The following is a 288358-nucleotide window of genomic DNA, read 5'->3' as shown; positions in this document are numbered from 1 at the left end:
CTTAGTTGGTTGAGGCGTCCTGCTGTAGGCCTACCCATTTTTTGCCACCTTAGCGTTTTCTGAAGGTTGTGGGAGGTTCCTATGAAATTAATAGAAATAATTTCTGTGATATTTGATGTTATGTGAATATAAACTCTCTCCCAGGAGCGAGTTTGTTCGATTTTGTGAACTTTTATAAGCTTATGTCGTTCCTGAGTGGACATGTATCTTCTTTATTTTTGTGTTATTACATGTTTATAGATACTGAAGTTTTTATTCGTGTATACCACAGACAGAACCACATGATTAGCATGTGTTCAAGAAAGGAAATATTCATTTTAATAGAGCTCACGTAGGAATTCCATGGGTGTTCATTTTCATGAACCAACTGTATAGTTTGCGAGCCAAATAAAGCCGCAACAGCCGCTGGAGAGCGCTGAGAGCGCAAAATCACATTTGTTCATTGATGATACTAGTCTTCCAAATCTTCAGTACACTGAAGCAGCCCCCTACCATCAATAATACTGACAAAAACTATCAGTTGACAATACAAGGTTAAGATGTCCAACACCCAAAACAAAGCGTATGCTGTAATTATATTAGCTGTAGTTTGCAGACAACAGAACACAATGAAAAAGAAGGAATGGTCTTCAGAGTACTTAAAAAAAAGAGAGAAAGAAAAAGAGCGACTGGTCAGCCGTTAATTTGTTGACCGAGATCAGAAGTATGGACCTGAAAGTTTTCATAAATTGTTTTCTGATGGTCCCTGCAGCATATGGCAAGTTATTAATGTCAATATGAAATAAAATAAAGAAATAAAATACATTAATCAGAGAGGCATTCTACGAGAGTAAGATTAGGGTAACTTTGCGATTTCTGGCGACAGGCAGGCCATTCGAATGCTCGAAGTTTAGTTCTGTAATATTAGCAAACACAGTTAGTAAAACTCAATGGAAACTTGTGAAGCAATTATAACTGCCTGGCAAGGATAGGTTTACGCAATTACAATGTAAAACATCCTTTACGACTTGTGATAGTTTGGTGAAAATGACATGCATTTCGCAGACCTCTTTCTAGTCATTGCAGAGATATGACGTATTTGTTCGAAGTGGAAGGGTTTCTTCAACCTGCTGTGTAATTCACGAACCTATGCTATTTTTTCAAATTAATAAAGTAAGAAGTGTCATAGAGAATCCTCCATAGACCATGCTGAAAGGGTTTATCCTTGCACAGACCTATTATAAATGTTTTATGTTAAAAAATTACTTTTAAAAACTGAGTATGATGTATGATACACACGAAGGCGACTAGACTATGTACTTTGCAAAAGCGAATTGGAACTATAACAGTGCACACTAATGGCATGTGGGTGGTTCATGTAGCTCTGTCAACATATGAATAGGGAATATTGTCAAACCGTCTTTTCCTCATATGTTCGGTATGTGGCAATATTGAGAATTTTTTAGACCCATCAACACTGCTCGTCAGTACTTCTAGTATTGACAATCGTGAATAGTAACACTCAGACGCTCAACATATTGGCGGTCTGACAATATTATTGACGTGTGAGGTCCCCTTTAACCAGACGTTGCGTTTCGTGACTTTGGATTTCCCATCTGCGTGCAAGTCAACGTTAGCTGCCTCTTCCCGTGTGCCGGCGGCATTAGTGTTTGTTGGTTTTATGTAAAACAACATCGCGTTTTGGAATCTAATAACGCAGAGTCCTATGTATCTGGGATATCGAGATTATATTTATTCTTTCACTATCAACTACTATTGATACTACCAAGAAGGGAGAAATTCCCAATTCTTGTAACTACTCTGACTCAGCGTACAATATACAACAGTTTATGTATCAGAGATATAACAACATTCAAACCAACGTTTATGACTGAAGTTTTGACACTCGTGAAAAAGCAAGTGCAAAGTCGTTTGTGAGATTATGTGTGACAGGTGATTATTTCAATGGTGTTGAAGTGTGGATGGATGTTGAAGTTGACGTTTAACGATCCAGGGAACAGTGAACAAATGGTGTTAAGTGTAGGCCGATCCTTCCATATATAGCATCGTGAGATAGATAACACAGGCTTCATTTTAAGAGCCTTATACAAACGGTCACAATGACTGTTATGGAATTTTTTGGATGTGCCTTCCTGGCCTTTGGTCCACCGCTTGCAATGTTTACCTTTACAATAGCCAAGGATCCTATTAGAATTATAATTTTAATTGCCAGGTACGTTCCCCATGTTTTTAATTGCAGCCCCCGAAATATTCTTTCTTGATTTGACAGTTGTAACCCTGAATATTTACCATTTTTGAATTTGAAGCATTTAACACTGCAGATCATTAATTTACTACTTGTGGCTATGACGCATTATATTTGTAATCATATATTCTTTTTAATGTGTTCCTTATCATTTTACAGCGCATTTTTTTGGCTCCTGTCATTACTGATTTCGTCGTTATGGTGGTTTATAGTAGTTCCACTTAAAAGCAAGTTGGCGTTTGGGCTGGTTTTCTCAGTGTTTTTTCAAGAAATCTTTAGGTTTCTTATTTATAAATTGCTCCAGAAAGCTGAAGTGGGTTTGAAGAAAGTAACCGATGCAGACACGCAGATCACAAACAGCAAGCATGTTTTGGCCTATGGTAAGAAGTTTTTAAATGAAGATACAGGTATACTGAAACCGAAAAATGTTCAATTTGACCAATTGTGTAGATTGAGTCCAAATAAAAATAATTGTAAAACTGCCTACAATCTGGGGCTCTTGCTTTTTACAGCAATCTGCTATACCATATTAGATAAATATTTGTGTGAAAAGTGTTAATTTGTTGTGATAAGAATGCATTGACCCTTTGTGGTACCAACAAGGTGTAGAATTTTTAAATCACTTTATGGACTCCTACATAAGTGGTTTATCAAATGGTGGTATATAGTTATCTATTAGCTTATTTTTTGTCCCATAATTGCGTATGTGCATGAAAAGCGAAATTGGATGTTGACTCAACATATTTCCTTTACTCATAGAACACAAATAGGGTTTACTTTTGAAAATATGAATAGTATAGGCCTAATTATGTATTTTAAATGACTTCAGTAAAGCCACCAGAGTAGGTAATATGTGAATAAAATTAAATTTTCCATAACTAAATACATGTAAAGGACCCATATATGTAAACTGGTGGGAAAAAACCTCTCTGAAGGAAGATTGATCTGGAAAGAATAAAAATAGTTTTTGGTCCCTTACAACTGGAAAGGAAAAAAAATAACCCCTTCAGAAAATAGCTGTGGCACTGTTGTCATGAAACAACTAGTAATAGGACTTTATGTATCTCAGAGATCAAAAGATTTGAAAAAAAAACTAACTTATGGGAGATTTGTGAAAAAAAATTGTCTTCACCTGTTCAATTCTCTGGAACTTAAAACATTTGAGTAGGCCTATTCTGTTTCGCAGGGGTGATGAATAAATGTAGACTGATAGAATGATAAATTTTAAATTGGACTACAGAGGTGTTTATATTTTTGATTTGTAATAGATAGGGAAATGGCCAAATTGCCTGTAATTTTATGTAATATTCATGGAGTGAATAAATTTTTCCTCCTCATGTCCCAGGAATTCTGCGTGTTACATAGATCTGTAATGCAAAATGAAGTGAATGACCATTTGTTCACTCAAATAGAAGAAGATGAACATGAGTTGCATATGTTACTGTTGACCTGGCAAATAAATTTCTGTTGTCCAGTGTGGGCTACATATTTCTTTTGCACAATTATATCAAAATACATGTAGGTATTCTTTTTAACAACCTGGGATATTAACTGTTGCTCGTCTTGCCCATAATACTTTTATCCTTTGATGATAAAATTTGTCGACAAAGCAGTTGTTTGAGGGAAGAGAGATTCACAATTACAATAAAGGGATCTGCAGTGCCTTCCAATGACTTGGTGACTTTCACTGGAAGGCGTGAAATATGTAGCTATCAAATTATATATCAATCTGCACACAAACTACCTGCAAAGTGATCCAACTGCAGACTGGATTTTTCTCCTTAATGCCTTTCATTCAGTAAAAATGTGCTTACGGTGTACTGCTGCTTTTCCATTGTGTGCTGCAGTTAGTCACTTTTGGGGCAACTAGTGCTGGGAAGTGGTTACGATGAATCATGAGTTGGTTGTTGGAAGCCAATCAGAATGCTTGTTCATAATTTCCTGTGGGTTAATTAACTGGCAATTTTTACTATTAGGTTAGAATTTAACCAAATTGTCACAATTTTTAACAAAATTGCAAATTAGGCATGCTAGTATGTTGTTGCAATTATGAGCATATATTGTGGACTACACTGCACATCAGTGTATGATAGCAGTCATATTTTTGTGTTCAGATTCTTTGGTTTTTGCGACTCACAATCAATTTTAAACTCCAGCTGAACCTAGGGTTCGTGCTACTAGTCAGTAGCTGTATCATATTGAAAACCCAATTTGCGTAATTCTCCAAAAGAAATCATTAGCTTGAATGATTCTTGTTGGCTACCATATACTATCAGCTGATTTTCTCTGACTGAGAGAAACAACTAGCATACAGGAGCATGCAGTGGAAGAGCCTAGTACACTGTAAGCGCACTTTGTCCACTGTTTTGTACACGTCTGTTGCTCTGTGTTCCTTTCCAAAGTATGAACAGTTTTGTAATTCTCTGTTAGTAATTTTGATCATTAGAGAAGCAGCACTAATCTTTGCAACAAAAAAGTGATATCCAGGGATATTATCTAAAATTAATTCTAACTTAGAGATATGTGGAACAATGTACTAGCAATAACCAATTAAGATTGCAGAAAGACATGCACAAAGAGAAAACAGTGCTCTGCCTTGTTTGACCATGTTGTGTCATTGATGGTATTTGGATGAGAATGGACTCTGCAGAAAGATTGGTTGTTGAGAAATAAGTTTGTAATGCTTCATATTGTATGGGAGCACACTGTTAAAAATGCTGTGTGTAAAACTGGCTCACAGAATTGAGTTGTATGCAGTCATTAACTGGTACTGGGACACACAATTTGACCTCTCTGTGGGATATCCTCCAGCTTCTCTTTCTGGTTGTAGGAAACTTGCAGCTTCATCCACAGTGTTGACATTATACTAGAGCACTGTGTTGATGGTGCGATGCAGTGTGCCTTAGGCATGCCAAGGTGGTGTGCATTCCATTGCTCACAATCCAAGAAAGCTTCAGTGGAGACAGATTTGTAACAATTGTTGCCGTGTGTTTTAAGTGGCAGAATGTAACCGTTTTTGGATGAATACTGTTTCACACTCCTCTGTAGTAATGGATACCTAAATGTAAGATGCTGCAGCATTGATATGTTTGATTGTTTGCATTGTTGAGTATCATAACTGACAAGTGCTAAGTGTGATTATTTGTCAGATACAAAATGTGAACTCGACAGGATGAACAGTAATTGCTACATCAGGAAGGACTCAGAGCCTTAGGTACTGCCCCTCTACCATTCCTCAAAAGGCCTGATTTCACAACATCCAGCCATACATGCTGAGCAATTGATGCTACCACTTCCCTCTCATGCACATTTGTCTATTGAACATACCTGGAGTGGCATGGTCAGAAACTTCGTCACTGTCCTGCAGACACCACAATTGGTGATTAATGGCCTCAGACAGCATCTACCAAAGGATGTGGAGATGGCCTATGAATACCTGCCACAATTTTTAGAGACTGTAACTGGAGTATGTGGGTGTCTTCACACCACATGAAATTTTGTCACAGACTATATGGTGCAGTTTGTAACATTATCTCTTTGTGCTTTGTCAATACTTGCCGTGCTGTCTGGTTAATTTCAGTCACATGCACTGATGAGCCGAAACATATGACCACTGCATCCAGCTAGATTGAGTGCTACCTGGTGATGTCGTGGACATGTTGCATTGTAAGCAATGTGTGTAAGTGGAACAGACACAAATGTGATACAACTTGTAAATGGGGAAATCCACTGCCATAAGAGACTTCTCGGTATATTTTTATGGCACAGCACAAGGGAACAATCATCTCAGTACTGGCGAAGCTGCTCGGCTTTTTGCATGCTACAGTTGTGAGCATCCAAATACATCTACATAGATGTGATTACTCTGCTATTCTCGATAAAGTGCCTGGCAGAGAGTTCAGTGAAGCACCTTCAAGCTGTCTCTACTGTTCCACTATTGATTGGCATGTGGGAAAAATGAGCACTTAAATTTTTCTGTGTGAGCCCCGATTTCTCTTATTTTATTGTGATGATCATTTCTCCCTATACAGGTGGGTGCCAACAGAATGTTTACACAGTCGGTGGAGAAAACTGCTGATGAAATTGCATGAGAAGATCCCATCTCATCGAAAAACGCCTTTGTTTTAATGATTGCCACTCCAATTTGCACATCATTTCAGTAGCACTATCTCCCCTATTTTGCAATAATGCAAAATGAGCTGCCTTTCTTCGAACTTTTTCAATGTTATCCGTCAGTCCCACCTGATGTGGACCCCACACTGTACAGCAGTACTCCTGAATACGGTGGATAAGCGTGTTGTAAGCAGCCTCTTTAGTAGACCTGTTGCACCTTATAAGTGTTCTGCCATGAATCACAATCTTTGGTTTGCTCTACCCACAACATTATCTAACTGATCATTCCAATTTAGGTTATTTGTAATTGTAATCCCCAAGTATTTAGTTGAATTTTACAACCTTCAGGTTTGTGTGACTTATTGCGTAATAGAAATTTAGCGGATTTCTTTCAGTACTCATGTGAATAACTTCACACTTTTCTTTATTCAGGGTCAATTGCCACTTTTGGCATCATACAGATATCGTATCTAAATCATTTTGCAATTCTCTCTTTTTTTTTTTCCAGCTGTTGACTTTACAAGATGGTAAATGACAGCATCATCTGCAATCAGTCTAAGAGGACTACTCAGATTGTCTCCTGTGTCGTTAACATGGATCAGGAACAATAGAGGGCCTATAACTATTACTCGGGAATGCCAAATATTACTTGTTTGGCTTGATGACTTACCGTCTATTACTACAAACTGTGACCTTTCTGACAGGAAATCACAAAACCAGTCACACAACTGAGGCAATATTCCATAGGCATGCAGTTTGGTTGGAAGATGCTTGTGACGAACGGTGTCGAAAGCCTTCTGGAAAGAACAATGTTTTTTGAATTCGTGCTGACTGTGTAAATAAATAATTTTCTTCAACGTACTTCATAATGTTCGAATACAGTATATGTTCCAAAACCCTACTGCAAATAGACATTAGTGATATGGCCCTGTAATTCAGTGGATTACTCCTACTTTCCTTTATTGGTATTGGTGTGACTTGAGCAATTTTCCAGTCTTTAGGTGCAGATCTTTCTGTGAGCGAGCAGTTGTATGTAATTGCAGAATATGGAGCTATTGTATCAGCATACTCTGAAAGGAACCTGAATGGTGTACAATCTGGCCTTGTCTTTATTATATGATTTAAGCTGCTTTGCTACACCAAGGATATCGACTTCTATGTTTCTCATCTTGGCCGTTGATCTTGATTGGAATTCAGAAATATTTACTACTTCTTCTTTGGCGAAGGAGTATCAGAAAACTGTGTTTAATAACACTGCTTTTGTGGCACTGTCATCAGTGACTTCACCATTGTTATCGCGCAGTAAAGGTATTGATTGGCTGAAGGACGGTGACACGATGGTTGCCTGAGAAGGTGTTGGACATCCACACCTTACCACAGAACATGGAGGTCAAAGGTGGTCTATGGCAGATCTGACAAGAGAGTGTAATGCTAGTCCAGTCCATAAGTGTTTTGGGGATCACCGCTCACTATACATATTTGAACATGGGGCTCCACAACAGAAGACTCCTATTTATTGCTCATGATGATGTTGTGATATTGTCAGTTAAGATTGCATCAAGATTGGTCCATGGATCAATGAAAGCTTGTTGTCTGGTTGTATGAATCACTTTTCTTGTTACACCATGTTGATCACAGTACCTGTATACATAGATATCCAGGCAAACAGCTTCATGGAAAATGCACCACAGTGCAGGTGCAGGCCACTAGGGTGTGTTTTGCTTTTGACTGTTCACCTCAACTTCCGTGGGACCTTTGATGACCAAAGCACTGCGATAGCTGTGGAGCGCATTAACATCATTGCAGACCGCTTTCATCCCTCATGCTTGATGTCTTCCCTGATGGCAAAGACTTCTTCCAATAGGATAACATTCAATCTCGTGAGGTCAGAATTCTGTGGCAATGCTGTGAGGAGCATGGTAGTGATACCACATTGCCGTTTTGATCACCAAATTCACCTCATCCGAGACTGATGGAACACATTTATGATGCTATTGGGTGCTAGCTCTGCACCTACAAATAACCAGCCTGTAATATGCAGTAGTTGCATATCAGATGCATAAGATCTGTTGCTACATGTGTCTGGAAACTTACAAAGGACTTACTGAGCCCATGCCATGTAGAATCATTGCTGTATTGTGTTCCAAAGATGGACCTACACAATTTTAGGCAGGTGATCATAATGCATTTGTTAAACAGTGTACATCGTTCCACTATTTTGCTTGTGATGGGGTCAAGAGCTACCAGAAGTTCAAATGGCACTCATTGCTTGGCCCTTGTTTTTTGCATGTTGTGCTGCTCAGTGAAAGGCACAACTCTTTATCCATTTTCACAACTGCAATTCTGCCCATACCTCTATCATGCTCGTCAAATTTCACAGCTCTGTTTACTTCCTTCGGTTTGTTATCAAGTGGGGTGGCACTGTGGTAGGACACTGGACTCAAATTTTGGAGGAAATTCTGTCCGCTCATCTGAAGCCAGATTTTCTGTGGTTTTCTTGAATCACTTAAAAGGCAAATTCAACAATGATCCCCTTCAAAAGAGTGTGTCCGGTTTCCTTCTCCCGTGCTTCCCCAGTGTGAGCCTGTGCTCAGACTCTAATTACCTCATCATCAATAGGGTATTAAACTTTTCCCCTATTCTGGAAGAAAGTCGGATGCTATTAAGGTAATCTGTGCAATATTTTTTCTCTCAGGCATGCCAATACAGCAAGGTATGTGGGAGACTTCCTGTAGAGTGTGAGAGGTAAGAGCGTGCTAGCAGAACTGAAGCTGTGAAGACGTTTAAAGTCTTGCCTGGATTTGCAATCAGAGTATTGCCCATAAGAAACGAGGTCCACAAAAATAGATGTACAACACTTTCTAGAATTAAGCAGTTGGCAAATACCTAGTAAGATAGTTTGAGATTTAACTGTATACAAATAGTAGTCTTGACTTTCACATATAGAGGGCCTTATGAACAATAATTGGTACTTCAGGCAGGTGGTGTACATCTTGTGAGATTTAATTTCCTCCTCCATATCAGAAGTAAATTTGAAATTAGAGGGTGGTAGTAACCTCTTAAAGCAATTTGTATGTTTCTCAAGATGGGAGACATGTCTTCACAAGTTCCAGTGGGAGCCAGTCTACACTCTCCGTAAGTCGCTACATTCTAGCATTCTTTTAGGGAGTTCGTCATATATCGTTTGAAAGAAGTAATAATAACAGAACTAAAGAGGAACTCTTGTACTCAAATTAACCTTTCACTGATTCAACTCACTCTGGAAAATATTGAAGTATGCCATCATAAAGTTGTTAATTTCCATGGTGAATGAAATGCCCCAGGAGATCAAAAGAAGAGTAAATTTTGTAATTTAGAATGTCATCATAAAACTGAAATATTCCTGTGTTCAATGATACATTCTTCCTTATCTATGTCTTTGACTTAATGTAACCTAAGTTTATTGCATTTATTTGAAGATAGTGTCTTCTGAAATGAATATAGAGTCAGATTTTAATGTTGTGTGTGCTTACATCATCCCCTCAAACTCATAAAATATTTAAGTTGTTACTCCATTGATAAATATATGAATTTAATTCTTACAATTTTTGTTCTAGTGTCTGGCATGGGCTTTGGTGTAATGAGTGGTGCATTTTCATTGGTAAATGTACTGGCAGATGCTGTTGGCCCAGCGACAATGGGTCTCAAGGGTGGTTCTGACTTGTTCTTCATAACATCAGCAGCATTCACACTTTGCATGATTCTCCTTCACACGTTTTGGGGAGTAATATTCTTCTCTGCTGCTGACAACAGGAATTACCTGCAAATCGTGTGGGTTGTTGGCAGTCATTTGACAGTTTCTTGCCTTGTAAGTATGAAGTAATGTGATGTTTTAATTTATAGCATCAAAAAAGTGTAAAGCAATTTCCAGAGATCCAGACATTGCCTCTGTATTATAACATTCTTTATACAAATATAGGAAGGAAGGTTCTGCTTGAATGTACAGGGTGACAATTATTGAACTATATGAAGAAAAAACTTAAATTAGTTACGAACTATAGTGTGCACACACTTTATTCAACATGTAAACATTACTACAGATATTTGTATGTAGATTGACATGTTTGATATGTCTGCCATCCTTGGCGACGATGGGGTGCAGACGAATAGTGAAGTTCTGCATAACCTTCTGAAGTGTCAGAACATAGTTGCTGTCAATGACCTTGAATGGCTGTTTTCAGTTCAGCAGTAGTTTCGGGATTATTGCTGTACCCTTGTCTTTAATATAGCAGCACAAAAGGGAGTTGCATGCATTTGTTCAAATCCAGAGAACATGGCTGCCAATCAAGGCCCATGCCAGTGGCCTCTGGGTACACCAGAGACAGAATGCAATCCCCAAAGTGCTCCTCCATAACATCAAGCACTCTCCTGCCTCAATGGGGTCAAGCTACATCTTGTATGTCCCACACCTTGTCAAAATCAGGATCGGTTCGGATAATGGGGATGAAATAATCTTCCAAAACCTTCACGTACTGTTTAGTAGTCACCGTGACATCAAAGAAACATCACACCGATTATTCTGTAACTGGATATTGCACACCACACAGTCACCCGTTGAGGGTGAAGACTTCTGGATTGCGAAATGCTGACTCTCAGTCCACCAAATGAGCCAATTTTGCTTATTGATGAACCCATCCAAATGACCATGGACTTCATTGCTAAACCAAACAATGCATGTGCAAATTAATTCTCATTGAGCCCTGCGGGACCAGGGGTTAGAATAGGCCCAAGGTATTCCTGCCTGTTGTAAGAGGCAACTAAAAGGAGTCTCTCATCTTTTCGGCTTTATGTGATGGTCCCCTGTAGAGTTTGACCTCAATTTTTCAAAATTTTCCTGAAGAGCGAGCAAACTGCGGAAGGGCGCCTTACATGGTGCATCGTGTCCATCACACACAAAGATCTTTAGCTCACTTTCTCGTCGTGGCATTGTAGTCTCGCTCTTGAGAGAGGACACCTTCCTGGGTGCGTTTTCCTCCACCCACTATGCAGTGTTGTTTTCTGCGCCAATGATGACCATGGAATTCTTTGTACCTCATATCCAGCACGGTAGCCAGCCTGTTGTGGTGGGGCCGCCGTGTATCCTGTTGGTTGTAGCTCTCTGACGACATAGGGATCGCTGTGCTGATGCCTGTGCCGTTAATTCCCCATGTATGCCAAGGAGTAGATGCCTGTCACCCTGAGGCATAGGGACTCCCGGCAATGGCCGTCCTGCCAGGTGGCCTTTATTGCGGCTGGATGGCGCCCGTGGGGAGGCCCCCTGGTTGGAGTGGGTGGTATCAGGGTGGATGACGCGCAATGAAATGTACCACGTCATCATTTGCTGGTGATTAAATGCCAGCAAGAATTCCAGTCAAGGGCATTATTCAGTTGTGACAAGCTGCGGATGTTTCCGTTACCATCAAACCTCATAAGAGCTTAAATATGGCCCAGGGTATTATATTCCACAGGGACCTTCTTTTGCAGTCTGACGACGAGCTGCTCGCCAACTTAGGGCGATGAGTTCATTTCGTCCGGTGCTTCCATTGGGGTCTGACGGATAATCAGGTTGCCACCGGTGCCTCCATCTTGGCCTTCGAGGGTAACCACATTACCCAAGAAAGTCAAGATCATGGTCTACCGCTGTGACGTCAAGCCATATATCCCTCCCCCAATGCGGTTCTTTAAGTGCTGGAAGTTCGGGCATGTGTGTTCCCGCTGTACTTCAAGCATCAATGTCAAAATAGTGGACATCCATCCCATCCCAGTACTCCTTGTGTCCCGCCTCCCATTTGTGTCAACTGTGGAGAGCATCATTACCCTTGCTCACCAGACTGCAGGATTTTACAGCAAGAATGGAAAATCCTGGAATACAACACCCTGGACTGACTGACCTACACTGAGGCCAAGAGGAAATTTGAGTGCCTAAATCCTGTGGCCATGACCTCCTCTTATGCCATAGCTACAAGAACAGTTGTAGTCCCATCAGTTCCGCGAGTTCCAGTCGGCTCTCAGAACCTGAAGACGCACCTGCCCCCTTGGTGGTGGGGGCATTTCCCTCCCTGTTGCTCCTGCACCACCTACCTTGGGAGCACTGTCCCCCCAACCAACGCGGACACCAGTCCCCACTTCTCAGCCGGCGAAGTGTAAGTCTTCTTCGGCTCCTCTCTCTGGGAAGGTGTCCCTTGGGTCACTCCCTTCCCAGGTTTCTGCTAGTGGGAAAGATGACACCTGCCAGTGGCTGAAATGCTCGAAAGCAGCTGATCCTAGGGCTTCATGATCATCATCAGTCCTGGAGACTGAATCATTGAAGCCCTCCCAGCCAGAGAAACCCCAAGGATCAGCAAGAGAAATCCAGAAAGAAGACCCCCCCCCCCCCCCCCCCCCAAGACCAAGGGAATTGCAGTGGCACCCACACCACCAATGCTTGCAAGCTCTGCATCTGAGGATGAGGTGAAGATTCTGGCATCCACGGAGGACCTAGATCTCACCAGACCCTCAGACACGATGGATATAGCCTGTTCAGGAAATAAGTCAATGGCAGCAGGTGACCCTGAGGTATAAATTGCCTCATTAAGTGTTTCATGCCTTCAAAGTCTCACGATCATGTCATCCTCCAGTGGAATTGCGGCGGTTGTATCCACCACCTGGCTGAGCTATGGCAACGGTTAAGCTCTACACATGCTTTCTGCAGTGCCCTCCAGGAAACCTGGTTCCCGGCAATGTGGACCCCTGCCCTTTGTCGCAACAGGGGCTATTACATGAACCGTAATGAATATAATTGAGTTTCAGGTGGAGTTTGCATTTATGTCGTGAACTCAGTCGGTAGTGAACCTGTGGTCCTTCAAACTCCTCTTGAAGCTGTAGCTGTCAGGACACGGATGATGCAGGAAATAACTGTCTGCAACGTATATCTCCCTCCAAATGGCGTGGTACCCTTGAACATATTGCCTGCACTGATTGATCAACTTCCTAAACCTTTCCTACTTCTGGGAGATTTTAACGCCCATAACCCCTTGTGGGGTAGCACCATGCTTACTGGCTGTGGCAGAGATGTCGAAAATTTACTGTCACAACTCGACCTCGACCTCTGCCTCTTAAATACTGGGACCGCCGCACATTTCAGTGTGGCACATGGCAGGTTTTTGGACATTGATCTCTCGGTTTGCAGTCCTGGCCCTCCCCCATCTATCCACTGGAAAGCACATGACAACCTATGTGGTAGTGACCATTTCCCCATCTTCCTGTCATTCCCCCGGCATCATGCCCACGGAAGCCTACCCAGATGGGCTTTAGACACGGCAGACTGGGTAGCCTTCATCTCACTACAGCCACTACACCTCACTACATGTCACTACAAAGATAATTTCTGCGGTGGAAAACATGATCCCTCCTTCTATAGGGTGCTGCTGGCGAAAGACAGTCCCTTGGTGGTCGCCAGAAGTTGCTAAGGCAATGAAAGAGCGTCAGCAAGCACTACAGAAACATAAGCAGCACCCTTCCCTAGAGCACCTAATAGCCTTTAAGCGGCTCCGTGCCCACTTTTGCCTGCATATAAAATGGCGGAAACGGGTGTTGGGAGAGGTACGTGTCGACCACATCACCTTCCCAAGTCTGGACGAAGATCAGACGTCTTTTTGGGTACCAGACCACAACAGGTGTCCCTGGTTTTAACATCAATGGCGTGCTCTCTACCGACGCTGTGATTACTGAGCACTATGCTCGAGCATCTGCATCGTAGAACTATACCCCAGCCGTTCACACCCTCAAACAGTGGATGAAAAGGAAAGTCCTCTCGTTCTCTACGCATCACAATGAACCCTATAGCGCCCCATTTACAGAGTGGGAGCTCCACAGCACCCTTGCACATTGCCCCGACACAGCTCCTGGGCCAGATTGGATCCACAGTCAGATGATTAAACATCTCACGTCTGACGTCATCTTCACCCGAATCTGGTGAGTGGTGGGAGAGCACCAGCGCTCCTGGTGCCCCCAGCTGGGAGCCTCAGAAAGGCCATCTGCACATGTGCTATGGGCGGTGACTGTGCTGCTGGACGCTCCTGTGGTTAAAAGCTGAACCAAATCTCAGCAGCAAGTTGTCATGCGATGAATTGTAAGTTCTTGTTTTTCCCTGTTTTGATTTAATGACAGCGGTGCTGGATTCCGGGCAGTTCTTGTTGAAAACCTGCATTCCTGTTAAGATTTTCCGCCGTACAGATATAAATGGCCACCTTAACAACACAGTCCCAAAAAGATGATGCTGGGGATAAGACTCTCATCTGACTGCAAAGCAAATGATGTCCCATGTCCAGGCAATGCTCCACTACTGCTGATTTTTCCGGTTGCCCCAGGCTGTATGATAATGGTGTTAGTCACAACATTCTTGCACAGTTTGGCATGTCTGTCCAGTACAAGATTTTCCATATTGGCATGGGATTTTATACTCGCCACATTTCCTAAGGCCAAGGTTGTCTTTGACTGAGCACTATAAATTCCTCAGGTTTGCTGGTGGCCGAAAAACACACTTAATGTTGTGCTTTTTGAGGATTCTTTTTTATTCTCGAAGACATGCCGCCAAAATAAGGAAAGAACACTGTTGCAGTGGGTGCGTTTGCATCTTGATTTACATCCCTGCTTTGAGTTTGCTTAGAATGGAACGGATGGCATATCTGCCTATTGGAATAGCCATTCTGTTGGACTACCATTCTCAGGTGTTGCAGCTGACCAGGTACACTGTTGGCACCTGAGATGACATGTACTCTCTGCACCAAAGAGCGAGTTGTTTTGCGATAGATGCTGTGTCCCAGTGCACCATCAGCTTTTCTTCTGTCTATGATGTCCAGGAATGGTAAGGTGTCATCCTTTTCCACTTCCATTGTGAACTGTATATTGGGATGGAGCGAGTTCAGATGCCGGAAAAACAGGTAATGTTTCTGTTCCATGAGGCCACCCCGCAAAAGTAATAGTCTATGTACTGCTGGAAGCAGGAAGGTTTGAGACTTGCCGACTGCAGTACTTTTTCCTCATAGTCATCCATAAAATAGTTGGCCACCGTGGGAGACAGAGGACTTCCCATGGCAACACTGTTTACCTGTTCAAAATACTGGTCATTCAGTAAGAAGTAAGTTGAGGTAAGCACATGTTTAAATAATGCCATAATGCCTTTCTCAAACTGGCTGCTGATAAACTCTAATGATTTCTGCAGAGGTACCTTTGTCAACAAAGATATAATGTCAAAACTAAACAAAATATCAGACGCTTCTAGCTGAAGTGTCTTCAGGCATCCTATGAAGTCCTCTGAATTCCGGATGTGGTGATTACACTTGCCTATGAGATGTCCCAACTGTGTAGTAAGATGTTTGGCCAGAAAGTAAGTTGGGGGTTGGCTTGATTTGGGGGAGGAGACCAAACTGCAAGGTCATTGGACTCGGAATAGGGAAGGATGGGGAAGGAAGTCAGCCGTGCCCTTTCAAAGGTACCAACCCGGAATTAGCCTGAAGTGATTTAGTAGAAAGTAAGTAGTAGCTCCAATGTTGCTTACTATTGGGCGGAATGAAGTCCCATCCTTATGCCTCTTAGGTAGGCCATACAGTCTTGGGGAACTGCAGCCTGTTGGCACAGGCTTTTGGTCGCTTTAGAAGGGATAGAACTCTGTTTGAGAAGATCTAATGGTTTTTCTCTGGATTTTGCCACTCAGCTCCTCTCTTAGCTTGCTTTAGGCAGGATCATCGAGCAGTGCCTCCTTATTGCTGTTACATTCAACTCGTGAGAGGAGGACGGTGGCGTTCCCCTTGTCGGCAGGTAAAATGAGTTCTTTGCCCACTCTCAAGTCTCTCAGAGCCTTCCTTTCTGCTGAGCTGATGTTGAACTTGCTTGGTGGGGCTCTAGGTGGCATGTATTTGAAAATAGAAGGAACTTTCAAAAAACACGACATCAAGTGTTTTACGGCCACCAGTGAATTTGAGGAATTTATTGTGCTCGGTCCCTGTTGCCTTAGGAAATGTGGCATGTATAAAATCCCATGCCAATGTGGAAAATCTTATACTGGACAGACATACTGAAGCGTGCTATAATGTTGCGCCGAACACAGTCATACACGCCTGGAGAAACTTGATAAATCAGTGGTAGTAGAGCATTGCCTGGACATGGGATATCGTATGCTTTACAAACAGATGGAAATTTTATCCTCAGCATCATATTTCTGGCACTGTGTTGTTAAGGAGGCCATACATATCTGTACAGTGTAGTCTTATCAACAGGGACGCAGGTTTTCAACTAAGCACCGGCTGCCATTAAATCAAAACAGGGAAAACAAGAACTTCAGATTCATCACATGACACAACTTGCTACTGAGATTTAGTTCAGCTTTTAATCGTAGGAGGGTCTGGCAGCACACTCATTGCCCATTGCCCATGGATGGCCTTTCCACAGCTCCCAGCAGGGGGCACCAGTAGTGCCACTTTCCTCCAACTATGAGCATCTTCCCACGCACACGTATTGCCTGCTACCAGCATGATAAATTTTGACGATGATGCATGATTATCATCAGTTGCGCCTTGCAGCAGTGACAGCACCAGCTGCCACCACCTGATGATGTTGAGCAGTTGCATCAATGAAATATTGTGCGAGTTACACAATACGATCTGGTGGCAAATCCAAGAAGCGTATTTGCAACAGATTTGTCGGGAAAACATGAAAAGTCACAAATTGCCTTTTGTTTGGTTGCAAAGACAGAGTACACCTTCATGAACTATCCCTTTAATGTGAGTATTCGAAAGAAAAAGGAACTGATTAGAGGTGCAGGATGGGAGGAGGGTGGCAGGTGAATGTTCTAGGTATGTGGTGCAAGTTGTGTCAATTTTTAGAGATATTTGTTTTATTTATTTATTTCTGTGTTTTTGTCCTTTTTATTAAGATGTTATGAAATGAAAAATTATAAGTAATGTTTGTAGGGGATGAAAATAGGTTTTGCTTAATCAGAAAGTAATACTTTGTTCTGTTTCTGGCAGACGCTGATGAACAGCCAAATGTGGTACGCAGCTACACTTATACCATCATATATTATTTTGTTGATCAATGGAAGCATTGCATTCAGTGTGGTCGGAGGAAGTTTAAGAAGTTTGGGAGCCAGCATGTACTTAAAAGAACGAAGACATATTTCAGAAAATGGACAATCATTAACAGTGGACTAATACAGTTTTGCACGATTAGGAGTAAAACCTGAATTGAAGGAACTTGTTTAAACTTTTTTAATTTAAGACTCTGCTGCCGATTTATTAAAATTTGTGTACATTTTATAAATATTTAGTACATCAATTTTATATTGAATGCTAGTGTTCTCTCCTTTAACTTATCTTCAGAACCTCAAAATCAAACTACCATGTGGATGTCATGTCATTTCATGATGTGAGAAAGAAATCTGACTGCATAAATGTCGTGCACAGCTTATATTAGTGCCATGAGATTTTTAAAATTTGTTCTGCAGGAACAAAGACACACAACCATTCCAAAAAGCACATGAAACAAAATACCACTCAATAATTTTTACACTGTTTTAAATTTGTGACTGATAGACTTTAAAAAAATCTGGAGACTGATATAGACCTGTATCAGGTACAGCAGCTACAATTTCATTCAAATTCTTGTGAATCAGCTGTATCTGCATACTACTGTAAGTCTGTCAGAGGATACGGCATGTTGACAATAAACAATCCTTTTTTATTTCAAATTTCTTATGTGGAGTGGTTCATAATTTGATGAATTATTCAGTAGTAATCTCAAAACTAATGTGGTTTTCGTGCCCATCTTTTAAATCCCATTCATGCTGCACAGTTAATTTCAACGTAATTAATTGATAGCTGATCTTGTTTCATATCTTGTATTTTTATTAAGGGAAGCGGTGCAGTACTATCACAGTTCAGATATTTCAAGACAAATGCAGGTTTATTCCCGATATAACCATTCTAACTTCTGGAAATTCTGTAAGCAGTTACGTAATCCTTGAACAAAAGTGAATTTCTTTTTATTTTTATTTATTTTTAAAGGTGTAAAAGTGTATTTTCGAAAGTGATTTCTCAGTTACTCTAGTACTTGATATGAAGGAATATAGATAGATTGCTACCTACTGTAAAGATGGCACATTAAGTTGCAGACACTAGACACACATTCTTTTGACCAAGACACTTGCACATAGGCTTTTGCCCACAGCCTTCGTCAGGAGGAGGAACACACACACACACACACACACACACACAAAAGCTCAGATCAAAGCTGCTGGACGTGGTAGTCAAGTGTGTGTGTGTGTGTGTGTGTGTGTGTGTGTGTGTGTGTTTCTCTGATAAGGCTGAGGTCAGAAGCCTAATGTGTAAGTGTCTGTTAATTGTGCCTGTCTGCAACTTAAAGTAGCAATCTATCTTTTCCTTGTATTGTTGACATTCCTACTGCAACTTTCCATTGTTGTGTATATCGAGAATTTAATTTTGCGGCAGTTTCATTCCGATGGTTTGTGCCCATGGTCATTAATGTGGGATTAAAATGCAATACCAAATAAGTGTAACAATTACTCATGGTGACAGGTGAATCATTTTTGTGTGCTGGGATTGTAATTGTGCGTGAGCCTATGTGTACTGCACCACAGGAGTAGAAACATCTAAATGTCCGGTAAACAGTCTCTGTAGTTTCCTTACTGCCATTTGGCTCTTTGTTTTAAAGGTATTTGTTTTAAAGGTGAGTGACTATCTGCTCTCATTATCAGTGTTTTATAATTCGTAAAATATATTCTCTTATTTTATTTATTTCTATTTTAGATAAAGATTAATTATTTTATTATTATTATTATTATTATTATTTAATCTTGTCATGCTGCTTTCAATAATTTTTGTAGTTTTGAATGAAAAATATTAAATAACAATATATTCTTTCACTGCTGTAGACATATTAAGTTTGGTGTTGCTCTATGATGTAGATGCAGTGTACAGGTTTAAGTACACACCGTTGCTATTCAAATCACTTTTGAGTGTGTGTGTGTGTGTGTGTGTGTGTGTGTGTGTGTGTGTGTGTGTGTGTGTGTGTGTGGTGGCGGGGAAGTAAGAGTATATGTACACTCTGGAATATGTCGTGCACACACAACTGTCTTGGCAATAAAGGTGGATGGTGTGAAGATAAATTAGCAAGAACATCAATACATTTCAGACTATACAGCAACAATGTAAGGAACATGTGTAAAACTAAAAATTCAACATGTCAATTCTATTTCTTGCTAGAAAAAAGTGGTTGAATCATATTCAGAAGCTACTAAACAGGCTGATATGTGCCATAGTTGCACAGTCGATATAGTGTACATACTGCAGTTTGGTAATTTGCCCCCCTGTAATGGAGTGCTTGCTTTGCTGTACTATCTGGGTCAAACTATGTTTCACAATGAAAGAAAATATGTTAGAATGGTACAGTAGAAACTCGCTAATCTGATCAACCTCATATGATCTGACTCCCCACTTAATCCAGATCCCATTTCAGTAGTTTGTTTGCATTTGTCAATGACTCGTCATCTGTGAATGGAACAGTAGGCAGTTGACCGTTTATAGGTGCCGCAGTTTCGTAAGTTTCAGTATGAAATAAATTGTTTCTAAATTGATTGATAAGTGGTATTGTGCAAGTATTTGAATGATAAATTAGCGATACTGTTCTTCTTACATATTAAATTGTACAAAACTAAATTATAGCGTCAACTACACATAAACATAAGACACTGTCTTTAGGAGAGAATCTGAAAATGTGTGAAAGGTTAGACAAAGGCGAGTCTCTTCAAAACATTGCAAGTGAGGTACGGTTTGGTGCAACAACTGTTAAAGGCTGGAGGAAAAAATAGGAAAACTCATGAAAGTCATACAATAAAGATTGATTATGTGAAAGGACTGAAAATGCCCAAGTCTTTGAAGAACCCTAAAAGTGAAATTCTAGATAATACTTTGTCAGTGTGTGATCAGCAGAGAAGAAAAGGAACTCCATTGTTTGGACCAATCATAAAAGAAAAGGCATTGTTTTTCTATGAAAATATAGATGGACATAATGAAAATGAAAACTTTACAGTGAGAGAAAGTGGCTACATCGCTGGAAAAAATGATGCAGGATTTGAAATGTAATTATTTCCAGTGAGAAGCTGTGTGGCGACTAAGCAGCTGCCAATGAATTTTTTCCAAAATCTGACAACTTAGCTGAAGAGCTTAAGCTAATCCCTTGTCAAGTGGATAAGTCATGAGTCTGGTTAAACTAAAAGAACTCTTGCCACACAAAGAGAGTTGTGTGTCACTGCAGCAGTGTTATGATATGTACAGTTGTTAAACATTCACTCACAGTGACAGTATCTTATCGTATAATACAAAAGTATTTTACAGTACAGTACAGGCACTTACTGCATATTACAGTTGTTTGTAAGATTTTTTAGTGTGTTGGTGTTTTCTTTTGTTATGGTTTTCCAACATGTGGCCATATTTCAGACAATTTTTCCAGGTGAATATTAAAGTTGTAAGATATTGTATTGTGATGTTAAAGGTTAATACGGATAATAAGTGTTCCTCTGAACATCGGAATTTTTTTGCATTCTGACCATGATCCTGGTCAGTAGTTAGGGTATGGATTAGCAAAGTTTCTTTTGCAGGGACACACACACACACACACACACACACACACACACACACACACAAAGGAAAACTGGTGCGTGCATGCACGCACAAAGCGAGATGCAGGAGTGTTTGCTTGCTGCATCAGTCCAGCATGGCTTAATTAGCCTCAGCTTGGCTTGTCTGAGGAAGCCGCTTTTGTGTGCTACCAAATGCATCGATAAATGGCTTATTCAGCACTGAAATAGATAAGCGTAGGACAGTTACTTGAATAATGGAACAACCTGCTCTGAAAAAATAGCAAAGATTTCCAAAAAGTCCATTTAAACCAGAGTGGAAAGTTCCTTATTTTTTGTTGGCGGTGACGTAAAGCCAAATATCTAATCTCCCTTATGGTAATTAGGTGTGTAAGAAAATTGTCTATGGAAAGACACTACAGCAAATTGCATTCAAGAGGATGCCAGGGAGGAAGAATCAAGGAAGAAGTTTAACACACAAAGGGTTCTGCAGACATCGGCTGTGCGTATGTCTCAAGTGACAAAGGCTAGTGGATCAGGAATGGTGTCCGTTCTTTCTAACATGTCCGAAAAGGAACAGACGTGAAAATATATAAAAGAATATTTTGTTGGACGTAGTAGACACAATGAATCCCACATTAGCTCCCACATACAGCAAAATACCGCTTTCCAATATTATGACATATCTTGGCAAATCAATGAAATTACTTGGAATTTGCACGAACAGTTGGCAGCCGAAATAAAAAACCGCCTAGTGTAATCCATTGTACGTGATGCGCCCTTAAATATTAGGGACACCGCTCAGTTAGCCATTTTCTTGCGTGGTGTGGATGATGACCTACATCTAATGGAAGAGCTTCTGGATGTGATTTTGAAGGAGGTCACTGCTACAGGTTGTTGTTTTATAGAAGTGGTTGAAATGGCAGCTAAAGAAATAGGGCTCACTTGACCAAAGCAGTTTTCTGTAACAGCAGACGGGGTGCTAGCAATGCGCAGTGATGTAAAAGGGTTTATTGGCATAATGTGGAAAAAGTTAGACGGAATTTATATTCCGTTCATTGTTTTATGTGCCAAGAGGCTCTTTTGTGCAAAAAATGTCGCTATTAAAGATGTGATGAATGTAGTGGTGCATATTATGAATTATTAGTTCTCATGGGCTCATTCATCATTAGTTCAAAGAATTTTTTATTTCATTGAGTAATAGTATCCAGATAACCCCTACTGTCCTGAGGTGCGTTGGTTGAGCAAAGGGAAAGTGATTTCTCAAGTTTTTAATTTACACCATGCCATGGTTTAGTTGTTATAGAACAAAGGACATCCAGAGACACTTTAGCCCAACCCTGGATGGTTAGCAGATATAGAATTTCTAGCGGACATTATATCTCTCTTGAATGATTTAAGTCTTAAATTTCGAAAAGAAAATAATCGGCAATATGACTGACAACATAAACTTTAGTTCCCCAAAAACCACCTTCCAGAGAACTTTCATGAGCTAGGTAAGTGATACATAAAATTTATCTTTAATATGACATCTGGGTTTTTGAAAGTGCTTTATTCAAAATGGTAACATGGTTTTGTTTGACAGCATCTATGTGGGAAGGAATGTACTTTGAAAAATATGTTGAGGTCCAATAATCCCTTGAACATGATTCCAGGTAATGTAGCGGTACATTACTAACAGCAAGTCGATTTTATTAAATATAGAAGTGCCACATTACATTAAAAACAATAGTCCACACTACCTGTTTATTAAAACGTATTGATTTTTAGTCCTTCAAAGTGACTTTGTTTCTTTCATTTATTATTATTTGGTTTTGTTTTTGTCACAGGAGATTACTAATCGCAGCCAATATTTGGTGTGTATATAAAGCCTGTTTTGACAGCAATGGGAAGTGCATATTCCAATTTACAGTTCTAGTCTATTTGCAAACCATCACTGAAAGGACTTACAATACCAAAGGTTTGCTTGAAATGTACCAGAATTTGTTGAAGAAAGAATTTCCTAACCTATGTAGTGAAACAGCAAAGATTATTTCTATGTTTGGTTCCTCATGTGTATGTGACAGCCTTTTCTGGTTTACTTGTATGAAACCTAGATTATGTGCAGATATTTCTGATTTAAATTTAAAAAGCGCTCCAAGAATTGCTCATAGCTGATCCCCTGTTCTAGATCTTAATAGCATAATTGCAAATAAAAAGGAGAACAGAGAATAATTATTTTCTGTAGGAACCAAATTTTAGTACGCATATCAAAAAAAGTTTTGCACCACCCCGATTCCCAGAACTCCTGAAGACAGACATTGACTGTGGATATTGCATCACACACACAATCCCTTTGACTGTTCAGAGGTGTTACTAAACCCGTCCAAAGATGTAAATAACCGTACAAGCGCACTGTCTATTAGACGTATGGAGTCTGACAGCTTATATAAGTTCCAGTCATTTCACCAGGGAGAAGGTACACAGCTCGTGTTGTCTGTAGTTCAACCATGCCTAGACAGTCAATACCGCAGTTCGATCACATCCCCATTGTTGCTTTGTGCCAGGAAGGGCTCTCAACAAGGGAAGTGTCCAGGCATCTCGGAGTGAACCAAAGCAATGATGTTTGGACATGGAGATACTCGGCCCATGGGCTACTACTGCAGTGGATGACTGCTACCTACTGATTATGGCTTGGAGAAACCCTGACAGCAATGCCACTATGTTGAGTAATGCTTTTCGTGCAGCCACAGGACGCCTTGTTAAGACTCAAACTGTGCGCAATAGGCTGAATGATGCACAACTTCACTCCTGACGTCCATGGTGAGGTCCATGCAGTGTGGTACAGGTGGACCCAACAACATGCTGAATGGACTGCCATCCTCAGACCGATAATGCAACCATATTGGCAGCATATTGGTGAAGCATTCATCTTCACAGATGACAGTTCGCACCCCCATCGAGCACATCTTGTGAGTGACTTCCTTCAGGATAATGACATCGCTAGAGTTGAGTGGCCAGCGTGTTCTCCAGACATGAATCCTATTGAACTTGCCTGGGATAGATTGAAAAGGGCTGTTTATGGACGACGTGACCCACCAACCACTCTGAGGGATCTATGCTGAATCACTGTTGCAGAGTGGGACAATCTGGGCCAACAGTGCCTTGATGAATTTGTGGATAGTATTCCTTCACGAATACAGGCATACATCAGTGCAAGAGGACATGCTACTGGGTATTAGCGGCACTGGTGTGTACAGCAGTCTGGAACACCATCTCTGAAGGTCTCACTGTATGGTGGTACAACATGCAATGTGTGGATTTCATGAGCAATAAAAAATACGGAAATGATGTTCATGTTGATCTCTATTCCAATTTTCTGTACAGGTTCTGGAACTCTCATAACCGAGGTGATGTGTGTATTATTATTATTATTATTATTATTATTATTATTATTATTTAGTCTTCTGCTCTGGTAATCTTCCCCCACTAAACTAAGCTCTCCACCTGCTGCACATAAACATTTGGCAATGACAAAAAGAAAGTAGAGGTGAAGTTTTGGAAAAAGTCAAGACAGGCACAGCAAGTGAGACAAGCGTAATGGAAGAGAGAGACAGAACTATTGCAAAAGGTTGAGGAGTGGTGGTTTGCACCATCCTCAACATAGTCAAGCTGTCTTGTGCAGTCTGCACTGCATGATGCACTGGTGCGAACACCCAGAGAGGACATGTTCTACTGTATCACAGATGGTCAGCATGTCTCATTCATCTGCCTTGTGGCGATACTGGGACCAAACCCTATTGGGAGTGGCTAATTAGGAAAAACAATACACATACAACCAAGGTTCTAATAGTTTACTTATTTATTTTGAAACCATTAAAATTTCTGCTTGTTCCCTGGAATACACCACCACTTGGAGAGAAATAACTATTTTTCATATACAATAAATATTATCAATACATTTTACTATCAAAGGAAAATTCAGTACAGAATAATGACAGTGTTATGAAAAGGATAGATTGCCACTCACCATATAGCGGAGATGTTGAGTCGTGATCCAGTTCCCCAATGTGGCAAGCAGCAATCTATCTTTTTCATATTGTCACCTTTTACTATCATCTGTTCACTAAAATAAATATTTAAAAGAATGAGAAACTCAGCTAAACTCTAATCAATTAACCGAGGATATTATAAAGAGCAGCCACAGTTTACTTTTTAATAAACAAGCTCAATCAGTCATATAGAGTTTACAATAAAAAAATGCTGACAAATGATCTTTAAATAAGACCTCTTAATTAAAAGCAACCCTCCACAGGAGATAAAAAAAAATCAATATGTGTGAAGCACAGTATATAAAGGATTAAACTCCATCACTATCCACTCTGTTGTAGCTGCCTCTTAATGAAAATTACTTCGAACTTTGTGTTGGGAGCTGAACTGGCTGTTTGTGTTACTCTTGGTGAGCCATGAACAAGAAGAAAAGTCCATCGACGTACACCTTGTACACACCAACACGATTATTTACATACTTAAGTGTAGAGTTTCCTTGAAATGCAAATACTTTAGGAACAGCTCAAAAGGATTTGTTTCTGCACAGCCACTAGACAGCTTCACAGTAAATGTGTTCAGAAAATATCATAACCCACTAACTGCTGTCCGATGTGAGAACAACCAGAAAAGCCATGAGAAAAATTATTAAAAGATCATAATTCCAGACTAACAGGGCAGTGTCTATGTGGGGGGAAAAATCCACACTCAGTTGTCTTACTTTTGCATGTTAAATGCCATCAATAGTTAAGATACAGAATACACCATGGAAATACAGAGCCATGTTGAGTCCAATTATAACTTGCATCTGTTTGGAGCAAGCCGCCCATCACTTGATGCTGAACACATCCTTTATGTTCAACGGAGGCTCCCAAGGTTCCACTAAATGGCAAATATACGTAGCACTCCTGCTCTTACTTAGGGCTGCAATACCAGTTCCATCTGGCAAACTTCCACTCCGTATGACAGGTTCCTATAAAGAACTGCCTGCGGCCACAGTCTAGTATGCCTTCTGTGCTGTCCAACTGCCCATTTGTGACTCATTTCTGGTATGAAGACTGACTGTTCTCTCTCAAACATTTCTTAACGTAGGCAACTTGTACCCCGTTACAGCCAGCCAGCCACAAGACTGACCAGTCTGTGACTACAAGCCCCTTACCACAGAGATGCCTGCTCCCATCTCAAGACCGTACAACCTCTATGCTTCAGCAATGCTATGACACAGTGGTGCCAATCCTTGACGCAGCCTGCAACGTAATATGACACATTGGCCTGCCAAACCAGTAAGTGATGAAACAAGGACTGAATCGCTCACTGGCAGTGAATACAATCTGCTTCTCATAAAATAGTGACCTATGGTAAGTGGTATTTGAATACTTGAGTAAGTTCGATGTAGCATACATACAGATTGCAAGTATTATGGACAGACACCTGAGAAGGAGCACAAAGCTCTAAAACAATTAAAAACTATTGGTGAGGTGTAATTATTAATCATAAAAATAATTGTAACTGCATTACGTGTTTGTTAAATCAGTAATTAATCTGCAGAGAAGCTTCAAAGTTGCAAACATATCTGAATGATTTTGACACCTGATTTATTTGATTAATTGATAACAGAAATCACTGGAAGTCATCACTGTCTGTGCTCTTGTACATTTCCAGTGTGGGGTGAAGTGAGCTGCGTAAAAACCTCTGCTCCGAACTCTCGACACGGGTAGTTGTATTAGAAAGCAATGTCAATAGTATGTAACAATCATAACTAAAGCAGTCCAAGGGGGATCGTAGTGGTAAAAATTTACATCTTGTGGTATCTTTACAAAAGCTTAAGCTTGTTTGAACTGAAACAGATGTCCCCGATCTCTTATTCCTAAACAAACCCCTCTAAGGTTGTAAAATCCCGTTGTGACTTTTAGCCATGGAGTTCGTCAGAGATGCACAGACTGTATGTTGGTAATGAGCATATTTCCATTGTTTGTCTGAAATCTTAAATGGAAGTCCTTTTTGATGTGGAATTTTCTGTCACATTTGACAGGTATTATTGTGACCACTGGTTCTCGTGTTGAGTATTTAAAACTAGCTACATAGTTCACTATAGAACACTGCTGTTCAAATTGCTAAGTAAATTTTAGTTCCATCAAGAAGTACTACTGAAGCACTTTTAAAATGATTTTTGTTTCTTTGGTCTGTTACATGAGGATTATCTAATATATTTCTCATTGTTGAAGTGTAAAATGCAATGACCTTAGGTTTCAGAACTATTGGTGGGCTGGTATTATCAGTGTTGATCTGTGTCTCAGTCCCCGCCCTTGCAGGTGTTTAGCAGAGCATATAAATAACACAGTTGCACCAGCCAAAATTATATATGTGTAGTTGACAGGCAAGGGTGGGTGAGAGTCTTCATATTGGCCAATCAAAAATCACTAAATAAAAGCCAAATTGCAAAGAAAATCAAATTTTCATATTTTGGCAAACAGTAAATTAGTGTTTAACTCAGACTTGTTACCTATATACTTCATCGGAAATCATTGCCAGAAACTTACATCACTCGGCAACTTTTTGTGTCAGTTGAAATTTCTGTCTTAACTTGTACATGATGAAGACTAGCAGCATATTTATAGTGATTGTCAGTGAATTCACAGTAACACACCTCTTGTGAAAGAATGTTGTCTCTTCAGTGACCAAATGTTATTTCCAATTTGTCATTCACACAACTGGTTTCACAGTGTGCATGTGCCCGTACTGGTGTGTTTTACCATGCATTTGATTTAGGAGAATAAAAAATTAACTGTATATATTCATTTAAACATCTTTCTTTACTTTGTAATTCACTTTTTAATTGAATTTAAGTCTGCAATATGATCCAAATTCAAGTATGTCAACAATAATTGCTTTGTCATGAATGCTGTGAAAGAATTGCATTTGCAGAGCCCTTACCTTATATATCCATGTCACAAATGCTGAAACATATAGTTAAATTGTCTTCATTTGATTTTCATGGATTTAATTACACAGGAAACTTTTGCATAAGCAATATCCTGTTGCACCGTTTTGAATTGTAGGGAGCAAAAGTCTGTGTGAATTTAGTGTTCATAATGTCCCTAGTGTGAATAAAATCCTACTCAACACATGTTTAATGTTGCATGTTGCTCTGCCTTTGATTTTATGCACTTTACCAGTCATGATGCTGGTGTAAATTGTAGGTGCATAGGGCAGGATTTACTGTGGGCGCAGTATTGTGGAGGTATGAATAATGGTTTGGCAAAGACATTATGAAGGTTAGTTGTTGGACTTCCATCCTCTGAAGTTATGTGCTGGATGTTTTAGAGTTATTCTGTCTCCTTGTACTTTAATAGTTTTCTTAACTGAACTTTTATTTTGATAAAATAATCTCATATCATGCACTTCTTCAGTGTCTCCACCTGTGGCTTGCTGTTTTAGAACATACTTCACATGTGGCATAATAGTGTGCCATGTTGAGCTTACCTTTAACAGCAGTGCATTTTGTATGCATTTGTAAATTTCCGTTGTTTTCCAGTTTGTTATATGAGTTTGTTCATGAACATAACCTATACTAAACAAAAGTTCGAGATTCAAAACTCCAAGTAACGCCAGGGACGAGAAAATTTTATCTTGTGGTTTTTTCTTGGTATAGGAGTAAATCACCTTCTTGGGTGTTGATCATTTCAGTTCTTAAACAGAACTCCTAATACTCGTAGCATAAAATATCCTGAATTTAGGAGAGAATCAGCAAACTTAGCTTAAAGTTGTTTGTTTACTGCTCACTAAAACATTGCTCCATTCATAATACAGCCCTACTGTAACTCATGTTCTCGGCCACAAGGTAAGTTGCTGTTCGTAACTGGCTGTAAATCAACCTGACTGTTGTCAGGTGAACGGAAGCTGCTGCAAATGGTTGCATTGAATGGAGACATACTTACCAGAGAAGCCAAAGATACTTAAAGTATGATCCTCTTCTATAGGTACAATCTCTCTCCAGGAAGTACAGGACCAGTCACTGCACATTGACTTAACTGAGTGGTATGTCAGTGCTAGATCTGAGAGCTCTCTACAGAGGAGGCAGGGACCAGAGAAAACTCAGGGTATTGTAAGGTTATTTATCACCACAGCTAGGTACCATTGGTCTAAATGAATTCAAAAACAGCAGTGAACCCAACAAAACACATGTTGCCCAGCAATGCGCTGACTAAAAAAAATCATTCTTTCATTCAGAAAAAGCACCTACTAAATAATAAGATACACATGTATCTTGGTTCCTGTTGCTGTGAAATGTCAAAGTGCTATGCTAACATACTGGGAATAAGTTATTTGTAAACTGTGAATATAGTGAGTGCAGGATACCACTTGAATGTGAGAAACAGAAACACTTTGAGAAGTGCTCTGACTAGCACTGGAATAAAATTTGAGGCTGTTTTGTACATTGGATAAATTATCAGTCACAGTAAATTTTTACTGTGTGTCACCTGCTAAAATTCTCAGAGCATCTTGTGCAGAGAAGAATAGGCCAGAATTAAAAGTCACAACTTACCTCTGTTTTTATCAGATCTACAGCATATTTTTGCAGATGATGTAGTTTGTGAAAATAAAAATGTATCTCTACGAAAGAAGATTGTAGAATAGGCTCAAATGTCCTGTGCAACAATCACAATAACTTATTTATTTGCCTTAGTCAGTTTCTGAATAAACCGTCAAAATAGTTTTACATCTTTCTGTGTGTCGTTACAAAAAATTGTAGTTTTTGCAGACTATTGTAGCTGATTGGAAATATTTTATTACTAGCAAAAAATATCATCCTGAATCGCAAGCATTTCACACCAATGAATATTTTATTGTTTGTGTTTGGAGTGAATTTAGCCATAATGTTAAACTTTCAGTTACTGTATCATTTTTTAATGAACAAATCACAGTTGAGGAGTGTTTCTTCAAAATGTGGTAAATGCAACAGACAGTTTTTCATAAAATGAGCTTTCCTATTTGTCACCTAGATGGATATATTTGAGAATTTAAATTTTTGCATGACTATTAGATACCACTGGCAATAATAAAGTGTTATAATAAAATGTGTTAAAATTTAATATTTATAACGTGATTTTTTTCCAGCATTTCAAAAGTCGATAAATGCTTATAATTATTGCTGGTATCAGTTATGTTGCTGTCTCAAGCTGGGCTAGCACTTGAATGGGTGACCATTCGGTCTGCCAAGTGCAGAGGAACTGCTTGATTGAGAAGTAGCTGTTCTGGTCTCGTAAATTGACATACGGCCAGGAGAGCGGTGTGCTGGCCACATTCCCCTCCATATCCACATCTAGTGATGCCTGTGGGCTGCGGATAACATGGCAGCCGGTCTATACCATTGGGCCTTCATGGCCTGTTTAGGCAAAATTTAGTCTAGTGTAAAAGTTATGTTGCGTTCCGTATGCCTGTATTTTTTTCCACAGCTAATTTTTTGTGTGTGCCTCCGTTGTTTTGAAATACATGTTTTTGTATATATATCTAAAAACAAAGATGATGTGACTTACCAAACGAAAGTGCTGGCAGGTTGATAGACACACAAACATACACACAAAATTCTAGCTTTCGCAACCAATGGTTGCTTCATCAGGAAAGAGGGAAGGAGAGGGAAAGACGAAAGGATGTGGGTTTTAAGGGAGAGGGTAAGGAGTCATTCCAATCCCGGGAGCCGAAAGACTTACCTTAGGGGGGAAAAAAGGACAGGTATACACTCGCATACACACACACATCCATCCGCACATACACAGACACAAGCAGACATTTGTAAAGGCAAAGAGTTTGGGCAGAGATGTCAGTCGAGGCGGAAGTACATAGGCAAAGATGTTGTTGAATGACAGGTGAGGTATGAGCGGCGGCAACTTGAAATTAGCGGAGGTTGAGGCCTGGCGGGTAACGAGAAGAGAGGATATACTGAAGGGCAAGTTCCCATCTCCGGAGTTCTGACAGGTTGGTGTTAGTGGGAAGTATCCAGATAACCCGGACGGTGTAACACTGTGCCAAGATGTGCTGGCTGTGCACCAAGGACGATCAAAGGCAGAGCCACGTGTGAAAGCACCCACGTGATTTACCAACTGACCTGCCTACACTGTGAAGCTTTCTATGTGGGAATGACCAGCAACAAACTGTCCATGCGCATGAATGGACACAGGCAGACAGTGTTTGTTGGTAATGAGGATCACCCTGTGGCTAAACATGCCTTGGTGCACGGCCAGCGCATCTTGGCACAGTGTTACACCGTCCGGGTTATCTGGATACTTCCCACTAACACCAACCTGTTAGAACTCCGGAGATGGGAACTTGCCCTTCAATATATCCTCTATTCTTGTTACCCACCAGGCCTCAACCTCCGTTAATTTCAAGTTGCCGCCGCTCATACCTCACCTGTCATTCAACAACATCTTTCCTATGTACTTCCGCCTTGACTGACATCTCTGCCCAAACTCTTTGCCTTTACAAATGTCTGCTTGTGTCTGTGTATGTGCGGATGGATATGTGTGTGTATGCGAGTGTATACCTGTCCTTTTTTCCTCCTAAGGTAAGTCTTTCTGCTCCCGGGATTGGAATGACTCCTTACCCTCTTCCTTAAAACCCACATCCTTTCGCCTTTCCCTCTCCTTCCCTCTTTCCTGATGAAGCAACCATTGGTTGCGAAAGCTAGAATTTTGTGTGTGTGTTTGTTTGTGTGTCTATCAACCTGCCAGCGCTTTCATTTGGTAAGTCACATCCTCTTTGTTTTTAGATATATTTTTCCCACGTGGAATGTTTCCCTCTATTATATTCATGTTTTTGTATGTATATTGTTATGTATACCATTTTAAATATTTCGTTTTAAGTTTATTGAGAATACAAATAATAATAATAATAATAATAATAATAATAATAATAATAATAATAATAATAATAAATACTGGAACAGAACCATTATAACTGATAAAACGACACCACATAAGAAACCTGACACACTCACCAATAAAAAGAAGAAATTAACACAACTAATCGAAATATCCATACCCAATACAACAAATATACAGAAGAAAACAGGAGAAAAAATTGAAAAATACATCCAACTGGCTGAGGAAGTCAAGGACATGTGGCATCAGGATAAAGTTGACATTATACTGATTATACTGTCAACTACAGGAGTGATACCACACAATATCCACCAGTACATCAAAGCAATACAGCTACATCCAAACTTATATATACAACTACAGAAATCTGTAATTATTGATACTTGTTCAATTACCCGAAAGTTCCTAAATGCAATGTAACATATACCGTACAGTTAAAAGGAAGTCACGCTTGATCAAGGTCCGCGTCACTTTCCATTTTTAGCCAGACATAACTTCTGAGAAAGGAAAGAAATAATAATAATAATGTCTGAGAAAGGATAGAAATAATAATAATAATAATAGAAGTACAGTGGCATAATACAAAATAACAGTGATAACTGTTTTAACGTGTTGTTTAGCTTATATCATTATTATCAATACTACATGAAGTATGAAATGAATAACGCGTTACAATCACACTGCTGTTGTCCAGTTTTCCCTCTTACATCTATACATCATTAGTGCAAGACATCTTTGTAAACCTTGTTTGTATCATCTGGAGTTTCAAAATATTTTAGCAAGGCACACACATCTTTCTTCTTTTCTGTGCTTACCATATTTTGTTTTGGTAAAAGGGTGGATGTTAGCACTGTTGGATGGCATGGTTTCTTTGTCTCAGATTGTCCAATTGTACTGGATCTCCAGCGAATGTATCACTTAACTGACACAGTGCCAATTTATTTGCTTTCTTGTATGAGATGATGCGCTTGGCTGTTCATTTGGATGAGAACTTCCAACTTAGTACCTTCCGTACAGTATCTTTTAGATTTTTAACAGTCGGGTCTGTATTTAGATCTTTGAGAGTACCATGCCCTTCTAAAATGTAATATTCTTCAGGAGACAAGGTGCTTTTCTTTTTCTGTAAGATTTCTCAATTCTACCAAACACTTGGTCTGGAGGCATGTAGCTATGACCACAAACAGGGAAGAAGAGACAAATATTATTGAATTTGCTGCTCTTTTCCAAAACACTGTAAGCCTTGCCATATTTTGGCTGCTGGAAGAATCCGAGAGTAGGTGTGTAGTATTGGTGCCATCATTTGGCTGTTTTTTTATGTAAATCAGAAAGAAAGTCAAGCAAAGCCAAAGCAACTTGATTACATCCTCTTGAAGAGTCTGTCTTCAACCAGTTGTAGAACATGTTTTCCGTTTCCTACTCATTAGTATGGCACATGATGTGCAGGTTGTAGAACAATACTTGTGTAGCATAGAAAACCTCACTGGAATGGGCTGGTTTTGCAGCTTGTCAAAGCAAATCTTAATGGCATTTATATTATCGTCCTTCACTATATCAAGAAACTGCTCTGCACGAATTTTAGTTTGTAGGTAATTTTTCTTCTGCAAACATGTTTCTGCTTGTATGTCCATTAAACCAATCTTACAAGTGAACAGCTATCAGTGTGAGATGTCCTGAAAGATAGATGGAAAGGTTTGTAAAATATATGCTTGTATTTTGATAAGGAGTATTGTTTCACTCCTGATTTTTTTTCTTTTTTCACAGATTTTCCTGAATACTTTGTTGGCTGTGACATGTGAAGGCAAATAACTCTCATATGCTTCTTCCTTCCATGGTGGCCCTCTCTGTACTTACATTTTTTCGTATCATTCTTGATGGCAATAGTTACTTCCTAATGATCTTTCCCTGTTCTGTTGTCTCCTCTCCTTTTCTTTGGCAATCTTCCTCCTTTATGGAACCTGCTTGCTAGGTAGGATAACATATCCTTTGACATGCCAGATATACTACTTGGAAAACGGCATCATAAACAGGCATTACTTCACCATTCCTTTTTCTTATAGTATACATCACTGTCACTGTTTTCTTCCTTTTTGCAATCTGGGTGTCCACTACTCTGTGCTGAGGGTAAGAAATATTAAGAAGTATTAACAGAAATTTATCTTGATACATTTTATTTACTTATGTCACTCAATGATGAAAGTGGGAAATACCACCATAGCAGAATTCAGCAGCTTTGCATTCTTTCATTCCTTTTGCTTTTGAAGATGAAACTTCAGGTCCATGATAGCATTTAATTATAGGTTTCTTTTTACACTTTTTGCTTTACATTTCAGATTGATGTGAGCTCTTCATTAATCGGGATTTTCTTCCATCCGAACATTTTTGACTTTTATGCTGTTTCCAGAATCACAAGAATTGTCATACATTCTGCTGCAGCTTGCAATACTTCTTTGTAGACGTACGAGTGAGTGTCAGATGAAAACTTGTCTAAAAGTAGTATGGTTACAGCACTATTCCCACATGTAACAACGGTTAGAACAATGAGTACCATCGCTTAAAGCAGCCAGTATACTCCATTATTGTTAACTGCTTGCTGCAGAAAGAGAGTTGAGACATTAGAAAGTAATTATGTTGAATTTCTCGACATTTGAGGTAACTGTAAGGCTGGCATGTATCATGTTTTGCAAAAACCTTGTGATTTGGAGTGTTCATACAGACAGTAGTAGTTGACTTTCACTAAAACTTGGTTGAGAAATTGTTGTAAAAGGTCAACGCAATTTAGTAATTTTTTGCATGTGTCGAGTTTTGTAAAAATGCTTCTCAATTTTGTTTGGTTAGTGTAAAACTGAAAATATGGTTATTGATTTAAAAATTAAATTTGAGCAAATTGTTTATTAATTGCTTATGACAATTAAGAAGTAATAAAAAACACATGTTGTTTTTAAAAAAGAAATATCTCCTCAAAATAAACTTAACTCTGAATCGAGATTCAGAAATGTGAACTCGAAGATTGCTCAAAAAATTTGCTTAATACTCAGTTATCTATTTCTGCTTAATATATCAGTATAGCGGAGATACTGAGTCACAAATAGGCACAACAAAAAGACACTCACAATTAAAGCTTTCGGCCATGGGGCTTCGTCAACACTAGACACACATACACGCACATGCAAATGCAACTCACACACGACCAGTCTCAGGCAACTGAAATAACACTGCGAGCAGCAGCACAAGTGCGTGATGGGAGTGGCAATGGGTGGGGGTAAGGAGGAAGCTGGGGCAAGAAGGGTGAGGGATAGTATGGTGGGGGTGGCGGACAAGGAAATGGTGCAGGTTAGATAGAGGGTAGTGGGGGGGGGGGGGGGGAAGTAGAAGAAAAGGAGAGAAATGCTAGGTGTTGTGGTGGAATGACAGCTGTATAGTACTGGAATGGGAACAGGGAAGGGGCTGGATGGGTGAGGACAGTGACTAATGAAGGTTGAGGCCAGGAGGGTTATGGGGACATAGGATGCACTGCAGGGAGAGTTCTCACCTGTGCAATTCAGAAAAGCTGGTGTTGGTGGGAAGCATCCATATGGCACAGGCTGTGAAGCAGTCATTGAAATGAAGGACATCATGTTTGGCAACGTGTTCAACAACAAGGTCATCTACTTTTTCTTGGCCGCAGTTTGTCAGTTGCCATTCATGCAGACAGACAGCTTGTTAGTTGTCATGCCTATGTAGAATGCAGCACAGTGGTTGCAGCCTAGCTTGTAGACCACATGACAGGTTTCACAGGTAGTCCTGTCTTTGATGGGATAGGTGATGTTAGTGACTGGACTGGAGTAGGTGGTGGTGGGAAGATGTATGCGACAAGTCTTGCATCGGGTCTATTTACAGGGGTATGAGCCTTGAGGTAGGGGATTGGGAGCAGGGGTCAGCTAAGGATGGACGAGTATGTTATGTAGGTTCGATGGATGGCGGAATACCACTGTGGGAGGGGTGGGAAGGATAATGGGCAGGACATTTCTCATTTCAGGGCACAGCAACAGGTAACTGAAACACTGGCGTAGAATGTAATTCAGTTGCTCCAGTCCTGTGTGGTACTGAATTAAGAGGGGAATGCTCCTCTGTGGCTGGACGGTGGGACTTTGGGAGGTGGTGGGACACTGGAAAGATAAGCACAGGAGATATGTTTTTTATACAAGGTTGGGAGGATATCCATCATTTTGATTTTCGGCTCCTTGTATTAGCTGTGTTTGCAGTTAAAATTGTTTGATGTGAGGTCCGCCAGTTATGCAAAACACCGTTTTTCTCAGTACCCAAATATGTTTCAGCACCACTGTGCCATCATCAGTGGGTTTTTGTCTTTATTTATTCTGCAATGTGAACATTTTTGTTAAATGATTATAAAATTGTGTGCATTTTTAGTTCCAACAACAGATAGTTTCTTTTTGTAAATACCTTTACATTTGGTGTGCATTAATTTCCTGGACCACTTGTGTGTTAATTGCTACAGGTAGCTTGTCATCTGCAACGATGTTGGTGAGAATTATATATACTTCCCCCCCCTCTGGGAGTTAACCTGTCTTCTAGAATGTAATTCAGTTTTTCGCGCCTATATTCATTTTTACTTATGTTTTTGTGTGGCAAGTACTTCCATTCTCCACATAATGCTGAGGTGTTGGAGGCACACATAACTATAACAAGTATTTTTCACAAATAACATAGTAAAACACTTTTCACTTCTCCAGAACACAGTGCGATTGTGGTTTGTTGTGTCAGCGTTCATTTGTTCTCCAGAGAGTTCGGCGTCAAATTGAAATTTTGTTTGCATTTTATCTGTATAATTACAGTCAGTGAAGGCCTCAGTGAGAGCCTCGGCATATTTTGAGAGGGACTGCTCGTCACTGCAGATGCAACAACCACATATGGCTATACTGTACAGAAGAGACTTCGTGGTATGAAATGGGTGGCAGCTGTTGAAGTGAAGTGGAGGTATTACTGGTGGTTAGTAGGTTTGATGTGGACGGAGGTACTGATACAGCCATCTTTGAGGTGGAGGTCAACATCTCGGAAGGTAGCTTGTTGGATTGAGTAGGACCAGGTGAAACAAATGCGGGAGAAGTTGTTGAGGTTCTGGAGGAAAGTGGATATGGTGTCCTCACCTTCAGTCGAGGTAGCAAAGATGTCATCAATGAATCCAAACCAGGTGAGAGGTTTAGGATACTGAGTGTATAGGAATAATTCCTCTAGGTGGCCCATGAATTAGGTTGGCATAGGATGGTGCCTTGCGGGTGCCCATAGCCATACCCCATATTTGTTTGTAGGTAATGCCTCCAAAGGAGAAGTAATTGTGGGAGAGAATATAGTTGGTCGTGGTGTCTAGGAAAGAGGTTGTTGGTTTGGAATCCGTCAGGCATTGAGAAAGGTAGTGTTCAATAGCAGTAAGGCCATGGGCATTAGGAATGTTAGTAGGTTTGTAGGTGGAAGTGTGTGACAGCTGGCGGAGTCCTTCTGCCAGGTAATCCTTGTGGTTCGAAACAACAGTGGTGGAGTCATCGTCTGCAGGTAGGATTATAAGGTCAGGATCAGTTTTTAGATGGTGAACTGTGGTTCTTTCTGTGGATGTAAGATTAGTCTGCATGTTGAGGGATTTGGGGAATGATGGTGAGGCAAGGCTTGAGGTTAAGAAATTCTGGAAAGTTAAATGGAGGTGGTTTGGTGGCAGTGAGGGTTTATCACAGTTGGATAGAGGAGTGAACTGTGTTAGGCAAGGTTCAATATTGGTCTTTAGTTAAGTCTGATTGATAGGGTTGGTGGCAAAAAAGTGTTTCCACTGTAGGGACTGGGAGAAGGAGAGGTCTTTAACAAGTCCTGCATGACTGAATTTGGGAGTGGGGCAAAAGGTAAGGCCTTTGGAAAAGACTGATATTTCTATGGGGCTAAGGCTTCTGGAGGAAAGGTTCATGACTGTGTTGCAGGTCTGTTTAGTTTCTGGATTCTGAGTTACATTTTATCCTGGATTTTCCATTGTTTGATTTCTGCTTAATATATTTTACATGTACCTATTTTTCTTACCAAGAGCAACAGGTTTATTAACCAAGCTTATGGCAAACAAGAGAAATGAAAGTATGAATTTGTGCCCTAGCCTGGCACCAACTTGCTCTAGTGTGGATCCGGAAAGAATATGAAGAGCAGCCTACAAAATGTCATCTTTGTATTTATTTATTTATTTACACTTTCTTTGCATGCATCCATCACAATGATGGTTTTTGTAAATGTCAGATATAATAGTATGACAATAATTATACTTACAAAATATGTTATATAATGTGGCAACTGTTGCATTTTGTATCTATTTTATACATTTATTAATAATACCATGAAAAGCAAAGTTGCTACTCACCATATAATGGAGATGCTGAGTCGCAGATAGGCACAACAAAAAGACTGTCTCAAATGAATAAAGCTTCTGGCCATTAAGGCCTTCGTCAAATCATTTCCCTTTTATGTTCTTAGAGAACTTGGTAGTTTGTTAATGGAAATCAAACCATTCATGTGTGAGCTTCTATCCATCATGTTTAATGTCTTCTTTTATGGAAATAGTTAAAATTTTTCCTGGTGTGCTGATCATGTTGTGGTGTCACAAGGCTTAGGCCTGTCCCACCCCTCATTAAATCGACCAAGACTTATATGAATAATTGTAAGAACAGTTATTATTATTATGTTCTTTAAGTTTGTTTTTGGGTTTTCAGAAATACTGTGGGAAGAAAGTTTATTTATGTTGCAGCTAACGTGGAAGACGTTGCCCAATGATCACCACAAAAGTTCGACGTAGCGGCAAGTGGGCAAGGAATAAAATGAATGCTGCAAACTACCGCGAACCATGGAAGAGTCTGGGTCGCGAGGGCGTCGAGCTTCCTAGGTCGTTGTTGGACAACGTCACAGGAAGAGATATTCTGCTTTCTCTTTGTAAACAGATCGATCGAGTCTTGAAAGGTTCATGTAAAATGTATAAGCAGGTGACACATTAGTTGGGACCCGATGCCTGTAATACTTCCACAGTTATTAAAAAGTTGTTAAACGGCAAACCAATAGTTCATCATTTATATAGATAAAAGGTAGTAAAGATATAGGAAAGGAAGAGTTGCGGCATCTGTCTGTAAGTCTGTAATTAAGCATAAAGCCACGTGACACTGCAATGTACATCACTCTACTGGATAACTTTCATTGATTGACTCATAAAAATGTAACTAATTTGAATATGCAAAAAAATATATTTTTCGGTAATTGTGCTGCACAAACACTTCACTAGAAGAATCTGTATGGCCCGTCTCATGTTCTTCCCGTAACACCAATATTCTTAAGTGTATGGCAGCTGTGCAGCCCAATAGCTCTATCCCATAATTGAGAAAGGGATACAGTTTTCCATAATATACTATTTTCAGTATTTGGTTAGGAACTATGTATATGAGCTGAGGAGATATGAGGCACTACTGACTTTTCTGCATACAACTTTAATGTGATTTGTCCACTGCAAATTTTCATCAACATACACACCCAAGAATTTATAGCTTCCAGTTTCTGTTGCTGAGATGTTACATAAATTCTTTACTTTGTTTTGGTGCAAAGCGGCCATTTTAAATGCCAGTAATTGAGATTTCGTGACATTCACCGTGTAACCCTGATCATACAAGTATTTAGTTACTTCTGTTACCCCACTAGTAGCAAAAGATTGAATTCCTTATATTTTCTAACATAGGGTAATACCAATGTCATCTGCATAGCTTATTACATGGGAGTCAATGGGTTATGGAATATCATAGCGGAGATGCTGAGTCACTACTTGTGACAGTCTTTTTGTTGTGCAGCATCTCCGATATACAGGATGTCTCACCTAACTCTGCCACCTCAAATATCTCTGGAACAACGACAGATATTCAAAAACGGTTTTCACAATCATGAACAAATGGCAGGGGCTTAGGAAACTGAATACGATGCAAAACTTTAAAATGTAAACAAATACTATTTTTAACACAAACATCTGTATTTTTAAATGGACACCCACAATTAATTCGTTTGCAATCAATAGCATGAAAAATCACAAAAATAATGGCATTGGTTGCATCACAATATGTCAATTACATCCTGAGAAATTGCGAAGCGAAGTTGACGCTTGAAATAAATGAAGCGCACAGCTAGCGCATGTCCTGAGACTTAAGTGTGCACCTCACACTGCCGGTAATCGTGATGTGATTGATGTACTACGCCAGTGGAGTGTTAATGTATGGTGTGATATTGCATGACAACACATCATTGGCCCATATTTATTAATGGCACTCCTAAAGGGGGATAGTTTAACCCCTTCTTGAGCTGTACCTTACTTGAACCAGTCCACCTCTTATAATGTGTCAAATAATGTGGTATCAGATTGATGGGTTCCTGTACATAATTTTTATTGTTGCGAAATGACAACTAGAGGTACAGTTAGTGGTTTCATGTTTCTAAACCTCATATGTTCTGAAATATGTGCTCTGTAAAGGATAGCAACGGTGTCACATTTTCTGACGTAATGCATCACATGTAGTACTGTGCTCAGAGCAAGGGTTGCCTGCACTGGCACCTGTTTTCTGCTGTAAACATATCAATATCACCATCATCCTCTCTACCTCCAGTGTACAAGTGTCTCCTAATCTGGTCTGCTGAACTGCTCTCACACCGTAACGTAATTCACATACATTGCCACATTAAAACCTGTTTTCTTGTGGCTTGTTACATTTGCCATCATCTAGTCGGTATGCCAGCCTTCCGTAATGTAGAAAAACTAGATATTATTTTAATTTATGGGGAATGTCACATAAATGCAACTGCAGCTGTGACATTATATGCTGAATGCTACCCAGATCGGCGGTGTCCGTCACGCAAACCATTGGCAACATCTGCAAGACACTAATGGAAACAGGAAGCTGGGCTCCCACAAACACTGACGTACAATGCGTGACTTGCAATGAAAATGAAATTGCTGTTCTGGTTGCTGTAGCACACAATCCTCAGGTGTGTGTTGGATAAATTGCACGAGGTCTAGGAATAAGCCACAGCAGTCGGTGCAGAATCTTGCATCGGCATTGGTTCTTTGAATCCTGCATTGCAGTCTGTTGCTTTGCGCTTCAGCAGTTGCAAGGTAATCCAGTATTCCAAAGCAATACGTTGTTTACAGACGACGCTTCATTTACAAATCATGGTAATGTGAATCCGCAGAACATGCACTACTGTTCCCTGCAAAATTCCCACTGGATTCGCCAAGTTGCTCATCAACGACAGTGGAGTGTCAGTATTTGGTGCGATATCATTGCTAACTGAATTATAGGCCCCTATTTTTACCGTGGAACATTGAATGGACAGTGATATGCATCATTTCTTCAACACACGTTACCACTCCTCATGGAAGGTCTAGGATTGGGAACTCGTCTGTCAATGTGGTTCCAACATGATGAATGTCCCACACACAATGCAAAAGTTGCCAGAGACGTTCTAGGTGCGATATTTCAAAATAGATGGATGGGGTGGGGAGGTACTGTGTGATGGCCAGCACAGTCCCCTGACTTGACGCCATTAGACTTCTTTCTCTAGGGCACAGTGAGACACAGTGTATCAAGAACCCCAGCGACAGTAGAGGATACACAACATCATATTACTGCGACGTATGCAGCAATATCTGTAGAAACTCTACAATATGTGCAACACTCTCTCGTTACCCGTCTGCAAACGTGTATTAATGCAGACGGAGGGCACTTTGAACATATGTTGACGTGACACAGTTTCATTGGTCAAGATGTGGGTTTATTTTCTATCCTGAATGTAATGCACAACAATACAGTTTCTGTGCATGACAGGGCACTAGTAAATGTGAATTCAAGTGTGTTATCTCTAATTGTAGCTCTAGTTGTCATTTCGCTAGAATAAACATACATTTACAATTTGAAAAATGTAACTTTGTGTTGGACATGTTACTTGTTTATTTTTGTGGATTGTGCATACCTTCCCATTGTGTGAGCCCTGACACAGGCAGCATGAGGTGCACGCTTGAGTCTCAGGACATGCGCTTCATTTATTTCAAGCGTCAACTTAGTTTCGCAGTTTCTTGTTGAACAGTTGGATACAGATTTTCTCTAATGCTGCAATGAATCAAGTAGTAAGAGGCTTGAAGTTTCCTTTTAGGCATACATTAGTAATAGCACTGGACATGCCATCCCATCCAGATAAAAGTTTTTTTCTTCAATATACAAACTGCCTAGCATATTTCCTGCTGGTTCATTTCCACATATTGAAAACCAGTACACTGAGTGAGACGGCATGGGGTGTCTCTACCTCTGTATCTATAATATGGGTCTGTTGGTCGACAGAAAAAAATTTACATACAGTATTTGGATTATTTACAGTGTTACTGTCATGTCTCATGCTGAATGGTTCCGTGTTCATGTCGTTAGTACCTTAGAGTACTTGTCAGATAGCGCCCAAATACTTCACTTATATTTTCAGTGTGTTCTATTGTTTTGCTGTTAATCTGCTTCCTTAGGTTAGCAGTTTCAGTTTTAAAAGTTTTCATTGCCCGATTGTATTTTTCCTTAAAAACCTAATCAGATTTTGTGGGATTTTTACTCTAGGATTACTTCCATTTTGGCAATGTTTAACTACCTTTCTGATTTCTCTGACTGGACAACAATATTCATAATGACTCAACAGGACTGAGTAGAAGACATTCCATTTGTCTTCGGACCCTTTCTCCTGGTACACAGAATTCCATTTCCCATTTTTCTGGTTTGTATTTAAGAGTGTTAATGTTTGTGTCATTCAGATTTCATTCCTACAAAACAATTTTTGTTATTTTTGCTGCAACTTTATGTACCCTTATTACCTGACAAAAGTGACCAAACTAATGGAAATCTAGGCTACTGTAATTTACCTTATCTGTAGCAGCTTTGTTGATTATAGCATAACTTATTCTAGTGGAGCATGTGTCCAACACTGTAGTGTTAGAGCTTACTGTATTTAAAATATTGTACGAATGTAATACATCACTGAATTTAAAGTTTGCTATACTGTTTGAATCTGTATATATATTAATGACCTCCACAAACATACACACAAAATTCTAGCTTTCACAACCAACGGTTGCCTCGTCAGGAAAGAGGGAAGGAGAGGGAAAGACGAAAGGATTTGGGTTTTAAGGGAGAGGGTAAGGAGTCATTCCAATCCTGGGAGTGGAAAGACTTACCTTAGGGGGAAAAAAGGACGGGTATACACTCGCGCGCACACACACACACACACACACACACACACACACACACACACACACACGTTCGTCCTTTTTTCCCCCTAAGGTAAGTCTTTCCGCTCCCGGGATTGGAATGACTCCTTACCCTCTCCCTTAAAACCCAAATCCTTTCGTCTTTCCCTCTCCTTCCCTCTTTCCTGACGAGGCAACCGTTGGTTGCGAAAGCTAGAATTTTGTGTGTATATTTGTGTTTGTTTGTGTGTCTATCGACGTGCCAGCGCTTTCGTTTGGTAAGTCACATCATCTTTGTTTTTAGATATATTTTTTCTCACGTGGAATGTTTCCTTCTATTATATTAATGATCTCCAATATAGTAAGGTCATAAGGACCAGTATGACCAACCAACACTACTAAGTCCATTGATAAACAACATTAAATCACTATTTGGTGGCTGATATATACCAGTCACTTTATGCTTTGCTAGCTTAAGATCATTACTGTGGAGCACAACACATGTCATTTTGCTTAACTCTCCTTTGGTGTGGTGTACAAGAAAGACAATTTCTTTTAACTGCTATGTCCTTTATAACAAAAATTGCCACACCACACCTTTATGGTTTCACTTACAATAACTGTGTGCTAGTTAGTTAATAATCCATAATACACACTGAAGCTGGTATAGGCATGCATATTCAAATACAGAGATACATAAACCTGAAGAATACGGCACTGCGGTTGGCAACACCTATATAAGACTACAAGTGTCTGACGCAGTTGTTAGATCAGTTATTGCTGCTACAATGGCATGTTACCAAGGTTTAAGTGAATTTGAATGTCGTGTTATAGTCGGCTCATGAGCAATGGGACACAGCATCCCTGAGGTAGCAATGAACTGGGGATTTTCCCGTACGACCATTTCATGAGTGTACTGTGAGTATCATGAATCTGGTGAATGCCAAATCTCAGACATCACTGTGGCTGGAGAAAGATCCTGCAAGAACGGGACCAACGATCACTGAAGAGAATCATTCAATATGCAATTTTTCTGCGTATTACTGTAGATTTCAATGCTGGACCATCAACAAGTGTCAGCGTGCGAACCATTCAATGAAACATCATCAATGTGCGCTTCGGAGCCAAAGGCCCACGCATTTACCCTTGATGACCACACAACGCGAAGCTTTACATCTCGCCTGCGCCCGTCAACGCTGACATTGGACTGCTGATGACTGGAAACATGTTGCCTGGTCGGACAAGTCTCATTTTGAATTGTATTGAGCGGATGGATGTGTATGGGTATGGAGAAAACCTCACGAATCTGTGGACTCTGCATGTCAGAAGGGGCTGCACGTGCTGGTGGAGGCTCTGTAATGGTGTGGGGTATATACAGTTGGAGTGATAGGGGACACCTGATATGTCAAGATACCATTCTGACAGGTGACACATATGTAAGCATCCTGTCCATTCACCTCCCAACAGACTTGAGCAATTCCAGTAGGACAATGTGACACCCCATGTGCTGAGAATTCTTACAGAGTGGCTCCAGGAACACTCTTCTGAGCTTACTTCCACTGGCCACCAAACTCCCCAGACATGAACATTATTGAGCTTATGTAGGATGCCTTGCAACATGCTGTTCAGAATAGATCTTCATTCCCCTCATACTATTATGGATTTATGGACAATCCTATACGGTTCATGGTGTCAGTTCCCTCCAACACTACTTCAGACATTAGTCAAATCAATGCCACATTGTGTTGCAGCACTTCTGCATGCTCGCGGGGGCCCTACATGATATTAAGCATGTGTATCAGTTTCTTTGGCTCTTCAGTGTATTATTTCATTGGATTTTAGTCCATGTTCAGTTATTAATAATTTATTTATTCATCCCTCTCTAAGCATTTGCGTACAATTGATGTCATCATGCAGAATATACAAGAGGTTTCATAAAAGTGTGATTGACATGTTAAGAAACATACTTAAAAACACTGTGGTATTACACATAATAAAAGAACATAAATGATAAAACAACATGAGTGATACATAAAGATTTTTTCACATGGTTGATAGTTAAACATGGAGCTAAACATTTCTAAGCTGCTAATTTTCACATAATAAAAGAACCAGAGTGTGTACACAAAAATTTCCCGATGTGGTTAATAGTAGACTATGAGCTGAACAATATTTAGTTAATTGCACCTTCATTATATACATATGACAAGATGCCAGAAGGCACAAAAAAGCATAGAAATATGGTAAAAACAAAAAGTATTAAGAGTTATTTAGTAAATCAGGTCTACATTTGAAGAGTTTTCAAATTCTTTAAGAGCGTAAAAGCCTTACTCTTCCAGCTAATTTTGGGTCTTATTTTCCAAAATACTAAGAAAAGCATATGTTTCCACCGGTAATACACTCCTGGAAATTGAAATAAGAACACCGTGAATTCATTGTCCCAGGAAGGGGAAACTTTATTGACACATTCCTGGGGTCAGATACATCACATGATCACACTGACAGAACCACAGGCACATAGACACAGGCAACAGAGCATGCACAATGTCGGCACTAGTACAGTGTATATCCACCTTTCGCAGCAATGCAGGCTGCTATTCTCCCATGGAGACGATCGTAGAGATGCTGGATGTAGTCCTGTGGAACGGCTTGCCATGCCATTTCCACCTGGCGCCTCAGTTGGACCAGCGTTCGTGCTGGACGTGCAGACCGCGTGAGACGACGCTTCGTCCAGTCCCAAACATGCTCAATGGGGGACAGATCCAGAGATCTTGCTGGCCAGGGTAGTTGACTTACACCTTCTAGAGCACGTTGGGTGGCACGGGATACATGCGGACGTGCATTGTCCTGTTGGAACAGCAAGTTCCCTTGCCGGTCTAGGAATGGTAGAACGATGGGTTCGATGACGGTTTGGATGTACGGTGCACTATTCAGTGTCCCCTCGACGATCACCAGTGGTGTACGGCCAGTATAGGAGATCGCTCCCCACACCATGATGCCGGGTGTTGGCCCTGTGTGCCTCGGTCGTATGCAGTCCTGATTTGGCGCTCACCTGCACGGCGCCAAACACGCATACGACCATCATTGGCACCAAGGCAGAAGCGACTCTCATCGCTGAAGACAACACGTCTCCATTCGTCCCTCCATTCACGCCTGTCGCGACACCACTGGAGGCGGGCTGCACGATGTTGGGGCGTGAGCGAAAGATGGCCTAACGGTGTGCGGGACCGTAGCCCAGCTTCATGGAGACGGTTGCGAATGGTCCTCGCCGATACCCCAGGAGCAACAGTGTCCCTAATTTGCTGGGAAGTGGCGGTGCGGTCCCCTATGGCACTGCGTAGGATCCTACGGTCTTGGCGTGCATCCGTGCGTCGCTGCGGTCCGGTCCCAGGTCGACGGGCACGTGCACCTTCCGCCGACCACTGGCGACAACATCGATGTACTGTGGAGACCTCACGCCCCACGTGTTGAGCAATTCGGCGGTACGTCCACCCGGCCTCCCGCATGCCCACTATACGCCCTCGCTCAAAGTCCGTCAACTGCACATACGGTTCACGTCCACGCTGTCGCGGCATGCTACCAGTGTTAAAGACTGCGAGGGAGCTCCGTATGCCACGGCAAACTGGCTGACACTGACGGCGGTGGTGCACAAATGCTGCGCAGCTAGCGCCATTCGACGGCCAACACCGCGGTTCCTGGTGTGTCCGCTGTGCCGTGCGTGTGATCATTGCTTGTACAGCCCTCTCGCAGTGTCCGGAGCAAGTATGGTGGGTCTGACACACCGGTGTCAATGTGTTCTTTTTTCCATTTCCAGGAGTGTATGTTGAAAAGCTTTATTCTTGTTTTTTTTTTCTCTTTTTTTTATGTCTATCTTTGACAGTCGTACGGGGTCCTGGGTTTGATTCCCGGTGGGGTCAGGGATTTTCACCTGCTCCAAGATGACGGTGTTGTTGTGTCATCATCATCATCATCATCCACACTAGGTTGGAGAAAGGCAACGGCAAACCACCTCCATAAGGACCTTGCCTAGTACGGCGGTGCGGTTTTCCCGCATCTTTCCCCTACTCTCTGTCAAGAAGCATGGGACTGCATTTCCCATTCCATCTATCTTTAATGCTTGATGAGTGTTATGATCATGAACAGAATGCCTAAGGTTTTAACTATTAAGGTTTTCTTTTATGTGCAAAAATTAGCTGTATATAAAGATGGGACTGTTGTTATCTGTAATTCTTTGAAATAAGGCCTGCATGATGTGTTATTTTTGGCAATCCCTGAAATGCTCCTGACGGCTTTCTTCTGCCAAAGAAAAATTTTCCTGATACCTGAGACCAGGAGTTAATCAGCAGTTTTTCAGAAACAGATGTGTGTAATTTTTTTTTTTTTTTTTTTTTTTTTTCAATAGATTCATGAAAGGTTTCAAGATATGTCCCTCAAATTTTGTGATTAAAGAAAATAATGGTCTTATTCACTCCCTCTCTGCACACTTATAAACTGGATAACTCCCAATTTTGTACCTGGGAATATGCCAAGGAGTTTGGCAGAAGTGGACTAAACATCAATAGTGGATAAGCTGAAAGAAAAAACAGCCTTTTCGTTGTTAATAGCCAACTTGTTGGCTTCAGATTATATATTGAAATATCTTCGATCTGTCATGAATGCGAGACAGCGGCTGGTCAGATATATAGCTATGAAAAATCCCCAAACAGCCACATATTTTCAGAAGTTATTTTATTTTTAACCACTTTCTTGGACTTGTAATTTTTCCTCCTATCTACGTAATTCTGTAGCTCTCAATTCGTTCGAGCAATCAATCATTCATGATAGGAAACACAGTCATAGCTCAGTCACTAAAAATGATTCAGAAATTTTACTTGTTAGAATGAAATCAGGCGATGATTCTTCTTCTCTACTGGCTCATGCTTTGCGGCAGTCTGCTAATCTGTACAAATAAAATGCCTCGTAATTTTGGGAGCGTTGTATAATCAGTCGGGAAACCTCATATCAAGCAGATATTTGGCTTTGATGAAGTTTAACCTTCCGAAGAAGTAATGGAGCTCTTGGATTATTAAATGCAGGTTCGTATCCAGTCTTTCGGAAGTTCCCTTCTGATTAACAACTACGCAATATATCGATAAATATCATTAATTCTCAAATTTCAAATACACACCTTTTATTTGAAGGAGCAATCTATATATATTTCCTTTTAATCATACAATTCGTATCAGTTATCTTCTGTGATAAATCTCAATAATCAGATTACAGTTCTTCCAAACCAAGCTCAGGCTAATCGGCACTAAGACAATCTCGGGAGCTTTTTTTCTTCTTTTTTCTAACAACCACCAAAGAGAGTACTACAAAGAATACTTATGCGCTCATGGCATAGCTATTGTATGAACTACTTTTCGCATGGATTCTGCGAGTATGAAGATAGAAAATTAGTAAACGTCATTCAAGGGAAGAATTGTATCAGAATAATTCATCGAATATAAAGAGATATTACAGACTGCAGGTGGGATCAGTTGTCGAGTTCCACAAAAAATGCATTGTCAACATATCTGATTCTGTATATTTGGAGTGCATAGTGGTCTGAAGATGACATTAATGAGATGCCAAAACTGACTGTCTAAATAAAATATGAGGTTGAGTCAAATGAAAACCTCAAATACTTTTTTAAATATTATTTATTGTGCAGAAGTGGTACAAAGCTGTGTCACTTTTCAACATAATCTCCCCCACGCTCAATGCAAGTCCTCCAGCACTTACAAAATGCATAAATTCCTTTAGAAAAAAATTCTTTTGGTAGTCCGCGCAACCACTCGTGCACTCCGTGGCGTACCTCTTCATCAGAACGGAACTTCTTTCCTCCCATTGTGTCTTTGAGTGGCCCAAACATATGGAAATCACTTGGGGCAAGGTCCGGTGAGTATGGTGGATGAGGAAGACACTCAAAATGCAGGTCTGTGATTGTTGCAACTGTTGTACGGGCAGTGTGCGGCCTTGCATTGTCATGTTGCTAAAGGACACCTGCTGACAGCAATCCATGTTGCTTTGATTTGATTGCAGGCCACAGATTAGTTTTTAGGAGATCTGTGTATGATGCACTGGCGACAGTGGTCCCTCTAGGCATGTAATGCTCCAAAATGACGCCTTTTTTGTCCCAAAAGAGTGTCAGCAGAACCTTCTCTGCTGATGGTTCTGTTTGAAACTTCTTTGGTTTTGTTGATGAGAAATGGTGCCATTCCTTGCTCGCTCACTTCGTTTCCGGTCGGTGGAAGTAAACCCAGGTTTCTTGCAAGGAAGCCATCACTTTCTCGTTCAAAGCACCGAAGAAGTTCTTCACAAGCATCAACACATTGTTCTCTCATTTCAGGAGTCAGCTGCTGTGGCACCCATCTTGCAGACACTTTGTGAAACTGGAGCACATCATGCACAATGTGGTGTGCTGATCCATAACTAATCTGTAAACATGCTGCAATGTCATTCAGTGTCACTCGGTGGTTTTCCTTCACTATGGATTCAACTGCTGCAATGTTCTGTGGAGTCACAACTCGTTGTGCCTGACCTGAACGAGGAGCATCTTCCACTGAAGTCACACCATTTGCAACTTCCTACTCCATTCGTAGACTTGCTGCTGTGACAAACATACATCACCGTACTGAACCTTCATTCGTCGATGAATTTCAATAGGTTTCACACGTTCACTACACAAGAACCAAATAACAGAACGCTGTTCTTCCCCGGTGCAAGTCGCAAGTGGGGCAGCCTTCTTTATACTGATACTGTGGCAGTATGTGTGCATCTGCACAATGCTGCCACCTACAGGCCATTCTGCATGCTGTTTTTAGCACACTTACCAACTTACACGATAACGGCGAAAATTTTGATTTGTTATTACAAATTTAAGGTTTTCATTTGACTCACCCTCGTAACTTCTGAAAATACACTCTTGTTTGGTGATTTTTCTTTGGTAAACATGTTGGATGATCCAAGGAAATATTTACTTTGTTCCTTCAGTTTATATGTGTCCTTCCCAGAATTGATAATATTAGTATCATCTGCATAAAGCAGAGATTTGCATGGCATATTGCTGGGCAGGTCATTTATAAATATTATAAGAAGTGGTGATCCTTGGAAACACCTCCAATAATGTTCAGAAACTGTGGCTTTTGATTGTTGTAGCTTACAATTTGCTTCCTGTTACTGAGATGATTAGATTAGATTAGATTAGATTAGATTAGTTTTTCATTCCATAGATCCATGCTGAGGAGATACTCGTGGATGTGGAACATTTCAATATTTTTTAATTTTTTTTTTTTAAGCTGAAATAACAATACTAGTGGTATGAATATATACAATACATCATTTGTTTCTATTAAAAAATTCGGCAATGGAGTAGAAGGAGTTGGCCACTAGTAAGTCTTTCAGGCTCCTTTTAAACTGACATTTATTTATAACTAAATTTTTTATGTCTGTTGGCAAATTATTGAAGATGAGTGTTCCTGAGTAGTGGACCCCTTTTTGAACTAAAGTAAGTGCTTTTAAGTCCTTGTGCAGATCAATTTTGTTCCTGGTATTGTATGTATGAACTGAGTTGTTTGTAGGAAAAAGAGATATATTATTTAGGACAAATTTCACTAAGGGGTAAATATACTGAGAGGCAGTAGTTAGTATACCCAGTTCTTTGACGAGGTTTCTAAAGGATGTCCGTGAATTTACTCCACAAATAATATGTATTACACGCTTTTGGACTCTTGAAAACTTTTGCTTGAGTTGAAGAGTTACCCCAAAATATTATACCATATGACATTATGGAATAAAAATAGGCAAAGTATGCAAGCTTTTTCATTTTTATGTCGCCTAGGTCTGCTAACACTCAAATTGCAAATACAGATTTGTTAAGGTGTTTCTGCAGTTCTGTGGTGTGCTCCTCCCAACTGAATTTATTACCAAGTTGTAATCCCAGGAATTTAAGACTGTCAACCCCTTCTATCTGCTTTTCTTCATACTTTATGCATATGCTGGGTGGAAACCTCTTACAGGTTCTGAATTGCATATAGTGAGTCTTTTCGAAGTTTAATGTCAGTGAGTTGGCTTTAAACCATTTATTAATATCCATGAAAATATCATTAACAGATCTTTCTAGAACTACACTCGACATACTATTTATTGCAATACTTGTGTCATCTGCAAACAAAATTAACTCTGCTTCTGGCAGTGTAACTGATGAGAGATCATTAATATACACAAGAAAAAGCAATGGCCCTAAGATGGATCCTTGTGGCACACCACATGCAATTTCTTCCCATTCTGATGATAACTGATGACTTAATTCACTAATCCCTTGCACTGACACCCTTTGTTTCCTGTTAGCGAGGTATGACTTGAACCATTTTGCAGCACTGCCCGTGACACCATAGAATTCTAATTTATTTAAAAGGATGTTGTGGTTCACACAATCAGATGCCTTTGACAAATCACAGAAAATACCTGCTGCTTGTAATTTGTTATTTAATGAATTAAGTACATTTTCATTGTAGGGGTAAATAGCCTTCTCGATATCAGAACCCTTCAGAAACCCAAACTGTGTTCTTGATAATATGTTATTTGTGGTCAGATGGTTGAGAAGCTGCCTGAACATTACTTTTCCTAAAATTTTTGAGAATGGTGGCAAAAGTGAAATTGGTCTGTAGTTTGATGGTATCTCTTTATCCCCTTTCTTGAATAGAGGCTTAACATCTGCATATTTTAGCCAGTCAGGAAATGTCCCAGTTGTAATTGACTGGTTACACAAGTAACTTAGAATTGTACTAAACTTACAAGAACATGCCTTAATCAACTTTGTTGATATTTCATCGTAACCACTAGAATGCTTTGTTTTTAAAGATTTTATTATGGAAGTTATTTCTTTTGGTGAGGTGAGTGACATATTCATGTACCTGAAGCTATTTGTGAAGGTTAGTTTCAGATATTCAAGGGCATTATTTACTGATCCTGAGAATCCCATTCTATCAGTAACAGATATAAAATACTTGTTACATAGATTTGCCACACTATGCCCATTAGTTGCTAATGTGTCATCTACCCTTAATGCTATTTGCTCCTGTTCCTTTCTGGTTCTACCAGTCTCCTCTTTCCCTATATCCCATATTGTTTTTATTTTGTTCGCTGACATTGCTATCTTCTCGTAGTGCATTTGTTTAGATGTCTGAATTACTTTTTTTTAATATTTTACAGTGTTCCTTGTATTTAGCTAAATCATCAGCATTGGAGTTATTCTTGGTCGACAGATACGTTTTCCTTTTTGTCTTGCAGAAAATCTTTATTCCATGTATAATCCAAGATTTTATTACAGACTTCTGTTTAATTTGAGTAACTTTTAGAGGAAAACAGTTTTCAAACATGGTACTGACATTGTTCATGAATGTGTTATATTTTTCATTCATGTCATGAACACTATAATCATCTTTCCAGTTCATATCTTTGAACAGTTTTCTAAAACACTCAATTTTTGGTTGATTGAATACTCTCCTGTACTCAGATTTAGCAGTCTTGATAATCTGCTTAGAATTTACAGCTAAAACAAGGAGCTGCCTGTCTGACCGGCGAATTATTCCCGACTGTAACATTTCCTTGAATATCGCCTTTATTTCTGTCAATCTCACTGGTGCAATTCTATGCGCTCATCGTGAAACTGGTTGTCCTGGCATGGTGCGAATATAGTGAACCATACTATGTTTAACTTCTTTTGTCTGTCTGTCAAAACATCTCCGATTCTTCTCTTCGTCATGTAGCTCTTCGGCTACAGAGCTGCCAATCGCCTGTAGCTTCTCACAAGTTGTATGCCCTTTAGTGATTGATATTGCACTGTTGTCTGTCAGATTTTACAAACGTTTTCCTTGTAAGTCGACCGCCAACTCGAAATGTGCCAGAAAATCAGTGCCCAAAATAGGTTCTGATATACCAGCTATCACAAATGACCAGGTAAACTGTTTGGAAAAACCCACATCAATCTTGCACACTTTACATCTGTACGTGTTAATCACTGAGTTATTCACTGCCTTCAAATGTGGCTGTATGTCTTTTTCGTTGTGTGGCTCATGGCTGACAGGAAGTGAACTAATGCCTGACCCAGTATCCACCAAAAACCTTGTACCCATGAGTACGTCTGATACATACGATCTTTTCGAAGCAGGAGGCATATGTATTGACGATTGCTGTCACTGACATGAAAACACTGCACTGTTTCTGTACGTACCTTGGTTGTCTGAATAGGGGCATGGTGATGTAAATCTTGTAGCATATCTCCCAAAATGTTTATGGTACCAACACACCTTACGCTTGTCCTCTTGTTGACTTCATGTTTCACGCTCATCCCGGTCTCTCTTGTGCTTAAAGATAACTTGTGGTCGCTGTAGCATGCGTAGCTGCATTCGCAAACCCTCTATTGCAGTTTTTAAATCTCTAATTTCGTTTGAACTTTTTGTTGTTTGTCACGTTGCGACCGCGGCACAGTTTACTGTTATATCGTCAGTTTGGTTTAGCTGGTAATGGTAGTTGTCGTATGTGGCATCTGTCGATGTCATTTGGACTGTTGTAGTAGGCTCGTACGTCTCGTAGATTCTGTCTGCAGCGAGCAGCAGTTTGTCAACTGGTCTTTTGTCATATATAGCTAGCATAGTTCTTACTTGCGTTGGTAGCTGTTGTTGCCATACGTGGAGTAACAGTCTATCAGAGACTGTCGATCTATCTACCAGGCTGCGTAAATGACGCCAGTATTCTGACGGGGTCCTATCTCCCCATTTCTCTTGGTACAGTACTTGTTTGACTCTGATGTCGACTGACTTCACACACCAAGAAATTAATTCTTCTTTCAGTCTACAGTATTCTCCTTCTGTAGGCAGGTTCACTATAATGTCAGATATCAAAGCCGAGGTCTGATGGTCCAAATTGCTTATCACCAAGGTGAACTTCTCGTGATCACTGACTATTCTTTGTTGTAGAAGTATATTTTCCTTGCGTGTGGCTGAGAAGGCATGAATGGGGATGCTCGTAATTGCAACTGTTGAGTTGGTGAAGCGTTGAAACCAGCGGGTAGTTCCATTGCTGTTACTTGCTGTGGTTGTGCTGCAGTACTCCCAGTTTCCGATGATGTTGCCTTGCTGATGAGTGCCATGGTTGTTGAACCAACGTCATTCCTTTGGTCCGGTATATGCTTGAAGTTCATATCTTTCGACATATGCAACTGTAAAGTTTCTAACTCATTCTGAAGCCTATGAATTTCTTCCGTTATTGAACTGTATTGTTTGCCATCACCGTTCATTGCTTTTGCAGTTAATGTTCGACGTAGCTAACGAAAGGTTTAAAGTTCCTTAATCGGAGGTCACCAATTATGTAGGCGACTTGCCTACAACAAATAATTGCATATCCGTCCGGTACAATGTATTAACGAAAAAATATTTATTCGCAAGAACTCATTATGAGAAGAAACTAAAAAAACGACAGAGAAGCAACAAAAACTAGGAGACTCTATAGTCTTACGGCAAAGATAAAAAAACAACACATGACCAGAAAAAAACTCTTGCGCCCTTTTGATATCACTTTGCACCAGACATTAAAAATATCACTGCCACAGCCTCTTTTTTTAAAAATGTTGCAAATCCTAGTTCCTCATCTCCTCATAAGAACAGCTTGAATTTTTGGAAATTTGTGGTAAGTTCCTATGGGACCAAACTGCTGAGGTCATCGGTCCATAGGCTTACACACTACTTAATCTAACTTAAACTAACTTTACCGGACCAATCGGAAATTGGAAAAAAAGTGGAAGTATGCGATGTAATTAAATCAGTTGCAAAATGAAGTGGCTTTGATCAGAAGATATTTATGCCTCTAATTTTGTTATTAAAGAAAATAATGGACTTACTCACTCCCTCTCCACAGACTTATAAACTGGATGTTTGTTAGTGGTATTTTCCAGAATGTCTAAAAAAAGACAGCAGTAATTCCATTACATAAAAGGGGTGACAAATCTTGCACTAATAATTATCATCCAATTTCTCTGTCACCCATTTTCTCAAAAGTAGCTGAATATTGTACACAGAAGTAAATTTGCATTTGAATTTGTAAACCACAGAATATTATTGGAGAAAGTATGGTGTTGTGGCATTAAGGACCTGGAACTCTCCTCCATTACATCCTTTGTCATAAATCTTGAAAATGGATTTGACCTGTTGCCTCAGTGAGAATCAGATGAGCCTCATGTAGCTGAAGCTGTAGAAAGGGCACAACAAGTTTTCAAGGACTTGAAAAGGTAGGGAAATTTGTAAAGAGAAAGAAAGTTCTGTTGTTAGGTGGTTCCCATGGTAGAAGTGTTGGCCAACTACTGCAGGAAACTCTAGGTCCAGAGTACCAGGTCACAAACTTTTTCAAGCCTAGTGCAGATCTGGGTCAGGTAACAGAGGATGTAGGTTCTTTATGCAAGGATTTCACAAAGGAGGATGCCATGGTTATAGTGGATGGTCCGGGAAATAGCACTGACAGAGACTCTGAATATTGCAAAGAGAGTGACCTGGTGAAGATAGCGTCAACAACGAAGCATACAAGTGTGGGATTTGTGTCTGTGTTGAGACGCCATGACCAGCCTCATTTGAACTCTTCCGTCGGGGATGGTGAACTTGGAGTTGGAGTGACTGCTTAGGATGGATATAGGGTCCCATATTGGTTTGATTCCTGTGGATGCTATCGACAGGTGGGACTACACTAGGCATGGCCTTCGCCTCAGTAGGAAAGGGTTGATTGCAGAAAACTTAAGGGGGGACCTGTCACAAGTGGTAAAATACCAGTGGTCACAGGTGTCAGAGGGATGCCTTTTTTAGGATAGGGAAGGGGGAAAGAAAACGAGTTTTAAGAGAGATTGGCAGACACACTCAGTTTGAGGAAACAGATGAACAGGAGTCAGATTTTAGCATACAGCCTCCATTTAAACAATGTTTAGCAGAAAGTAATCAGAAACTGCCAGTTCATCTTCGCCAAAGCAGTTATAATCCCATTAGTATGCAGTATCAGTTATCTTTATTACGCCAGAACATTCTGGGACTCAGAAATAAAGTTGATGAACTACTCATTTGTATTGATGAAATGAATTCATCTAACCAAATAGACATATCTGCCTCTCTGAACATCAAGTGACCACTGGTATAGATATGTTAGACATTTCAGGATTTAAGCTAGCTTCCTACTTCTGCAGAATAGATATGGATGGAGGAGGAGTTGCCACATTTATTAAAAACTGCCATAAATTCAAGAACATTGACATTAATAAATTCTGTTTAGAGCAGCATCTAGAAGCATGTGCAACAGAAGTAGAGTACCATAATAGATCCTATATAATAGTAACTATTTACTGAGCACCTGCAGGAAATTATAATCTATTCATAAATCATCTAGAAGCTCTTTTGGGTTATTTAACAGGAAGAAACAAAGAAATTTTGATGGCTGGTGACTTTAATACAGATTTTCTACTACAATCTTCCAGTAAACATTTACGGCAGTTAGTAATGTTGTCTTTCAATATAACTCACACTGTAAACTTTCCAACTAGGATCACTAAATCCTCACTTAGTACATAAGAAAGATGGATCATGGAGACCGTGTGGGGATTACCGAGCATTAAACTCAAGAACCATTCCAGATAGATACCCAGTACCTAATATACAGGACTTCACATGTGCTTTGGCCAGCGCGAAAATTTTTAGCGTCCTCGATTGCAAGAAAGCATACAACCAGATACTGGTGGCTCCAAGAGATGTTCAGAAGACAGCAGTGATTACACCATTTGGATTATTCGAGTTTTTATTTAAGCCTTTTGGTCTTAAGAACGCAGCACAGACTTGGCAGTGTTTTATCGACGAAGTGATAAAGGCATTAACGTTTTGCTTTGCTTATCTTGCTGACATCTTGATGACATCTTGGTTTTCTCTCTGGATAGTCAAACACATGAACAGCATCTGTGTCAACTTCGCAAACGTCTATCTGACTACGGAGTCGTTTTAAATGAAAATAAATGTGTCATGTACAAGAACCAAGTCACTTTCCTCGGCCATACTGTGTCATCAGATGGTATATTGCCTCTGCCAGAAAAGATTGTTGTGACACAGGCCTTTTTGAAACCGACAAACTACCAATAGCTACGACGATACATGGGAGTAATAAATTTTTATAGACGTCATCTGCCACCAATGGCTACAGTGCAAGCATCACTCACTGATGCACTCAAGGGACCCGACGCCAAAGGTCAACGAATAATTAAGTGGACACAAGAAATGGACAAAGCATTTAATGATCTTCAAGCAAGCCTCAGCAAAGCAGTGTTGCTCGCTCACCCAGTTCACTACTCACAGCTAGCTATTGTTGTAGATGCGAGCCAGTCAGCAGTAGGGGCGGCACTGCACCAGTGTGTAGAAGAGCAATGGCAACCACTCCGGTTTTCTCTAAAAAGTTACAGACTGCACAACAGAAGTGGAGCGTATGTGACAGAGAATTGTTTGCCATTTACAAAGCAATTTGATACTTCCGCCCACAAATAGAGGCTAGACCAGTGACCATGTTTACAGACCACAAACCGATAACATCAGCTTTTAAAAACACCAGTGATAAGTGCTCACTAAGATAGTTCCATTATATTGGGTTCATAAGTCAGTTAACAACAGATATACGTGATTTAAGAGGCGCAGAAAAGTTAGTGGCTGACTATTTTTCACGTATGTGGGGTTTCAGAAATTCTAGACTATGATAAACTTGCAGTGGAACAGACCAAGGATGCAGAGCTATGACAGCTGTTAAACGACCTGTCTACAGGTCTGAAGTTCGAGCAAATTCTGGTGCCTAACTCCAAGCTGAAGCTGTGGTGCGACTTTTCTCAAGGCAGACCAAGACCATTCATTTCAGAAATATTGTACAAGATGGCATTTGACAGTGTCCACACACTATCGCACCCAGAAGCCAACACTACAATCAAGCTGCTGACAGACCGCTACGTGTGGCCTTCTATGAAAAGAGACGCGCGCCTTTGGGTACGTTCCTGCATTCCTTGTCAACAAAGTAAAGTAGGACGACATGTGCATGCTGATATTGGAGATTTTCAAGGTACTTCTGCTAGATTCGCACATGTTCACGTGGACCTGGTTGGACTTCTCCCACAGTCAGAGGGTTACAGATATTTGTTTACGGCCATAGATAGGTGCACAAGATGGGCAGAAGCAACTCCAATAGTCGATATTTCAGCTGAAACTACTGCGAAGACGTTTCTGTGTACGTGGGTTGCTCGTTTTGGATGCCCCCTTCATGTCACAACTGACCAAGGATGTCAGTTCGAATCTACGTTGTTCCTCGAGCTATCCAAAATGTGCGGTTTCCAACGCCACCACACGACTACCTGTCACCCTGCCAGTAATGGTATGGTCGAACGATGACACAGAACACTCAAAGCAGCATTGATGTGTCATCAAGAGAGATGGACGGAAGCATTACCATTACTGTTGTTAGGCCCGCGGACAGCTCACAAACCCGATATTGGTGCATCAGTTGCCGAGATGGTTTACGGGGAGCCGCTATGGATTCCTGCAGATTATTTAGTACCAACATCACCACTTTGATCAGAGGGCCTCACACACTGGGTGCAGCAGCTAAAACGTCACTGCACAAATATACGTTGCCCACCACCTTCTCGCCATGGCAACCGTAAGGTGTTTGTACACAAAGACTTATACGATTGCTCTCACGTAATGTTGTGAACAGACTCAGTCAAATCGCCTTTACAACCACCATATACAGGCCCATTACAGGTGCTGAGTAGAAATAAGCATACCGTGGAAATAATGTACAATGGTGTTCCAACAAAGGTATCGATTGAACGTGTCAAGCCAGCATGGGTTTTACCCTCTCCGACCTCTGACACCACGCCTGTGCATCAACACATGATGGACGCAGAGCATACTGAAACACCACTCAGTACATCGTTTGAAACAGGTGAATCACCACCACAAACAACGACGTCACTGCCCCTGAGACACCCGACGCACACCAGAGCTGGACGTCGAATAAAATTCAAGTATCAAGATATCCCTGGGGCTCCGCACTTTAAGGGGGGGGCTGTGTGGCAGTGATAGTTTTCATGTCTCATGCAAAGTGATATCAAAAGTGCGTGAGAGTTTTTTTCTGGTCATGTGTTGTTATTTTATCTTTGCCGTAAGACTACAGTGTCTCCTAGTTTTTGTTACTTCTCTTTTGTTTTTTTAGTTTCTTCTCATAGTTATTTTTTGTGAATAAATATTTTTTCGTTAACACATTATACCGGATGGCTATGCAATTATTTGTTGTAGGCAAGTCACCTACAAGGCTAAATTCATCTGGAGTGTCATTATCATCATTTGTAACTTTTGCACAATTTCTACCTGTACCTAATTCTTTAATCACCCTCCATGCAGCCTTACATTTATTATTGGAGTTTTCAATGATTTTATCATTTGCTCTACATTCTGCTGGTCTTATTTGTTATCTGTAGTCTCTGTCAAGGCTCATGTGATGCTTAATCAGTGCTACCACTTTTTGCCTTATCAAGGCAGATTGAGACCATCATCTTAGCTTCTTTAAATGTAGTGTGAACCATTTACGTAGAGTTCTTTGATCATGCTTGTTTGCTTTAGTTTTGTTTCATTTTGGTAACACATTGGGTGGGAGGTATCGAAAATTTCAGATATAGTTCTAATAAACCTGATAAAACCCACCTCAACATTGCTGGAAGCATATAATATATTCTTCCAATTTCGTGCTCTCACATTCTCCCTGCAGCTATTTCCACTTTTATCACTTAATAACCTGACACAGTGAGTTGGTTCATGGTCCCTCTTTGGTTCATTAATTGCTAGTTTATTCTTCTCAACAAACTGGAATGATATGGCATCAGAGGCACCCCACTAAACTGGTTCAGCTCATACCTGACAAATAGGAAACAAAAAGTGTCAATAAAACATAACAACCAAGGACATATCGAAACATACTACTCGTGACTATTGCAATATTACACAAGGTGTGCCCCAAGGCTCAATACTTGTACCAGTGCTCTTCCTTGTGTACATAAATGACCTACTGTCAAACATCAATGCCAGCACCAGTACACTCTTTGCAGATATACCAGTCTCCTCATAACAAGCAAAAATGAACATGAACTCCAAGAGGCCATAAATTGAAATACAGATGATTTTGGTGGTTGGCTTGAGAAAAACAACCTCATAGTTAACACAAAGAAAACCACTTACCTAAACTTCCACATAAGATCAAATAAAATTATGCCTGCTATGAAATTACATGGTTCCCAAATATCTCCAAATACAGAAAAAAGATTTCTAGGCCTATGGATTCAGGATAATGTAAAATGGCAAACACACATTAATAAAACTAATAGTAAGCTAAACCAAGTGTGCTATGCCCTACGAATCCTTGCATACTGCACAAGCCCAGAAACTGTTCACACAGCCTACTATGCACAATTCCACAGTGTAAAGCAGTATGGCGTTATATTCTGGGGAGACTCCACACATAGCCCAAACATTCTCCTCACCCAAAGGAGAGCTATAAGAATAATGAACAAGGCAAAGCCGACTGATAGCTGCAGACCTCTCTTCCAAAAGTTGCTCATCCTACCCCTAGGCAGCCTGTATATACTAGAACGATGCAAATTTGTAAAAAGTAATATTAAAAAATTTAATAAAAATGTAAATGTCCATGACTATGGTACTAGACAGAAAATGAAACTCCATGTTAAAGAAATGTGCACCTCTGCCTTTAAAAACTCTCCCTTAAACAAAGGTATTAAAATGTACAATAGCCTGCCATCAGAAATAAAAAAAACAGTAAGTCCCTGACTGTATTTAATAAAAAATTAAAATCATTCCTAAGTGATCATTGCTTCTACAGTGCAAGCAAATTTCTGCTCCATATGGGTGGAAAGAAACATGAAACAAATTGCAGCAAAGAATTTTGTAAAGAGTAAAACATTAATGCAAGTATGTGCAAAAATCTTGCATCTACCGGGTGATCAAAATGTCAGTATAAATTTGGAAACTTAATAAACCATGGAATAATGTAGATAGAAAGGAAAAAAATCAACACACATGCTTGGAATGACATGGGGTTTTATTTGAACAAAAAAAAGAAGAAGAAGAAGAAGAAGAAGAAGAAGAAGAAGAAGAAGAAAAGTCCGACAGATGGCGCTGGACAGCAAAATGTCAGTGACTGTGCATGACAATCGTGTATAAAAGGAGCTGTAATGAGAGAGAGAATCAGATGCGCCAGGAGTCGCAGCATGCTGACATTACCTGAAAAGGCGCTTTTAGTGAAGCTGTATTATCAGAATGGGGAATGTGCTAGATCAGCACCATAGGAAGGGGATTCGAACGGGTAAAGGTCTGTTGACAAATGCAGCTGTGGTGAGAATGATTTCGAAGTTCGAAGCCACGTGTTGTTTAGATGATAGACCCCGTAGTGGCTGACCGAGCACAAGGCGTAATGCTGCTGAGACAGTTCAGGACGAAATGGAGACTAGCAAGTTCGTCTATGCATGGGGAAGTCAGCGCTTGCGCAGTCGCACGTTGCACCGGCATTCCATACACTACTGTTTGGTTGGCACTTATGCGTACTCTCCGACGCTATCCATACAAAATCCATCGGCATCATGAACTGTTACCTGGCAATTTAGTGAAGCAGAGGGCATCTGCGGTGTGGGCATTTCAAAAGATGGTGGAAGATGACGATTGGTTGAGTAATGTGTTGTGGACTGAAGAAGCTCATTTGATGTTCCGAGAGTCTGTCAACGCCCACAACTGCAGAATTTAGGCTGCCGAAAATCCTAGAACTGTCGTGGAAACTGCATTGCATGACAAGAAAGTCACGGTATGGGTTGTATTTACAACATCTACTGTTGTCGGTCCTTTTTTCTTCGAGGAAATGCATGATTCTGGTTTTGTAAATGCTACCGTGATGGGTGAGAGGTGCGCTGATATGTTACAGAATTGCATCATCCCCGGCCTGGCTGATAAATACCTGCTGGAACGTATGATGTTTATGCAGGATGGCGCTCCACCCCATATTGCTAGACGCATGAAAGATATCTCGCGCGCGTCGTTTGGTGTTGATTGTGTGCTCAGCTGCCACTTTCATCATGCTCGGCCTCCCAGGTTCCCAGACCTCAGTCCGTGCGATTATTGGCTTTGGGGTTACCTGAAGTCGCAAGTATATCGTGATCGACCGACACCTCTAGGGATGCTGAAAGACAACATCCGACGCCAATGCCTCACCATAACTCCGGACATGCTTTACAGAGCTGTTCACAACATTCCTTGACTACAGTTTTTGTTGAGGAATGATGGTGGACATATTGAGAATTTCCTGTAAAGAACATCATCTCTGCTTTGTCTTACTTTGTTATGCTAGTTATTGCTATTCTGATCAGATGAAGTGCTATCTGTCGAACATTTTTTGAACTTTTGTATTTTTTTGGTTCTAATAAAACCCCATGTCATTCCAAGCATGTGTGTCAATTTGTACCTCTCTATCTACATTATTCCGTGGTTTATTCAGTTTTCAAATTTATACTGACTTTTTGATCACCTGGTATATCATCTGCTACTAAGCAAATTAAGTGCAGAAAGAATATCCAACCAGGTACTGTTGTGTATATGTGTTAGAGGAATACAGCACTAAAATACATGTGTGTAACTGAGTATGTAATTTGTGTGTTCAAAACTCCTCAGAAAATATGTATGTAAGCTCATGTTCCTGTAAACTTATGGCATATTACTTCATGCCAGCAAATTATCGTAATGTCCAACATCAAATGTATGTTTGTGCATCACCATGTGCATGTCATGTGCAGTATTGATTCAGAGGACAATAAATAAATGAATGAATAAATAAATAAATAAATAAATAAATAAATAAATTTACCTGTGCACATTTGTGATCTGTCAGTCAACATTGCGCGCGCACACACCACACACACACACACACACACATGAACAAAACTCGGATTCACATGACTGCAGTCTCAGGCAACTGAAGCCACACTGTGAATGGCAACCAGAGCATGACTGGAGTGGCGACTGGGTGGGGATAAGGAGGAGGCTGGGGCAGGGAGGGCTAAGGATATTGGGGTAGGGGTGGTGGATAGTGAAGTGCTGTTGGGGAGTAGTGAGTAGAGATGAAGTGGAGAGAGGGTGGGGCAGCTATGTTGTCAGGAGGTTAGATGGTGGGCAGGGGAGAAGTGGGGAAGGGGATGGGGTAATGGAAAAGGAGATAAGTAAAAAGACAAGGTGTGATGGTGGAATGAGGGCTGTGTAGAGCTGGAATGGGAACAGGGTGGATGGGTGAGGACAATGACTAACGAAGGCTGAGGCCAGGAGGGTCATGGGAATGTAGGATATATACTTTCCCACAATATATCCTTTATTAGTCATTGTCCTCACTCAACCAGCTCCTTCCCTGTTCCCATTCCAGCACTACACAGCCCTCATTCCACCATCACTCCTTGTCTTTTTACTTCTCTCCCTTTCCAGTACCTCCCCCCTCGTCAATTGCATTTGTGTGTGTGTGTGTGTGTGTGTGTGTGTGTGTGTGTGTGTGTGTGTGTGTCATCTGGACTTGAAAGCTTTATTTGCTACAGTCTTTCTGTTGTGCCTATCTGCAACTCAGCATCTCTGCTATATGGTGAGTAGCAACTTTCCTTTTCATAATATTGTTTCATTTCATCCTGGATTTTCTGTTGTTTCATCTGTATGTACATTTATAATAAAATTGTTAAGACAAGAGAACTGTCTTGATGGACTGTAATACATGTTGTGAGTATTCCCTTATGAATATTTGCAACACATCTAGTTTGTTTCTGAGATACTCCTTACTGAAGTGCATCAACTTTAAGAGTGTTATCCTTTTTTATTGATTTATCGTCTTGCACAAATCACATTTGTTTAAGTTACAGTTTTTATAATAGCCTATCGCAAAAACTGTTTTTAGGGCTGTCCTGCAATGAATGATGACTTATTTCACAGAATGCCTTTCCTTAAGTGAATGAAACGCAGGCATATCCAAACTGCATCCCTGATCACTAGTTTTATGGTCCTTTATCCTAAAAAAATCTTGTGGTTGCAGTCCAGAGCAATTGGTTTGTTCTCGTTACTATCTTTTTTGAATAATTCACTTATGTGGGAAGTTAGCTTGGCTTTCCTCTTTCTGTTTATGTGGAATCCATGCATTGGGCATTCATAATGTATTTAAATATTTGTTTATATTGTTATCATCATTTTTGTTGTTATCTTCAGTCCAAAGAATGGAATAATGCAGCTCTCCCCAATACTCTATCCTGTGAGAGTCTCTTCATCTTTTTATAACTACTGCAACTTACATCCATTTGAACCTCCTTAATATATTTGGTCTCCCTCTACAAATTTTACCCCCATGTCCCTACACACACACACACACACACACACACACACACACACACACACACACACACAAAAACCTTTAATTACAAAATAGATGATTTCTGTTGGCAAATACCTTCAGGAAATAATTCCTAAGATTTGAATTAGTATTTGATGTTAACAAACTTCTCTTTTTGAGAAATGTGTTACTTACTATTGCCAGTCTGCATTTTATACACTCTGTATTCCATGCATCATCACCTATTTTGCTGCCCACATAGCAAAACAGATATGCTACTTTGAAGTGTCTCATTTTCCTTCAGCGTCATCTGATTGCAGACTTCAATTCATTACCCTTTATTTACTTTTGTTGATATTCATCTCATAAACTCTTTTCAATTTACTTTACTTGTCCCTGAACTTAGATTCCCTTTACAAACTTCTTGGTTACCTTCACAGCTTGCTCATTTGAATAACATAGGGACTAGATTACAACCCTCTTTCAGTTACTTCTCAGGATAGCAGCCTTTCATGTGCTTAGATTCTTGTAATTGCAGTTTTGCTTTCTGTAAAACTCTTGAATAACCTTTTTACCTCTGCTGTCTTCAGAATTTCAAAGACTTTGTTCTTATCAACAGTGTTAAAAGATTTCTCTAAATTTATAAATGCTGTAAATGTATCTTTAACTTATGTTCTAAGCTTAGTCTTAGAGCCACTATATCCACATATGTTCCTACTTTTTTCTAGGACCCAAAATGAACTTCTCAAGTTTGGTCTCTACCAGTTTTACCATTTTTCAGTCAGCATCTCTACCAAAATTATGTACCATCATCTTGCAATGAGTCGATGATTAGAACTTTTACCTCAAGGTCAATGAATTATCATATTAACAATCTTTGCCTTTCATTTTGTACATCATTTTTAAATTGTGTGGGACACAGCCCCTATACTGATCACTGAAACTTTAATAACTCCCCCTATTCAGAAGCTTACTGTGTCCTGTGTCTTGGGAAAGCAAAAACAGAAGTGTGGACAGGGGTCTGTTAACCATTGGAATTTCAAATGTCTGGCCACCAATGGTACTCTTTAGGGAAAATGGAACAAGGTGTAAGATGAATCATCTTGTAAAGAGACTGTTCCAGTAGACATCTAGAAAACAGGAAGCAAGCTGCTGTGAAGAACATTTATAATAGATTGATGAAACAGTGTTAATGAAAAATTTAATTCTTTAATTAGTTAAATCCATTTGAATGAATGAGATGCTCTGTGGCACATTTGAGTCCAGTTTTCTACAGAAACAAAACTGAACAAAAGGAGGAACAAGGAATGAATGACAAGAGGGATTATAGAATCTTTTGGCAAAAAGAGATTTCTGCAGATTGAGAGGACAGGATATAAGCAATAGTTTCAACTGTGTTACTGACGACATTGTAAAATCCTTCTGTTCCATACTAAGACAATGGGATTTATACAGCCCTGCTGTGCATAAAAAAATAAACTACTTTAAAAATAAAGTGAAAATACTCCAGAGTATCACTAAAAAAAAAAAGAGAGCAATAAATAACAGCAAAGTGAATGAAATTGCATTTCCAGCCACAGTGATACTATATACTTCCAAATAGACAGAATCATTGCAGTAGCAGCAAACATTGCTCCAGCTAATGATCAACCAGTTATAGATGGATTAGAATAACTCTTGACAGATACTCTACAATCACTGATAGACGTCAGTTTTAAAAATACAGCCCCTAAGATGATAAAAAGTCATAATTTTCTTGGTCTGTAGGCCTGAAAATTTCTGTTTCTTTTGGAATCTATAGAAACAGTGAATAAATTTAAACAGATTTTACTGGGTGTACAGCTTGTGGCTTTGAAGTTTGTGATTGTTGATGGAAGTGTTGGTGTAAACAAATGCTTTACTACTAGTTCTTTCCTGCCCCTTAGTCATTTGCTCAGTAAATCAGCCTCCTCCTTAACTTTTGTTTGCTGATTGCTGTCTCTTAACTTAGTAAATTTCTTTAGTCCATCATTTGAGGGCCCATTAATTCAGTCACAGTTTCTGGACTACACTATTTAAAAATGGTCTTTGTTTCAGTACTAATTCAGTTCAGTTACAAGGATTAAGTTTCCAATCACCAGAGCACATGCCAGCTCCTTTCAGTATCTCAGGGAGCCATAATATTGGGACTAAAGCTTAGCAGTTCCATTTACATGTTGCAATTAGACACCTGACACCATCTACATGTCAACAAAAAAAAAAAAAAAAAAAAACCAGCCATCTTTATTTTGGTGTCACACAGGAAGAAAACCACAGATTTTCCTACTTAGTCACTATCATCAGTAATGTGCACATAGATTAGGCCAGCTGGACATTATTTCTCACACAAGTAATCTGTGACTCATACAGAACAGGAGAGGAAATAGTGGTCTACACTTCAACATCCTTACAGATTAAACTGTATATTATGGTGTTTGCAAGAGTAGGAGAGAGGTTCTGATAGTTAGATGCTTCTAGATGTACATGGGTGGCTCAGTTTGTACAATGTTGCTTAAAACAGAGGCAAAAATTCAAGTTCTTGGGGCCATACAAATACAAGTGTTTCTTGTTTTATTTTTTGTAAGTGGATTGATAAAGTGTACTCACCAAGCGGAGGTAGGAGAACACACATGCACTCAAAAGGTATTAAAGTTTGAAGCTTTCTGAGCCAGTGGCTCCTCCTCCTGGCAGAAGGGTTGAAGTGGAGGGAAGAGGCGTGAAGGAAAAGGACTGGAGATGTTTAGGAAAACGGGTAGAGTTCAGAAAAGTCACCCTGTACTCCAGGTCAGAGATGAGAAGTTGCCAACAATCAGTCATTCCTCCTCATGCTGTGTGGTAAGTCTCCCCTGACCTGCGGTTCTGGGCAGCTTTTCTGAACTCTATCCCTTTTCCTACACCTCACCAGTCCTTTTCCTTCGCCCCTCTTCCTTCCCCTTTAATTCTTCTCCCAGGAGGAGGAGCCACTGGGTCCAAAAGCTTGTAAACTTTAATACCTTCTATATGTTCACAAACCTACTATGCTGTCATAGTAGGAGGCAAGGTGATACTCCTACGTGGTGTGTCCCAGGTGGTGGATAGGGAAGTCCTCACCGGTTTACTGGCGGACTTGAGTGAAATAAAATAGCTCTCATGGACCAAACACACCCTCTGTGGTTAACAACCATAGTTGTAAATCAGAGCTTGCTCCAACTAAGGTTGACAACCTTCGACAGTCAAAAATGGAAAGGTCTTTTAGGAAAAAAATTCCACCGTCCTGCTCAAAAAGGCAGGGAAAGGCTACATCAGATTCGGTGGGTAGTCAACTAGAAGACAGCAACGAATTGAACCATTTGCAACCATCCAAATGCACACTAAAACACAAAAAGAAGATTAAACATGAGCAAATAAATTATATAGCAACACACAACATAAACTCACTACTTCAGACCGGACAACTCAAGGAGCTCACAGATGAACTAAATAAACAAAAGATTTTAATAACAGGGATCCAAGAAATGAGAAACACCACAGAGGACCCATTCGAATCACAAGGATACAGAATTTATAATGGGAAACCAGGACCGAGGGCAATGAAACAATGCCCCCAGTTTGGAACAGGGTTTTTAGTAAACATAAAAATAATAGATTCAGTAATGGATTTCCAAGCAGTATCACCAAGAATTGCGAATCTAAGCTTTAAAACAATGAATAAAACCTATACAATAATAAATGCTCATGCCCCAACAAATGAAAAAAATTGTCTAACAAAAACAAAGGAAGATGTAGATAAATTTTGGGACCTTCTAGAACAAACTGTGAACAGAGTAAATAAAAAGAATGTAAAAATCTTATTGGGAGATTTCAATGCTCAGTTGGGAAAAGAAAGGAAATATAAAGATATAATTGGAAAATGGAGTCCACATAAATTTACAAACAAAAACGGTCGAAGACTTGTAGAACTCTGCAGAGAACACAAACTTCTATCTAAATGAACATACTTTAAGAGGAAGCCAAGTAAACTTAAAACATGGAAACATCCAGATTGGTGGAAGGGCGAGTGGCAGTTAGACCATGTCTGTATGGACAAAAATTTTCATAAGGAGATCCACAATGTTAAAGTACTGAGAGAAGTAGACACAGGCTCAGACCATTATATGGTTAAAATTAAAATCAAATTCACTCCGTTAAAGAAGAGGACCAGAAAAACTAATAAAATAAAAAGGAGGTTTGACCCACATCAGCTAATTAAAAATAATAAGTACCAACAAATAACACAAACCATCAAATTAACAGATGATCTAGAACAACTAGTGCCTAATCTTAAAAAAGAAGCAGAGAATCTAGCCCCCTTGAACCCACAAAGGAAACATGCGTGGTGGACATCAGAATGTGACAAATTCCATGAAGATAGACACCAAGCATGGTTAAAGTTTCAAACACATAAAACTGAAGAAAATGCCATCAACCTAAAAAATGAAAGAAAAAAATTCACTCAAAATATTAGAAGAATCAAGAGAGGATTTCATAAAGATATTATAAAGTCTATAGAAGGTAATTGCCATAAAACCAACTCCAGGAACTACTACAAAATCTTTGGGAAACAACTACAACAATATGAGGGCCCCTACACTAATACTGAAAGATGAAGATGGAAGAATGACACACAGTAACAAGGAAAATGCAGAAATCATGGCAAAAGCATTTAACAAACTTCTGAATTGTGAGGAACCCAAAGAACCCTTACAAATCAGCATAAATACCCCAATAAAAACCAAACCTAACGAACTAGACCCTCTAACTTTCCAAGAAGTAGAAGAAATTCTTAAAGAACAATAAAATTATAAGACATGTGGAGAAGATCAGGTTTTTGTTGAAATGTGGAAATATGCAAGTGATACAGTCAAGACCTCCTTACACATGGCTCTAACAAAAATTTGGGTAACAGAGCAATTTCCCGAACATTGGACCACAGCTATCATCCACCCACTACACAAAAAGGGAGATTAAGAGCAACCCAGACAACTACAGAGGAATCTCTCTCCTAGATTGCACATATAAGATTCTATCCAAGATCCTATATGAAAGAATCAGGGAGCAATTAGAACAGGAGTTAGGGGAATATCAGGGAGGTTTCAGACCATGGAGAAGCTGTGCAGAGCAGATAATTAGTTTAAAATTGATTATGGCATACTACAAGAAACGGAACAAACCTCTGGCAATAACATTTGTAGATTTTAAGAAGGCATATGACTGTCTCCACAGACCTTCAGTATTAAAAATTTTAAGAAATCTAGGACTCCATCCAAAACTAATTAAAATAATACAACTCACTCTAACCAACTCTAAGTGAAGTTTAGAGGAGAAATTTCGGAACCATTCCTCATAAAAACAGGCTTAAGACAAGGTGACTGCCTATCACCATTACTTTTCAACTGTGCACTGGAATACATAATGAGAGAATGGTACAAGGACAATCCAAAGAGGATAAGAATTGGAAGTGCAAAAGATGATATTAGCTTAAACTGCTTGGGATTCGCTGATGATCTTGCTCTCCTAGCCAACACCATTCAAGAAGCCAGGCAACAAGTGAAATCACTACAAGAAATAGCAGAGAAAGTAGGCCTTAGAATATCATTTGAAAAAATGGAGTTTATGCTAACTGATCCACCACTTGCAAACAAAATTACAGTAGGAGAACAGGAAATTTAAATATTTAGGCAAAATAATAACATACAATCTAAATGAGAAGCCATCATGGCAAAATAGAATAAAAAAACTGAACTATGCAAATTACATTACCAAAACTACATACAACAAAAAGGCCTATCTATAGATGCAAAATTAAAACACTATAAAACAGTTACACAGCCAGAAATAATGTATGCAGCTGAAACTATCTTCAAAACAACTAATACAGCAGAAATTGACAGAATACTAATAATAGAAAGAAGAATAATTAGGACATGTATAAATAAACAGTATAAAATAAATGGACATTGGAGAATAGCATCAAATGAAACAGTATATAAGAAAATAGAACCAGTCATGAGCACAATCAGGAAGAAACGCATCTCATTCTTTGGACATCTGATGAGAACTCCAGAAAACAGAATTAGTAAAAAAATAATACAAAAGTTGTGGAATAGCAAGAGCGACATTAAATGGATCACAGAAATTAAGGAAGATATAAAAGAACTTCAAATTACAGTAGATGACCTAAAAAACAAGACAGAGAAAACCAGAATACTGCAAGACCCACAAACCAGACTACAAATGAAAATCAATAAAAGGAGTACAGGAAGAGTTGTCTCAGATGAAGAAAGAAAGAAAATACCTGAAAGAATGAAGAAATGTTGGGCAGACAGAAGAGCAAAACACCTTTCATATAAGAATAGCCTCTAATAATTATATTACCTAAATATCATATTAAGTTATTGTCGAACCAAATTGTATCCCTGTGTAACAACTTGTTTAGAACTTTGTATTTTTGACTACAGTGGTCCAATGAAGGCCATAAAACAAATAAATAAAATAACCTTCTATATGTGTATTTCGCTGCCACTACTTGATGAGTATACTTTTTATCTATATATTTACATTAATTTGCATAAATTGATTATTCTTGTCAATTTATTTTATTTTATTTTATTTATTTATTTTTTTTTGGGGGGGGGGGGAGGGGGGGGGGGGGTGAAAGGTGTACAATGTACAGTCAGCAGCAGAATGAAAGTTTCAGTCTGAATACACTCTCCAGCCTCCACTGTATTCTTTCTTCCTGGAGCGATAGCCCTACATGGTATAATATATCTCTGGTTTGAGTGTAGCCTACTGTATCCATCCAGCATATGCTATATTAGTGGCTTTGCACTGTCAGTGGTCCTGTGGTGGCAATGCTCAGTTTTCCAGAGGAAAATTAAATGTTAGCAGTTCTGAAGTGAAAATAATAATAACGTTTAGGTTTATGTGCTAATAATTGTGCATTATTTTTAAACAATGGAAAGAATAGGTGGTTGATGCGAGTAGATAGTGCTCCAAAATATTTATTTCAACTTTGTGCTGGAGAGTATATTTCCCTCTTAACTCTAATGTATTAACACAATTTTAATAATTTCAAATTAATTTGAGATTTTTACTCACATGCTTTGTTCTAGTTTGCTTCAGATTATTCACTAAAGTGAGTATAAAAACTGTTTGTTGATAGATGCTTGCACTCAAGGTATGCAGAGTCCTCGATCCATATGATGTAGTTCACTAAGCGGAATATTCAGGTGGCCAGACTACTCCAAAGTCTGACAGCTACTAATGTGAATTAAGTTTAATGATAATGTAGCTCATTTAGTGCTGTGTTTGTGATCCTGATTTTGGTCTGTTTTACCAATTTTAAGTTCAAGTGCACACCCACAATGTATCTTGGCAGTATTTTGTGTGTGTATGTGTGTGTGTGTGTGTGTGTGTGTGTGTGTGTGTGTTTTATATATTTATATATTTATACATTCAACTTTCCCTGCATTTAAGATTTGACTCATTACCATATGCCTTAATGTTTGTACTCTCCTGTTGAATGTCACAATGTTAGGTTACCATCATCCAGTGCTAAGCACAATGTAGATCAGGCTTACCCAACCATTGTGCCATGATGTTTTACAGTTTGGCATAGTCATGTGGAAAGTGTCAAAAATTTCGTTCTTTCCTGAGGGCTGAACTTAGAAGTTTGTGATATGACACATTTCACTTTTTAATGTGAACTGTAATAATTTATAATTAATTGTTAGTGCAGGATAGTGTGTTCAACAGTCAGTTCTGCTTGCATGTAATTTTAGTGACCCATCAAACATTGGTTACCTTACTCTTCCCACCCTGTCAAAAAGTACCATGGTCACTTGGTCAGTTTCAATATGTTGGCTACATGTCCTAAGTAGATAGTCGTCCAAAATATTTATTTCAACTTTGTGTTGGAGACACTTATTAGTAGAAGATAGGCTGAATAAGTTTCTTTGACTTATGAGTTTGCTAATCTAGTTAATAATATGAGCAAAAATTGAGACAGAATAAATACACATGCTGAATGGAAATCCTTGTAATGAGGAACAGAAGTTGTAAAGAACACACATACTTGGTGCAGTTTAGAAACTATTGTTTTCTCCTTATTCAGGTACTTACCTAGACCATTTGGTCAACATCCATAAAATATCAGTATACAAGTTGCCATCCAGCTCCCTTATGTGCCATCCTGTTCACTCTTTGTTAAGGTAATGCTGGTTTTTCACTTTAAAAAATGACACTATAGGAATGAAATAAATTTTGCAAGGCACTACTTCATTGCAATACTTTTGTGCAAACTTTATTTTACATCAATGTATCTGAACAGGAGAATGAAATGTATGTCTTTAGATGTTACTTAACTTTGTTGAATATTTAGTCAACTCTTTGAATTCTTTCACTTGATATTTCTGTCATGTGGTGGACACATGTGCATAAAATTTCATCATATAAATATATTACAATGCTCAATGTTATTGTGTGACTTGACTGTAATGCTGAAAATGGAGAAAAGAAACAAATAATTGACAAAAATATTGTGTAAACTGTTAGTCTGCTGTATGTCACAGCTCCAGATTTGACATTTTTTGGAACACCTTCACTGGGCTTCGTAATTTTGCAGTGCCACTGCAGTATAACTTATTATAATAGAGTGTGTGTAATATAGTTCTGTAAAACAGATCTTCACTGTCATTTAGTGAATTAAGTAGGAGCTTACTGAGTATTGTACCAGATTTGTGACAGGATGCAGGACTTCTTTCCAGGCAGAACTCAGCATGTTGCTGTTAATGGAATGAAACTGATGGATGTAAACATAATTTCAGGAGAACCCCAAAGAAGTGTTAGAGAGCTGTTACTGTTTGCAGTATAATGGTGTAGTGGATAATGTCAGAAGCTCCACAAGGCTGTTCACAAATGGTGCGGTTGTTGACAAGAAGATAGCAACACCAGAAGACTGCAGCAAACTGCAGAAAGACCTTCTGAGTATTGATGACTGCTGCAGGGACTGACAGTTGACTCTGAATCTATGTAATGTACAGTGTGCAGAAAGGTGAAGAAATCCTCTACTGTTGGATTACACTACTGCTGACAAATCACTGCATACAATAACTGCTGTAAAATATCAAGGATTAACCAGCCAGAGTGACCTAAAGTGGAATGACCACATGGACCAAATTGTAAGAAAATTAAATGCCAGGTGGAGATTAGCTAGAAGAATCTTAAGGAAATGTAATTCAAGCACAGAAGAACTGATTCTTAAGTACTGGTCATCAGTCTGGAACTCTTACCACGTTGGATAATACAGGAGATGGAGAAGACCCAACAAAGAGCTGCACATTTCACTACGGCATCACTTAGTCAGTGTAGGAGTGTTATAGAGGTGCTCAACAAGCTCCAGTGACTATTGCTACAACGGGAGTGTTGTGCATCATGGAAAGGTTTATGTTGAAATTCTGAGAGACTGCATTCTGGTAAGAGTTGGGGAAACATGTTACTTCTTCCCACATATCTTGTGAAAACACCTCAATGAGAAATCAAAGAAATTAGAGCTTATACATAGGTTAATCAACAATCATCTTTCCCACATGGGATTCATGAGTGGAAGAGGGAATGCCAGAACAGATAGTGGTACCAGAAGTACCATCTGCCACCCACCATAAGGGGGCCTGCAAAGTATGTGTAGGGGTACAATCGAGTGCAATATGGAATGTAGAAAAATGAGTTATGACTATTCCCTCTTTTCCTGTAACACAAAAATAGTGACTTCACTTGTCACAAAGAATTAAAACACCTGTAAAGGATGAGCCAGACAATAGGAGATTTTACTTTATTATATGAGCCTCCAACTAGTAACTTCATTACTCCATTACGGCCAAGCCACGGCCGGCAGTGTTAGCTGCCTGTAAATTCTTTCGTCCCACGGTCTAGTAACAGGAAGTCAGCACCGAGAAAGGGCACCTTGTTCACGCGCCTCTCTCGTGTGCTGACGAGGTAACGCCGTCCCAGGCGTCGCTTAGCAGGCAACGCTCTGGAAAGTTCCATGCCGCCCGCACGGTTTGCTCGGTCCTGACCAATCAGGGTGGAGGAAGCCGCGTGGTGCGTCGAAGATACCCGGCCGCTCGTCGCCGGGCCCGCTCTCTTGTATTCTTGCTCACCCGCGAGTCGGATGCGCGCCCTGTAGCATTGAACATCTCCCACTTCTCCCGGTGCTGCGGCACTGTGGACTTAGTTTTGGCAGACCACAACTTTCGGTAGCTTCGCGAACAATGTTCGCCAAATTGTAAGCTCTGGCTCACCCTCACCTCCCTAGGCCTATGTAGCCCCTTTTCATCATGCTTTAGCCAATAAATGGCCTTTCTCTAAAAATTACTCTATTATTCCATAACGCCCACCGCCTGCCCATACCCGCCATCCTGTACACACCCACACATTTTTCTGTACAAAGCCTTAAGCCAAGTCCAGTCTAGATACCAGATAAAATTACTGAGATGTCTTTGAAGTACATACACAAAATCGATGATATGTCTCAACTAGATCTGTATGCACTAGTGATCAAATGTCATTCAAAATTGACAGAATGCTTAACAGGCAGTTGCTGTCACACATTTGCTTGTTCACATCAGAGATATTTCTACTCCATCAGGTATTGGGAGAACTTCTGTAAAACTTCAAAACCTAGTGAAGAGCTGCTTGCTGAGTTTAGGTGGTCCATGAAGTATACTCACGAGGCTCATTTCATAGAATATTGATCATGAATGCAAAAGTCTCAATTTCAGTTCCAATGCAATATCTGTTATTAGTCTGTCATGAAGTTTAATTGCAGTGTATACACTGTTTGTGAGTGAAGTTTGATTCTGAAATGAAGTAGACTTCTTGTATCTTTTGTGCTAACAATGATCCACATTAGTGTTGTCATTCGTATGCATGTATGTTGAATTAGTTGTTGCTGAAGTGCATATTATTTCTTTTTTGTCTGCATCTGTTTCCCTTGCTGTGGACTTCAACAAAGGACGTACTACCAGAAATAGATACAGGATTGGGTTCTGAGGAAGTGTGGGAGTCGCAGTTTCTTAATTTTCTCCTCCCTTACCACTCCTCCAAATATAATTTGCTTTCACTCCCACATCTGCTGTACCACAGTTGCCTAGGATCTAACAATAACAATAAAATCATAAAATATTTTAATATAATAACAACAATGTAGGAAAAGATAGGTTGTTGCTTACCGTAAAGATAATGTGCTAAATTGCAGACAGGCACAATTAAAAGACTGTTACACATTGATTTTCACCACAAGCTTTGCCAGAAAAAGAGAAACACACACAAACACCTCATTCACACAAGCAAGCAAGCAGGCACTCCTCACACACTCATGACTCCAACTCTGGCAGCTTGAGCCAGAACACGATTATCTTGTGGGTTGGAAACAGCAATCTGGAGGAAGTGGGCAAGGGGAAGGGGAAGGGGAACAGATAGCAGCATACGGGTGGGGGAAGAGAGGAACGCTCTCTGGCAGAGTTTGCGGGGCATACAATGCCAACAGGTGCAGCATCAGGAAGTTGTTGGACAAAATGGAATGGAAAAGCAGAGGAGCCAGGAAAGATGGGCAGGTGGTGTTAGCAGATGGTGGCAAACAGAGGATGGGAGACGAGAATAGGGAGGAAGTGATAAGACAGTGGGGGTGGAAACTGTTCAGTGGAGGGTGTCGTGACAGTATGTTATTGTAGGTTGAGGTTGGGATAATTACGGGAGCAGAGAAAATGTTGTAAGGGTAAGTCCCATCTGCGCAATTAAGAAAAGCTGGTGGTGGAGAGGAGGATCCAGATCATTCAGGTAGTGAAGCAGCCATTGTTATCGAGCATGTTACGTTCAGCTGCATGTTGTGTCACAGGGTGGTCTACTTTGCTCTTTTGCAGTGGTCGCTCATCCTGGTGGAAACATGGTTGGTAGTCACACCAATATGAAAAGCTGTACAACGATTGTAGCAGAGTTGGTAAATGACATGGCTGCTTTCACAGGTGACCCAGTCCCTGATGGGTTAGGAGAAAATTGTGACGGACTGAAATAGGAAGTGTTGGGTAGGTGGATTGGGCAGGTCTTGCACATGGGTCTTCCACAGGGCTATGGTCCTTTTGCCATGGGCTTGGAATTGGAAGTGGCATGGGGATGGATTAGGATGTTGTGGAGTTTGGTTGGGCAATGGAAGACCACTGTAGGAGGGGTGGGAAGGATCTTGGGTTGGGTGTCCCTCATTTCATGGCATGATGACAGATAACAAAGCATTGGCGAAGATTGTAGTTTGGTTATCCCAGTCCAGCATGAGTCTGAGTGACACAGGGGGAAACTCCTTTATGGCTGGTTCTTGATGATGGTGAAAGGATTGGGGGTGTGACGGAATTTGGCACAGGAGATCTGTTAGCGGACTGGGTCTGGATGGTAGTGCCCCTCTGTGAAGGTCTTGGTGGGACCCTCAGACACTGGGCAATGGAGTTTCTGTCACTACAGATACGCCATCCCTGGGTGGCCAGGCTGTATGGGAGGCATTTTTTGATGTGAAAGAGATAACAGCTGTTGAAATGCAGTTAATGTTCATGGTTGGTGGGGTAGAAGTGCACATGGATCCATCAGAGAGGAGGAGTTCAATGTGTAGGAAGGTGGTATGTTGATTTGAGGAGGACTAAATGAAGCAGACAGGAGTGGTGTTGAGGTTTGAAGGAATGCCCGCATGGCACCTTCTTCATAATCTGGACTCAGGGCCAAGACCCCCAATCTTCATTCCTTCGCAACCTCAATATCTTCTTTCCCATCTGCTACACCTGGCCCTTCTCAACCCTTCATGGTAGGTTCCTAGACGCTGGATTCCTCTCCTCTGATTGCTTCATCCACACCTTTGTCCACTTTAAATCCACCAGCCACTAACAGTACATGCATTCAACAGCTGACGTCCCTTTCACCTTAAGAAATGCCTTCCATGCATCCTGGCCACCAAGGGACAGTGTATCTGCAGTGACAAGAACTCCCTTGCCCAGTAAGTTGAGGGCCTCACCAAGGACTTTATAGACAGGCACTATCCCCCAGACCTAGTCCACAAACCGAGCGAGGTGGCGCAGTGGTTAGACACTGGACTCGCATTCGGGAGGACGACGGTTCAATCCTGCGTCCGGCCATCCTGATTTAGCTTTTTCCGTGATTTCCCTAAATCATTCCAGGCAAATGCCAGGATGGTTCCTCTGAAAGGCCACGGCCAACTTCCTTCCCTAATCCGATGAGACCGATGACCACGCTGTCTGGTCTCCTTCACCAACCAACCAACCAACCAACCTACCCCACAAACAGATCTCCTGTGCCATTTCCCCTCACAACCCCAATTTTCACATCACCCCCAAGAACCAGCCAAAAAAGCAGTGTCCCCTTTGTCACCCCATACCGTCTTGAACTAGAACAACTGAACCACATCCTTCACCAGGGCTTTGATTACCTATGATCATGTCCTGAAATCCTACCTAAGAGCCTTTCCACGCCTCCTATAGTGGCATTCTGTTGTCCGCCCCATCTCCACAATGTCCGAGTCAAGCCCTATACCACCCTCAATCCCAACCTCTTTCCACATGGATCATATCCCTGTGGAAGACCCAGATCCACCCACCAGCACTTCCTATTCCAATCCTGTCACAAGTTGATCCCATCCCATCAGGGCTGGGCTGCCTGTGAAAGCAGCCATGTCATTTACCAGCACTGCTAAAATCATTGCACAGCTTTTTATATTGGTATGACTACCAACCAGCTGTTCACCAGGATGTACGGCCACTGTCAAACTGTGGCCAAGCGCAACATGCAGCTGAACATAATATGCTTTATCTCATACGCTGCTTCACTATCTGAGCCATCTGGATCCTCCCCTCCACCACTAGCTTTTCTGAATTGCTCAGATGGGAGTTATCCTTACAACATTTTCTCTGCTTCCATAATTATCTCAGCCTCAACCTATAGTAACATACTATTGTCACGCCCTCCACTGAACAATTTCCCCCCTGTCTGTCCTGCCACCTCCTCCCCATTCTTGTCTCACATTTGCTTTGTTTGCCACCATCTACCAACACACCTGCCCACGTTTCCCCACTCTTCTCCTTTTTCACTGTGTTTTCCTCACCTCCCTCCCCCACAACTTCCTGATGCTGTGCCTGTTGGCATGCTAGTCCTTGCACTTTCCACTGGACCCGGCTCCTTCTTCCCCCACCCATACACTGCTATCCCTTCCCCATTCCCCTTTTCTTTCCCCACCCCCTCCAGATTGCTGTTTCCATCCACTGAGATAGTTGCAGTCTTACCCGAGCTGCCAGAGTTGGCGGTTATGTGTGTGTGAGGTGTGCTCAGTTGCTTGTATGAATGAAGTGTGTGTCTCTCTTTTTCTGATGAAAGCTGTGGCTGGAAGCAGTGTGTAAGTGTCTTTTAATTGTGCCTGTCTGCAATTTAGCATGTTATCTTTGCAGTAAGTAGCAATCAGTCATTTTCCTGAATTGTTAATATCCCTGCCTGGTGTTTCCATTGTGTAATATAGTAATAGTAATAATAAAAATAATAATAATAATAATTTGTGTAGAGCGATACTTAGTATATCACTTTAACATATCTTACAACAGGTCTGGAGACTATGACAATGCTAGCATGTAAATAAGAGCATTCGATCAATGGTGTTTATTTCATTTGTTTCCACCTATGCACAGGAAAATCAATGGTTCTGTAATTTTCTCATTGCTGGACCTTTTACTTTATGTCTTGCCTTACTCAACTTCCTGTGGTTCACCCAATGTACCAGAGGACCCAAGAAATATTTATGATTTGTTGATAGCAGCTATCACAGATTCCTTGTCATTTTGAGACTGTTTTCATGCTGCTTTGTTTTTCAAAAATTATCTCAGAAACATGGATATTGATATATGTAGAAATATAAATGCTTTTAGTTAAATGTTCTTGGAGAGGAGGGGGGCGGGAGGGGGGAGGGAGAGGACCACACCTGGGTACTACCCACATAATAACTCATGGTCTATCTTTTGTGATTTTCTTTACCTCTGCATACAAATCCAAAAACTGCGTATACAAATGCAGCTCTTCAAACCAGAAATCAACCTCTTTCTGCTGAACTAGGTTTATTATTAATATTTCACCTATTTGAATTAACAGAATATACTTTCTCTACAATAGGACAATAAATATTAATATATTTATAAAATTAAGGTTTTGTTATTGGCCTGCATACCTGTCATTAAAATAATGGGTACTTGAGTATTTGTTTGATGAAACTACCTATTGTTTGGTGCATTGCATGGGTCGTACATACATCATGTTTCATGTCATCAGATGTAATACAAAGGCATATAACTAATATTCTGCTTTTAATGTATTATACATTAATTACAGTAGAGTGTACAGTGCAAGAGTCAGAGGCCCACTGGAATCATCAGGATCCACTCCTGATACTGAAAGAGTAATTTTTAATAAAGATCATTCATACTGTTATAATATTTTGATTGGGACTTGGAAACTTCTGATTAGAACATCAACAATATAAGGAAAATGATAGATTGCTACTCACTGTAAAGATGAGACACTGAGTTGCAGACAGCCACAACAGTCTTTTTGTTGTGCCGGTCTGTAGCTGAACAGGTCATCCTCATGGTGAGTAGCAATCTATCCTTTTTCTTATATTATTGATTGTAATTTGGTAATTTAATAATGTGAAACAAATTTTTCCTGTTTTTACAATTAAGATGAAAAATCCTCAATAAAATCAGCAGTGCTTGCTGTGCATATGATCATTTCTGTTCTGCCAGTGGAAATCTATTGAAAATCAATGATTTCGTCTTCATTACACTTTATAATTTTTTACTATGAAACATAGTAGAGTTTCGTTTGGAGAGCTTTCATTTTCAGTGCTGTAACTTATGCAGATGTCAGGTTTTCACATATTATTATTCTTGTGAGATAGTTATACATTCCTTCTAAAGCTGCTGTATTCATTAGCAAAATTATATTCTTATGAATGGCGCAGCCACATACGAAGAGTGTACCATTAGCATCTGCTAAAACTCAACATTTGGAACGAAGTAGAATCATCATAGAATAACCTACTTTAGTTTCTGAATATCCACTGTTAAATTTTGAATAAATTTTATATAAATTACATAAAATCAACTGTTTTGTTCCGTATCGATTTATCCTTTTGCTTCCAATATATTTTATAGCTGGTAAAACTCTAGACTGTTCATCACTTTGATAAAAAAATTATTTCTAAATCAATTACTTCAGGTTTCAGTGTCTTCCTTCTTTTTGGTTTAGTTCTGCTAAGAAACTCATTTCTTTCTTGCTGTGCTGAGTATTCAGGAACTTCAAGCGTATTTCATATTTACGCTGAGACCAGTTCAGTGAGATGGGGATAGGCAGCAAATGAGTTTGTTTCTTCTTAGTGCCTTGGAGTAAATTGTTTCTTGTATCAATCAGTAATTCTATATCCCATCAACATATGTAGCTTGTAAATATTCCAGTCTGTGGTATTTTGAGATAATCATTGAACTAGATACAAATCCACCCTTCATGACCTCTGGCATAATTGAATTGGCCCAAATACTAAGATAGTTGCCCAGTTCTCATTCTGTAAGTGCTTGCTGTTGTTGAACAGCCCAAAACATCAACGGGAAGAACTTAACAATTTTTCAGATGACTGTATGTACTATAATGAGAAAAAAGTCACTTATCAGTTATATCTAATGTATTTAGTGTTGTTTGGAAAAATTGTATTAACTTGGGTGTTGTTCTAAAATGGTGTCTGTTAAGCCTGTTTCTTTTATGAGTTTAATCACTTAATACTTCTGTTAGGTCAAAAGAATGTTATTCAGAACTTTTAAAATTTCAGTGGTTTATTTTATATCCGAAGAAAAAATTAGAAACTGTTATTTGTTACAAAGCAAAAAAACATTAATTTTATTATCTAAACTGATAGCCCAAGCTTTGATAATTATTTTTAGGAATTATCTCTTTTCCTTTATGTGACATTCAAAGTAATAGTGAACTATGTTTTTTTTTTACAAAATAAAATACAAAAATTTAGGTATAGCTCCAAATTTTGAAATTCCATAAAATCAAACCTGAGAGAGCTAAAATGCTGAAGTTTGGTATGGTTACTTATCTCCATATGGAGAACAAATAACACAAGCTCATCCAGATCTGTGAGATGGTGGGCGAGATGACTTGGATGACTTAACATGAATGACACTAGCGCACTGTGTGAGTTTGTTATGGTTTCCATGTCTTATGAATTGTGGTTTATTTGTCTCCTAACATACATTACCTAAATCATTTGATTCAGGTACAGGAGACATGTCAAATTGTGGTAAAATTTTACCATAAATAAAGAACAGCTGATATTAACAAACAGCATAATAATAATAACACAATTTTATTATATATACATACAATAAAATATAACACTTAATGACCCTTGCTCAAATTACCATTTCATCCTCTATGAATTCTTCTATTGAATAATAGGATTTCTCCCATTTTTAAAATTTCTGGCTTCATATTAAACTTGTTTTTGCTCATTAACTTGTTATGTATTGTCATCCCCATATACTGTGGAGTCCATGCATATAATTTCAACTGGTGTATGGGTAGCATAAAATTATTTTTATTTCCTGTGTTACATGTGTGATTAAAATGATTCTCCTGAAGTTGTTTGCTGTGTAGGAAGATTACAATTTCATAAATGTATACGGAGGGAACAGTCAGGATTTGTTGTTTCTGAAATAATGGGCAACAAGACTCTGTTTGCTATGCAGTACACATGTATTGGACAATTTTCTTTTGCAGTTTCAGTATTCAACATATACTACTTGAACTTCCTCAGAATATTATCCCAAATCAATCAATCAATCTCTTTATTCATCTGTTAAAGATATACATTGTATGGATGTAGTCAATTAAAATACAATTTCTTATATTTAATTTCTTTCAAAAGCTTGGATAATAAATACAAATATTTTATATCAGTATATATAAATAATATTACTTGTCCATATCCAGATATTCTTCAGTGTTATAAAAACTAAGTGTTAGTAAAAATTGTTTAAGATCTATGTTGAATTTATGAAATTGTTTAATTTTCTTTATTGTAGCAGGCAATGCACTAAAAAGTATTTTGTGCTGGTAGTTTACAATTCTTTTGGTAGAGTGTTCCTTTGCGGGAGTTTCTGTGAAAATCATCTCTGTTCCTAGTTTCATGGTCATGGACCTGATTATTTAATGTTGAAAATTCCTGATGAGTTTTCAGAAAGCAGACACATTCATAGATGTATAAGCTAGGAAGAGTCATTATTTTAAATTCTTTAAATATTTCTCTGCATGACACTCTACAGGGAACACCTTTCATTATTCTTTAGCCACGTACTCCTTATTACAATCTTCAGAAAGACTCACGAAGTAGTTGGGCTATAATATTTATTTTTTTATTGCAACGAAAAGCTCATATTAACATTGAATCAATAACCTCAGAACTCTTATATATAATCAAAGAATAAACAATCTGTCCCTTGTGCGTGCCGCCACAGAATAATGCTATCCTTCACTGTGGTCTACGGATGTTCTGCTGGCGACTCCCAAACAGCCTTCCTCCGATAGAGCGGAGCTCCGGGAATGTAGGGGTATTTATATTTCACCCGACGCCCAGCTCTTGTGTGTACTGAAGGTATTGGTTGAACTTCTTCAGCTTCTGTTGCTGGTAGTGACAGTACTGCTTCCTGTTGTGGTGGTGAGGTGGTGTCATCCTGGTCCAGTGGTGTGGAAGGTGGCGCTTGGTGCTTGACCTCTGTGTCCTCTTCAGTCGGTAACTAATGTGCAGGTTTGAGCCGTTCCAATGATACCACTTGACTCTTTCCATTTAGATCTATCTGCATGGTACGTTCATCCTGTGTAAGGTCCAGAATATGGAGGCTGCATTGGTGACTTGACAGCGTCCGTCCGTAGCATCACATGTGTACATGAGCGTAGATCTTTGTGCACGAATGTATTTACCACTCCATGTCTCGAGACAGGAGATGGGCAAAGTCTGGCCATATGCTCACGTACCATTTGCAATGGAAATGGCAATTTGGTCTGTCGCGCCCCTTCTTTATCGGTGAAGAATTCTGCAGGCAGTCGTAAGGGTTCACCATAAACCACTTCTGCAGTGGATGCCCCTAAATCCGTTTTCAATGCTGTGCGTAGGCCCAACAAAACTAGTGGTAACGTTGATGACCAAGATTGTGCACGACACATTAATGCAGCTTTTAATGTTCTATGCCAGCGTTCCACTATCCCATTGCTTGCTGGGTGATACGCTGTGGTGCGACGATGTTGGAACCTGCAGAGGTTGGTCAATTCTGAGAACAATGTCGATTCAAACTGACGCTCCTGGTCTGTGGTGACATGTAAAGGGCAGCTGAAATGTGCGATCCAAGATGAAAGAAATACGCGTGCCACCATTTCTGCTGAACTACCTGATAATGGAATCGCCTCTGCCCATCTGGTGAAGTGGTCCACTGCAGTGAGGAGATAACGGTATCATTCCGACGGCAAAAGCGGTCCCAAAATGTCCAGGTGCTCATGTGCGAAACGATGTATGGTAAGTGGGAAGTTTCCTACTGCTTTGTGCATGTCTTGTCCCACCTTGGCCCTCTGACAGTCCAGGCAAGTTTTTGCCCAATTACGGCAGTCTCTATTTATACCGGGCCACACGAATCTGTCTGTCATTAGTTTCATGCTGGCATTATTCCCGGATGAGCCATTCCATGGATGCTATGAAATAATTGGCATCACAATCTCTCAGGTACGAACGGTCTCGGTTTTCCTTGCGATACGTCACACCAAACTCGGAAGTGTTCACCTCTTGGCTGTATTTGTTGCAAGTGTAACCCGGACGTACTATCACGAGAGAATTTAGCAAGTTGCTGGTCTGTTTCCTGTGCTGCAGCTATTTCCTTGTAGTTAATAGTCTGAGAGAGTGTTTTCAACCTAGACAGGATATCTGCCATGACATTCTCAGCTCCTTTTATGTGCTGCAGGTCTGTCGTAAACTGGGCGATAAACTCGAGTTGTCTAAATTGTCGTGGTGAGCAACCATCCTTGTTCTTACTGAAGGCAAAGGTAATTGGCTTGTGGTCTGTGAAAACAGTGAATGGTTTGCCTTCTACTTGCGGTTGGAAATGTCTGATGGCTTCATAAATTGCCAGTAGCTCCGTATCATAGGCATTCCATTTTACTTGTGATGATGTAAACTTGCGGGAGAAGAAACCTAGGGGCTGCCAATTGCTTCCCACCTTCTGGTGTAGAGCTGCACCTATTGCCTGCTGGCTCACATTCACAACAATTGCCAGTCGAGCTTGAGGAACCGGATGTGCCAACATTATTGCCTGACGTATACAGGTTTTGATCTTGTCGAATGCCATCTGCATCTCTGATGTCCACTGTAAAGGTCGTTTGCCTACTGCATCCTTGCCGACTAGTGCTGACATCAAAGGTGCTTGAATGGCCACCGTATTGGGGCAAATGTTGTCTGTAGAAGTTAACTGCTCCAAGAAATCGGCGTAGTTGGCGATAGTCGACGGGGCGAGTCATCTCTTCGATAAGGTCGAGTTTGTCTTGCAGTGGGCTGATACTGGCTACTGTCACTGAGTAGCCCAAGAATGGCACCTGACGTCGTCAAAGTAAACACTTTGATTCATTGACCGAAATGCCATATGCTTCAATACGTTGGTAAACAGTCCTTAGATGTAGTTCGTGTAATTCCTCAGACAACGAAAAAACCAAGATGTCGTCGAGGTACATGAAGCAATATGGTAAACCTTTGAGGACTTCGTCAATGAAACTCTGCCAAGTTTGTGCTGCATTTTTTAACCCAAATGGCATATGAAGGTATTCGAATTAACCTAATGGTGTCGTGACAGCCATCTTCGGTATACCAGCTGGTATCTCGTGATATGCTTTTTTGCAATCGATGATACTAAAAATGGTTGTGCCTGCAAGTGTGTGGGTAAATTCTCTGATGATTGGTATCGGATAACGATCGGGGATGGTACGAGTATTTAGTGCCCTGTAATCTCCGATGGTCTCCAGGTCCCATCTTCCTTCATTACGAGGTGAAGTGGTGATGACCACGGACTGTCAGATCTACGGACGATTCCCGAGTGTAATAATTCTTCAGACTCTGCCTTTGCTGCAGCAAAATGATCCGGAGCTAATCGGCATGGGCATTGAGACACTGGTTGGCTGGGTGTAGTCCTGATGTGATGTACCGTATTGTGCTTTATTGTCTGCCCACCAGTCATGGATTCACAGTTTGCTACTTGTCTGCAATCAGATGTGGACATAGGGCTTCATCCTAGGGTGCCTCTAATGCACTGTGTCCCCCGTCAAATGCTCACTGAGCTAATAGATACCTCAAGTGCATAATGAAACAAGAAATCTGCACCCATTATTGCATCTGACACATTGGCAATTACGAAAGTCCATGGTAAACTTTCATGGAACCCGAGGTCTACCTCTATCTGACATTTTCCAAAAGGCGCTATCGATGTCTGGTTTGCTGCTGTGAGTTTCGACTGAGATGGAGGGAGCTTCACATCACAGTTTCAAACAGGCAATGCACTAATGTCCGAACCTGAATTGACTAGATATGCACGGCCGGACTTAACGTCTGTAACAAACAGCTGATGGGACGGTGAAGATAAGGAAGAAAGATTACTCACCCGTAGCTGCCCCTCGTCAATCTCACCTCGTAACAGTAGGCGCTGGTACTCGAACTCGTGACTGGTGGTGCCTAACGCTGGCCACTGTCGCCATTTGGGTGATTGCAGGGTGATGTGCAGCGCGTCGCCTCGCTTCCGAATCGTCGATGGTACCAGCAGATACACTCCTTAGACACAATGTCATCTTCCTTGCTCTTCTCGTTTGTGCCTGTCTTGCCTCCGAGCAATGTCGATATATGCTGCTTCAAGCCATCAACTTGTTTTCGTAGTTCATCCAGTTGTTGATAAACGTCCGGCTGTTGGCGTTGTTGTATCGCTGTCATTTCCTGTGAGTCTGTACTGTTGTGTCCGAACATAACCATCGACATATGCACTGCGTCTAATGAGGTGTAGACCTTGTCAGCTAATGAGATCAATGACGAGATATCTAGTGTGTCTGAGAGTGCCACAGCCATTCTAACTGCCTCTGGCAACTGCACACGCCATACATGTTGCAGTGTCGTATCTGGCAACTCGGTGTCATTGACTAAACTTCGCAGGTGCCGCAAAATTCCGAAGGTGACTTATCTTCTCTCTTTTCACCATGCAATACTTGCTGGATACATTGTTCCACCGGCCGACGTAGTCGCTCAGTGAGTAACTGCTTAAAACGCATATACTTTTGCGTGGCGGGCGGCTGAAGTATTATATCTGCGCTGATCGTTGCTGTTTTGTTGTCAAGTGCACTAACGGCGATCATAAATTTTGCCTCTTTGTTTACAATGCCATGATGCTGGAAAGTCAGATCAAGCATTGCAAGCCACAGTTCAGGTTTATCAGGTATGAACTGCGGTGGGCGTAATTTCATCTTGCTACTGTCGAAAGGCCGTTACTTGATGGTGCAGAAAAAATCAACACAGCGTTTTCTTGTTCTTCAATGTCACTGCATAATTCCTCAATGTCCTGTAGCAAAACGTCTCGCTGATCTGTAACACTCTGTGTGCCACGCGGACTCGCCAATCTCCTGGTAGATGAAATTGAACTGGGCTGCATGTGTTCATCTACAATGAAATTCTTTACGCGGGGTCACCACTTTAGCCATGTACTACTTATTACAATCTTCAGAAAGACTCACGAAGTAGTTAGGCTATAATATTTATTTTTTTATTGCAATGAAAAGCTCATATTAACATTGAATCAATAACCACAGAACTCTTATATATAATCAAAGAATAAACAATCTGTCCATTGTGCGCGCTGCCACATAATAATGCTATCCTTCACTGTGCGTCTATGGATGTTCTGCTGGCGACTCCCACAATTCTAATAGCCCTTTTTTGAAGTTTGAAAGCTTGTTTTGCCATATGTATATTTCCCTAGAAGATCACACCATATCTAAGCAAACAGTTCATATAAGCATAATAGGCACACAGCAATGATACAGTGTTGCAATATTCCTGAAGCATTCTTAGCACGTAGCAACATTTACTTAGTTTTTTACTCAAAACTTCTAGATGCTTTTCCCATCTCAAGTGCTCATCCACCCATACACCTAAGAATTTTGTCTATGGAGCTTGTGCAATAACATAATTCCCTAACTCAGCATTTAGTCTTCTTCTACCTTTACTTTGCTTATTACTGAAATTCATCAATACCATTTTATCCTTGTTTATGATCAAAGCATTATCAATCGCTAAACCATTTCCCTGTCTCATTTATTGTCCTAGAGACACTCTGCTGTAGATTATCCTCGGTGTATCCTTTTAGAAAAATGCTAGTGTCGTCAGCGAACATCACCATTTCTGCAACTGTCAGATGGTTTGGCAAATCATTTATATACACCAAGAACAACAGAGGGCCTAACATGGAACCCTGGGACACTCCATAGCTAGTTTTTTTTTTAATCTGGAAGATACTCTGCCTTCATAACATATTTGTACTTTCTGTTGTCTATCAGAGAGATAACTCTTGAACAATTTGAAGGCAAGTCCCCGGAACCCATAAAATTCTAGTTTCATAAGCAATAAGTCATGGCTGATTAGATCAAATGCTTTAGATAAATCTAAGAATATCCTGCAGCTTAATTCATTCTTGTCCAAGGCATTTAGGACCATTTTCATGAATGGAAGACTGCCTTTTCTGTGGATCTATTCTTTCTAAACCCATTTTGAGCATTAGTCAGTATTTTATTTTGATTCAGGAAGTCAGCTAGCATACATTACTCTTTCCATTACTTTAGAGAAACCTGACAATAATGACTTTGGCCTGTAATTATTTATGTCAGCTGTACTATCCTTTTTGTGAAGTGGCTTTATTATGGAGAGTTTTAGTTTTGGTGGGAACACCCCTGTCCTCAAAGAAGTATTAACAATGTCAGTTAGGTGGGTGTCTATACTGGTAGGACTATGTTTGATTACCTTGTCTCAAATTCTGTCAATACCACAAGGTATTTTATTTATTAGTTTATTAATAGCATTTCTAGCTTCACATTCTGTTACTGGGTACAGAAACATTGTCGTTTCACAAGTTGGTAATCTTATGTTTTTGTTGTTTGAATTGCACAGACTTTTAATTAGGTTTGGTGCTATGTTCACGTAATGTTCATTGAATATATTGGCTATCTGTTGAGCATCTTCTATCACTTTACTCTCACTTTCAATTTTGAAATTATGGGTCTTGGTTTTAATTTCCCTGTGTTATTGTTTATAACCTTCCAAATCAATTTTGATTTATTGCTTCCCTTGTTAATGTGTGAATCATTGCTTAGCCTTTTTTGCTGCCTGTAAAACTTTCCTATAGACCCTTCTATATTTCCTATAGTATGGTTTTATTGTTGTATTTATTTTAGCATATTTGCTCAGGTTTCTAAAGGTGACTGCTGATTTTTTAATCCCTTGTGTTACCCATATGTTTGTCTTCTCATTGACTTTAATGCTTTTTAATGGGAACACCACATCATAGTAATATTTATAATCAGTGAGAAAACTGTCATACTTTTTGTCTACGTCATCAGTTTGTTCTATGTCCCACCACACTCTTTTTAGCTTACTATTAAAAAACCTTATGTTGTTTGCATTAATAAGTCTTCTTTGTACATATTTTTCAGTGATTGTGTGTTTCTTATTGTTCTCATTCCTTATCATCATTTTTAAAGCCATATGGTCAGAAAAGCCTCTATCTGTTACTTCAGTGTTGTACTCACAGCTTAGTTTGTTGCTAAATATCTGATCAAGTATTGTTTCAGACCCACCCCCCATATCTGGTAATTTCCTGCACAGTAGGTTGCCTGTTGTATGAATTAAAGAGATTTAATAATTGTACCGTGTTCTTATTACTTTTGTTAAAATTAATGTTAAGTCACCAAGAACTATTGTGCAATTTGACCTGCCTCTCAGTTCATTTAAAAGATCATCTATATAATGTAAGAATTGGGTAAAGTCACTTGATGGGTACCTATAAATGCAAACAATGATAGTTTGACAGTCTGTGAGTTCACAAATACAACATTCAAAATCTTTTTCTGCACACTTCACCTTACTAAGTTTTACCTCTATAGATTTAACATTACTTCTAACATAGATGCATACACCTCCACATTTATAAGTTACACTACAAAAGCTACTTATTAAGTCAAAGTCTGGTATATTTGCTGCACAAATCTGAGTGTCCCAAAGCCAGCACTCATTGATACACAGCACAGAAACCTCCTTAAGATTACAGTTTAAAATTACTTCCAGCTCTCACATTTTGTTGCCTAATTCTTGTACATTCTGATATAGCAAAGTCAAGCCACCTTGATTTGGTGCACAGCTCGCCTTAGTATCCCCTTCAGGTTTTGAACAAGTCTGATACATTTCAGGCTTGGTCAGCCTTATATGTTTCCCTGATCCGGTTATGAGTTTTCAGACATATGTTCCAAATTACTGATACAAAATAATTTGTTATTCACCATACTAAGTATTTTTTGGGCCATCAATGTCTTTCCTAATCCACTTAGGCCTTGAACATGTCTTGTATGACAAGTTCTCAAGCAGTTACAATTGTCAGAGGGTTCATGCTTACGACTGATACATTCCCTAATATCTAGAAGCATTACATTTTTAAACTGTTTGCAAATTGTTTCAAAATACTTGTTAACTATAGTTATTTCTCTGTTTACACATGATGATTCAATTAAATCCTGACGATGAGGTATTTTAAATAATATAACATTTGTGTTTGTTAACTTGCCCAGTGTTGACTTCAGAGCTGTTGTTGCTGCAGCTATTTCATTATGGTATTCATCATTAGAACCACCTATAAGAATTGCAAAGTCACTCCTTGACAAATTACTGCAATCTTCAATGTTGGTGAGGATCTGGTTGAATCTTGCTCTAAGTTTCACTATGCCTTCAATTTTAATTTATTTATTTTTTTTTTTTTTTTGAGTTATCAGGTTCTTTGTTTTTATTGCCATCCCTCTTCCAAAACCATCAGAGTAGATTCTGATGTGTGTTGTTTTTTCTCTTCGTATTTCTTGACTCTGTGTTCCATATTGTTCTTTATCTGTTGCATTTGATACATTTTTTGTTTTATTCAATTTCAAAACAGGCACCATCAAATCTGGGTTGCTCCAAGATTTTTTGAGATCTAATGACAGATTCAGAGTAACTATGAAGAGCAGTTTTTTGTGTGCTCAAGTCAGCAGAATTTGCTGATATTTGCATTGCAAATGCAAAACTGCTTAATTCATTTGGTAGGAAGTCAATATGTGTATTCCAGCTTAAGTTGTTCCCCATATTTAGTCCCAGGAATTTGACCATGTCAACTTCTTTCGTAGGTTGATTGTTATGTTGTATTTTAAGTTCCACACATTTTGAATGTTTGGTATTGAAATATGCCATATGGGTTTTTACAATGTTAAGTTTCAACCCACTTAACTGGAACCAGTTTTCTACTGTATCCAGTGTCCTTATGATGGAGCTTGGAATTTTTTCTGCATTGTCGTCTTCAATTAGAATAGAAGTATGGTCTGCAAACAGAACTGATGGGGAGTTTATATTTATGGGTAAGTCACTTACATAGAATAGAAACAGGATTGACCCCAAAATGGAGCCTTGAGGCACATCTTGTGATACTGTACTCCATTTAGAATAATAATTCATTGCATCTGTGGTGATAGTTACCCTTTGTTTTCTGTTTTGTAAGTATGATGTTAGCCAATTTAGAGCAGTGTCCTTAATCCCGTATCTGTCTAATTTGTAGATAAGCAAGTAATGGTTTCCAGAGTCAAATACTTTCATGAGATCACAAAGATAAGTGCAGCTTTACTCCTTTGATCCAATGATTTGCATATGTTTTCAATAAAGTTATTCACTGCATCCAGAGTGTTTTTTCTGGTTGAAATCCAAATTGGTTACCTATAATAATATCATTTTTTTACAATAAAGTTTTTGATCTGGTTTGCAGCTACTTTCTGTAACACTTTTAACAGGACAGGAAGACTAGAAACAGGTTGATAGTTTCTCATGTTTTCCCTCAACTCTTTCTTGAACAGAGGTCTAACTTCAGCATACTTCAAAACATCGGGAAAGAATCCCTGTCCAAAAGACTAGTTGAATATTTTAGTTAGGGGAGGTGCTATTATGCCGCACACTGTTTTGACCCCTTTAGTGGGTATTCTGGTACCGAGCTCGGTGGGTTTTGAATCTGCACCAGACAGCATGGACATTGATTACCACTAGAGATCTCTACAGCCATCGCGCCGTAAGCCATGGCTGCAAGCGTTCCTGGTCCGCCTATAACGTGAGGATGCCACTGTGGAGCACGTGATCCCAGCAGTCAATAGCGACATACTGTATCCTGTATATAAGCGCCTGCCTCTCGCTCAGCTAAGCAGTCTGATATTTGTGTGAGTTTGTCGACATCTGGGCTACAGACAGCTTGTTTACCATACTTTGTTTTCGTTTACGAGTTGACATTGTGGATTCGTTTGGTTGTCACTTGTGACCCCGTTGCTTCTTGCGTATTCTCGCCATAAGGCCTTGCTCAGTCATCCGTCGTTGTTCGTGTCTGTCCGTTCCCATTTGTTTGTTTGTTCGCAGGCTGCTCCCGTTTGATCCCGCCACGCTTCATTGTCGGCAACCCTGCGACCGGAACGGTCGCGGTTACAACAGGTATCCGATCCCACCCAGCAAAGCTTTTATTTTTTAATGTTAGTATATCTTTCCCACATCCATTATTGTGACGTTGTTTTTTAAATCCATAAGATACTCAGCTTCTTGACAGATTCCAAAGTGATTTACTTTACTCTGATATTTGACCTGGCTTTACAATAAAGCTTGGCTGATTACCACATGTCACACTTTCCTCTCTCTCATTTTCTGTTTTTGTACAGAACTAGAATAAAGCTGGTCCTACTGGAATTTAATGAGAGACCATTCACCTTGAACAATTTAACCACATCTGAGAGTATGTGATTAATGGATTCCTCTAGACTGCTATCTGTTCTGCTGCTCATAAAAATCGTGGTATCATCAGCAAATAATGTAAATTTACATGGCAGGCTTGTACATGATAGTAGATCATTTATAAAAATCAGGAATAACAGTGGCCCAAGAATTGAGCCCTGAGGCTCTCCACATGTAATGGAACTCCATTCAGAATGTGAGGAAACATCACATACTCCGCCTGAGCTATTCAAGTCAACTTTTTGTTTTCTGTTTTGGAGATACAACTATAGCCATTTGCCTGCAACACCACTTATTCCTACTAAGTTTGCTTTTTGCAAGAGAATCTGGTGATCAACCCAGTCAAAAGCTTTAGAGAAATCACAGAAGACACCAAGTGCTAACATTTTTTCATGAAGAGTTTTCAGGACTTCATTTGCAAGTGCCTAGATTGCGTCTTCTGTTGAATGGTCCTTTTGAAAGCCAAATTGGCTCTTGCTGAGGACTCCATTCTTCATGAGATTATCAGTAATTCTTACATGTATTAGCTTTTCTAGAATTTTAGCGAAAGCTGTCAGCAAAGAGATTGGTCAATAGTTAGTTAGTTAGTTCAGTTTTATCACCCTATTTATACAGGGGCTTCACAATGGCATACTTAAGTCTACTGGGAACAACACCCTTCTGAAGGGAAGCATTGAAAATGCGACAGAGAATGTCCCTTATCCACACACAAGAATATTTCAATAAATTGTTATAACTTCAAGTTTAACACATATATTTCAGAAAGACACAACACATATAAGTCACAGAGTAAGTTGACAAGCAAGTCATGTGTACACATTAGCATTCGAATGAGCGCTGAGTCCCAGTCTAGCGGCCGCTGCTCAGCTGGCCGCTTAGGTGGCGCAGCTGCTGCATGGCTGGCAGACAGCGCCGCATGTAGAGGACACGCGTAATTGCACGGCAGTGCTTTGAATGATCGGCGAGTCACAACATAAATCACTGGAAATATTATCAGCCCCTGCAGAGTTCTTACTTTTTATAGACATGATGATTTTTTGAATTTCATCTACAGTGTCAGGTTTAAGGTGCATTTCTGAAATTGTGTTTGAATATACAGCTTGACAAAGAGTTACAGCTTCATCAACACTGGGCTTGCAACCAATCTGTTGAGTTACTAATAGGAAGTGTTTATTAAAAATGTCAGCCACACTTTTGGGGTTATCAGCTAGGGTACCTTCATATCTGATTTTATTTACATCTTCTTTGCTTGTTGTATCTCTTCCTGTTCCTTTTTTTACAGTGCTCTAAATGGATCATGTGTGTAAGGGTTGTAGCTGGACAGCATTATTGGGAGAATTTTAGGAAAGGAGACGATAAATAGAACACTAGTGCGATCAATTCTCGAGTACTGGTTAAGTGTTTGGGGCAAGTCAGATTAAAGTAAGACATAAAAGCAATTCAGAGGTGGGCTGCTAGATGTGTTACTGATAGTGTCAATCAACAAACAAGTATTACAGAGATGCTTCAGAAACTCATGTGGGAATACCTGGAAGGCAGGCGACTTTCTCTTTGAGGAACACTATTGAGAACATTAGAGAAACAGCATTTTAAGCTGACTGCAGAATCATTCTACTGCTGCCAACATATATTTCGCATAAGGACTTTGAAGACAAGGTAAGATAAATCAGGGCTCATAGTGAGGCATATAGACAATCATTTCTCCCTCACTTTATTTACAAATGAAACAGTAAAGAAAATTGGTAGTGGTGCAAGGTACCCTCTACCATTTACCATATAGTGGCGTGCAGAGTATGTATGTAGCTGTAGAAGCAGACAAAGAGCTTGCTGAAACCAGATGTTAATAAAATCTAAATTCTGGAATGCATATTGCAAGGATAGGATGAATGCCTGTGATGGAAGGGTGTGTACAATTGTAAATAAGATCTGTTTTTGAGGTTAGAACAGATTCTGAATGTGAAATGATTTGGATGAAGAAGAGTGGTAAAGGGGGATCAAACATTGTAGCAAATTCTTTCATAGACCCCTTGCCTCAGATACAACAGAAGTAGAATAATTAAGGAACAAAATGGGAGAAATTTGCTTATAAATTTCCTGCTCATATTGTTGTATTTGGGGGAAATTGCAACTTCTGAGCTGTACACCAAGAGACTCAAGTGTTCAGGGCAGGTAGTAGGGACAGGAAATTGTGTGACATAGTTATAAAGGCTTAATCTGAAAATTTCCTTGAGCAATTAATCCCAGTTTTCAAGAAGGAACGTCGAACAGATGTGCAGAACTATAGACCTATATCTCCAACGTCGATCAGTTGCAGAATTTTGGAACACGTATTATGTTCGAGTATAATGACTTTTCTGTAGACTAGAAATCTACTCTGTAGGAATCAGCATGGGTTTCGAAAAAGACGGTCGTGTGAAACCCAGCTCACGCTATTTGTCCACGAGACTCAGAGGGCCATAGACACGGGTTCACAGGCAGTTGCCATGTTTCTTGACTTTCGCAAGGGGTTCGATACAGTTCCCCACAGTCATTTAATGAACAAAGTAAGAGCATATGGACTATCAGACCAATTGTGTGATTGGATTGAAGAGTTCCTAGATAACAGAACGCAGCATGTCATTCTCAATGGAGAGAAGTCTTCCGAAGTTAAGAGTGATTTCAGGTGTGCCGCAGGGGAGTGTCATAGGACCGTTGCTATTCACAATATACATAAATGACCTTGTGGACGACATCGGAAGTTCACTGAGGCTTTTTGCAGATGATGCTGTGGTGTATCGAGAGGTTGTAACAATGGAAAATTGTACTGAAATGCAGGAGGATCTGCAGCGAATTGACGCATGGTGCAGGGAATGGCAATTGAATCTCAATGTAGACAAGTGTAATGTGCTGTGAATACATAGAAAGATAGTTCCCTTATCATTTAGCTACAAAATAGCAGGTCAGCAACTGGAAGCAGTTAATTCCATAAATTATCTGGGAGTACGCATTGAGAGTGATTTAAAATGGAATGATCATATAAAGTTGATCGTCGGTAAAGCAGATGCCAGACTGAGATTCATTGGAAGAATCCTAAGGAAATGCAATCCAAAAACAATGGATGTAGGTTACAGTACGCTTGTTCGCCCACTGCTTGAATACTGCTCAGCAGTGTGGGATCCGTACCAGATAGGGTTGATAGAAGAGATAGAGAAGATCCAATGGAGAGCAGCACGCTTTGTTACAGGATCATTTAGTAATCGCGAAAGCGTTACGGAGATGATAGATAACCTCCAGTGGAAGACTCTGCAGGAGAGATGCTCAGTAGCTCGGCATGGGCTTTTGTTAAAGTTTCGAGAACATACCTTCACCGAAGAGTCAAGCAGTATATTGCTCCCTCCTACATATATCTCACGAAGAGACATGAGGATAAAATCAGAGAGATTAGAACCCACACAGAAGCATACTGACAATCCTTCTTTCACCGAACAATACAAGACTGGAATAGAGGGGAGAACCGATAGAGGTACTCAGGGTACCCTCCGCTTCACACTGTCAGGTGGCTTGTGGAGTATGGATGTAGATGTAGATGTAGATGTAGATGTAGAGCCAACTCATGAAGTTAACATCTTAGATCTCCCGGTTACAAATAGGCAATAGCTGATACAGAACAGAAAATCAGTGATTATAAGGCTGTTACAACTGCACTAAATATAGGTGTAAATAGGAATGTAAAGAAAGGGAAGCAGATATTCCTGTTTAGCAAGTGAGACAAGAAATAGATTTCAGATTATCTGAGTTATCAACATGAAATGTTCTTCCCTTGAGACTGAAGGGTTGGGTATCAATGAATGAAGTTAAAGAGGACTGTACAGTACACTTTAGACAGGTATGGGCAAAGCAAAGTTGTGAGGGATAGGAAAGAATTGCTGTGGACTGGGCACCATGATGGAAAGCTGCCCAATAAGCAAAGAAGACTTAACCACAGACTTAAATGTGGCTAAAACCTCATACACAGACAAATACAGAGAAGCCAAAATTAGAGTAATGTGAGCCAGTTCATGAAGTGTTCAACAAATTTGAAAGTAAAATTCTATGTACTGATCTGACAGAAAATCCTAAAAAGTTTTGGTCTTAAGTTAAATCAGAAAACATATCAAAGCTATCTGTCTAGATACTTCGCAACCATAATGGCATCGAGGTGGATCAAAACAAAGAGAAAATTTCTTTTTCCAAAATTGTTCCACTGAAGAATATCATATTGCAGTTCCCTCTTTAGAAGTTTCACTACTGCTGAAATGACATATATCAGAATAAATTACCATGGGATAGCTGAAATCTATCAAGAAAGGAGGGCAACTGGACCTGGTGGGATACCTACACAATTCTTCATAAGGCATGTGGAGCAACTTACTCCTCTTCTAGTAGCTGTGTATCGTAGGTCCCTGGAGTAGCAAAGTGTTCCTAGTGACTGAAAAAATAGATCATTATTGTTTTCAAGAAAGATTGTCAAAAAGATGAACCCAATTGTAATCACTGTCATAATTGTGTTTTATAATTGTGGAACACATTTTATACTTGTGTATTCTTATGTTTCTTAAGACCAAACATCTGTGCAGGAATCAGTGTGGATTATGCAAACAACAACTGTGTGAAATTCAGCTCACTTTGTGTGTCCACAATACCCAGAAACCCAAGTTGATGTGTTCCTTGAATTCCAGAAGGCATCTATACGATTCTTCACTGTTGCATTATGAACAAACTATGAGTGTACAGAATATCAGATCAACTTTGTGGTTGGATTGTAGATTTCTTTGAAAACATAACATAGTAATCATTCTTAATGGAGATAAATTTTCAGACATGAAACTAACTTTGGGTGTACCCCAAGGGAGAGTTATAGGATGATTACTTTTCACTTATGTATAAATGATTTGTTGAGTAATGTCAGAAGTTCCATGAGGCAGTTTGCATATGATGCTGTGAAATACAGAGAAGCCCCAACTCTAGAAAATTGTAGTGACATGCAGGAAGACATGCAGAGGATCAAAGTTTGGTCCAGTGATTGACAGTTGATCCTCAATATAAACAAATGTAATTTATTCCCCACAAATAGATGAGAAGACACATTATTGTATGATGAACCAATTGCAAAATAATCAACAGCAGCAGTCACATCCATTAAATATCTGGAAATATGCATACAAATCAGTTCAGACTGGAATGACCCCATGAAACAAATCACAGGTAGTACAGATGCTAGGCTGAGGCTACAAGCAGATAAGATCGGTAGAGGAAATGGAGAAGCTCCAAAGGGGTTATAACAGGTCACCCTCCTCTAACATTACCTTTTCTTTTTCTTTTTTTTTTCTAATAGAAATAACCGATACCACATATACTATCAATTCTTTTATAGGTAAACATTATATCAGCTGTCTAACTGAATGAACTTCATATAATTTTGTATACGATGTGTTATGTTTCAGGCTAAAATATGTAAAAATAAATCAATTTGGTAGTACTCTGTACAAGCAGTTGAAATTACTCTTCTTTTAAAAATATTTAACATTACGAAATTTCTGTATGATTAAAATTCATATTATTAATTGCACAATCTAATGCAAATTATTAAATTTATTTCTGGATCAGTTTATAAAATAATGTTATATATCATTTTCATTGATTATTTACTGCCAATATTTTCTGGATTTGTTGGTACTTCCATGTATCATTTTTTGTGTAGTATTCCCCAATGAAAAAATCAAGGGAAGTCAAGTGGGGTGAACATGCAGGCCAATTCTGAGGACCTCTTCATCTGATCCATCAACCAGGTTGGTTTTGATTCAAAACTTCTTGAGATACTTGTCAATAATGCGCTGGTCATCCATTGTGTTGAAACCACATATTCATTCTTGCTCAATTTCAAATGTCTCCCAGTAGATTTTGCAAAATGTTATCTAAAAGGTTGCCATACATTTGCCCATTTACATTGCTGTCTATGAAGCATGGGTCAGTTGGCCAAGTGCCTACAATAATCTCACCAAACACTGACACTCCACGAGTGTTACACTTGACTTATCTTAACTAATGGGTAGTGTCCACTGACCAATAATGCATATTGTTGTTGTTGTTGTGGTCTTCAGTCCAGAGACTGGTTTGATGCAGCTCTCCATGCTACTCTATCCTGTGCAAGCTCCTTCATCTCCCAGTTTACTGCAACCTACATCCTTCTGAATCTGCTTAGTGTATTCATCTCTTGGTCTCCCTCTACGATTTTTACCCTCCATGCTGCCCTCCAATACTAAATTTGTGATCCCTTGATGCCTCAGAACGTGTCCTACCAACCGACCCCTTCTTCTGGTCAAGTTGAGCCACAAACTTCTCTTCTCCCCAATCCTATTCAATACTTCTTCATTAGTTATGTGATCTACCCATCTAATCTTCAGCATTCTTTTGTAGCACCACATTTCGAAAGCTTCTATTCTCTTCTTGTCCAAACTATTTATCATCCATGTTTCACTTCCATACATGGCTACACTCCATACAAATACTTTCAGAAATGACTTCCTGACACTTAAATCTATACTCGATGTTAACAAATTTCTCTTCTTCAGAAACACTTTCCTTGCCATTGCCAGTCTACATTTTATATCCTCTCTACTTCGACCATCATCAGTTATTTTGCTCCTCAAATAGCAAAACTCCTTTACTACTTTAAGTGTTTCATTTCCTAACCTAATACCATCAGCATCACTTGACTTAATTCGACTACATTCCATTATCCTCGTTTTGCTTTTGTTGATGTTCATCTTATATCCTCCTTTCAAGCCACTATCCATTCCATTCAACTGCTTTTCCAAGTCCTTTGTTGTCTCTGACAGAATTACAATGTCATCGGCGAACCTCAAAGTTCTTATTTCTTCTCCATGGATTTTAATACCTACTCCGAATTTTTCCCTTGTTTCCTTCACTGCTTGCTCAATATACAGATTGAATAACATTGGGGAGAGACTACAACCCTGTCTCACTCCCTTCCCAACCACTGCTTCCCTTTCATGTCCCTCGACTCTTATAACGGCCATTTGGTTTCTGTACAAATTGTAAATAGGCTTCCTCTCCCTGCATTTTACCCCTGCCACCTTCAGAATTTGAAAGAGAGTATTCCAGTCAACATTGTCAAAAGCTTTCTCTAAGTCTACAAATGCTAGAAACGTAGGTTTGCCCTTCCTTAATCTAGCTTCTAAGATAAGTCGTAGGGTCAGTATTGCCTCACGTGTTCCAACATCTCTACAGAATCCAAACTCATCTTCCCCAAGGTCGGCTTCTACTAGTTTTTCCATTTGTCTGTAAAGAATTCGTTAGTATTTTACAGCTGTGACTTATTAAACTGATAATCCGGTAATTTTCACATCTGTCAACACCTGCTTTCTTTGGGATTGGTTTATTATATTCTTCTTGAAGTCTGAGGGTATTTCGCCTGTTTCATACATCTTGCTCACCAGATGGTAGAGTTTTGTCAGGACTGGCTCTCCCAAGGCTGTCAGTAGTTCCAATGGAATGTTGTCTACTCCCGGGGCCTTGTTTCAACTCAGGTCTTTCAGTGCTCTGTCAAACTCTTCACGCAGTATCGTATCTCCCATTTCATCTTCATCTACATCCTCTTCCATTTCCATAATATTGTCCTCAAGTACATCGCCCTTGTATAGACCCTCTGTATACTCCTTCCACCTTTCTGCTTTCCCTTCTTTGCTTAGAACTGGGTTTCCATCTGAGCTCTTGATGTTCATACAAGTGTTTCTATTATCTCCAAAGGTCTCTTTAATTTTCCTGTAGGCAATATCTATCTTACCCCTAGTGAGATAAGCCTCTACATCCTTACATTTGTCCTCTAGCCATCCCTGCTTAGCCATTTTGCACTTCCTGTCGATCTCATTTTTGAGACGTTGTATTCCTTTTTGCCTGCTTCATTTACTGCATTTTTATATTTTCTCCTTTTATCCATTAAATTCAATATTTCTTCTGTTACCCAAGGATTTCTACTAGCCCTTGTCTTTTTACCTACTTGATCCTCTGCTGCCTTCACTACTTCATCCCTCAGAGCTACCCATTATTCTACTGTATTTCTTTCCCCCATTCCTGTCAATTGTTCCCTTATGCTCTCCCTGAAACTCTGTACAACCTTCTTTCATTACGGTATATTAATAATTTTTACTTATGGACCGTCTGACAGCAACTGAATAAAACACAATTTTAGTACCAGATGGTCCATAAGTAAAAATCATTAATATACCGTAATATTACACGCAACTGAGGAAGACAGGACTATAAAAGTTGAAAACCTTCTTTCAGTTTATCCAGGTCCCATCTCCTTAAATTCCCACCTTTTTGCAGTTTCTTCAGTTTTAATCTACAGGTCATAACCAATAGATTGTGGTCAGAGTCCGCATCTGCCCCTGGAAATGTCTTACAATTTAAAACCTCATTCCTAAATCTCTGTCTTACCCTTATATAATCTATCTGAAACCTTATATAATCTATCTGAAACCTGTCAGTATCTCCAGGCTTCTTCCATGTATACAGCCTTCTTTTATGATTCTTGAACCAAGTGTTAGCTATGATTAAGCTGTGCTCTGTGCAAAATTCTATCAGGCGGCTTCCTCTTTCATTTCTTACCCCCAATCCATATTCACCTACTATGTTTCCTTCTGTCCCTTTTCGTACTACCGAATTCCAGTCACCCATGGCTATTTTATTTCATCATACATTTCTTCAATTTCTTCGTCATCTGCAGAGCTAGTTGGCATATAAACTTGTACTACTGTAGTAGATGTGGGCTTCGTATCTATCTTGGCCACAATAATGCGTTCACTATGCTGTTTGTAGTAGCTTACCCGCATTCCTCTTTTCCTATTCATTATTAAACCTACTCCTGCATCACCCCTATTTGATTTTGTATTTTTAACCCTGTAGTCACCTGACCAGAAGTCGTTTTCCTCCTGCCACCGAGCTTCACTAATTCCCACTATATCTAACTTTAACCTATCCATTTCCCTTTTTAAATTTCTAACCTACCTGCCCGATTAAGGGATCTGACATTCCACGCTCCGATCCATAGAACGCAAGTTTTCTTTCTCCTGATAATGACATCTTCTTGAGTAGTCCCTACCCGGAGATCCGAATGGGGGACTATTTTACCTCCGGAATATTTTACCAAAGAGGACGTCATCATCATTTAATCATACAGTAAAGCTGCATGCCTTTGGGAAAAAGTACGGCCGTAGTTTCCCCTTGCTTTCAGCCATTCGCAGTACCAGCACAGCAAGGCCGTTTTGGTTATTGTTACAAGGCCAGATTAGTCAATCATCCAGACTGTTGCCCTTGCAACTACTGAAAAGGCTGCTGCCCCTCTTCAGGAACCACATGTTTGTCTGGCCTCTCAACAGATACCCCTCTGTTGTGGTTGCACCTACGGTACGGCTATCTGTATCGCTGAGGCACGCAAGCCTCCCCACCAATGACAAGGTCCATGGTTCATGGGGGGATTATGCTGATTGAATTGGCTATGATTTGTAAAAATTGATTCATCAGAGAAAATTATCTGTGAAATAAAATCATCATAGGCTGCTAGTTGTTGTTGTATCCAATTGCAGAAGTTCAAGTAGTTTTAAAAGTTGTCTCCATGTAATTATTGATGATGCAACAGTAAGTGATGAAAATGGAATTTGTGTTTATACAGTATGTGCAGAACCCTCCCCTGCAAAATTTATGAAGCTCATGCAATTTGCAAAGAACTAATGTAAGGATTTACAGAAACTTATGCTAAAACATTCATTTCAGTATTTTTGTTCATCATAGGCTGTGGTTGGTCTCTTTGTTGGGTTGAACACTTCCAGTTTCAGTAATCAATTGGATAATACTGCAAAAAGTTGTTGCAGAAAGAACTTTCATATTAGAGACTGGGTTAGTATACTTTAGATGAGCTTCTACTGCGTGTCTATCTGATGCAAAGTACGAAGAAATGATATTTACTCTAGAGATGTATGCAGTTCAAATACTTGAAGTAAAGTGAAAAGTAACTGCATCATCCTGACACTTCCTTGTCTGTAGTTCACAGTATGGCCACAGTCACACTCCAAATAATGGAAATATTTTCTTCAAACTGGAAGCGTTAAACCTACAATGAGAATCTGATCACAGTTGTGATGCATGATCACCGTCTGTACTTCATAGATTGTAATTTGAATGGCAAAAAATGTATCACAGAAGATGTCATCATTTTGAACAGTTGCTCATCATTTTTCCATGGTTCTGAACACATTTTGATTTTTGGCTAATACGGCACAATCTATCACTGAGTCAAATCAATGTTAAATACAATATTTGTTACCAGAGAATCTGACTCTGCAATAAGTAATGGAGGTTCCTATTTAAGATATCAAGGTTGACTCCCTCTGGGGCTGGGGTGGTGGGTTGAGTTTGGTGTCATTGGATGTCCCTCTTCAAGAAAAACGCCTTATATTACTACCTTTTTTTAATCAAATTTATAGTTTTCCAGATATTTCAAAAAACAATTTTAAATGCCTCTCCCTGTACACTTATACTACTGCAGTGGGTCATGGTTTTGTGTCTGTCTTGGCAGCAATGGTCTCTTTGCTACACTGTTCATAGTAGCTTACCCACATTTTTGTGTTCCTTTTCTTTATTAGATCTGCCCCTGCACCGCTCCTATTTGATTTTTTGGTGATAATCCTATGCTCATCTGACCATAAATCCTGTTTGTGCTGCATTTTATTGTTGGTCCATCAATATTGCGACCCATAGTAAGCTCATGGACAAAGACACCATCTTTATTTTGGACTATAGTAAGGGTTGTAGATGTTGTATTGGCCTTTCTATTCCCTGCACATGCAATTAATGACATTCATTTTTTTATAATAGTTACTGGAGTTTAAACATGATTTTAACCTTGCCTTGCTGTAGTTTGCTCATGTTATGCATGCCTCTTTCTCTGCAAAACAGAAACCTATCTTGCCTTGAAAGATGATCTTTCAGCAATTATCTATCAAATTTCATATACTCAAACTTTTTGTGATGATTGAATATTGTGTCAAAAACAACATAATCAGTGACAGAACAACTTTAGAATGGGATGTAACAGGGGGTCACTCGGTGCAATATCTACCTTCTGAAATATTGTTAGTCAGGTACTTGAAAATCCTCAGTGGAATCCAGGTGATGAAATGAGCACTCATCATATAATGGAGATAATGTACAGTAGGTAGCACATAAAGAGTGGGCACGTGGTAACCCAGATTCCAAACTTACATGCTTTTTTAGACAACACATTTCACACTCAGTTACCGAAGCGTGACGCTGTTGCCTACTGGGCTACCATTTTGTAGTTCTTAACTATGTGACCATCCACTGCCCGGTACCTTCATGGGGATTACTCAAACCATCTCTTGTAAGTAGTGGCATGCACTACTTAAAGGCAGTTGACCAGTTTCACACATTCAAAAAAGAAAGCATGTTGTTAAGAAATAGAGGGGGACCACCACAGGATGAACTGTGAAGATGTGTTATGTTGGATCATCGAAATTAAGTTGTTTGGTTACACGTTGAACTGTTAACATATGCTTCACAAAATGGTCACTCTTAAGCTATGAGATACAAATAAATTGCATTATAGGGTGTTTTATTCTATCTTCATGTATTGTATGAATGCAGCCTCATGGGAAGTATGTTCAAGACAAGTGAAGTTCTTTAAATGACTAAAAGGCATTATTAGCAAGAATGAACTTTACTATTTAGCCTGGTGGAACTCTTATAACTAATAGATGATGGAATAACATCATTATCTACAGTGTTACTGAACACCAAGAATTGATGCATTACAGCAGGTATAGGCTATCTTGACATATGTCGTCAGTGATTTAGTGAAATCATAGGAATTAGTGACAATTGTAGTGAAGATAGCTATATTCACTGGCCCACTGTGTTTTTTGCTATGAACAACCAAAGTCTGTGACAACTATGCAATGTAATTTTCATACTGACCATGGTAAAGATTATCCTAGCAGGCTTACTATGTTTGATTGGCTGAAGAATTTTGTTGAAACTGGGTGCTTGGTAAGTCATAGAAATCCTCAGGTCAGCTGTAGTGTGTGATGATGTTGTACAAAGCTTTACAAACAGTGTTACAAAGGTCACCCAGCCTGCTTCTCACAAGCTTTGTGACCCATGTGTAACTGTTTCGCATGTATTAAGAAGACATTTAAATCTCAGACTGTAAAAATTAGAGATGGTGCAAGCAAGGCACGTCTGAGAACATTTTTGTCTCCCTTATCACACATACATTAGTGGCCATGCCTTGGTTTCTCAGTAAGGCCTTAAAAAAAAACATAATGGAGTGTGGAAATGGGTTGTTTTTGCTACTAATTATGACGTGAATTTTTCACTGGGGTCACTTCTGGTACCCCTCTCATCTAGGGCCCCAAATGGTCACCTGTGTTGCTTGGGCATGAAATTGGTCCTGGGTGCAAGAAATAAACAACTGTTGTGACTCGCCGATTATTCAAAGTGCCGCCGCGAAATTACGCACGTCCTCTACGTGCGACGCTGTCTGCCAGCCATGCAGCAGCTGCGCCACCTAAGCGGCCAGCCGAGCAGCGGCCGCTAGACTGAGACTCAGTGTTTAATCGAATGCCGACTTGTTCACAGGTCCACTTACTCAGTGACTTATATGTGTTGTTGTGTTGTCCGAAATATATGTGTTAAATTTGAAGATTTAACAATTGGCGACGAGGATGGGATTTTTCCTTTTCACTGTTGACTCACAGGGTTCCATGGCTACTGTCGAGCAGCTCTCCTTGAACAGCAAACGCTTCTAACAGCGGCGATTCGCGATTTTGTCGCGGCGTCAAATGCGGGGCGTTTCTCGTCGTTGGCTGTACCTCCTTTTCCACCCTACGATGAGACAGCGGAAGACTGGTCTGATTATGAAAAACGTCTTCGACAGCACTTCTTGGCATTTCATGTCACAGACGAACAACCATGTAAGTCTCTGTTCCTTTCCTGGATTTCACCTCAAATGTATCGGTTGTTGTCGCAATTGGCTCCTTTGAAGATTCCTGCGTCTTTGTCCTTTGCTGAAATGTGCTCCCTTCTGTCTGTCTATTTTCAAAAGCAAACGCATGTGGTAGCCTCTCATGTTGCCTTTTATCGTTGTCAAAAACAACCAAATCAGCCCTATCGCGCTTGGGCTGCTAAACTTCACGGCCTCAGTCGAAAGTGTCAATTTGTTACTGACGTTCACAAAGAATCCTATGCCGATTCCATGGTACGGGATGCTATTATCCGGTCGGCGCCCGACAAAGAAGTTCGGCAACATGCCCTTCAGTTGGCGAATCCGACTCTAGATGAAGTTCTCTCCATTGTGCAGTCTTTTGAAATTTCTCGCGCCGCTGGGACGCAAATAGAAGCGTGGGGTGACGTCGGGGAAATACAACCTCTGTGTGCTGTTGACGATGTGTGCGGCGCGTCCCCGCCGGCCGACATGGCCGCAGTATGCTCCCACGCGCAGCCTCGGCCTAGCTGTAAACAACCCACTAAGAAACTGCAGCAAAATCCCCGGCAACTTCCTTCATGTCCGCGGTGTTTTACAAAACATTCACGCGAGGATTGTCCCCAACGTTGGGCTGTGTGTCACAATTGCAAAAAGAAAGGTCATGTGTCTTCCGTTTGTAAATCCGACCACATACAAGATGTTCATGAACATGACGCTGATTCTGATTCTGTGTTGTCTGTCAATTGCACTTCTTCCCTTTCAGGGAAGTTATTCCTCACTGTCCAAATCCTTGGTCGAGATGTTCGCATGCAAGTGGATACCAGTTCTGCTGCCACTATAATTAATTCTCAGACGTATCTTCAGCTGGGTTCTCCACTCCTGTCCCCTGTCACTCGGCAATTACGGACGTACAATAAACAGAAGATTTCTCTCTTGGGACAGTTTAATGCTGAGGTATCTTACAAATCCATCGTTCGCACTGTTCCCATATTTGTGGTCGTCCAGAGCAACGCAGAAAATCTTTTTGGTTTCGATGCCTTTCGCGTTTTTGACTCTGTCAGTATTGTCTCTGACGCTATTCCTTATGCTCAACTGGATTCCTTCTTGATGACATTTTTGTCCCTTTTTTCTCCTGGGTTAGGCTGTGCAAACGACTTTGAAGCTCATATCATGCTCAAACCTACTGCTCGGCCTAAGTTTTTTCGGGCTCGGCCCATTCCTGTGGCCCTTCGTGATCGGGTAAAATGGGAGTTGGATCATCTCACTGCTTCAGGGGTCTTGCTTCCTGTCACTTCCAGTGAGTGGTCCTCTCCTGTTGTTGTAGTTGCTAAGCCCAATGGTGATATTCATCTCTGTGGCGATTTCAAAGCCACTGTAAATGCTCAATGCCTCATCGACACTTACCCTATGCCCCGTCCTGAAGAACTGTTCACTAAACACGCTGGAGGACAGTATTTTTCTAAAATTGACCTGTCGGAAGCTTATCATCAACTTCCTCTCGACACTGCTTCCCGGCAGTTTCTGGTCCTTAACACGCCTTTCGGCCTCTATCAATACCAACGCTTGCCATTCGGGGTTGCTAGCGCCCCTGCTCTTTTTCATCGATTCTTGGAACAATTATTGCTCCCTGTCCCGGGGTGTATCAATTTCATGGACGACATAGTTGTCACTGGCTCCACCACTGAAGAACATCTTCAAAATCTCCGCACACTTTTTAATGTCTTACAGACTGCCGGTCTTAAGTGTAATCTTCAGAAATCACAATTTTTTCAGGCATCTATCACGTACTTGGGGTTTCAACTCTCTCGGGATGGTATTTGTCCACTTCAACACACTGTTGCTGCGATCGATGCCCTTCCTCGCCCTACATCTGTTAAGGAACTGCAGGCCTTCTTGGGGAAAATAGCATACTATCACAAGTTTTTACCATTTGCGGCATCGGTGGCTCAGCCGTTGCATCGCCTGTTGCATAAAACCGTGCCTTTTCACTGGTCAGCGTTATGTGACGCGGCTTACCGGAAATTAAAGACTATGCTGAAACAGGCCCCGTGCCTGGCTGCTTATCGACCTGGCCAACATCTTGTTCTTGCCACAGACGCCTCTCAATACGGGGTCGGTGCAGTCGTTGCGCACCGTTTTTCTGACGATTCGGAACAACCCATCGCTTATGCCTCCAAAACGCTCACGGATGCCAAACAAAAGTATTCTCAAATTGAGAAAGAAGCTTTGGCCGTCATTTATGCTCTTCATAAGTTTGGTGTTTTTCTCTATGGCTCAAAATTTCATCTTGTTACGGATCACAAACCACTTGTTTCCTTGTTTCATCCATCAACGTCACTTCCCGACAAGGCTGCCCACCGCCTCCAGCGTTGGGCTCTTTACTTGTCCCGTTTCAATTATGAGATTCATTTCTGGCCAACGGCTCAACATGCGAATGCTGATGCTTTGTCTCGCCTTCCCATGGGTCCTGATCAGGCATTCGATTGGGACGAACTTTTGTGTTTCCACCTGGATGTTGCCAAGCAGCGGGTTGTGGACGGGTTCCCCATCACTGGGGACAGGCTGTCAGCTGCTACGGGTTCTGGCCCTACCCTCTCCCGGGTTTTATGCTGTATTCAGAAGGGTTGGCCAGATCGCCCGTCTGCTAAGACTTCTGATCCGTTGCGGAACTACTACACTTTGCGCTACCGCCTCACGGCTAGGGATGGTGTTATCCTCCTCTCCACTGACAATGCTTTGCCGCGTGTTGTGGTACCTGCGTCTTTGCGTGCTTCGGTCTTGCGCCTCCTTCACCAGGGGCACTGGGGTGTGTCTCGCACAAAATCTCTGGCGCGCCGTCATGTGTACTGGCCTGGCATCGAGTCTGAAATCGCACACATGGTCGCTGCCTGCGGCCCTTGTGCGTCACAGGCCGCTGCCCCGAAGTCATCTTTGTCACCGTGGCCTTCGCCTGAGAAGCCCTGGGAGCGCATTCATGCTGACTTTGCGGGACCCTTTTTAGGTACTTATTGGCTCCTCATAATTGACGCCTACTCTAACTTTCCTTTCATTGTCCGTTGCACGTCACCTACCACCACGGCAACCACCAGTGCTCTCGCCCGCATTTTTTCTTTGGAAGGCCTCCCCTCTACTCTTGTTACTGATAATGGTCCGCAATTTGCCTCTTCCGACTTTGCGGATTTTTGTGCTCGTCACGGCGTTACACATGTCACGGCCCCGCCGTTCCATCCACAATCCAACGGTGAGGCTGAACGACTGGTCCGCACATTTAAGGCTCAGATGCGGAAACTTCTGACTTCTTCTGCTGCTGATGATGCGCTTCTCCAGTTCCTGGTGTCTTACCGTTTCACCCCCATGGGCGATCACAGCCTGGCTGAGCTCTTACATGGCCGACAGCCCCGCACACTACTTCATCTTCTGCAGCCTCCCACCTCACGGCCGCGGGTGCCTTCACTTGGCCGGTTCACTGCCGATGACCTCGTCTGGGTACGGGGATATGGCAGGCGGCCAAAATGGAGCCCGGGTCGCATCTTACGACACCGTGGCAGACGCCTGTATGAAATCCAGACGGACACGGGTGTTGCAGTGTGTCATTCGGACCAGCTTCGGCCTCGGGTGCCAGCAACGCCTGTTCCGAATGCCGCCACACCACCTGATGCTCGGGATCTTGGCATCTCTCAAGACTCACAACGCAGCCCTCTCACCGTCATCGCAATGCCAGCACCATAATGGACGCCACCAGGAGACGTGCCCATGCAGGAACCGGAGGACCATCCTCTGTCAGAGTACATCTACTCGCCTCCTCCTCCAACGCACGCCGACACATCGCCCATGTCTCCTGTCATATCAACTGGACTTGCCGCAATGGGCAAATTGGTGCATGGGGCCCCAGCAGATTCGACCCCTACGTCTCCTGTCATCTCGACCCATTATCATCGGGGTACAGATCTGTTCAGTGCATGGCCAACTATTCTTTTAAACTTGGGCTCTTGCCCCTCTACATGCTCCTGCCCTGTGCTTCAAAAGTTTCAAGTTCCTCATTGAGGCCTGACGCTACTTATTTTTTATCTAGTTTACTGAACACATATACCTTTTTGCTTGTTTTGGTTGTTCTTTGTACTTTGGTAATCATTGTTGCCACAACCGTGCCATGCACACTGATACCAATTTTGATGTGGACATCCTCAAGAGGTCAGGTCTATTTGTAGCCATTATATTTGATATATTTTCATCATGAGTGGGATTCCCGACTATTTGTTCCAGGTAGTTTTCAGAGAAGGCATTCATAATGTTTCACAGGATGTCTTATAACAGCCACCACTAATAAAACTGTAATTTCGCCAGTTAATTGTTGGATGATTTAAGTCTCTACTGATGATTACAGTATGAGTGAGGAACTTAAGAACAAGTGAACAGAGGTTTTCTCTGAAGTTTCTGGTTACATCAGCAGATGAGTCTGGCGGACGATAGAAGGATCCAGTTATCATTTTATACCCATTCCTTATACTGAGTCTTGCCGTAACAGTCTCACATACAGCTTCAATTTCTATCTCAGTGGATTTGAGTTTCTTGCCTAATGTGACAATTGTACCCCCTCAATTTCCTATTTGCCTAACCTTTCAGTATACACTTAAATTTTCCCCAATGCTGTTAATTTCAGATTTCAACCTGCTGGCAAACTTTTTAATCATGCTGACTGACAAGGCTGAAAAGTAAGTCCGGCCGGAGTGGCTGTGCGGTTCTGGGCGCTACAGTCTGGAGCCGAGCGACCGCTACGGTCGCAGGTTCGAATCCTGCCTCGGTCATGGATGTGTGTGATGTCCTTAGGTTAGTTAGGTTTAATTAGTTCTAAGTTCTAGGTGACTGATGACCTCAGAAGTTAAGTCACATAGTGCTCAGAGCCATTTGAACCATTTGAAAAGGAAGGCAGTGTACACTTCATGCAAGATGGTGTACCAATGCATTACCTCACTGATGTCCAGGATTTCCTTGACAGCCGGTTTCCTGGTACATGGTTTGGTTGAGATGTACTGACTGCTGGCCCCACATTCATTGGACCTGTCACTTCTTTTATGGATTCATCAAGGATGCTGTACTTGTACCATATCCTAATCACTGCTTCTATGGCAGAGCTCTGAGCAAGAATGTACACCACAATGGAACAAGTTACTCCTGACATGCTGCAGGGTGTTTGACAAAAAATTAACTTCGGGTGGGATGTGTGCCACATAACCAATGGAATTCAAATTCAGCCTGTTTAATGTAAAGATTAGAAAATTAATGTACATAACACTAAAACAAGGCCTGTTAATTGTGTCAATAAATCTGTTGTAATTTCCAAAGTTATTAAGCAGTTTGAAACACCTTGTATTATCTAAAATTCATACCAATGTGATTTGGCATATGCATAGGAGATCCCTGTCACCCTTGGCTATGGTTGCATGGTTAACATTACAAAATTTATTTCTATATGCACATTCAGTGTACTGTTATGGTGATGCATTACTATCTTGATGCTGAATGAAGTGACTTGCATGGCCCCACAAAAAAGTCCTCTTCATATCCTAATTGCTGTAACATGAACCACTGGTTTGAACTCAATGCTGTTACATTTACTTCACAGTACTACATTGCTTTCTTCTAGAAATCATCAGAGTTTTACCAAATGAGCAGAATGTCTCTGAATTTGATTGAGACAATAATTGCAGTCCATCCTTCTTCAATGACATTTATTTACTATGACTGTCTAGAAGTTAGTAACACTGAATGAAAAATTTGGTATTTCTTAAGGAACAATGGTAATAGATCTGTGTGCTGTATGAATCAAACACACTGTAAATATTGTCTAAAGTAAATTTATTTTAATATTTACATCAAATGGGTAGCTTAATCCAGTGAAATAAGATAGAAGTTATTGTGTACGTACAAGGTACAATTTTAATTTGTAATTTTCTTGTTACACTAGTACACACACACACATCCATAATTTTTAGTTGCTCAGCACTAAAATATTGTATCAGTTTGTAAACAGAAATGTGTTTAGCATTCTGTGACAAGTACTGCAGGTAGCTACTGAATGCCACTGTTGTCACTTCTGATATGATTTAAAAAATTATGAAAATGCTAATTACCTTCCAGTTGAATTTGTATATTTCACATTAAATATTGTCACACAGTGAGTCACATTTTCATGTGGGAATCAATAATTTTACAAATTTACATTATTTGTGCATTTTTGTCCCTTCATGCTAATAATGAGAATAATGGAACACATCTGCTGCAAATGAAAATTACTGAACAAAACAACATGTTGTTCAACAGTTTCACTTCAATCCTAGTTAGTAGTATTTCAGTGGATAGCAAGAAAACCCATCTTTTATTTATATGACAGCGCTATATATTTACAAAAAATACTGAACATTCTGTGCACTGCACAAAAGTAATAAAAGAACATAAACATATATATATTCATTATCAATAAGAGGTTTGTGGTGATCACTTCATCTCCAAAGCTTGTAACCAGAAGTCATTCATTTGTTTCAGAAGCTGTTAAAGAAATGTACTCATTTGAAAAACATATGTTATATTACATTACTACTCTCTGGAATGAAGTGCATTATATGTATGGGCATTTTGTTACAGTACATTATAATTCTTGGATGTAGATACATGGGAATATTTCACTGTGTCAAGTAATGACACATGTTCTAGACTTGACTGTTTTCAGGGAAAACATTGCAGATAATCATATATCATTATATAATGAAGATCTTAGTAATGCTTAAGAGCATTAAACAGTTGACATCAATATTACTGAATTAAAAGTGTTTTGTACACAATATCTCAGTGTCACACATTAAGGTAACGCACAATATTTGGAAATAAAATAGCCAGTTATCTACTGGGCAGATAAATTTGGATCACAGTTAACCACTCAGTGCCTAATGACTTTATGTGTCACCAGAAACAGAAACTTCTCAACAGGAGCTTTGAGTGAAGTAAAAGATTATGTTAGAGAAGCAATGGTACATGAAAACTTAAGGTGGATCATTATGCTGAGAACAAAAATTTAAAAAAAATAGGGTTCCAGCAGAAAGTGTGTGTGTGTTTATTTTTCAGCACAAGCAGCTTATCATTTGATGCCCTCACTTCCCTCATACACATTCTCTATAGGCACTGTATAGTAACGTTTCAGTTGGGTGATGCCTCTGGTGCCTGTCTCAGTTTGGTGCCTCAAGCAGCAGCTTGTGTTGCTCGGGCTTTAAACTGGCCCTGATTATAGGCATCTCTCTCAAAGGCTAACAAATGGAGAAAGGCTGTTGCCAGAAGGAATGTGAACTGGAAATGTTAGTCCAGATAGTGTCGTAAATACGTGAAAGGCAATGGACAGATTTCAGTCAATTACTGTAGTTAATTGTGGATTTTAACAGTAATAAAGATGTTAGCAAGGAAAATATTGGAGAAAAATTAGTTTCTTTGTCAGAGAGTAAATTGTGAAATTTATATATTACATCAATTGTGTGGTACATTTACAACTTATTTTTTATTGCAAGTTTTGCAGATATTATGATGATGATTAGCATTCATGGTGAGTTGATAAACACTGTGGATATTGTTAATATGACACCCTTACTGCTGTTGAGTATACTGTTAGTATCAAGTTAGGAATTGTTTTATTCTTTTTAATGCTTGTTGCGTCTTTATTGCCATTTTTCTCTGATGGTACTTGACGAGTTTTATTATTGTTTCAGTTCCACATGTTAGCCACTTGATCATCATTTGTATTCCAGTCATTCTAACCTAAGGCCTGAAGGATCTATTTTTTCCAATTTTTTAAATCTTTTATTCTCTTTGGTTGTTCCTTAGTGACTTGGAAATACCATTTGCTTTCCCCTCTTACCTACTTTCTCTCATTGGTATCAGGATATAAATTTGTTTACTGTGGCATTTTTCATTAATTTTTTTTTTATCTTTATTCTGTTAGGAAGATCTGAGAAATAAATGCAGTTCTGTCCATTTGAAATGGAAATATGAGATTCAAATATTTCTATTAGGAAACTAAATTATGATGTTCCCGAAATCTTTTGGGCTTGATAGGACCACGAATGTCATTTAACGACATGTTACTGATTTGGGCCCATTTCTATACCAATGAAGTCATTCTGTCATTGATTTGTGATCCATAACTAGAATGTTTTGTTAAATATAGCCCAATTTTTTTTCTCTCTCTCTCTGTAAGACAGTCAAAAGCTAATAACGTATGATATTGTCAGCTAGAACACCCTGAGAGAATGGGTTTGCCACCTAAGTGGAAAGTTTTATTTCTTTACACAGAATGACATATTTTCTTCATGAAGTGTGGATGTTGAGTCTTATATGCTTTTTCAGTGCTGAATTTAGTGTCATGATTATGTTCTTAGTGGTGGTGATGGTGCTGTTGTTGTTGTTGTTGTTGATGATGATGATGATGAAACAGAGGAGAGTATACAGTACTAGAAAGTAGCCTAATTCAGTTGAATAATACCAAGAGGGCCTCCAGGTTTTAATGCCTCTATGCCACAGATGGATTACCACCAACTCTGTTACATGCCTTCACCCCATGAGACACATTATCTGCTTGTCAGCTAAATATTGGCTGTGAAAAATTTCATGCTATCAGATTTGAAGCAACTGTGTCTTGGTTGGGCACTAGTGCACAAGCATGCATAATTGATCTCACATGTGAAAGTGAGAAGGAAAAACATTAAGATGTAATGCCTATGAAATCTATCACATAGCTTCAACCTCTGGATGTCTACTTCAAGTTTATTTCACATGGACAGATCAATGATAGTCTAGATGTACAGCAAAACTCCATCATTTAATATAAATGGTATACTTACTGGAGTTTGCTGGACTCTGGCATATAGACAACATATAAACAGCTAGGGATCTAGAGTGATTTAACAATATTGTGATGTATTGGTTTTCCAGAAAGTCATGTTTGAACTTAGTTTCAAGTGATTGTTATATCCACTGATTCCTTTGGCTGTGGAATTGGAGACAGTTGTTTTATGAAAGAATCAATGGCAATAGTGAATGCCTGCACATTATTCTCTCACAACAAAACATATGTTGTAGAATGAAGAAAAGTGAAAATTACTGTATTATTCTGCTCTTTTGTAACTGTTTGCAACTTGTATGGTGGTAAGTAATATTAAAATATAGCTCTCCTCCAAGAGGTAGCTAAATTCAGTTGGAATCATTCTACACACCAAATCTGAATATTCCAGTGACATAAAAAGAAGGAATCAGCTGTTACTAGTGTTAGAAAAGAAAGATAGTAGGTAATAATGCATATGAGTTATACAGTCATTAAACAGGTGTTTACTGTGGTAGCTGTGGATAATCTTAACAATGCTCAAGTTATAGAAGAAGAATTAGTTCCAACAAAAGAGAGTGGCTCTTTCATCAGAGACAGTTGGTTCATAAAATTTGGGGAACTTAGCAGAACTAGATTTTCCCTTTCAAAAATGAGATGCTGTAACATATTGCCTGTGGACTTCTGTCTTGAGATCTTTGACTGATGTCTGTTTATTTAGTGATTTTCTGGAGATTTCATCATAGGAGTGACTGTTGGTGTTTAAGGTTCACACTCCACTGCTGGTGGTGGACTGGAGTTGAGTCTGCAGTTGTGGATTATATGTACCTGTCACACTAACATATGAGGGCTTTTTCCTGGTCATTACCACTGTGTTTCTCCCCTTACTACATGCAGTGATCAATCACTGGAATCTGGGATCTTTTATATTGAAGCTTGCTTTTATTTTTCACTGAAAAAGGAAGAAAGATTCAAAGTAAACAGTTCATGTATTCCCATGCTGCAGTAGACAGCTGTAGCAGGTGGTAAAGGGAGAACCCCAGTGGTAGCAATCAGGGAAATTCCCTCAGATGTTGGTACAAAGGTACATATAATCTCGGGGTGCTGTCTCGAGTACATATAATCTCGGGGTGCTGTCTCGACTCCAGTCCTTTACTATTAGTGGAGAGTGAACCTTTGGCAACACCAGCAACTCCTTCTGCCAAAACTTCAGGAAAATCATGAAACAAATGTTACCCAAAAATCCTGAAATAAAAGCCAATAGGCTATTGTGTCAACAAATGACCACAAAAACCTCAACAATGATACTCTGTGTAGATTTTGCCTGCATAGAAGCATGTACAATAGAGAGTCATTGTGTCTTTTTAATTTGGCTGTCAGGATGTTTTATCCAAGATTATCATCCCTGCCTTTTTATAAGTGTTGCTTGCACAGGTATACATTCTGGTATATCTTGTCTTGCACATATAGCTGCTACAGTTGTTATTTGATGACATATTATTATACTTTTGTTGTTTGTCTGTGACTGCACAGCCTCTTTTAACATCTTCGCACATAAAACTTGTAAGTTGGAAATATTGTTTTCTGTTTATTGTGTCAAAAAAATTTCATACGGCATAGTATACAAACAACAAAATTCCTTACATTAATTAAACATGATCTCGAATGTCTCTTAAAACACATTATATAGAAATATTTCAGCATTGATTGCATATTCATACTTACGTAAGTGACTGGACTGGATGTAAATGGACTAATCCGCAAAACATGAGCAATTGTTCAGTTCATTTGTTTGAAGTAGCCAGACAAATGATCACATTTAAGTAAAATGGACAGAATAGGTTCCACTTTTCTCTCTCTCAGTATCTACAGTTTGATCTCTTACAGTTTGTGGGGTATTGTTGTAAGTAGGGCACATAGAAACACTAGCTTCAAGTGCTACAATGACGCTATCATTTTCAGATAACTATACTTTTTTCAACTGATGAGCAAACTTTTTACAAATTTTGATCAAAATACAATAAATGTTTTGAAAATAGCAACACATAAATGCTTTAAGGTGATTGATATGTGAAAATATATTCACTTGAACAGAAATCTACAGGTAATTAGCAGTCAGAAATCTCTTCCTGCCCTAATATTCTAAAAGAAAGAACACAAATTTCAGATGCAATATCTGGACTGTCCCATAATCAGAAAGTCAACGTAGGTCATCTGTGTCTCCTTCACCCTCTGATTCAGTGAGTGGTTGCCCAGCTGATGATGCTGGTGGCAGAACGGTGAGCCTTGTACTGTCAGAACGTAAAGTGCCACAACTGGTGTCACCAAGGACACGGCGCTGTAAGGCCTGAACATAACTCTGCAACAATAAATAACACCAAGCACAATCAACATACTTTATAAAAATGGTGTATACATCACTATCAAACTGGCTAAATAATCACTTGTATGTATGAGGAAAGTACTTTTTCACTGAACTTACTTCACCCTATAGCAGTGGTGCCCAACGTTTTAGATTACCTGGGCCACTCTGGAAGAAGACGAGTATTTTTGGGTCACAAAGGGGAAAAAAAGAAAAAAAAGTGTAATGGGAGTCAAACTGAAAGTCTTTTTACCAATTGTGTGATGGATGTTCACTTCTTGGGCTGCATTAATGCTTGCTTTTGGCCACACTGATATTTGCTTTGAGCCGCATGCTGTACATGGGCCACAGGTTGGACACCCCTGCTCTATAGCTTATTTATAATGAAAGCAAACATAAAAATGAAACCAAATTCAATGTAGGTAGAATCAGTTTTTGCTAACTAAGTGGCGGGAGAGAGAAAAAAAGAAGAGACAGATAGAGAGCAAGAGACAGATAGTTACAAAAAAACAGTGATTTCTCATTCCAGAAGTTTCTTCTTCTGGTAGGAAAATAATTGTGAAAAACAACACTAATCAGGGATTAATTTAAAAAGTAACCTGTAGCATCAGGTCAAGGGAACACAAGAAGGTAGGACAATAGGGAAACTGATGATAAGATATTAGCATCTTAAAAGTCTGGGAAGTGAGAACTGGCAGAGTTTGTAGTTGTCTATACTGAGAGGAGATGATGACAGAGTGGAAATAAAACTACAGAGAGAAAGATGGCTCATAGCAGAGAAAAATGGAGGAAGCAGAGTATGCTCTAGGGCAGGGGTGTCCAACCTATGGGACATACGCAGCTCAAAGCAAATATCAATGTGGCCCAAGAGGTAAGTGAGCACCCATAATGTGTGTGTGCCATCACTAAAATGATCAGTGAAAGCTTACTGTAAATTGAAAAGAACATGTCCACTAGTGCAGGTGTACCATCACTGGCCCTAGTTAGTGGATGTGTACAGTAGCAGAAAAATACAAGTCACTTATCAGAAAGGTTAAACCACTAAAACATGGACGAAAGAGGGACGGCAATGACTACAACTTTTTAAAGAGATAGGAAGTGTTCAAGATGAACAGAATGACAAAGTTAATACAACCTGTTACTGAAGAATTCAAGGTTAAGTACTACGTTTATGATGAAGAAATGCATGATATTCTCCTTGATGCTCATGTAACGACTGTCATAGTGGACGCGACCAATGATAAAATGCTTAAAGTCAAAATACCACAATACAACATAAGAGATGATCAGATTTATCTTAGCTTATGTGAACCCTGTTTACAAAAACAAAAAGGTCAGAAGAAAGGAACAGTAGTGAAGTCCATGCTGTTCAAAGAATTAAGTTCCAGATGTCAAGTTGATCTAATAGATTTACAATAATAACCAGATGTAGACTATAAATTTGTAATAGTTCACCAGGACCATCTCACTAAATTTGTTGTTGTTTTCAGGCCGCTGAAGCCCAAAACAGCTGAGGTAGTATGCAATAACAATACTGACAGTTTTATGTTGTCAGGTGCTTCCTCAGTGTTGTAGTCAGACTATTTTTAAGATTATGCACTGTAAACCAAGACACAACCAGAGACAAGATAGCACAGAGCTAGCAAATCAAGACATGGAAAATATGCTAGCTATATGGATGCAGTGGTACAGCACTGTGGAGGGGAGCCATGTGATAAGGTTTGTGCAGTTATTGAAGAACAACACTGTACATTTTTTAATTAAAAAACTCCATATGCCCTCCAAAACATGGTTTGCTTCCATCAGGTTTACCTCCTGAAGTATTTGCGAACATTCACTCTGAGGACAAACTTGAAAATATAATCAATCAAATGAGTGTTAGTAGTGAGAAATGGACTGAAACATTGCAGGATAATGATCACAGAAAATCTCCAGTGCAAGATGATAATATACCAACAGGAAAAGAGGTTGAGAACAGGAAGAAAGAATGTGTTCCAGACAATAATGAACACTGCCCGACTGATTTAAAAGAGTCAACATGTGCTATTAAAAAACACAGAGCAGAGGTGTACAAGCACAAAGAATGCTGAAGTGCCCGTACCATTGTTTGCCACCAGTGGAAAAGGGATTTACGGTGAGAGTCCCAATTCCCAATTTCAGTTGAGGAAGAGGAGATGCAAAGCCAATCTTGGGTGTCATCCTCAACACAAGAGCTGATGGCTTCTACTGAATTGGGACAACAGGTGTTGTAATGAATCATATTTACTTAGGGTAATAAACTGATTGTTTCTAAATATTTTTGGAAGGGACGACTGTGACAACATTTTGTTTCAGGTCCCATTTCATTGCCTGCTCTCTTAGAATAATCCCTGATGAGGAAGTTCCAGCAGAGAAAACTGTCACCCTAACAACAACTGCATCACTTCGGTCAATGGGAAGAAGCCATGGATTCTTCAAATGCAGCTGCCAGCACAAAAATCAGACTCTGAGATGCTTTTGCAAAAAGAAAAATGTTGTGCAATTCTAAGTGCCATGGTGCACATCCTTGCTGCAATAAATGAATTTTATATAATATGACTACATTTTCAAATTGCATCTCATAAAATGCAACTTTTGAATATGACTGTGTTTTGTTTCTGCAGCACCATGAATTTTATATGACTATATTTCTCAATTGCAGTTCATAAAACACAACTTTCAAAATATGACTGTTTTGTTACTGCAATCATGGTTCACTTTCCTTCCTCTTGGCAGTGGAGGTATACCTTCACTAGTGATGGTGCGTTATCCCTAGTGAATGTGTATTTCTTGGCAAAATTGGTATCAATAATCCACTTTCACTAAGGGGACAGTGAAGGTGCACCATCACCAGTGATATTGTATCTTCCTTGAAACTTCCACTTCCATTATAACAAAGATATTTTGCCAGAAGATTTTCAGATGTAATGCATAGAATTGCAGTCTGATCTCCAACTAAAAGAAAAATCTGATCATGTATCACTGTTGGACTTGCACAAATTATTCCTTCCAGAGACAAAAATCCCTTGTTGCAAAGTTGTGTGTTATGTCATCTTTGTTTGGAAGCATGTAAATTTGTGAACAGTTATTTTCAAGAGTAAAGCACACAAAGAATAAAAGCAGAACCAAAATCTCAGATAAACATCTTGAGACTACAACCACTTCGCTCAAATCTAAGATTGATACATTAGTTCCCCAGATTTGTAATTACTTATGTATATAAAATTATTAATGAAATTTCATATATAAAATGAATAAAGAATCATAAATTAATAAGTTATAAATTACGTTAATGTGTTAACTATATACCTTCGACTGACATTTTTTTTTCTGCTCTCAGGGGTCACTGTTAGTGTTAAGTATATTTTGTGAGTCCCTAAAATACTCGTCTTCTTCCAGTGTGGCTCACATTAGCTTAATTGTTGGGCAACCCTGCTCTAGGTAATGGTCAACAAGTGTACCTAAATGAACACATTATTTAATGATTTGAAAAGTGATACATACAGACATTTCAAACTGGTTTGTTTACATTCAGTAAAGACAGATTACAGCATTTATGTACAGATGTTGTGAAATAGTGACTAGCTATTTTGCTGGCAGCCATTACCTACAAACCTATGTACATTTCTTGCACCATAGTATGATACAATAAAAGAGAATATTTTGCTGTGGATAACACAATGTTTCATGACTGTTATTTTATAATCACCATTGTGGCACCACCCAGATGGCACTTTTCCTCTCCGACAAGACCACGCCTACCAGAATCCAGTATTTAAGTGAGCACAGGGCTGGTGTGAGTCAGTTGTAATTCTGTCATAGTATTGATGTAGTGGAAGTGTATGCCAGTCAGTCTAGTGCTTGGTTCTTGCTTCGACTCGGTTTATGGTTGTTTACTCTTTGGTCTGTGTTAGTAGCTGACTGGGCTCTAACATTGCTAAAAGTGGACTTTGGTTGAATTTTGTACTTAAAGATAGCTTGTGCTGTTTGAGAATGTTCTGTAACATATCTCAGTTTGTTGAAAAAACTGAGGTGACTCTCCATTAGTTTTGAGTGTAGATCACCTTTACAAAAATGAGTCAATGGGGAGGCTGAAGAGTTAGAATATTAATTAACCCACAGGGTCTGCCAAACTCACAATCTTATGGAAATCAACCATAAGACATTTTTGTCAATTACTGTAGAGGATTTCTGTTCCAGCGCAAGTGTGTAGTGACAGAATTTTGTTCAAGAAGGGATAGAACTCTGATCCCATGACTGTACTGTTGTGTGGAAATAACAGATCACAAAAAGAAATATGTGACATTGCCTAGGGTGGAACACATAATGAACTTGTTGATCTGTAGAGCAGTGGAAGAAGGTTTTACAGAATGGTGTGTCACAGTAGGAGATGTGGCACACAAATGGGCATGTGTGAATGGTGAAATAGTGTGGAGGTGATGTTACGAAGTTTCATTGGTTTGGGCTTAAATCATTAGTTTTGTACAATAATAAAATGAACACAAATAATCATGAAAACAAGTATTGGAAACAAATCACTCTTTCAGCATATCAGGGTGTTTTTGGAGTAGAAGGCTTTCTCTGAAGATTAAATGTTGTAACAGTAGCAAATTACAAAGTTGGAATCTTTGGAATGAAAAGGAATGGATGTGTAAATTATTTTTGCCAGTTAGTTAACAAGAAGCTCTGCATCACTTGAACTCCTAATATGTTTCGATGGAATAGAGAGAACTGAGAACATACAGGATGTCCCTGGTTTCAAAATTAAATATCTCGAAAACTGAGATTGATAGACAAGGGCAACAAATGGATGTATTGCGAAAGGTGTAAGAATTTTATATAGAAGTTTCAAAATAGTTGAAAAAGCTGCTAACATATGGCTCTGTAATCACCATATGTATTGCCTATAAATAATATGCTATAGCTCGGAGTGATCACTTCCACAGCTGAAACATGAAAGGAGGGCAGCATACTGAAGGAAGAGGTTGAAATCATGTATTCCATCGAACAACATGTTTTTCTGGTACTGGAACACCACAGGTTAGTACACAGCCCTACAGTAACTAGATGCTGTTTTCAGTCGTGATTTAATGTTCCAAAAGGATCTGAACTGAAACCATTCACCAGATCTTCATCAGATTCCATTGGACAGGCAGCATGGCTGATGATTTAATGGGGAATGTTGGCTGCAGGTAAACTTTTGTTGCTCTTGAAAATGTCGCTATGGTTTCTGGAATTATTCAGCAAACTTCAAGGAAATCCATTCAAAGAATTGCAGCAGAGAGGTGTTTAAAGTGTTCCACCACACAAAAAATGCTGAGACAGTCTGCACATGTTCCTATTCAAAATCAAAAGCCACCAGGCCATACCAATGTGGTCTGTGCAACAGAGAGCTGACTTTGTGAACCAGATTCTCACAATGAGTGATAATGAAGGATATGATGATGTCTGCATCTGATTCACAGATTAAACACACTTACACCTGAATGGAGTTATGAATAAACAGAACTGGTGATTTTGGGGTTTTGAAAATCCCCATCTGTGTGAAGGGAAACCACTGTATTCTCCTAAAGTTACTGTTCAGGCTGCAGTACACAGCAAAGGCATTACTGGCCCTTTTTCATGTGAGAAATGATCACTAGTGAACACTATGTTGCAATGTTGGAATAATCTGTCACCACACAGCTAGCATTGGAGGATCAATCAGGCACAAAGTGGTTCATGCGAGATGGGGCCAGACCTGATCATCCCAAACAGATGTTTCACTTTCTTGAGGATAAGTTTAATTATATACTTTCACTGTATGAGCTGCAAAGTATCAGCACCATCTGTTAGCAGCTTTTTGAATTACTTCAAAACTTCTGTATAACTACTGTACAAAATTCTTACCACCTTTACAGTAAACATATCTTTTGTTGCAATTGTTTATTGCTCTTAGTTTTTGAGATACTTAATTTTGAAATCTGGGACTCCTTTACTGGACACTATGTATAACTAATCACATGAACTGAACACTTTATATTTGGATCTGGTGGTCTGATTTGCATGAGAGAACATGGATATTATTCATGGTGCTGTATATGGTTTAAGTGTTTCCTCAAAGAATGATTTTGGCGACAGCCTCTCATCAGCATTTTGACAGATTTGATGCAGCCTACCATGAATTCCATTTCTGTGCCAGCCACCCTCTTCGTCTTGGAATAGCACTTGTATCCTGCATCCTTATTTATTTGGTGGATGTATTCCAATATTTGTCTTCCTCTACAGTTTTTACCATCCACAGCTCCCTCTAGTACCATTTAAGTTATTCCTTGATACTTAACAGATGTCCTATCATCCTGTCCCTTCGTCTTATTACTGTTGTCCTTATGTTCCTTTCCTCACCGATTCTGTAGAGAACCTCTTACTCCTTACCTTATCAGTCCACCTGATTTTCAACATTCTTCTGTGGCAACACATCTCAAATGCTTTGATTCTCTTCTGTTCTTGTTTTCCCACCATCCATGTCTCACTACTATACAATGCTGTGCTCTAAATGTACATCCTCCATGTTTTGCCAGTGCTAATCTGCTTTTGATGACCTCCTTGCTTCATCCGTCATGGGTTATTTTGCTCCCCAGGTAGGAGAATTTCTTAACTCATCTACTTGGTGATCACCAACTTTGAAGTTAAGTCTCTTGCTGTTCTTATTTTTGCTACTTCTACTTTGCTGGCAGTAAACCACAATAATGGTTGAAGTATGTATAAATTGTTGACATACCTAAAAAGTGATGTATTTCAGCATAACAGTACAAGCAATCCTCATGTTTTGCCAGTGCTGGTGATAGGTAATTTCCTTTCAAGAATGCTGCCAGGATGTCACATCCTCTTGACACAACATTTTTACTTTGTAGTTCATTGTCATCAGGTGCTCACTGGTAAACTGAGACATGCATCAGGGAGTGCTGGATGATGATATTGAGTTATGCTGTTAAAATATTGTGTCAAAAAGACACAGAATTACTGCAGCATATCCAATAAGACGACATTATATAACATATTAGAAGATTACCCATAAGTATCTCTGGAGTTTAAAATATGAGTGAACAACTGCAAAAGAAATGCATGCCCCCCCCCCCTCTCACAAACACACACATGCACAAATGCAACTCACACACTCACTACTGTCGCTGGCTGGTCAGGCCAGAACCTCAGCAGCCAGAGACTGTGGTCATGTGTGCGTGAGTTGCATTTCTGTGTGTGTGTGTGTGTGTGTGTGTGTGTGTGTGTGTGTGTGTGTTGTCTCAATGAAGACCTTGTAGGCCAAAAGCTCACTTTCTGACAGTCTTTTTGTTGTACCTATCTGTGACTCAGCATCTCTGCTACATGATGAGTAGCAACTATCCTTTTCATAATATTGCTACTTTTCATAATATTGTTACATTCAATCCTGGGTTTCCCACTTTTTTAATACAGAATCTCTACAACTTTTTATCTGTGATTTCCACCATGACGTGAAAGCAGAGTACACCTCTAGAAGGCAAGAAGATGGTATACACGGGAGATACACATGCATGTTGTCTTCTAAAATTCATTAAATATAAGCCAGTTGTGAACAGTCTAGCTGATATCTACATTGATACTCCGCAAGCCACCCAACGGTGTGTGGCGGAGGGCACTTTACGTGCCACTGGTTTCATATCTCATCAGGAGTTCCAAAGGCAAGAGTGGTGGTAAAACAAACTAACTAACATTGGCTGCTACTTTCAACATTCATTGTGCTTAAAGGTGAACATTAACTTAGCTGAGAAGCATGAGGTGAAGAAACTGGCTGTTGCATTACTGAACCAACCATTCTGGCATTCAGCTGGAATAATTGACTGCGACAACAGAAACTTACGTTAATTTCGTTGGATATGGGTTTTTAATCCACTCATTCAAAATACAGGTCCATTGCATAAGCCAATGCACACCTCAGTCATTTTCAAGGTTTACAGTTAATTGTTTTATCGGAAGAGTTAGAGAGCTTTGTACAAAATGAAATTTCTCACCTGGCAAATGACATCGCCATGTGCTGTCCGTACCTGATAGAGGTACCGATACTTGTTTTGCCTCATTTCTGCCCTTTGCTCACGTGTACGAGGCACTTGCCCTGCTGGACCGCCACTGCGCATTCCTGGCCCTCCGGCATGGTGATGCTGTTTCAGATATGCTGCTACAAATAAATATGATACTGATCATTATGAGAATAAGGTTTATGGTTAAGTACATATTTTGGAAGTAAATTAATGCATACAAAAAGTTAGTAGTAACTTTTCTTTATTTAAGGATCCTGGAATGATAAACAGAAAGAGTAATATTTGTAAAATTACATCAAGTGTCACACATCATATTCCAAACAATCCAGCACGATGCACACCCTTAAGGCTCATGTGACAATTCAAGTTACATACTAATCAACTGGAGTAGCCATTGCAAGCTAATTATCTTAAGCATACTAACAACTGATTATATAAGGCATTAGTCTAGTCACACTGATTATTTTGTATACTAAGAGGTATTACTCCAAAAGAAGCCATTGCTCTTCTTGTTACTCTGCTCATTTGCTGTTCTTAAGTGCTGGAAAAGATATTAACAACATCTGAAAACTAATCTAAGCTCAGCTTTAAACATCCCATGATAGTATATCAATTGCGTCACAAGTACAAGTTTATGGTAAAGCCATGATCATACGTTTATTTACCAGGTGTACCGGTATGAAATGAGCGTTTTTTTGTGAAAATAAAACACTAATTTTGAATTGAAAAGTAAAAACATTTTATTCAAAGTACTGACCATTGCTTTCTATACATTTTGACCACCTTTCTGGCAATTTGTGGGCACCAAGCCATTAGAAATGTTCGTCTTTTGAAGCAAACCAATCAGACACCCAATTTTCGAAGTGTTCCTCAGCCAATGCATGTCCCATTGATGAAAACAAATGGTAGTTGGAAGGGGCCAAGTCTGGTGAATAGGGTGGGTGGGGTAGCAGGTCCCAGCCATGTGTTTTGATTGTATTCTGAACCAGTTTTGCTTTGTGTGCAGGTGCACTGTCGTGTAAAAAACTTACTTTGCCGTGTCTTCTGGCCGATTCTGGTCATTTTTCAATGCATAGTTCAAAATGATCATTCGTTGTCTGTAGTGATTAGTATTCACAGTTTCACCAGGTTTTAGAAGCACATGATACACCACACCTTTCTGATCCCACCAAACACAGAGCATTGTCTTCTTGCTGAATCGATCTGGTTTTGCATTCGATGTTGATGGTTGTCCCGGATTAACCCATGATTTTTCCTGTTTAGGATTCTTAAAATAAATCCATTTTTCATCGCCAGTAACAGTTTGATGCAAAATTGATTTTGTTTCATGTCTTTGAAGCAAAATTTGACAAATGGTTTTTTGGTTTTCCATCTGCCTTTCATTCAATTCATGTGGCACCCATTTTCCACACTTTTGGATCTTTCCCATAGCTTTCAAACGGTCAGAAATTGTTTGTTGTGCAACTTTTAGTATTGCTGCCATTTTCTTCTGACTCAAAGTATCATCTTCATCCAGTATTGCTTGCAATTCGGCATCTTCGAACTTTTTTGGGGGTCTTCCACGTTCTTCATTTCTTACATCAAAATTATTATTTCTGAACCATTGAAACCATCTTTTGCATGTTGTTTCTGATAGAGCATGATCACCATATGCCTAAACAAGTATTTGATGCGACTCTGCAGCACCTTTTTTCAAATGGAAACAAAAAATTAATGCTTTCCGCAAATCATCACTTTCTGGTACAAAATTCGACATTGTTAACATGATGAAAACATATGATGTTGTTTGTTCCATGACTTGATGTATACTAAATAACTTTGACAGATGTCATAACAACCAAACAAAAAAAAATTAAGGCTCATTCACAACAAATGTTCCCTATCGACACATTTGTATCTTAACACTCATTTCATACCGGTACTCCTGGTATTATTAGGAGCAAGTGTGCAAAATGTTTACAAAAGCAAAAGCTGGTACTGTTTGCAGAAATTGCAACACTGTCAAGGAGTCACCAGAAAGTAATGAAATTTGTAGTGTGTTGTTTAGTGGCTGCATTGTGAAGTGTTAAAAAAATCCAAATTTTTAGTGTTTCACTCCAGTTGAACCAAGTATTTTTTACTTCACTTAAAATGCCTCCAGTCAGATTAGTTTCATAAAGCAGTGCGGTGCTGAAACCAACCTTTGGGTTGATCACTTACAGTCATACAAAGTAGTAATTAAATGTAATGAGTAATAAAACAGTGTTACATGCTCAAACCAATATTTGATGTAGCTGCCCTGTGGCACAATAGGAGTTTTCATGAGGGCACAGTAAAAATTCTCAGGAATGAAAACAATGTCTTGTTTTCATAAAGAGTTCACACAGATGTACAACAAGGTAATAGCTGATCCTCTGTTACTTTTAACTATGTTCTATAGGGCTGGGAAAAGGTAACAAAAACATTGGAATAAATTGTGTAGCATTATTAGATGACTTTGCTAGATTAATCTTTTAGAAGAAATAGCCAATAGGAAAAGCTTAAGAATTCCTGCTAAAAAAAATTACAAACATTAAAAATGAAACAAAATTCCTGCAAACATATATTAGCAAAATAAAAAGATTAAAAAAAATTAAATATCTTGGGGAGATAATCAAAGGGAATGGTTTGGAAAAAGCTCCATTAGAGGAAAGGATTCATAAAATGGGAAGTACTTATGGTATAACTAAAAACTTATATAACAGACATTGCCTGTCTAAAAATGCAAATTAAGGCATTGACATACTAAAGAGAAACCATAATGTATGCAAGGAAATGTGTAACATTAAACTATAATATAGATTAATTGTAATTACTAGAAAGGTAAATCATTACAAAAATATTAGGCCCACGAAAAACTATGGACTGTTGTAAATTACATAGCAATGACAAAATTTACTGAAACATAGGAAACATATCACAAGGGCTGAGAAAAAGAAGACTGGTATTTTTTGGACTTTGTATGAAATGCAACTGCATGAAATGTAATACAGTAGGTTAATCAGAAACATCTTAAAATATTTGTGAGATAAGAAGTCAAGAACGAGTTGGATCCATAAAGTTAAAAAGGATTTAGAAAAAAAGCAATATAAATGCTGAAGAAACAGCTGACTGAGAAATGTTTAGTAGCAAAATATTGAACATGGAAGGATTCTAGGGTAGAAGAGGCAAAAAAACTGCTCTGAAATGGTCAGATTACAGGAAGAAAAAACACAGTAAACAGGTGAAAGAGTACAGGAAGGAAAGAAGACAACAATGAATCAGGAATTAGCATCTGAGAGAGAGAAAAAAATTCACTTGCTTTTTTGTTGTAGTCCCCTTTTAGGTCAGTGCACTTTACCCAATATTTTTCCATATAGCATTTTTCATGTCTGAAGTGTGATTGTCAAATGTTTGCAGAATACCTGTCTTATGGCCCATATAATCTCATCACTGTTTGAATATTTTATGGCAAAATGAATTACTTTGGATATGGTAGTACATGGAAGTCATGGCAAATATGGTCAATGGGATGGATATATGAACAAATCATGCAATTTGTCACAGAATGGAGGCCGATATTTGCATTATTGGTGATTTTTGTTTTATGGGCATTATTCTAATATTAGGCAAAAAATTATGCCTTGGACCATACCCTAATGCCCATAAAGCAGAAACCATCAACAGTGCATACAGTTTGTATTATAAAACTTGCATTAGATATTGAAGCCGTAAGTTTAGTTTGTTAGCAGCAATATATAAATAAATACTTCACACTACTCAGTTTTTTCTATTGCTAAATCTCATTTTTATAGGCAGCTGCATTGCCCTGATGAGTAAAACTTTTTTCCTTTTTTCATGCACTTTATTCATTTAATTGCTCCAGAAGACTTGTACAGTACTCAACAATTTTTTTTTTGCTGACATCTAACATTATCTGTTAGAAGAAACTTCCTGCATACCAAAAAACAGATGGCCACGACCATTCTGGGATGTGAAATGCTCTACATTTTCTCTAATAAAGAGTTAACAGATTCCACCTAGTGTGTTGCTTATACACCACCTGACAAAAAAAGTGAAGCACCCAGAATGGGAAGAGAAAACAAAAATGCAGGGTTTCAGAGGATATCTGATGTTATTTCAGTGCTTATAACAAAATCAAGTAAAAAGAGAGAGAGAGAGAGAGAGAGAGAGAGAGAGAGAGATAGAGAGAGAGAGAGAGAGAACTGTCAATATTAGTCCACCTATCAGTATTATGTTGCACCCCCTCAGTCCTGCAGAGCCAGTTTGAAAAACTTTCTTACACAAATGATGTATCATTGGACCTCCCCGCCCCTCACCCACTCCCTCCACCCCACTGCCTCACCTTTTCCTTCTTATACTTGCCCCCTTGTCTGTTTTTGCTGATAACTGTGATACACACTGTATACAAATGTTTCACATCAATACCCCAGGTACCCCTTGAAGCTCATAGCTTGGTGTTCCAAGCAGCCACTGCCAAATGTGACATGTACTTTTTGCAGTAGCACCTCTTGCGCTCTCTCAGGTTTACATCCCACGTGGCAGCTTGTGTCACTTTGGCCTTAACTCAGACTTGTTGGCCTGGATGAATGCACAGACTTGGTTGGGAAAGGTGTCATATCGTATCCTCTTCTGTGGCAAGCTGGCCAACAATTGTTGCAACTGGTCCTTGGTACCCTGGATGATGGCACTGGCACAGAGCTGACATCCAAGGTGGTATCACATGTTCCATCAGGGAAAGATATCCTGCTGCCCTCAGGAGCATGTCAGCAATATGCTGACAGTTCATAGAGACCTGTGTCTTGTGTGGTCGAGCATTGTCTTGTTGAAAAATAGCACCACAATACTGTCGCATGAGAGGTAACACATGAGGACACAGGATGTCCATGGTGAACTACTGCATCATCAGAGTTCCCTCTATCACAACTGCTTATGACCTGAAGTCATTCCCAGTGGCTCCCCACACCATGCCACCACAAGCAACACAGCTGTGCCTTTCCAGAGCATCAGAAGAATGGGACCTTTCCCCAGGTGACTGGGATGAGACAGTAATTCCTTAGTTCATCTGCTGCTAGTCTCTGACCAATGGTGCAGGATAATGGTATGTTGCAGAGTGTCCATTACTCATTCTCACATGGCAGGTGCAAATGTGATGGGCTTATGATGTGCTCGGTGCAGAGTATAGTTATTCTCTCTTTGGTTGTTAGAAACAGGTGACTGTAACCATGATAACAGGTATGCCTACCTTCACATTCCCACGCAGTTCATCGCCACACCACTGCCACATCTGAATGCTCCACAAATCTGGATATTAGATGATTCAACCAACTAGTCAATTGAGGCCCATTACATGGCCCTTTCACACTCTGTCAGGGGCTGATAATACTGTCTCACACTAGTACATGACATCTTCAGTTGTAACCCCTCTCATATATAAAAAGGATTACTGGTAGATTGCTGGCTACCCCTTCTGACAACGATGACAGTACATCTGTTTATGTGACAGTGCTTGTAGTTATATGACAAGAGGAATACATTCTGTTTAAGAATCTGAATTCTAGTACGTATCTGGTTGGTGTGCTGATCTGCTTCTGATTTCTCCAGCAGTTTTCAATAGTTGGGCTGTGGTTTATTTATTTATTGAACTGGACACAAGATGTTTTCCATTTATTTATTTCAAAAACCCATGTCATCTCTTCATTACTACTGTATATCAATCACAGTATATAAAAACACACAGTTTGCTGTGTAACATTGCCAAATGTCAAAGCATAACAAGCTTCTAGCTTCCACCACTGACATCTCTCTCTGACTGACTGACAAAGTACTTTCCCTCTGTACGTACACAAAAACAGACACTTTCTGATATGCGGGTAATGCCACATCTACTAGTCAATTCAACATTTTGTTTTAATAACTTTGATTTCAGAATTATATGGTTGTTTGCTTAGTTGTGTTTAGTTTTTATAATGAAGTGATCAACTGAAAACATAAGAGAAATTGGCATTTTTATGTATTTAATTAATCATGTCAAATTTTGTCATTAATTGCTCTTGGAATTGATGTGTAATAGATTTAGAAATATAAATGCAGTTCTACAAAAATGACTGTATTTTGTTAGCACTAATAAACATTTAAAAAAAAGTTATAACCCATTCTACTTTTCCTCTGAACGTAAATACGAAAACTGCAGAGAAATTATTTTACAGAGATATGACATTTTTCTATTATGTGATGAAATCAGTTTAATTATGTTGTGGGTTATATCTCCTTGCACTGACAAATTCATTAGTGTTTTTTTGTATACCTGATATGGTGTAAATTTGGAAATGTAGTCATAATGTGAAGTTAATGGTGTGGTATTGATCTCTTTGTTAATAGTAAAAGAAGGTGTTCAAAGGGCTTGTTTCATTATAATGTCCTTCACATTGATCACTTAACATCTGACACTTTTCATGCCCTTTTTATAACCTACCAAGCCTGGTAACAAAACTGTACATCAACGACACAAATGCACTCTGGTGCCCACTCTATCTGTCATACGCTACGGACACAGGTTCGAATCCTGCCTCGGGCATGGGTGTGTGTGATGTCCTTAGGTTAGTTAAGTTTAAGTAGTTCTAAGTTCTATGGGACTGATGACCTCAGATGTTTAGTCCCATAGTCCTCAGAGCAGTTTGAACCATATCTGCCATAGATAACTGCAACTCGTATAATTTATATGCCCACCTACGGTGCATACGTATACAAAGTTATATTGATGTCCAAACACGTCTTCCAGGTGCTTCACTTTTTTTCTGAGCAGTGCAGTTTTGTTTCTGGTATGAAATAATGGGCTGTCATCACAGTATAGTAACAAATCACACTCCAAAAGAAGTTGAGGTCTTTTTAAAGTGACCTGAACATTCAAAAGGCACTTAATTTCACATTAGCTTTCCATCAGCATTCAACGAAAGAGCACTAATCTTGTACAAAACTTTCTCATACTTGTTTCTTCAAATACAATGTACCATACTCCTACTTTTGATCTGCTGGTAGTTCATACACCTTCAATATTTTTATCCATATTGTTTCATGCACTTTCTTGATGTTTTTATCTATGGCTCCAGTTCTAGTACATCAATAGAAGAATGGGTATGTCTCAATACCACTGCCCATTCCATAGTGTTGAAAAAAAACTGGGCAACGCACTTTAATCACCTCAAAAACAGAAACAGACTCTTTATAAATCTTCACTAACTTCTGATGAATGTTATTTGGAAATTACTTCATCAATAATAAAGGATTTTATGACAGATCAGTATTTCAGTAATAGTGTGTGCATTATTACAATACATAATTACAATAAAAGGCCAAGTAAGCCAAATTGTTTCACAAATCTAGTTGATTCTGGACTTGTGTTATTGTGCAGCACTTATCACCCAGGCTGAGAATTTTTCACATTGTCCTCATACAGAATACTGCATCAAGGCATGTATGTTCTGAATATGCACCCAATACATGACATACCAGCTAACCTCTATCTTTCACTATTTTGAGTATTGTATGCTTGCCTCTCAGTAGAATTGTGGACAAAATTAATGGCCGCTTCCTTATTTTATCCATCTAACCATTGTATCCCACAGATTCTGTCATGACAGAAAACCTCCAGTGACATGTAACAAGTCAAGTTGTAAGCATAGCCTAGTACACACATTGTCAGAGCACTAATAGTGATAGAACAATGGTTATCCAAATTTGTAACATGAGACACTTCCTACAGTGGACATCACATACTGCAGTTAAAACAAATCTTCTGTTATCATATTTAGATTATCAGATAATTTGTAGAGGCAATGGATAATTAAGCATGCATTTGATTATCTTTGGGATTTATAAGGATTTCCAATTTCTTACTTTCTTTCCTATGGAAGCTTGTTGAAGATGGACATACTAGAATAATGAACCCCATTCTGAATACCAGACAGGAAGGCAAAGTCAACATGAAAATTATTTTTGCTCTCAGTAGTATGGTTGTGCCAGTTGCATTATAAATAACACTGATTTTTATTAATAATTACAAATATTGTTCTGGAGAAAATGCACTGGGAATTGGTGTATGAATTCTGAAATCTATGAAGAACCTTCTGGAAGACATATTACATTACACAATATTGCTGCTGCTTGCTTTTGCTGGATAGCTACTGAATCAAAATAATGGGAGACATATCGTGGCATAAAATGTGCAAAATGAGCTTCTTGATTACTTATCTGGGTATTGGCTCCATCTCAGCTTGTTATCCAGCTAGATATCACGGAATGTTGCACATATGATAGTTAGACAAAAATATGAAAACACCAAAAACACAATATACTGCTATGCCTAATACAGTGTAGAAAACCCATTGGCATTCAGACCAACTTCTAGCCATCTCGGAATGGATAAATGCAGGTACTGTATGGTTCCCAAGGGAATCTTATACCATTCTACCTGCAAAATAGCAGCAAGTTCAGGTAATGATAATGAAGTTGGATAGTAATTATGCACCCTTCTCTCCAAAACTAGACAAAGTAGACTGAATAATAACAATATTATGAAAATGATAGATTACTACTCACCATAAATATGACACATTGGGTTGCAGACATGCACAACAAAAAGACTATTGCAAATTGAGCTTTTGGTCAAAGCCTTATTCAGAAAGGAAAACATAAACATGCACACATTCACACAGCAAGCACATTCCACACACATGACCACTATCTCTGGCTGCTCTGGCCAGAATGCAACTGTGTCATGTTGAATGGAAGCAGAAATCCACGAACCATCAACAGTACCTGCATTTTGACAGCTGCCATCCCTTCCACACAAAAAAATCCCTCACATATAGCCTGTCCTCCCAGGGACAGCATATCTTCAGTGACAAGATCTCCCTTGTACAGTATGCTGAACGTGTCACAAAGAGCTTCACAGACAGGCACTATCCACCAGACCCATTCTACAAACAGATCTCCTGTGCGATATCCCCACACACCCCCAGTCTTCCCACCACCTACAAGAACCAGCTATAAAGGACTGCCGTATTTGCCACCCAGTACCACCCTGGAATGGAACAACTGAATGACATCTTTCTTCAGGCCTTTGATTATCTATCATCATGCCCTGAAATGAGGCTCTCCTGCCCAATATCCTTCCCACACCTCCTAATGTGGTATTCCACCACCCATCCAAGCTTCACAACATCTTAGTCCATCCCCATGCCACTCCCAAACCGAACCCCTAGCCACAGGGACCATATCCCTGTAGAAAACCCACGTGCAAGTCCTGCCCAATTGACCCACTGAGCACATCCTACTGCAGACATGTCACAGATTTATCTTATCCCATCAGAGGCTGGGCTATCTGTGAAAGCAGCCACATCACATACCAGCTATCCTGCAATCATTTCACAGCTTTTTATATTGGTAGCAACCAGCTGTCTGCCAGGATGAATGGCCACAGCTGAACTGTGGCCAAGAGCAAAATGGACCACCCTGTTACACAACATGCAGCTGAACACTTCATGAAAAGGATGGATTGCTATGCTTGATTTCAATGTCTGCTTCACAACCCAGGCCATCTGGATCCTCCCTTCCATCATCAGCTTTTCTGAACTGTGTAGATGGGAGCTATACTTGCAGCTCATTCTCTGTTCCCAAAATCATCCTGCCTCAGTCTGTGGTAATGTGCTATCCCCACACCTCAACCCAACAGTCTCGGCCCCTCTGTCCTCTTACCTTCTCCCAGTTCATATCCCCATCACCCTCAATGTGTGCTGTCCTCTGCCAGTGCATCCACTGGTCTTTTCCCCTTCTCTGCTGTTCTCCTTTTCACCCCCCCCCCCCCCCCCCCCTTGCATGCTCTGCCAGGCAGTGCTGATTTCTCTCCCCATACCAATACCTTGTTGTTCCTCCCTCTTCCTCTCCCCACTGTGAATTACTGCTTTCATTTGATGTGACAAATTTGCATTCTGACTGGAATGGTCAGAGATAGTGATAATGTGTACACGAGGTGTTTTGGTTGTGTGAATGTGTGTTTGTTTTCCTTTCTAAAGAAGGCTCTGACCAGAAGCTCAGTGTGTAGCAGTCTTTCCATTGTGCCTGTCTGCAACTCAATGTATCCTTTATGGAGAGTAGCAACCTATCCTTTCCATAAAACTGTTGATATTCTAATCTGGATTTTGCATTGTTTGAATACTTAATAATATTGAGATGTGGTGACAGTGGTGGCCAGTGGAGATGGAACAATTGATCCTTATGCACACAAAGCCAGTCATCAATAATGTGAGCTGTGTGAACAGGTGCCCTGCTCTCTTTGAATACAGCATCACTACTGTGGAACAAACATTCTACCGTGGAATGGGCCTGATCAGCCAAAATGGTCACATAATTAATCTTCAGCAGTAATGTGACCTTTCAGAGTGACCATGGGGCCCATGGAATACTTCAGTATTGCTGCCCAAATCCTCAACAAGCCCCCACCATGTTTCACTCTTGGGAAATAAACTTGGGCAGAAGTGGGAAATAGTGTGAAACAAGACTCATCAAATGAAGTGACTTTCTTCCATTGCTCCACAGTCTAGGTTTTATGGGTTCTGCACCACATTTTCCTGTTACAGACATTTGCATCACTGATGAGTGGGCCTGGAATGCCAGCTCATCCTGCAATCCCCTGCTCATTTAGCTCCTTTGTGTTGTTTACATGCTGTCATGGTTCACAAGTGTGACATTCAGTTGTGCAGAGCCTTTTGCAGCTGTTGTTCTCTAATGTATTGTCACAGTCCTTTTCAATGACCATCTGTCACAAACACTTAACACACACTTTCATCCAAGTTGTGAGTCAGCGGACAATGTTTTTCTGTTTTCCCTGTATGTAGTATAAATCTTCACTACAGTCCCTCTTGAAACAATAAACACTTTGATTCCCTTGGTTACAGGAGCACTGACAATGCAAGCACCAACAATTTGCCCACATTCAAATTCCCTTAGTTCTGATATAATACATAGAAGGCCATGACTGACACCTGCAATGCATTGAGGACATTGTACAGGTGCTGTTCATTCAAGTACAACACCAACACTTTCAGGCTTGGCGAGAATCTGTATTTACATCCAAGCACGCATTTATCACAATGTTTCCATATTTCTGGTGCAGTTTGCCTATTCAAAATTGTATTATATGACTCTTTGTATGATTAAAGTTTGAACTGTTTGCTGTGAACCAGTTCTAGATGGCTTCACTTATCGTATGGAACATGAATGGTATGGCTGAATTTTGGCACTAAACAAACATGTTTGTATGAACAGCAAACATAATAGTTTTTGAACAGTCCTTCAGAATCATTATAAGATCATTATTAATCTTAATAACCAGAAAAGATCCAGTACCAAATTATATGGGGCTCCATAATTTATGTTTCCTGATTCAGAGTTCTGTTTTATTTACATGGTGCAGATTGCCACTGTAACACACAACTTTCTAGTAGAATGCAAAACTTCATCTATATAAGAGTGGAGGCATTAATTACATGGCATGTTTAATTTCCAAGTATGGTTCACACTGTAAAATGTATTGTCAAGGTCACAGAATATACCAACAAGACAGTTTTTCTTGATGAGCTCTCCCTGCAGTTCATTTGTGAGATTGTATATGGCTTTAGAATCTCTTAAAAGAGCCAAACGTTAACTAGTTCTGTTTAGGCAATGAAACAATATGAGGTGCGATTGGAAAGTTTTAAGATGGGCTTGTAATTGTACAATGGTGGTATTACATGCTACTGTGATGCATCTCCTTCAAAATAGTCCCCTTCTGACTGAACACACTGACTCCAATGGTGTTTCCACTTTTGGATACATTCCTGAAGTGTATTAAGGACACTCTCCATATTTGTCTGGATGTCTTCAATCGAGTCAAACTGCTTCCCTTTCAGCAAAAATTTCAGTTTAGAAAATAGGTAGAAGTCCACAGGGGCCCAATCAGGGGAATATCATGGTTGTGGAAGCACAGAAACTTTGAATTTGGTCAAAAACTCAATGATGAAGAAGGCATGATGAGCCGGAGCATTGTCATGATGTAGCACCCAACTCCTGTCTTTCCACAATGCAGGACTTTTCTTCCTCACCTATTCACGCAAACACTCAAGGAGACATCTGTAATATTCTGTAATATTCCTGTCCTCCAGGGGTAAATTCATGATGCACAATATCGGTAGAATCGAAAAAAGTCACCAACATTGTCTTCACCTTCGACCAACATTGCCGTGCTTTTTTCGGTCGTGGTGAACCTGGAGACTTCCACTGCCGAGAATGCACTTTGGTTTCAGAATCATATCCATATACCCACAATTCGTCACCTGTAATTACCCTATTTAATAAATCTGGGTCATTTTAGTCCAATTAAGCAGTTCTTGGCACACTTCAAGTTGGTATTGTCTTTGGTCACTTGACAACGCTTTTGGAATGAATTTTGCGGACACTCAACGCATGTTCAGATCTTCAGTTAAAGTTGACTGTATTGCATAGAAAATTAAATTAAGTTTATCAGCCATCTCCCTAATTGTAATTCTACAATAAGAGTGCACTAAGTCGTGAACTTTCACAACGTTTTCATTCGTTTTTGAGGTGGAAGGACGGCTGGAGCATGGTTCACATTCAAATGATTCGCGGCCATTTTTAAATCTGTTGAACCAGACAAAAACATTTGACTGGCTCACACAATTATCTCCAAAAGTTGTTTTTATTAGTTCATAAGTCACACATCTGCTGTCTCGGATAACTGAAACCACACTGTGAGCAGCAGCACCAGTGCATGATGGGAGTGGTAACAGGGTGGGGAGAAGGAGGAGGCTGGGGTAGGGAGGGGGAGAGATAGTATGGTGGGGGTGGCAGATAATAAAGTGCTGCAGTTTAGACGGAGGGCAGGAGAAAAGGTGAGAGGTGGGGGAGGGGTGGGGGAGGAAGTAGCGAAAATTAGAGAAATAAACAGAAAGACTGGGTGGGGTGGTGAAATGACGGCTGTGTAGTACTGGAATGGGAACAGGGAGGGGGGCTGGATGGGTGAGGACAGTGACTAACGAAGGTTGAGACCAGGAGGGTTATGGGAATGTAGGATGTAGTGCAGGGAAAATTCCCACGTGCGCAATTCAGAAAAGCTGGTGCTGGTAGGAAGGATCCATATTGCACAGGCTCTGAATCAGTCATTGAGATGAGGGATATCATGTTTGGCAGCATGATCAGCAACAGGGTGGTCCACTTGTTTTTTGGCCACAGTTTGTTGGTGGCCATTCTTGCGGACAGACAACTTGTTGGTTGTCATGCCCACATAGAATGCAGCACAGTGGTTGCAGCTTAGCTTGCAAATCACATGACTGGTTTCACAGGTAGCCATGCTTTTGATGGGATAGGTGATGTTAGTGACCAGACTGGAGTAGGTGGTTGTAGGAGGATGTATGAGACAGGTCTTCTATCTAGGTCTATTACAGGGGTATCAGTCATGAGGTAAGGGATTGGGAGCACGGGTTGTGTAAGGATGGATGAGTATATTGTGAAGGTTCAGTGGACGGCAGAATATCACTGTAGGAGGGATGGGAAGGATAGTGGGCAGGACATTTCTGATTTCAATGCACAATGAGAGGTAATCGAAACCCTGGCAGAGAATGTAATTCAGTTTCTCCAGTCCCAGATGTTACAGAGTTACGAGGGGAATGCTCCTCTGTGGCTGGACTGTGGGACTTTGGGAGGTGGAGGGAGGCTGGAAAAATAAGGCATGGAAGATTTGTTTTTGTACAAGGTTGGGAGGATAATCATGGTCAGTAAAGGCTTCAATGTGACCCTTGGTATATTTAGAGAGGGACTGCTCGTCACTGCAGATGTAATGGCCATGGGTGGCTAGGCTGTACGGAAGGGACTTCTTGGTATGGAATGGGTGGCAGCTGTCGAAGTGGAGGTATTGCTGGTGGTTAGTAGGTTTGATATGGACGGAGGTACTGTTGCATCCATCTCTGAGGTGGAGGCCAACATCTAGGAAGGTGGCTTGTTGGGTTGAGTAGGACCAGGTGAAGCAAATGGGGGAGAAGTTGTTGAGATTCTGCAGGAATGTGGATAGGGTGTCCTAACCTTCAATCCAGATAGCAAAGATGTCATCAATGAATCTGAACCAGGTGAGGAGTTTAGGATTCTGGGTTTTTAGGAAGGATTCCTCTAGATGGCCCATGAATAGGTTGGCATTGGATGGTGCCCATAACCTACCCCGGACTTATTTGTAGGTAATGCCTTCAAAGGGGAAGTAATTGTGGGTGAGGATATAGTTGGTCATTGCTTCTAGGAAGGAAGTTGTTGGTTTGGAATCCATAGGGCATCTGGAAAGGTAGTATTCAATAGCAGTAAGGCCATGGGAATTAGGAATGTTAGTGTACAGGGAGGTGGCATCAACAGTGATGAGCAGTGCACCATGAGGTAAAGGGACAGGAACTGTGGAGAGTCGGTGGAGGAAATGGTTGATATCTTTTATGTAGGAGGATAGGTTCCGGGTAATAGGTTGAAGGTGTTGGTCTACGAGAGCAGAGATTCTCTCAGTTGGGGCACAGTAACCAGCCACAATGGGTTGTCCTGGGTGCTTGGGTTTAATGACTTTAGGAAGCTTGTGGATTGATTTGACAGTGTCTAGCAAGAAAATTAGGATTATGTCAGCATATTCGCATTGTGAAGGGACAGATCAAGATAAGATGGATAGTTTTTATGAGGCACTCAGTGATGTAGTTGTTAGAGTAAAGGACAAGGACAGTGTTCTGCTCATGGGTGATTTTAATGCCAGGATTGGAAATCGAACAGAAGGGTATGAAAAGGTTATGGGTAAATTTGGAGAGGATATGGAGGCCAACAGGAACGGGAAACAACTCTTGGATTTCTGTGCCAGTATGGGCTTAGTAATCACAAACTCCTTTTTTAAACATAAGAACATTCACCGGTATACTTGGGAAGGCAGGGGAACCAGATCTGTCATTGACTATATAATAACAGATCAGGAATTCAGGAAGGCTGTGAGGGACACACGTGTATTCAGGGGATTCTTTGATGACACTGATCATTATTTAATCTGCAGTGAAATTGGGATTGTGAGGCCGAACGTGCAGGAGGTCAGGTCCATATGTAGGAGGATAAGAGTGGAGAAACTTCAGGATAAGGAATTCAGGCACAAGTACATAACAGCGATCTCAGAAAGGTACCAGTTAGTTGAATGTAGTCAATTACAGTCATTGGAAAAGGAATGGACAAGGTACAGGGACACAGTACTAGAAGTGGCTAAAGAATTTCTTGGAACAGTAGTGTGTAAAAGTAGGATGAAGCAAACAGCTTGGTGGAATGACACAGTCAAGGCAGCCTGTAAAAGGAAAAAGAAGGTGTATCAAAAATGGCTACATACTAGAACTCAGGTAGACAGAGAAAGTTATGTTGAAAAAAGAAACAAAGCCAAACAGATAATTGCAGCATCCAAGAAGAAATCTTGGGAAGAGTTTGGAAACGGGTTGGAGACTATGGGTCAAGCTGCTGGAAAACCATTCTGGAGTGTAATTAGCAGTCTTTGAAAGGGAGGTAAGAAGGAAATGACAAGTATTTTGGACAGGTCAGGAAAACTGCTGGTGAACCCTGTGGAGACCTTGGGCAGATGGAGGGAATATTTTGAAGAGTTGCTCAATGTAGGTGAAAATATGATCAGTAATGTTTCAGGTTTTGAGGTAGAATGGGATAGGAATGATGATGGAAGTAGGATCACATTTGAGGAAGTGGAGAAAATGGTCAATAGATTGCAGTGCAATAAAGCAGCTGGGGTGGGTGAAATTAAGTCGAAACTCATCAAATACAGTGGAATGTCAGGTCTTCAATGGCTACACAGGATAATTGAAATGGCCTGGGAGTCGGGACAGGTTCCATCAGACTGGATAAAAGCAGTAATCACACTAATCTTTAAACATGGAAACAGAATAGATTGTAACAACTACAGAGGTATCTCTCTAATCAGCGTTGTGGGTAAAATCTTCTCAGGTATTGTCGAAAGGAAAGTGCGAGTATTAGTTGAGGACCAATTGGATGAAAATCAGTGTGGGTTTAGGCCTCTTAGAGGTTGTCAGGACCAGATCTATAGCTTACGGCAAATAATGGAGAAGTGTTATGAGTGGAACAGGGAATTGTATCTATGCTTTATAGATCTAGAAAAGGCATATGACCGGGTTCCTAGGAGGAAGTTATTGTCTGTTCTACGAGATTATGGAATAGGAGGCAAACTTTTGCAAGCAATTAAAGGTCTTTACATGGATAGTCAGGCAGCAGTTACAGTTGACGGTAAATTGAGTTCATGGTTCAGAGTAGTTTCAGGGGTAAGACAAGGCTGCAACCTGTCTCCACTGTTGTTCATATTATATATGGATCATATGTTGAAAACAATAGACTGGCTGGGTGAGATTAAGATGTGTGAACACAAAATAAGCAGTCTTGCATATGCAGATGACTTAGTTGTGATGGCAGATTCGATTGAAAGTTTGCAAAGTAATATTTCAGAGCTAGATCAGAAATGTAAGGACTATGGTATGAAGATTAGCATCTCCAAAACGAAAGTAATGTCAGTGGGAAAGAGATATAAACGGATTGAATGCCAAATAGGAGGAACAAAGTTAGAACAGGTAGACAGTTTCAAGTACTTAGGATGCATATTCTCACAGGATGGCAACATAGTGAAAGAACTGGAAGTTCAAGTGGCAGACTCAGCAAGAGAGGCGCTCTGCATCGCGGTGTAGCTTGCTCGCCAGGTTTCGAGAGGGTGCGTTTCTGGATGAGGTATCGAATATATTGCTTCCCCCTACTTATACTTCCCGAGGAGATCACAAATGTAATGTATTGCGAATACATAGAAAGAAGGATCCTTTATTGTATGATTATATGATAGCGGAACAAACACTGGTAGCAGTTACTTCTGTAAAATATCTGGGAGTATGTGTACGGAACGATTTGAAGTGGAATGATCATATAAAACTAATTGTTGGTAAGGCGGGTACCAGGTTGAGATTCATTGGGAGAGTGCTTAGAAAATGTAGTCCATCAACAAAGGAGGTGGCTTACAAAACACTCGTTCGACCTATACTTGAGTATTGCTCATCAGTGTGGGATCCGTACCAGGTCGGGTTGACGGAGGAGATAGAGAAGATCCAAAGAAGAGCGGCGCGTTTCGTCACTGGGTTATTTGGTAACCGTGATAGCGTTACGGAGATGTTTAATAAACTCAAGTGGCAGACTCAGCAAGAGAGGCGCTCTGCATCGCGGTGTAGCTTGCTCGCCAGGTTTTGAGAGGGTGCGTTTCTGGATGAGGTATCAAATATATTGCTTCCCCCTACTTATACTTCCCGAGGAGATCACGAATGTAAAATTAGAGAGATTAGAGCACGCACGGAGGCTTTCAGACAGTCGTTCTTCCCGCGAACCATACGCGACTGGAACAGGAAAGGGAGGTAATGACAGTGGCACGTAAACTGCCCTCCGCCACACACCGTTGGGTGGCTTGTGGAGTATCAATGTAGATGTAGATGTAGATGTAGATGTAGCAAAGCTAATGCAGTGAGTGCTCAGCTACGATCTACTCTCTTCTGCAAGAAGGAAGTCAGTAGCAAGACTAAGTTATCTGTGCACTGTTCAATCTTTCGACCAACTTTGTTGTATGGGAGCGAAAGCTGGGTGGATTCAGGGTACCTTATCGATAAGGTTGAGGTAACGGATATGAAAGTAGCTAGGATGATTGCAGGTACTAGTAGATGGGAACAATGGCAGGAGGGTGTCCACAATGAGGAAATCAAAGAAAAACTGGGAGTGAACTCTATAGATGTAGCAGTCAGGGCGAACAGGCTTAGATGGTGGGGTCATGTTACACGCATGGGAGAAGCAAGGTTACCCAAGAGACTCATGGGTTCAGCAGTAGAGGGCAGGAGGAGTTGGGGTAGACCAGGGAGAAGGTGCCTGGATTCGGTTAAGAATGATTTTGAAGTAATAGGTTTAACATCAGAAGAGGCACCAATGTTAGCACTGAATAGGGGATCATGTAGGAATTTTATAAGGGGGCTATGCTCCAGACTGAACGCTGAAAGGCATAATCAGTCTTAAATGATGATGATGATGATGAGGAAGCATGTAGAAGGTGGGGGTGTGGGGAGTCAGAGGGGTAAGTAGAGAGATGGACTCTGGGGAGAGGTTCTGGGATGGGTCTAAGGATTTTAGCAGTGACTGGAGATTCTGCTGGGTTACTGGAATGGCGTCACTGTAGCAAGGTTTGTAGGTAGGTGGAAGCATCTGACAGCTGATGGAGTTCTTCCGCCAGGTAATCCTTGCAGTGGACCCTTTGTCTGCAGGTAGGTTTATCAGGTCGGGATCAGTTTTTAGATGGTGGACTGTAGTTCTTTCTGCAGATGTAAGATTAGTTTTCATGTTGAGGGATTTGGGGAATGATGGTGAGGCAAGGTTCGAGGTTAAGAAACTCTGGAAAGATAGCAGAGGGTAGTTTGGAGGCAGTGGGGGTGGATCAAGCTGATTTCTCAGTTTTAATACAAAATTTCACACAAACTCGTTCCTCCATTTTTACGTACATTTTAACGCAGACAGAATCCAGCAACAAGCCCTAAGAGACCTGCACTCAACCAGCTGCCACAACAAACTGAATAAAGGAAACACAGTTTCCTGTCAGAGGGCGTTCAAGGACAAGGCAATTACTCACTCCCCATCCTCAGTGTACCTGCCCAACAAACCAGTAAGCAGTAGTGGATCAATTCTTAAAACTTTCCAATCACACCTTATATGATACTGTAGACAAATTGTTCTGACTAGACCAGAAGAAATGAAATGGATTATTAGAGGTGATTTTCCTGTCTCAGTCTATGTACTTGGGTGTCCCTTCTGCTTACTAAAGAAGTCTTAGATCTTGAGTAATTGATTAATTTCAAGAATATGTCAAGGTTGGTTCAATCAAATCAACACAATATTTTAGCATTTCACTAGGAAACATCCTCTTAGCCAGACGAATTACCTCATTCTAGAGTTGATTATTTTTGTAATCTCATTGGATGTTCCAGATCTGTATTGGGTCAATTTGTTTGTTTCCTACCATTGTGTGGAAGCAGTCATTCAAGACAGTAGACAATTACTTCAATATGACATCATTTCTGAACAGATCTTGTAACAAATTAGCCTGTCTATCATTCCTGGTTGTTTTATTACTGTTGTATTACTGTTATATGACTTAACTGACTCTTCAGATTGCGTGAGTCATGCTTCGGTAGCTCAGATGGTAGAGCACTTGCCCGCGAAAGGCAAAGGTCCCGAGTTCGAGTCTTGGTCGGGCACACAGTTATAATGTGCCAGGAAGTTTCATATCAGTGCACACTCTGCTGCAGGGTGAAAATCTCATTCTGGAAACATCCCCCAGGCTGTGGCTAAGCCATGTCTCCGCAATATCCTTTCTTTCAGGAGTGCTAGTTCTGCAAGGTTCGCAGGTGAGCTTCTGTAAAGTTTGGAAGGTAGGAGACGAGATACTGGCAGAAGTAAAGCTTTGAGTACCGGGCATAAGTCGTGCTTCGGTAGCTCAGATGGTAGAGCACTTGCCCGCAAAAGGCAAAGATCCCGAGTTCGAGTCTCAGTTGGGCACACCGTTTTAATCTGCCAGGAAGTTTCATATCAGTGCACACTCCGCTGCAGAGTGAAAATCTCATTCTGGAAACATCCCCCAGGCTGTGGCTAAGCCATGTCTCCGCAATATCCTTTCTTTCAGGAGTGCTAGTTCTGCAATGTTCGCAGGAGAGCTGTAAAGTTTGGAAGGTAGGAGACGAGATACTGGCAGAAGTAAAGCTGTGAGTACCGGGCGTGAGTCGTGCTTCGGTAGCTCAGATGGTAAAGCGCTTGCCCGCGAAAGGCAACGGTCCCGAGTTCGAATCTCGGTTGGGCACACAGTTTTAATCTGCCAGGAAGTTTTGTAAGTGACTTCATCTCTGCAGAACTATTGCAACCTACATCCTTTGAACCTGATTACTGTATTCAAGCTTATAGGCTTCCTCCACAAATGTTATCCCCATATATGGTTAATTAACAATGTGATACTGTTCTGATAGACTGAAATGACTAGCAGTTGACATCACTGATGACACAACTACATTAGCTAAATAAAATCCAGATGAATGTGTCTGGCACTATATTTCATCAATTTAACTCACTGAAATCATCATGTCATTTGCTGTACTGAGCTCATGCTCTTATCATCATCATCATTATTATTATTTTAATCTTTTGACTACATTCCCGGAAGACAAATGATTGAGCTATTTGAGAGCACTTTCTTGCTCTGTACACCCATAAGCTCTTACACACGTTTATTTTATTACAATTTTGTTTGACAGTACAACTATATACAAATATATTTTTAAGAAAATAAAATTTAATATTAATTCTTCTTATTTTTTTATTGAAGTAGATACTATGTTTACTTGTTTACAAATTCAACTGTTATGTGTAGCAGCTGGTTCCTACATGTTTCTTACACTTGTAATTTTTGGTTGTGACATATTCCTGTGCTATGTGCAGTGGATGGTTATTACAATGCTTCTTATATTTATGGCCTAGAGTATTTCTGACACATTCTACTGCTCTGTGCAGTGGCTGGTTACAACTATGTTTATTGTATTCTATTTATTGTCTTTCATCTAGATGTTGGTGGGATCTCTTTGTTTTTGATCAGGGACAGAATGGTCAGTGCCAGGTCTGGGACTATTTTTATTATGTTTTGGATTGTTGTTTAATGTGGGTATAAGTATCTTGGTTTAGGTTTTCTTGGCATTGTTGGTTTTTTAATCATTGTGATGATTTTGGAGTATGCTCTTACCATATCTCCTGTAGCAGTGCATACTCCCTCACTGTGTATTCTAACATTCATATTTATTTAGCTGCAATCACCTCTTTGTTGAGTGTATTTTCTTTGCTGCTGTTGCAATCATTCCTCCTAGTTCAGGGTCACTATGTTCTGGCAAATCTTTTATGTGTGAATTTCTGTTTGGTTGGTGCACCTGTCAAAGGTCTCCATATTTGTATTACAAGCCCTTGGCTTTTTCTTATTCTATTAAGTATTTGTTTCTGATCTATGTGCTGGTTTAAGTACTTGTAGTAGAATAATCATGAATATCTGGCTATTGTCTCTGAGCTCAAATGCTGTACCTCATAAAGGGAGCTGTGTGTCTCTCTCAACTTGATTTTTCTTCTTTGTTAGGCATTAACGGTGAAAGAGTACCATCTGTGTTTTCTTGGGATTGTGCTTGATGCAATTTGCTGTCATCCATGTTTATAATTAGGTTAGGTACATGTTAGTTTTCCTTTGGATCACTTGTGTTTGGCTGTCTGTAACCCAGCACGCAGTATTTTCAACCAATAAGGCTATAGTCTGGCTGTTGTTGTTTGTGGTTGTACATCTCTGATATATAGGCTGTATATCAGTGAAGATAGAATGCCTCACTGCCTAAGGGGAAAAGTAGTCTGATGATCCATTTCCTGCATGGACCCTGCATTGTCTCCCACTAATTTGTACTTAAGCTTTATTATTTTTAAGGATAGATCCACATTTACGAGTTTCATCAGCAGACAAATGTGCCATATCTTATCAAACCCCTGTTTAATATCCAAGAATATGGTGAGCATACACTGGCTGTGGTTAAAGACATTCATGGTGTAACTGGTAAGTTTCAGGAATGGATCACTGGTACAGTGATTCTTCTTGAATCCGTTTTGTATGCTAGGTATGGGTGATCCGCTACAGAAATATGTGGCTTAGGAGAAGCTGTTCAACCATTGTTCCCCATTAAGTGATCTGTTACTATTGTTTTGTATGTCTTCCTGAAGATGTTTAACAGTGTTAGTGGCCAGTATGAGTTATGAGTTGAGATTTGCTTTCAGTTTGTCTGTTCCAACCCCCCCCCCCCCCCCCCCCCCCCTGCTATATATCATTTGTGGTAATGGTATCATTGTTTCTTGTTTGGATTTCCTTAGGTACATTCTTCTAAGCTCATTTTCTCCTGGAGCAGAGCTTCTTTAACTCATTATGCTGTCTGTTAGTTCATCTTCTGTTATTTATGATGTGAGCTCCTCCTCCGCCTCAGTGTCTACTCCTTGTGTGTTAATTTACTCTTGTATGCTTTGCTCTGCCTCTACCAAAAAGACTTCATCAAATCCTAAGGGTATGAGTGGGTGATTTAAAGATTATTAAAAATTATTGTGCTATATTTTTCATACGTCAGTCACTGTTAGTCATTGGTTTGCTGTCAATTGTCAGGTATGGTTCTGCAATTTTTTTCCACATTGTGTCATAAATTAGTGCTAGAATTTCCCTTCCATACCTGTAATCTAGTTATTTGCATGTTCCTGTTTAGTTGGTTCATCTACATTCTGATTTTTTCCCCTTGTGGAGGAGATGAAAAGACTGTTACACATTAAGCTTTCGGCCAAAGTCTTCATGAGAAAAGAAAAACACACACACAATCACACAAGCAAGCACACCTTGTGCACACAGGACCGCTATCTCTGGCTGTTCCAGCCAGAATGCAAATGTGTTGCATTGAATGCAATCTGGAGTGAGGTGGGAAATGGGGAAGGGTAGCAGGGCACAGGTGGGGAGAGTGTGCAGAGATTAGATGGTGGAAGAACAAGGCTGCCAGGTGCAGTGTGGGGAGGAGTGGAGGGGAGGGGGGGGGGGGGGCATTGGCATTCTGCTGCAGTGGCCAGAGATAACAGTCACGTGTGTGTGTGTGTGTGTGTGTGTGTGTGTGTGTGTGTGTGTGTGTGTGTGTGTGTTTTCCATTTCTGATCAAGGCTTTGACCAAAAACTTGATATGTAGCAGTTGTTTTGTTGTGCCTGTCTGCAACTCAACATGTCATTTTTACAGTGAGCAGCAATCTGTCTGGGGGACATAGCTCTGTAGACTAGCCTGGGACAATATTGCTGGACTGAGGTAGCTCAACTAACCTCTCTGGACCTGCAGTTAGTTCACTCTGGTCTATGTTTCTGACATCATGCTTTGTATATTGTAGGACAATAAAATACACTGAAGCACCAAGGAAACTGGTATACACATGCATATTCAAATACAGGAATATGTAAACAGCAAGAATACGGCTCTGTGGTCAGCAATGCCTAATAAGACAACAAGTGCCTGGCAAAGTTGTGGCCGGCCGGGGTGGCCGAGCGGTTCTAGGTGCTGCAGTCTGGAACCGCGCGACCGCTACGGTCGCAGGTTTGAATCCTGCCTCGGGCATGGATGTGTGTGATGTTCTTAGGTTAGTTAGGTTTAAGTAGTTCTAAGTTATAGGGGACTGATGACCTCAGAAGTTAAGTCCCGTAGTGCTCAGAGCCATTTGAACCATTTTTTGGCAAAGTTGTTAGATCAGTTACTGCTGCTACAATGGCAGGTTATCGAGATTTAAGTGAGTCTGAATGTGCTGCTATAGTTGGCACTTGAGCGATGGGACACAGCATCTCCGAGGTACTGATGAAATGGGGATTTTCTCGTTTGAGCATTTCACGAGTGTGCCATGAATATAAGAAATTCGGTAAAACATCAATTCTCCGACACCGCTGCAGCCGGGAAAAGACACTACAAGATCAGGACCAATGACGATTGAAGAGAATCATTCAACATGATAGAAGTGCATCCCTTCAGCAAGTTTCTGCAGATTTCAATGCTGGGTCATCAACAAGTGTCAGTGTGCAAAACATTCAATGAAACATCATCGATGTGGGCTTTCGGAGGCAAAGGCTCACTCTTGTACTCCATTGCACAAAGCTTTACGCCTCACCTGGGCCTGTCAGCACCGACATTGGACTGTTGATGACTGGAAACATGTTGCCTGGTCGGACGAGTCTCATTTCAAATTGTATTGAGTGGATGGACGTGTATGGGTGTGGAGACAACCTAATGAATCCATGGGCCATGCATGTCAGCAGGGGACTGTTCAACCTGGTGGAGGCTCTGTAATGGTGTGAGGCATGTGCAGTTGGAGTGATATGTGTAGATATGACTCTGACAGGTGACATGTGCATAAGCATCCTGTCTGATCACCTGCATCCATCATTCCAACGGAGTTGGGCAATACCAGCAGGACAATGCAACACCCCATATGTCCAGAATTGCTGCAGAGTGGCTCCAGGAACACTCTTCTGAGTATAAACCCTTTGACTGGCCACCAAAATCCCCAGACATGAACATTATTTAGCATAACTGGGATGCCTTGCAACGTGGTATTCAGAAGAACTCTCCACCCGCGCGTATGCTTATGGATTTATGGAGAGCTCTGCAGGATTCAGGGTGTCTGTTCCCTCCAGCACTACTGCAGACATTACTCAAGTCCACGCCACTTCGTGTTGCGGCACTTCTGCGTGCTCGCAGGCGCCTTACACAATATTAGGCAGGTGTACCAGTTTCTTTGGCTCTTCAGTGTATATTTGTATGGAATCATATGACCTGGTAGTTGTTATTATATGTAATTACTATCCAGAGTACCATTCATCCTAGATATCCTTTCCATAACCGTCGATACTCCAACCAGGACTTTCCATTGTTTAAACTTTAATTAGGGAAGTTGTCGTCATGTTTGTTCTCTTCTCCACTTTCCTCTCTCTTTCCATCATTCACCTTCTATAACAGTTTTGTTCCAGTCCAGATTCTCTTTTGTTAAACTTGTCTTTATTGAGTCAATCCAGATTCCTGGTCTTTATGGAGTCAGTCAGTCTTGCTCTAAGTCTCCCTCCGTCCCCAACTTGACGTCACCCACAGGGTACGCACTGATTTTCCCTGAGGGTGGTTTTGAGGTTTTGGAAATAATGCCAGTCAACTTTAAAATAATGGAAGGCTTGAACATATTGCAGTAGATCCAATAACATAATTAGACAATGAGACGTGACGTTTTGTAGGCGAACAGTGTCATAGGTAGCACGACTTGAATGAACTGTTTTAAAGTTTGAAACTAACTAGCAGACTAAAACTGTGTGTGAGACCGTGACTCAAACTCGCGACCTTTACCTTTTCTGGGCAGGTGCTCTGCCAATTGAGCTACCCAAACACGACGCATGACACCCCTCCCCCCCCTCCCCCCACATACACACAGCTTCAATTCAACCAGTACCTAGTCTCCTCATTCTGGTTTTAAAGTTTATTTCTACATCTACATCCATACTCTGCAAGCCACCTGATGGTGTGTGGTGAAGCGTACTTTGAGAACCTCTATCGGTTCTCCCTTCTATTCCAGTCTCATATTGTTCGTGGAAAGAAAGATTGTTGGTATGCCTCTGTGTGGGCTCTAATTTCTCAGCTTTTATCCTCATGGTCTCTTTGCGAGATATACGTAGGAGGGAGCAATATACTGCTTGACTTCTCGGTGAAGGTATGTTCTCGAAACTTCAACAAAAGCCCGTACCGAGCTACTGAGCGTCTCTCTTGCAGAGTCATCCACTGGAGTTTATCTATCATATTCATAATGCTTTTGTGATTACTAAATGATCCTGTAACGAAGCGTGCTGCTCTCTGTTGGATCTTCTCTATCTCTTCTATCAACCCTATCTGGTACGGATCCCACACCGGTGAGCAGTATTCAAGCAGTGGGTGAACAAGTGTACTGTAACCTACTTCCTTTGTTTTCGGATTGCATTTCCTTAGGATTCTTCCAATGAATCTCAGTCTGGCATCTGCTTTACCGATGATAAACTTTATATGGTCCTTCCATTTTAAATCACTCCTAATGCCTACTCCCAGATAATTTATGGAATTAATTGCTTCCAGTTGCTGACCTGCTGTATTGTAGCTAAATGATAAAGGATCTTTCTTTCTATGTATTCGCAGCACATCACACTTGTCTACACTGAGATTCAATTGCCATTCCCTGCATCATACATCAATTCGCTTCAGATTCTCTTGCATTTCAGTACAACTTTCCACTGTTACAACAAGTGTACTGTAGTCTACTTCCTTTGTTCTCAGATTGCATTTCCTTAGGATTCTTCCAATGATTCTCAGTCTGGCATCTGCATTACCGATGATCAACTTTATATGGTCATTCCATTTTAAATCACTCTTAATGCCTACTTCCAGATACTTTATGGAATTAACTGCTTCCAGTTGCTGACCTGCTGTATTAGAGCTAAATGATAAAGGATCTTTCTTTCTATGTATTCGCAGCACATTACACTTGTCTAGATTGAGATTCAAAAGCCATTCCCTGCACCATGTGTCAATTCGTTGCAGATCCTCCTGCATTTCAGTATAGTTTTCCATTGTTACAACCTCTTGATATACTACAGCATCATCCGCAAAAAGCCTCAGTGAACTTCCGATGTTATCCACAAGGTCACTTATGTATATTGCGAATAGCAACAGTCCTAAGACACTCCCCTGCGGCACACCTGAAATCACTCTTACTTCAGAAGACTTCTCTCTATTGAGAATGACATGCTGCGTTCTGTTATCCAGGAACTCCACAATCCAATCACACAATGGGTCTGAAAGTCCATATGCTCTTACTTTGTTCATTAAATGACTGTGGGGAACTGTATCAAACACTGTTGCGAAAGTCAAGAAACACGGCATCTACCTGGAACCTGTGTCTATGGCCCTCTGAGTATCGTGGACGAATAGCGCGAGCTGGGTTTCACATGGTCGTCTTTTTCGGAACCCATGCTGATTCCTACAGTGTAGATTTCTAGTCTCCCGAAAAGTCATAATTTTGTTGTTGTTGTGGTATTCAGTCTTGAGACTGGTTTCATGCAGCTCTCCATGATACTCTATCCTGTGCAAGCTTCTTCATCTCCCAGTACTTACTGCAACCTACATCCTTCTGAATCTGCTTAGTGTATTCATCTCTTGGTCTCCCTCTACGATTTTTACCCTCCACACTGCCCTCCAATACTAAATTGGTGATCCCTTGATGCCTTAGAACATGTCCTACCAACCGACCCCTTCTTCTACTTAAGTTGTGCCACAAACTTCTCTTCTCCTCAATCCTATTCAGTACCTCCTCATTACTTATGTGATCTACCCATCTAATCTTCAGCATTCTTCTGTAGCACCACATTTCGAAAGCTTCTATTCTTTTCTTGTCCAAACTATTTATCATCCATGTTTCACTTCCATACAAATACTTTCAGAAATGACTTCCTAACACTTAAATCTATACTCGATGTTAACAAATTTCTTCAGAAACGCTTTCCTTGCCATTGCCAGTCTTCATTTTATATCCTCTCTACTTCAACCATCATCAGTTGTTTTGTTCCCGAAATAGCAGAACTCCTTTACTAATTTAAGTGTCTCATTTCCTAACCTAATTCCTTCAGCATCGCCCGACTTAATTCGACTATATTCCATTATCCTCGTTTTGCTTTTGTTGATGTTCATCTTATATCCTCCTTTCAAGACACTGTCCATTCTGTTCAACTGCTCTTCCAAGTCCTTTGCCGTCTTTGACAGTATTACAATGTCATCGGGGAACCTCAAAGTTTTTATTTCTTCTCCATGGATTTAAATTCCTACTCCAAATTTTTCTTTTGTTTCCTTTGCTCTATATACAGATTGAATAACGTCAGGGAGAGGCTACAACCATGTCTCACTCCCTTCCCAAGCACTGCTTCCCTTTCATGCCCCTCTACTCTTGTAACTGCCATCTGGTTTCTGTACAAATTGTAAATAGCCTTTCGCTCCCTGTATTTTACCCCAACCACCTTTAGAATTTGAAAGAGAGTATTCCAGTCAACATTGTGAAAAGCTTTCTCCAAATCTATCTACAAATGCTAGAAACTTAGGTTTGCCTTTCCTTAATCTTTCTTCCAAGATAAGTCATAAGGTCAGTATTACTTCACGTGTTCGAACATTTCTACGGAATCCAAACTGATCTTCCCTGAGGTCAGCTTCTACCAATGTTTCCATTCATCTGTAAAGAATTTGTGTTAGTATTTTGCAGCTGTGACTTATTAAACTGATAGTTCGGTAATTTGCGCATCTGTCAACACCTGCTTTCTTTGGAATTGGAATTATTATATTCTTCTTGAAGTCTGAGGGTATTTCGCCTGTCTCATACATCTTGCTCACCAGGTGGTAGAGTTTTGTCAGGACTGGCTCTCCCAAGGCTGTCAGTAGTTCTAATGGAATGTTGACTACTCCCAGGGCCTTGTTTCGGCTTAGGTCTTCCAGTGCTCTGTCAAACTCTTCACCCAGTATCGTATCTTCCATTTCATCTTCATCTACATCCTCTTCCATTTCCATAATATTGTCCTCAAGTACATCGCCCTTGTATAGACCCTCCATATAGTAGTTCCACCTTTCTGCTTTCCCTTCTTTGCTTAGAACTGGATTTCCATCTGAGCTCTTGACATTCATACAAGTGGCTCTTGTTTCTCCAAAGGTCTCTTTAATTTTCCTGCAGGCAGTATCCATCCTACCCATAGTGATATATGCATCTACATCGTTACATTTGTCCTCTAGCCATCCCTGCTTAGCCATTTTGCACTTTCTGTCGATCTCATTTTTGAGACGTTGTATTCCTTTCTGCCTGCTTCATTTATAGCATTTTTGTATTTTCTCCTCTCATCAATTAAATACAATATCTCTTCTGTTACCCAAGGATTTCTACTAGCCCTCGTCTTTTTACCTACTTGATCCCCCTATATTCTAACATAATACATATTCCAACGTATTTCCTGTTTCTAGACTCTGAAGAGTATTAATCAGTGGCACTTTTTCTGGTTATTTTTGTTCATAATGAACAGGAATTCAGAATTTTTTTTTTTTATAAAAATGCATGTTTAGAATCTTTTTAGAGATTAGATTAGATTAGATCAGTACTTGTTCCATAGATCATGAATACGACACTTCGTAATGATGTGGAATGTGTCGGGTTAATAAAAGGTGTCTATACAAGATATTACATTAGACAAAATATTACATGACACTCAATAATTTTTTTGTGGAGGTTGGGAAATTACCCACTTACTATATCCAAGAATTCGTCTAATGAGTATAAGGAGTTGCTATTAAGAAATTCTTTTAATTTTTTTTTTTTAATGCGATATGGGTATCTGTCAGACTTTTGATGCTATTAGGTAAATGACCAAAAACTTTTGTGGCAGCATAATTTACCCCCTTCTGAGCCAAAGTTAGATTTAACCTTGAGTAGTGAAGATCATCCTTTCTCCTAGTGTTGTAGCCAAGTACACTGCTATTACTTTTGAATTCGTTCGGATTGTTAATAACAAATTTCATAAGTGAATATATGTATTGTGAGGTTACAGCGAAGATTTGTAGCTCTTTAGATAAGTGTCTGCAGGATGACCTTGGATGAGCTCCAGCAATTATTCTGATTACTCGCTTTTGTGCAATGAACACTCTTTTACTGAATGATGAGTTACCCCAGAATATGATGCCATACGAAAGCAGAGAATGAAAATAGGCGTGGTAAGCTAATTACCTCAGATGTATATTGCCAAAATTTGCAATAACCCTAATAGCATAAGTAGCTGAACTCAAATGCTTCAGTAGATCCTGTTGCCCCCTCTTGCCTAAATTTCTGCTGACGCCCATGCTTCCGACGTCACAATTCGCGAATGGAACAGAGAGACATTATTGACAATTTCATCAGTTAATTCTTGTTTGTCGGGTGTGATTACTATACTTGTATCATCAGCTAAGAGAACTAGCATAGCATAGTAATCACACCTGACAAACAAGAATTAACTGATGAAATTGTCGATAATGTCTTTCAGAAAATTACTAAGTGGTTCCTTGTAAATGGACTCTCACTGAATTTTGATAAGACACAGTACATACAGTTCCGTACAGTAAATGGTATGATGCCATTAATACATATAGACCTTAATCAGAAGCATATAGCTAGGGTAGAATATTCAAAATTTTTAGGTGTGTCCATTCATGAGAGATTAAATTGGAAGAAACACATTGATGATCTGCTGAAACGTTTGAGTTCAGCTACTCATGCAATAAGGGTCATTGCAAGTTTTGATGATAAATATCTTAGTAAATTAGCTTACTACGCCTATTTTCACTCATTGCTTGCATATGACATCATATTTTGGGGTAATTCATCACTGAGGAATAAAGTATTTGTTGCACAAAAGCGTGTAATCAGAATAATAGCTGGAGTCCACCCAAGATCATCCTGCAGACATTTATTTAAGGATCTAGGGATATTCACAGTAGCTTCTCAGTATACAGGGTGTTACAAAAAGGTACAGCCAAACTTTCAGGAAACATTCCTCAAACACAAATAAGGAAAAGATGTTATGTGGACATGCGTCCGGAAACGCTTAATTTCCATGTTAGAGCTCATTTTAGTTTCGTCAGTATGTACTGTACTTCCTCGATTCACCGCCAGTTGGCCCAATTGAAGGAAGGTAATGTTGACTTTGGTGCTTGTGTTGACATGCGACTCATTGCTCTACAGTACTAGCATCAGCACATCAGTAGGTAGCATCAACAGGTTAGTGTTCATCACGAACGTGGTTTTGCAGTCAGTGCAATGTTTACAAATGCAGAGTTGGCAGATGCCCATTTGATGTATGGATTGGTTCAAATGGTTCAAATGGCTCTGAGCACTATGGGACTTAACATCTATGGTCATCAGTCCCCTAGAACTTAGAACTACTGAAACCTAACTAACCTAAGGACATCACACAACACCCAGTCATCATGAGCCAGAGAAAATCCCTTCGAAGCAATTGATCGGCGTCTTAGGGAGCACGGAACATTCCAGCCTATGACTCGCGACTGGGGAACACCTAGAATGACGAGGACACCTGCAATGGACGAGGCAATTCTTCATGCAGTTGACGATAACCCTAATGTCAGCGTCAGAGAAGTTGCTGCTGTACAAGGTAACGTTGACCATGTCACTGTATGGAGAGTGCTACGAGAGAACCAGTTGTTTCCATACCATGTACAGCGTGTGCAGGCACTATCAGCAGCCGATTGGCCTCCACGGGTACACTTCTGCGAATGGTTCATCCAATAATGTGTCAATCCTCATTTCAGTGCAAATGTTCTCTTTACGGATGAGGCTTCATTCCAACGCGATCAAATTGTAAATTTTCATAATCAACATGTGTGGGCTGATGAGAATCCGCACGCAATTGTGCAATCACATCATCAACACAGATTTTCTGTGAACGTTTGGGCAGACATTGTTGGTGATATCTTGATTGGGCCCCATGTTTTTCCACCTAACTCAATGGAGCACGTTATCATGATTTCATACGGGATACTCTACCTGTGCCACTAGAACATGTGCTTTTACAAGTACGACACAACATGTGGTTCATGCACGATGGTGCTCCGCACATTTCAGTCGAGGTGTCCGTACGCTTCTGAACAACAGATTCGGTGACCGATGGATTGGTAGAGGCGGACCAATTCCATGGCTTCCACGCTCTCCTGACCTCAACCCTCATGACTTTCATTTATGGGGGCATTTGAAAGCTCTTGTCTACGCAACCCCGGTACCAAATATAGAGACTCTTCGTGCTCATATTGTGGACGACTGTGATACAGTATGCCACTCTCCAGGGCTGCATCAGCGCATTCCATGCGACGGAGGGTGGATGCATGTATCCTCGATAATGGAGGACATTTTGAACATTTCCTGTAACAAAGTGTTTGAAATCACGCTGGTACATTCTGTTGCTGTGTGTTTCCATTCCATGATTAATGTGATTTGAAGAGAAGTAATAAAATGAGCTCTAACATGGAAAGTAAGCATTTCCAGTCACATGTCCACATAACATATTTTCTTTCTTTGTGTGTGAGGAATATTTCCTGAAAGTTTGGCCGTACCTTTTTGTAACACCCTGTATATACTCTCTTATGAAATTTGTTATTAACAACCAAACCCAATTCAAAAGTAGTAGCAGTGTGCATAACTACAATACTAGGAGAAAGGATGATCTTCATTATTCAAGATTAAATCTAACTTTGGCACAGAAAGGGGTTAATTATACTGCCACTAAAGTCTTTGGTCACTTACTAAATAGTATCAAAAGTCTGACAGATAACCAACAAGTATTTAAGAAGAAATTAAAAGAATTTCTGAATCACAACTCCTTCTACTCCATAGAGGAATTTTTATATATAAATTAAGAAAAAACAACAAACAAAAAAAAACAAAAAAATAATTTAAAAAAATTAAAAAAACAAAAAAATAAAAAGTTGTTAAATTAACTTAATTATGTTGTTAAATTAACTTAATTATGTCATGCATTGGAAAATTTGACTCGTTCCACATCATTACGAAATATCGTATTCATGATCCATGGAACTAGTATTAATCCAAACTAATCTAACAAGGGATCCTCCCCATCGCACCCCCCTCAGATTTAGTTATAAGTTGGCACAGTGGATAGGCCTTGAAAAACTGAACACAGATCAATCGAGAAAACAGGAAGAAGTTGTGTGGAACTATGAAGAAATAAGCAAAATATACAAACTGAGGAGTCCATGGGCAAGATGGGCAATATCAAGGATAATGTAAGCTCAGGAGCGCCGTGGTCCCGTGGTTAGTGTGAGCAGCTGCGGACCGAGAGGTCCTTGGTTCAAATCTTCCTTCAAGTGATAATTTTAATTTTTTATTTTCAGACAATTATTATCTGTCCGTCCGACCGTCCGATGGGAGGTAACTGTGCCGTAGTATGGGGACGCTACACCTAAACGGAAAAATTTGAAAACGTTAAAAAAATATGTTTTGACAGAGCACAGGGAAAACCGAGCGACTGTGAAACTGTTGCATTCATTTGTTGCAATTTATGTGACAAACTCTTATGTTTTCATCACTTTTTTGGGAGTGATTATCACATCCACAAGAAAACTTAAATCGGGCAAGGTAGAAGAATCTTTTTACCCATTCGCCAAGTGTAAAAGTTAGGTGGGTCGACAACGTATTCCTGTCATGTGAGGCACATGCCGTCACCAGTGTCGTATAGAATATATCAGACGTGTTTTCCTGTGGAGGAATCGGTTGACCTATGGCCTTGCGATCAAGTGTTTTCAGTTCCCATTGGAGAGGCACGTCCGAAAGGACTACTACTAATCGCACGGTTTTGCGGTGCGGTCGCAAAACACACACTAAACTTATTACAGTGAACAGAGACGTCAATGAACGAACGGACAGATCATAATTTTGCGAAAATAAAGAAAGTTAACTTTTCACTCGAGGGAAGACTGGAACTAACGACCTCTCGTTCCGCAGCTGCCCACGCTAACCACGGGACCACGGCGCTCCTGAGCTCAGACCCTCCTTGATGTTGCTTATCTTGCGCATGGACTACTCAGTTTGTATATTTTGCTTATTTTTTTCATAGTTCCACACAAGTTCTTCCTGTTTTCTCGATTGATCTGTGTTCAGTTTTTCAAGGCCTATCCACTGTGCCAACTTATAACTAAATCTGAGGGGGGTGCGATGGGGAGGTACCCTTGTAAGGTAGCGGTGCCAGAAGAGGACGCGCAGAGAGGCGGCGGGGCGGCTACTCACGGTGCGTGCGGTGGTGCAGGCCGCGGCCGGTGACGGCGCACTGCGTCGCGACGCCGACGAGCGCGACGGCGGGCCAGAGCGCCAGCACGAGCCAGCCCAGCCAGCATGGCGGCGGCACGGGCGGCGCGGCGCCGGCCACGCGCGCCCACAGCCAGCGCGCGGTCGCCAGCCGCTGCAGCCAGTAGTCCAGCGAGCCCGCCAGGATCGCGCCGCCGTACACGCTCGTGCCCAGCACCGTCAGACCTGCCGGCGTTCGCGCGTCGCTCACTAGCCGCATCGCGCTACAGCGCGGGGGGACACACCACTAACATTACCTCTGCAACTCGCCGACGTACGGAACTCATTCGAAGAAAGGTAATAAAATTTCGGGCATGCTTCCACATAAATTCACTTCTTCTTCTAATACACTACTGGCCATTAAAACTGCTACACCACGAAGATGACGTGCTCCAGAAGCGAAATTTAACCGGCAGGAAGAAGATGCTGTGATATCGAAATAATTAGCTTTTCAGAGCATTCACACAAGGTTGGCGCCGGTGGCGACACCTACAACGTGCTCACATGAGGAAAGTTTCCAACCGATTTTTCATACACAAACAGCAGTTGACCGGCGTTACCTGGCGAAACGTTGTTGTGATGCGTCGTGTAAGGAGGAGAAATGCGTACCATCACGTTTCCGACTTTGATAAAGGTCGGATTGTAGCCTATCGCGATTGCGGTTTATCGTATCGCGACATTGCTGCTCATTGTAGACCATACTGCGTTAATTCACGTGGCAGATGAATTTCAAATCAAAATCGGCGATGAAATGCGCCTATTCTGTGAAGACAGAGGCGCCAGCGGCGATACACTCAGCGACGAAAAGGGCTTCGAGGTCGAAAATAAGGGCTTATCAGATCAAAGTAGCAGAAAGCGGTCATCCAATAGACGGAGCGACAGTTACCATGGACCAGGCATCGGTGATGTCCGTAAGTTTCGAGCTTTGTCCCTTTTTTTTCTTACATGATAAATACTTGTCAAACTTAAAACGAGTTTTTATCAAAACCATGGTTGTCGTCGCCCACGTACAGTTTTAATGATATTTCCTCTCCCTTGAAGCAAACTGAATTCCCTTCGCTTCATCTTAGCCGATTTATTTTATGTTGATTTCTAGTATTTTTTCGGCCAAAAAAGAGGGGTCCAAATATGGTCATATACAGGGTGGTCCATTGATCGTGACCGGGCCAAGTATCTCACGAAATAAGCGTCAAACGAAAAACCTACAAAGAACGAAACTTGTCTAGCTTGAAGGGGCAAACCAGATGGCGCTATGGTTGGCCCGCTAGATGGCGCTGCCATACGTCAAACGGATATCAACTGCGTTTTTTTTAAAAATAGAAACCCCCATTTTTTATTACATATTCGTGTAGTACGTAGAGAAACATGAATGTTTTAGTTGGACCACTTTTTTCGCTTTGTGATAGATCGCGCTGTAATAGTCACAAACATACGGCTCACAATTTTAGACCAACAGTTGGTAACATATAGGTTTTTAAATTAAAATACAGAACGTAGGTACGTTTAAACAAATTATTTCGGTTGTTCCAATGTGACACATGTACCTTTGTGTCTTATCGTTTCTGAGAACGCATGCTGTTACAGCGTGATTACCTGTAAATGCCACATCAATGCATTTGGCATTACGTGTAACGACATTCCTCTCAAGAGCGAGTAGTTCGCCTTCCGTAATGTTCGCACATGCATTGACAATGCGCTGACGCATGTTGTCAGGCGTTGTCGGTGGATCACGATAGCAAATATCCTTCAACTTTCTGCACAGAAAGAAATCCGGGGACGTCAGATCCGGTGAACGTGCGGGCTATGGTATGGTGCTTCGACGACCAATCCACCTGTCATGAAATGTGCTATTCAATACCGCTTCAACCGCACGCGAGCTATGTGCCGGACATCCATCATGTTGGAAGTACATCGCCATTCCGTCATGTAGTGAAACATCTTGTAGTAACATTGGTAGAACATTATGTAGGAAATCAGCATACATTGCACCATTTAGATTGCCATCGATAAAATGGGGGCCAATTATCCTTCCTCCCATAATGCCGCACCATACATTAACCCGCCAAGGTCGCTGATGTTCCAGTTGTCGCAGCCATCGTCGATTTTCCTTTGCCCAATAGTGCATATTATGCCAGTTTACGTTACTGCTGTTGGTGAATGACGCTTCGTCGCCGAATAGAACGCGTGCAAAAAAATCTGTCAGCGTCCCGTAATTTATCTTGTGCGCAGTGGCAGAACTGTACAAGACGTTCAAAGTCGTCGCCATGCATTTCCTGGCGCATAGAAATATGGTACGGGTGCAATCGATGTTGATGTAGCATTCTCAACACCGACGTTTTTGAGATTCCCGATTCTCGCGCAATTTGTCTGCTACTGATGTGCGGATTAGCCGCGACAGCAGCTAAAACACCTACTTGGGCATCATCATTTGTTGTAGGTCGTGGTTGACGTTTCACATGTGAATGAACACTTCCTGTTTCCTTAAATAACGTAACTATCCGGCGAACGGTCCGGACACTTGGATAATGTCGTCCAGGATACCGAGCAGCATACATATCACACGCCCGTTGGGCATTTAGATCACAATAGCCATACATCAACTCGATATCGACCTTTCCAGCAAATGGTAAATGGTTCGCTTTAACACGGGTAATGTATCACGAAGCAAATACCGTCTGCACTGGCGGAATGTTACGTGATACCGCGTGCTTATACGTTTGTGACTATTACAGCGCCATCTATCACAAAGCGAAAAAAGTGGTCCAACTAAAACATTCATATTTCTTTACGTACTACAGGAATATGTGATAAAAATGGGGATTCCTATTTTAAAAAACGCAGTTGATATCCGTTTGACCTATGGCAGCGCAATCTATCGGGCCAACCATAGCACCATCTGGTTTCCCCCTTCAAGCTAGATGAGTTTCGTTCTTTGTAGTTTTTTCGTTTGATGCTTGTTTCGTGAGATATTTGGCCCGGTCACTATCAATGGACCATCCTGTATATATCACAATGGTAAACTGGCGATATTCTACGCCCCATTCCATTGATCTTCATGGCAAGCCAACCTGGGCTCTCATTTCAGCAAGATAACGCCCGGCCATACACGGCTAGAGTTTCTACTGCTTGTCTTCTTGCATCCCAACCCTACTTTGGCCAGCAAGGTCGCCTGATCTCTCTCAAACTGAGAACGTTTGGAGCATTATGGACAGGGCCCTCCAAACAGCGCGGGATTTTGACGATCTGGCGCGCCAGTTGGATAGGATTTGACACGATATCCCTCAGCAGAACACCCAACAGCTCTGTCAATCAATGCCAAGGCAAATGACTGCTTGCGTAAGTGCCAGAGGTGGAACAAAGCATTACAGACTTGCTCTATTTGTGAAGCTTTTTGACTCGAATAATTCATCCAGTTTTTCTGAAACTGTAATAATTTGTTCGTCTGTACATGTACGTCACATACAGGGTGTAAACGGTATAAGGCGCCAAAATTATACAGATGGCACATCTCGCAATGCTTGACAAAAAAGTCTAGTAACATGTTTGCGTATTTTCTACCGTTGTCCCAGAAAAAAACAGTTCGTCTCAGGATAATGGCTTTGGAGAAGTAGATACTTGGCCGTGCACGTACGTAAGTAATCGGTTCCTGTTATTGCCCGCTGCGCGTACTCACATCGCGAGCTTAAGTCGTAAACACATAGGCAACTGCGGCCTGAGTGACTGCGTCATTGTAATACACCGAGCGACGACAGTAGGCGAGTAACTGTGCAGATGTTATTGCAACTCTGTTGACTGTTAGGATGGAAAGGAGATTTACTATAGCTGAACTATGCGATATGCATGTAATTTATGGCGAGGCAAAAGGTGTTGCCAGGGCAGCTGTACGAATTTATCGAGAACGCTTCCCACAACGACGACTTCCTGCACGAAAGACATTTGCTGCTGTGCACCAGAGGTTTGTGTCATTGTAATTCTCTACGTGTATGCGATTATTATGGATTTACTTCTTAATGAAGTACAGTAGTTATCTGCACCTTTGTAAATTTTCGTCTGTATGCGAAACGTATCTTCTGTTCTGATATGCTTTCCGTTTTTGTTACACCATGACAGAATACAACTGATGAGTACGTATTTAATTTCCTTACATTGAGAGATACTGGCTCTTTACTGCCCCGCGCAGAAGGCAGAGGCCCACAACGCGCCCATCGTACATTGGAAGCTGAGGAAAGAATTCTGGACCGCATCCAGGAGGATCCTTCTCAGAGTACTAGAAGCATCGCCCGCCACATGGGTATATCGCACACTGTCGTTCATCGCACTTTGCAAGAGTAGCGTCTGCGGCCTTACCACATTCAACGCGTACAAGCATTGGAAGAACAAGATTTCCCTCCACGACGTGAATTCTCAGAGTGGTTTTTGTTACACAGTGCGCAGCATGATTTTGTCAACAAAATACTGGTCACAGATGAAGCGTGTTTCACTCGCGACGGAATAACTAATTTCCATAACATGCACACGTGGAGTGTTCACAATCCTCGCCACGTAGTGGCAACACATTTTCAGCGACGATTTTCCGTAAATGTGTGGGCGGGCATGCTCAACAATTACATTATTGGGCCCTATGTTTTACCTGCACGTTTGATGGTAACTATTACCGAACGTTCTAGAGGAAACATTGTTACCAACGTCGTTAGAGGACATTACGTTAGGCATACGTCATAACATGTGGTTCTTCCACGATGGTGCTCCACCCCACATTGGTCACAGAGTACGCAGATTTTTGGATAGTCGATTTCCAGGACGATAGATCGGGCATTCGGGTCCACGTCGATGACCAGCACGCAGCCCTGATTTAAATCCACTGGATTTTTACTTTTGGGGACATATGAAGGAACTTGTTTATGCCGAGCCAGTAAATAATGTGGACGAATTGACGCAGAAGATTTTAAAATGGTTCAAATGGCTCTGAGCACTATGGGACTTAACATCTACGATCATCAGTCCCCTAGAACTTAGAACTACTTAAACCTAACTAACCTAAGGACATCACACAACACCCAGCCAGCAGAAGATTTTAGATGCTGCCAATACCATAAAGGCCAATGTGCATGTGTGTGAACGAGTGCGACGAAACTGGGTTCGCCGTAATGAAGCATGTGTAGAAGCGAATGGTGGTCATTTCGAACATTTATTGTAGTATTGGTGTAAGAGGAAACGAAGTAATGGGTTTTCTTTTCGTTACGATGTTGTTGTACAGAAGGAAAATAATGTGAATTTAGTATTCGTTATGGCATTGCCGTAAAAAGGTGAAACAGTTGATTGTAATTAATGCACAACTATGTACTTGGTGATCGATTGAATTTGTACTAATGGAAATACATTGTGTTTGATATTAGCTTGTCATTACTACTACGACCTTCATTATCGACTTGTTGAGAAACAGAATGGTTGTATTCAATTCACGTAAAGCGAATTACACATTCTTGACAACCCAGAAACCGTTTACATTCCTTTTTTCGGTACCACCTGATTATCACACCACGTCGTTGTACACGTCTAATGATTTCAATCCTCTGGTCGGCTCGTTGCCTTTCTCTGGCCACCTCGTCATTGTAGGCAATAAGCTCGGTACGCCGTGTACTGTCGGTTGACTTGTAACGCCGGAAATGCATATCCTCCTATTTCCATCTATTGTACTATAAATTTTTTTCCTTATTTTGTTACCTGAAGATATGACATTTCTGTGTCTTTATATATTCTAATTGGTTTACTATTTGTATATATATATATATATATATATATATATATATATATATATATATATATATATATATATATATATGCATTTATGTCGATGTATAATTGGTTTGTTTTGTAAATATTATTTGTATTTTTACGCTGGGTTTGGCCTAGGGAAAACTATGCTATCGAACGAATACATCGATAAGTCGTGTGGAGAACCAAAGTGTTTACGATCTTTGGTGGTGTTAACTCTGCCGCATCGAGCGTGGGCAGAGAGGGAGTCTGGCTGGAGTAGGGCGGTGGAGCAGGTGTGTTGTGTGTCGCTCCCGCGAGTTGCCGCGCTTTCGGGGTTTGGCAGCATGCAATTGCTATGATAGTTTCTGACATGGTGTCGCGGACGGGAAGCATTAGCTGGCGCACATCAAGAGCCTGTTTCGCCTGCTGACCGTGTCGAGAAGAAGGCGCGCCAACATCCAGCTTCTGCAACAGCGACGGCCGACAATGAGTGACTGTCGCCACCTCCTCGATCGACGACTTCAAACTTTCATTGAACCAGCAAGGAAGACTGGAAGCACGTAAAGTTTTAGAACTGTATGGCAGACCTCAGCTTTTAAAATTGTTCCATTTGCCTCTTTAAATTACAGCAACTTAGCATGAACCTTTGTTGCTCATTGTCCCAATTGTATTACCAAGCAGGGTCCCTTCCTTTTCCGGAATGAACCCGGGTGTCGTTGAAATTCAAATGCCAGCATTAAAGTAATATCATTCGATTTCACTGCTTTAATTTCAAAGTTCAGTTAAGGTATTCATAGCTGGCTACAATATTTAGATTACACAAGCACAAATTAAGAGTGCGAGTTTTGTTACCATATTTTTGCTTGCCTGTGACTGCAGCTCAGCTTGGTATGTACTAAATTTTACTATTGTTAATTGTTCAGAATCATTTAATTCAAGTTCACAGTTAAATCTCTTATTTCTAAATTGCGTAGATTCAAGTAGCTTTTGAAATGATTGTTGAGGTAGCCCAAGACTAACCTTATTTTATTGAATTTCGTAGTGCTTCAGAAACAAAGTTCACTATTAATTTCAGTCACTAAATTAACTTTCAATTTTCCGGTTTTATTAATTCTTTTGCTAAATTAAGTCAGAGTGTAGCGAAATGTATTAATTCTGACAAACATTCAGGTTTCACACAACATGTGTCAACCTTCAGTTGCCACGCTTTTAGTGCTAATTATATGTGCAATAACCTTTCTTTTTCAGTTATTATAGTAGTTGTCCATAGGACTGGCGACCGTAATTTTCCCCAAATCTCAAATATCTAATTAACGCCAGTTAACTGTTAACGTAACGACCGCACATTTACTTTCTTTATTAGCTGTACCCCTTTTCAAAATTAATTTCTACCAGTTTCATTTGCATTTTTCCTTTCATTTAGGTGTAACCCTTTCCTCCCTCTTTACCGACAGATTGACTTCGGTGACGATTGCTTTTCCCAAATTTCCATTCGGTACACGCGGTTTAATTTTTCACTGTCATTAAGGTCGATAAGTGAGGGGGAGGTTACTGACTACGTCATCAGAAATGCGTATACTATCTATCCTACGAACATTAGGTTTTAATAATACAAAAATAAAGTACATGATACAAGAAAATGTCCTTAGACTTTTTTGTCAAGTACACCGAGATGTACCATCTGTATAATTTTGGCGCCTTATACCGTTTACACCCTGTGTATGTACATCATGTCTACCATTTCGCAAAACATTTGACCTCTTTTTGAGGGTTATGTATAGGAGCCAGTGGGCGGTGAGGCGAGGCGTGGACGCACCTTTCTGGCAGTAGAGGTTGAGCACGGCGAAGACGAGCCCGGCGATGAGGAGCGAGGCGGCGGCGGCCCAGGCGGAGGGCGGCGCCCAGCCCAGCAGCTGGTCGGCGACGGCGAGCCCCGCCACGGCGCAGAAGAGGCCTGTGTGCAGGCCCGTCATGAACAGGCCCACGTACTGCACCAGCATCGTCACCAGCCCGAACAGCAGGCCCGCCGCCAGCGCCACGCCTGCCGGCCAAACACCGACCGCCTCACACTCTCTCCTCGTAACAACGCAGAACGACAGACACCAGTCACCCCCCCAAGAGACATTGTACCAGTAGAGTCCACGCAGGATACGGTGGCCGATGCGCAGAGAGGCCGACAGCTGTTTTCCACCTTTCGGCCGCTCAGCGTGGCGCACACCCTGCAATCCTTCTCAAACGATCTTACAGAAACTATTCTGTAAAACAAAAAGAGTACATTTTTGCTTTACTTATAGCTTTATATGTCAGGTTCATGATGATGTGGCCATCATTTCGTTAATGATCACAGTTGTTGTGATATTTACCTGGAAGTAAGACACTGCGCGAAATTCGGAAATGTTTGCAATTAAAAATAGAGGTCGCTATGATTTTGCATTTGGTGCATATTACATAATACTTTGTAGCATATGAAATGTAGCTTACATATCGAATTTTTCTTTAGACTTGGGTAGAGCTAAATTTATCTGTCACCAATCTTGAGAAAATTGATCTGACATAGAACGCCGCGCGGGATTAGCCGAGCGGTCTTAGGCGCTACAGTCATGGACTGTGCGGCTGGTCACGGCTGAGGTTCGAGTCCTCCCTCGGGCATGGGTGTGTGTGTTTGTCCTTAGGATAATTTAGGTTAAGTAGTGTGTAAGCTTAAGGACTGATCACCTTAGCAGTTAAGTGCTATAAGATTTCACACACATTTGAACATTTTTTTGACATAGAACACTCATTTGAGATCGCGCCGCGCCAGTGATGAAGCCAGAGTGTAATATCCACAACATTCCTCATATTTCATAAGCGGTATCAGATATCGAATTGAGATTTTGCAAATGATGACAACAAGCAAGGAGCAGAGTATTTTTCCACGTCATTACTATCTACTGTGTTACTCCACTAATTACAGATTTTTTCGATAAAAGAATGTACATTACTGGCCATTAAAATTGCTGCTCCAGGAAGATGACCTGCTACAGACGCGAAATTTAAGCGACAGGAAGAAGATTCTGTGATAGGCAAATGATCAGCTATTCAGTGCATTCACACAAGGTTGGCGCCGGTGGCGACACCTACAACGTGCTGACATGAGGAAAGTTTCCAACCCATTTCTCATACACAAACAGCAGTTGACCGACGTTGCCTGGTGAAACGTTATTGTGCTGCCTCGCGTAAGGAGGAGAAATGCGTACCATCACGTTTCCGACTTTGATAAAGGTCAGATTGTAGCTTATCGCGATTGCGGTATATCGTATCGCGACATTGCTGCTCGCGTTGGTCGAGATCCAAAGACTGTTAGCAGAATATGGAATCGGTGGGTTCAGGAGGGTAATACGGAACGCCGTGCTGGATCCCAATGGCCTCGTATCACTAGCAGTCGAGATGTCAGGCATCTTATCCGCATGGCTGTACGGATCGTGCAGCCACGTCTCCATCCCTGAGTCAACAGATGGGGACGTTTGCAAGACAACAACCATCTGCACCAACAGTTCGACGACGTTTGCATCAACGTGGACTATTATCTCGGAGATCATGGCTGCATCACAGACAGGAGCGCCTGCGATGGTGTACTCAACGACGAACCTGGGTGCACGAATGGCAAAGTGTCATTTTTTCGGATGAATCCAGGTTCTGTTTACAGCATCATGGTGGTCGCATCCGTGTTTGGAGACATCCCGGTGAACGCACATTGGAAGCGTGTATTCGTCATCGCCATACTGGCGTATCACCCGGCGTGATGGTATGGGGTGCCACTGGTTACACGTCTCGGTCACCTCTTGTTCGTATTGACGGCACTTTGAACAGTGGACGTTACATTTAAGATGTGTTACGACCCGTGGCTCTACCCTTCATTGGGTCCCTGTGAAACCCTACATTTCAGCAGGATAATGCACGACCGCATGTTGCAGGTCCTGTGCAGGCCTTTCTGGATACAGAAAATGTTCGACTGCTGCCCTGGCCAGCACATTCTCCAGATCTCTCGCCAATTGAAAACGTCTGGTCAATGGTGGCAGAGCAACTGGCTCGTCACAATACGCCAGTCACTACTCTTGATGAACTGTGGTATCGTGTTGAAGCTGCATGAGCAGCTGTACCTGTACACGCCATCCAAGCTCTGTTTGACTCAATGCCCAGGCATACGTATCAAGGCCGTTATTACGGCCAGAGGTGGTTTTTCTGGGTACTGATTTCTCAGGATCTATGCACCCAAATTGCGTGAAAATGTAATCACATGTCAGTTCTAGTATATTATATTTGTCCAATGAATACCCGTGAAGACACTACACGTTTTTTTGTACTGAAGATCTGCTATTTTCATAAGCTACTGACATTTTCCTGAGTTCCTGACTTAATAAACCACTTTTTCAGAATTCTCTCACAATTGTTTCTGCACAGCATGTTAGTGAGGCGAGACTGCGTACTGTGTTTTGGCAAAAGAAGCAGATTTTAAAATGCCACCCAAAGAAATGTAACGCTTCTCTGAAAGTTATAACTGGTTAAGGAGCCAGGTGAAAATAAATCGCTGCATTTTCCGAGGAATTCTTGCTAGATATTAACGAAAGCAGACGTGACAGTTTATCTTTTTAAATGGTCACTGTTCAAGTGTGGACATGGAGGGGCCCATTAGTACAAATAATGTGAGGGTAGTCTTCAGTTTACAACGGCACTTCTCCTCCAGCGCTCGGCATTTCCCTTACAACGCCTGCCTGTAGCCCCCACTACTACCGCTCCCCCCACACGTGCCCTGCCGCCGGCCCATCTATCAGCCATGGATTCTGTACCGACTATACTGTGAAACACCATCATAACGTCCTCATTTCAGCGAGGATGAGGGCCCATGAGATATGCTATATTCAATGAGGTCTTCCATATTCAGCTGAAGCCACTCATTAATGATCAGACCCCATGAAACTATCAGTTTCTGGTGATGCTGATTGCTGCTTGTCGTCCGCCCCCGGTAGCTGAGTGGTCAGGGCGACAGAATGTCAATCCTAAGGGTCTGGGTTCGATTCTCGGCGGGGTCGGAGATTTTCTCCGCACAGGGACTGGGTGTTGTCCTATCATCATCATTTCATCCCCATCGACGCGCAAGTCGCCGAAGTGGCGTCAAATCGAAAGACTTACACTCGGCGAACGGTATACCCGACGGGAGGCCCTAGTCGCACGACCCACTGTTCAGCATAGCCCCAGACATTTCCTGCAGAATTAAGATCACGTGATTTAATCGGCCAGCAGAGGTGTGATAGGATCCCCGAGTGTTCGACAAACCACGGTTGTATACTATCTGATCAAAAGTATCCAGACGCCTATTACTGGCCACTAATATGCGATGTGTCCACGCTTCGCCTTTATGATGGCTTCAATTCTGCTGGGGACACTTCCAATGAGGTGTCTGAATGTCTGTGGAGGAATGGCAGACTATTCTTTCTCATGAGCCGAAACTAGAGAAGGTAATGATGTTGGACACTGGGATCAGCAGCAAAGTCGACGACCTAAATCATCCCAAATGTTTTCCATCGGTTTCAGGTCAGATTACTGGAAAAGCCAGTCCATTTTTATTGTCCACAAGCCGTTACCTTACAGATGCCGCTTCATGGCAGGGTCCACTGCCAGGCTGAGTAGATTAGATTAGATTAGATGTACTTTTCGTTCCAATAGATCCACAGAGAGGACTTCCTCCAAATGTACATGTCAGGAAAACAAGAATACACAATAAATATTTACAAAGAAAAACAAATATGATATACCTCACACAGACCGGCCAGAGTGGCCGTGCGGTTCTAGGCGCTACAGTCTGGAACCGAGCGCCCGCACGGTCGCAGGTTCGAATCCTGCCTCGGGCATGGATGTGTATGATGTCCTTAGGTTAGTTAGGTTTAATTAGTTCTAAGCTCTAGGCGACTGATGACCTCAGAAGTTAGTTCGCATAGTGCTCAGAGCCATTTGAACCATTTTGAACCTCACACAGATCGGAAGTGAAATGGTCGGCATGGATGTAAAAAGAAGCCATAAACATATTTTCATTTAAAACGTAATAAATAATTTGTCACAAAACATGTAACTGTTCAACAAATTCAGTAGCATCTGTTAATTCTTAGGCTATTGTAGCCTGCATCATCAAAAAGAAAACTCATTTTGAAACATCTGATACAAACAATAGTAGTCCTCGAATTGCTCTTCAACTGAACGCAGCACACAGTGCTGTAAATTGTGTTCATACCCTTTCGCGTTTACTGTTTTCTTAAGTGTGATAACGGAACCGCACCTTAATCACGAAAAACACCTCCATACTATAATATCATCTCCTCCGTACTTCAGTGCTGGCTCTAAACATGATGGCGCATAACGCTCTCCAGGCATTCGTCAATTCCCATACAGGACAGCGCGATCCATCAATCTAGACACACGTTTCCAGTCATCTGGTGTCCAGTGGCATCGCTGTTTACATCATCTCTAGTGTCGCTTAGCATCGTCTACAGAAATGTGTGGCTTACGAGGATTTGATCGACTATTGTACACCATTCTTTATAACTCACTAGCGCAGTCATTGTGCTATCTCGACTGCTGGTAGCACTATGGAACTCACGAGTGATTCTTCCTGCTGATTTCATGCGATGTTTTATAACCACCATCCACAATCGCGGACCGTCCCTGTCCGTCTGGACGGTCTTGGTTTATATGTGATTGTTCCTTTACGTTTCCGCTTCGCAATCACATCATCAACAATCGACTAGCACTGCTGTACAACGGCTGAAATGTCCCTGATGGATGTATTACTCAGGTGACATCCAATGACTAGTCCACATTCTAGGTCATGGAGCTATCCTGACAGATATGTGTTATTACATCTTTACTGGTGAAACAATACTCCCCGTCTCCTTTTATACAGGTACGTCTGCCTGAAGTGTCATCTAACAGTCAATTCTGCATTGCATAAGGCTGTTGGTTTCACTTTCTTTATCTTGGAAGATTGGAGTGTCCGCAACATACTTTTCACGAAGAAGCAGAAGAAAGGACAACTCTCGTTCACGGAGACTGTTGAAATAAACACCTGGATTCACGTTCACTGTGACATACAGGGTGTTTCACTGAATGTGTTTGCCTCTGTAAGTTACGAAGTAATAGGCGACGGAAATATTTATTGCGGTAGGCCACCATAAGAAACGTTGCACTGTCTGCGGAGCAGTGATCTCTATACTACCTGGATGTTGAACTTCAGCTGTCTGATAGTGCCAGCCATAGATGCTCATATCTCGTTTCTTGCCAAACTACAACATGGCTGCTTAGATGTGTCACTAGAACACGAAAAGAAAATACTTTTCGATTCCGCCCCACATGAGCCTATTACATCACACGTTGACGTAAAGTTCAAGACAAGAGATAAGTCTCCAATTCTTCGTCACGTACAGCCCGATGCAAATTTGTTTGCCAAACTACAACATGGTGGGCGATGCAGAGCACACGAATCTGCAGACACGCTGCAGTTCTATACTCAAGAGACCAGACTTCTACATCCAGGTTGTATAGAGATCATTGCTGCGGAGTTATGAACATAGTTTATTGTGTTATTATCCAGAAAGTTACGGCAAAAATATACAATTTTTTAAATGGAACAATAGTTGTTTCTATCATTCACTGGAATCAGTAACACCAGCTGTGTATACCTCAATTTAAATTACATTCCTATCACTTTTAGTTTGGGAGCTACAACCCTTCAAAGTTTCAGGGGCAGATACCACACACGCTGCGCATAACGCAATGCGCCTTCTAAATATGGTGCGGCCGAGTTGTAACGTCGCCGGTGTCACGGGGCGAGAAGCTTCCTCGATGCGCTGTTAGACTGCCGACTGTCGCCGCACACGGCCGTATACCCGACAGTTCGAGCCACACAAACAAACGGGGCCCAATATACCACAGTATGAAGATGGCATACACGAACAACGAGTACGTTGACATGTTGCCGATGTTCGGCGAGTGCCGACACGATGCCATTGAAGCAGCCATGGCGTACGCCGTGAGATATCCTAGGCGTAGAGCTCCGGCAGCCATTACCTTCTTACGTGCCGAAAAACGACTTCGGGAAACAGGCAGTTTGGTAATGCGCTACAGTAACAGACGAAGAACTGCAAAAAGTGAGGAAACGGAGGTGCTTGTTTTAGCTGCAGTACACCACAATCCTCATGTCAGCTTACGAGCCGTTGCTGCAGTCGCTGTTGTGAGTCTCACATCTGTGTGGCATATAGTACACGGCCACAGGTTTCACCCGTACCGCCTGTCACTGACCCAGGAGCTGCATGTGAACGACTTCCGTGCGAGACTTACATTCTGTGAATGGGTCATGCGTAATTTCTCGGATGAGTCCACGTTCACAATTTCGGTCCCGCAAGGTCGCCCGATTTAACAACATTAGACTTCTTTTCGTAGGGATATCTAAAGGATCGTGTTTATGTCACGGAGCCCACGTCCCCAGATGATCTAAAACGGCGCATCGAGGACGCATGTTGCTCCGTGACACCGACAATGCTACACCTCGTCCGCAGATCCTTTAGAAGGCGCATTGCATTGTGCATTCAGGAACATGGACACACATTTTAACATCTCATTTAAATCAACTTCCCACCGCCAGAACATCCATCACACACCACACAGCCATGTATTATGTACAGTGTGTGGTATCTGTCCCTGAAACTTTGAAGGGTTGTAGCTCCCAAGCTAAAAGTGATAGGAATGTAATTTAAATTGATGTACACACAGATGGTGTTACTGATTCCAGTGCATGATAGAAACAACTATTGTTCCATTTAAAAAATTGTATCTTTTTGCTGTAACTCTTTGGATAATAACACAATAAACTACGTTCATAGCTCCGCAGACAGTGTAACGTTTCTTATGGTGACCTACTGCAATAAATATTTCCGTCTCCTATTACATCGTAACTTACAGAGGCAAACACATTTAGTGAAACACCCTGTATATGAGTTACCCCAAGGTATGGTACAACGCCAAAATATCACAGAAAGATTTGCAGAATATATTCAACCACCACACACTGCAAATGGTTCCAACGGCTCTAAGCATTATGGGACCTAACATCTGAGGTCATCAGTTTCCTAGACTTAGAACTACTTGAACCTAACTAACCTAAGGACATCACACACATCCATGCCCGAAGCAGGATTCGAACCTGCGGCCGTAGCAGCAGCGCGGTTCCGGACTGAACCGTTCGGTCACAGCGGCCGATCCACACACTGCAGCTTAAATGCCTGTGCCTTACATCATATGAAAAGAGGCAAAATCGTGACATTCTGGATTACTCTGCACGACTCCAGTCAGGTATTGTCCACTGTCTTGAGCATTGAATATGTCTAGTCGATGTGCCGCTGTGAGCAATGGATTTTTGCGAGACCTCGACCAAAGCACGCATTTCATTTCATGCAGTTCCGTTTGCAATGTTAGCTTGGAAACTGGCTGAGATGGACTTGCAGTCAATGACAGCAGCAAGTCTTGAAGGGTTCGAAACCGTTTATCATTGACAAGGCGTGAAATTCGTCTCAGGTCCCTGTAAGTTATGATCTTTCTACGGCCAGTGTTCATATAGGCCATGTACATCGTACGAGGGCAGTTCAATAAGTAATGCAACACATTTTTTTTCTGAAACAGGGGTTGTTTTATTCAGCATTGAAATACACCAGGTTATTCCCCAATCTTTTAGCTACACAACACTATTTTTCAACGTAATCTCCATTCAACGCTACGGCCTTACGCCACCTTGAAATGAGGGCCTGTATGCCTGCACGGTACCATTCCACTGGTCGATGTCGGAGCCAACGTCGTACTGCATCAATAACTTCTTCATCATCCGCGTAGTGCCTCCCACGGATTGCGTCCTTCATTGGGCCAAACATATGGAAATCCGACGGTGCGAGATCGGGGCTGTAGGGTGCATGAGGAAGAACAGTCCACTGAAGTTTTGTGAGCTCCTCTCGGGTGCGAAGACTTGTGTGAGGTCTTGCGTTGTCATGAAGAAGGAGAAGTTCGTTCGGATTTTTGTGCCTACGAACACGCTGAAGTCATTTTTTCAATTTCTGAAGAGTAGCACAATACACTTCAGAGTTGATCGTTTGACCATGGGGAAGGACATCGAACAGAATAACCCCTTCAGCGTCCCAGAAGACTGTAACCATGACTTTACCGGCTGAGGGTATGGCTTTAAACTTTTTCTTGGTAGGGGAGTGGGTGTGGCGCCACTCCATTGATTGCCGTTTTGTTTCAGGTTCGAAGTGATGAACCCATGTTTCATCGCCTGTAACAATCTTTGACAAGAAATTGTCACCCTCAGCCACATGACGAGCAAGCAATTCCGCACAGATGGTTCTCCTTTGCTCTTTATGGTGTTCGGTTAGACAACGAGGGACCCAGCGGGAACAAACCTTTGAATAGCCCAACTGGTGAACAATTGTGACAGCACTACCAACAGAGATGTCAAGTTGAGCACTGAGTTGTTTGATGGTGATCCGTCGATCATCTCGAACGAGCGTGTTCGCACGCTCCGCCATTGCAGGAGTCACAGCTGTGCACGGCCGGCCCGCACGCGGGAGATCAGACAGTCTTGCTTGACCTTGCGGCGATGATGACACACGCTTTGCCCAACGACTCACCGTGCTTTTGTCCACTGCCAGATCACCGTAGACATTCTGCAAGCGCCTATGAATATCTGAGATGCCCTGGTTTTCCGCCAAAAGAAACTCGATCACTGCCCGTTGTTTGCAACGCACATCCGTTACAGACGCCATTTTAACAGCTCCGTACAGCGCTGCCACCTGTCGGAAGACAATGAAACTATACGAGACGAAGCGGGAATGTTTGAAAATATTCCACAAGAAATTTCCGGTTTTTTCAACCAAAATTGGCCGAGAAAAAAAATGTGTTGCATTACTTATTGAACTGCCCTCGTAGTGAGTAGTACACCATTCCGAGTACGCACATATTTTGCAAATGGGCACGGTCATTACATAATGTTGGGGTACATGTTTCAGGAAACTGAGTTTTCTGAACAGCAATACATACTGCTGGATATAGTGACAGATGGCGCCTGAGAACTGTTAGGTGGTGAAAGCAACCATTAAAGTTCCCACTGTATGATGGCTGTCACTGTACTCAGAGGCGATGGGGAGAAAGCAGGAAGATGGGTCACATTTCAGTCTCAGCTTGTACTACCTGTGGAATAGGAACGACGTCAACACACCTAACTTCAATGCCATGTTGCGGCAAAGGGTCTCCTAGCCCGGCAGCAGCAGACATCAATTGTCCGACCCAGAAATATCATCACATAGAGCTGGCCGCTATTCACAGAGACGAAGGCCGCCGAAGAACCTACATTTAATTGTTAAAAGCAAATGAATTGTGAAGTGATTGTCTAAATTTGTTCCCCTATGGTTTTTGGGATTTTGAAGTTCAGTTCTGATTTGAGTCTTGCTAGGGAAGCGTACGCTAGAGCTGGTAGGTGCAAGCTCTAATCAATTATCGTGTCTGACAGTCACCAGGAAAAACAATAGATCGCGGATATAGATGGGACTGCGACTAACAAATTTCGTGAGAATATCGCCAAGAAGTTTTATTGAATTCGATTGGTATTGTAGATCAGAACTTAGTGTGACTTGTTAGACGTGTCTAGCAGTACCTCAGCTTCAATCTGTATTGATCCGCGAGAGAAAGTAGTAATTGATTAGAGTTTATTTTGGTTCGTAGCGCTGGAGAGAGTTTTGCTACGATCGCATATGTGGAGGAATTGGTTAAGTGATGCTGCAATAGCGTGGATCGAGTTTATTAGTGATCATGTTGTGTAGGAAGTAACGGGCTAGCGTGCTGTTGTAAAGTTACGCTCTAATTTCGGTGAAGCTGTGTTCCATATTTGGAGAAGTTGATGTTGGAATGTGTTAGTCGGTCACTGGACTGAACTTTGAGTGCGATTCGTGGTATTCCTGGTGCGCACAAGACCCTAGAAGTCGTTGTGGTTTAAGTTGGTGGATGTCGTATTCACGGACGCTCTAAGGTAATTGAGCGGTTGTGTTATTTGTGTGATTTTGGACGCCCACCCCCCCAGGTAGTAGGAGCGGTTTATGTTGGTGTATATTTTTGAGTATACGCTACAGGGTTAGCAGCGTAATAATTGTGATTCTGTGTACCATTGAGTTTAAGTCTCAGTTGGCGTTTTATAAAGCCAGGAACCAGGATCTGCACGACTTGCGTAAAAGAGGACACAGTTATTGTCACCCATAAAGTTTGCGACCCTAATCTTTGAAGATAGACTTCGTACCCTAGCGGAACCAATTAATGTTATCGACGATATTCAGTTCCATTGTTTGGTAAGGTGGCGAGTGGCAAATTTAATTTAGGGACTGTTAGAGGGGACGCGATTGCCAATACCTGATGTGGATGAGCCTTGATTGCTGAATTAAAGTTAGTACAAAAGTGATGGTGGCACGGAGGATTTTTGATTTTTGTCTGTGTTTTTGTTTTCCCTGTCCTATACCGATTTGCGTGGGGCTTAGAGTTTTCGAATGTCACTCGTTCGCATCAAAGTTGTATGTGAGATACTGAATGGAGACTAATAAAGAAAAATCAAACTTAATTCTGAGTTCGGAGTCTAATTTTACAGTGGAAAGGATTGAATCCCCACTGAACGATACGCATGTCGCGTAAATAATAGAGAGCTACATTGATGAAAAGTAGTTACAAGTCAGTTTTGCAAAGATAAGTCAGTTATTCCAGGTTTCAGAGAGCTAGACTCAAAGAATCAATGTCTTATTCAGATTTTATTAAGGTCTAAAATCAGTAATTAGAGAAAAAGGATTTAATTAGACTTCATTTAAGAAAAGACAAAGTTTTTAACTTCTTTACTCACTTAAAGATTATTTCAAGGATTTAAAGACAAAGAAATAAGGAAAGGGGACGATAAGAAATAACGCTTACAGAACTTAAATAGTGTCACAGAGACAGCTATCGTTATATCGCTGGTTTACAGTGAAATTATAACTTTGGTTGCTATGTTACTATTGTAATAAGAAACGGTTTATTAAATTTAACTGAAAACTTGTGCACGAAATTGAGATTTACCGTAAGTAAGTGAAACGTTGGTCACGGGAAATATTTATTACACGTTTTAGGTGATTCTGTTTTTTGGTAGTGAGTGAAATATTTTCGCGTAGTAAACTACAACGATCGTTGGCGTGAATAACGTAAATAACCAGAGATAGCTATAGTTATTTCGGGTTATAAAGTTGTTTTCTGTCGTTAAGAGGTTTTAATCATTTAAATTATGAATAATAATGCCTTAGTTGCCACAAATTACGGGTTATAACGTACGTTATTTCACTGAGAGTTGTTGATCTGTTGTTGTCAGTAACCCACTTGAGCGAGCGTGTTTATGATTCAGATAGCGTGCAATGTACCTATGATAATCAAATCCTAATTACTATAACGAGAAGTACCGATACTAAAGTGTGTAGCCCATTCACCACATCAACGCATTGCAACACTATTGACGAGAGCAGTTTGACAGAGTGTGTATGACGTAATAGGGGCATGTAACCTGTGTATATCTGTTTTAGTCGGATGCGTAGATTGTGCACCGTTCCTATTACATTCACACAATTAAACATCTGGGACTAAAATTTGACGATTGTCAGTACACAGATTAGAGTCACGTCTTGCCACGCCGCTCTACACAGATCAAAGCGGCATAACACAGTACAACATGGCCATAATCGTCCTTTAACTGCCGCTTTCTTAGAAGTTAATTTGTCCAAGTCTTTTTTAATCTTATAAGATCCTTTGTGAAACTTTAAAGGGTCTTATCACTTTCATGTAACCCCTCCTACACGACAATACTTTGTCCATTGCACTTTCCAGGCTCTCTCGGCTCCATGATAGTCTATTTGGGTTCATCTGGTAAGTTCTTAGCATATTTGACACTGCAAAATGAAATTTGTAGTGCTATTTTGTATGGTGGGGCAATGTAGTTGGTCTTACCCCGAGTGCAGATATAGAAACGAAACAAGAGCACGCTACTGTTGAACCAAATCACTATTGTTTGCTAGTGTATAATTACTTACTAATCATCTGATATTCCTGATTATTGAGATTTTATGAAAAAATCGCAGTTCAAAAACAATAGAACATTAGTTGAGATCGTAAAGTAAACTTGTCTAAACAGACCTGTGAGCTGAGCAGCAACATGCCAATATGGTCGCTCTTTCTTCTTGATTATAGTTGGAGTCACGAAAGATGGTGATCGAGTTTAGGCTTGTTCTGCACCCCTACGTCACGTACGCTCCCACAGCCAATGAGCGTTCAGTATGTTCTGAGCACTGTTCTGTAAATGCTGTAGCTAGTGCAACGGGCAGGTTCGAATCCTGCCTCGGGCATGGATGTATGTGATATCCTTGGCTTGGTTAGGTTTCAGTAGCTCTAAGTCTAGGGGACTGATGACCTCAGATGTTAAGTCCCATAGTGCTTAGAGCCACTTGGACCATTTTGAGCTAATGCGAACATTAAGCGTGATCGTAGCGAGTTGTTCAGTGAATTTCGATTCAATTTGTTGCGAGTTGTCATCGCTGATAGTGGTGTTAAGCGACAAATTCTGCGTAAGCAAGCTAGAGACAATTTCCGTTTTATTCAACCGGAAAGCATATGCATGCGCGTACTGCAGATGTCCCTTGGTATCGTCAACAATGCAAGCCCCGTCGGTGCCTTGACATGTGCGAACCGCCATCGTCCGTGGACTGGATAGTAGACTGTAATTCTGTATCTGTCCACCAGAGGGCATAAACAGTGACGTCCGAACGAAGTACCCAATTTCACCCCAATAACAAGTCTTACCGTACTTTCCCCTACATTGCTTTAGTATAACCTTTCAAGAAATTGCCATTCGGAGAAATACAGCTCTTGGAAAGCTTCCGTCCGAAAATTTTAGAAGTAAATGTGTCACGCAGTTGTTGTGAGAACTATAATGATAACAAACTCTCATAATTTTGACAACACCAAAGTTTGGACGAAAGAAAATAGAAACGTGCATTCGGCATTGTCAGTTTTCTATTTAGTACTCTAATTGTAAACACAAGCCAGCAGGTTATGGTTATGTGAGCATATAAATGGTGTTTCGTACAATAATTTTTGCCTGCTTTAAAAAAAGTTGGTCTTTTTTTCCTAGTATGTATATGTGTGTTTGTGTGTGGGTGGGTGGGTGGGGGGGGGGGAGGATGTTTTATCTTTTCTGTGTTTGCTTACTCAACTTCCTTTGGTTAGCCGTCCTGCTTGTGGACGCTCGAATCATCTCAGATGAGTTTTAGGCAGCAGGCAACGTCGGCCAGTAAATGGGCTCCTTTACTGCGATGGAATTTTATTCTCAGACGATCAGAATACAAGCCTATCCACATAGGCAAGAAACAGAAAAGTAACATGTGATTTCTCAGGAACCCATTGCCATTCCAGCTCATAGTTTTTATGCTCCTTTATTTGCTGAAAGTCATCCGAGAAATTTGTTCAAAATGGTTCAAATGGCTCTGAGCACTATGGGACTTAACATCTGTGGTCATCAGTCCCCTAGAACTTAGAACTACTTAAACCTAACTAACCCAAGGACATCACACACATCCACGCCCGAGGCAGGATTCCAACCTGCGACCGTAGCAGTCGCGCGGTTCCGGACTGAGCGCCTTAACCGCGAGACCACCGCGGCCGGCGAGAAATTTGTAAATTTATACGAGAGTAAGATAATAAGTATGTGCAATCAATTTTTATAATTTACGAGGGCTATTCGGAAAGTAAGATCCGATTGGTCGCGAAATGGAAACGGCAGTGCCGGCCCATGTGGCCACGCGGTTAAAGGCGCTTCAGTCTGGAACCGCGCGACCGCTACGGTCGCAGGTTCGAATCCTGCCTCGGGCATGGATGTGTGTGATGTCCTTAGGTTAGTTAGGTTTAAGTAGTTCTAAGTTCTAGGGGACTCATGACCTCCGATGTTAAGTCCCATAGTGCTCAGAGCCATTTGAAACGGCAGTGAAAATCCGATGGAGCTTTGCACAGATATGTTGGGCAGTGTCTCTAGTGTACCTGTCGATGGCGTCACGTCGCTTTTGTAAGTTCCGAGCACACAGTGAGCACATAAAGATGCCTAGAACAATAGTGTCTCCCGCCAAGTAAGGGTACCCGCTGAGAGGTTTCTCCTGATTTCTGTGCAACGTCACGTAACGTATCTGTCGTGCATTTCCTCCTTCAGGACAATAAATTCTCCGCCGCTCACTGCAAGGGCAATGAGGAAGCCCCTGCAGCGTTTTCGATGGGAAGTGTTTGATCACCCACCATACAGCCAGACTGACTCCCTCTGATGTTCACCTCTGCTCACATGAACCGCTGGCTATGAACACAATATTTTGGCACCTATAAAGAGCAGTAGACCAGCGCAGAGAATTGGCGGAAAGCACGCCACGACAGATGTCTTAAGCTGGATGCGACTGTATAGAGAAGTAGCGGAAGGTACAGCAAACTGCAATAAAACATTTTTGATTTTCACTGCCGTTCCCATTTCGCGTCCGATCGAACCTTACTTTCTTAATAGCTCTCTTATTATAACGAGAGTACACAATTTTTGTTAATACCCTCTTTCAGCATAGTCACTCTGCTTTTAAAATGCACTTGGTCCACTTGGACAAGCTTTCAGATACCCAGCGCAAAAATGGTTTTTGGTTGCACAGCAAGCCACGTACGCACCATTTCCTTCACTTTTTGATCGGAGCTGAATCGACGGGATTTTAAAACATCTTTAAGTGGACCAAACAGATGGTAATGTAACGGGGCGAAATCGGGACTAACACTCAAGCACCTCGAAACGCACCGTCTGAAAAGTATGAGCGGTTGTGGGCGGCGGTATGTAAACACACATTGTCATGCAACTAAAGAACATCTTCCGATAATCGACCTCTGCGTGTATTACGAATTACGGGTGCCAACTTGTTTAACAGCATATCTGTGTAACGTCCACTGTTTACTGTCGACCCCTTTTCCAGGTGATGTCCCAGGATTGGCCCTTGTGAGTCCCAAAAAACTGTGAGCATCACTTTTCCTGCAGAAAGTTGACTCTTGAATTTCTTTTTGACTGGAGATTTGGGGTGCTTCCATTCTATGCTCTGGCACTTGCTCTCTGATCCGAAGTGATGACTCCATGTTTCATCTCCAGTAAAGATACGTTTCACAAATGTTTCGCCTTCGCTAGCATAAGAGTCTAGTAGGTGATGACAGTTTTTCCCACAGTTCCGCTTGTACTCTTCATCGAGTTGTTATCCTGTTATGCATGATTTCATATGCAGAACCATACTAATCTGCATACGGTTTGTCACAGCATCTGCAGTCGCCCATCTGTTATTCAGAATGAAGACACGTACTTGTTCAATATTGTCAATAAAATTCTTCTAGGCTGTTGATCGCATTGTCAATATATAAAATTGTCCGAGGTTTCGGCCACTATTGCAAATGGCCTTCCTCCGGGCTATGTATTGACCAGAGTCAGCTCAAAACAAAGCCCCGAGGATGGCCATTTGCAATAGTGGCCGAAACGTCGAAAAATTTTATACATTGACATAACGGTCAACAGCCCAGAAGAATTTCATTGACGGTGACAACTATCGCGGAAGCCTACGTTTACATTGTTCAATATTGGCGGCAGTTGTGACTGTAGCTGAAAGTCCTGTTCTTCCCTCATTCTTCACCCTTGTTCGAACACTTTTGAACTGTTCAGTCCACTGATAAACACATTGTCACCTTATTGTACTGAAACTCTTCTATGTATTCCCACTCCAGGTAAACCTTAAGACCACAGAAAAACGACAAGGTAACGCTCTTTCTCTTTGGTGCTAACAGAGATTGGCGTGGCCATCTTTATTTCGCAACATCGCAAAGCGGACTGATGTCTATGCAACCTGCCACAGGCCAAGATAACGGTGCCACTGAGCGGCCGGTGAGCAAACAAGCCGTAGTGCGAAGCTATAGAGCAAAATTTCAGATACTTATTGAGTTATCCTCGTATATGTAAAAATAGGAGGGGGCTTCAAAAAATAAGTTAAACGTGTCGTCCCACGCTAAGATCATTGCACAGCAAGAGTGGCGCATTGCCAGAAGAGAGTACGTGTTCTGTATTTCCTGCACACACAGCTCTGCTAGTCAAGTGTTTTTCTTTCAAGAAAATTGTTTAAAAGTCGGTGTTATGCAGGTTTTTAACAGGATCCTATAATGTCTCCAAATATTGACATTAAGGACTGCGAGATTTCTGTAACTTATTACTAAGATATCTGAAGTGTACAGTAATTATTTTTCATCAGAGACACGTTCTGAACAACATAGCTGCCATCCCTGACAAGTGCAATTACAGATAATAATATCTTTTCTTGTTCTATAAAACAAGCGGTCGCAATAGCCGCTACGTCTTCAGTCTGTCTAACTTTTGTTGTCGGTGTTCTTGGTGAAAGAGTCATTTACGTTGAGGAGGTGTGTGTGTTGTAATTTTTAATATATGTATGAAATGTTAACCCTGTTATTACTGAAAGTAACCTTCCGGTCCCTCAAGTCAATGTTTTGAACATTTAAACAATCTCTAGCAATTTATAGCTGCCGCGCCGCCAGGAAACAGAACATCGCTGGTGTGCAACAATCAGCCACCATTACGCGGCAGTTCAAATATTACAAAATATTTCACGTCTTTTTCTATAGCAGCAATCAAAAGCAATTTAAAGCATTTCATTTAATAATATATTGCATAGCAAAGAGTTTATTTTATTACAATGTCAGTATTTACAATATTTTAGATCCAAGTTAGATACGGCAACTTTGGCTTTGATTACGAACGAAAGAATCTTAAAACATATAAATAGTTTAGGCACCTTGTATAATAAAAGTGAACCCACGGACAAAAGTAAATGCAAAGCCAGTATTTTATCCTCTCTAGATAATCGTATTTCATTGGCTTGCCTACGGAAGTCTGACTCCAATTATATCTAAGTTTACGTAATTTATAGGCAGGTTTGGTGTCGAAATATCAATTAACGGACCCAAGCAAGAATAAAATGAAATAGTCGCAACTCTAACTTTTTTATTGCTACTTACAAGTCGCCATACGTCTTCCAAATTATTAAAAATGCTCAATACCCACAGGTGTGCCCCCTCCTCCTACAACTTATTGTATGGGCGCTCTTTTGCGGGACAGTACGGATATTCTGGACAAAACGTGTAAATTACACACACATTCACTATGAAACTCTCGCGGTATGTAAACCAAATGGAATGTCGCGCTCAGGAGTAGTGAAATGGTGCCAATAACTTCACCAAGGCTGCGCACGCGTGGGCGACTGGGCGATGGTGATCAACAACGGCAGCCATGGACATCGACCACAGGCGACACCGTCCAGGCGATCGAAGAACTGATTCGCAGCTGTCACAGATTTTCCAACGATGAGGACGTTCACACATTGGTTCTCGAGTGGCTGAGACTGTGTGCCTGTGTTGAAAAACAGTATCACGTATCTGCGTCACTTTGAAGTGAGTGTAGTTATTCAATAAAAGTTACTATACCCGCCATAATAATGTGTAACTTACTTTTTTAATAGACTTAACAATTACTGAAATGTATTCGGGGGAAGGTGGTCAAGACCCCCATGAACCCCATCTACCCCCTCCCCCCCTCCCCATTCCCCATCTTCCCTACGTTCCGCGCCCGCGAAATGGGCGAGAAAAAGAAAGTCTGTAGAAAGGAAAGGAACTACAATCATTGTCTTACAGGAGGCTTAGGTTGTCAGAGAGGAAGCTCTCCGACCGACTAAATCTGGGAAAAGGTGTGTGAAGTGTCCTCATGTGGACAGGGAAAACAGTGAACAGGTTTCAACAAGTTTATTGGCAACGAATAGGCATCTGCTGTGACGGTAAGAGCAAAAGGCTCGAAATACAGCGTCTTAGTAGGTACTGGCCCAGAGGCTTGACAGAGCTGCTATATTAAGTCTCCCGACAGTTTTTTGTATGTAGTAACACTACTAGAAGCTTCGTAGGAAAATACACTTACAGGGAAATAATCCAAGTTCCGAGAATGTCGGTCTGATTAAGTCCAGCACAGTCATTGCGTAGTCTATCCTTAATGCAGTGTAAGTCCATGGAGGAAACAACAATGAAAGCTGAGAACAGCGGCGTTTGTCCCTACGATGGGCTTCGAGAGCGAGCTAGTACAATGAGGTGAGCAGAACCACTCTGGAGGTCAGGAGAGGCTTTTGGAGTCGGAAGAACTGGCTCGTGTAGTCTTTTTTTTCTCCATATTGTTATTTCATCCCCCCTTGTCCCATACGGGAGGGCGGTGGGCTGTGAGGGGTACAATTCTCGGTTCTTTACCCAAACGGATTAAAAAAGGTTACAATGAGAAAAAGAAACAAAATTTGAGGCTGTTTCCTATTTTAAATTAAGAAACAAAGACGGACAGTTAGAAATCGGAAATACATACATTATACGCTACTGGCCATTAAAATTGTTACACCAAGAAGAAATGCAGATGATAAACGGGTATTCATTGGACAAATATGTTATACTAGAACTGACAAGTGAAAATGTAATCACATGTCACGTGTACGAAGTTGACTGGCATCTGACAATGTCTTCTGGATACTTCACCTTTTTTGTCAGGCAGTGTACTATGCTACATTTACTATTTGACGAAAACAATCAGGTAAAACAGGACCTATAATTAAAGAAAACTACATTCCGAATACTGTATCAGCATTGTTGCTATTTACATAATGGTTCAAATGGTTCAAATGGCTCTGAGCACTATGGGACTTAGCTTCCGAGGTCATCAGTCCCCTAGATTGGTTCAAATGGCTCTGAGCACTATGGGACTTAACAGCTATGGTCATCAGTCCCCTAGAACTTTGAACTACTTAAACCTAACTAACCAAAGGACATCACACACATCCATGCTCGAGGCAGGATTCGAACCTGCGACCGTAGCGGTCGCGCGGTTCCAAACTGGAGCGGCTAGAACCGCTCGGCCACTCCGGCCGGCTTTACATAATGCAAATAAGAAATTATACATAAACTTCGGTTATTTTCTTTAGTTAATGACCTGTGTTTAGTGGTCACGTACAGATACGTCAGGGGCGAATTCGCGGTAGTAACGAGACGTCTCTGAGCTGTTGTGAGGATAACGATAACGAAAACTCTAGCCGAGTCCCCACAACCTCTCCCCACCCGACCCCGTCCCCACTGGGGCTCACAACCCTTATGTGAGCACGTGCGTGGCGACCATGGCGCCCCAGAGCCGCTGCAGCACCCCTTTCTTCCCTGTGTTGCAATCCTACTCTCTGACTGCCCTCTTATATCAGAGATCTACGAAAAAGAGAGCGGCAACCTCTCAGGCACATGGGACACGCGTGCAGTCTACAAGACCCCTACACGCCTCAGGATCGCGGGCTGTCCATGTCGCACTCAAGACTAGACACCAGGCGGCAGTACCAAATGCTGGCAGCGGCCGCCATTTCCGAAGGACCTGTTTGTGTCCGCACAACACGTGACAAGGAAATCGCATCACGAGTATTCCGCCTCCGGCAGCTATAAAGGACGGCGCATGGCGTACACGAATCGGCCCGATATTTATCTCTCCTCTTCCCCACCTATCCCACTCCACATCAGGGCTTCTCTCTCCTTTCCCTCTCCATCCATCCCCATCCTCTTTCCTTTTGCAACCACTGTCCTACCTACACGACACCCGACTCCTCACCCTCTGTCTTTCCCAACGACTGTATTTCCCACTATCCACCTCAAGTCCTACCTCTCATCTTCATAGTTTTCCTATCAGACCCCTATATCTCTACCCATACCACTCAACCCTATGAAACACACTCTCTCGTCCAGCAATACTTCTCACCCTAGTGTAGATCCTTCAGATTTTAAGTGCTTGCCTCGGTGTTTTCATCAGATGAATTTCACCTTCCTGCTGTGTTTTTACACTATTGGAGATCAAAATTGCTACACCACGAAAATGACGTGCTACAGACGCGAAATTTAACCGACCATGCGTACCATCACGTTTCCGACTTTGATAAAGGTCGGATTGTAACCTATCGCGATTGCGGTTTATCGTATCGCAACATTGCTGCTCGCGTTGGTCGAGATCCAATGACTGTTAGCAGAATTTGGAATCGGTGGGTTCAGGAGGGTAATACGGAACGCCGTGCTGGATCCCAACGGCGTCGTATCACTAGCAGTCGAGATGACAGGCATCTTATCCGCATGGTTGTAACCGATCGTGCAGCCACGCCTCGATCCCTGAGTCAACAGATGGGGACATTTGCAAGACAACAACCATCTGCACCAACAGTTCGACGACGTTAGGAGCAGCATGGACTATCAGTTTGGAGACCATGGCTGCGGTTACCCTTGACGCTGTATCACAGACAGGAGCGCCTGCGATGGTGTACTCAACGACGAACCTGGGTGCACGAATGGCAAAACGTCATTTTTTCGGATGAATCCAGGTTCTGTTTACAGCATCATGATGGTCGCATCCGTGTTTGGCGACATCGTGGTGAACGCACATTGGAAGCGTGTATTCGTAACATACCTCAGTGGACTGCTGAAAGACCGTTGCCTTTTACAATGTATATAAAAGACCTAGTGGGTAACGTCGGAAGCTCCGTAAGGTTACTCGTAGATGATGCTGCTGTATTCAGACAAGTCGCAGCACTAGAAACTTGTAGCGAAATGTCGGAATACCTGAATAGGATCGATGTTTAGTGCAAGGATTGTAATTTGGCCCTGATCATAAAGTAATGTACTGCATACAAATAGGAAGAATAACCCGTCGTTGTATGATTACACCACTGCTGAACAAGCACTGGATGCAATCACATTCATTAAATGTCTAAGATTACGCATCAATAAAGATTTCGTGCGAAACGACCACATAAACTAATCGCAGGGAAGACGGATGCCAGAGTGCAAGAATCCTCAGCCAGTGTAGTCCTCCCACGAAACCTGTAGCTCACAAATCTCTGAGTCGACCAGTACTTGAATATTGCTCCATAATATGGGAGCCCTGACAGATAGGACTGGAGGATTAAATAGAGATGGTCCACAGAAGAGCAGCGCATTTTGTCACACGTTCGATTAGTAAGATTGGCGATCTTTTACAGAAGCTCGAAATTTAGCGCGGACTTCAATGCGAGATGCCTATAACAGTTTCCACAACGAAACTTTGTCTCGAAACCTGGCAGAAAATCCAAAGAGATTCTGGTCGTATGTGAAGTACGTTAGCGGCAAGAAACAATCAATGTCTTCTCTGCGCGATAGCAATGGAGATACTTTCGAAGACAGTGCAGCCAAAGCAGAGTTACTAAACACAGTCTTCCGAAATGCCTTCACGAAAGAAGACGAAGCAAATATTCCAGAATTCGGATCGAGAACAGCTGCCAACATTAGTAACGTAGAAGTAAATATCCTCGGAGTAGTGAAGCAACTTAAATCACTTAATAAAAGCAAGTCTTCTGGTCCAGACTGTATACCAATTAGGTTCCTTTCGGAGTATGCTCATGCATTAGCTCCATACTTAACAATCATATACAACCGTTCGCTCGACGGAAGATCCGTACCCAAAGACTGGAAAGTTGCACAGGTCACACCAATATTCAAGAAAGGTAGTTGGAGTAATCCACTAAATTACAGGCCCATATCGTTAACGTCGATATGCAGCAGGATTTTAGAACATATATTGTGTTCGAACATTATGAATTACCTCGAAGAAAACGATCTATTGACACACAATCAACATGGGTTTAGAAAACATCGTTAATGTGAAACACAACTAGCTCTTTATTCACATGAAGTGTTGAGAGGTATTGACAAAGGATTTCAGATCGATTCCGTATTTCTGGATTTCCGGGAGGCTTTTGACACTGTACTACATAAGCGGCTCGTGATGAAATTGCGTGCTTGTGGAATATCGTCTCAGTTATTTTGTGATTTCCTGTCAGAGAGGTCACAGTTCGCAGTAACTGACGGAAAGTCATCGAGTAAAACAGAAGTGATTTCTGGTGTTCCCCAAGCTAGTGTTATAGGCCCTTTGCTGTTCCTTATCTATATAAACGATTTTGGAGACAATCTGAGCAGCCGTCTTCGGTTGTTTGCAGATGCCGCTGTCGTTTATCGACTAATGAAATCATCAGAAGATCAAAACAAACTGCAAAACGATTTAGAAAAGATATCTGAATGGTGCGAAAAGTGGCAGTTGACCCTAAATAACGAAATGTGTGAGGTCATTCACATGAGTGCTAAAAGGAACTCGTTAACGTTCGGTTACACGATAAATCAGTCTAATCTAAAAGCCGTAAATTCAACTAAATACCTAGATATTACAATTACGAACAACTTAAATTTGAAGGAACACACAGAAAATGTTGTGGGGAAGGCTAACCAAAGACTGCGTTTTATTGGCAGGACACTTAGAAAATGTAACAGACCTACTAAGGAGACTGCCTACACTACGCTTGTCCGTCCTCTTTTAGAATACTGCTGCGCGGTGTGGGATCCTTACCAGATAGGACTGACGGAGTACATCGAAAAAGTTCAAAGAAAGGCAGCACGTTTTGTATTATCGCGAAATATGGGAGAGAGTGTCACAGAAATGATACAGGATTTGGGATGGACATCATTAAAAGAAAGGCGTTTTTCGTTGCGACGAAATCTTCTCACGAAATTCCAACCACCAACTTTCTCCTCCGAATGGGAAAATCTTTTGTTGACACCGACCTAAATAGGGAGGAACGATCACCACGATAAAATAAGGGAAATCAGAGCTCGTACGGAAAGATATAGGTGTTCATTCTTTCCGCGCGCTATACGAGATTGGAATAATAGAGAATTGTGAAGGAGGTTCGATGAACCCTCTTCCAGGCACTTGAATGTGATTTGCAGAGTATCCATGTAGATGTAGATGTAGAAGTAGGAGACGCTCGTGCAGCTTCAGTGACAGAGAGGCGATGTGCATCACGTTGTATTTTACAGCTAAAATTCCCTGCGCGTACTTTTAAGGAAGAGTCTAGCTACGGACTGATTCGTCCTACACGAATATCGCAAAAGGACAATGGAGGTAAAATCAGAGAGCTTCGAGCTCTCTCACGGAGTCTTACCAATAATCGTTCTTCCGGCGTGCAATTCGTGAATGCAACGGGGAAGAGGGGAAATGACATTGGTAGATAAAGTACCCTCCGCCACGCTCCATTACATGGTTTGTGGAGTATAGATGTAAATGCAGATATAACGCAGTCACTCTTCTCACACTCAGTCTCGAATGGAGCGAGTACGCAATGTACATTGATCGTAGTTGGCAGATGACAAGTGTAAGAACACTATCAAGCACTTCTTGCAATTGGAAGGCGTAGGGAGTTTGAGCGTGGTGAGCAGTGGCCAACGGGAGAACTCTGGCGCGCTCTGAGGTCCAGCCGCTAACGCGCTTACTCACCAGCGTTCCCGTAGGCCGGCAGCAACTTCTCCTGCAGGCAGATGAGGTACACGATCACCGAACCGAAGATGAAGCCCGTCAGGAACATGACGGCCTTGAAGCAGCGGTAACCTGAAACAGCAACCAGTACCCGTGTCAGCGGGCGCATGGGACAGCTCACACGCCGTCTCCAGCGTACGTGGTCAAGCACCCTAGCACAGCAAGGAGGGCTTTCCCTCTTCAGTCGCAGTGTCAGGGGCTAGGCTAGGAGAAACTTTAACGACGAGAAATATGTATGAAAACATGCGAGACAATGCTAAAAGCGACTCGAAAAATAAAATCTGTAGGGCTACAACAGATTGGTCGCATCTCGATATATCCGTACATTCTTGGTCGCCAACGCACGTTAGTGCTGAAGCGCTCAACACAGAGTTGGCCGCTTCGAATCCTAGTGACAGTAAAAATTTCTGTTGCTGTTTGACTGTCATGTGGAGGAGAGGTGTATTGCGAAGTTCCTTATCAAGGAAGTATTGGCCATTGTCCTGGATTAAATCCCCAGTCACTGTGCAGAGTCTGGTGCAGTGAGTGCATTTGATGCTACGGAAGGTGATTCGTTTCTTAATGACACATTGAACTCGATGCTGTTCCAGACGGGTATGTTTTGTTCACTTTTCGCTTTGCGTTGCTCATCAACAATTTAAACACCAATGAACCCTTACGTATTCGTCACAGACATCCACATGAACACAACATTTCGCAACGGAAAGATGCTCATTGGTTGTGTACAATGAAAATCGGTATGATTTACGCAGCTGAACGCTAGGATGTACCCCAAAGTAGAATTAGACAAGACATTTATATATTTGGGTCTGTGTTTTATCTAGTATTGGTGTTTATATAATCATTGTCAGACATTTATATATTTTGGTCTGATGTTTATCTGGTATTTGTAAGAAATTCAATATTATATAATAATTATTAGAAATCGAGTTCAGATGTCACATTATTTCGAATAGTGAAATACGAAATTTATGAATTTGTTATTACTAGCACACACTGTTTGTTTGTGTGTGTGTGTGTGTGTGTGTGTGTGTGTGTGTGTGTGTGTGCGGGGTATTCCTGTTTCACGACGTCTGCTAAAAAAGTTCTGGAACATCGTAATTTTGTGTGAATTGTGTGTCGGAGCAAAATACGGTTGGCATCCCTGCACACGCCTGTGTTAAATGTTTAATTGACGGAAGTTTCATTGTTGTATCTCTGTTTGTTATTGTTCAGTGCTGCATTGAGTTGGTAACTACCGCACAAGTGACGAAATCACTGTGCCACCTAATCCTCAGTATTCTCTAGACTTGGCCCCTGCGGACCTTTTTTTTTATTTCCAAACCTGAAAACCCCGTTGAAAGGACGAATATTTGCAACGGTAGATGAGATAAAAGAAAATTCAGAGACGGCGCTTCGCGCCATCCAGCAAGAGACGTACCCAGACTGCTTCTCGTAGTGGAAACGGCGTTGGGAGCAGCGTATCACTTGTGGAGGAGAGTTTTTCGAAGGACACCATGCACAATAAGTAAGAAGTAAGCGTAGAAAAATTTTGTAGACAAAGTTCCGGTATTTTTTGAACAGACGTCGTACGTATTCAATGAATACCAAAGAATTGTTTACCAAAATCAAGACTGGAGGAGTAAGCCACAAAAAAGTACTATATAATGATGTTTCACAGCCACCGAAAGAAGTTCTGACTCATAAACGGCATAAAAGAAGAGATTTTTACAGTTATAGCTGCGGCCAAAACGAAGTATAGAAATGTTAAAGCGGATGACAGTAAATATGGTGTTTTCCACATCACTGCCTTCAAACAGCGAAAACAATTCTTTGACGCGTAACGCGAAGCTGGCGCTCCGAAAACATTCCACAGACACTCCGGTTAAGATTGGAATCGGGAGCAGACCAGTCCATAAACAGAATGAGTTTCTCCTGCGGAATTAATCGCCCGCTAACCATGCAATAAGGCCAGTTTTCTAAGGCTCGATCCCCAGAGTATACCTGTAACCACATGTCACCGAGCGAGGTGGCGCAGTTGTTAGCATTGGATTCGCATTCGGGAGGACGACGGTTCAATCCCGCGTCCGGACATCCTGATTTAGGTTTTCCGTGATTTCCCTAAATCGCTTCAAGCAAATGCCGGGATGGTAAGTCACGGCCGTTTTCCTTCCCCATCCGATGACCTCGATGATTGGTCTCTTCCACCAAATCAACCCAACCAAATCCAACCAACTGTCGGCATTTGCCAGATACGGAGCAAGCAAGAATCACAAGTCCTGGGCTCTGTCTGAAAAGCACCATCAAATGGGAACACCCCTTCCCCCACTCAAAAAACTCCCCTCAAAGCACTGCAAAGTCGGCTTATATCAGAAAAGGCAAGTGCAATGCAGCAGGCATTCTCTGACCTCACACGTTTGCATTTTTACTTACTTTTTTGACACTGTATTTGACGATTGAATGTTCGATATTAGGTCTGGTTTAGGTGTTTGACGATTGCATTTTCATTATTAGTTCTCGTTTAGGCTTATAACATAGTCATTTTACATAGTGCACCATTCTACATTTTCAGTTGGTGTGTTTGCCGTCTGCAAAAGGGTGATGTCAGGGACAGAGTCCCGGTCCAGCATCCATTTGGTACCTACAATCCACCGATGTAGTGATCGCTTGATATGCTCTGAAGGGGTTAAAGAGGGGTTAAAGCTGTGGAGATTATTCGCAGAATACAGCTGTAGTGTGATGACAGCTGTCTTATATATACAAGTGGGTAACTCACTTCAATTGGAGATGGATCTGTCTGCACCAAAGAGCGCTGGACAGGGTACCCTCTTTGAAAACTGACAGGAACATAGAGATAGCTGAGCGAATGATTCGTGGTGGTCCTTGTGCCACCATTAATGATAGTGCGCGTGAAATGAGTGTTAGCCAAGGTTCAGCATTCCAATCGTCCCTGCTAGGGTACCACGTCAACAGGTAAGCATGAATAGAAAAGCTTTGAGATGTCGAAATGACACATAAGACGTTTCGAAGCGGAAGCACATTATTATGTAATCCATGAAAATTTGAGAAAAACAACGATGTAGATACCTATAACACTAGAAGGAAAAATGACCTTTACTACCCATTGTTAAACCTATCAGTGGCTCAGAACAGCGTTCAATATGCAGCAACAAAAGTTTTTTGACCATTTGCCCATTAACATAAAATGACTGACAGATAGCGGAGTAAGTTTTAAATCTAATTTAATATCATTTCTCCTGGACAACTTCTTCTGTCTCATTGATGAATTTCTACTTAAAACCTGGTAACCAGCAAAAAAAGTGTAACTGCATTAGTACGACTAAAAATAAAAATGCGTTCATTGTTGATATCATTAATCATGTTTACACATCATGTAAACTGACTCGTTCCATATCACTTCAATAAAAGAGCCGTTCAAATGATCTGTGGAACATGTAACTAACTAATCGACTTTCTCAATCGCATGGGAAGCGTTCATGAGACGTGTGATGATCACTGTGAACCACAGAGTAAGCTGCAAAGCCTGGTATGGAAACATCCATCATCGCCGTCAGCAAAGCAATTCAGAAGCCAAGCTTCTGTAGGAAAGTTCAAGACTGCAATGATTTTATAAATGAAAGCTCCGCTGCTGATTCATTGCACTCTTTAAGGTCAAAGAATGAACAGTGACAGCTACTGCGAGATCTGAAAACCAAAACAAAAGCGAGCAGGAGAGGGAAGCTTTCGAAAATGGCTCTGAGCACTATGGGACTTAACATCTATGGTCATCAGTCCCCTAGAACTTAGAACTACTTAAACCTAACTAACCTATGGACATCACACACATCCATGCCCGAGGCAGGATTCGAACCTGCGACCGTAGCAGTCGCGCGGTTCCGGACTGAGCGCCTAGAACCGCTAGACCACCGCGGCCGGCTGGGAAGCTTTCAAAAGGTATGGTTTTGCTCCAGGATAATTCATACAGCTGGGCGTTGAAAATATCGGTTTTCAGCTGCTGAAGGATCCACGACAGAGTCCTGACCTTGTTCCAAGTGATTACCACCTTTTTGGTTCGAAGAAGGGGCACATGCGCGTATCCAGGAGTTTGTCAGATGACGAGGTTGAGTAGGCGGTGCAAGAGTGGAAGTGTAGGTTACCATAAAAACCTCTTCCACGAAGGAATTAGGAAGCTTGACAAGACACGGACGAAGCGCATAGAGATTGAGAGAGATAGATTATGTAGAAAAATGAACTTAATTGCAACGCTATTTTTCCAATAAAAAAGTTCCTTTTTTTTAAAAAAAAAAATGGCTTCACTTTTCGATTTGCTCTCGTAGATGCGAGTACTGCACCAGTAGGGTCTGCCATTCCCAGCCGGTGTGAATGTAAACCGAGCCGCCCGGTGACGTCACGGTGAGGGGTGCTGAGACACGGCGAGGCGGGCTGTCGGCCTGCTCCACGCCACTGCAGGCTGCGAACGCCGCCACCCGCTTACTCGCTGTCCTACAGGGTGTCCGTCACTGTCTGCGAAAAGGTGTCTGCTTCCAGGACGCGCACTCACAGCTCGCGAGTTAGTAACAGACACGTTCGCAAGTAAATCTCCTGTTATATTAACAGAATCTTCCGTCGGTTCTTGGTAGAATAACATTATAATAAATGAAAAGCACTAGTTTGCTTTTGTTCTACAATATTACTTTCATTGTAAACCGGTTTTCGGTTTACAAGGCCATCTTCAGACATTTACTGAGTATTATAGCAGACAACATTGGAAGAGAAGTAACACATCTAGACAGATGTAGAAACATACAGTAAGTAACATCTTCGCAATGAAAAAGTAAAAACTGAACTGTACATGAATAACAATGGAGTAGACAGGAAAACCTGTAGCACAAAATAGGAATAGCATGCCTACATAACAGTTTCTATTAATAAACAAAACTTATAAAATAAAATTAGTACTAGACAAGGCTTCATCAGGAGGTATGAAACATAGAGAGTGATACACAACAAATTAAAAGAAGAGACAGTTATCAATGTAAATACAGAATACATAAGGAAACTAAGCAATATCAGTAAGATAAACAGAAATAAATAACTGCAGGAAAATGGAGGTGTTTGAGGGAACCTACAGTCTAAGAGTGTGGTGGTACTGCATTTTAACGTTAACATTATAATGACCAGACACAGATCAACACTTCCCCTCTCCTAAACTTCATATAACCATCTTTGTTGTTCATTAATTCCCACACTCTCTCTTCCTACATCTTCCCGTTTTCCTGTGTTCATTAAGTTGGTTTTGTTTTGTTGAAGTTGTCTTTGTATTCCACGTAGACTGAAGTTTCAATAGTTAAGGCTTTCTTTTAACTGGTACTTGTATTACTGTCCATGTTTAACACCCGTTGCAGTTGTCTCAAATACTGTTCATATTTTACTTTGCTCATTTATTTAATGAAAACTGTTACACAGCCACTGCTTTTTGATTATAATGTTAATGTTCTGCAGTTCATCGTGTCAAGGCACAAATCCTATCGATCACGCGACGACGACTGGGTGGCATCCCAATACGGGCAAGATCTCTCGATACCATCACTGGGGAACGTACCTCGATGCACCATGTGTCGCGGGAACGTAAACGTTACCGCCGGGCATTGGTAACAGTGCTCCACGGTTTAGATGGCCGTCAACTGACAACACAACAGGACATTGCAAATGAATTTTTAGAGCATTTCCGCCACCTCTATGCCGGTACACCGACGGACCGTCGGGTGGGGGAAGAGATACTGCAACATCTGCAAACGACACTGACAGAGACGGATAAGGCAGCGCTTATGGAGCCACTCACAGAAGGCGATGTAAAGGTGGGGATGTAAAGGTGGCACAAAAGGAGCAGCCCATAAATCACCAGGGCCAGATGGGATTACGCTAGAGTTTTATCGAGAATTCGTGGACATGATGATGCCACAGTTGGTGTCGATGTACAATGAGGCGATGCGTCCGGATATGCGCCTACCGTCAGATTTTGTGACGGGCTTTCTTCTTCCCATCCCGAAGATGGCGGGGAGCCGCAGTGTTAATCAATATCGGCCTCTCATTATGCTAAACACCGACTATAAAATCTTTGCACGATTACTAGCGTCTCGTCTCAAGCTGGCGATATCCAGGACAATATCCCCTGATCAGCGTTAAGTGAATACCGTGACGTTATCGCCCTTGCGGAAACGTCTAAAATGCGAGCAGCGATGATATCTGTGGACTTCGATCGTGCGTTCGACAAGATAAACCATGACTTCTTGTCGTCAGTCATGAGCCGAATGGCGATTCCACCTGTTTTCATCTCCATCGTTATGAGGCTAATACGAGGGGCTACATCGAAGGTGATTGTAAATGGTCGGGAAGCGGGCTCGATGCCTATTAACAGCTCAGTCCGACAAGGGTGCCCACTCTCCATGATGCTGTTTGCGATAGCACTTGAGCCGCTGATGTGTGTTATGAGGCGTTCACTTACTGTGATAGCGCTTAATGAGAACTCTTTCGTTTGTCGCTCATATGCGGACGACCTGATCCTTCTTGTCAGATCAGGACATGAAGTGCGTCAGGCTGTTGAACATCTAGACTCTTACGGGACGGCGGCAGGCAGTGTCATTAACATGACGAAATCCAAAATTATGCACATTGGACGGGGTCTGGAAGACATACCGGGACCGTTTCAGACGGTGGAATCGCTGAGATGTCTGGGGATCACATTTACCCGTTCACTACGGCGGTCTGCGGCGGCGAGTTATCGGCGGCTTCTGCAGAATGTTCGTCTGACGATACGCAACAACTCACTGAGAGCCTTTGACATGATCCAACGTGTGGCATACACTAACGTGCACGTAGCGTCACGACTGCCCCATTTAGCGCAGATCCTTCCAATACCGAAGGGAATTGCAGACCGCCTCATGGCTGCCTTTGGTTACTATGTTAGTACTAGGATGTTATTTAAGATCAAATATGACACGTTAACGCTACAGTTCGGGAACGGTGGCCTCAACCTCACAAACGTGCGAAACAAAGCCCTGGATGCGAGCAATGATACGAAATTGGCAACAACGTAAGCATACCATAACGTCAGCTCTGATAGAAGTACTTGTTCCGTCTTCGTACGAACCCCCTATTGCGGTGGGCAATATTTCGCCTCCTCTTGCACACATTGCCTCATTTCTTGTTGATTACAGTTATGTTCGTCTGAAAGTACCTTCGACGAGAATACCCACGACTCGGGAGATCTATAGGTGCTTGATGGATCAACATGGCCGCAACATAATGGAATTCAAATATCCGTCGAGAACGTGGAACCACATTTGGTGTGCAGTGCATACTCCATTACTGTCAACAGCAGCGAGATCGATGTGGTATATTCTTATAAACCGTAAATTTGTGACCAGGAGTCGATTACATACAATTCATATGGTCGATTCTCCTCTTTGCACAAACTGTGGACTGTTAGCAACGGAAGAACATGGTTTAGTGTGTGGCGCAGCGAGGGACGTCTGGACGCTGACGCGTCGAATACTGGCCTTCCTTCGGCGCACTAACTACACAGAAATCGCATCGGATGTACTTTTTCTACCGGACAAGACCTTTTTTCCCAAACAAAAGACGTATGCGGTCAATTGGATCGCTGGACATGCGACGAAATATTTGTATTCGTACGATATTAAGTCCGTGATGGATTATTGGATTTATTTACAAGAACAACACGAGCTCATACGGAGTCATACGAAATACAGGACTTACTTTTCCAATTATTTAGGAAGTGTTTCTCACAACCCTCCCGACAGCTGGGGTGTCCCAGAACTGAGAAGACTCCTGCAGCAGAACGACTAGAGACAGTACTGTGAGGTTCAATTAAATTGGCACATGGCACACTGAGAAGAAAACTGGCCCCTACCTGTTGGCGCCAGTTATGACTGGATTATGTTCACGTGAAAAAAAAAAAAACACACACACACACACACAACGATGGTAAACACCGAAACCGCCTCAGATAATGGTCCTTCGAATGGTCGACGCAGGAGAAATACATGCCGCCCACAATGGCAGAAATGGTCAAGATTATATGGCTTTCTGCCAGATTTATGATGCGACACCGTGTGCTGCAGGGATTGTGATGCAGATGATAACTTCATTTTCACTAGGATTGTCATTTACTTTATTCATGTTACAAAAAAAAAAAAAAAAAAAAAAAAAAAAAAAAAAAAAAAAAAAAAAAAAAAAAAAAGAAAAAAAGAGGGCGGTCTTTACGTTGATTTTATGTTTTCCAAATTGATTTTGCTGTCTCGATACTTTCCTTATCCCTAGGACAGCACAATTGTACGAATAAAGATTGTTTGTTTACCGTGCCTTCCTGTTCCCAAAAAAATAAAATAAAATAAAATAAATAAAAAAATAATAAAAATGTGGTCGCGTTGTTGGACCATAAAGCGGAGGAACCGCGCTTTTATTTTTATTTTATTTAAAAAAAAAGGAAAAAAAGAGGAAGACTACGGATAAGAAAGTCTCAGGTTCGATCCCTCGTCAGCCCCACGATTTTTATGTGCCATTTTACACTTATTTCCCCTCGGGCAGTGTTTTTTGATGTGAAAAATGCCGAGTTGCACTGTGGTTCGAAAGCCACGTTAACTGTAGGTTCCCCTATTATCTGGCTAGTAAGTCAACTCAGAAGTCGGAGGAAAGCAACGGCATACCACCTCCAACAAGACTGTGCCTATTAAAGCACTGTGGTGTTCAAACTACTCTTCCGACTGATGACTACTTTACATTCTATGGATTCCAAAATTAATGATCTTCGGGTTATTAACATTTTTGTGTTTTCATGCTGTAGCTTTGATACCAGTAAAAGTAAGTAACCGGCCGTCAAGGTGGTAGACGACGTAATACTTTTCTGACTATTTTGGCACGATGCGCACTCCCCATACATAATACAAAAGCTTCGAGATGCATCTACTGCCTGGCCGCTTATTAAACCTGAAAAGAACAAATGTCGCAGAAGTTCGTCCTTTTTCCACATGCGACTATTTTGGGTTGAGAAGTGAAGGGAATTATGTTCAAAGTTCCATTAAATTGATAACTTCAGCAGACAGCAGAATAGAGTTTTAAAAAATGTAGCAGCAAATGTAATTGAACTCGCGACGTCTTATCTACACTGCGCGACACTTGCCGTTACGCTACTAGAAGTCATCTAGGTGTGGCAGCACCAGAAGTCAACAGTTCCTCCAGAACTTCGGCATTCTACAGTGCTGTGAGATAATGCATATGGCCGGATCTAGACTTCTGAGAGACAGACAGTTACAGCTTTTCTTTTGCACTGCACGACGGTTTCAACAAACAGATAGCGCAATACAGTAGCTCAAATGGAAAAGAACATTTTCTATTTAAATTTCTGCATCCTACACTGTTGGCAGTTCTGTGTAGGTGGCAGTTACGTTATTTTATTTCGGTGATTACAAAATAGAGTCGAATGTATGCACTGGATAGCCAAGGCAGCTAGTTCATGGCGATTTGGTCAACCAAGTAAATGAAGTACTGAACATGCTGCAAACCACTACAGGGAGCCTGTGTGTCAGAATTCTCATCGAGTGTGCCACATCGGTGTTATGATAGAAAAATGAGTCACGGAGAAGAGGCTTTGGTGATCTGTTGTATTGCTGATAGGTTCCTGAACTGACGGTCTAGGTTCGATTCCAACTTCTGCCGATGCTTTTTGATAGGGAGAGACCGATTCTATTCGCTTCTAGCTACGCCAAGTGAAGAAGGTATAATGGCATTGTGGTCTGAAATTCACATTAAACATGATATTCCTTCTCTACCAAGTAGACGTTAGGTTGAACCACAATAAAGTCAGGAGTGGCGACATGCAGAAACTCTATCACCAGTATCCTTTCCTATACTAGTTATTTATTTCTAATGACGAAACAAACGCTATGTAGGGTCACAGGACACTTATTCCATCTTTTATTTGAGCTTCTGTATGCCGATGAAATTGGTTCTGAACTGGGAATGCAACTCAGACCGCCTTTAACGCGGAATTTGATACTTTCGTGACAATACAGCTCGACTACTATTTGTTGTTTATTCGAAACTGCAGATTCCTCAACATTTCCACAAATTGCGCGTGAATGGGTTTGAATCCTGGCCCGGCACTAAGGTTTTCATTATGAATTATAAAGCTCTAGCATGAGAACACCGATCTGCTGGTGGATAATAATTTTGATTTTTTATGCATTTTCATTCGTTGTCAACATTAACGATATCTGACGTTTTCGACTCCCAGTGAGACATAACTATTTGCGAGATCATTGTAAGTTGAAGGATGTTATTCCGAGCTGCTGGTGGAGAAAAATTCGGTAGCTGACGTCTGTTTGTGTGCAGTCAACAACGATATGTGTGGGGCTCGATTCCCAGTCGGCACAGCCGGCCGAAGTGGCCGTGCGGTTAAAGGGGCTGCAGTCTGGAACCGCAAGACCGCTACGGTCGCAGGTTCGAATCCTGCCTCGGGCATGGATGTTTGTGATGTCCTTAGGTTAGTTAGGTTTAACTAGTTCTAAGTTCTAGGGGACTAATGACCTCAGCAGTTGAGTCCCATAGTGCTCCGAGCCATTTGAACCATTTGAACCAGTCGGCACTGAACTCATCGTCATATTATTTCTAGTTCAAACATGCTCACATGTCGCTGCTGGTGTAACAAACCCATGTTCAACGTTCGTTTTCTCTAGAATATATCAGCGATAGGATGCCGGGTTGGAGTCCTGGGAAGGAAAAAAATTAATCTTTCGTCTCGTCATTTCGGTTAAAACATCTAGCTACTGCTGAGAAAATCCGATATGCTGATTGTCCTTCGGTAACAATCCGATTAGGTTCTGGGTTAGAATCCCTGTCCAACACAAAGCTTTACTTCACGGCATTTCAAGTAAGTTACTTGTGAAGAAGCAATATTTAACATCTCTCGTAGTTCGTTAACAGGGACGATAGATGCCGGGTAGGAATTCGCGTCCGTTAAAAATGTTTACGTTATGTAATTTAAAGTTAATATTTGCTAACTGATACCGTCTAAAATCGAGGTATATCACTCTCCGTATGCATAGTCAGGAATGACTGTTAGTTTCCGTCAGTCACGAAATCTTAGTCCCGGTGGACGTTCGAGTCCTCCCTCGGGCATGGGTGTGTGTGTTTGTCCTTATGATAATTTAGGTTAGGTAGTGTGTAAGCTTAGGGACTGATGACCTTAGCAGTTAAGTCCCATAAGATTTCACACACATTTGAACATTTGAACAAATCTTAGTCTGCATGAACTGGGTTTGAATCCATATGCAGAACGAGACGGTTCGTCGTGTCATTTGAAGTTCATACATATTCTCAACTAGCTGCTCGAGTATAACTTAAATTTTTAATGTCATTTTGTGAAAAACAACACGTACGGTATGATACTTTGAAGAGGAAATAATGAATACGAGGAACTTACTACGTGCATTACCTATCTGACGTAATAATAAAAGTGGTAACTTTTCAGGCATATCATTTATTGCAATAAATGTGAGCTTACAAGCCTTTAGGACAGTCTTATCTGTGATAAGGTGTTCCCTGATATTTCTAGTATCGTGGTATTACTTTACATCTTGAGTTACTGCGATACATAGCAGTGTTTTCTAGTGATGACTTGTTGGAACCATTTTCAATAGTCAAACGACTGTACCAAGAAGCGATTAGACGACCTGCTAGACAGCTGCGTTATGTGGGTTGCATGCGAATCAGGCGAAATGCACTACTGTACATGGTGGTTACAATTAAACTTTCGCCACTTGAGCCAGTGCAGGCGGAAAACTATTTACGGTATGGATACTCAACTTTATAGGAATGATGTGTGCTGTACAATTTGCGTCAGTAGTGTTTGTATCATGACTTTCCGTTAGGCATCGGTACTGGTACGACGACGTAGGCCTGAAACACAATAATCAGTGTGCATTACAGTTGCAGACAGGCAACATGGATCTGGACAAGGTGACTAGGGCTTTGTTCGCGAAGTTGTTTTATCAAACCAACAGCAGTAGTGCTGCTGCTCTTCGCAAATATAGATGCACTACAGGAATACGGAGAGGGCCTGATTCCGCATCGGGTTTGGAGAATATGATTCAGAAGTTCGAATTAACTGGAGATTTGGGAATTGCTTCTGGGCGACGCCGACGGCTAATTACGCCACAAATTGTTGCAGAAGCTACTCTTATCATGGCTGAGAATGCTGGACGCAATGTGCGATCTTCAAGCAGTGCACGAGCTGTGTCACGACAGCTGAATATCCCATAGCCTACTGTTCGAAAAGTGATGCGAACAATTGCGAAATCATATCTCTAGTGCGGTTCCAGGCTGTCGTGGATGTAGATGCTCGTCACACTGAGCAACGTTTGTAACCTGGAATGTAGACATAGAAATCAATTAACAAATGTTACCCTCTCATGTAGAAATTAAAACGTGATTCTTTCACTGGTTTATTCATTATTTCTGCTTCGCATGTCCTAACAAATGTTTCCACAAGTTTCATTGTCCTGCGATCACTCGTTCGTCATGAGGGACCTCTCATGTAGCGAAAGTTTAATTATAACCACCCTCTAAATTAAAATAATATAGGCCCCAACAAAGTAACCCTGCGGAATGTTGCAAACTACAATAACAGCCCCAGAGGAAAGTTCATTTGCTGGTGTATGAGGGGAGAAATCAGTGTGTGGATGAAGTTTTTGCAGCGTGTTAACGCAATAGAAAGGTTTTGGGATTCTAATCGCCTCAATTGGCAGGGCGTCTTTTGTATCCCGCATGGAAGGCGGAGCGTGGGTAGGAGCAGGGGCAGGAAAAAGTAATACACGTCGGTACTGCAAGAAAGTAAAAGTGGTTTACTGGTGCAAGAAGAGTAATACATAACTTTGCACGGAGGTGCGAAGCTGAAGCGAAAGACCCCGGCCGTCTGCTCTTGATCAAATGGGCGGAATATGTCGCGACGCTCGTAGAGCTCTCCACAGCACTGGCTTTGCGTTAACACGCTGCAAAAGGTACAGCACCGGCTAGAGTGCCCTGTCGTCGTTGTCTGTCGTAGTGCCAACGTAACTGGCAACTAACCCGTGGCATCGTTGCAACCGATACGACAGCGTCCCTTTCTACATCTACATTTACACTCCGCAAGCCACCCAACGGTGTGTGGCGGAGGACACTTTACGTGCCACTGTCATTACCTCCCTTTCCTGTTCCAGTCGCGTATGGTTCGCGAGAAGAACGACTGCCGGAAAGCCTCCGTGCGCGCTCGAATCTCTCTAATTTAACAAAAAAAAAAAAAAAAAAAAAAAAAATGGTTCAAATGGCTCTGAGCACTATGGGACTTAACATCGATGGTCATCAGTCCCCTAGAACTTAGAACTACTTAAACCTAACTAACCTAAGGACATCACACAACACCCAGCCATCACGAGGCAGAAAAAATCCCTGACCCCGCCGGGAATCGAACCCGGGAACACGGGCGTGGGAAGCGAGAACGCTACCGCACGACCACGAGCTGCGGGCTCTAATTTTACATTCGTGATCTCCTCGGGAGATATAAGTAAGGGGAAGCAATATATTCGATACCTCATCCAGACACGCACCCTGTCGAAACCTGGACAGCAAGCTACACCGCGATGCAGAGCGCCTCTCTTGCAGAGTCTGCCGCTTGAGTTTGCTAAACATCTCCGTAACGCTATCACGCTTACCAAATAACCCTGTGACGAAAACGCGCCGCTCTTCCTTGGATCTTCTCTATCTCCTCTGTCAATCCGACCTGGTACGGATCCCAAACTGATGAGCAATACTCAAGTATAGGTCGAACGAGTGTTTTGTAAGCCACCTCCTTTGTTGATGAACTACACTTTCTAAGGACTCTCCCAATGAATCTCAACCTGGCACCCGCATTACCAACAATTGATTTTATATGATCATTCCACTTCAAATCGTTCCGCACGCATACTCCCAGATATTTTACAGAAGTAACTGCAACCAGTGTTGGTTCCGCTATCAAATAATCATACAATAAAGGATCCTTCTTTCTACGTATTCGCAATACATTACATTTGTCTATGTTAAGGGCCAGTTGCCACTCCCTTCACCAAGTGCCTATCCGCTGCAGATCTTCCTGCATTTCGCTGCAATTCTCTAATGCTGCAACCTCTCTGTATACTACAGCATCATCCGCGAAAAGCCGCATGGAGCTTCCGACACTATCTACTAGGTCATTTATATATATTGCGAAATGCTGTCCACAGGAGAATTCGGAAGACGGGGGAGGGAGTAAGCTTCCCAAATTGTCGCTGACACACTGCCAATTGATGCGGTTAGAAGCCCGAGACGTTTTTATTGCGGTGTAAGGAACGTTATAGCTTAAACACACTAACAAGAATATATTTTCGGTAGGAGGTTCCCTACAGTTGTTACGTATTTTATGAAAGTCATGCTGAAAAAACACGCCGGCATCTGCAAACTGAATATCTTTATTGTGCAAGTACTTTCGATCTAAAAAATCATAATCAGGCCACAAAACAAAAAGCGAATCTAATCCACCACAACGATGTTGATAATCACCATTCCTGCCTCGTGTTTAAAGCCCAACTGGACAAATAAAAAATTTAAAAGCAAATTTCGCCTTACATGCTTTAAGCTTGAGACAGGAATGGTCGTTATTGAAATCGTGAATGATTTGTCACGCGTCATGTTTTGTGGCCTGATTATGATATTGTAAAACGGAAGCGTTTGCGCAATACATTCTTGTAGTAGCTGTCGGTGTGTGTTTTCAACGTAATTTTCGTAAAGTAAACAAGAGTGATAACCAACTGCATGTTTCTCTGCGAATCATCTGACAAGAAAATATAAGTTGTGTTCCGTTATGGCTTCGTCGGGAGGACTGCAAGCATTCGACGAGAAAAATGCTACGCAATCACGTAGTGGAGAAATGGTCAAGACATTGCACCGTGTATTTTTCAGTAGCCTCGCAAAGTTTTTTTTTGTGCTGGCGGAAGTCCTCTCATAAACTCCAAACTAATGATCGACTAACTATTTATTGCTTACTAACGTCAATGGAAATATTGCACTTAAGTACCTATCTTCCTGCTGCATGTTATTACGAATAGTTTTAAAATCTTCTTGTGTAATGGAAGATGTTATTTAAAAACCTGTGGAACTACTCAAATGCTTTTTCTTGAGGTGACCGAGAATCTCAACGGAAGTATTTCTTTCCTATTGTCAGTAGCTTTACTGTTGTCTAATCACCCAGTAACAAATTTAAAGTAATGGATACATTGACCACACAATGCTGGTTCAAAAAGACAAAACAAAAAGACGCGAAAATAAAAGTCACCCTTAGAACTGCCTGGAAAATCTCGAAAGATAAAACTGCTACTAGCTTATCCGTGGGTGGCTCGAATAAGGAAACAACTATGAACGGAAAACTTTTCTGTTATTACACAGTTCATTTTGCTCCTGTTCTGTTGCATGAAAAAGGGGACAATTGCAGAGAGAGAAATATACATTTTTTACGATTTTCCTGCGTTAAAAGTTACGAGCTGGAGAAAACTGAACAAAAAAGAGAGGGCCGGTAATTTCGTGTTGGTTAGTGAAAAGTACCAGAGCTACATTTCTTCTTCATCGCGTCTGAAATTCAAGCACATGTGTAATAAGCGTGGCCGCAGACGACCAGTTATGAAACTATCTTTTATCATGGCAACAAAATCAAAAACTCCTCTTCCATTACACAGAGATTTCGTTACACAGCACGGCAAATTAAACTGCTACGTACCTATATTATCACTTCATAGTCGCGTACGAAAATAAATTTCGTATTGGAGTTATTATTGACACGTGTGCCTTCATCCGTTCATTCACTCACCGTGCCTGTATATCATGGAAGAGAAGCTACAGAGATGTGGAACGAATTCAGGAATGCGTTATTAAAAAGAAGTAGCTGTAGGAGACTGCAGTACTAATTGACTGTCTTCATTCCTATCCGTTCTTCTGCTTTAAGCGGCGAGATATTGGTTACTCAAAATCGCAAAACATCTTTCATTAAGACTAATGAGCAATTACACAAATTATCTATTCACGGCGACTAATTGCAAAAAGATTTCGCCATCAGTTTTGAACCTTTGAGAGCCAAGTTAATTAATTAATGATCGCACAGTAGTCGGTGAACCGCGATTGATTGGAACAGTGTCTAACAGGCCCCTGTAATCCAACAAACAATTTGTCAAACTTCGTTAATTTTGTCAAATCACTTGGCAGTGTATAGCTTTGTTTGACATGTTTGTCAAACATAAATGCAAAAATTTTTGGAAATTTGTGGTAAGGTTCTATGGGACCAAACTGCAGAGGTCATCGGTCCCTAGGCTTACATACTAACTTCGATAACTTAAACTAACTTAGCTAAGAACAACACGCACCCCACGCCTGAGGGAAGACTCGAAGCTCCGACTGTAGCAGCCACGCGAACCGTGACAAGGCGCCTTAGACCACACGGCTACCCCGCTCGGCAACATAGACTGTGGCTGATGTGTATCAGAGAAATTCTTATTGGAGGCCGATTTGACAAGACAGCGAACGCTGTTTATGTTGATGTTTTACTGCGCATGTTTAGCGAGAAAGAGTTTTTAATAGAATTAATCTCATTGTATTGTGAGGTTCCACACTTGGGGGAACTATCGTCAAGTTTTCTTCCATGGACGGTGTATGTATTCCCACGTCGTAGTATTTTAATGAAATTGCATTAGGAGACCGAACAGAAGAGAGCAGATTTGTGCATAACTGTGTCTTCGTTTTCAATGTGAGCGCGAAGTAATTATAAAAAGTTCTTAAAAGTTTGACTGTCAATACGGAGAAAGTTGATTTAATCATCGGTTATGGATGTAATATTAGCTTCGGAAGATTTAGGGATATATTTAATGCTCAATTTCGACAACGCCCTCGCTCAAAGTCTTGTTTTCTTTTCCATCTGTGTACACAGTGTGTCCGCAGCTCGTGGTCGTGCGGTAGCGTTCTCGCTTCCCGCGCCCGATTCCCGGCGGGGCCAGGGATTTTCTCTGCCTCGTGATGACTGGGTGTTGTGTGCTGTCCTTAGGTTAGTTAGGTTTAAGTAGTTATAAGTTCTAGGGGACTGATGACCATAGATGTTAAGTCCCACTGTGCTCAGAGCCATTTTCTTTTTTTTTTTACTCAGTGCTACAGTGAATGCGACAAATGCTTTGTCTGCATTGGTAGCCACTAGTGTCAAAATGTTTGGTTACGTGATACATCTCCCTCGTATAGACCCTCTATATACTCTTTCCATCTTTCTGCTTACCCTTCTTTGCTTAGGACTGGTTTTCCATTTGACCTCTTGATATTCTCCAAAGGCCTCTTTAATTTTCCTGTAGGCAGCATCTATCTATCCCCTGCCTATCTTCTAAATCCATACATTTGTCCCCTAGCCTCCCCTAGCCATTCCTGCTTAGCCATTTTGCACTTTCTGTCAATCCCATTTTTTAGAAGTTTGTATTCCCTTTCGCCTGCTTCATTTCTTGCATTTTTATATTTCTTCCTTTCATGAAATGAATTCAACATCTGTTTGCCAAAGGATTTTTACCAGCCCTCGTTTTTTACCTACATGATTCTCTCCTGCCTTCACTATTTCAAATCTCAAAGCTACCCATTCTTCCTCTACTGTATTCCTTTCTCCTGTTCTTGTCAATCATTCCCTAATGCTCTCCACAACCTCTGGTTCTTTCAGTTTATCCAGGTCCCACCTCCGTAAAATTCCTACCTTTACGCAGTACCTTCAGTTTTAATCTACAGTTCGTAAATAATTAACTGTGGTCAGAGCACACATCTGCTCCTGGAATTCGTTGGGTACCTAACGGAATAACTCCTGTTTTCCCAGACTTTGCGGGCGGAGAGGGTACTCTGGGTTTTTCTGGGCATATTTCTCTTCCGGGTACAGACGTTGCTTAGCTTTAAGGGCACTCAGAAAATCAGTGCAGTCGAGAAATCTCTCAGCACGAATAGATCCCATCTACTGCAGTGATCTCTAGATTGCATATTGTTCAAATTGTTCAAATGCCTCTGAGCACTATGGGACTTAACATCTGTGGTCATCAGTCCCCTAGAACTTAGAACTACTTAAACCTAACTAACCTAAGGACATCACACACATCCATGCCCGAGGCTGGATTCGAACCTGCGACCGTAGCGGTCACGCGGTTCCAGACTGAAGCGCATAGAACCGCACGGCCACACGGGCCGGCTGCATACTGTTCTGCATACAACACAGTACGTTCATTTGGCAAAGGAATCACGAAAATTACAGAGCACACACGGGAGACTCCCTGTTTAAACCGTTCTGTAAATGCAGCATCAGTTTATAGCTGTTAAACGACACGCAGAACTGCAGTCTCTCCTGTGCCTCAATATATCTTAAAATACTCCCGGCCACTAATGAGGAAAGTAATTTAATACACTACAGGCCATTAAAATTGCTACACCACGAAGATGACGTGCTACACACGCGAAATTTAACCGACGGGAAGAAGATGCTGTGATATGCAAATGATTAGCTTTCCAGAGCATTCACACAAGGTTGGCGCCGGTGGCGACACCTAAAACGTGCTGATATGAGGAACGTTTCCAATTGATTTCTCATACACAAACAGCTGTTGACCGGCGTTGCCTGGTGAAACGTTGTTGTGATGCCTTGTGTAAGGAGGAGAAATGCGTACCAACACGTTTCCGACTTTGATAAATGTCGGATTGTAGCCTATCGCGATTGCGGTTTATCGTATCGCGACATTGCTGCTCGCGTTGGTCGAGATCCAATGACTGTTAGCAGAATATGGAATCGGTGGTTTCAGGAGGGTAATACGGAGCGCCGTGCTGGATCCCAGAGGCCTCGTATCACTAGCAGTCGAGATGACAGGCATCTTATCCGCATGGCTGTAACGGATCGTGCAACCACGTCTCGATCCCTGAGTCAACAGATGGGGACGTTTGCAAGACAACAACCATCAGCACGAACAGTTCGACGACGCTTGCAGCAGCATGGACTATCAGCTCGGAAACCATGGCTGCGGTTACCCTAGACGCTGCATCACAGACAGGAGCGCCTGCGATGGTGTACTCAACGACTAACCTGGATGCACGAATGGCAAAACGTCATTTTTTGGGATGAATCCAGGTTCTGTTTACAGCATCACGATGGTCGCATTCGTGTTTGGCGACATCGCGGTGAACGCACATCGTAAGCGTGTATTCATCATCGCCATACTGGCGTATCACCCGGCGTGATGGTATGGGGTGCCATTGGTTACACGTCTCCGTCATCTCTTGTTCACATTGACGGCACTTTGAACAGTGGACGTTACATTTCAGATGTGTTACGACCCGTGCCTCTACCCTTCATTCGATCCCTGCGAAACCCTACATTTCAGCAGGATAATGCACGACCGCATGTTGCAGGTCCTGTACGGGCCTTTCTGGATACAGAAAATGTTCGACTGCTGCCCTGGCCAGCACATTCTCCAGATCTCTCACCAACCGAAAACGTCTGGTCAATGGTGGCCGAGCAACTGGCTCGCCACAATACGCTAGTCACTATTCTTGATGAACTGTGGTATCGTGTTGAAGCTGCATGGGCAGCTGTACCTGTACACGCCATCCAAGGCTCTGTTTGACTCAATGTCCAGGCGTATCAAGGCCGTTATTACGGCCAGAGGTGGTTGTTCTGGGTACTGATTTCTCAGGATCTGTGCACCCAAATTGCGTGTAAATGTAATCACATGTCGGTTCTAGTGTTATATATTTGTCCAATGAATACCCGTTTATCATCTGCATTTCCTCTTGGTGTAGCAATTTAATGGCTAGTAGTGTAATAGTACACGGCGCGTGCAGCTATACCACTATACAAGTATCAGATGCGTCATTCTAGTCTGAGAATGTGCAGGGTGACATGTAATTGCCCATTATTGTATCAGAATGGCTTGAGGAACATGAGCGCGCTTGTGTGGCCCTCCAGGTCACCTGAAGTCGACACTGGGGCGCCGTCGAGGGGGGAGATGAACGCGCGTTATCCGAAATACGGCACTTCTACGTGATTTCTGAGCAGTAGTTAAGTTCAATTACGATTTTGTAATTGTGACATAATTCTGCTGAATTTTCTTTTATTTTCGTCAATCTAAAATCGTGGGTGCAAGAATCTAATCGATTACTTCAGACTGAAGGCTCCTTGTTCATCGTAACCTAAATTTTCATGTAATGAACGTTGGTTCTGACGTAACATTACAGATACTTTCGGTTACCCATGAAATTGCTTGAAATTATCTGCGTCTTTTTCGTGTGTGTTCACTTTATCAGCTCCCGTCGTGTGATTCATGTTTTCGGTTTTGGTTTCTATTTTAGAAATTATGCTCGACCTTACTAACATTCGTTGAAAGTCGGAATCATCTCTTACTCGAGGTAACGTAATAGGTTTGGGGGGGGGGGGGGGGTACAGCTTCTATGATCTAATCGAAGAACAAAACCTATTGACACTTTACTTAAAAAGCATTTTGAAGCAATTGAGATATCTCACTCGAAGTGCGAGGTCTACATCTGCATCCACATGGCTACTCTGCAATTCATATTTAAGCACGTGGTAGAGGGTTCATCGAAGCATTTTCACTCTATTTCTCTACCGTTCGAACGGCGCGCGGGAGAAACAAACACTTAAATCTTTCTGTAGGAGATTCGATTTCGCTTATTTCATTACAATCATCGTTTCTCCCTATGTAGGTGTGATCGTTCCAGTGTAACTTGTTCCTAGGTATTAGCTGAATTGAATTTAGTTTTGTGTGATTCATCATGTAACTTAAATTTAGCGGATTCCTTTTAGTACTCATACGGGCGGCCTCCACTTTTCCTTATTTAGGGTCAGTTGCCACATCCAGATACCTTGTCTAAATCATTTTGCAATTGGTTTTGATGTTCTGATAACAATCTAAGACAGCTATTCATATTGTCTCCTAATAATTTATGTAGATTAGAAACAACGGAGGGCCTAAAATACTTCTTTGCAGAACACCGGATATCATTTCTGTTTTACTCGATGACCTTCCGTCAGTTTCTACGAACTGTCACCTTTCGGACAGGAAATTACTAATCCAAAATACTTACTTAGATACACATGACTAGTTTGAGCTAAAATATGATGTTTTAATTACTATAAAGTCCGCCCCTGGTAACTGAGTGGTCAGCGCGACGGAATGTCATACCTAACGGACCGGGTTCGATTCCCAGCTGGGTTGGAGATTTTCTCCGCTCAGGGACTGGGTATTGTGTTGTCCTAATCATCATCAATTCATCCCCATCGACTCGCAAGTCGCCGAAGTGGCGTCAACTTGAAAGACTTGCACCAGGCGAACGGTCTACCCGACGGGAGGCCCTAGCCACACGGCATTTCCATTACTATAAACATCGAAAAATTTCAGAATTTCAGATTTGTATTTTACTGATCACTTGATATGCATGTCAACCATGGTTGTTCAGTTTTTATTCTGAGAATTTTATAGAATTTTTAGTCTATTTACTTTGAATATGATTTGCACGCGAACAAGACTAGAAATGAAATGAAATGGCTTGTGACGAGTGCCTCCCGTCGGGTAGACCGCTCGCCTGGTGCAAGTCTTTCGATTTGACGCCACTGCGGCGACTAGAAATCTGTTGGGGTTACTGAATTATATTTTCGTGTATTGAAAGTACTTAAAACTGCCCATCAGGGTAATTTAAAACTGCCAACAGCCTTGTCGCAGTGGTAACATCGGTTCACGCCATAACACCGAAGTGAAGCGCTGTCGAGCTAGGCTAATACTTGGATGGGTGGCCATTCGGTCTGCCCATCGTTGTTGGCAAGTGGAGTGCACTCAGCCTTTGTGAGGCGAACTGAGAAGTAGCGGCTCCGGTCTCGGAAGCTGACATACGGCCGGGAGAGCGGTGCGCTAACCACATGCCCCTCCATATCCGCATCCAGTGACGCGTGTGGGCTGAGGATAACACGGAGGCCGGTCGTTACGGTTGGGCCTTGATGGCCTGTTCGGGCGAGGTTTTTTAGTTTTGTTTTAGTAATTTAAAAGTGTGCAAAAAATAATTTCATTTAAAAGAGATTTTCTACGTCTAACATATGGTTTGATTTATGCCGTAAGAATGATGTCACAAGCTTCCGTGATAAAAGTAGCAACCTCAGCCGACGGGCTCTGTACAGATCTCGCCAGCGGGTCCTATTACGTCATCACCGAACTCGCCGTTTCCGCGCGCTCGCAGGCGATTCGCGAGTCTCCATCGCTGCCCACTTAACAGGAAACATTTCGAATGAGTCTGTTGTCGGCTACGAGTGGAATATACGAGCGTCACAAGGAGTCCGCAAGTGTAACCGAAGAGTCGCGTCATTGCCACTACATAACTGTTGGGTGCGACGAATGTTCTTTATCAATACATTGACCGATCATTTAGCACTGAATACATGGACTTTATATGTTTACCGTCTGAAATATGGACTGTAGCAGCGAATTCCAGACATCACTGTTGCTCTCACAGAATACATTTGCAGTTGTATACACTGCATTATTTAACTTTTGCCATACACCCTCCTCAGCCTCACAAAACAGATTTGTTGGGAGCTACCTGATCCAGAGAGTCGGTTATTTTCGTCCTATCAGTAATACACTACAGCAGCAAGATTGTGCACTCAACTTCCGTGCTCCGTCACGGCTCTTCACTGCTGGACTATTATTTTCATTTTATTTTATTTTTATAAGAGCAAACGAGTCGACGAGTAGGAAGCGGTTGCAGCGACACCGACCTCACACCCGTCGTACTCGCGGAATTATACTAGCACCCTAATTTCGAATGTATGCAACTCTCAGCTTTGTACTCGTACTCATGCCGTTCCTGATCTCTAGACTGGACAGTTACTGGCAGTTAGTTACCAACAGTGCAACGAGGGCGACTGGTGACCGTTGGTTTGACAACAACAATGTGCAACGTTTCAGTAGCCCTGTATTTTGTTTCAACGTAACGGTATGGTGGCGACACTGATGGCAGCCATATTCAAGTTCACTATATACATGTTTTTATTTGTACTGGAGGCAAAAAATCGCAAACATTGCGCAAACATCATATGAAGCTGTGGACCTGAAGCTCCGCACAAAAGGACATCTACTAAGATAGGAGTATCCACAGGAGCTGCAGATTTGGGTACCTATTAATGCAGAAATGATTCTATGCCAAAAAGTAAAACATACATCTTAACATTCCCCCCCCCCCCCCCATCCCTTAACTCTGTGTGTATTTCATTCTGTCCATATGACACATGACATATGACAATGCATCGTGTACGAGGTGCGGCTAGAAAAAAACCGGACTGATGCTGGAAAAAACATTTATTTACAATTTCATGTTATCTCCTTCAATGTACTCTCCTCCTCGGTCTCTACACCGCTCCATACGAATTTTCCACTGTTCATAGCAATGCTGCAGATAATTTTCGGTAAATCCATACATTACTTCCGTCGCTTTTTCTTTTACTGCTTCAACAGTCTCAAATCTAGTTCCTTTCAAAGCTGACTTGACTTTAGGGAAAAGAAAAAAGTCACAGGGGGCCAAATCAGGTGAGTAGGGTGGATGATCTAAGATGGGAATGTTGTGTTTTGCCAAAAACGTCTTCACTGACAACGCACTGTGAGCTGGGGCATTGTCTTGGTGAAGGATCCATGACTTTTTTCTCCACAAATCGTTCCGTTTTCTCCGTACTCGCTCACGTAGGGTAGCCAGGACGCTAATGTAGTAATGCTGATTCACTGTTTGTCCCTCTGGTACCCAATCAATGTGCACAATCCCTTTGATGTCAAAAAAAAACAATCATCATTGCCTTGAATTTCGATTTTGACATTCGTGCTTTTTTTTGTCGTGGAGAACCAGGAGTTTTCCAATGCATCGATTGGCGTTTAGTTTCGGGATCGTAAGTAAAAAACCACGATTCATCGCAAGTAGTAACATTTTGTAAGAAGGTGGGATCACTTTCAATGTTTTCCAGGATGTCAGAACAAATCATTCTTCGGCGTTCCTTCTGTTCAGTTGTGAGACACTTTGGAACCATTTTTGAACACACTTTGTTCATTTTGAAACTTTCATGAAGAATCTGCCTAACACTTTCCTTGTCAACTCCTGTTAACTCAGACACTGCTCTGATTGTTAAACGGCGATCTTGTCGAACAAGTTTACCGATTTTTTCAATGTTTGCATCAGTTTTTGCTGACAATGGTCTGCCAGTGCGAGTGTCATCACTGGTGTCTTCGCGGCCATCTTTAAATCGTTTAAACCACTCAAACACTTGTGTTCGCGATAAACAATCATCGCCGTACACTTGTTGTAACATTACAAACGTTTCACTTGCAGATTTTCCTAGTTTGAAACAAAATTTGATGTTAACACGCTGTTCTTTCTTTACACTCAGCATTTTCCGACGCACAGACAAAACGTCAACTACTTAAAACAGACGCCACGGGCAGACTGAGTGCAGGAGGCAGATGAAACTCGAGCAGTAGGCGGAGCGAGAGTCACGTGACAGGCCACGCGACTTTCAGCCTTATTGCATTCGTTTTATTGTTTCACCAGTACTAGTCCGGTTTTTTTCTAGCCACACCTCATATTGATGCAGGTTTATTGATTATGAATGTATGAGAGTAAGTCCTCACGGATATAAATTTGAGCGATACTGCACAATTTATTCATGGAAGACTTCGAGGATAAGGCACTGGACTCTGCGAAGGACGAGTTACAGCTTCGTAAAGCGGGTGTGTATCAGATTCCTTGCGGAAATTGTGAGAAGTCGTACATAGGTCAAACAACACGCACCGTTCATGAGAGGTGTGTGGAGCATCGAAGATACACACGCTTATTACAGCCAGACATATCAGCTGTGGCCGAACATTGCATTGATACAGGGCATTCCATGAATTACAGTGATGTGAAGATTTTAACATCCACTTCTTTTCTGGGAATCTGTTTTCAAGGAAGCTATACAGATTAGATTAGCTAATAATTTAATAAATAGAGATAATGGTTTTAATTTGGACAAAGCATGGAATCCGGCTCTTGGGGTAATTACACTGCAGAAAAGTCATCATGGTGTCATCACCGCCGATCATACATCGATAAGCGAATCGAATGTCTTACGCCTTCGCCACAGGCGGCGCATATGTAAATGTATTTCTCTGCCGCCGACCAGCATCTGTGACCCGCATGCGCAGTACCGCCGCGGTGGAGCATATAAGGCCGCGCTTGGCATCTTGTCGTTAGTCTTGTGACTCACTCTGAGGATGGCCGGACGATACGCGGCCGAAATATCAGTGGAGGAAATTTTATTTGCGCGGCTGCATGCCCGAAATTTAAGGGATTATTCATTACGCCGCGAGAAGTTGAAAATGCACATATTGATGATATTTCGTTGAATGGTTCGGACGATGACACTTGTTGATGGCCCAGCACTGAAATCTACAGCAATTTGCGGGAGGGTCGCACTTCTGTCACGCTGAACGATTCTCTTCAGTCTTCGTTGGTCCCGTTCTTGCAAGGTCATTTTCCGGCTGCAGCGATGTCGGAGATTTGATGTTTTACCGGATTCCTGATAGTCACTGTACACTCGTGAAATTATCGTACAGGAAAATCCCCACTTCATCGCAACCTCTGAGGTGCTGTGTCACACCGCTTGTGCGCCGACTATAACACCACGTTCAAACTCACTTGAATCTTGGTGACCTGCCATTGTAGCAGCATTAATCGATATAATAACTTTGCCAAACACTTGTTATCTTATATAGGCGTTGCCGACCGTAGCGCCGTATTCTGCCTGTTTACATATCTCTGTGTTTGAATATGCGTGCCTATACCAGTTTCTTAGGCGCTTCAGTGTAGGATGGCCGGCGGCAGCTACTCAATCCAGTCGCACTTGGAGCGTCTTCGCTGCAATACTATCGTTCTTGCTTGCTTTAGTGAGCCTCATCCTTGTTGATACTTATTAACTGGACTTTCATTCATTGCTGCATTATTTGTAGTGAGACTTCATAGGTTTGGAGAAATACAAGCTAAGTATATCTTCTAATTATTGCGTTAACTTATTTCCTAATCATTTCTGCTCCGTCCAGATTTCCTACTCTTAAGGTACGCATTTTAGAGTCCATGTTTACTGGACATTTTTTACCTGTTTTGGTCAAACTAGCTCCTCTCAAAATACGAAAAGCAAAGAGCTTGCAGTAGAAGAGATCTCTTTCATATTATCGAAGATGAACAAGTGCCCATAGCTCTTAAAGTATGCATTTTAGAACCCACGGTTTCTGGACTTTCTTTCTTGTTTTGGTGAGTACTACTACTTCTCAAAATATTGGACACTTTTTTTTAACAACCTGTATATGAATATATGTGATGATACCTTGCAGTACGCTTCCAGTTGCCGCGCCATTTCACTAACACACTGCCACACATCTATTATCCATACCGCAACAGAAACTCTTTGCAGGAAATCCCGAACGTGCTCTTTTCTCACAATGCGCCACTCTTATCGTACAATGGTCTTAGGGTGTTGAAGTTACTTTAAAGTTCTTTCAGTTCAAACGCCTAAAATATCATATGCATAGCTAATATTGCGCAGGGAAAACTACTCGTGGTGAAACTCATACACATATTACAAATAATAGGTACAGGCGAACAAATCGTCTTCCTAGCTTTCCGGAAGGTTTTCGATGCTGTACCAAACCCCTTTGAGCACCAGTGGTTTCTACCTCAGACTGTCATTTTAATAACTTTGTTTTAAAGTTTTAGTGTCTTTCTACATCTACATGGCCCGCAGCTCGTGGTCGTGCGGTAGCGTTCTCGCTTCCCACGCCCGGGTTCCCGGGTTCGATTCCCGGCGGGGTCGGGGATTTTCTGTGCCTCGTGATGGCTGGGTGTTGTGTGATGTCCTTAGGTTAGTTAGGTTTAAGTAGTTCTAAGTTCTAGGGGACTGATGACCATAGATGTTGAGTCCCATAGTGCTCACAGCCATTTGAACCATACATCTACATGACTACTCTGCAATTCACATTTAAGTGCTTAGCAGAGGGTTCATCGAACCACAATCATACTATCTCTCTACCATTACACTCCCGAACAGCGCGCGGGAAAAACGAACACCTAAACCTTTCTGTTCGAGCTCTGATTTCTCTTATTTTATTTTGATGATCATTCCTACCTATGTAGGTTGGGCTCAACAAAATATTTTCGCATTCGGAAGAGAAAGTTGGTGACTGAAATTTCGTAAATAGATCTCGCCGCGACGAAAAACGTCTTTGTTTTAATGACTTCCATCCCAACTCGCGTATCATATCTGCCACACTCTCTCCTCTATTACGTGATAATACAAAACGTGAAACCGCCGATACTATGAGAGCTTTAGGTACTACTGCAAGACACAAATATCTAGCGGTACACTGAGGTACTTCTATGATTGTAGTGCTTTTTAGTAGCGTCCAAAGCAGTTGTCGGCGCAGTCTGCGCTACGTGATTTTATGATATCGCGACACTGAAACGCGGCAGGCAAATTCGCACGCCTTTGTAATTTAACATGAGTGTGATTCTGCGATTAGACTTAGATAACACTTCACATTTCATTGACAGTGTTTTTGTTACAGTAAACTCTACGACCAAAAACGACGCACCACGAAGGAATTATCCAAATGGGACGGATTTCGGTAAATGTGATGTACACGTACAGATAAACGATTATAATTTCAGAAAAATTAGATTTCTTATTTAAGAGAAACAGCTTCACAAACTGAGCAAGTCAGTAACGTGATGGTCCACCTGTGGCCGTTATGTAAGTAGTTATTCTGCTTGGCATTAATTGACAGAGTTGGCGCATATCCTCATGAGGGATGATGATGATGGTGAAGTCCCATACTCCTTGACAGAGCGTAGGGAACGATAAGGGAGAACCGCGCCGCTATACTAGGCAAGGTCATAGCGGAGGTGGTTTACCATTGCCTTCCTCCGTCCCGTAATGGGGATGAATGATGATTATGAAGACGACTTAACAACACCCAGTTATCTCGAGGGAGGTGAAAATCCCTGACTCCACTGGGAATCGAACCAGGGACCCCGTGCTCGGGAAGCGAGAACGCGACCGCGAGACCACGAGCTGCGGACCATGAGGGATATCGTGTCCAATTCTGTCCAATTGCGAGCTGGTTGGAGAACATTGTGTCGCACAGTTCGCGAATTTCGAGATGGCAGAGTTAAGACAATCGACGCGTCTGCATTAAATTTTGCGTGAAACTCAAAAAAACCTTTACAGAGACACTCCAAATGGTGCAGGAAGTCTACGGTGATGAGAGCCGTACTCGGTGTTACGAATGGTTCACACGGTTTGAAATTGGCCGGACGGTAGTTAAAGATGATCCTCGTTCAGGATGCCCTTCGACGTCTACCGACGACGCACAATATCAACGAAATTGTGCGTGCCAGTCGAATATTGATGTCAGACAGATTGCAGAAGTATGTAATATTTCAGTTGGATCATGTCATGAAATGTTTACACAACATCTTGGAACGCTTTGTGTTGCCGCCAAGTTCGTCCCACGGCTCATGAGTCAAGACCAGAAAGACCGACTCGCAATTTATCACAAGCTTTTGGACCGCGCAAATGAGAATTAGATGTTCCTTAGGAGAATCATAACTGGTGATGAGACGTGGATCTACGGTTGTGATGTTGAGGCCAAGGTTCATTCTTCACAATGGGTCGGGGAAGGTCGTCCAAGATCAAAAAAATCTCGTTAGGTCAGGTCAAACGTCAAAGCCATGCTGATAATTTTCTTTGGTTTTGAAGGACTAGTTCATCTTGAATACGTGCCATAGGGGCGAACTGTTAATCGATGGTACTATTGGGATGTGTTACGACGCCTGCGAGGAAATGTGAGAAGGAAGCGGCGTTAGCGCTAGGATTTCAACCGGAACAAGTCCCGCCCATTCACCCCCCTCCATGCCTATCGATAGTGTAAGGCTCTCCCCTAAACAGCCGCCAGTTCCGCAAACTGGAAGCTACATCAAAGTTGTTATCGTCACAGTCCAACACATTTTAGACTGTGATGAAATTCAGTAATGGTAAGAAATTTAAGTTTTTCTGGATAGTAATATAACATAAATGTGCATTACCAAAGAAATAAAAATATTTATAGGGAACTGAAAGCATCGCCAGCAATAGAAAACAAAAAATAACGTGATGTTAAGGGCAATAAGGACAAATTTTCATTAACTAATTCACTTATTATAATACTGTTATTTGAGGGAAACAGCAGAGCAAACATACAATGCGAAAACAATGGTCTTGAATCTGCCATGTCGGTAGTAAAGCCACGGATGCGGTCGAATAACTCTGTTGTCTAAAATCAACGTTATATGGAAATATGTGAAAGTCGTTTTGTTTATGCAGGCCCTCATCGTAGCTCACGAAAATTAAAGAATATAAGAATGCCATAAAGCAGAAATGCCTAAAGAAAGCAGTAAGATATTTGCTTATAGGACATATTTCCTCAGTATTTGCATGGGTAATGGGTGAATTTTAACTTGTAAATTCTACCAATGCCATGTGTTGTTGTTGTGGTCTTCAGTCCTGAGACTGGTTTGATGCAGCTCTCCATGCTACTCTATCCTGAGCAACCTTCTTCATCTCCCAGTACTTACTGCAACCTACATCCTTCTGAATCTGCTTAGAGTATTCATCTCTTGGTCTCCCTCTACGATTTTTACCCTCCACGCTGCCCTCCAATACTAAATTGGTGATCCCTTGATGCCTCAGAATATGTCCTACCAACCGGTCTCTTCTTCTTGTCAAGTTGTGCCACAAACTCCTCTTCTCCCCAATTCTATTCAATACCTTCTCATTAGTTATGTGATCTACCACTCTAATCTTCAGCATTCTTCTGTAGCACCACATTTCGAAAGCTTCTATTCTCTTCTTGTCCAAACTATTTATCGTCCATGTTTCACTTCCATACATGGCTACACTCCATGCAAATACTTTCAGTAACGACTTCCTGACACATCTACACTCGATGTTAAGAAATTTCTCTTCTTCAGAAACTCTTTCCTTGTCATTGCCAGTCTACATTTTATATCCTCTCTGCTTCGACCATCATCAGTTATTTTGCTCCCCAAATAGCAAAACTCCTTTGCTATTTTAAGTGTCTCATTTCCTAATCTAATTCTCTCAGCATCACCCGACTTAATTCGATTACATCCCATTATACTCGTTTTGCTTTTGTTGATGTTCATCTTATATCCTCCTTTCAAGACACTGTAATGCCATACCTGCGCATTGTAAACGAGGTTATAAAGAATTGTGGCTGTTTCTGTGTGATTAGTGTCCTATATGCTGTTGCAAACGTCTCAGGAAAATAATCTGTTTTTAACCAAAAGATTTATTAATTTCGTACATGTCATTCAAACCTTGTCACAGAGCAGTTATGGAGGAAATAAATGCTGCAGTGTTTCACGACTGTAAAACGTCGGGGACTGATGACCTCAGATGTTTGGTCCCATAGTGCTCAGAGCCATTTGAACCATTTGTAAAACGTCCTTCGTGCTGTGCTAGCTCCACCCCTAAAACTTTTCAGCAAAACTTTTCAGTGAATAACACGCAAAAAGAGCAAGATCTAGAAAGAGCAAACTAATTTTGATGCTCTCTCGAAGTATAGTGAACATTGGTGCTTGTTTCACGTGTACTGTCTGAGTTCTGAAACTTATATGTCAAGTATACTGTGGTTCCTCTTTCTCCAAGCAAATTATTCTTTGAGGGTAGTGTTTTCCTGTTTTAGCTTTGGGTGCTTTTTCTCACATAGAAGTGTATTTCTTCATAGGCTATTCATCTGAATACTGAGTTCTCGTAGTTAAAGAGTACAGTGCTAGATTGTTTTCTCTTATGTTTACTGTGGAAGTACCTGGCACAGCTGAGGCCAAATGTGCACGTTTTTTGTAACGTGTCTTTTAACTATCTGGCAAAATTTAAGACCTAGCAAGATATTAATTTAACATTCACTCCAAGTGCAGCCAAACCGGTAAACCACGTGGGTCAACTGAAACCAAGCCCAGGCGCCGAACAAAGACCGGGAAAACCGGGGGTGAGTGGGCGGGACTTGTTCCGGGTGAAATCCTAGCGGTAACGATCCCTCTTAAACGTGGCGAGACAATTCATGGCTCTTGCATCACGATAACACACCCTCACACTCATCCCTGTTGGTGCGTGACTATTGCACAAAAAACAAAATCACTGTGCTGCCTCAGCCTCCGTACTCTCCAGACCTGGCCTTGCAGACGTTCTTTTTTTTTTTTTTCTTTCCAAAGTTGAAAACCAGTTGAAAGCACGGAAATTTGCAACGGTAGACGAAATAAAAGAAAATTCACAGACGGCATTTCACGCGATCCAGCAAGAGGCGTACCAAGACTGCTTCCGGAAGCGGAAACGTCGTTGGGAGCGGTGTATCAATCGTGATGGAGAATATTTTTAAGGAGACCATGCACAATAAGCAAAAGGTAGTCGTAGAATACAAATGTTGATGGTGTTAGGACAGCAACCAGCCACAAATTTATTTTCAGTTCCTTTATTCAAAGGGTACCATTACCGGTTTCGAATCGTTGTGAGTCACCCTCAGACGGTTTACACGCTTTCTTTATGACATGTGGTGTGTTTTTTTACAGATTAATTGTCGTGAAACGTCGGTTTCGAGTGTTTGTTTTCATAGCATTCGTCCAACAGATGTAAATGCATTCCCACTGCATTCTTATTGTTTGCACACGTAAATTGTTCTCGTTTGTAAGCTCTTTGTATGTATCAAAACATGTGGTGCGTGGTAGAAATCTTCTCAGTGACAAATCTAAAGTGTTCAGTGAGAACAATTTACGTGTGCAACAATAAGAATGCAGTGGGAATGCATTTACATCTGTTGGACGAATGCTATGGAAACAAACACTCCAAACCGACGTTTCACGACAATTAATCTGTAAAAAAACACACGACATGTCATAAAGAAAGCGTGTAAACCGTCTGAGGATGAATCACAACGATTCGAAACAGGTAACGGTACCCTTAGAATAAAGGTTCAAATGGTTCAAATGGCTCTGAGCACTATGGGACTCAACTGCTGTGGTCATCAGTCCCTTAGAACTTAGAACTACTTAAACCTAACTAACCTAAGAACATCACACACACCCATGCCCGAGGCAGGATTCGAAACTGCGACCGCCGGCCGAAGTGGCCGTGCGGCTAAAGGCGCTGCAGTCTGGAACCGCAAGACCGCTACGGTCGCAGGTTCGAATCCTGCCTCGGGCATGGATGTTTGTGATGTCCTTAGGTTAGTTAGGTTTAACTAGTTCTCAGTTCTAGGGGACTAATGACCTCAGCAGTTGAGTCCCATAGTGCTCAGAGCCATTTTTGAAACTGCGACCGTAGCAGCAGCGTGGCTCCGGACTGGAGCGCCTAGAACCGCACGACCACCGCGGCCGGCTTAGAATAAAGGAACTGAAAGTAAATTTGTGGCTGGTTGCTCTCCTAACACCATCAACATTTGTCTTCAAACAACAGCCACCGTCGTCACGGTCTCCATCATGTCATCATATGACAAAATTGCATAATCGTCGAATAATTTTGTGGACAATGTTTCGGAATATTTTGAACAGACCTCGTATATAGAGCTGAACGGCCATCACTATAAACTTGTTACCTGTTGATATTTTTGAAACAGTCACTGTCGATTACGAGTCAATATCGGTTTAAATACTGGACATTATATACCAGGTGATCAAAAAGTCAATATAAATTTGAAATCTGAATAAATCACAGAATAATGTAGATAGAGAGGTACAAATTGACACACATGCTTGGAACGGCACGGTTTTTTTTAGAACAAAAAAAAAAAAATACAAAAGTTCAAAAAATGTCCGACAGATGGCGCTTCATCTGATCAGAATAGCAATAATTAGCATAACAAAGTAAGACAAAGCAAATATGATGTTCTTTACAGGAAATGCTCAATATGTCCACCATCATTCCTCAACAATAACTGTAGTCGAGGAATAATGTTGTGGCCGGCCGCGGTGGTCTAGCGTTTCTAGGCGCTCAGTCCGGAACCGCGCGACTGCTACGGTCGCAGGTTCGAATCCTGCCTCGGGCATGGATGTGTGTGATGTCCTTAGGTTAGTTAGGTTTAAGTAGTTCTATGTTCTAGGGACTGATGACCACAGATGTTAAGTCACATAGTGCTCAGAGCCATTTGAACCATTTGAATAATGTTGTGGCCGGCCGAAGTGGCCGTGCGGTTAAAGGCGCTGCAGTCTGGAACCGCAAGACCGCTACGGTCGCAGGTTCGAATCCTGCCTCGGGCATGGATGTTTGTGATGTCCTTAGGTTAGTTAGGTTTAACTAGTTCTAAGTTCTAGGGGACTAATGACCTCAGCAGTTGAGTCCCATAGTGCTAAAAAAAAAAAAAAAAAAAAAAAAAAAAAAATAATGTTGTGAACAGCACTGTAAAGTATGTCCGGGGTTATGGTGAGGCGTTGGCGTCGGATGTTGTCTTTCAGCATCCCTAGACATGTCGGTCGATCACGATACACTTGCGACTTCAGGTAACCCTAAAGCCAATAATCGCACGGACTGAGGTCTGGGGACTTGGGAGGCCAAGCGTGACGAAAATGGCGGCAGAGCACACGATCATCACCAATGACACGCACAAGAGATCTTTCACGCGTCTAGCAATACTTCGATTTTTTTTTTTTGGTTCTAATAAAACCCCATGTCATTTCAAGCTTGTGTGTAAATTTTACCTCTCTATCTACATTATTCCGTGGTTTATTAAGTTTTCAAATTTATACTGACTTTTTGATCACCCAGTATGTAGCGCGATGATTAATGGCTTTAATTTTTGTCACAACGAACAGCACAGCGCGTGTCTCTGAGTGAGCCCCGCCGTTTTGGCGTGCTGCTGAAGTCATTACTCGGTACGTCAGAGCGCCTACCTGCCCGCGGCGCCGCGCTCGGCTCTTGCTGGGTGCGAGGGTGCGGTCCCGTCCCGTCTCTCCTTTGTCAGAGGGAGGCAAGCGGAGGCGCGGGCCGGCTGGTACGTATACAAGGACGGGCGGGGGGGGGGGGGGGGGGGGTGGCGGGGAGAAGGGGGGGCGGGGATGACGCCGGAGCCTGCGGATCGATGACCGCGCCGCGCCTGCCGGAGCGGAGCGGAGAGTCTGCCTCACGGAGCGCGCGCTGCCCGAGGATGAGCAGACGCGATGCGGCGAAACGCGCGGGTCAGTTGCTACCCGCTGCGGCCACACAGCAGGGCAGCGAGCGGGCGCACTAGAGCCCTTGTTTGTTCCAGTGTGTGACAGAGAGTTTAATAAGTCAAGTTCAGTTCAATTTATTACTATGAATTTTAGACCTGCTATCTGAAAACAGATCATACGTATTCAATACTCATGGCGTCAAAGAAACTGATATAGGCATGCGTATTCAAATACAGATTTACGTAAACAGGCAGAATACGGCGCTGCGGTCGACAATGCGGTTATGATATCTTGCGAACCGTGGATGAAGGGTATCAGACGGATGCCACATTCATTGACTTCCGGAAACCGTTTGACTCGGTGCCCCACTGCAGACTCCTAAGTAAGGTACTAGCATATGGAATTGGTTCCCAAATATGTGAGTGGCTCGAAGACTTCTTAAGTAATAGAACCCAGTACGTTGTCCTCGATGGTGAGTGTTCATCGGAGGTGAGGGTATCATCTGGCGTGCCCCAGGGAAGTGTGGTAGGTCCGCTGTTGTTTTCTATCTACATAAATGATCTTTTGGATAGGGTGGATAGCAATGTGCGGCTGTTTGCTGATGATGCTGTGGTGACGGGAAGGTGTCGTCGTTGAGTGACTGTAGGAGGATACAATATGACTTGGACAGGATTTGTGATTGGTGTAAAGAATGGCAGCTAACTCTAAATATAGATAAATGTAAATTAATGCAGATGAATAGGAAAAAGAATCCCGTAATGTTTGAATAGTCCATTAGTAGTGTAGCGCTTGACACAGTCACGTCGATTAAATATTTGGGCGTAACATTGCAGAGCGATATGAAGTGGGACAAGCATGTAATGGCAGTTGTGCGAAAGGCGGATAGTCGTCTTCGGTTCATTGGTAGAATTTTGGGAAAATGTGGTTCATCTGTAAAAGAGACCGCTTATAAAACACTAATACGACCCATTCTTGAGTACTGCTCGAGCGTCAGAGGCGGGCTGCTAGATTTGCTACTGGTAGGGTTGATCATCACGCGAGTGTTACGGAAATGATTCAGGATGTCGAGTGGGAGTCTCTAGAGGAAAGGAGACGTTCTTTTCGTGAATCGCTACTGAGGAAATTTAGAGAACCAGCATTTGAGGCTGACTGCAGTACGATTTTACTGCCGCCAACTTACATTTCGCGGAAAGACCACAAAGATAAGATAAGAGAGATTAGGGCTGGTACAGAGGCATATAGGCAGTCATTTTTCCCTCGTTCTGTTTGGGAGTGGAACAGGGAGAGAAGATGCTAGTTTTGGTACGAGGTACCCTCTGCCACGCACCGTACGGTCGATTGCGGAGTATGTATGTAGATGCAGATGTAGATGTAGATGTAGATGAATGCCTGTATGAGACAACAAGTGCCTGGCGAAGTTGTTAGATGGGTTACTACTGCTACAATGGCAGGTTATCAAGATTTAAGGGTGTTTCAACGTGATGGTACAGTCGGCGAGCGAGCGATGAGACACAGCATTTCCGAGGTGGCGATGAAGTGGGAATTTTCCCGCACGTCCACTTCACGAGTGTACCGTGTAATCAGGAATACGGTAAAATATCAAATCTCCGACATCGCCGCGGCCGGAAAAAGTTCCTGCAAGAACGGGACCAACGACGACTGCAGAGATTAGTTCAACATGGCAGAAGTGCAACCCTTCCGCAAATTGCTGCAAATTTCAATGCTGGGCCGTCGACAAGTGTCAGCGTGCGAACCATTCAACGAAACGTCATCGAAATGGGCGTTCGGAGCCGAAGGCCCACTCGTGCACCCTTGATAACTTCACGACACAAAGCTTTACACCTCGCTTGGGCCCGTCGACACCGACATTGGACTGTTGATGTCTGGAAACATGTTGCCTGGTCGGACGAGTCTCGTTTGAAATTGTATCGAGCGGATAGACGTGTACGGGTATGGAGACAACCTCACGAATCCATGGACCGTGCATGTCAGCAGGGGTCTGTGAAACGTCCCCTTAGAAAAATTAATTAATTACTGTGCTGATAAACCTCTTACATTATTCGATTTTTAAACAGCTGAGCAGAACTGAACGCACTCAGACATTTCGCTCTTTACCTATTCTGATCAACACTAAACTGACACACAATATTTTTGGCGCAACGCAATCTGACTTTCAGTAATCCCTACAAAAGAATGGCCCTGACTAACATTAACCTATACGTTTCACAAATCACTTACCTCACAAAAATCTTCGCTACTCGAACTACTGCAAAACAGCGAGCGCCACTACTGCCAGCTAATTAAAAGATTCAAACTACGGAAGGCACTAACTACTGATAGGCATAGTTAGCAAATGAAAGATTTTAATAGAGAACAAAAAATGTATTTACCTTAATAGTCATAATATATATAGCAGTTCATGACATCCATTCCTACAAATCTACTGTTTCTGATGGACACACCTCCAGATTATCCATTCTCAAAAATCCGCCATCTCACTTCCCCACATCCACCACTGCTGGCGGCTCACCTCCAACTGCGCAACGCTACGCGCTGTTAACATCCAGCTGCCCAACACGGGCAGTGGTGGATGTGGGGAAGTGAGATGGCGGATTTTTGAGAATGGATAATCTGGAGGTGTGTCCATCAGAAACAGTAGATTTGTAGGAATGGATGTCATGAACTGCTATGTATATTATGACTATTAAGGTAAATACATTTTTTGTTCTCTATTAAAATTAAAACAATGGCAGACAACAATGCAAACTAGCCACAGACTGCACACAGCACAGCCAGTGATTTTCATACAGAGCGCTACGTGGCGTTACCAATAAGAAAACCTAAACAGCCTACTTACAACTGTTCAAGCCGGCGGAGGCCCTATAATGGTGTGGGGCGTGAGCAATTGGAGTGATATGTCTAGAGACGACCCTGACAGGTGACACGCACGTAAGCATCTTATCTGATCACCTGCATCCATTCATGTGTATTGCGCCTTCCGACGGACTTGTACAATTCCAGCAGGACAATGCGACACCCCACACGTCCAGAATTGGTACAGAGTGACTCCAGGAACACTCTTCTCGGTTTAAACAGTTCAGCTGGCCACCGAACTCCCCAGACAGGAACATCATTAAGCATGTCTGGGATGCCCTGCAACGTGCTGTTCAGAAGAGATCTCCACCCTTCGTACTCTTACGGATTTATGGACAGCCCTGCAGGGTTAATGGTGTCAATTTCCTGTAGCACTACTTCAGACATTAGTCGAGTCCATGCCACGTCGTGTTGCAGCACTTCAGCGTGCTCGCAGGGGACCTACACGATATTAGACAGGTGTCTGAGTTTCTTTGGCTTTTCAGTGTATGTTGCGCGTAAGGTCCACAAAGATAAGATACGAGAAATTAAGGCTCATACGGAGGCATATAGATAGTAGTTTTTCCCTCGTTGCACACCCTCGGCCAAAAGCACTGAGTACACTAGAAATTTTGCACGTGTGCGACATAGATGACAGTAAACAAACCCTTTGGTTTGAAAAGTAGTTTGTCGGCGTCGAAAAATGCCAAAAACAATGATCCACCTCATAGTCACCAATAAAAAATGTAGTGTAATAAAATTTACACATATCACTGATCTAGTGCTCTTTTCCTGTTGAGATCTGTGACATCGATAGTACTGCTGCATTATGCCTGAAAGAAACGAACGAGTGCAGATTAAGCTTTTACGTGAGCAAGGGAAATCGCAGGCAGATATTTAGAAAAATGTTCGCGCCGATGTGTACAGTATGCTACAGTCGATTCGCCGTGACAAGGCCGCATGTTAATAGGCCCAGAACCTGGCGCAAGCGGATCACAACAGCCAGTGGGGGCCGAATGATTATACAAGAGCCGTTAAAAATCAGGAAGAAAACCTCTTTAGAACTCGCTGCCGAGTTGTCTGAAAGTGTTAACAAAACAATATCTGCTCGCACCACTGGTAGACGACTTGAGAAAGCTGGTCTAAAAGGTTGTAAAGCTAGGAAAAAGCCGCGGCACTCTTACAAAAATGGAAAGACACATTATGATTGGGCTTTAAAACACTAAACGTTCATCGAGCAAGATTGGTCAAATATCCTCTGGTATGACGAAGCAACATTCAGGTAGATATGTCAACTTGATGCTCGAACAACACATATTTGGGTTGAAAAGAAAATATATTAATTTAAAAACTTATGAAAGAATTCTCTATAATATTTACTCACATTTCAGATTTTTGGTACACCTGGTGTGACCTACGTCAGTCTACGGATCTGCGAGGAATGTAACCTAGAGTGTGTGCTAGTTTCCGTAAAATGCGGCCGAAGGAGTGTCATGATCTGAGCTCCGTAAGCGCTGCAGGAGTGGGACAAATGGTCATCAGTGAAGGCCACATGGATTCCACGAACTACTGCTGTACTGTCCTCTTTTACAACCCTTTTTGGCGCTAAAAACATTGACGGTGTTAAATTATAGCACGGCAATACAATCTGCCAAGAATCTGTCCACACAATGACTTGGCTTCGGGAAAATTACGTCGAGCTTCTGGACTGGCCTGCCGAATCACCGGGCCTGAACCCCACAGAGAATCTACGCGCTTTGTTGAAGCGCAAAGTCCGGGGCACATAGTTAAGTCAAAAGAAGAGTTAAAGGACCGCCTGCTCCTTGCATAGAACGCGATAAGTGCCGAAGACTGTAAAAAGCTACTGTACTCTCTACCAAAAGGAATTTCTGCAGTAATAAGGGCAAGAAGTGAGTGGTATTGTGTTACTAATAAACATAACCTCGAACAAATTGTTTTTATTCATTTAATTTTCTTATTTTTGACAACGCTCAGAATTACCTAGGGTGCTCAGTACTTCTTGCCAAGGGTGTATTTGCAAGTGGAACAGGAAAGGAAATGACTACTGGTGATAGGGGGTTCCCTCCGCCACTCGCCGTAAGGTGGAATGCGGAGTATCGATTTAAATGTAGACGTAGATATTGTATACTAGCTGAAACACCCGGTATTGCAAGGGTATTTATTTTGCTCTACTTTTATTAGAAACGAAAACAAGAAATGAATTGTGCCTGTAATACAACGTCGAATAAAATTCATTTCCATGTATTAGTGACAACACTTCTGAAATTATGAAACAGTATCCGCACGCTGGACGCAACTGCTTGGCGTGTCTACAACGCGATTTTGTAAAGGTCTTTGTGGCAACGCTTCTTCAACGCTCCATAAGCGGCTATTGTTTTCACCTCCAGCCGTTTGCGTTTCGCAGTTGAAAGGTGACAAATGCGCTGCCAGGTGTCATGGATTTCCTCATGTTGACTCGACTGTAGAAGCGTCTTAGTAATAAAGAGTAAATGTATTAAAACTTCGACATGAAGCAGTATTTTTCCACGCACCTCACTGTTTATGAGGTAATATCTCTTGAACTATGTGTCGTACAATGATATATTAGCGTAGTGACATTCATCGGCATATGTGGATACCGTCTGCGAAATTCAATGTGAATTAGTAGCACAGAAGTAATAAATTGAATGATGCCGCAGTTTTTCACGCACCTCATTGTTTATGACGTCATATCTCCTGAACTATGATAGGTAGATGGGTCTTCCCAGACAGTGATTGTTGCCTGACGGTAATGAATATGTGTACCGAGTTTTGGCTCTACACTTGGAGGCGTCTCATCCTGGAGCAGCTTCACGAATGGGGTTTCCGTGGTTGTCTTCCTCTTTTTATTCAGTCTTTCCTCTCGCCACGATATTTTAGGTACCGAATTGGTGACGTCCTGTCTGATCGCTTTGAGCAGGAGAATGGTGTCCCTCAGGGTAGCTTTTTAAGTGTGACTCTCTTTGCCATCGCTATTAATAGCATTACGTCCATGGTGAAAAGTCCTGTCCAGTGTTCTTTGTTTGTGGATGATTTCTCTTTTTTCTGCTCTTCTTCAAGCCTTGCAACGACAACTCGTCAGTTGCAACTTACGGTTAGGCGTTTGGATGACTGGGCGCAGAAGTGTGGTTTTAAGTTTTCCACCGAGAAGTCTGTATGTGTTCTTTTTAACCGTTCTCGTTCGATTTTAACCTTTCCTGAGTTGCGGTTGAGGGACACTATTCTTACTTTTAAAGACACGGTGAGATTTCTGGGGCTCATTTTTGACTCGAGGCTCACGTGGTTACCTCATCTTAAAGACCTGAAACGGCGGTCGCTTCAGGCTTTAAGTATTTTAAAATGTCTTAGCCACAGTACATGGGGAGCTGACAGGACTTGTCTGCTCCAGTTTTACAGGGCGTTTGTGCGATCTCGGCTCGATTATGGGTGCACGGTGTATGGGTCTGCGAGGCCTTCTTACTTAAAGATTTTGGACGTTGTCCACCATGAAGGGCTTCGGTTGGCCACTGGGGCATTCCGAACTAGCCCCATACCAAGCCTCTGTGCAGAGGCAGGTGAACCGTCACTTCATACGCGGCGACGGCTACTTACGGTACGCCAGGCGTATAAAACTTTGTCCACGCCATACACACCTGCGTACCATACAGTTGCTCAGCCTCCTCTGGCACGGTTATTTCATAACCGGCAACGTGCGACGCAGCCCTATGGGATTCGCGTAAACGATTGCATCGCTGCGGTGTCTATGGCTGGTCTTCGTGTTTTACGTCGCGGTTGGAGCAGATCTCCACCTTGGCTCCTCCGGAGTCCCAAACTTATTTTAGATTTGACTCGTTTTAAGAAGGATGGCGCGCCAGATTTTACATTCCAGTCACTGTTTTTTAACATTTTAGATGTGCATCACGGTTTCACTGTCGTTTACACTGATGGCTCCAAACAGGAGAATTTCCTTGGCTGTTCTGTGGTGTTCCCTGATCATGTTACCCGCATTCGCCTCCCTGCTGAATATACCGTTTTCGCAGCGGAGCTCCACGCGATCCTGAAGGCACTGGAGCTGATGCATCGTGTTGGGGGCCATCGATTTCTTCTCTGCTCCGATTCTCTTAGTGCCTTACAATCACTGCAGAACCTATACCCGACTGAGGAGATGGTCCAGCTGATATATGACCAACTGTACTTGCTCCAACGGCGGGGTAAAGAGGTATCCTTCTGCTGGGTGCCTGGTCATGTCGGCATATGGGGCAATGAACAGGCCGATCGGGCTGCCAAGGAGGCCTGCAGAGAGTAGGATGTGGTCCAGTGTCCTATCCCCTTGCAGTCGGTCATTGCTGCACTCCACAGGAAGTGCATGGAGTTGTGGGAGGACGAATGGCTGGCGGTGACGGCCAATAAACTGCGGTTGGTAAAGTCAACCACTCGGCCGTGGCGTTCCTCCTGCCGGTTGCTCAGGCGGCAAGAGGTGGCCCTCACACGTCTTCGGATCGGGCACTGTCCTCTCACACATAGCTTTCTATTACGGCGGGAGGATCCTCCGTCTTGTGATGCTTGTGGTGTGCACATCTCTGTTCGGCACATTTTAAAAGACTGCATTTTATACCGTGATGCACGGGCAGAAGCACAAGTTGATGAGGATCTGCCTTCTGTTTTAGCTAATGATGAGACGTGTCTGTCTAGGTTTTTTAAGTTTTGTGACGTGTCTGGACTCTGGCCTAAACTTTTAGGCTGGAGGTTTTAGTGTATTGCAGAGTGGCTGACTCCTCCCCTTTTTTCCTTGTGGTCAGCCAGCCACTTCCATCTGCTACATTGTTTTAGCTCCCTCTATCATTTTCTTCCTGTGTTGTCCATGTTTTACTGTTGACACCCTGCTTCATCCCACGCTTCGGTGTGGATGAGCACATATTTTTCAACGATTGTTACCCGTGTTTTATGCTCCGTTTTATATTCCTGTTCTGGGATTTTTCTTGACACCCGTCTCCCTATGTTACTGAACGGGCGCTGAAGACCTTGCTGTCGTGCGCCCACAAAACCCCTCTACTACTACTACTACTGGAACTGCGCGACCGCTACGGTCACGGGTTCGAATCCTGCCTCGGGCACGGATGTGTGTGATGTCCTTAGGTTAGTTAGGTTTAAGTAGTTCTAAGTTCTAGGGGACTGATGGCCTCAGAAGTTAAGTCCCATAGTGCTCAGAGCCATTTTTTGTACAGAGTTTGGTTGAAATTGGTCTAGTTGTTTAGGAGGAGATGTGGAACATACGCACAAACATACAACGATTTTTGTAATATGTATGGACTAATTATAAATTATTTAACAGCAATCACTGAAATAAATAGAATGTTGAAAATAAATTTGTCTGCAAAACTTATTGGCGGAAGTAACTTTCGAAAGATACATTACTGCTGGGTGACATGGCTCAATGAAACAATGCCGGACGTAGCCTCAAGGGAAAAGAGGTGGGAACACACAGTGCACCAGGAACGTAGTCGAACGTTAACGTTTGGTTGGTCCAGGAATTATGATGTGACGAGGCATAATGTTGCATGGGCGTACTGACCTCCAAATCTTTGAAGAGGGTATGCTAATCGGTCAACGTTATGACGCTGTACTCCTTCGCCACGCGTGTCTTTTCTAGGGAGCATTCCACCCTGACTCGACTTTTAAGGATGACAGTGTGCAGCCACATGGAACAGCGCAGGTGGAGCAGCCCCTCGAACGACAGGATTTTTGGCTAATGCACTGGGTTGCAGGTAGCCCGATTTAAGTCCCATCAGGTGCATGTGGGATGCGTAGGGCAGACGTACTGTAGACGACGACATGCATCAACGACCATGCAGAAGTTTCAACCATGGTGGTGGAGGAATGGAACGCTATAGCACAACAACTCCACACTAACCTTGTAGCCGGCATGGGTGGACGTTGCAGAGCATGTATTGCCTGTCCGTGGTGATCACACACTCTATTAAGAACCACGTCCCGCCTTTTGTAACGCTCAGGGGACCATCATGAACAGCAGAGACATTAGTGCAATTATTGTCTTTGAATAAAACTGTCATTTCTGTTCATGTCATTACGTACTTCTTTCAGTTCCTTCTCTACCATACTGTAGCAGTTCTTTCTATGTGTGGTGCAAGTTCTATCGAGCTACACTACTGGCCATTAAAATTGCTACACCACGAAGATGCCGTGCTACAGGCGCGAAATTTAACCGACAGGAAGAAGATGCTGTGATATGCAAATGATTAATTGTTCAGAGCATTCCCACAAGGCTGGCGCCGGTGGCGACACCTACAACGTGCTGACACGGGGAATGTTTCCAACCGATTTCTCATACACAACCAGCAGTTGACCAGCGTTGCCTGGTGAAACGTTGTTGTGATGCGTCGCGTAAGGAGGAGAAATGCGTACCATCACGTTTCCGACTTTGATAAAGGTCGGATTGAAGCCTATCGCGATTGCGGTTTATCGTATCGCGACATTGCTGCTCGCGTTGGTCGAGATCCAATGACTGTTAGCAGAATATGGAATCGGTGGGACCAGGAGGGTAATGCGGAACGCCGTGCTGGATCCCAACGGCTTCGTATCACTAGCAGTCGAGATGACAGGCATCTTATCCGCATGGCTGTAACGGATCGTGCAGCCACGTCTCCATCTCTGAGTCAACAGATGGGGACGTTTGCAATACAACAACCATCTGCACCAACAGTTCGACGACGTTTGCAGCAGCATGAACTATCACCTCGGAGACCACGGCTGCGGTTACCCTTGACGCTGCATCACAGACAGGAGCGCCTGCGATTGTGTACTCAACGACTAACCTGGGTTCACGAATGGCAAAACCTCATTTTCTCGGATGAATCCAGGTTCTGTTTACAGCATCATGATGGTTGCATCCGTGTTTGGCGACATCGCGGTGAACGCACATTGGAAACGTGTATTCGTCATCGCCATACTGGCCTATCACCCGGCGTGATGGTATGAGGTGCCATTAGTTACACGTCTCGGTCACCTCTTGTTCGCATTGACGGCACTTTGAACAGTGGACGTTACATTTCAGATGTGTTACGACCCGTGGCTCTACCCTTCATTCGATCCCTGCGAAACCCTACATTTCGGCAGGATAATGCGCGGCCGCATGTTTCAGGTCCTGTACGGGCCTTTCTGGATACAGAAAATGTTCGACTGCTGCCCTGGCCTGCATATTCTCCAGATCTTTCACCAGTTGAAAACGTCTGGTCAATGGTGGCCGAGCAACTGGCTCGTCACAATATGCCAGTCACTACTCTTGATGAACTGTGGTATCGTGTTGAAGTTGCATGGGAAGCTGTACCTGTACACGTCATCCTAGCTCTGTTTGACTCAATGCCCAGGCGTATCAAGGCTGTTATTACGGCCGGAGGTGGTTGTTCTGGGTACTAATTTCTCAGGATCTATGCACCCAAACGCGTGAAAATGCAATGACACGTCAGTTCTAGTGTAGCAATTTTATTGGCTAGTAGTGTATGTCGTATGGCAGTTTCCGGAAGTTACTTTCATCCTTACGTTTTGCTCCCCAATGTACAACTAAATAAAAACAACGTAAATGGTAGTTGGAGCTAGACGCATGGGACATTTGATTTCGGAACTCGTGGGTATCCACTGTGTCAAGAGTGTGCCGAGAATGCCAATTTTCAGGCATTATCTCTCACGACGGACAACGCAGTGGCCGTCAGTCTTCACTTAACGACCGAGAACAGCGACGATTGCCTGAGAGTTGTCAGCGGCAATGCGTACGATTGGTGCAATAATCGCATAAATCAGTATGGGACGAACGACGAAAGTATCAGTAGGAGAGTGCGGCGAAATCTGGCGTTACTGGGCTACGGCAGCAGACGACCGACGCGAGTGCCTTTGTAAGTAGGCCGTTTAGGTTTTTATGTTGGTAACGTCACGTAGCGCTCTGTATGAAAATCACTGGCTGTGCTATGTGCAGTCTGTGGCTGGATGGCATTGTTGAAATATTCGCTATTGTAGTGTTGGGCAGCTGGATGTGTACAGCGCGTAGCGTTGTGCAGTTGGAGGTGAGCCGCCAGCAGTGGTGGTAGTCGGGAGAGACATGGCGGAGTTTTGAGAGCGGATGATCTGGACGTGTGTCCATCAGTAAGAGTAAATTTGTAAAACTGGATGTCATGGACTGACTTTTGAACACTAATAAGGTAAATACATTGCTTGTTCTCTATCAAAATCTTTCATTTGCTAACTATGCCTATCAGTAGTTAGTGCCTTCAGTAGTTAGAAACTTTTATTTAGCTGGCAGTATTGGCGCTCGCTGTGTTGCAGTAGTTCGAGTAACGTAGATTTTTGTGAGGCAAGTGATTCATGAAAAGTGTAGGTTATTGTTAGTCAGGGCCATTCTTTTGTACGGATTATTGAAAGTCAGATTGCGTTGCGCTAAAAATATTGTTTGTCAGTTTAAGGATGATCAGAATAAGTAAAGAGAGAAATGTCTGAGTACGTTCAGTTTGCTCATCTGTTTGAAAATCAAATAACGTAAGAGGTTTACCACCACAGTCTTTCATAATTTTTCTAAGGTGAGGTTTCACCTTTGCTAACGGGATGATTCGCCTGCAGCGCCTCTCGTGGGCTCGTGACCATATCGGCTGAACCCTAGACGACTGGAAAACCGTGGCCTGGTCAGACGAGTTCCGATTTCAGTTGACAAGAACTGTTGATAGGGTTCGAAGGTGGCGCAGACCCCCACGAAGCTGGGCGTGCGGTAGCGTTCTCGCTTCCCGCGCCCGGGTTCCCGGGTTCGATTCCCGGCGGGGTCAGGGATTTTCTCTGCCTCGTGGTGACTGGGTGTTGTGTGATGTCCTTAGGTTAGTTAGGTTTAAGTAGTTCTAAGTTCTAGGGGACTGATGACCATAGATGTTAAGTCCCATAGTGCTCAGAGCCATTTTTGAACCCCCACGAAGCCATGGACCCAAGTTGTCAACAAGACACTGCCCAAGCTGGTGGTGGCTACATAATGGTGTGGGCTGTGTTTACATGGAATGGACTGGGTCCTCTGGTCCTACCACTACTTGGAGACCATTTGCAGCTATTCATATTATCCACGATAATGCGCCATGTCACCGATTCACAGTTGTTCGCGACTAGTTTTAAGAACATTCTGGACAATTCGAGCAAATGATATGGCCACCCATTTCGCCCGACATGAATCTCATCGAACATTTATGGATTCTATAGAGGCAGCATGGCTCAACATTTCTGCAGGGAACTTCCAACGACTTGTTGAATCCATGCCACGTTGAACTGCTGCACTACGCCATTCGGAGATATCCTCTGACTTTCGTCACACGATGCATACTGCTATCTTGAGGCACCATAGCGCACGGCGAGTACATTACCCACAATATATTCATCCAATATTCAAGAATGTGAGCACTTAGCGACTATCAACAAACTTCAAACATAACTTCGAACCTTTCCGATACATTTTGACTCTTACCATCTCGCAAAATAATTAAACAAAAACAGTTTATAGCTTACTAAATTGCATTTTTCATGCAATGAAACTTGAGCCTTCGAGTCTTTAAAGAGTAGGGGATAGAGTTAATGGTTTCGTTATAATTTATTTTCAGTCCTACTTTCAGGTTTTGTTTATTATGTTCTTACATTCGTTATTAAAGTTTATTTACATTAGAGACAAAAGATACGACGCCATCAGTAAACGATCGTGGTTCAAATGTGTTCTCTTTATGGGTATTCCTTCTGCATTGCCAAGTTTAAGGATCTGAAAGCACTGTCAAACACTGCTGAAAATAGTTTCCGATATATATAGTATCTCATTATCTCGTTCCTCTTTCTTTTCTGAATCTCAGTGAATTGTAAAGACAACTACAGTATTGAGGGACACTCTTTAGCATCAGTTGAAGGTTTTTAGAGCATATCGTGTTGAAAATGGGTCTGAAAATTCTCAAAATCCATTTGTCTTACATATACATCTGCATCTACATAGATACTACACAAGCCACCGTACGGTGCATGTCGGAGGGTCCCGTGTACCACTACTTGTCATTCCCTTTCCTAGCAAATAGAGCGAGGGAAAAACGACTTCTGTATGCCTCCGCATGAGCCCCAATTTCTCGTATCTTATCTTCGTGGTCCTTACGCGCAATGTATCTTGGCGCCAATGGAGTCGTTCGGCAGTTAGCTTCAAATGCCGGTTCTCAAAATTTTTTCGCTAGTGTTCCCCAAAAAGACCGTCGCCTCTGCTCCAGGGACTCCCATTTGAGATCCCGAAGCATCTGCGTAACACTTACACGTTGTTCGAACGTACATGCAACAAACGAAGCAAGCCGCATCTGAACTGCTTCGATGTCTTCCTTCAATCCGACCTGGTACGGATCCCAAACATTTGAGCAATACCCAAGAATAGGTCGCACCAGCGTCCTACATGCGATCTCCTTTACAGGTGAACCACTCTTTCCTAAAATTCTCCCAATAAATCAAAGTCGGTCGTTTGCCTTCCTTGCCACAGTTCTTATATGCTTGTTCCAATCACATCGCTTTGCAGCATCACGCCCAGAAATTTAAACGAAGTGACTTTGTCAGGGAGGACACTACTAATGCTGTTTCCAAACATTACGGGTTTGGTTTTCCTACTCATCCGCATTATCTTACATTTTTCTATATTTAACGGCAATTGCCATTCATTCCACCAACTATAAATTTTGTCTAAGTCATCTTGTATCCTCCTGCAGTCACTCAACTTCGACACCTTACCGTACACCACTGCATCATCAGCAAACAACCGCAGATTTATGCACACTTTGTCTGCCAAATCATTTATGAATACAGAGAACAAGAGCCGTCCTACCGCACTTCCCTGGGGCACTCCTGACGATAGCCTTGTCTCTGAACACTCGCCGTCGAGGACGACGTACTGGCTTCTATAACTTAAAAAGTCTTACAGCCACTCACATATCTGTGAATCTAATCCATATGCTCATACCTTCATTAACAGCCTGTAATGGGGCACCGTGTTAAATGCTTTCCGGAAACCTAGATATAAGTAGTCTGTCTGTTGGCCTTCAACCATAGTTCGCAGTATATCATGTGAGAAAAGGGGAAGCTGAGTTTCGCACGAGCGATGCTTTCTAAAATGATGCTGATTCTTGGACATAACCTTCTCGGTCTCAAAAAAATTATTATATTCGAACTGAGAATATGTTCAAAGATTCTGCAGGAAACAGAAGTTAGGAATATTGGTCCGTAATTTTGCGGGTCCGTTCTTTCACCTTTCTTATACACAGGAGTCACCTTCGCTTTTTTCCAGTCGTTTGGGAGTTTGCGCTGGGCGAGAGATCCATCATAAATGCAAGAAGCTAGGTAGGGGGACAATGCCGTACAGTACTCTTTGTAAAACCGAATTGGGATTTCATCCGAACCTGCTGATTTATTTGCTTTCAAATCTCTCATTTATTTCTATACGCGAGGGACGTTTATATTACTATGTCGTACATGCGCGGAGTCTGTTCGATGATCAAATGACGGTATGTTTGTACGATACTCCTGCGTGGACCATATCTTGAAAGCGAAATTTCAAACTTTGGCATTCATTTTGCTGTCTTCAACTGCCAAACCAGACTGGTCAACAAGGGACGGAATGGATGCCTTTTGTCCGCTTAACAATTTTATATAGCACCAGAATTTTCTCGGGTTCTCCGCCAGATCTTTTGCTAAGGTATAAAGGTGGTAGTTGTTGAATGCTTCGCGCATAGACCTTTTCACAGACGTACGAACATCTGACAACCTATGCTTGTCGCCATTTGCACATTCTCTTTTGAACTGAGAGTGCAACAGCCACTGCTTCCAAATTTCGTTATTAAACCATGGTGTGTCTTTTCCATAATTAATCCAATTACTAGGCACATTATTCTCCATACTACGATTTACCATTTGCTTAAAGTCTGCCCATAATTCCTCTGCGTCTATCTTACTGAAACTAGGTGATGTCAGTTCATTGTCTAAGTGAGATGCTAACAACTACTTATCTACTCTTTCAAAACAGTCTTCATTTTATAATTAGTTACAGGACTGCGAATATCCATTGCGATGTTTCCACTTAAAAACGCACCCTTTTCCTTTTTCTTATTAAGTTCTTTTTTGTCAGCGTGGATGGTGCAAATTTAATAAACATCTTTAAGTTACAGGAAATTTATAGCGCTGGAGTTGTCTGTCTCACACAGCATTGTTTCATTCTCGGGAATTGTCTTTCGCCGCTTATATTCTGTAAACAATTGCGCAAGCCCCTTTGTGTTATTTTGCGCCAAGTTCTAATTATTTCTGTTGAAAATCACAGCCACCTCCAGGCACATTTCCTTTCTTAGTAACTCGAAAGTCTCCGCCCACCTAATCCACTATTACTGCCGGACTGTCATTTTCATTATTAAATGTGTATGTTTCTGGTTTATCTTCTCAACTTGACAGACATTTAAAGACGTCCAAGGATGGTTCTATAATTTTTCCCCACTTGTTTGTTACTGAGCTATCACCAATCTCAATTGATGAAATGTGATGTCTATCCAACATAAACATGTTTCATCAAGAAATGGAAAATTCTGAGAAGAAAAACTTGTTAGGTAAGGCACGGTGACTCTGAGATTTTAAAGCACTTAACTAAGTATGCATCACTGGATCGTACTACAACCATCAACCACATTAACCTTTTTTTACTACAGAGGAATTACGATACAGAATATCCGAACTCAGTGGACATAGTTCTGGAGTAGAAAGGTAGATTAGCTACCCTTAAGATCAAAGTAAATGTGCTACTGAACGTCGGCAATGACATTATTCAATCAGTTGAACAAATAACAACATTTTGAAAGTGGCTCGCAGTTAATTTACGAATCTAATTGCTGCGTTGAAGCTTAATGCCTAATATGCCTAGAACAAAATGTCTACATGTAGACGCAACCCTTACGACAATGTGATACAGAAACTTAAACTTGGAACTTTGGAAGAAAGGTGATTCTCGTAGAATCCCATTATCCTAAATTTAGAGGTCGCTAAATGTGTTAACCTGCGCTACAGTTCTGCTGCCTCCACCGTGTATTTCTCGCAGGAAGCGAGTGACTACCGTAAGAGAGATGAATTTGTGAACAAAGGCGTATGACCGGTTCTTTTTCCTATGCTCAATACGCAAGCTGGTTACGTCAGAGAGTGTCTCTCATTGTACGCTTTACTGTGCACGGTACTGTGGGTTGATTAGTAATTCTGTGGTTGTGGATGCATATGAAGATGTGCAAAACCTGTACGTACGGATAGTGCTAAGATGTGGCATCGAAACATATACTAATACACATAAGCCACCTACAAATTGAGAACCGCAGTATATGAGGCATAATGAGGTGTCACGTCCACTTGACTAAAAGAATGGATCGACTAATGACACAGACCCTGAGCCATCAAGGAATGGTCAATGGAAAGAAGTGCAAAGAGTTAAAATTGAAGCCGGAAACTGAGGTTGGACTTCATGTCAAGTTTAGACAAAATTTTCTAGTTGGTGTCATGAGCGGCAGAATAATGTAAGTTAATGTGGATCAGTAGGAAAAACAAACCCGTAATGTTCGGATACCGTATCAGTAGTGTCCTGGTTGACACAGTTAAGTCTTTACAATATCTGAGCGTAACGCTGCAAAGTGATATGAAATGGAAGGAGCATGTGAGAACTACGGGAGGGAAGGGAATGATCGACTTCGGTTTATTGGGAGAATTTTAGGAAGGAGTGGTTCACCTCTAAATGAATCCACATATATGACGCTAGAGTGAAATATTCTTGAGTACTGCTAGAGTGTTTGGCGTCCGTTCCAAATCGGATTAAAGGAAGCCATCGAAACAATTCAGAGGCGAGCTGCTAGATTTGTTTCCGGTATCTTCGAGCAACACGCATGTATTACGGGGATGCTTCGGGAGCTCAAATTGGAATCCCTGGAGGGAAGATGTTCTTTTCGAGGAACACTATTGGGAAACTCTAGAGAAGAAGCATTTGAAGTTGACTGGAGGACGATTCTACTTTCGCCAGCATACATTTTGCGTAAGAACCACGAAGATAAGAACGAGAAATGAGGGCTCATACTGAGGCATATAGCCAGTCGTTTCTTGCTCTCTCTATTTGCGCGTGGAACAGGAAAGGAAACGACTAGAAGTGGTACAGGGCACCCTCCGCCACGCACCTAGAGTGGCCTGCGGCGTATGTTTGCAGATGTTCACACATGAGCTAAAACATTACGACCACCTGTTCAGTAGCGTGTTGGTCCAATTTTCAAACACAGTATAGCAGCGATTCTGCTTGGCATGGATTCTACATATTCTTGACAGGTTTCTAAAGGTACGTGGCGCCAGGTGACTACTCACAGGTCACTAAATTCCCTCAAATTACGGGATGGTGGTTTGGGAGGGGGGGGGGGGGGGTGACTCAGCTGGTGCTCGATATGTGTTCCAGTGGATCCAGATCAAGGGCATTTTCTGGCTAAGACATCAATGTGATTTCAATATCATATTCTTCCAACCACTGCAGCACGGGTCTGGCCTTGTGTGGCGAAGAATTATCCTGCTGGAAGATGTCATCGGCATCAGAGCAGATTTCAACCATGAAGGGTTTTAGGTGGTCCGCAATAATGTTCACGTAGTTCACTGCTGTTAGGGTGTCTTTGAGTATTACCATAAGTCCCATGGATGCCAAGCTCAATGTACCTCACCAGCCTGCAACTGTGGCGCGGTGCCCAAGAAGCCAGTCGTTTGGATGACGGCGTGTAAGGACCCAAGCATCAACCTGGTGTAACAAGAAATGCGGTTCATTCGACAGGCGACACGATCTATTGATCCACGGTGAAAACTGGGCGATGCTGCGCCCCCTGCAAACGTAACTGACGGTGTCGTTGGGTCAATACAGGAACACGTAGGAGTCGTGTGATGTGGTGCTCCATGTCCAACAATGACCCTTGAACGGTGTGCTCCGAAACACTTGCGCCAACACCAGTATTGTACTGTGTCGTCAGATCTGCCACAGATTGCTGCCCACCCTGGGTTACACAATGGGGGATCCTCCGACGTCTACGTTTTGTGATGAGGCGTGGAAGTCCAGTACCATACGGCCTTCGCATTATTCCACCATCCTTCAACCACTTTTCATAGGTGCTCACGAAAGTAGTACACAAACAGCCGACCTGCTGGCTGCGCGGTTTGACGCGCCATGTCACGGATTGCACGGTCCCTCCCGCCGGAGGTTCGAGTCCTCCCTCGGACATGAGTGTGTGTATAGTTCTTAGCATAAGTTAGTTTCAGGTAGTTTAAGTAGTGGGTAGGTCTAGGGACCGATGATCTTAGCAGTTTGGTCCCTTAGGAATTACCACATACTTGAACATTTGCAGACCGGCTTCGCCCATTCCAGAGCTTCTCGTTTCTAGCCGCAGCGCCATGACGTTGTGCCTTTTGTCAAAACCGCTCATATTAGCGACTTTCCGCATTTGTGGCCAGTATCTTCGCTATAATGACTGCCCATTCGTCTCTCCTCCGCTCACATTCTTTCCTTACTGCGCCACGTACCCGTAACATCACCAGCAGGCTTTCAACCTCGCGGTGGGCGGTGGTCACAATGTTTTGGATCGTCAGCGTAGACGTAGAAGTGCAAGTAGCACTTACTTAGGTCGTCTTCAATTGTCATGTATGCAGAGCAGAGTTTTCTCGCTGTTCGAACTCTGTCTGCTGAGCCACTGTCATTTTATAGGGATGCAGTATTAAAAAAAAAATCATAAAATTTTTCTCTCACACACGCGGCTCACCCACAGATAGACTACATCAATAATACACCGTGTGATGAAAAGTATTCGGGGCGAGAGGCGGAGCTACCAGTATGAAAGGAGGCGGGGAGTATTGTGTTGCCAGTCGGGAAGGATTAACAGCAGACTGGTCGGTCAGGACAGCTCAGTGACTTCGACTAGTCATTGGAGTAACAGATCCGTCAGGATCATTAAAAAAAATGGTTCAAATGGCTCTGAGCACTATGGGATTTAACATCTATGGTCATCAGTCCCCTAGAACTTAGAACTACTTAAACCTAACTAACCTAAGGACAGCACACAACACACAGTCATCACGAGGCAGAGAAAATCCCTGACCCCGCCGTGAATCGAACGCGGGCGCGGGAAGCGAGAACGCTACCGCACGACCACGGGGTGCGGACTGGACCATTTCAACCCTCCTAAATCTGCTCACAGCAATCCACGTCGCTTTGATTTGATTGCAGGCCGCAGATGATTTTTTAGGAGATCTGTGTACGATGCACTGGTGACAGTGGTCCCTGTAGGCATGTAATGCTCCAAAATGACGCCTTTTTCTTCCCAAAAGAAAGTCAGCATAACCTCCCCTGCTGATGGTTCTGTTCGAAACTTCTTTGGTTTTGGTGATGAGGAATGGCACCATTCCTTGCTCGCTCTCTTCGTTTCCGGTTGGTGGAAGTGAACCCAGGTTTCGTCCCCAGTAACGATTCTTGCAAGGAAGCCACCACCTTCTAGTTCAAAGTGCCGAAGAAGTTCTTTACAAACATCAACACGTCGTTCTCTCATTTCAGGAGTCAGCTGCAGTGGCACCCATCTTGCAGACACTTTGTGAAACTGGATGGTGGAAGTGAACCTAAGTCGACCGCGCGTGATGTGAATGTGATGTGCAAACGCGAAGGAAGAACCCTGGCTAAACCAAGATGAGGTACACCTTACGTACTGATGGACAGGGCCCGTCCAGCATTGCCGAGGGTAGTTACAACAATCGCAGGAATCACTCGTCAGTTCCGAAGTGCTACCAGCATTTCAGATAGCACAGTGACTGAGTGTAAGGAGTTAAAAGAATGGGGTAAAATGGTTGAGCAGCTCCTTATAAGACACTCATTTTAGTAGTCAATGATAAGTGACGCCAGAGGTGTAAAGAGCGAGGCCGCTAGGTGGTGGACGACTGGAAACGAGTGATTTGGAACGATGAATCACGCTGCGTCCTGTGACAATCCGTTGGAAAACTTAGGGTCTGATAAATGCTTGGAGAACGTTACCTACCATGTTACTTACTATCATTTGTAGCATCAACAGTGAAATAACGGAGGAGGAAGAGGTAATGTATGTGGGTGTTTTCCGTGGTTAGGGTGTGGTCCCCATATCGCGCTTAAGAAAATGCTAAATGCGGAAGGATATGAATACATTTTACAGCACTATGTTCTACGTAAAGCAGAGGAATAGTTCGGAACCGATTACTGTATCAGCATGACAACGCACCCTGTCATAAAGCAGCTTTTTTGACGGAATGGTTTCTGGACAATAACGTTCCTGAAATGGACAGGACTGCCCAGACTCCCGACATGAAGCCAATGGAACGCATTTGGGACGAGTTAGAACGTTGATATCGTTCCAGATGCCAGAGTCCAAGATCCCTCAACCCTCTGTGGTCTTGGCTCTCGAGGAAGGTTGGCCTGCTGTTTAACCACATACATGCAGACACCTCACTGAAAGTGTTCTAAGCAGACATTTTTGAGTGGATAGTGTATGTACAGTAGTAAAGAGCGTCATGTACAGCGAAAACACGAGTCAAGGACGAATGCCTTTTGACGCGACTTCAGAATGCTTGATGTCGATTACGGTAGCGTGATTGTTAAGTCACTGCCTGCTTATTCATTTGACGCTGGTTTCAAATCTCTATCTCTCCACAGTGATTTAGTTTTCTGTCGTTCACCCGAATAATAAAAATAATAATAATGCTGTAGGTCTACTGTAATGAATGTGTAAACAATATTAGCCGGCCGAAGTGGCCGTGTGGTTAAAGGCGCTGCAGTCTGGAACCGCAAGACCGCTACGGTCGCAGGTTCGAATCCTGCCTCGGGCATGGATGTTTGTGATGCCCTTAGGTTAGTTAGGTTTAACTAGTTCTAAGTTCTAGGGGACTAATGACCACAGCAGTTGAGTCCCATAGTGCTCAGAGGCATTTTTTTGTAAACAATATTATTTCGAGAAACTGCTATAACTTTCGCGCCTTTTCTAACGTACTTCCGCCACTAGGACGGGCTACCAACCCAGCTGATATAGAAAATATTCATGAAGTATGCGTAATGCTAGGAATTTATCTCGCCGGGCGCTCAGAAAGGAAACTCCCAGATTCCTTCACGTGACATCGTCTTATACGGCACGGCGTGCCTTGCATTATTGTGTCCTCAAATTTACAGGACCTCGTGAACCTTCACTTGGGCGCTTGGTATGCTAGATATTTTCTTGCAGCTACTAGCGTTTTATCAATCAACGCAGTCGAATGGTAGGGAGGATCCTTAAGTAACCCCGTAACTAGTGACTACTAGCCTACTTATCCTTGACCAGCTAAATCAAGAAATAACCTCCCATGACCCCTTTACCGAAGAGCCATCTCTCTCTCTCTCTCTCTCTCTCTCTCTCTCTCTCTCCCTCGCACACACACACACACACACACACACACACACACACACACACACACACACAGGTACACGCACACGTGCACATACAATTTAGTTCAGTTTGGTTTGACACTTGTTCATTGGATCATTGACATGGAAATTTATTATCATGCGGAACACATCAATATATTATAAAGTCAGTGCGCAACTGCATTTATTTCTGTGCTTACATTCCGCCAGTTTACTCAGTTGTCCTAACATCTATTTATTTTATGATGTATTAACACCTGTTAACGAAATAACTGAAAACATAAAGAAGTTAGGAGGTTCTTCGCATAAGTGGCGAGGAAAAGAGTACGTGTGAACACAAATGAGAAGAAAGAATAGAATGATATGTTAAGATATCAGGAAACAACTTCTTTGGTAGTCGGAGGAAGTTGTATAAGCAAAAATAGTAGGAGAAGACAGAGATTGGAACATATACTGCAAATAATTGAAGATATTTGGTGGAAGTGCTACTCTGAGATTGGAACAGAATAGGGAATCGTGACTGGCAGCAACAAATCTGACAGAAGTGTTATGTGCCCAAAATAAGTCCTAATTCCTAGACCTACATTAGTTGTTTTAATTCGTTTCCAGTATTTTCTTTTTAGCAGTTAGATCCTGTAGATCACTGAGTAGCTGGCTAAAGATTTACGGCTGGTTAGCGCTCTCCTCTTAACGCTGTGATAAGGCAAGTCATGGTTGACCTAGATATTTTTTCCTTCTTACGTTAGTTTTTTAAATTCATAGTTGTTCTCGAAAGGCTATTACAGACGTCAACCAATTACGCAAGAAAATGCATGCACGGCATGGCTTGTTGTCAATATAGCAAGCTGTTTAAGGAGCTCTCTCCAAGAGATTCAGAGTTGGTGCCCACATATTAAGTTGTTTTCGTGATTCTTCGGTGACACTTGCCAGCGACATTTAATTATGAACATGCTTGTAATTCTACTACTCCAAGTAGATTAAGTTTCTACCGTTTGTGTATGTATGCAATGTTGTACCCTGTATAATGTAAGGTCAGCATTGTTAAATGCCTAGGATATAGCATTAGCAAGCCTTAGTAGTTAGTAGCAAAACTACAACACCAGGGCTGCGTTAGTAGTCTACATTTAATACTTTGCCCACGTCGGTCCCTATTCGCCTGTGTCGCTGATGTCTGACCAGCTCTGCTACCGCTACTGCTAGTACGATAATGCAGTGCCTGTGGTATTCAGATACAAGGGCGATGTACTTGAGGACAATATTATGGAAATGGAAGAGGATGTAAATGAAGATGAAATGGGAGATATGATACTGCATGAAGATTTTGACAGAGCACTGAAAGACCTGAGTCGAAACAAGGCCCAGGGAGTAGACAACATTCCATTAGAACTACTGACAGCCTTGGGAGAGCCAGTCCTGACAAAACTCTACCATCTGGTGAGAAAGATGTATGAGACAGGCGAAATACCCTCAGACTTCAAGAAGAATATAATAATTCCAATCCCAAAGAAAGCAGGTGTTGACAGATGTGAAAATTACCGAACTATCAGTTTAATAAGCCACAGCTGCAAAATACTAACGGGAATTCTTTACAGACGAATGGAAAAACTAGTAGAAGCCGACCTCGGGGAAGATCAGTTTGGATTCCGTAGAAATATTGGAACACGTGAGGCATACTGACCTTACGACTTACCTTAGAAGCTAGATTAAGGAAAGGTAAACCTACGTTTCTAGTATTTGTAGACTTAGAGAAAGCTTTTGACAATGTAGAGTGGAATACTCTCTTTCAAATTCTGAAGGTGGCAGGGGTAAAATATAGGGAGCCAAATGCTATTTACAATTTGTACAGAAACCAAATGGCAGTTATAAGAGTCGAGGGACATGAAAGAGAAGCAGTGTTGGGAAGGGAGTGAGACAGGGTTGTAGCCAATCCCCAATGTTATTCAATCTGTATATTGAGCAAGCAGTGAAGGAAACAAAAGAAAAATTCGGAGTAGGTATTAAAATCCATGGAGAAGAAATAAAAACTTTGAGGTTTGCCGATGACATTGTAATTATGTCAGAGACAGCAAAGGACTTGGAAGAGCAGTTGAACGGAATGGATAGTGTCTTGAAAGGAGGATATGAGATGAACATCAACAAAAACAAAACGAGGATAATGGAATGTAGTCGAATTAAGTCAGGTGATGCTGATGGTATTAGATTAGGAAATGAGACACTTAAAGTAGTAAAGGAGTTTTGCTATTTGGGGAACAAAATAACTGATGATTGTCGAAGTAGAGAGGATATAAAATGTATACTGGCAATGGCAAGGAAAGCGTTTCTGAAGAAGAGAAATTTGTTAACATCGAGAATAGATTTAAGTGTCAGGAAGTCGTTTCTGAAAGTATTTGTATGGAGTGTAGCCATGTATGGAAGTGAAACATGGACGATAAATAATTTGGACAAGAAGAGAATAGAAGCTTTCAAAATATGGTGCTACAGAAGAATGCTGAAGATTAGATGGGTAGATCACATAACTAATGAGGAGGTACTGAATAGGATTGGGGAGAAGAGAAGTTTGTGGCACAACTTGACCAGAAGAAGGGGTCGGTTGGTAGGACATGTTCTAAGGCATCAAGGGATCACCAATTTAGTATTGGAGGGCAGCGTGGAGGGTAAAAATCGTAGAGGGAGACCAAGAGATGAATACACTAAGCATATTCCAAAGGATGTAGGCTGTAGTAGGTACTGGGAGATGAAGAAGCTTGCACAGGATAAAGTAGCATGGAGAGCTGCATCAAACCAGTCTCGGGACTGAAGACCACAACAACAACGTGGTATTCAGAATTACGATGCAATATTCCTTCGGACATGCAGCGACTACAGCCGCTATGAAATACATGAAATGTATTCGCAGTTGTGGATATGGACAATTATTAACTGTATAACGGAATGCAGCGGGACTCGAACCCGGAAGTCCCGATAATCGCGACCAGTCGCCTTACCTTTTGGCTAGGCAAGCATGACTCAACACCACACTTAACTTCTATATGTCGTCAACCACGTGTCTACGACCTGTACTCGTACATCCATTACGTATATTCCCCTACAGGGGAGACAGTTTACTTGAAAGTCGCTTGCTTGGTGTCGGCGGATAAATGCGATATTGCAGTGCCTGTGTTATTCCGAATTACGGTGCAGTGTTCCTTCGGAGGTGCACGCATGTCCGGAGCATCAGGCACTGCAGCTACTAAGCCGTTATGAAATACATGAGATGTATTCACAGTTGCGAGTAAGGACAACCGCCAGCTGTATAATAGAATGACAACAATGAAAATAGAGAAAACCAGGCTCCACCCTCGGTGCGGCACAAATTTTCATTGTCGTGATTCCATTATACAGTTGATGGTTGTCTATATTAGCAACGGCGAATACATTTTATGTACTACGGTACCACTGAGGCTACGCTGGAGACGAAACCTCTCCGTCGTTTCTAGGTTCCCAGTTCGACACAATACAACGCTGGAATTTAAATGCTAGGCATGTTTGCTTTTTTTCCGTTATATTTTCAGTACGAACATAAAAATTGTGTCATCTGTACTGTAGCTTGTCTATCGGGTAGCAGCGCTATGGCGGTTTAGGCATCTTTATAATGTCTACTGCAGTGATTTTCAGCCTTTTCGGGTCCATGGCACCCTTGACCTGAACGTGAAATACCCGTGGTTTCTTTCGCACATGAAATCTGACTCGAGGTCTAGGATAAATAAACCTAAGTAGCTCTTTACAATATCCATTATCTCACTTGTCGTTAATGGCTGACCCCATTTTGCATATTTAAATAATCCACTGACTAATGTCTTCTCTTCTTCTAAACTCAAAACAGTTTGTCCATCTATTTTCAAAGGATTTTTGTTATTTAATTTCGTTGAAAGTTTACTAGGTGGTACACCATTTTTTAATGCATTCCTGAGTGATAATTTACATGCCTTGACATCACTGACAGCTTTCTGCAGACTTGTCTCACTGTATTTTTGAGAGCCACTTGGCCCAATCTTCTTTTTGTATACCTGTGGCATGTTCCAATTTACCCTGAAAAAATATGATTTTCTACCTTTATGCCTGCAGCTAATGAATAACATAACCAAACCCAACCTAACTTTTCAAACATCATCACTGATAGTTGTCCTCCACATTCCAATCTCAGAGAACTGTATTACTATTACCAGAGTAGCTGTGCAACAGTTTGTTTCCAGAGTTTTAGAAAAAAGGTAAAGTTTATACTTATATACATTATTTTTTTAAAAAATCACATACCTCTTTGACACATACAATTTTTACGTCACTGGAACATCTGTGGTGACTCTAGAGGGTGGTTTCCATTAGTTATACCAAAGTATCACTCCACAGCAAAGATGACTTGTTGAAATGGATACCGTGTTCCATTTCACCCCAGTAGTTCCAAATCACCCCAAGTGACGGTACTGCTAGTGTCCGCCTTGCTATTATTGTCTGTGGAGTCGTTCGCCGCCTATGTTGATTGGCACCTGCATTCTCGCCGCTGCAAGTACACTTTATGCAGCGCTCTCGATATTGTGTCAGCGCTGTCGCTGAGGTCGGTATACAGTTTTGGTCTCGAGGCGATTGTGTAATGCCGTCGTGTTGTGTGTGAGTCGTCTTTCCTGCGACCAACGGTTGCAGTACAGGAGTACCTGCTCCGGGTGCGTTCCTCTCCACTGGCACATCAGCCTCCTCGCCAAGATTTACACGCAGAAAGCGCACGGGATATGGTCCGCGGTCAGAAAACGAACAATGCCCAGTGTGGGGTTGACGTGTTTCATCTTCAACTACTATCTGATGTTGGGGAGGAATACAGATACCATATGGTCCTTTTTGCAGTGGTATGAACGCTTTTGCCGTGAGTTCATTCCCCAATTTTTCAGGTGTCTCAAGGTTTGTATTTCTTCCCCCCGTGCCTCGTCTGTCGTTTTTCAGAGACAATATGCAGAGTATTGTGAAGTCGAAAAAACATTTTAAATGGCTGAACATAATGTATCAAATGATACAATACGTGAAAGATAAACGCTCAGAGGTTTGACCCTCTCTCTCTCTCCTTCTTGTTAATTTTTAACACTTTGTCGCTAGTGAAGTTCACCATACTTGCTGGAAACAGTGACCAACGAGGCAGAGAGCCTCCTGGTCTAGGGCGCCTTGTCACGGTTCGCGCGGATGAACCGTCGGAGATTCGAGTCCTCCCTCGCGCATGGGTTGTGTGTTGTCCTTAGCGTAAGTTAGTTTAAGTTAGATTAAGTAGTTTTTTAAGTCTAGGGACCGATGCCATCTGCAGTTTGGTCCCGTAGAAGCTTACCACAAATTTCCAAGTTTCCCGGCAGAGAAAATTTTTTGTTGTTGAGGTCTTCAGTCCTGAGACTGGATTGGTGCAGCTCTCCATGCTACTATATCCTGTGCAAGCTTCTTCATCTCCCAGTACCTACTGCAGCCTACATCCTTCTGAATCTACTTAGTGTATTCATCTCTTGGCATCCCTCTACGATTTTTACCCTCCACACTGCCCTCCAATACTAAATTGGTGATCAGAACATGTCCTACCAACCGATCCCTTCTTCTAGTCAAGTTGTGCCACAAGCTCCTCTTCTCCCCAATTCTATTCAATACCTCCTCAGCCGGCCGAAGTGGCCGTGCGGTTAAAGGCGCTGCAGTCTGGAACCGCAAGACCGCTACGGTCGCAGGTTCGAATCCTGCCTCCGGCATGGATGTTTGTGATGTCCTTGGGTTAGTTAGGTTTAACTAGTTCTAAGTTCTAGGGGACTAATGACCTCAGCAGTTGAGTCCCATAGTGCTCCGAGCCATTTGAACCAATACCTCCTCATTAGTTATGTGATCTACCCATATAATCTTCAGCATTCTTCTGTAGCACCACATTTCGAAAGCTTCTATTCTCTTCTTGTCTAAACTATTTATCGTCCACGTTTCACTTCCATACATGGCTACACTCCATACAAATACTTTCAGAAACGACTTCCTGACACTTAAATCTATTCTCGATGTTAAAAAATTTTTCTTCTTCAGAAACGCTTTCCTTGCCATTGCCAGTCTACATTTTATATCCTCTCTACTTCGACCATCATCCGTTATTTTGCTCCCCAGATAGCAAAACTCCTTTACTACTTTAAGTGTCTCATTTCCTAATGTAATTCCCTGAGCATCACCCGACTTAATTCGACTACATTCCATTATCCTCGTTTTGTTTTTGTTGATGTTCATCTTATACCCTCCATTCAAGACACTGTCCATTCCGTTCAACTGCTCTTCCAAGTCCTTTGCTGTCTCTGACATAATTACAATGTCATCGGCGAACCTCAAAGTTTTTATTTCTTCTCCATGGATTTTAATACCTACTCCGAACATTTCTTTTGTTTCAAAAAAATGGTTCAAATGGCTCTGAGCACTATGCGACTTAACTTCTGAGGTCATCAGTCGCCTAGAACTCAGAACTAATTAAACCTAACTAACCTAAGGACATCACACACATCCATGCCCGAGGCAGGATTCGAAGCTGCGACCGGAGCGGTCGCTCGGCTCCAGATCTTTTGTTTCCTTTACTGCTTGCTCAATATACAGATTGAATAACATCGGGGAGAGGCTACAACCCTGTCTCACTCCCTTCCCAAGCACTCCTTCCCTTTCATACCCCTCGACTCTTATAACTGCCATCTGGTTTCTGTACAAATTGTAAATAGCCTTTCGCTCCATGTTTTTACCCCTGCCACCTTCAGAATTTGAAAGAGAGTATTCCAATCAACATTGTCAAAAGCTTTCTCCAAGTCTACAAATGCTAGAAACGTAGGTTTGGGTTTGCCTTTCCTTAATCTTTCTTCTAAGATAAGTCGTAAGTTCAGTATTGCCTCACGTGTTCGGAAGGAGTATATAGAGGGTCTATGCAAGAGCGATGTACTTGAGGACAATATTATGGAAATGGAAGAGGATGTAGATGAAGATGAAGTGGGAGATACGACACTGCGTGAAGAGTTTGACACAGCACTGAAAGACCTGAGTCGAAACGAGGCCCCGGGAGTAGACAACATTCCATTAGAACTACTGACGGCCTTGGGAGAGATAGTCTTGACAAAACTCTACCATCTGTTGAGAAAGATGTATGACACAGGCAAAATACCCTAGGACTTCAAGAAGAATATAATAGTTCCAATCCCAAAGAAAGCAGGTGTTGACAGATGTGAAAATTACCGAACTATGAGTTTAATAAGTCACAGCTGCAAAATACTAACGCGAATTCTTTGCAGACGAATGGAAAAACTGATAGAAGCCGACCTCGGGGAAGATCAGTTTGGATTCCGTAGAAATTTGGTGTTGCCAATCGATGGGTAGTGCAAAGGAATTCTCGTGTCGTGTTTCACATCAGCAATTTAGAACTACATTCTGAAGCGGTACAAAAAATTCATTGACAGAATTGTCGGTGCAGTCACCTACCTCGACACACTAGAATTGTGGCTCATGCCACAACCTGAAACTGTCAGCAGGGATTTCGTCTTCCAACATGATGGCGCCCTTAAACATTGCCACAATTGAGTATGAGATTACCTAACTGAGATGTCACGTCGCGGGATAGGCCGCGTCGCGGCTGATGACCTGCCGATACTTGAGTGGGCGCCACGGTTGTCAGATCTGAGGCCTTGCGATATTTCTTGTGGAATTGTATGTGCGTTTCTGTTCCATCTCTAACACACAATCTCGAAGACTTGAGACATTGCATCGCTGCAGGTGTTCTTACCTTCAATGCAGATGTGCTTGGTCGGATATGGGTTGTATTGAACTGTTGTTTAGAAGGGTGCCGTATGACGGAGGATAAACTTTGAGTGTTCGTCTTTCACACACTCTATCATTTGTTACGTTCTTTCATGGACATTATACATTGAAGAGCCAAAAAACTGGTACACGTCCCCAAAATCGTGCAGAGCTCCCGCGAGCGCGCAGAAGTGCCACAGCACGACGTGGCATGGACTCGACTAATGTCTGAAGTAGTGCTGGACGGAACCGACACCATGAATCCTGCAGGGCTGTCCATAAAGCAGTAAGAGTACGAGGGGGTGGAGATCTCTTCTGAACAGCAAGTTGCAAGACATCCCAGATATATTCAACAATGTTCATGTCTGAGGAGTTTGGTGGTCAGCGGAGGTGTTTAAACTCAGAAGAGAGTTCCTGGAGCCACTCTGTAGCAATTCTGGACGTGTGGCGTGTCGTATTGTCCTTCTGGAATTGCCAAAGTGATCAGACAGGATACCTACGTACGTTTCACGTTTAGACGCATCAGGGGTCCCATATCACTCTAACTCCACACGCCCCACACCATTACAGAGCCTCCACCAGCTTGAACAGTCCCCTGCTGACATGCAGGGTCCATGGATTCTCGAGGTTGTCTCCATATCCGTACACGTCCATCTGCTCGATACAATTTGAAACGAGACTTGGCCTATCAGGCAACATGATTCCAGTCATCAGTTCAATGTCAGTGTTGAAGGACACAGGCGAGGGGTAAAGCTCTGTGTCGTTCAGTCGTCAAGTCTACACGAGTGGGCCCTCTGTTCGGAAAGCCCATATCGATGATAATGGTTAGTACGCTTACACTTATTGATGGTCCAGCATTGAAATCTGCAGCAATTTGTTGAAGGATTGCATTTCTGTCAGTTCAACGATTCTCTTCAGTCGTCGATGTTCCCGCTGTTGCAGGATCTTTTTCCGGCCGCAGCGATGTCGGAGATTTGATATTTTACCCGATTTCTGATATTCACGGTACACTAGTAAAATGGTCGTATGGGAGAATCCCCTCTTCGTTGCTACCTCGAAGATGCTGTGTCTCATCGCACGTGTGCCGACTATAAAACCACGTTCAAACTCACTTAAATCTTGATAACCTGCCACTGTAGCAGCAGTAACCGATCTAACAACTGCGCCAGACACTTTTTGTGTATTCTGCATGTTCACGTATCTCTGTATTTGAATACGCATGCCTATACCAGTTTCTTTGGCGCTTTTGTGCAAATACCCTGTACTGCAGCGCGACGATTAATTGTTGGGTATAACCCGAGCATCGCGCACAGTGCCTCGACTGAAGTGCTGCCAAACGTCCCTGATAGCGACAGGAGCACCCTGCTCTGTCCGCATCTTACGACCACGGTTTTAGTCGCGGTGCAGTGTCGTCGTGCTCACAGCCTGGCAGCAGAATATGTCTTAGAATCTAGGAGATCGCACTGGGATGTTCTAACTGCGGTTAAGGGCAGTCTTTCATAAACTGTGTCAATTCTGGCAAGTTTATCCTTGCTGTGGCATTGCAATACCAAAAATACAGATAAAATACCTTCTGCGTCATCCAGAATTTTTCACCATTTAGTATCTGTTGATAACTTGTACTTTACTTCCGTTTCTGAATATGTAAGTTTTATTACAGAAACTATAGTTAGTATGTAAAGGATGTAATAGCGTATTTATTTGTCACAGTGTATAACTGATTTTGATTATAATGTAAATATTGTAAATTTCTAGGTAATAGCTAAGGCAACATTATTTTAATGTGCCGATAGCAACTACGAAATGGCAGTTGCTGTGCCGTTGTTTATCTTTGCATATGAAGAGACTCTGTCGTGCTGCGATCATTGATGAAGCAGAGTAGCTTCAGTCGTGAAGGAGTGCGGAAGTGTTTGTTGAGCTTTCCCACAGACGCGGTGTGCAGATACGATCGCGCCAATGTTGGCGCACCTACTTCGTTAACCCCCGTGTATTGAAAGCACGGTAGTAGTGTACAGGCGGAGAAAGCTGCAATTTTAACTATTGCCTGTCCCATAATTATCCGCGGCTCTGGAGACGACTCAATGTCTCAGCCAACAGCAGCAGCAACAGCGGAAGCTCAGCATTGTCGGCGACAACTTCCTTCGTCGTCCGTAAAGCTACAACATCGTAAGACTTTTAACTAATATTGTACTGGCATTATGCAGTGCCATCTCTTTCACAAAGTTTAATAAATTTCTCGAATGATAACCTGCTGTAGTTGACACTTGTGGGGCACCTGTGTTGTCACTGTCCTTCACCTACATCTACATCTACGGGATTACTCTGCTATTCACAATAAAGTGCCTGGCAGAGGGTTCAATGAACCACCTTCAAGCTGTCTCTCTACCGTTCCACTCTCGAACGGCACGTGGGAAAAACGAGCACATAAATTTTTCTGTGTGAGCCCTGATTCCTCTTATTTTATCGTAATGATCATTTAGACATTATTACCAAGCAGGGTCCCTTTCCTTTCCGTACAATCACCGAGTGTCGTAAAAATATGAAAATTGATTGACTATTTACTGCCAGTTTTGTTTGTTCGGTAGTGCCCAGTTTCGATATAAATTTTGTTGCCTCAGTAATTGTTCATTCTTGTATTGGATAACGGTGGCTAAACCACTTTGCAATTTTGAGTATTAACTTCACTCATTTAAAGTAACGCAAAATTTCAATGGCAAAACGAATAACTAAAGATACAGCACAAATTAAGAGTGGGCAATTTTATTTGTTCTATATTTAGCTTAGCAAGTGACTTCTGCTGGCTTGGTACATACGTTATTGTTATCTTAAAAGTAAATCAGGAGCTCATTTGCTTAAAGTAAATTCAATCTTTCCCTAATTAATAGTAAACTGCTTGCCTATTTCTAAATTTTGCATTACGTTATGCTGAGGTTACTGGAAGTCATTTTTTACGAAACTAAGTTTCAGTTACAATCAGTCATTTAACCAGCAACTTCAATTGCCTTTCAAAATTTAGTATTCCAGACTGGGTAACTGTAAACTCAGTGCTTTCTGATTCATTTATTTTCTCGCGGACTCTTGTGTTGTGGAAAAGGGTGACAACCTTCCGTTGCCACACCAGTGACTATTTGCTTAATCTTCTTTGCCATTACCTTTCTTAAGGTTCTAGAGGTTCATTGCCCTTGTGGGCTGGTGAGCGTTTGATTATTCCTTTTTTGCTAATCGGTATTTTTGTATAAGCAATATTTTTAGTATTAAAAGATTATGTGGTATCCTTTTCCCCCTACGCGGCTCGTGAGCGATTGCACTAAATTCCACCCATTTCAGAATTTTTTTCAGTATCTAGAATAGAGTCTTCCTTCACAAGAGTCTGTTGTGCACTTTCCTCCAACTACCCGGTGTTATTTTGCTTCGAAAACGGTAGCTTCACTCACTGTAAAATTTCAGTAGGCAAACGCGATCACGGTCAATTACACACTACTGGCCATTAAAATTGCTACACCACGAAGAAATGCAGATGATAAACGGGTATTCATTGGACAAATATACTAGAAATGACATGTGATTACATTTTCACGCAATTTGGGTGCATAGATCCTGAGAAATCAGTACCCAGAACAACCACCTCTGGCCGTAATAACGACCTTGATACGCCTGGGCATTGAGTCAAACAGAGCTAGGATGGCGTATACAGCTACAGCTGCCCATGCAAGTTCAACACGATACCACAGTTCATCAAGAGTAGTGACTGGCGTATTGTGACGAGCCAGTTGCTCGGCCACCATTGACCAGACGTTTTTAACTGGTGAAAGATCTGGAGAATGTGCTGGCCAGAGCAGCGGTCGAACATTTTCTGAATCCAGAAAGGCCCGTACAGGACCTGCAACATGCGGTCGTGCATTATCCTGCTGAAATGTAGGGTTTCGCAGGGATCGAATGAAGGGTAGAGGTACGGGTCGTAACACATCTGAAATGTAACGTCCACTGTTCAAAGTGCCGTCAGCGCGAACGAGAGGTGACCGGGACGTGTAACCAATGGCATCCCATACCATCACGCAGGGTGATACGCCAGTATGCCGATGACGAATACACGCTTCCAATGTGCGTTCACCGCGATGTCACCAAACACGGATGCGACCATCATGATTCTGTAAACAGAACCTGGATTCATCCGAAAAAATGACGTTTTGCCATTCCTGCGCCCAGGTTCGTCGTTGAGTACACCATCGCAGGCGCTCCTGTCTGTGATGCAGCGTCAAGGGTAACCGCAGCCATGGTCTCCGAGGTGATATTTCATGCTGCTGCAAACGTCGTCGAACTGTTCGTGCAGATGGTTGTTGTCTTGCAAACGTCCCCATCTGTTGACTCAGGGATGGAGACGTGTCTGCACGATCCGTTACAGCCATGCGGATATGATGCCTGTCATCTCGAATGCTAGTGATACGAGGCCGCTGGGATCCAGCACGGCGTTCCGTATTACCCTCATGAACCCACCGATTCCATATTCTGCCAACAGTCATTGGATCTCGACCAACGCGAGCAGCAATGTGGCGATACGATAAACCGCAATAGCGATAGGCTACAATCCGACCTTTATCAAAGTCGGAAACGTGATGGTACGCATTTCTCCTCCTTTCACGAGGCATCACAACAACGTTTCACCAGGAAACGCCGATCAACTGCTGTTTGTGTATGAGAAATCGGTTGGAAATATTCCTCGTGTCAGCACGCTGTAGGTGTCGCCACCGGCACCAACCTTGTGTGAATGCTCTGAACAATTAATCATTTGCATATCACAGTATTGTCTTCTTGTCGGTTAAATTTCGCGTGTGTAGCACGTCATCTTCTGGGTGTAGCAATTTTAATGACCAGTAGTGTATCGCAGTCCAGTTGGCCGATTAGGAAGGGGAGGTTAAAGCACGAAACTGTGGATATGAAGACTCTGAGGGGTACTCACCGAGCAGGCTGTAGACGACGCCGAAGACGATGTACATGGAGCAGATGATGGCGGCGGCGGCGTCGGTGTCCGCGGCGGCGCCGTAGTCGAGCCTCGGAGGGCAGGCGGCCGCCCCCGCGTCCGCCCCCGGATGTCCGCGGCCGCCGCCCGCGCCGCCGCCGGGCCCAACGCCCACCACGGGAGGCCCGGGGGCGGGAGTCCTGGGCCCGGCGCCGCCCCCCGGGCCGCGGCCGCCGCCCCCCGCCACCGCGCCGCCCACCGTCACCGCGACGGCGGGCGCCAGCGTCGGAGCCGACGGCAGCGCCGACGACGCCGCCGGGCTCGTCACCGACGCCGGCACCGACACCGACAGCGACAGCGCCATCGCCATCGCGGCCTGCCGGCACACCGCGGCGTCAGCGTCCACCCCCAGTCGCGAAAGACATTTAAAAATCGTGGAACAACAGCCTTCAAAAGACGCCAGTCAACGAAATAGCTAATAGATTCAACTTCTGACAGGGTAGTGTTACTCCCAGTTGGAGAACGGGTGTTTTCTGTAACGTGATAGTTACAGGTGGATTTTGTTGGGCAATTTGAGGTTATTTTCCGGTTTGACAGACCACATGGTTCAAATGGCTCTCAGCGCTATGGGGCTTCACATTTGAGGTCATTAGTCCCCCAGAACTTAGAACTACTTAAACCTAACTAACCTAAGGACATGACACACATCCATGCCCGAGGCAGGATTCGAACCTGCGACCATAGCAGTCGCGCGGTTCCGGACTGAAGCGCCTAGAACTGCTCGGCCACCTCGGCCGGCCAGACCGCATGAGTCCCATATCGATTTGTTCGTCTCGACTTCCGCTGCACCACTGTGATACGTTGTAAACAGTGTGCTTCAGAAACAAGTGAGTACAGAGGGTGGAGCGCCTCGATAAACGAACGCATTTTCTTAAGGGACAGTAGAGAGCCATGGAGTGCATCTGCCCTCTGATAAAGCTACAATCCCCGTGAAGATATCCTCTGCAGAGAGAGACAAAACGTGAGTTTCAACAACAAATTCATCCGAACACGGCATAAAGAAAAAAATGGTTCAAATGGCTCTGACTTAACATCTGAGGTCATCAGTCCCCCAGAACTTAGAACTACTTAAACCTAACTAACCTGAGGACATCACACACATCCACGCCCGAGGCAGGATTCGAACCTGCTACCGTAGCAGTCGCGCGGTTCCGGACTGAAGCACCTAGAACCGCTCGGCCACCGCGGTCGGCACGGCATAAACGTCCGGAATATTTGAATAAGTATGAGGTAAATTATTTCACAATCTTCCTCGAATACCTATTCTTGTTTCTCGAAAAAACAGCATCGCGTCTATGGTCTTCAGCATATAGAAGGGAAAGAGAAGACATTTAGAATTTGCCTCAGGCCAGGCGGCGTACAAGAATACTCTACTGGTGCAATGACTAGTTACGAAGGGCAAGAAATCCAGGTACGAGTTGCAGTCCTGGAACAAATTTTCAAATTTCTTCCAGTATCTCTATTTAAGTAGACTCATCGTTCTATTTACATTTTGTGTGCGTTGTACTGACGTGCTATGATGCTAACAGCGCGTCTCTGAACTCCTTATCTCTCTGTTGTCACGCGTGCGTGATGGGTACTACACACATTGGAGGAGTATTTCAAAATAGGACATACTGGTGTCTTTGTATTTGGTTCCCATAAACAGTCTACTCACCTCCGTAACCGAGGTCGGCAACACACGTCTGTTCGGTGGCGCTCGACTTTGAAGATACCCAGATCGAACCTGCTGAGTTTGGAAGAAATTTTCACCGCCAGTATTCGTCTCACAAGGAGAGCAGGGGAAGTGCCGTTAAGTTCCTGATCACCAGACTTTGTACCAATTTAGTGGATTACATTGCAAATATCTCTGGAGTGTGTCAAGGATTGAGAGCTTGCGACACTGTTGACGGTGATACATCTGTCGGATAAAAATATTAAGCCCGGTGGTTGTCCCAACGCAGTGTAAGCTGTGCACAAATTTCTTTATTCATCAAATATAAAGTAACGCAATCAGATTGACAGTTTCGTGTTCATTTTTGATGAAGCGCACTTTAAATAAAAATTCCTTGCTCGTTATGTTCCTGTGTAACTGCTGTAATCACTGAGATATGATAGGGCAATGAAGACGGTAAAGTTAAGACTGGCACGCTTTCGTAACATTGACTGAAACTCTAGGTGCTCGGGTGTGCGCGCTGGTCCCTGATAGAATTTCGGCCGCTGTGTGCGGCGTTGCAATGTTTATACCAGTGCACAAATTATTAGCAACGGAAACTCCCCATCGCATCCCCTCAAATTTAGTTGTAAGAGGCCCCAGTGGAAATCTCGTCAAAAACTGAGCACAGATCAAGCACGAAAACAGAAGAAAGGTGAACTGAACTGTGAACTATGAAGCTACCAGAATGAGCTACGTGTTTAACCACGATGCCGCGACTATTCAATCTGTCTCGATATTGGAGTTTTATAAGCTTGGGCCGTTACAGTTTTCATTTTTTTTTTTCGTACTTCAATCTTCCTTTTTCCTGTTTTCATGCTTGATCAGTGATCAGTTTTTGACGGGTTATCCACTGGGACATCTTACCACTAAATCTGAGCGGAGTGCGATTGCGAGTTTCCCCCGCGAATTGTCGCAAACTTCGGATGTGGAGAAGTTATGCACCATTGACCCAGCCGACTGACCTCTCCACGAGGTTACGATGGCACCAGCATCACGTGACTATAGGATCGATGCTTAAAGTGATCCGTCTCAGTGACTCTTTTGGAAACAGTGATTTTCCAAGAATATAGTGTTTTACATCAGTGAAGATTGTGTGTGGTAGTGGACGTTACTGACCTACGTCGTTACTTCTGGGATAGGTTCTTGTTTCTACGATTCCTACTGAGGTGACCAAATGTCGTAATTTATCTAACAGAATTTAATACAGCTGTACCAAATTTTGCTCCTTTGAAAAATTCTTGATTAAATCTTAATCTTCAACCAAGTATTCTTTTATTTGGAACCATTTAATTTAATTTGAGTACTGGCGCTAAACAAGTTAGGTATTGGAAAAAAATTGCTTTTGCTCCTATAGTATGTGTTGATCGCTTGGTATGCAGTATTTCAGCGTTGTTTCAACACATGTGTTTCATAATTGTTTCCATTGTTTTTTTTTATATTTCTGATTTCCTTACTTAATCTAAAAATAAATTTTTTGAGGTCAATGTTTATGTGCTAGATTTTGCTATGTTCAAGGTCATTTCAGCGTTACAACAGTCACACTTCGTTCTATTGTATTGAGAATTATATGTCTAAAATACTGAGCAGAGTGATTAAGACATTCTAATTTCAGTAATCGCAGGGAACATTTACATCGGTAAGCATGATACATAAGTGCGTAATGGGGATGCACACATCATTGTAAATTACCAGCTCCACTTCTCTGATCAGTTGATTTTGTAGTGATGTTTATCCAGTCGTACTGGCCATCGCAATATTTCAAAATTATCTAAGTTAATTTCACGCCACTAAATTATTCACCCAGTGTAAGTATTCATTTCTGTGGAAGATCAGTACCTACTTTAATCCTTTGGTTCATTAACAATTCCAAACCAAAAATATTGCAGTTGAGTGAGTTTGTCATTACCAGTATCGCCAGCGAGTTGTACATTATGTTTCCCCCATTTCTATTCGGCAGTATTCCGAACCGATAGTGTTGCTTCCGAAATACGTAGGTACGAGATCACGTGGTCAAGTGATTTAAGCCGTAGGTTTGTTTATAAATAACTTATCTCCTACCAGTCACGATTTTCTTTATTTTATTTTTCGCACGACGCGTTTCGGGAAATGATTCCGATTTTCAACTGCGTTTTTTGTGTTTGTTATGTCATTCCTATGTGATGTTATCGATGTGTGAGATACTGCTTCATTTTGTTGACTTTACTGGAATATATAAGAAAACACGCGATTTTTAGTTGGTTGTCGATCTTTTTGTGAAGTTAGTGGCGAAATTTAGAAGGCTTTCAGACGTACTCTGTTAACGTAGATACACAGACTGAAGCGGAAATTGAAAATTTTTGCCAATGCTGAGATTTCGAACTCGGGTCTCCTACTTAATAGGCAGGTGCCCTAACAACTATGGCACGCTAGCACAGTGGTTTTGCTTAAGTGTGCGGACTACCCTAGCGCGCCTCCCTCCTCAATCAAATTTCCCATTCATGCATCAGCCGACTTGCTATTCCCCCTAAGCTCGAACAACATTTCTGAGGCTCTCCAACTGCATTGGAACAGCACTTCAGCATTCAACGAAGCTGCCTGAAACCCAAATATGGGTGCTATAGTCAAATAATATATTTACTACAACATGTTTCGGGCCTATGTTATCCAGTTATGAAGGCCTTAAATCTGTCCTCCCTTATCATATCAGTGACTTAGGAGCTTTAACACTAAACAATGGGATAACGTGGTCCCGAAACAGGTGGTAAATACACTACTGGCCATTAAAATTGCTACACCAAGAAGAAATGCAGATGATAACGGATATTCATTGGACAAATATATTATACTAGAACTGAGACGTGGTTACATTTTCACGCAATTTGGGTGCATAGATCCTGAGAAATCAGTACCCAGAACAACCACCTCTGGCCGTAATAACGGCCTTGAAACGCCTGGGCATTGAGTCAAACAGAGATTGGATGGCGTGTACAGGTACAGCTGTCCATGCAGCTTCAACACGATACCACAGTTCATCAAGAGTAGTGACTGGCGTAATGTGACGAACAAGTTGATCGTCCACCATTGACCAGACGTTTTCAGTTGGTGAGAGATCTGGAGAATTTGCTGGCCAGGGCAGCAGTCGAACATTTTCTGAATCCAGAAAGGCCCGTACAGGACCTGCAACATGCGGTCGTGCATTGTCCTGCTGAAATGTAGAGTTTCGCAGGGATCGAATGAAGGGTAGAGGTACGGGTCGTAACACATCTGAAATGTAACGTCCACTGTTCAAAGTGCCGTCAATGCGAACAAGAGGTGACCGAGACGTGTAACCAATGACATCCCATACCATCACGCCGGGTGATAGGCCAGTATGGCGATGACGAATACACGCTTCCAATGTGAGTTCACCGCGATGTCACCAAACACGGATGCGACCATCATGATGCTGTAAACAGAACCTGGATTCATCCGAAAAAATGACGTTTTGCCATTCCTGCGCCCAGGTTCGTCGTTGACTACACCATCACAGGTGCTCCTGTCTGTGATAAAGCGTCAAGGGTAACCGCAGCCATAGTCTCCGTGCTGATAGTCCATGCTGCTACAAACGTCGTCGAACTGTTCGTGCAGATGGTTGTTGTCTTGCAAACGTCCCCATCTGTTGACTCAGGGATCGAGACGTGGCTGCACGAGCCGTTACAGCCATGCGCATAAGATGCCTATCATCTCGACTGCTAGTGATATGAGGCCGTTGGGATCCAGCACGGCGTTCCGTATTACCCTCCTGAACCTACCGATTCCATATTCTTCTAACAGTCATTGGATCTCACCCAACGCGAGCAGCAATGTCGCGATACGATAAACCGCAATCGCGATAGGCTACAAACCGACCTTTATCAAAGTCGGAAACGTGGTGGTACGCATTTCTCCTCCTTACACGAGGCATCACAACAACGTTTCACCAGGCAACGCCGGTCAACTAATGTTTGTGTGTGAGAAATCGGTTGGAAACTTTCCTCATGTCAGCACGTTGTAGGTGTCGCCACCGGCGCCAACCTTGTGTGAGTGCTCTGAAAAGTTAATCATTTGCACATCACAGCATCTTCTTCCTGTCGGTTAAATTTCGGTCTGTAGCACGTCATCTTCGTGGTGTAGCAATTTTAACGGCCAGTAGTGTATATAATACATTTGACTACAGGTGCGTAAAATTCTTAGTACTGATTCATGAGGCAGTTGTACAGATGGCTTCACAACAGATGAAGAAATAAACAAATTGAGGGGCGACCACAGCGCTCTCCTGCCCGTTGTCGGATTCGCAGACCTTGGAGCTGCTACTCCTCAATCATGTAGCACGTCACTTGGCATTACGAGTCTGAGTACACCCCGCCCCAGTCCTCAGACAGAGGAGAAACCCCTGGTGGCACCGGGAATCGAATTCGGGTACTCCGCATAGCAACCATACGCGCTGACCACTAAAGCAGAAAGGGGACTCTGATTTACGCTCTTTATATCCACTTTAATGAAAATTTTTAACTTTAATCGACTTTTACCATACACACCTTTAAGTAAAGTACGGCTGGGGACTAAACTTCAAGGTGGGAATTAGCGATTTGTCAGACATTCCTTTCACATCATCTGCCGCTTTGTTATTTGCTGTTTGCGTCAGGTTTTTGAAACACACGATGAACTGTTAGTTACATGCACTTCAGAGCAAAAGGTTACTGCACCTAACTTTGGATCTGATGGTGGAGATTGTGACGCCTTTCAAGGGTGACTCCTTGCTGCCGGCCGTTGTGGCCGAGCGGTTCTAGGCGCTTCAGTCCGGAACCGCGCTGCTGCCATGGTCGCAGGTTCGAATCCTGCCTCGGGCATGGATGTGTGTGATGTAGTTAGGTTTAAGTAGTTCTAAGTCTAGGAGACTGATGACCTTAGATGTTACGTCCCATCGTGCTTAGAGTCATTTGAACTCCTTACTATTAGACTAGTGTTCGTGTAAATTGTTTAGTTATTGGGCCCTGAATGGAGCATGGCTTGTCTGATGGCTTGTGCATGCATTCACATTTGAAAATTGCTTCACAGCCGAAACTGTTTAGCAATGCAAATGAAAATGAAATGGAAAGAAATGTTAATAAAATTAATACAGGCCGACGTGGAAAGATATTATCATTTAAATAATTTTAAATGCGAACATTTTAGGTGAAGCTTTACCGTGACTGTTAATGACATACGACGAAACAACAAGTTTACTGTTACCAGTCATCTGATATATGTATTCAACACACGTGTATTCAACACCTCAAAATCAAGATCTTCAAAATCCTTTAAAACTCATTCCGTAATAAAGTTGTTATGACGTATATTCTTTATACTTTTTGCTCATGTTCCTCTTTTACTGTATGAGCCTTGCAGCAAATAATTTCCAGACGCCATTTCTGTTTACAAAATATGATAATATACATGTGCTGTGCTACGACAGTGAAAGGAACCTGTGACCACTGGAGGTATTCTATTTTTCTTATTTTTTTATTTTTTTTACTGTTAGATATACGTTTAGTTTTTTGTCAGAAAACCCAAAATCATGTTCTGAAATAGTGTTTTGTTTCTCCACTAGACAATGCCACAACTTCCTCCAAAATCGTAACAAAACACATACGTATGTCTTACTAACAAATGTAAATCAACCTGATGATGGAGGTTTAATCCTTTGAAACGCGTCGTGGAAATAAATGGACAGTGACTGGTAACAGTAAACTTGTTGTTTCATTCGATTTAAACTATTTCTTATGGACCCAATGGCACTAAATACGCGTTCCGTGTTAGGCCTAACATAAAAGTGTGATTGTGACACTATCTGCACTACGACACTCTAAAATTTGCTGTGGATAGACGGCTCCATTGCTTGCATATGACAATCAAAGGGTCTACAAACCCCATTTGATCCGAATATCTGTTTTAAAACTTACCAGGAAACAAAAGTACAACAAAGAAATGGAATTGTTCGAGCACACGAAATGAAATCACATAAGACACGACATTCTAGCGTCGTATTAAGAAGCTTTGATATTGATTGCAGTAGGGCAGGATTCAATTGACTGAAATTAACTCTTCAGTACATTCTGTGGCAATGCGAGTAAGACTCATGAAGTGTTGCGAGAGTGTTTAAAATACGGTGTCCGCAGCTCGTGGTCTAGTGGCTAGTGTTACTGCCCCTGAATCACGGGGACGAGGGTTCGATTCCCAGCCGGTGGGGATTTTCTCTGGCCGGGAATTGGGTGTTTGTGTTGTTCTCATCATTTCATCATCATCATCATCATCATCAATCGTGACAGTAGCAAAATTGGAGTGCGAAAAAATTGGGACTTTGTACGGGTGCTGATGACCGCGCAGTTGAGCGCCCCACAAATAAATCATCCATCATCATCATCAAATATGGTAAGATCTGTTGTAGCCAAAAAGTCTAGGTTATAATGAATGAATGACAGTCAGTAGGCACAGAACAATAGCAGGATACGTCTAAGACAGAAAATAACTGTTAAGCTCGCCAGGACTGCGAGGGACGAAGCTTAATTATGCGTAATCAACTATCATGCCTTGACAAAGAAATGTATTTTGTGAAGAACATACCGAAAATGTGTCCCACAAAATCGAGTTATCTGGTATGTATGCAAAACGGTTATAGAATTATTCCTGATAGTACTTTATTATGTTTCCGCTACTTAAATTATACGCACGGGCGTATCATTTAAGTAGCGGAAACACAATAAAGTACTATCAGTAATAATTCCACTTTTGAAATTGCCATAATAGTTAGGTTATATGTGAAGGTGTCTTACGTACTGCGATCTGAGAATTTTGCGTATTGCTCCAGCGAATGCTGTGCGTAAACAAAGTTATCATCTCGCTAACCATCAATCCTAAAAAGCAGTAGTTCAGAGTACTGAACACACGCAGCTGTAAGCCTTGGAGCAAGTGGCTGCTCTGTCTCTTCCTAAACGTGCTGTCTGGAGGCTACCGGGAACTGCTAGTTAGACAGTTTACTCTTACACTTTGTGGCTACAAATAAGCTTCGCTTCTTCCGTGTTGTTCGAGTAAATAAAGCAATCAGCAACTCGAGTTACCATGGAGACGACCGTTAACCCACGTCAGACGGCGATCTTAAAGGAATGGTAGTTTCCTGGTCTTTTAAAATGGCCGGGGAAATAATCTTGGCATTTATGGAACAGTGAATTTGTCCCCAGAAAACAATGCTTTTGTTGACGTGACTTCCATCCAGACAAGTCGTACAGGGTGTCTTTTTTTGAATATGAATTTGCGGAACCAAGACAGCCACAATATTAGATGTTCAGACACGAACTGTGTTAACTACATCTACACTGATGTAACAAAGCGACATGCACGTATACACATGGCGGCAGTATCACGTACACATGGTATAAAAGGGCACCTCATTGGCGAAGCAGTCACTTGTACTCAGGCCATTCAAATGGTTCAAATGACTCTGAGCACTATGGGACTTAACTTCTGAGGTCATCAGTCCCCTAGAACTTAGAACTACTTAAACCTAACTAACCTAAGGACATCACACACATCCATGCCCGAGGCAGGATTCGAACCTGCGACCGTAGCGGTCGCGCGGTTCCAGACTGTAGCGCCTAGAACTGCTCGGCCACTTCGGTTGGCTCAGGCGATTCATGTGCAAAAGTTTTCCACGTGATTATGCCCGCAAGACGGGAATTAACGGACTCTGAACGCGGAATGGTAGCTGTAGCTAGACACATGTGACACCCCATTTCGGAAATCGTTATGGAATTCAGTATTCCTAGATCCACGGCGTCAAGAGTGTGCCTAGAATACCAAATTTCTGGCATTGTCTCTCACCGCGGGCAACGCAGTGTCCGACGACCTTCACACAGGCCGGTATTACACTATCATATTTCTTTGTCAAATATTTGATCAAAGATGTGATGAAATATTCCGTCAAATATATTTGACAAAAATCTTTGACGTAGCGCTAGAAGGGGTATTACACTGTCTTCATATTTTTCGTCAAAGTTCAAGATGGCTGAAACAAGAACTTCTTATTAACTGCAGAAGTTGCATGTACCACAATTGCACTGTGTGCACATGCGGAAGAGAAGCGGAGGGAAAAAAAGAAACGTACCTGGGTGAAGCCGCGGGTTTTACAACGATACGATAAAAGCATTCAACAAAACTTGTTACGTGAGCTTATAGTGGAAGACATCAAGTAGTACATCAGTTACTTAAGAATGGATGAGCCTAAATTTCTGTATGTGCTTAGTGAAGTGTATCCTCATATCACAAAGCACAATACTCACTTAAGAACAATATCTGCAGAAGACAGACTCACTGTAACACTCCGATTCCTTGTTACAGGAGAGAGTTAGGTTAGGTTATGTTCGGTCAGGTCTCCAATCTTCTTAATCTATTTTTGTATTCAGGGTGCCTCACGCTGTAAAGCGCCTCATCAGCTACATACATCTCTATTAATTTCGTAGTTGTCGGTACACACCAACTGTATTTACCGGCAATGTTTATAGAAACACTATAGATGACAGAACGCTGCAGCGATGCTAGCGCTCCACGTGGTAACATGTCACATTGCAGTGAACACAAGACAAGCGACTTCTTTGGACAAATCTACAGCGAGGCCTTAGATTTGATCAAATATTTGACGACATTTGACAAAGTTCCCTAATACACCATCAAATTTCTTTGACAAAGATATTTGACGAAGATATTGGACAAAGAAATTTGATAGTGTATTACCGGCCTAATGAGCCGAGAGCAGCGGCGTTTGCGTAGAGTTGTCAGTGTTAACAGACAAGCAACACCATGTGAAATAATCGAAGAAATCAATGTAAGACGAAAAACGAACGTAACCGTTAGGACAGTGCAGCGGAATTTGGGGTTAATGGACTATGGTAGCAGACGAGCGACGCGCGTGCCTTTGCTAATAGCAGGACATTGCCTGCAGCGCCTCTGCTGGGCTCGTGACCTTATCGGTTGGACTCTAGAAGACAGGAAAACCATGGCCTGGTCGGAAGAGTCCCGATTTCAGTTGGTAAGAGTTGATGGTAGGCTTCGAGTGTGGCGCAAACCCCACGAAGCCATGGACCCAAGTTGTCAACAACGCACTGTGCAAGCTGGTGACGGCTCCATAATGGTGTGGCCTATGTTTACATGGAATTAACCGATCGTTGACAGGAAATGGTTATGTTCGGCTACTGCGAGACCATTTGTAGCCATTCATGTACTTCATGTTCCCAAATAACTATGGAATTTTATGAATGACAATGATCCGTATTACCGAACCACAGCTGTTAGCGATTTGGTTTGAAGATCATTTTGAACAATTAGAGTGAAATTTGGCCAACTAGATCGCCCAACGTGAATCCATGGAACATTTATCGCACGACTTCGCCAGACGTGAATGCCATGGAACATTTATCCCTTGATTTTTGTCACCTCAGTGTATGGTACCATTATGGCCAGTTTTTTCAATATTTTTCTAAATCTCTAAAAGTGACTGCGTGACAGCACTTTGCAGAAGACGGGTAGTAAATTTGAAAGTTTCATTCTTTGTATTTTGTGCTACGCAGCGTTAATAAATTATATGGATAACATCGTAATAATTCTGTGAAAGCAGGAATACTTATTTTTTTAGTCTTCTGCTTTCACTTTCAAGTGGGACTCATTGCATTATAACTAAGTTTCCCAATATTTTTGTAAAATTCTACAGGTGACTGCGACATAGCACTTTGCAGAAGACTGTGGCAGATTTGGATTTTTGTATATTTTAATAGTCACTGTTAATAAATTGTATGAATAACATCGCAATAATTCTGTCAAAGCAGCAAAATTTATTTTATGTATTCTTCCATTTCTGGTTTAAAGCAGGACTCGTTGTCAAGCGGTACCTATACGAAACTAAGGTGTCACAAATATACAGACTCTGTAGCACTACATCGTTGAATTAATTACATTATCTACACGTTCAAGATTTACAACGATATGTAGGTGACTGTAAACCATTTATATAAAATAGTATGTGAACTATATATTTGTTTATGATTTGATATATAGGCTAATCTTAGATTTCACAATCGGCGAAAATTGGGAATTCACTTTACAGCATCGATTGCAGTAATTGACTGTATCGGTGAGGGGAGGGGGTGTACAGTTTTTGATTATGAGAGGTATATTCTGGATGTAGAACTGGTGACAATCTTTCGTTTCAAATAACGCCTATGTTACCATCCTGTGTACTACAAGTGTCATCTAAACACGCCAAATATTGTACTGTACTTATGGAAATTAGTTTTTGTACAATGCTAGACTCTTTCTAAACACGGAGACGAGGCCCTCTGGTGTTTTAACTTAATATTATATTCCGAAATTCTGTTTATTGGATATTAGTAATGTGTGGCCCTCTAGTTAAAAGGATCCTCTAAAATGTTCTTTCATCTCCTTTTTTCTGGTTTGGACGAATCGAAGGATGATTATTTATTATTGCTGTCCTCATTTTCTCTCAGGCTTGCTAAACGTGGATACGGCGTTTTGAATTTTATTTGATTGTATGGTGCAGTGGCGACGAGAACCAAATAAAAAAAAAAAGAAGTAACCCTTCTTAGCCCGACCGGTTAGCGGTGCGGTCTAAGGCCGTGTCCTACGTGAGTGACAGAAGCGAGCGACAGTGCGCGACAGATTCAGGCGACAAAACACAACCGCAAGTATAGTTATGGAAGTGTCCTACGTGAGCGACATTTGTGTCGCTGTCTGTCTCCCGCTGCAACTGGCGACGTTTAAATTTCAAACGTGTCTGAATCTTGTCGCTGCAGCACACGCGACAGAGAGCGACAGCCACGTGTCTTCTTGGCAAACCAGTGGGCAGACGCGATGGCAGCTATGAATTACTTAACATCCGATTTTAAGAAAACTATTCGGTGAAAAAATTTGATTCTTCCGCAGCCTGTAGCTTGATATCCTTAAATGATAAATGTCAGAATTTATTTTCGTTATTCGTCATAGTTACTGTGATGCACGAAATTGAGTACATGGCTGCACGAAATTTTTAAGACTTTGCAGAGGTAAAATCACATTGTGTAGACTTTCCGTATACTCGTAGTTCATTTAAGGCCATACATTATTGAGTATGAAATGTAACCAACATATCTAAATTGTATTTAAAGTTGAGACGGGAATGTTATCTCTTTTCATTCTTGAGATATTGGTTGTCGGACGGGTCGCTCGCATCGCGTCCGAACCTTTCCTGCGATTCAGGAATCAAGTGGTCGTAAAAATCGTCGTATCTCATGAAAGGTTCAAGATATCGAAACGACGAATTTTGGAAATGACAGCATGCAGAAAGGACTATTTTATCATTTGATTAACACTCGATACGTTTTTGTAAACGTGTGAGCAGAGCAAAAACAAGACTCCCTCCGACAGAAACAGGTAAACGAGATATCAAAGTGACCAGCATGAGGTCTAGTTTGGCATGAAAATATTTAACTGCTTGAAAGTCATCAGTGTAATGAACAAAAACTTAATTAATAATCTGAGGAAAAATTGAAATATTTGACGAAAAGCTGCTTTAAATGAAGTGCCAAAAATGTCATCTGTTCAAGACCTACCTATTTTGCACATAAAAAGATACATTGGTGCGGTATTTAAATGTCATAAAGGCTTCCTTCGAATCAAGTGCGTCAGGAAGGCAAACGAGGAGTCAGTAAGATCATGCTTTCTGAATGAAACTTGAAATTAAAAAATGGATGAAATAACTCAATTATTTTATGAAATTATTTGTGTAAAAGAAATACGTAGATCAGAGAAACGTTCTAAGTGCCTTTGAATGATGCTCGAAATCATGAACAGAAAATGAGGTGCACCAAACGTTTCCCTAATATTTTTTATTTCATACTTTCAGACAAATCGTTACACAAAACGTTTGACTTTCTTTTCAAAAATTTTGTAAGCTTTACTCTTACAGGCTATTTAGAGTAACGGAAACGCTTGGACTTAACACTGACTGCTGATGAATTACGTTCGAAACATGAAATTTCTGTAAAATTTCATGGTTCATTGTAATTTATTAGGAATTAAATGTGTGTGATATACTGGGATAGATGAGAAGATCAAGTTCTTTGGCAAGACCTTAGAAACATACTTAGCGATGCAGTGTAAACAGTATACATAAAACTTACTATACAGAATCGTAATCGAGTCAGTAAAATTATAAGAATTGCCAGGAATCCAACTCTTTTTTTTTTTAATTCATTTTGTTCCATATTGGTCGTAGCGTTTGGTCTGGGCGGACGTCACCAGACATCCGTTCAAGTTAATCGTTGATTCTTTGACTCAGTTTTTTTTTAATTTTTTTTATTATTACAGAGAGCATGCAGCCCTCTGACCGAATACGCTGAACTACCGTGCCGGCGGCTCTGGACGATATCCTCGCACGTAAATACGAACCGTATATGCTACCCCTACACCACAGTTGCCATTCGTCAGCCGCGCAGGATTAGCCGAGCGGTCTAAAGCGCTGTAGTCATGGACTGTGCGGCTAGTCCCAGCGGAGGTTCGAGTCCTCCCTCGGGCATGGGTGTGTGTGTTTGTCCATAGGATAATTTAGGTTAAGTAGTCTGTAAGCTTAGGGACTGATGACCTTAGCAGTTAAGTCCCATAAGATTTCACACATTTTGCCATTCGTCAACACCCATATATTTCCTTGTTTGTAAGTTTGTACTTAATATAGTTAGTCATGTAATAGTTATTCTTACGCATTTATTGGCTGTTATAAGTTCTTGATCATGTAAAAAAAGCATTCGTATTTAATTTATTCATGAGATAGTCGAATGCTCCTCTGCTCATTCACGTGTATTCGAACTTATTTGGTGATCTTTGTAGTTGACAATACTTATGAAATTCTCCATGGAGATTTCTCCATTTGTAAATTTGATGCAGAGCTTTGTTTTCGCTTTGTTTTCTTAAGTAAACCTAATTCTGTAGCCTTACTCTCCAGCTACAGTATTCTACAGGTTAAGGACGCCATTTTATAGAAACAGCTGGTTGGCTCTAAGCAGCCATCTTGTAGCGCGACATGGTCGCTCGCACGCAGGGCACCCAAGTTTATCGCCCGATGTTGCTGCTTGTCGCTGGAGTGTCACGTATCCAGAAGTCGCTTGCTTCTGTCGCTCACGTAGGACACGGCCTAACGCACTGCTTTCTATGCGGGAAGGCATGCTGGTCCCCGGCACGAATCCGCCCGGCGGATTAGTGTGGAGGTCCAGTCTGCCGTCCAGTCTGTGGATGGTTTTAAAGCCGGTTTTCCATCTGCCTTGGCGATTGCGGTAGGGTTCCCCTTATTCCGCCTCAGTTATGCTATGTTGGCAATTGTTGCGCTAACACTATCTCCATGTATGCGTACACCATAATTACCACACAAACATTGGGGTTACACTTGTCTGGTGTGTGAGACGTTCCTGGAGGGGTCCACTGGGGGCTGAACTGCACAATAACCCTGGGTTTGGTGTGGAGCGGTGGTGGGGTAAGTGGACTGCTGTAGCCTGTTGTGGGGTTGTGAACCACTAAGGGCTACGGTGGGGACGAAGCCTCTCCGTTGTTTCTAGGTCCCCAGTTTATATAATACATTACAATGCAACCCATGTTTACTAATAAAATGCCACAGATATGACTGTGCAACAGAGTTTTCTGTAATACCTTTCCGTTTTTACGCACCACCTCCTGAGTGAGGTACTACAGAAACAAAGAACGTCAGCACTCAGCGTCCCGTCGATGCCAAGGTCACTGGTGGCAGCAATAGTTCACACTGGACAATGATGTGGGCTTGAATTCCTGAACACGAAGTCGGTGCATTAACCACTACATCATCTTGTTCAGTAAAGCAATATCAACATTACTAGTCCACTAATCTTGTTCATGGGTCACGGTTCAAAAGCACAGTTGCAGGTTTCTATGTGACAGCTTCCGGGGCCAACAAAAATTTAATTTTCCTTATTTCGTATGATTATTGGCCGAATTTAAAAATTCAAAAGTCTGTCTTAATCTACTCATTAAGAAGCACAATCTTATGTTAAAGGTTTAACACGGTAAGTAAAGTACTACAGTTATAAATCGTGTATATGTCTTGAGGCAGCGTAACTCGTGACATTCAAAGTACCCAGACTATAGTCATCTAAAAGTCAACAGCCTTGCCGCAGTGGTAACTCCGATTCCTGTCAGATCACCAAAGTTAAGCACTGTCTAGCTTGTCCAATACTTGGATGTGTCGCTGTCCGGATCTTCCGAGTGCTGTTGGCAAGTGAGGTGCATTCAGCCCTTGTGAGGCCAATTGAGGAGCTACTTGACTAAGAAGTAACGACACCGATCACGAAAACTGACAACGGCTGGGAGACAGATGTACTGACCACATGCCCCTCCGTATCCGCAACTGGTGCTGCCTAAGGCGTGAGGACGACATGGCGGCCGGTCGGTCCCGTTGGGTCTTCACGTCCTGTTCGGAAACTGTCCATTTGTTCCTATTCATCTAGTATCTGATAATGACTTCCAACAAACTTTAAACATACCTTCGAAACTTTTGAAACTTTTTCTTGCTGACACCCTATAAATCGACAAAGGAAAAACGTTTATTGCTTACTAAGTGTTCACTGTTCTTGTAATAGAACTTCAGCATGAGAAATGACATTTTTAATTTATTACTTCTTTAATACTGACTCTATTCGTAACAAATTTTTGAGATGGTATTCGCTTATACCCTTGAATGTACCAGCAAAAATTTATCATTGTAACACACTTAGTGCGGAAGTAATGACGCCAGAAAAATTAAGATGCGTGAAAAACTGGTTTTTGCTTGGAATGAGGCGCAGTAAAACTTCTGCATCAGTCATAAGGTTTTAGTTTACTACTTCTGTACTACTAACTCCGCTCGCAACATATTTTGCGCAAATTGTAAACAAAATTTCGAAAAAAATGGTTCAAATGGCTCTGAGCACTATGGGACTCAACTGCTGTGGTCATTAGTCCCCTAGAACTTAGAACTACTTAAACCTAACTAACCTAAGGACATCACACACATCCATGCCCGAGGCAGGATTCGAACCTGCGACCGTAGCAGTCGCACGGTTCCGGACTGCGCGCCTAGAACCGCGAGACCACCGCGGCCGGCAACAAAATTTCGAAACTTTTCTAATCTTTTTCTCGGTTACTAGCTTAACGTCAAATATTTAACATAAAAACTAATGTTTAAAGTTGGAAGCTTTTTATACAAGAAAGTTCGATTCTTTAAAGAATCGGTTGCGGTTGTTTACTTGTAAATAAATAAATGACGAAGTCAAGATTTACGGGAATAAATTTTACGCTATTGAAAACAGACACTGCGATGATTTTATATGCTGTACAAAAAGTCTCTCTGGTAAAATGCGAAATAGCGAAAACGCCGGATGTGTGAAACGAATTTCGGGTGAGTGTTAGCGGTACACATGCAGTCACGGCTAACAACAATGTTCCCGGCCCAGAGAACGGTGCCAGAGCAATTTATTTGGCGCTGTAGGCGGAAGGTAGACCACGACAAACAACGTGCTAAGTGAAAGTCGGCCCTAAGAAATGCAGCACCCGGCAATATATGCAGCGGAGCTGCGTGTCGTTGTTACTGCACTCGCAAAAACCTAAGTCTTTGGAAATACGGTCGCAGTTATTGTTAAACTTTCTCTTCGGCTTCTCACCAAGACGTTAAAGTACAATGTGCTTCAAAAACATTTATTCGATTTTATGAGACAATATCCTCTATACGAATGAAAATAGAAGGTTTATGTGGCTGCCTGTCGGTGCCAATATGGTACAGCTAGCTCGTTTATCCGTTCATTACTCAGTGCACGTCGAATCGAGATGGCGACAACAACAAAAGGTGTTTTGCGTTCTCCGTTTCGACAGCTGTAATTCCGTTACAACTGTACGGCGGGACTGCGACGCTGCACCTTTCACGGCTGAAAGCATTCGAGAATGTCACCAGCAGTCTCAACGCACTGGTGGTCTATACAAGGGGAAGTGCACAGGTCGCCCCCGTGCTCATTCAAGACGTAGTGCGCAGTAAGCAGAATTTTGCACTTAGTCCTCTGGAGTCTACTGGCTGTGCCAGGCGATTGTTGGCTGTTCCTCACGTACAACCGAGTTTTAATGCAAAATATTTGGACGACCGACCCAGTTGACTTCTTCAGGCCCTACGATCTGTGTTACGTATTCCTGCTGACTGGACTCTGACCAGAGTGTGACGTGTTGTCGGTGTTTCGCCGCTGTTTATAGCCGAGTTCGATTCCCGGCCCTCGCCACACCCTTTGATATTTTGTTTTTCAGAACTACAACTATTATTCCGTGAAACGCACACTGACTCAGCATTTTCCATCTCTGGTGAACGAGATGGCCGACGAGATCATAATAAACTGAGCTCCAGAAACCGAGCATTCTTTAAATTGAAACTTCCTTTCAGATGTATTAGGATTCCTGACACATTTTTTCTACATACTCCTTAATTACGTTGTGGACGTGAAAGCATACTATTAACCAATCATACCGAAAAAACCTGAGAGATCACATCATAACTCATTAATCTGGCGCGTTTTGTGATGTTTGTATCTCAAACCACTCAGGATTCAGTTGAAACTAGCGTTTCATGATGACATAAAGAATAACGCGTAAAGGTTTGTCAATTCTATCTCGGTCTGAAGACCGAATATAACGATTTCTTTCCAGGTTCAGTGGCCAATAATGAGGCTCTATTCGGCTTAAGTGGAAAGACGAAGTGCCACAAGGTATGAATATGTGGAACACAGTGGCCACTTACCCTAGTCGATTCCTTTTATTATTAAAGCCTCATATTTTTGACGCAGTTTCCCGAGAAAAGATTTCTGTCCCGTTCTATTTTGTGCAAAATACGGTAACAAGAGTCGTGTTGGAGATTTTGTTCACAGTTGCGAGAAAATGCAAAAAAAAAAAAAAATTAATGTTTCAACTGGTCTGAGCACCCTGACGTTGCAGCTGCTTCAGTGATGCATCGGTGCCGGCCGGAGTGGCCGTGCGGTTCTAGGCGCTACAGTCTAGAGCCGAGCGACCGCTACGGTCGCAGGTTCGAATCTTTCCTCGTGCATGGATGTGTGTGATGTTCTTAGGTTAGTTAGGTTTAATTGGTTCTAAGTTCTAGGCGACTGATGACCTCAGAAGTTAAGTCCCATAGTGCTCAGAGCCATTTTTTTGGTGCATCGGCCGTACGTTGCCTACGGATCTCGCATTGCACGATTGATCTCCGAGGTCACCTGGTTTCAATGCTGGTGTTTGTGTGTGTGTCTGGTGGGGAGGGGGGAAGGGGGGACAGGAACAGAGGTGGGAGTGACATGAAAGACTCTGTCTAGGTGCTTCCCCTTGCAACAGCTTTGGGTAAACAGTTATACCGAATGCAGCGGCTGTAGATAAAATAGTGGCAACGTTAATAGAAAGCAATATTTAATGAACCATAGTCCTATCCACGAGCGATGAAGGTTCGTGCATGTCGACGAACGGACGTGAATGGCATTGCTGACGATTCCAACCGACAGTTGCGGTACGCGCATGCGCGTGCTTTCCGCTTGAAGGAAGCGTATATGCTCCGAATTACGTCTCTCGCTTGCTTATGTAGAATTTATCACTTAACTCCACCATCAGCAATGAAACTCGCAACAAATGAAATACAAATTCACTAAACAACTTGTTACCATCACGTTTAGTGTTGGTATTAGCTACAGCATTCAGAGCAGAGGGATCAGAACACGACTGAACGCTCATTGGCTGTCGGAGTACGCGTGACGTAGGTGCGCACAACCAGCCTAAATTCGACCGCCATCGTTCGTGATTCCAACTATAATAAGTATAAATTGCGTTACTTTCCTTCAAGATAGTCTCCCGCAAAATGGGTCAGTCTTTGTCAAATGTCGGGAATCCGTTGGCGACCGTTGGCAAGACGTTCTCTGTTGATGACACCAACGGAGAGCCGAACTGGGCGGAGTACAGATGCCACGTCAGGAAATCGGCGGCCTCAGAGGGGCTCCCACAACTTCGAAAACAGGTCGAAGTCACAAAGACTCGTGTCTGGTGAGTGCTTACAGTGTTACAAAATCTCCCAGTGCCACCGCTGCACTAAGAGCTTGATCTTGTTAACCCGATGGGGCAATCGTTTCACAACAAACGAGGACATTTGCGCCACGTAGATGGACGCAGATGTCGCTCCAGAAATCGGTAGTAGTAGTCGCTGATGACGGTTTGTCACTCAGGCACAGCATGCGTAAGAATAAGGCCCTGGTAGCCGTATGCCGCAATCAACGTAAACTGGACCCGACTGGGTTCCTGTCGAAATTTCTGTGGACGTGGTCGAACCTGGGTGACGCCTTTCATTCAGTCGACGCTTCAATTCAGGATAGTAGACTGGTGATCACGTCTCATCAACGCTGACAATATGCTGCGGAAATGCGTCCCTTCCGTTGCGATATCTGTGCGGGTGGATGTTAACATGTGAATATCGGTGTCATATCTGTACGTCACTGAGTCGATGTGGAATGCAACGGGACGCAATTTTCTCATGCTTCGACATTTCGTTAGTATATGGCACACCTTTTGACGACTCTAGCGATAGTTCAAGAACAGCCAATTGATGGTCTACGGAAACGAGACCATTCACGATGTCAGTTTGATCTTGAGGAATAGTCGGCCGGGGTGTACGGTGGAAATCCGATCCACACGAAACGCCTTCACTCGTCGTGGAACCGTCCTATACGGTAAAGCGTTCCCACCACAGGCTTCACGTGCTCCAAACAACTTTCCGAAGCATCTTTAGAACGGGCAACCTCTATTTTAACCCACGAACGATGGTCACCTTCTGAAAACATGATTTACAGTGGTGAAATCATCACTCTTCACGTCAACGCCACACAGCAAAACAGTCCCAACTGGATGTCACTCAAACGCACACTATACATCGACAACAGCGCCATCTCATCGCTCTCGTACCCTATTTGCGCATACCTGCGAGTATATGGACTATGTTGCCACTACTTTATTTACAGCCCTCGTAGGAACAGCAGTAAATGCAGCAATTCCAGACATGTTAGCAAAAGTACGGGACGAGTCTGACTATCGGCTGAATGTCTGTCGGGCGTTTGGGTGAGGGCACATTGAAAATTTGTGAAAGGTATATGAAAACTTTGATCCTAAACGTATTTGAACAAAGTACCTCAAGGTTGTATGGATATGCATGCAAAAAATATACTCTTATAAAATCGGATGCGTAAGTTAAATTTATTCCATTCTCTTGGTAGATGACAGCGAATGATGTGGGGTAGAAATTAATGTACAGGATTTGTATTCGAAGGGAGCATGGTTCAAATCCCCCACCTGCCATCCAGATTCAGGATTTTCATGGATTCCCTAAACCGCTTAAGGCAAATGCCAAGATGATTCTCACGAAAAGTGTACACTTGGTTTCCTAACTTATCCACGTATAACCCGAGTTTTTGCTCTGTCTCTGATAACCCTTTCGAGCCGGGAAGTTGAGCTTTAAGCTTCCGTCCTCTTTTCTTTACTTTTTTTCAGTTTCACGTTTCGCACTGTGTTTCTGTTACGCCGACCACGGAGCAACGAAGTTACAGATTCTGGGTGGAAATTCCTTTACAAAACAGACGCCATCAGTGGATACGAAGAGGAGAATCTGCAGTGAATGCAAGGTACAAATATTTGTATCGGCCATTCCTAAACAGTACAGAAGCTGGCAGTAATGCCTACGAAAATTTGTATCGTTCATCATGTTGTCAACAAGTTTTTAACTACAAGTTGTGTTGATAATAAAAGCAAAAAGCAATTTCTCAGAAAAGAAAATTGTTGAAGGGGAAAAATTGACATTCTGCAGCAAAACTGTTTTAAACGTACAGTAACTGAAATATGGAAAACAATTATGTGTTACAAATGTTTGCATTATCGCCGGTCAGGGTATCTCGCCGATAAAACGAATCACATCTGACGAAAAATTTTGTCAAGTACTTTTAGGAGGAAAAGTAGCAAAAAACGAAGACGACTGCCCCAAAAAAAGTAAGATAGTTAAATTGGGATGAGCATTAAACACCAGTGCATAATCTCTTTGACGTAAGTGAATGAGGGGCTTAACAATAATTTGACAATGCTCATATTCATAGAATCTCCATCTACAGGATAGTCAGAAACAGTTTGAAAACTTTATAGTGTGTTGCAGGATAGGGTATTCTAAGAAATAATTTTTAAAAAATCGATACGTTTAGCCATTTCCGAGTTAATTGGCATTGAAGTTAGCCAATCAGGCCGTTGAAATTCAAGCAGCGCGCCAGAGACAATGGCGTCAAACGTGTTCATTTGGTTTCCTAAAACCGAACAGGAGAGCGATACAAAAACAGGACTTGGGACAGTGGTAAGGTTCTAACCCCAGCCAAAGGCTGAGCAGTCTCGTATGTTATCATCTACGCTATGAGAACAACTGACACTAACTGCCTGTATGTGGCGAGCCACATGAATTTGCGCGCGCAACGGCGTCACTGGCTAACTTCACTGCTATTAGCTCGGAAACGGCCCAACGTTTCCTAAGAATTATTTCGCAGCACAGCCTACTCTGCAAAATCCATACAGGTTTTTCAGACTGTTTCTGACCACCCTGTATACTCCGCAAGACACTTTACGTTATGCAAATAGAGCTCTGGAAGAATTAGCCGGCCGCTGTGGCCGAGCGCTTCTAGGCGCTTCAGTCTGGAACCGCGCGACCGCTACGGTCACAGGTTCGAATCCTGCCTCGGGCACGGATGTGTGTGATGTCCTTAGGTTAGTTAGGTTTAAGTAGTTCTAAGTTCTAGGGGACTGATGACCTCAGATGTTAAGTCCCATAGTGCTCAGAGCCATTTGAACCATTTGAAGAATTAGACACTCAGTAGCCATGCGTATGACCTCTAATTTCTCTGTTTCTTCCATTGCGTTGATTTCGTGGGATGCACTTGGGGCGAAGTAATGTGTTGCCTTTTCTTCTTGAGGCGTCCAGTCAGAATTTTAACAATAAGCTTCTCTGTTTTAGCGTCTGCCACTGGAGGTTTTCCTAATGCTCTCGTGCTTACCAGACGAACCCATAACAAAACGCGTCACTCTTCTTTGGATCATATCTGTCTCGTATATTAATCTTGCCTGGTAAGAGCTCCAGGAGCAATAATTAAGATTCGGTCTAATGAGTGTTATGTAAGCGATTTCTTTCGCCAGTGAGTCAAATATCGTTACGATTTCTCCAATAAATCTCCGATTGGCATTTGCTCGGGTACAAGTGGTTATAAGTGGGAATTCCTCTTTAAATGATTACAGACGAATACTCCTAGATATTTTACGGTGCTATTGTTTCCAGTCATCTGTCGCCTTTAGCGAAATCGAACAGTAATGGATCTATCCACGTATTTATGTGCGATATGTTACATTTAATTTCGTTCACTGTCCAGTGCCAGTCTCTGCACTAAAAGTCGATTCCCTGGTAGTTTCCTGCATTTTGCTACTTTATGGCATTTCAACTTTGCTGTACATAACAACATAACCTGAGAAACAGTCCCATGGAACCTAAGACGTTACCCACTAGATCGTGACCCTGTAACACTCCCTTGGGATATTCCAGTAGTTGCTATGAATAAAAGAATTCAGTCCTTTAAGAACGACGTGTTGAATTACGTAAGCTATAAAATAGGTGCGTTACGTCTTAAGCTCATATTTTGTTCGCGAAGCGACAACGCAGAACCTTATCGAACGCTGTGAACTCAAGGAATACGACTCCGTAACTGCGCGCCCATATCTAAGCCGCTCTGGATCTCGACAGTAAACAGAGTGAGCTGATTTTTAAAAGAGTTCTGTTTACGGAATCCTTGTTGATTCCTATAGAGGAAGAACGGCGTTTTTCTCTTGACACTTAGCAGAAACATTATGTGCCAGGTTACTGTGCATTTTTCTCAGCGTGTCGTTAAGTATTACTCAAAACAACCGTCGTAATTGATAGTGTAAAGAGAGAAAGGGTAACGAAATTCGTAGATTTGTCAGGGGGCCGTACATGAGGTCATGGTACACATTTACACGTAATGCAGACTCTTTCAGATAGATTAATTTGATTTCACGAGAATGGAGATAGAAAGTTTGGGTGAATTTTAACTTAAGCATAGGACTACAAATTTTTATTTTCGAACGAACCATCACATTTTGTAGGTGTTTACCTTTCAATGTGTCCCCCCTCTCCCCACACCATAAGAAAAACAAACAAATTAACTTCTCATGCTAAAGGTGCATAGCCATGTATAATTTTTGATAAGACATCGTATTCGCCACTGCAGAAATTATTTATTTTCACTCTTTGAATATCGACCTTAGGGCCATTATTAAGTGGTACATTACAAAAAACTGGGTTTCAGCACCTGTCAAACTTTAAAAATCCTGTGCATGTACACACGTCTTCGCCGCGTCTGAGTCTTTTAACAATGTTAATATCCTTAACACAAATCCCAATAAGGCCAGTTCTTGTATACTGTTTATATGTGAATAGAGGCAGGCCACATGTAAAGAGTGGTGATTTGTGTAAAGGATACTAACATTGCTGAGAGGCTCAGAAACGACGATGACACATGTGTATGTCGAAGGATATTTAAAGTTTGACATGTACTGAAATACAGTTTTTTGCAGAATGCCACCTTATCACTGCAAAAAATAATGAACCAATTAGCAAATAAATAATTTATTAAGAGCGTTATAGTTGCCATATCAAGGAACTGATTGGTTGAAAGTATCAACCGGAAAGCATTTCTTTCAAATGCCATTAATACTGAGCCACTTTGTTTTTATTTTGTAATGTAATTACAGAAATACAGCAGTAATGTTTTAATTAGTAGAACTGTACTGAACAAAACCCATTTCTCATTTCTTTTAATTCTTTTACAACAGAATAAAAAAAATTAAATTCAAGGAAAAATCTTTTAAAATTGACTTCTATTTTTGCTTACACAACTCTATTTTCGGAATCACATGTTGCAAAGTTTACCGTAGAACTGCCTGTGCTGTTGTGGAAGAAATGGCAACATCGTCAACAAGTCTTTCTGATTTGCAACTGTGAACGCTGCCTGACTTTCAGCTGAAGTACAACGGCACACATTGGCCATTATCTTTTGAATAGACTGACATATCGTGTATTCTTTACGTAATTTCTTTGTTTTTTCTTCATTTTAAATGTAAACCACTAAATTCAAACAGAACGGCCGGTCTAGTGGCCCCTGTTCTTCTTTCCGTCAGTAGATGGCAGCACTTTTGCCACTCTGGTTTACCAATTTTCCTCCTCGTTCGCATCCGCTACTCCCTGTTCTGCGCTCATAGGCAGCACACTGTTCCAGGTACACGCGGTACTCGGAGACCACAGCACAGCGTATGTGTCGTGATATCATTTAAATATATACCCTACCCAGGCTGGTCGTCCGTCTGGTGCCACTTGCGCATTGACATAGGTTTCACAGCACCTAGCCCGACCGGCAGTTTCGAAATGTTTTTTAAAAGCTTTTAAAAACATTTTAGGAAAAAATGTTTTTTGTTTTTTCTGTGTGTTGCGGCGTCTGAAAATAATCTCCCGTCTTTTCCTCTTTCCAGGACGACACCTGAGGATGGGCGTATAACAGTCCGAAACTGGTTGTATGAAAATAAAGTAATTTGCAACTGAAGCGGTATTCTAAACCTCTGATTTTTAAGGTTGGTTTAATAAAAATGAAGTGTTACTGAAAAAATCACTTAAATGAGATACATTGACGAAAAATATTGCATACAACAAATTAAATGTGTCATTTTAAAGGTATGATTTTATTTCCTCCTATTAAATTATTCACTGTATATGAATCAGTAATAGGAACTTAAAGAACAAAGGACTGGAATTTAATGCTGAAACGCATTCCTTTCCAAGAAATGTACTGTTATTATAATTTTATTTTTGATTTCCTTGCTTTCGGCGCAGTAAATTCATTGATATTTTCATCGAAGTCAAATTTAGCAGCTATGTCGTACTCTATCGAAAATATGTATGAATTTGACAATGAACTTCACCTATTATTGACCATAAGTAGTTTTTTATCGCATTTAATTTGCTAAAACTGCGTTGAAATTGACATAAATATCCTGAAAGCTATTTCGACGTTTCGATAAGCATGTTGTAACCCATACTTCAAAAAAGAATTTCGAAATGTCTATTTGGGAATCTGTATCGTGGCTCTTCATCAGCTCTTGATACTGGGATTTGAAAGCAGAGCAATTTCGTTACGTAGTTCTGTTTTATCGATATTTCTGTTATATTTGGCACCAAAATCTGTTGCATATTTCTCAAAATAAGATACAGAGTTATTTAACACTCTTCTGACAGGGAATTAAAGTGAGATGAAATGGTGCGTGGTACGTGGGATTGTCACTTCTTAGTCTATCAAATATTTTCGATCAGTCTAGCTTACATCCACCCCAGATCTCAGTTGGTAGAAATTGGCAAAAATAGGAGGCCTTCGGTTCAACAGCATATTATTTGCTTGAAGGTCCCGTGGCCAACCTTTGAGATCCTACAATACCGTAGCGAAGTAAAAGCAAAAACTCCACTGTTGAAAATGAACTAGCTGCGTAGGCAGTAGCTGTATGAACCAAGTGTAGTGTAGACACGTGACCGAAGTGACGCATCCCCCGTGGTAGCAATTTCTTTATGTGCTACTTCGATGCGATAACGCAGTTGTTAGATCGTTTACTGCTGCTACAATGGCAGGTCATCAAGATCTAAGTGAGTTTGAACGTGGTGTCATAGTCGGCGCACGAGCGATGGGACATACCATTTCCGAGGTAGCGATGAAGTGGGGATTTTCCCATACGACCATTTCACGAATGTACCGTGACTATCAGGAGTCCAGTAAAACATCAAATCTCCGACAAAGCTGCGACTGTAAAAATATCCTGCAAGAATGGGACCAACGACGACTGCAGAGAAACGTTCAACATGACAGAAGTGCAACCCTTCCGCAAACAGCTGCAGATTTCAGTGCTGGGCTATCAACAAATGTCAGCGTGCGAACCATTCAACGAAATGTCTATTTGGGAATCTGTATCGGGGCTCTTCATCAGTTCTTGATACTGGGATTTGAAAGCAGAGCAATTTCGTTACGTAGTTCTGCTTTATCGATATTTCTGTTATATTTGGCACCAAAATCTGTTGCATATTTCTCAAAATAAGATACAGAGTTATTTAACACTCTTCTGACAGGGAATTAAAGTGAGATGACGGCACGACATAAAGCTTTACGCCTTGTCTGGACCCGTCAACACTGACATTGGACTGTTGATGACTGGAAACATGTTGCCTGGTCAGACGAGTCTCGTTTCAAATTATATCGAGCGGATGGACGTGTACGGGTACGAATTCATGCTCCCTGCATGTCAGCAGGAGACTGTTCAAGCTGGTGGAGGCTCTGTAATGCTGTGGGGCGTGTGCAGTTGGAGTGATGTGGGACCCCTGATACGCCTAGATACGACTCTGACGGGTGGCACGTACGTAAGCATCCTGTCTTTTCACCTGCATCCATGCATGTCCATTGTGCATTCCGACGGACTTGGGCAATTCCAGCAGGACAATGCGACACTCCAGACGTCCAAAATTGCTACATGGTGGCTCCAGGAACACTTTTCTGAGTTTAAACACTTCCGTGTCCACGAATCTCCCCAGACATGAACATTAAGGAACATATCTTGGATGCATTGCAACATGCTATTCAGAAAAGATCTCCATCCCATTGTACTCTTACGGATTTATGGACAGCCGTGCAGGAATAGTGGTGTCAATTGCCTCCAGCACTTCTGCAGACATTAGTCGAGTCCATGCCACGTCGTGCTGCGGTACTTCTGCGTGCTCTTGGGGACCCTACACGATATTAAGCAGGTATACCAGTTTCTTCGGATCTTTAGTGTAAATCCACCTTTCTTCCACGGAGGGTTTAGGCTTCCGTTCTTCCGAGTCACGCCTACTTTCTAAAAAGCTCTTCAGATACATATATTCCTGAAAACAATTGTCGCCTGAAATCCTCATACCATTTTTAGTCAAGTATGTAATAGTGTTTTCAGTCATCACTCAGTCTGGATTTCCATGTAGCGTCATCTTTATTAAAAGAAATAGTCCATTTCTGTAAGCAATCAAATGCTATGGTATAGAACGCCATTGTCTCTTCCTCAAATTTAGAAATTAAATTAACTATTTCTTGGTTAGAGTTCTTATTCTTTAATTTTTCCTGATTCATCTTGGTTTCCATGCCAATACAACAGACGTTCTTGTTTTCATTCAGACACCTTCGAGTCTCTATTAACGTATTTCTTATTTCAGTTATCGAGACGTAACTCTTTTCCAGACTATATTTGTTTGACTGCACAATCGTGAAGTAATTTTACTAATCGGACTACTGGAAAAAATCTGAATTTATTTTACGTGGCCTGTCTTTGGCGTAAAAAAAAATTGTTTTAATGGAATCCAAAGCTTAAGAATTCTCTCAGCTGCGGGCGTTAATGACAGCCATCTTGTTGTTGAGTGAGATAGAAGAGTCTGATGATTGACATTTACGTATAAGCAGAACTCTTTTATCCTCTCTGTTCTTATGGTGTATATTGAAAAATAATTAAATGTTTTCATGACGATTATTTCAATGTCAACGGTGGAGACTACCGCGGCGCTTGATGTAGGCTAGTATTGGAAGAATATGGGCAGGGAATTCAATTTATTCTTCATTTTTTCCTAGTTCTTTAATTTGCCGAAACACATTCCGGTGGCAGCGTCGATGAAGCCCTCCGAAGTCGGAATTGTCTCCACAAAAAGCGATTAATTTACCTAATGGAATTTGCACTTATCTCAAAGAGTCTAGACAAAACTTTGCAACTGTCTTCGATGTTTCGTTATTCAGCGAATCAAACTTCAACAGTTTCTGTTGGATTCCGTCAGTTTCAGTTAAGTCTTGAACAACTAAAGGAAACATCTTCTGAGAGTTAATGAGAGAGTTAATGATTAATTTCAACATATTACATTACATTAATACTCGCATGTATAGGTACTTCAGATTCCCTAATACCTGAGGCATGGAATACTAAACTAGTTGAAAATCAAATAATAAGATACAGAATTGTACACGTCATGGAATATTTATGCACACTGCCACTCTGCTTGTCGTCGTGGTGTGATGCTCTACAATCTTTTCTTGCTTTGTGATTCGATGCGTCGGTGCCTATGTCCTATAATGAACCCTCTGACAACTGTCTTATGCATTCGGCAAGGAGTGTGGTGCGAAAACCTTTTTAACAATTGCTATAGCTTTGGTCCTGGCTGTAGACTACTTTTGCGGCGACTCTGGAGTCGGGATACATTGCGGCAGTCAGTTTTACGGTTCAGTCAAGAGAACTGAAGGACTGATGATGGCTTCAGAACTTTATACGCTGTTGTTAGTTCTGGAGCAGCAACGAGCAATTCTTCCTGAGTGACTTCTTTAATCATGAATGTAGAAATAGGCTTTGATGTCGATGCTACCGCGAATATATTTGTATGATTTTTTGTAGAAATGTGATGGCTGACATCTGTCTTACTCCTGTGAGTTCCTGTGATGAAACAGCTACAAATCTCACACAACGAATCCTGAACGGCAAGTCCTTTCTTGACAACGACCACCCTTTTGTGTAATCATCC

The 288358-nt window shown here is 41.7% G+C and overlaps 2 protein-coding genes and 1 long non-coding RNA gene across 3 annotated transcripts; 2 read left to right on the top strand and 1 right to left on the bottom strand.

Annotated features, from left to right (window-relative positions):
- Positions 1–1831: 1831 nt before the first annotated feature.
- Positions 1832–18101, top strand: LOC124607082 (gamma-secretase subunit Aph-1). The gene is made up of 4 exons (XM_047139262.1): positions 1832–2212; positions 2405–2625; positions 9955–10205; positions 17383–18101. Exons 1-4 carry the CDS (start codon positions 2100–2102, stop codon positions 17563–17565), a joined length of 768 nt encoding a protein of 255 aa, XP_046995218.1. The 5' UTR covers positions 1832–2099; the 3' UTR covers positions 17566–18101.
- A 93991-nt stretch (positions 18102–112092) lies between these two features.
- LOC124605744 (transmembrane protein 198) lies at positions 112093–258935 on the bottom strand. The gene is made up of 6 exons (XM_047137624.1): positions 258813–258935; positions 190273–190383; positions 166501–166725; positions 158871–159113; positions 125226–125389; positions 112093–117174 (listed from the first exon to the last, which is right to left on the bottom strand). Exons 1-6 carry the CDS (start codon positions 258847–258849, stop codon positions 117016–117018), a joined length of 939 nt encoding a protein of 312 aa, XP_046993580.1. The 5' UTR covers positions 258850–258935; the 3' UTR covers positions 112093–117015.
- LOC124605745 lies at positions 118672–119854 on the top strand. The gene is made up of 3 exons (XR_006978675.1): positions 118672–118896; positions 118984–119420; positions 119512–119854. It is a non-coding gene; the product is annotated as an uncharacterized LOC124605745 (long non-coding RNA).
- Positions 258936–288358: the final 29423 nt, after the last annotated feature.

The sequence above is a fragment of the Schistocerca americana genome, chromosome 3 (genome assembly GCF_021461395.2).
Source record: "Schistocerca americana isolate TAMUIC-IGC-003095 chromosome 3, iqSchAmer2.1, whole genome shotgun sequence".
NCBI classification, from domain to species: domain Eukaryota; kingdom Metazoa; phylum Arthropoda; class Insecta; order Orthoptera; family Acrididae; genus Schistocerca; species Schistocerca americana.
This window is presented reverse-complemented; position numbering and strand designations above follow the sequence as displayed.

Excerpts from the sequence above, each read along its gene's own strand:
- LOC124607082 (XM_047139262.1), top strand. The coding sequence starts at position 2,100 with ATGACTGTTATGGAATTTTTTGGATGTGCCTTCCTGGCCTTTGGTCCA. Across the intron at positions 2,213-2,404 it reads ATTATAATTTTAATTGCCAG|CGCATTTTTTTGGCTCCTGT; the intron begins GTACGTTCCCCA and ends ATCATTTTACAG. Across the intron at positions 10,206-17,382 it reads ATTTGACAGTTTCTTGCCTT|ACGCTGATGAACAGCCAAAT; the intron begins GTAAGTATGAAG and ends TGTTTCTGGCAG.
- LOC124605744 (XM_047137624.1), bottom strand. The coding sequence starts at position 258,849 with ATGTACATCGTCTTCGGCGTCGTCTACAGCCTGCTCG. Across the intron at positions 190,384-258,812 it reads CGTCGTCTACAGCCTGCTCG|GTTACCGCTGCTTCAAGGCC; the intron begins GTGAGTACCCCT and ends TTGCTGTTTCAG. Across the intron at positions 117,175-125,225 it reads ATGGCGATGTCATTTGCCAG|AGTTATGTTCAGGCCTTACA; the intron begins GTGAGAAATTTC and ends TTATTGTTGCAG.